Source organism: Bubalus bubalis, chromosome 13, assembly GCF_019923935.1.
Source record: "Bubalus bubalis isolate 160015118507 breed Murrah chromosome 13, NDDB_SH_1, whole genome shotgun sequence".
Classification (NCBI taxonomy): Eukaryota; Metazoa; Chordata; class Mammalia; order Artiodactyla; family Bovidae; genus Bubalus; species Bubalus bubalis.
The window spans coordinates 68,385,763-68,664,938 of record NC_059169.1 but is presented as its reverse complement, the minus strand read 5'-3'; the positions used below and the strand labels follow the sequence as shown (position 1 = coordinate 68,664,938).

At 42.2% G+C, this 279,176-nt stretch overlaps 1 protein-coding gene and 1 long non-coding RNA gene across 5 annotated transcripts; both read left to right on the top strand.

Moving 5' to 3' along the window:
* The first annotated feature begins 94,853 nt into the window (after nt 1–94,853).
* On the top strand, nt 94,854–273,470 carry WDFY2 (WD repeat and FYVE domain containing 2). Of its 4 annotated transcripts, XM_025262959.3 has the most exons (13): nt 95,096–95,210; nt 123,805–123,994; nt 166,734–166,801; nt 183,965–184,038; nt 223,459–223,513; nt 227,732–227,882; nt 236,201–236,313; nt 248,228–248,354; nt 262,771–262,876; nt 267,754–267,855; nt 268,708–268,838; nt 270,873–270,981; nt 272,351–273,470. In XM_025262959.3, the coding sequence occupies exons 2-13, from the start codon at nt 123,840–123,842 to the stop codon at nt 272,378–272,380; spliced, it is 1,221 nt and encodes a 406-aa protein (XP_025118744.3). In that variant the 5' UTR covers nt 95,096–95,210; nt 123,805–123,839; the 3' UTR covers nt 272,381–273,470. The 4 variants fall into 4 exon arrangements, 3 of the variants coding, with proteins under 3 accessions (XP_025118745.3, XP_025118744.3, XP_025118746.3); XM_025262960.3 differs by lacking the exon at nt 123,805–123,994 and having other exon boundaries at nt 94,854–95,210; XR_006543796.2 differs by lacking the exon at nt 272,351–273,470 and having other exon boundaries at nt 268,708–268,966.
* LOC112578476 lies at nt 227,889–229,488 on the top strand. Its single transcript, XR_003102764.3, has 2 exons — nt 227,889–228,951; nt 229,161–229,488. It is a non-coding gene; the product is annotated as an uncharacterized LOC112578476 (long non-coding RNA).
* Nucleotides 273,471–279,176: the final 5,706 nt, after the last annotated feature.

The window sequence follows — 279,176 nt, the reverse complement described above, 5'->3', positions numbered from 1 at the left end:
ATATGTATGTATATCTTCAAATTGCAGTTTTTTAATTGCCATATTCCACCAGGAAGCATGTACATGCTTTTTCCTTTTGAACTTTTTCTTCGTATTTTTCCCTTTGCTTAGATTTACCCCATCATCTATAGATAAGCCTGTTTTATAGGAGGTCTGTGTGCTTCTTTAAATTATTTCTTTAATTCCACCTCTTCCCAACTTCAATTCAGCATACATCCTGCGCTTACCCATAGGACCTGTGTCAACAGTATTATTTCATTGGCAACACTGTCACCACTTGAAGTCAGTCTCAGTTGTGAAAGCAAATTTGTTTAGGCGTAACAGCAGCAATGTTGAAAAGATATTTTCAATATCTTTTGTGAAGAACTGAAATAAAACGCGAGTCTCCCTTTAAGCCACTGGATCTTTTTGCAGACATTAAAAAATTTAAGTAAAGTGCACTTCATTTTTCTCGCTAATGCATCCAAGAAGATCCTTTTTATACTTTAAAGAGTATCATTTTCACTTTCATGAAGAATTCTGAAACCTATTAGCTACTCAGATCCAATAGTTTTTTCCTTCCCACAGATTGGGCTGAGCAAACTGCCCTGGCAAGAGGCCACCAGAAATTCCAGTTGCAGAAGACTGTAATCTTCCTTCACAAAAAGGGGCCTGGAAAGTGCCGCTGCTGCTAAGTCACTTCCGTTGTGTCCGACTCTGTGCGACCCCATAGACGGCAGCCCACCAGGCTCCACCGTCCCTGGGATTCTCCAGGCAAGAACACTGGAGTGGGTTGCCATTTCCTTCTCCAATGCATGAAAGTGAAAAGTGAGAGTGAAGTCGCTCAGTCTTGTCCGACTCTTCGTGACCCCATGGACTGCAGCCTACCAGGCTCCTCCATCCATGGGATTTTCCAGGCAAGAGTATTGGAGTGGAGTGCCATTGCTTTCTCCAATGCCCTATTCCTCTTAAACATCTCTAACCCTTACTCAAGAAAAGGGCAAAGGTTAAGTAAAAATGTTTGGCATAGTCGATGTCTTAAAAATAATAAAAATGCATACTCACTATGGATAAACTTTTTAAAGTATGTTCTGCCTTATTTTCTGAGGCAGAAAATATAAAAATATATAATTTAAAATATAAAAATATTTTAAGGCAATTTCAATGAATCAGATTTCAAGAAACTACTAGAACATCTTTTGTGAGTTGCTTTCATTTTGTCTGAATTATGATATGTATTTCAACACTTTGCTCTACCAGAGTATGTAGGTTTGTCTGTCACTTCACAGCTGTCAAAGGGAAATTCTTATTTTAAATCTCTATATCATCACTGAATAGTTCTAATAATACAAGGCCTAAATTTTAGGTCCTCAGGGATATCAAAGTATCTCATCTACTGTGTTGTTCAAGCTCTGGCAGCATGTTGTAAAACAGATATGTAATAAGCAATAGAGGGTAAGAACAAAACCTAACATTGTTACCTGGTGTTGATAGCACCTGAGATGTTGAATAAGATTATATAATAGTTTGTTTAAGACAAGTAGGCTATTTTAATAAGTGAACCAAACTGGGGTGGGGAATTCCAGATATATCTGTTTCAGAATACATCTTATCATTGACCCCTTTTCCTCCTTAAGTAAATGTATTCCTCCTCCTACATAGCTCAGAGCATTGTCGTAACATTCTTGTGGAAGCAGTCATTTAAAAATGGAGTTCACACAGACTTAAGATAAGGAACTTATGGTTGGGGGGGTGGATGGGGGTGTTGGGAGATGGAGGGAAGGGATAGTTAGGGAGTTAGGGATGGACATGCATACACTGCTATATTTAAAAATGGATAACGAACAAGGACCTACTGACCACATAGCTCAATATTATGTGGCAGCCTGGATGGGAGGAGGGGAGTTTGGGGGAGAATGGATACATGTATGTGTATGGCTGAGTCCATTCACTGTCCACCTGAAACTATCTCAATGCTGTTAATTGGCTATACCCCCAATACAAAACAAAAAGTTTAAAAATAAATAAATAAATAAAAATTACACAATACTATACTAGCTTTCCCATTAAAAAAAAAAAAAAGTTCAGAGTTCACACTGCAACCTTGTTAAGGTGATCAAATTGTGTGATGACCTTGGAGATAGCTCCAATTGAACAAAGTCTAGTGAAGTGGATCTAGCATAGCAAATACAAAACCCCCAAGCTTCTTTTTATTCTACTAAATATTTGTACTTGTTATGGTTTCCCTGAGGAAGGGTTTGGTGCTGGTAAAGGGGCAACAAGCCTGATGGTCTGAATTTGACAGTCAAAAATAAACATGGGAAAAATCCTGACTTTCAGATGCGTGACTCTGAGATTTGGCCCAGGCTGAAGTCATTTACCTTTGCACTGTTAAAAAAAAAAAAAAAAAAAATTGCTAGATGGGTAAACAGCAGAGTGTATCTTACTTAATAATGACTATCAAACAATCCAAGATATTTTAGGCTCAAAATTGTTTATTCACAAATAATGAAGAGGAGCATTACAAACACACCTACAAAATTACCTCATATTCATCACCTGATCCTTTTCTTTCCCTATCAGTTGTGCTGCTGTGTGTTTTTCAAGTTATAAATTTATAAAAATGTAGGAAACTTTTAGACAAGCTGTGAGATAGAGAGATGATAGATGGAGATGGTGTGTACGTATGTATTTTTATAAACATTGTTCCCCTGGTCCTTCTCAACTGGAGATGTTGACCTGGGAAGCGTTTGGAGATGAACAAGGGTGCTTCTGATTTCTCAGTGGTGGCAGATATGTCAGACAGCGCGCTGCTGCCGTTCGAGGCCCGAAGCGGGTCCTGCAAGCGTGGAGTGTGCACTGTGAACAAGTACACAGGAGTGCAGGCGCTCCCAGCGGGCCGCGAAGCCACACGGCTTGAGTTCGAACCCAGCTTCTGCCTGTAGGGTCTTGACCATCTTAACTAAGCGGTCTCAGACTCAGCTGCCTCATCTGTAAGATGAACATGGTGGTCATCTCTGCCTCAAAGAATTCTGTTGTAAGGATTAAGCAAGTTAAAATATATAAAGTGCTTGACATACGGTAAGCTCTCGATGCTGGCTACGGCTACTACAAGTTCACTCAGGTCCTTCAGTTTATGTTAATTGGAACTGGTAAGAGAATGAACAAATACAGTTTTTGAAACCCACACCTCCTAAATTTAAAAATTCTCAGTCTGGAATCCATGATGTAATAGAAGATATTTCTTGATGATGAGAGTCATAATGGAAGCACACTTTCAATCACTAAATGTGTTCAGACGAAGCAGTAGGAGAAGGTTAAGAGTAGGAATGAAAAGCATTCTCAGGTCAAAGAAAATTTGTGTGGGCTGTAAAACAGTGTAAGCAGACACTTTACAGGGTGAAGAGATGCAGGGGAGGTCTGGTCAAATTATCACTGTGAGTTTGCACAGTGGTGATCAGAGCTGATGAGATGCAACCAAGAAGAGGTTATTACTGACCTAGGACCATGAGGAAAAATCAAATCCAGATCACAGTCAACTTGGAGGGTATCTGTGGAACACACTACACTCCCGTGGGGTCTGCAAGCCTAGAGCCTATCAATGCAGACTGCGAACATCCTGAATAGTTAAATGCTTCTTTCTGTAAAAGAGGAGACTTCTCACTCTGCAGTTAATCTTGGATTTGTTGTTTGCACGCAAGGGCCTTTCCTGTGTAATACTCATTTACACTATAATTCAGTCTTTTGAACATGTAAAGTAAAAGCCACTGAAAGCCAGTTTTACCTCTATTATTTATAAATCTAAAAGCATCAATCTTAGTGTTTTATACATACATACATTAAAAAAAAAAAAACACTGAATCCAAACAAGAATGAGGTTAGTGCCTGTGGGAAGAACAGAATAGCACATCACAGGTGGATGTAACACATTTTTCATAAGCACAAATTAAGCAGCCTGAAACAAAAAGATAAAAGTAAACCAACCACCCTTCCAATTTCCTAAATTGAAGTTCTGTCAACTGTCAGATGTTTAAAGTGATGATTCAAATGATCAAATGCTTTAATCAAAAATAGAATTGAGTATTAGCACCATTAATAGAAAACTTCCCAAAATAGCAATAGTAGTACTATGTTGATTCATTCTCTTTCAGAGACTGAGTCACAAAGTATAAAGTCTAGTAATTTGGAACCGATGACAAACTATCCCATTTTCACTGTATCTTTCTTGGTTCCTCTTCCTACCGTGTAAGTCTTCACACTGCTGAAGGTCCAATAGTTCTCCTTTATGTTCTCTGGCTGCACACTTGCATCTCACACACACACACACACACACAGACACACTTTTTGGAGACTCCTTAGAGTCATCTTACTGGCATTACTGTGAATGTTTCTCAAACCTCTGTCTGATCATCCTTTCATTGCACTCCAATCGTAGTGTTTCTGAAGGCTATGAGATATCGCCAATGAAACACAAAAATTCAACTGTAGAGACTTCCCTGGTGGTCCAGTGGCTAAGACTCTGAGCTCCCAATGCAGGGGGCCTGGGTTCGCTCCCTGGTCTGGAAACTAGATCCCACACGCCGTAACTAAGAGTTCACCTGCTCTAAAAGATCCCATGTGCCACAGTGAAGACCTGGCACAGCCAAATACATTAATACTTTAAAAATTCTACCATAAAATTCACATATTTTCCCCTTACATCTCACACCCATCAACACATCGGGTTTATTTTCCATACATCCAAACCCTGACCCTTTCTCTTGGCCTCCCGCGGGTCCACACCAGCATCAGGTCTTCCTCCGTTGTCCCAGTGGCCTCATCACCACCATCCATGCTTCCACCCTTGCTGTGCTTCACTCTCCTGGACATGGGAGGCAAGTGGTGCTTTTAAAACAGAGTTACATCCCAACACAACTCTGCACAAAACCCTCCACTGACATAATTTCCCTGCAAGAAAGTATGCTATCCCACTTCTGACACTGGGTTACCTGAGGAAAGCTGCTTAACATCTCTGAGCCTCTATTACCTGCTGGTAAAATGAGGGCAATGATTTTCTTATTGGTGTACAGGGAATATACATGTTCGTTGTGACAGACACAGCAGAGTGTGAAAACTGTACTTAATTCTACTGATCTCTAGGGAAGCCTGTGTGGCAATGAAAGGAGCCATAGGATGTTCTATCAAACTCAGGAATAAGGACAGATCTACAGGGTCAGGTGGTAACAGAGAACCTCAGAGCATAACCACTCTGTGACTCGTAAGAAGGAGCCCTCGAGGAATTAAGTGTAAGGCAAACTCACAACCAGAAGATTAGTCCAGGACAGAGACTGCAGATAGGACCCAATACTCCAGATCCAGGTCATCTACTTGGATGGTGGGATGCAAGTGATCAGTATTTTAAGTAGAGAGATGACCAGTATTAAGATGACCAGTATTTTAAGTAGAGAGAATGCTCAGGTCTGGGAGTTCCAACTTCTTCCCTTCAGTAAGTGAACCCTGGAATTTTAGTCGAATACATGGACACTCAGAATTGATCCCATCCCCTAGCTTTCCTTGCCTCTGAGTGTTCCCTGGTCTTGGGATGGGAGCAGGAGGAATGTATGTAATTTTGAGGGTTGTAACTAAAAGAGCATGTCTTCCAACCCCTTTTCTTCATTTTGCTGCTAAATATGATTAGCCATCTTGGATCCTGATAAGGACCACACTCTAAGATAGTAGAGAAAATAAGATCGCCAAAGCTTGTGTCTGACTATTTTAAAGCTGCCATATTGGTCTTGAACTGTCTAAATTTATATTATATTGTTTTGTGTTAGGACAGCCAAATTAATATATAGCAGATGACAGGACTGCCTGTTAATTAATCTAGCAGCAAGATTTTTTCAGAAGTAACTTCGGTACAAAGGACAGGTTGTAACCTTATGGACCCAGTCTATGCTGCCCCGGGGAGGCGCCAGCCCTGGCTCCCAGCTGTGACCTCACACTACGCCTGGACCTTATGGCCAACAATGGCTGAGCACTGCCCCAGCCAGAGCTACTGTGACTGAGTTTTCTTCTAAGGTTTGACACACAGGGCTATCAGGGCTGACTCTGGACTTGTAGATCCTTTCCTCGACAAGCTTAATTGGGTGGTAGTGTGTGGTCACAGTCCTTAGCTTTGTTCCAGAGGTTCTCTCCTGACTTCTGATATAAATTAAGACCTGGAGTCTTAGAATTCAGAGACCACTATCATGAATAAGGAACAACCTATCTGGTCCTATAAGTCATCAGAATGACCTCTGATTTAATGCTGTACAGATCTTTGCGAGTCCCTTGGACAGCAAGGAGATCAAACCAGTCACTCCTAAAGTGAATATTCATTAGAAGGGCTAATGCTGAGGCTGAAACGCCAATACTTTGGCCACCTGATGCAAAGAGCCGATTTGTTGGAAAAGACCCTGATGCTGGGAAAGATTGAGGGCAAGAGAAGGGGATGGCAGAAGATGAAATGGTTGAATAACATCACTGACTCAGTGGACATGAATCTGAACAAACTCTGGGAAATAGCGAAGGACAGAGGAGACTGGCGTGCTGTAATCCATGGGGTCATAAAGAGTCAGACACAACTTAGCGACAGAACAAAAACAAGAAAAGTCTTTCTCCAGTAAGTATGGACTTTAGCCTGAGGTCAGCATTCAAAAATTCCATATGCTAGAATGGAGAACAACTTTGTTATTAGATATTTTGAAATTCACTTTAGGTACCACGTGCAATGTGTAGATTTTCTCTATACTGCCGTAATTCCCAAACTGATATATTCTGTTTCTGTCTCTCATTTTAGGGGATATTTTTTTACTGTGCTAAAATATACATAAAATTTGTTTCAACCAATTTGAGTGTATAATTCAGTGGCAGTTAAGTACAATCTCACTGCTGTGCAACTATCACCAGTCTCCATCTCCAGAACTTTTTTATCATCTGAAACTCAAATACTATAAGTATTAAACACTAGTTCCCTGTCACTCTCACTTCCCAGCCCTTGCTAACTACTACTCTACTTTCTGTCTCTATGAATTTGACTACTTTAGGCACCTCAAACAAATATATAGGGTATGCAATCATACACTATTTGTCCTTTGCCGTCTGGCTTAGTTCATGGTTCATCCATATTGTAGCATGTGTCAGAATTTCATTCCTTTTTAAGGCTAATATTCCACTGCATGTATAGACCACATTTTGTTAGCCCACTCATCCATCGATGGATACTCAGGTTGCTTCCATCTTTTGGCTACACAGAACCTTTTGCTGCTATGAAGATGGGCGTACAAATATCTTTTCAAGGCCCTACTTTCAGTTCTTTTGGATATGTACTTAGAAGTGGAATTGCTGGATTAGGAAGTAATTCTATGTTTTTTGAGGAACCACCATACTATTTTCCACAGCAGCTGCACCATTTTATATTCCCATAAGCAATGCACAAAGACTCCAATTTCTCCACACCCATGCCAATATTTGTAATTTTCTGGGTTGCTGTTGTTGTTTTTATGACAGCCATCCTAATGGGTATGAAGTGGTTCCAGTTTCACATTTTTAATGTTCTCAATTAGAATTTCAGAAACCCCTACCAGTCAGTACTAGTTTGCATCTTCTACCCTGACTGTATTCTTTGACAAAGTGGTTAATTAGGGAGTTCACTGTGGGATGGACTTTCAAGGTCACATTTGTCTATCAGTCTTTACATCTTAGTCCCCAAAGCTGCTTCCCCCATTTTCAGCCAAATATACTTCTCTTATTTCATCAGTTTTACATAGTGCATGTCTGAGTAAGATTTCACTTTATAAAAGAGTTCCTCAACTTAAAAGAAAAATTTGAAAATGAGGTCCATACTCTCTAAGGTTCAGAAAAATTAAGTGACTTTTCTGAGGTCTCTTAGTTCAGTAGTAGCAGAGTCAGAATTTGAACAGAAGGAGACATCCAGTGAGACAAGGTATGCCTAGTAGCAGTCATATTATGCGTGCATTCTGTCAATCATTCATTCATTTCTTCAACATATGTTGCATATACAATTTAACTGCAAGATTCATTTACAAAATAGACTAGATCAGTTGATTTTTGTTGTTGCTGTTGTTTAGTCGCTAAATCATGTTCGACTCTTTTGTGACCCCATGGACTGTAGCCCGCCAGGCTCCTCTTTCATGGGATTTTCCAGGCAAGAATTCTGGAGTGGGTTGCCATTTCCTTCTCTAGGGGATATTCCTGACCCAGGGATTGAACCCACATCTCCTGCATCAACAGGCAGATTCTTTATCACTGAGCCACCTGGGAAGCCCAGTTGGTCTTTATCTCCCACCAAGTTACCAAGGAGAGTGGTAAGGATTCAGAGGAATGAAACATGCTCTGATAAATACCATCATCTTGGCAGACAAGAAACCAACAATAATAATGAAACTTCACCCCTTCCTGCCAAGGAAATTACACATAAGAGATATATAGTTATAATGGAAAAGTACTGGGATAATTCTTTCTAGAGGGAGAAAAGTATCGTAAGTCAAAATTCAGGGACTTCCCTGGTGGTCTAGTGGTTAAGAATTCACCTTCCAATGTAGGAGACCCAAGTTTGATCTCTGGTTGAGGAACTAAGATCCCACCTGCTTCAGAGAAACTAAACCCACCCACTGCAACTACTCAGCCTGTGAGCTCCAGAGCTCAGCTCTTGGAAAGCCCGTGTGCCTCAACAAAGATCCTGAGTGCCACAACTAAGACCCGATGTGGCAAAATAAGTATTTTTTTTAAATAAATCAATATTTAAAAATAATAATGAATATTTCTGTGAAATGCACTACATTAATACTGATAGAATAGGAAACAGTTGAAGAAAGCATAGGCCATGCATGTAAGAAGCTTATAGTATAATAAAGGCCTAAGACAGTCTACAAACAGCCATGAGCAGAGTGACAAATACTTGAAAGACCAGGGTAAAATCAAAGTACTGAAAGTTTTTTTTTTTTTTTAAGAGACTTAAAGGAGAGAAAGACCCTATTTGGTTAGGGAAATCCAGGAAGTCTTTGTAAGGGACTTTGTAAAAGAGAATCTAAAGGAAGAGGACTATGGCCTATTCTCTGAAAGATACACAGATGTTAAACAAGCAGATCTTGGGGAATCAACAGAGGGAAGGCCAATTTAAGTAAAAGAAAGTACATGCAAAGACACGAATGGGGAGGATTATGAGCTGTATCCCAGAACAAGCTGTTGAGAATAGACTGTATATGGGCTAGCTGCAGGATAAAAGCCTGAACAGATGAGTTAGGAACACATGGTGGAAATAGCCTAGAATGGAAAGCTGCAAAGTGTTATGTTCTACTAAACAGAAAGTGAAGGGGGGGTCATCAAAGGCTTCTTAGAGCACTGGTTGTGAGAGGTAGGTTATGTGGACAAGCAGGTTCTCTGGGCCTCAGGTTGTCACATATGCTTCATGCCCTGCTACAAGCACTGCTTTAGGAATATTTATCTTACAGATTGTTCCCTCCTCTCAAATGTCAAGGAGAACAGAGGCAAAGATGATGGCCATATTAGTGTGACAACTTGGTGCAACAAACTCAACTATCTGTACATTAGATTGGGTACAGAGTGGATAGGAGTTAGGGTAACAGTTAAGAATTTATTACAGTAGTTCAGGTAAAATGCTTTTAAAGACCCCTAACTATAACCTGGTCATGAGACTGAACATACATCAGAAAAGCACACTTGAAGGAGAAGGTAGATGACTTTGCAACCAACCAATGGGGAAAGGGAAAGGTGAGGAAAGGCAAGGCACAGAGAAGCATGACTGAGCCTGCAAGACTGAGTCACTGGGCAAGGATGGTATTTCCAAGTGACGTAGTATGAGTTGGGAGGAAGAGGAGCCAGTTTGGGGCTGAGGTTGTGGAAGATTATGCTGGATTTGGGATCTATGGATTTCAGAGTACCAGTGGCCATTAGGGTCAAGTTGTCCAGCAGGCAGCTGGATTAGGTGGAGGTCAGGCTACATTCCTAGAGATTGTGCAAAGTGGTGAGCATTATTTAACCTATGGAGCAAGAGGTCTGCAGGATGCCCTTTGAGGATGAAGCCTTGAGAAGCTTCATCTTAAACCTGTTCTTAGACCTGGGGAAAAAGAGTCATGGAGACTCTTTAGTCATGGAGACTTATACAGGGGTAAGAAGGAGGTCGGCCATGCTTTGGGAATCCAGGGGTGTCAGATAACTTATACTAGTTCCTCCAGATTCCCTCTTCTGCTTCCTACATTCTGCTCTCAGGCCCAAGTGTGCCCCATATGGCTCTGTGTCTTTGGGTTTAAGATGTGTTGAGTCAAAGGGGAGTCTAGCAGGAGACACAGAGGAGGGAGGAGAGGGAGAGGTTGCCTTGGACTGGCTGTGATCTCCTCACTGTTCCTCTCAAAGTATTAGTACCTGCTAAGCATGATTCTCCTTCCAGGCTCTGTAACTTTCCCTCACCTTGTCCCTTGGGGTCCAGGAGTGATAACTATTTGGCTGCTGCCATTTCTGAATTCATCCCATACCTTATGGCTCCCTTAACTCTGCCTTCAGTTTTGTACTTAGCTTTTTATAAAATTTATAACAGTTAATAAGTTATCCTAATTTGAGTGTTCTACTTGTTTCCTGTCGGGACCCCAAATGATATACTTACTATACTTTAATATTAACAGTAAGTGTTAACTAGGGGTATGACTGGGAACACTAACATTGTCCTAACCCCTATCAATAGCTCCTTTTCTTTATAGGAATCAACAGCAAAATTTAATTTCAGCCATAATTCTACCTAGTTCTTCAACTCCTACTCAGAAATTGACATGCAATTGAATAAAGGGGATCTTTGCTAATCAAACTAAGCTGTTGTTCGTTGTTTTTAGTCACAAAGTCATGTCTGACTTTTTGTGACCCCATGCACTGTAGCTCGCCTGGCTCCTCTGTCCATGGGATTTTCCAGGCAAGAATACTGAAGTGGGTTGCCATTTCCTTCTCCAGGGGATCTTCCCAACCCAGGCATAAAACCTGAGTCCCTGCATCTTCTGCACTGGCAGCTTTATGGCTGAGCCACACCTAGGCCTAAAACCATTGGCACATTTTTGATAAAGATGCTGACTGATACATGAAGAAAGTAAACACATAGATAAGAGGGAAGCATCCTTGACTCTTGATACTCTCAAGATGGGCACAACTATCAGTCAAACACTCTAGGAGTAGAAAAGAATCCCTGCTCTTTGGCTGTCTGAAACACTTAGTCTCTCCAGGAGGTCAATGGCCAGCCATTGTTGACAGCCGAGCTTCTCACAAGCTTCTCCACTTTCAGAGCTGTATCTTACACTGATTTCTCCAGCTTAAAGATGACTTTGAGGACAAGAATATCTGATTCCATATATCTACCTGAATCAACCCTAGGGGCCCATGGAAACAGATGAATTCAGGATTTAGTGGTCTTTTTAAGCCTCTAACTATTGTAAATATTTCAGTTGTGAGAATTATAGAAGGGGGACTTCCCTTGTGGTCCAGCGGCTAAGACTCCACATTCCCAATGCAGGGGTCCAGGTTTGATCCCTGGTCAGGAAACTAAACCACAGCAAAGATCAAGGATCCCATATGTTGCAACTAACACCTGGCACAACCAAATGCATTTTTTTTTTTAAAGAAGAACTATAGAGGGAAATTTCAGTAATTCTGGGGTACAGGGAGCCTGGTTTCATTTCTGAAACTTCATCTGTCCCTGCAGTATAAAAAGAATATCTGAGAATGGGGTTTCGTGGCCTTGGCAGGGCAAAGTTTTAGATTTCGAGCGAGAAGGAAAGAGTCTTTGAGTTAAGAAACATGTCTAAGTGGTGAATAAGCACAGGCATTGAGGTTTTTAAGAGCAGCTGGGTTTGGCAAATATGAGGCTGTTCCTTCTCTCCCTTTTTGTTTTCTTCTCTTCTTTGCATAGTGAGGCAGGCTTCTGGGGTCTCTGAGTATTTCTCTGGTCACTGGTCAGACCCGCAGGAGAGCTTCTCTGATTCTGAGAAACACCTTGAGAATGAGCTGTTCTGAGAAGCTTCCAAGCCTTTCAGCATGGCAGGACCAGGGGTGGCAGATTTCTGATGAGAGATGGTCCTGCTTTCAGGGCTCTGCATCAAAAGTCATACGGCTGGCAGATGCTGCTAAAAAAGCAAGCACATTCCATTCAAGGCGGTGCTTCCAGCATACTGCAGCTGAAGAAGGGACATACTCTGGGTTAGAGCCAAGGCTGAGTGTTGGAGAGTGACTTTAGAGGTAAAGCTTGACCTCTCTCCCCTTAAAGAGGAAACTACCAGGAAGGGATTCTAATCCATGAAACAAGTCACTAAGGTTGCTTTTACTATCCCCAAGCTCATGGCTCACAAAACTATTGTTAATCCTGGTCTTACCATGTAGCTTTAGGAATGAACACACTATCCTATGATGGGTATGTTTTAAGTTATGTCTTCTATGCATTTAGTATCTTCAACAGAAATGCACATCAAGATTTGCTATAAATAATCCTGATGAGGATAATCAAAAGTTGTGGCCACGTGACTTCCTAGTTTTCTTTCACTTTGATTTATACCTGCTGTGTTCTTTGAGATAACAGAGACTCCTATTTATTACTGCTAATTCCTTGACACAGAATCCCCCTGAAGGATATGTATCATTTCCCTTTTCTCCCAAACATACATGCATGTTAAAAATCATTCCCGTAAGTGGGGGAATTTATAGCAAACAAAAAACTGCTGCATCAGTTCAAGTTTTCAGAGAAATCCTGAAGGGACTGAAGCAAGTACATTTAGCTAAGCTGCACAACAACAACGCGAGGCTAATTCTGGGGAAGAAGGAGGGAAAGCGTTGACTAGGAAAATGTAGATGGCAATAACTGGACAGTCTCAAAATGACAGCTCTGTGACATGAATGCAGAGTCAAATTCATTTTATCGTTTATTTATCTTTGACTGCCTTGGGTCTTCGTTGCCGCATGCAGGCTTTCTCTAGTTGCAATGAGTGGGAGCTCCTCTTCATTGTGGTCTGCGGGCTTCTCATTGCCGTGGCTTCTCTTGTCACCGAGCGTGAGCTCAGTAGTCATGGCGCACAGGCTTAGGTGACCCATGGCATGTGGGATCTTCCCAGACAAAGGATCGAATTCATGCTCCCTGCATTGGCAGGTGGACTCTTAACCACTGGACCACCAGGGAAGCCCTAAATTCATTTTTAATAATAAAATATCTCATCTGCATTGTGTTATTAGGTCTGAGACAGTGCTCTGAGCACCTGCCATGGACTATCTGATTTGGTCCTCATGTCAACACTCTGAAGTGTGGGTACTGTGGTTATTTACATTTGCTAGATGGTGAAACTGTGGCCCAGTCACACAGTTTGCAAAGAGTAGATCAAGTATTCAAATTTGGGTCTGTCTGACTCCAACATTTCTCCAACAAATGTATTTCATTTCATTTCTCCAACAAATATAAATTGGGTACCCACTCTAACTCAGGCACTGGTAATGGGCAGACAGTGGTATCTGTCTGCAGGACATTTATAATCTAGTAATGGTGATGAATGTTAATCACATATTTGGGTTAGAATTGTCATACACACCACGAACAAATGGTAGAAGATATTCTCTTATATATTGCAAACCCCAAGATAATGCCTGTGTCGGATTCCCAGGAAATACTGCTTGAATGGTGGGCTAACTGTAGTCTTGGTAGAGGACCAGGAAGGCTTTTCTAAGGTCTTGAACCTTGAGACTTGAAGGATGATTTGAGCTGATTGGGAGGTAGGAGAAACTTGCCAGAAAGGAATGTTTTAAGCTGTCCACCTAAAGTACTCAATTCCAGGAAGAACCTTAGCAGTTAGAAGAGATACAAAGTAGTCCAAAGTTGAAGCATGGAGGGTGGGCGAGTGTAAGTGAGGGTCAGTTCAGTTCAGCTCAGTTGCTCAGTTGTGTCTGACTCTTTGCAACCCCATGGACTGCAGCACGCCAGGCTTCCCTGTCCATCACCAACTCCTGGAGCTTGCTCAAACTCATGTCCATTGAGTCAGTGATGCCATCCAACCATTTCATCCTCTGTCATCCCCTTCTCCTCCTGCCTTCAATCTTTTCTAGCATCAGGGTCTTTTCCAATGAGTCAGTTCTTCACATCAAGTAGCCAAAGTATTGGAGTTTCAGCTTCAGCATCACTCCTTCCAATGAATATTCAGGACTAATTTCCTTTAGGATGGACTGGTTGGATCTCCTTGCAGTCCAAGGGACTCTCAAGAGTCTTCTCCAACACCACAGTTCAAAAGCATCAATTCTTCAGCGCTCAGCTTTCTTTATAGTCCAACTCTACAGTCCAACTCCAACTTTATAGTCCAAGGTTCAAGTAAGGGTAGCCAAAGATAAACTATAAAGGTAAGAAGGGTAAGCTATCCAGGGTCATGTAGCCATATAAAGATTTGGACTTCCCTGGAGGCGCATACATAAGAATCTGCCTACCGATGCAGGGGACACGGGTTCAATTCCTGGTTCAGGAAGATGCCACATGCCTCAGAGCAACTAAGCCCGTGCACCACAACCTCTGGGCTCCAGTGCTCCAACTATTGAAGCCCACATGCCTAGAGCCTGTGCTCCACAACAAGAGAAGCCACCGCAGCGGGAAGCCTGTGCACCACAATGAAGAATAGACCCTGCACGCCACAAGAGAAAGTCCAAGCAAAGCAACGAAGAGCCAGTGCAGCCAAACATAAATGGTTTTTTTAAAACAGATTTTAATCTTGATTCTAAGAGCAACAGGTTTCCAGGGAAGGATTTTAATAAGGAGAATATCACCCATGGGTTTCCACTGATCATTCTTGCTGGAGAACAGTCAGTGGGAAGGTCAGTTAGAAATCTGTCACCATGGTCCAGACTTGGACTAGGATGATGGCAGCAGAGAAGGGGAGAAGTGAGTAGATACTTAGGAGGCAAATCCCTAGAAATGAAGGATAAGAGTGGGGAATTGTGTCCATCAGGGTGCCTGAATTAGTTATCTATTGCTGCAAGACAAATTACCTCAAACAATAAGTATTTAGTATCTCACATAGTGTCTTGAAAGGTCAAAGACCTGGGAGCAGCTTACCTGGGTGGCTCTGGCTCAGTCTTTCATGAGGCTGATACGAAGTTGTTGGCATGTGTCACAACATTCTTAAGTTTTCACTGGGGCTAGAGGATCTGCTTTCAATCTCACTCACATGATTGACTGCAGGCCTCAGTTCCTTACGACATGGGGAATGCTTGATGTGAAGGCTGGTTCACCCCAAAGTGAATGACCAGAAAAAGAGAGAGTGTGCAAAGTGACCAAGAAGCAAGCTGCGGTGTTGTTCACGACCAGTCTCAGAAGAGACACACCATCACTTCTGCCACCTTCTACGGTTAACACAGACCAAGTCTGACACAATGTGGGAGGGGACTACACAGGACGTGAGGGGACTACACAGGAGGCACAGCCTGCTAGGGGCCTCCTTGGAGGCTGATTGCCACTGTGGTCGTTGTGCAAAAGACAGCACTTTCAAATGACGGTAATTTGAGAAGTTGTGTCTATGTACAAATAGTTGTTCTGTCTTCTTACACAGGGACAATTTACAAAGATGTGTGCAAGGAAAAGAAAGGCCACAAAGGAATAAAGACCACACTGGAAGCAGTAGAAGCTGTTATCACCCCCTACACTCAAGGGCCAAGAGGAGGGAGAGGTTGCTGGAACTCCGAAGGCAAGAGAATCACGGACAGCAGGCCCACCTTGAGAGAAGCTGAGTTATTTTGTCAAGCGACACGGCCAGTCATGTGCCTGGACATGCGGGGAGCTGACTGCTACCACCTTTCTCTAGCTATACATTCAATGACATCACATGGGTAGCCACGTAGGTTTTGGTTGGTAATATAGCAGAGATCCTAGTGAATAATATGAACCAGAACTTCTTTCTTTTTTTTTCTTTCAGAGACCCAGTTGTTAAACATTTACAAGCACACTGCTGGACACAGCCAGCCTGAGGCAACCTCTCAATGTGGGAACTAAGAAAACTCACACTCACTCTCAAGTTAGGAGGAGGACCAAACTCAACCAGGAAGCCAGAGAACACAGGGGCCTCTTGACTCAGTTAATTGCTCTTGACTCTCTCTACTCAAACCATCCGCTGGGGGAGTCGGCAAGTAAAGGAGGGTGGAGCGTGGATCCAGCACACAAGGCTGCGTATCAAGTAGGATTCTCCAGCTCCGGCCATGAACAACCATGTAGACGGCGATTCAATTCACTGGACACTGAAAAAAGACAAAGTATCACTTGTCACAATCTTTTAATTATAAATTTGTGCCCATCCATATCCCTCCTGCTTCCCCACATCAGTGGGGGTAACTTTGGCAAACAGCTGAAAACTGGATTTTCTAGTAGAGTCAGAGAATGAGTTCATTTTTTTGTTTAACTTTTTTAAATAATAGAAATTGACTCTAATTGAGAGAATTTATTAGAAAAGTGTGAGAGAGCTCAGAGAACTGAAAAAGGACTTGAAGAATGAGGCTCACGAAGGCAGAAACAGGGCAACTCTGAATCACCCAAGTGGTAGGAAGTAATCAATGATCTCAGAGCACCTCTGATGAAGAAAATCCTTCTCCAGTTTTTTTTTTTTTCTTTCATAACAGTCCTTGAGTTATTCTGTTCAAGATGCACTGTCAGAGGGCTTCCCTGGTAGTCCAGGGATTAAGAATCTGCCTTGCAATGCAAGGGACACCAGTTCCATCCCTGGTCTGGGATGATCCCACATGCCACAGAGCAACTAAGCCCATGCAGCACAACTACTGAGCCTGCGCTCTAGAGCCCAGGAGCCGCAACTACTGAGCCCACGCATTGCAACTACTGAAGTCCACGTGCCTAGAGCCTGTGCTCCACATGAGAAGCCAATGCAATGAGAAGCCCACACACTGCAATGAAGAGTAGCCCCTACCCACTGCAACCAGAGAAAGTCCTCATGCAACAACGAAGACCCACCACAGCCAAAAACTAAAATAAATATATCTTAAAAAAAAGATGCACTGTCCTAGAGTAAAATTTGATTGGCCAGCTTCAGTCACTAACTACTCTTGGCAAGAAGAAGCCAAGGGTTCCTTAACAGACTCACTGGGACTCACAGTAAGGAGCCAGGAATCCCCAAAAAGGGATTCATAAATAAGAACAGGACGGCAAATGGATGTTGGGAAGCCAAGGAGCAGCAAATGTCCACTCCAGCCTGGGATGTGACTTTGCTCCAGGGTCCCTCCTCATTTGGCAGGTAGGGAAAGGAACAACTTTCAGATCATTACTGTGGAAGTAACGAGGAAATAACTGTTCTTTAAAAATCTCTAGGCATAATGTCAACAGTTCAGAAATGTCACACGATTTGGCATTAAGAGAATTAATCTTGAAAAATCACAGGTATGTAAATAAATGTTGGAACTAAAATAAATAGCAGACTGAAAGAAAAGCTGAAATGTGCTGATGCTTTAAAAGGAAGGTCAGATGCCAAATATCAAACCTGATGAAAAGATAAGTGTGTTCCAGTTGCATTCAGAGGAAATGGAAAATCTAGAGCTAAAACAAAAATAGGCTGTAAGTACTGGGAGTCTGTGGGATGCTTTCTGGTATACCTCAGTTGTAACTATGAGCTAAGAGAAAATGCTTGATGTTTAAGACCATGGGTCCCCTGACCTGCACTGCTCTGCCCTCTTATCCACTCATCTAAGCCCTGCTGTCCTTTCAAGACCCTGCACACGTCTTCCTGGACCAGCTCAATCCAGCCCAATTCACAATTAAATAGCACTTCTTATTCCATGCACTCGGCACTTCCTAAATGTCCCCATAGGTTGTTTCACATCTTCTGATGTGTGTGCATCCTGATCCTCACCGAGTCCAAGAATGTTGGAGGCAGGATCTCTGTCTTATGATGATAATAAGTTGGCTGTGGAGCTTTAAAGTAACTTTTTAAAGCTTTGGTCTTTCTTCCCTTTTCTAGTTCCTCTTCTGCCTTCACCCTGAAAGTGAGGACCTTAGCAAGGGTTTGCCTCTTCTCCCTCCTTTTTTCTACCTCACAGTGTTCTTGAGAGAAGTAATGAAAGCATGCGTGTAAGAGCCCAGACTTACACCCACGTTTTAATTTTGTTTGCTGCTCTTTCCCCTGTCAGCCAAAATCTAAGGGCATAGAAGATCCTTGAAATGGTTACTAATATTGATGGTATTTGCTTCGTGCTGCACGTCATTCCTCAATGATCTCATCCACTTGGGCAGTTTCAGCTGTGATCTTTAAGAGGGTGACTTGCCATCTGCCTTCAGCTGATTCATCTTCCAAGCCCCGAGCCCATATTTCCAATGGGAAGTTCTGTAAACATCTCAGACTCAACACATCCTGAACTGAACACATCTTTCCATACAAACCTAATCCTCCTTTTTACTGAGGTACTTGATCACAAGTTGTAACTGAGCTAGATGTGACTTCAGCTTGAAATACCAGAAATGGTCTAGCTCCAGCATCTCCCACTCAACTCTCTCCCATCCAATATCCTAGTAGAGAATACCTTGTGTTTCTAAAGTTCTTTTTTCTCTGCAGCCCCATATCTGACTTCCATTAAATCTCAACTGAAACCTTACAAGAATGTCCTGGCTAGTCGCTCTATCTCTGCCCCGCCACCTCAGCCCATGCTCTACACTATCATTAGAGTTCTTTTCCTACAAAAATGGTAAGGTTTTATCAAAGACCAGCACCCTCCCCACATTCATCAAAGCTTTTAGTCGCCTTCTTACTGCATGTAAGCAGTCAAAGCTGTCCACAGTTTTCAGCCCCTGCCAAACTTTCTAGCCTCATCTCCTCTGCAAACTCCAAACCTAATGCCACCCCTATTTCACATTCCCAAAATATGCCCTCCACTGTCACACCGTTAATTCAGTTAAAGTTGCTTCCACTGTCTTCAATAGTCTTGCCACCCAGGATCTTCTTAATCTTACATCTTCTAAACCGCTTTACTAATTTTAACAGTTAAAATCAATGGTTCTTTTCAAGTAGTAAATGCTCATTACCAAGAACTAAAAGTGCATTGGGGAATTTACATACATGATCACAGGAATCCTCACCACAATTGAGTAAGCTGGGTATTACATGACCACAATTCCTTACCCAAAGTCATGAGGTGAATCGTGCTTCCAAATTTAGGATATCTTGCTTTTTAAGAAAGACGATAGAGTTGACTGAGTCTCAGTTTCCCTATCTGTAAAGTGGAAAGGGTAAGAACTAGCACGGTACTCACCTCGCCGAGTTGTTGTGAAACAGGCAATGTTCCATCAGAAAAGTGCCTAATTAAATGGCCTTATTCAATGCATTTTGGGAATCTACTGACTTGTTATAATTCATAATACAGCAGCTATGAACAATGCCTTGGTAGGAAAATAAATGCATCAACTTGTGTAGTTACCTAAGTTGTACCAGAAAAGTAACTTGGATGGTAATAAGAGCCTTCATTTTGCTGGAAGTTGTTTCTTTTTCTTTCTTTACTTTCACTTCCTTCTGCTACTTACCACACCCTTTACTCAGTGTTTCCTACCAAAATCACAGGCCTTCTGCCACTGCAGTAAAAATGGTTTCTTCAGTTTTCTGGCCCTGGAGAAGGAAATGGCAGCCCACTCCAGTACTCTTGCCTGGAAAATCCCATGGACGGAGGAGCCTAGTAGACTACAGTCCATGGGGTCGCAAAGAGTTATTATTAATACATAAGTTTCTCTGGCCAAAAAAAAAAAAAGAAAAAATTATACAAGATAATTATTTCCTTCCTCTCTGACAAAAACACTTCATGACAATTGTGCTAATTTTAGGAAGTCATGAAAACACTACTAACAAACTCATCTCCTTTACTCTTCCATGGGATGTAGACGAGATCAAGAATGTAGTGCTGGCAGGGACCTTGAAGTTCAGCTGGTACATATGATCTGGGCTTATTTAATTATCTAGAGGCAAATCTCGTTTTATTGCACTTCTCAGATTTTGTGCTTTTTACAAATTAGAAGTTTGTGGCTACCCTGCATTGAGCAAGTCTATTGGCACCATTTTTCAAAAGGCATTTGCTTACTTCATGTTTCTGTCACAGTTGGTAATTTTCATAATATTTCAAACTTTCATTATATTTGTGTGGTAATCTGTAATCAATGACCTTTGATGTTACTATTGTAATTGTTTGGGGCACCATGAACTGTGCCCACGTAAGATGGCAAACAGTTGATAAATGTGTATATTCTGATTGCTCTATTGATGGATTAGTCCCCCATCCCTTTTCTTGGGCCTCCCTATTCTTTGAGACACAACATTATTATAATTAGGCCAATTAATAACCCTACAATGGCCTTCAAGTGAAAAAAAGAATTACACACCTTTCACTTTGAAATTGTCAGCAGGGTGACAATATACAGGCTATTTGTACTCTTTTCCCAATATTGAACCAATCCGTTGTTCCATGTCTGGTTCTAACTGTTGCTTCTTGCCCCGCATACAGGTTTCTCAGGAGGCAGGTAAGGTGGTCTGGTATTCCCATCTCTTTAACTTTCCACAGTTTGTTGTGATCCACAGTCAAAGGCTTTAGCATAGTCCATGAAACAGATGTTTTTCTGAAATTCCCTTGTTTTCTCTATGATCCAATGAATGTTGGCAATTTGATCTCTGGTTCCTCTGCCTTTTCTAAATCCAGCTTGTACATCTGGAAGTTCTCAGTTCACTTACTGCTGAAGCCCAGTTTGAAGGATTCTCTTGATATGCTGAGTTATACTGTTCGATGTCCAAATGTTAACCAACCTTGCATTCCTGGAAACCATCCCATCCCAACCACTTGTTCATGATGTATTATCCCTTTTTCTTATTGAATTTGATTTGCCAAAATTTTGTTAAGGATTTTTGCATCTATGCTCATGAGGAATACTGTCTGTAACAGTTTTCCTTTCTATAACATCTATGCTTAGTTTTGGTGGTAAGTTAAGTACTGGCCTCATGAAATGAGTAGAAAATTATTCCTTCCTTCTATCTTTTCTGAAATAGTTTTTGAAAATTTGTATTATGTCTTCCTTAAATGCCTGATAAAATTCATCAGTGAAGCCATCTGAGCCTGGAGTCTTGTTTGTGGCAAGATTTTAAGTCACTAATTCAATTTGTTTTGTAGGTGTAAGATTATTTGGGTTTTCTACTTCTTGTTATGTCAGTTTGATAAATAGTGTCTTTCAAGAAAGCTATTTCATCTAAATTGGACAATTTACAGACACAAGTTGTTTATAGTATCTCCTTTTATTCTTTAAGGTCTGTGGACTCTGTAGTTGAGCTCCCTCTTTTATTCCTGATGTTGCTGATTTGTATCTTCTCTCTCTCTCTCTTTTTTTGGGCATGCTGTGCAGCATGCAGAATCTTCCCCAGCCAGGAATAGACCCTGGGCAGTGGAAGATCCAAGTCTTAACCATTGGAGTGCCAGGGTTTCCTGTACCTTCTTCCCCGCCACGTTGGTTTCAAAGAACCAACTTTTGGTTTCATTAATATTCTCTGTTTTTGTCTAGTTTTGAAGAAGGAATTCATAGGGCCTGGACTCCATCTTCTCTGGAGAAGGAAATGGCAACCCACTCCAGAACTCTTGCCTGGAAAATCCCATGGATGGAGGAGCCTGGTAGGCTACAGTCTATGGGATCGCAAAGAGTCAGACACGACTGAGCGACTTCACTCACTCCATCTTAGGCCTGTTCATGCTGATCATGCTCAGCCACCCTTCCAATGGACTCTGAACTCTGTGTTTAGTGCCTATGAAAACAACAACAGAAGGATAAGACCTCCTCCAGACAGGGGAACCTTGAAGATCGTATCTAGGTTACTCATCGCCTAAGAGAAAACATACACTATCACCCCTTCCTCCAGACAGGCCATACATTTTTCTGTATCTATCAGAGTGTAACCTCGGGTTTATTGATTACTGGTTAATTGTTTGACTGTTTGAGCACATGAGCACATAGCACGTGAATGATGGGGTTATTGGCATTGTATTTTCCTTGGTTTATGTAAGTCTCAAGGAATTTGGAGTGGTGGGTTCAGACACGTACACATGGGGTATAAAAGATTTTCACAAATGCTGGTTGGGGTCCTTGGCTAAGAGGAGACTCTGCCTTGGACCCGCTGGTGTAATAAACTGCACTCCACTATCTGCATTGTCCTTCTGAGTGAGTTTGTTTCCCGGAACGCGTAGCTACAACATTTTCTGTTTCACTGATTTCTGCTCTTTCTTACTCCTTACTGCTTACTTTGAGTTTGTGCCAAGTTGCTTCAGTTGTGTCCAACTCTTTTCGACCCCCTGGATGGTAGCCTGCCAGCCTCCTCTGTCCATGGGATTCTCCAGGCAAGAATACTAGAGTGGGGGGCCCTTCTTCAAGGGATCTTCCCAATCCAGGGATCAAACCGCATCTCTTAGGTCTCCTGCATTGGTAGGTGGGTTCTTTACCACTAGCGCTACCTGGGAAGCCCCCTTAATTTACTCTCATTTTTCTAATTTCTTTTCCCCCACCTTTACTAAGATAGGTGACATATTGTGTAAATTTAAGGTGCACACTATTTTAAAATTTTCTTAAGGTCAGAACTTAGATCACTGATTTTAGATCTCTTTTTTTTCTAACAAACATTTAAAGCAAAAAATTTCACTCTGAGTACAGCTTAGAAGACAAATTTTGATATGTTGAGCTTAAATTATCAAATAATTCAGGATATTTTATTTCCCTTGTGATTTCTCTTTGATTCAGGGGTTATTCAGACATATGCTCTTTACTTTCAAAATATTTGGTGCTTTTCTCTTTATCTTATTGTTATTATTGCTCATTTAATTCTATTATGGTTAGAGAACACATTCTGTAAGATTTCAGTCTTTTGGTATGTATTGAGATTTATTTTATGGCCCAGGATATGAGCTGTCTTGGTGAACATTCCTTGCATACTTGAAAAGAATGTGTAGTTGAAGTTGATGAGTACATTATTCTATAAATGTCAGTTAGGTTATAGTGTTGATAATGTTTTTGAGATATTCTACAGCCTTACTGACTTTTCTGGTTGTTTTTTTCTATCCATTACTATAGAAGTATTTAAAAATTTCTAACTGTGTTTATGTATTTGTCTATTTCTCCCTTTAGTTCTATCAGTTTTTGCTTCATGTATTTTGAAGTTCTATATATATAATTATGTATCATAGCAATGCATATTATAAAATCTCTCTGCCTCTTATAAAACTTTTCTTGAAGTCTATTCTTTTATTAATGTAGCCAGTCTAACTTTCTTATGTTTATTTTTAGATACTTTTACTCTACTTATGTTTCTGTTTTTAAAGCGTGTCTCTCACATACATTAAGTAATTGGGTGTTGCTTTTTAAATTCAGTCTTACAGTCTAACAATCTCTTCTTTTTGATCAGAGTGCTTGGCCAATTTAAAGTTAATGTAATTGTTAATCTGATTGTATTTTGGTTTACCATTTTGCTGTTTGTCTTATCTTTATAATTTCTTTCCTACCTTCTTTTATGTTAAACAACTATTTGTAGCATTTCATCTTAATTCTCGTATTGACTTTTAAGCTATATCTCTTGGTATTCTTTCTTTAGTGATTGCGCCAGGGATTACAATCTTTCATTTCTCCCAATCTACTTAGAGTAAATGTTAATTTAACTCTAATGTTGAAACATAGGAAACCTGTACATAAATATTGAGAAATGGAGTATTTCCTGCCATGTCAGGAAACAAGGATGTCACAGTCATCAGTGATCCTAGTCCTCCCAGGTGAGCTTCTGAGCCCTACGGCTCTCAGGAAGAATACCTGCGATTCTACAGCCAGCAGGACTGCAGTCACTCCTTCTGTGAGCCCCAAGGGAGCTCAGGATGTGAAAAACACGGATACTGGCCCCAGATGGCTGAGATGCATATGAAAGGAATGAGCCCAGACTCTTACATCTTCCCATACATAGAAAAGGGCTAAATTCCTTAACGTGGGATATCTGGGTTTTTTTTAACTTCCTTTAAGTCCTTTAACAAGAGCTTCCCTTGTGGCTCAGCTGGTGAAGAATCTGCCTGCCGTGTAGGAGACCTGGGTTGGATCCCTGGTTTGGGAAGATCCCCTGGAGAAAGAAAAGCCTACCCACTCCAGTATTCTGGTCTGGAGAATTCCATGGACTATATGGTTGCAAAGAGTCGGACACAACTGAGAGACTTTCACTTGGGGTATCTGGTTTTCTTTAACTAACAATAATCTTTTGATGTTCAGATTATCTGCCCTTTGTTGCAAAACTTCTATATAACCCAGTTCCTACTCTAACCTCCTCAGAGCTGTTCTTTCAGGGTCACTTGAGATGTTGTTTCCTGGGCTTGAGGTCCTAAATATTCCCACCAAATAAAACATAATTCTCAACTTTTAAGTTGTGAATATTTTTTAAGTCAACAATATATATAAACATATATAAATCTATATGTATTTATAAACCAAAGAATACTAGACCCCAAGTTTGTGCTCTACCATTCCTGATTCATGGTGAGATATTCAATTTTAAACCATACCTTAATAGTTATAATCTAACCCAAGAAAGTCAAAACCAATTTCTCACTGGATTAAGAAATTTTCTAAAAAAGTTTGTGTCTTTATGCCATTAGAAAAGCTAGTAATGGGAAAACCTGAGCAGCTCACTGAGATTTATTCCTTGACTCTGAAACAAACATATGGAACATTTAAATTTCAAAGTTGAAAGAGAATTAAAAATCCTCTAGTCACACCCTCATTTTGTACACAAAGAAGAGAAATCCGGACAACATCACATACATCCATTTATTTAGTAGTTTACTTAAAATTTCACATTCATTCTAAAAACATTTATTAACTGCTTCTTTGTCATTTCAGATATAAAAGTGAGTAAACACTAAAAGTTATTGAATTATATATTTAAAATAGGTGAGTGTTATGGTAGGTAAATTATACCTCATATGAAACTGTTGGGTTTAAAAATATATATATTTATTTATTTATTCAGGCTGCCTTGGGTCTTAGTTGTGGCATGTAAACTTCTTAGGTGCCCACTTGCCCCACAGCATGTGGGATCTAGTTCTCTGATCAGGGATCAAACCCAGACCCCTCATTAGGAGCTTGGGGCCTTAACCACTGGACCACCAGGGAAGTCCCTGAAACTGTTTTTCAGTTCAGTTCAGTTTGGTCGCTCAGTTGTGTCCGACTCTGCAACCCCATGAACCGCAGCACGCCAGGCCTCCCTGTCCATCACCAACTCCTGGAGTTCACTCAAACCCATGTCCATCCAGTCAGTGATGCCATCCAACCATCTCATCCTCTGTCGTCCCGTTCTCCTCCCACCCTCAATCTTTCCCAGCATCAGGGTCTTTTCCAATGAGTCAGCTCTTCGCACCAGGTGGCCAAAGTATTGGAGTTTCAGCTTCAACATCAGTCCTTCCAGTGAACACCCAGGACTGATCTCCTTTAGGATGGACTGGTTGGATCTCCTTGCAGTCCAAGGGACTCTCAAGAGTAAAATTCAGTCCATCAAGGAGTTCACAATGTAAGACAGGCATAAACAATTACAAGAAAATGTGAACATGCTGTAACAGACCCGTATGCTTAATCACGTAACATTGGAGTACCCTGGGGCTCAGGCTTGTACCTCCTGTATTTTCTTCCTACAACCACTCCTTTCATGATCTCATTCACTGTCATAGCTTTAAATATCAATTGTATGTTGATGACTCCAAAATTTTTATTTCCAGCAGATGTCTCTCCCAAACTCCAAACTCACTAATCCAGCTGACAACCTGACATCTCTCCTTTAAAGGCTGTGTATATGTGCAAAGTCATGTCAGTCATGTCTGACTCTTTGCAATGCTACAGACTGTAGCCTGTCAGGCTCCTCTATCCATGGGATTTTCCAAGCAAGAATACTGGAGGGGGTTGCCATACCCTTTTAAAGGGGATTTTCCGAACCCAGGGATCAAATCCACATCTCTCATGTCTCTTGCACTGGCTGGCAGGCAAGCTCTTTACTGCTAGCACTACCTAGGAAGCCCTATTTAAAGGCTCAGTTCAGTTCAGTTCAGTTACTCCGTCGTGTCTGACTCTTTGCGACCCCACTTTGCTTTCTGCCATAAGGGTGGTGTCATCTGCATATCTGAGGTTACTGATATTTCTCCCAGCAATCTTGATTCCAGCTTGTGCTTCATCCAGTCCAGCATTTCTCATGATGTACTCTGCATATAAGTTAAATAAGCAGGGTGACAATATATAGCCTTGACGTACTTCTTGCCCGATTTGGAAAGAGTCTGTTGTTCCATGTCCAGTTCTAACTGTTGTTTCTTGACCTGCATACAGATTTCTCAGGAGGCAGGTCAGGTGGTCTGGTATTCCTATTTCTTTAAGAATTTTCTACAGTTTGTCGTGATCCACACAGTCAAAGGCTTTGGCATAGTCAATAAAGCAGTAGATATTTTTCTGGAACTCTCTTGCTTTTTCGATGATCCAACGGATGTCGGCAATTTGATCTTTGGTTCCTCTGCCTTTTCTAAATCCAGCTTGAACATCTGGAAGTTCATGGTTCACATACTATTTAAGCCTGGCTTGGAGAATTATCTAAAACATGTCTGAAAACAAATTCTAAACTTCACTTCCACATCTGCTCCATCCACAATTTTCATCATTGCAATTCATTAATAGTTTCATCTTTCCAGTTGAGTGAAGTGAGTGAGTGAAAGTTGGTCAGTAGTGTCTGACTCTTTGCGACCCCATGGACTTATACAGTCCATGGAATTTTCCAGGCCAGAATGCTGGATAGGGTAGCCTTTCCCTTCTCCAGGGGATCTTTCCAACCCAGGGATCGTACCCAGGTCTCCTGCATTGCAGGCAGATTCTTTATCGGCTGAGCCACAAGGGAAGCCCAAGAATACTGGAGTGGGTAGCCTATCCCTTCTCCAGTGGATCTTCCCGACCCAGGAATTGAACTGGGATCTCCTGTGTTGCAGGCAGATTTTTTTACCAAATACTTTGGCGTCATCTTTGACTTATTTCTTTCTCTCATTTACTCCATCATGAAATCCTACTAGCTCTTCCCTCAGCATATATCCAGAATCCAACCACTTCTTACCATCTCCTCTGACACAATCTTGGTCCAAGCCACAATCTTCTCTTGTCCAGATTACTGCTTTGTCCTCCAACAGTCCATATTCCATAAATCAGAGGAACCTTTAAGATTGTAACTCGGATAAGTCAGTTTTCATATCAAATCCTCCAAGGATTTCCTATCACATTCCTAGTAAAAGAATCCTCACAATGGCCTCCAGGACCCCACAAAGTCTTGGCCCCCATATCCACTCTATTATATCTTTCTGATCTAGCCTCTACTACTGTTCTTTCTGGCTTCCCTGGTGGCTCAGACGGTAAAGCGTCTGCCTGCAATGCAGGAGACCTGGGTTCGATTCCTGGGTTGGGAAGATCCTCTGGAGAAGGAAATGGCACCCCACTCCAGTACTCTTGCCTGGAAAATCCCATGGACGGAGGAGCCTGATAAGCTACAGTCCATGCGGTTGCAAAGAGTCGGACACGACTGAGCGACTTCACCTCACTTCACTTCACTGTTCTTTCTGCTCACTTTGTTCCAAGCACATGGGCTTCCTTGTTGTTCCTCGGATAGTACTGGCAAGCTCCAAATTCAGGGCCTTTGCACTGGCTGTTCCCTCTACCTGAGCTCTATTAGGTATCCCCATTTCGCACTCCTTCAAATCTTGGCTCACGTGTCCTCTCCTTACTGAAGTCTTCCTGATTACTCAATTTCAATTTGTAATCAATTTGTAACCTCCAACCTAAAACTAATACCCTTGTGCAGAGACTTTCTATTGCTCTTCCCACTCTATTTTCTCCATAGGCACTTATCTGTTTCAATATACTATGAAAAATGCACTTATTTGATTCATAGTCTATCTCTATTAGGCTAAAAGCTCTATGAAGGAAGGCTGTTCCAAACATCTAGAACAATAGGAATTCTATAAAATATTTGAAAAACTGAATAAACATGCCTTAGAAAAGGAAATGAGTATGTTTCCTTCTTCAACTAGGCCAGGTTTTTTGGTCTGGGTTTTGGGGGAGTGGGGGAAGGGAACTGTAGCTAAGATGGAGGAGAAGGTTGCTGGCTATTAAGCAAGAGTTAACTGCGGAAGTTGTAGTTGAACTTAGTTATGAAAGATGATCAGGAATTTTCCAGACCAAGAAGACGGTGAAGAGTATTCCAAGTAGAAGGAACAACATGTGCAAGAGCAAAACATTTTGCAAATTTATGGCATGGTCACAAAAGGCCAGAGAGCTGGGTAGTTTCTCCATACACCAGGGAAGTATGGAGCAGGGAAAGTGAATTGGTGGGTCCAGAGAGGCCTGGAGGGCTAGTCAGAATCAATCATGAAAAATGGAGGCAGATTAAACCCTGGTCTCCCAACTCTCTTCCTAATGCTATATTCACTGCTTTATACAGTTTCACTTTTCAGTCTAAAAGTTATTTTTCTTTTAGATATTGTAGTCTGATACCTTTACAACCCACATTTTCCTTTATAAATAAATATGCATTCATGATCCAGGACTGTGAGATTTATGGTAGGTGATTATCAAAAAATACCCACATTTTAAAAAGCAAAAAGCTGAAAGGGCTCATGCTTTGAAATAGATCACAGATTTTTTATTACTTATATACAAAATACTGAAATAATCAAAACTTCCAAAGAAATGACAGTTGGTGTCTTAGAAATAAAACTCTATAGGAAAAAAGTATCTGTAATATAACACAGAGGGCTGTGGAAACAGATGTTAACTTTTGGGGGGACTGAAAAATATCCTCCAAATTTTTTGGTGACTGGCAACTGTTAAATCAACACTGATATTATATTGACTATTTATTATGTATCTGAATTATTAAATTAGGAATGAAGAATAGGAAACTGTATGCAGTGAACTGATCATGGACTATAATATCATGTTTTATTCTTAAAAGTGGTATTTCTTATACTTCGGTTCTCCTTAACTTGATATGTAAACTGAAGATCCTGTACCTTTCAAACTTCATTAGAATTAAGTATTAAATACTAAAAATATGCAACGGCAGAACAATTATACGTATATTCAACAAATATTTGACAGCCTACTATGAGCAAAGAATACAATTTGGTTTTAGATTGCCTACTATGAGCAAAGAATACAATTTGGTTTTAAATTCCAAACACAAGACACAAAAGCAAGTAGCTATTTCTCTTTTCTTAAAATAACCATGAGGAATACACGGATCTATAGTGTAGAGAACAACCATTCAAATGAATCTGCAAATTTACAGTCTTGTTTGGTTTAAGACAAAACAATTTTGAGAATCCACCTAAAGCCCTACGGAAATCAGACCACTCCCATTGACTTGTATGCACAACTGACTAAAACTTTGTTGAAAGCTGTATCTGCCTATATTTGCCTTCCAACAGAAATGTCACTTAACTTCCTTATACTGTAGTGAACTCAGCCTCCAAATAGCCCTTGGGAGCCTGAACCACTGTAATATGACCGATTTTCTATGCATTAACATATATGTCTGTAGTATTTTTAAATTGCATTTCTTATAATATGTAGCCGGAGAAGGCAATGGCATCCCACTCCAGTACTCTTGCCTGGAAAATCCCATGGATGGAGGGGCCTGGTGCACTGCAGTCCGTGGGGTCGCTAGAGTCGGACACGACTGAGCGACTTCACTTTCACTTTTCACTTTCATGCATTGGAGAAGGAAATGGCAACCCACTCCAGTGTTCTTGCCTGGAGAATCCCAGGGATGGGGAAGCCTGGTGGGCTGCCGTCTCTGGGGTCACACAGAGTCGGACACGACTGAAGCGACTTAGCAGCAGCAGCATAATATGTAGCAAGAGCCAACAGATGTTCTGTCACTTTGACCTAGCAACTCTACTCCTGGGAACTTATCCAAAAAGAACTAATTCCACAGAAGCAAAAATCTAGATGCACAAAATCTTTTATTACAAGGCTACCTATAACAGCCAAAATCCAGAAGCAACCTAAATTTCTGTAACCAGAAAATTATTTACAAAAATATAATACATCAACAACACATCCTATTATGTAATCACTGAAAGCCACAACCATGAAAACTGCAGAAACTTCAAAAATATTTTTGATAAACCTGAAATCAAAAGGCAGTAATTTTTCACATAGTACTGTGACTATAAAGGTATAAAACCAGATCTGTGTGTGAAAGATTAGATGATAAAGTAGAAAAATGAAAACAACTGTGTCGGGATGGAGGAATAACGAGTTTGTTTTACTTACAAAAATGTTTCAAGTTTCGTTTTGCATCAGCTTTTCAACTAAAGATTATGCCAAGCAGAATCAAGTCACACCAGGTGGATATGTCCAAATAGATCACACATAAAAGCTGGTTTTTTACGGAATTGACCCATTTGTGTTTTCCTTACTATAACCGTCTCTGTAGTATCATCATTTTTACCATTGTTTTCAACCTTGCAGAGCTGTTTCCAATAGACACATGTTGGGCCTCATCTCAAACCTATCAAGTCTGAAACTCTGGAAGTGAGGTCTGGGCATAAGCATTTTATTGATTATTTTTAAAAACTGAAATATAGTTGCCATGCAATACTATGTTAGTTTCAAATGTACTACATATGGGTTTGATATTTGCATACATTACAAAATGAGCACCATGGTCAGTTTAGGAACCATCTGTCCTCATATAAGTCATTACAATATTATTGACAATATTCCTTATGTTGAATATCACATGCCCTTGGCTTCTTTATAACTGGAGGTTGCACCTCTTAATCCCCTTCACCTATTTTGCCCATCTCCCCACCCCTCTCCCCTCTGGAAACCACCCATTTGTCCTTCGCATCTGTGAGTCTGTTTTCATTTTGCTTTGCTTGTTGGCTTGCTTTGTTCTTTAGAGTATTTTAAACCTACCTCCAGGCAATACTGAGATGCAGCTAGGGTCAGAACCACTGATATCACTGTGTAAGAGAACCAGTGACCTGAAAGCCAGCCTTTTGTGAAATTAAAAAAAAAAAAAAAAAAAAAAAGCTTTTTAAACTACATTTTAAAGAAAAAACAAAAATTATAGTCAATGTTCAGGTGACATTTTCAATTTTCATTCCCTGGGATGTAGGAAAATGTAGCAAATGTGTTCACACAGCTACAACCCAAGGCATGCTTTCCTGAGGTCCTCAGAGCACACCAAACCAAAGGAGGAGGATCCTGGAGCCACCCCAGACCCGACCCTCAAGGCAGGACTCCTGTGGCCATGGTGACCGTGTAACATGGCAGCAAGTGGCTCTTGGGAATTTCCCAGAAGGCAAATATTTCTTTCTTCATTAAATGTATATGGTGTTCAAAACACTCTACAAGTTCCCTAGTTTTTATTTTGATTTCTAGCAATTTTCAGATACTTAGCTGTTCCCTGCAGGCGCATGAAGCTCTGTTGCCTCCAGCATCCCCTACGGCAGTGTCAGTAGAGAAGGGAGAGCTTTCTGGAGGCACAGGAGGAACAGAGTCCACCACAGTCCTCTCAGTTCTGCCCTAATGATGAGGCCTCTCCATCTACGTCTTCCAAAGTGAGCACCTTACAATACATTCTCCTGTTGGCTAGTGGTGCTTTCCTTTCCTCTTTGATTTATAGGTTCTATGAATAGGCCATTTCTCAGAATATTAGAGTTGGGAGGAACTTGCCCCAATTCTTTTAAGTTGAGAAAACCAAGGTCCAAAGAAGATAATGATTTTCCCAAGATCATATAACTTTGATGAGGCAAAGCTGCTTCCCTGCCTTAAACTACACTCTTACTATTATTATCAGGAAACTTCTACAACCAACCCACAGGCTGCAGGGCATGTGCCTGAAGTTGTTCTAATAGTGGGGACAGTTGGCAGTGATTCATCCACACTCTCTTGCCCAGCCACCCTGTGACAGGTAACACATATCTGAGACATCTGCTGTGATATATTGAAATTGTTCAGATGGGTTATCCTGGGAGGGAAGCTAGGAGAGACTGAACCTCTGACACTGGCCCTGTTAACACAACTCCTAAGAGGAGGTGGTGTTTGAGTAGAAAAGGAGAGGCAAGAATTGTTTGTAAGCCTATGTACGTACCTTCCCTGGTGACCCAATCAGTAAAGAGTCTGCCTGCAATGTGGGAGACCCGGGTTCAATCCCTGGTTCGGGGCAATTCTCTGGAGAAAGAAATAACAACCCACCCATTCCAGTATTCTTGCCTGGAGAATTCCTTGGACAGAAGAGCCTGGTAGGCTACAGTCCATGGGGTCACAAAGAGTTGGATACGAGTGAGTGACTAACACTTTCACTTCACTTTCATGTACCTTAGATTGCATGTCAACCACTCACCATAAAATACTGAGCATGAGTTAAATAATAGGATACAAGGCTTTTTCAAAATTTCTATATTCAGGCAGTTGCCAAAACATGACTGAGATATAGTCTATATTACCTGGAAGGATTTAATATTTGGAATTCTATATCCACTTTTGTTAGAGAAAAGATTATAGAATGTTTCTGCATAGCAGCCGATTTAGCGCCATATTGCTGGGTGTGGCACTGAAGGACAGACTGAACGGTGTCCTCCCTGAATTCACACGCGGAGGCCATGTGACTGTGTTAGAGACAGGGCTCTGAGGAGATGGTTAAGGTTAAATGAAGTCACCATCTCTGATCCCACACCCACTCCAGGATTCTTGCCTGGGAAATCCCATGGATAGAGGAGCCTGGTGGGCTATAGTCCACGGGGTCGCAAAGAGTTGGACACGACTGAGTGACTTTCACAAGAGACACCAGGGCTCACTCGCTCTCTCTGCCACGTGAGAACACAGCAAGTAGGCAGCCATCTGCAAGCCAGGAAGGTATTCTCCCCAGAACCTCACTCTGCCTGGACTTGCAGCCTCCAGGACTATGGAAAATAAAAATGTGTTGTATAAGCTACGCAGCCTATGATATTTTGTTATAGCAGCCTGAGCAGACTGCGACAGGAATCTCCAAACACCACATGGACTCTCTGGGCTCGGTGTTCCAGACTCTCCAGCGTAGGCCCAGGAACACCAGGTGCTCCCTGCCCAGACCGCCAAATGTCCAGCTTTGGTTGGGAGAGTCCAGAATCAGTAACAGTAATGTAAGTTCTGCCACCTTTGCCAGCTGTTCACAAGCAGGGTATTATGGAACTAGGCGCTTTCATATATAAACAAGAAAGCACAACTACACACCAATGAATGCAATCACTCGTTCAACAAATAGTCACTGAATACCAACTGTATGTTGGGCACACAGGCATAAGGGATATGGTGGTAAACAGAACAGACGAAACTTCCTGTTCTCAGACAGCTGATCCTCTCTTGGGAGAAGATAGATGATAAATGAAATAAGTAAAATATTAATATATGATGTGCTAGATGATAAGAAAAGTAAGCAGCAAGGAGGCTAAGGAATTCACGGTCATTTTCAATGGAGATGTCAGGGGACATCGTCTCACTAAGAAGGTGCCAGAGGAGTAAAGACCTGAAAGAGGCAAAGGTGCAAGCCAAGCATATGTCAGCAAAAGAACATTCTAGAATGGTAGAAAGGACTGAGCCATGTTGTCAAACACCAAGATGGGCGGTGTGGCAGAGAGAGGAACCGGGGTGAGAGAGATGGTGTACAGATCACGCAGAGCTCGTCAGCCAGTCCATTAACTTCGCCCTCTACTCTGAGCAGAGCAGCAGTACAACCTGCTTTACATTCTACCAGAATCTCTCAGGCTGCTGGGCTGGCAAAGCTGCTGTGGAGTAAAAGCTTGGAACATATGCTCTATTGGCCTCCAAGGGCTATTGTAACCAGTTACCACACATTGGTGGCTTAAAACAGAAGTAATGTATTCTCTCACATTTCTGGAAGCTAGAGACCTGAAATCAAGGTGTCAGCACCACTGGTTTCTTCTGGAACCTCTGATGGAGAATCTGGCCCATGCCTGTCTCCCAGCTTCTGGTGGTGGCGGCAAACCCTGGCGTTCCTTGGCTTGTAGCCACATCACCCCAATCTCTGCCTGCATCTTCATACGACCTTTTCCCCCATGTTTGTTTCAGTGTCTGAGTCCAAATCTCCCTCTCCTTTATCTTATAAATACTCTAGCCATCGGATGTAGGGCCCAGCCTAATCCAGTATGACCTCATCTTAACTAATTCAATCTGCAAAGACCTTGTTTCTAAATGAGGTCACACTGACAGTTCCTATATGGACATGAACTGGAGGAGATATTATATGACTCACTATACATACCTGACATTAAATACTTCATTTAGGCTTATAATCTGAGAAAAACCAGCCTTTAAAAAAAATTCAATGCTAAATTTAGATCCTACTGTTTATAGGAAGGAAAACATCATGGGAAATACTGGTAGATCCTTCCATAAGATGGAACTAGCTGAAAACAAATTATAAATAAAAATGCCAAACAAAGTCCAGGTCTGAGGAACTAATCTGTTGGTTTTCTTTTTTTTTCCCGTAAGTAATAGTAAACTTATATAAACATGCACATATGAAAAGAAAACCAAAAAAGGCTTTCCACAAAATTACTTTCATTAATCACATTTTTAGCCCTGGCTCTGGAAGTGAGTGACCTTGACTCTGGCAATAGGGTCAGCAGGTCTATACTCAGGTCTCAAAGATAAAGGTAGGGATGTTGTTGTTGTTGTTGTTGTTGTTGTTTAGTCGCTAAGTTGTGTCTGACTATATGTGACCCCGTGGACCATACATAGCCTGCCAGGCTCCTCTGTCCATGGATTCTCCAGGCAAGTGTACTGGAGTGGGTGGCATTCCCTTCACCAGGGGATCTTCCTGACCCAGGGAACAAACCCGGGGCTCCTGCATTGCTGGCAGATTCTTTACTGAGCCACCAGGAAGCCCAAAGGTAGGGTGGGGGTGCCAATCCTTTCCTGGTGACTTAAAAAAAGAATTTTTTTTTTAAAGTTTTTATTTACTTATTTATTGATTTGGCTGCACCTGGTCTTAGTTACACTGTGCAAACTCTTAGTTTTGGCATGTGGAATCTAGTTCCCTGACGAGGGATCAAACCCAGGTGCCCTGAGTTGGAAGCATGGAATCTTAGCCACTGGATCATCAAGAAAGTCCCTCCTAGTGACTTTTTAAAAAGGGACATGTTTGTGTCCCAGGAAACAAAAATGTGGGATAAATTCAACCTCTGTAAATAAAAATAATCAAATTCTTAAGTACCACATCTCTTCCCCAGGCACATCCATTTGCCACCCTGCTCCACAAGGCCTTTGGAATCCAGTTCACTGAGGTTCAGGAAAAAATCCCAGGAGCGAAGGTCAGCAAAGGCAGCATGGTGCTTTGCCTCCTTTACCTACCTGGTTTCCTGCAGCCAGCTGGGCTTCTCAGATGGCCTGGTCTCAGCAAATTTTTACACGGCTGAGTCCACCTCAGAATAAAGTCATGGAATGTTTCTGGAGAAGCTATTCATCACAGGAAGCTGCTTCGAAGCCAGGAGCTAGTGATGTCTGGTGATTACAGGAATTCTCTCTCTCTTTTGTGTATTTCAGTCTTCTACACACACACACACACACACACACACACACACACACACTTCACACAGTCTTTAATGTATCGCCTCTTCTATACGCCACCCCCAATGCTTCTGGTCTAGCTTTTCCTTTTTTCCTTACCCTCTCCCAACACATGAGCATTCGGTGACAGCCCCCCACCCGCCGCCAGTACCTAACCTTCCTGAGCACCTGCACCACCGGCCTTTCCACGCAGGTGGAATGCTGTCCACCTGATACAATCCCGCCCCTTCCCATCCTGTGTGGCACATGGAGCTGCAGCCGGACCACACCGCAAATCAAATTGCCTCCAACATGGGCTCCACACACAATTCTAGGCCTGTTTGGGGGAGAGGCACCTGCCAAAGCCCCCCACCTGTGAAGACAGACCTCTGCTGCTTCTCTCCACAGACAACCCACTGCCCCCAGAGCCCATACTTTTGGTATTTTAATATTAAGGCTAGACGGAAGCACAGGAAGTGTGAAAGCCCAAAGCTCAGCGAGGTAACAACTTTCATTAAAAAATTTTTTTTCGGCATACCTTTTCATTAAGATTCAGCCTCTTTTGACGAAATATCAGTTAATTCCCACCTTTTTTCTAATTTTCCTGGGTCCCACAGCCATTTTCACGTTGTCCTGAGTGCTCCCCCTGGAGAGAAGCTTGGCCTGCAAAACGCAGATCTGAGGAACTGAAGAAAAACGAGAGGCGCGGGGAGAAAGACCCTCTGCACAAGCCAAAGAGGGGCCTGTTCGGGCCACAAGATGGACAGGAGGATCAAGGAAGACGATGTGCTCCCCAGAGCTCAGCTGACTGAGAAACGGGCGTCGAGAGGGGCCACGAGGACAGCGGCACAAACTTCCTATATTTCTGCCAAAGGAAAATGGTCTCTCGCACCACGGGACTTATAAAATCCGGGTGAGCGCCCCAGCGCAGAAAAGATCTGCTGGGAACTCCCTTTCTAGGCGCAGGCCCCCCAGGTAGGAGAAGCACATGCGCGAACATGTCACGTGGTGTGCGCTTCAGACGGATTAGCCCCAGAAGCGGAAGTGGTTCTAGAGGCCTCTGGGGAGCTAGACGGAGAAGGCAATGGCACCCCATTCCAGTACTCTTGCCTGGAAAATCCCATGGATGGAGGAGCCTGGTGGGCTGCAGTCCATGGGGTCGCGAAGAGTCGGACACGACTGAGCGACTTCACTTTCACTTTTCACTTTCATGCATTGGAGAAGGAAATGGCAACCCACTCCAGTGTTCTTGCCTGGAGAATCCCAGGGACGGGGCAGCCTAGCGGGCTGCCGTCTATGGGGTCGCACAGAGTCGGACACGACTGAAACGACTTAGCAGCAGCAGCAGTAGCAGGGGAGCTAGAACTTTGCAGCAGAGAAGTCTGAATATGTTTTTCTTTAGTATGCCACAGACTAGGGGCCAGTTATTTGGAGCGTACTTATAATTTAGGATGAGGTCACAGAGAAACTGCCTTAATTTGCATTGAGTCCGTCTCAAGAAGAAATTTATTAAATGGTTAGGTCAGAACTGTGCTGAATCAAAAAGACTTGGGACGATTCGTTCATGAAGTACCATGTGTTGGCTTTAACTGGGTTCTGGTTGGCACTAGTCAACTGCAAAAGACATTTTGAGAAGCATCATATGTTAACATAAACTGAAAATTAGATTTTCTTGGGGAATCATTATTAGTTTTGTTTGGTAACCTGGGAAGGGTCTAAGAAGGAAAAATACTTCGAATTTTCAGATACACATGTTGAAGTATTTAGCCATGTAATGATGTTTGGAATTTGTTTTAGAATATTTAAACTTGCTAAATCAAAGATATGTGGTGGGGACTTCCCTGGTGGTCCAGTGGTTAAGAATTTGCCTTCCAGTGCAGGAGACACTAGTTTGGTCCCTAATTGGGAAATTAGATCCCACATGCCAGAACTAAGATCTGGTGCAGACAAATAAATTTATAAATAAAAATAAATATTAGAAAAAAGATGTTATCTGGGGTTTGCTGTAAACCATTCTGGGAAAAATGTTGGTAGGGGAATAGATTAAAACAAGATTGACAGTATTGATATTGCTAAAGCTGAGAAATAGGTACTATTCTCAAATATTTTCGCATGTTTAAAGTTTTCATCATGAACATTTGAAATGTACAACTTTCAATAGTGTGATTTAGGAAAAAAACAAACTATTGAGAGAATACTATTTCAATACATTAAGTTGTTCACACAAATAATCAATAAAAATCTAAAATATAAAAAAAGATTCAGTCTCTTTTGCCCTCCCTTTGGTTTCATGCTTTTTCCTTTAAATGGTAGCATATTAAATACATTCTGTACGCCTTGCTTTTTAATATATCTTTATGGATACATTGAAGAAGAAATTGGCAACCACTCCGGTATTCTTGCCTGGGAAATCCCATGGACAGAGGAGCCTGGTGGGCTACGTATGGTCCATAGGGTCAAAAAGAGTCAGACACAACTTATCAACTAAACAATTGATGCATATTTTGCATATCATATAATTCACCCATTTCAAGTGTAAATTTCAATTTTCTATTGTAAATTACCAAGTTGTGCAGCCATAACCATAAGGCAGTTTTCCATTTTTTCCATCACTTCAATAAGATCCCTCAGGCCCATTTACAATTACCCCTCTCCATTCTAACCTCCCTCAGGCCCAGACAACCTCCTTTGCGTCCTGATTAGCAACTGTGATAAAAATAATTCTTAGTGTTGTCATCAGAGTCTGAACAGACTTGGCCAGTTTCCACTCTGTCAGAGGAACTGGGCATTTCCCAGTGGACTATGCCATATGCCACAACTAAGTCCACCTTTTAAACTCCTGAGGTGGGGGACCCTTTTCCTCTGGCTGGAACACAGGATGTGAACACTTTCAGGTATTGAAACAGTGTTCTCTCTGTAGCGTTTGGTTTTTTAAAATATAAATCACACTGTTGAAAATCATACATTTCAAACTTTCACTATAAAGATTTCAAGCATATAAAAATATTTGAGAATAGTACCTAAGCCCAAGGTAGATGTTATGGTAAAACTGCAGGATGGGAGAGGAGGGAGTAGGCCACAGGAACACATTAAATTGTGCTTGAACCCACAGGCTCTTTTGTCCCCAGACCATACCATAGGGGCTGCCCCCTAAATCAGCTTTGCTAAGAACAGCCTTTTAAAAAAGTTTTGAAAACTGAATGTCCCGGGTGGTCCAGTGGTTAAGAATCCACCTGCCAATGCAGGGGACATGGGTTTGATCCCTGGTCTGGGAAGATTCCATCTGCCATAACTAAGCCCCATGCACCACAACTACTGAGCCTGAGCGCCTAGAGTCCATGCTCTGCAGCAAGAGAAGTCACCGCAATGAAAAACCTGTGCACTGAACTAGAGAGGAGTCCCTACTTACCGAAGCTAGAGAAAGCCCATGCACAGCAACGAAGGCCCAGTGCAGTCAATAAAACTTTAATTAAAAAAAAAAACTTGAAAACCAAAGTCACAGGGAAAATGACAACATGCCCGAATCTTCCATTTTCTTTAATTTTTTAAAAAGTAATTAAAAAAAAATCCTGGATGATTGCAACCAAATAGGTTTTTCATAGGTAGAAAAAAAAAGTTGTGATAAAATGACCGAATCACTATCCTCAGGTATACAGGAAAACACCTGCCACTGACTGTTTGGAATTTTTTTTAAAGAAAGGAAAAAGTCAAACCAAACAAAGGAATCAAAACTCACAGAAATCAAGTTCCAACTCCCATCAAGACTGTTTTGAAGAGCAGTGATCATAAAATGGAAAGAAAGGTGAACAAATCGAGTTGTAAGACAATTTGATTTACAAAACAAACAACTCTTGCTGCCTGTACTTTCCTCAATGCTCTTTGAGAGGAAGAACACAATAGATCCTCAACGCAGTTAATATTTGCCTAAAGAAGTAGTAAATGAATGAGGGCCTATCATTTTCTAAGCACTATGCAAGAAATTTAAGGATCAAAAATGACAAAAATCTTGATCAAGAAATACAAGTACAGTGAAGAAGAAGATATATAAGCAGATAATTTCTATGTAGTGTGATAATCACTGAAAGTAATTTCAAGGTATAGAGATAGCTCAAGATGAACAGTAGTGAATACAGTTGGGGAAGGAGGAAATGATTAGAGAAACTGCATGTGCTCATATTCTCCAGGAAAGCAATGACCAGGAGAATGTTCTAGGTAGAGGAAATAGCTTCCCAAGTGGCTCAGCAGTGAAGAATCTGTCTGCAGTGCGGACACACAAGAGACTCAGGTTCAATCCCTGAGTTGGGAAGATGCCCTGGAGAAGGAAATGGCAACCCACTCCACTATTCTTCCCAGGAAAAATCCCATGGACAGAGGAGCCTGGCAGGCTACAGTCCGTGGAGTCATCAAGAGTTAGACAGGACAGCACAGCAAGTACTCTTTAGAGGAGATAGCATTTGCAAAGGGAGTGAGTAGTTCAGTCTAACTAGAGCATTAAATGTATCAAAATAGATTTCCCCCCAGAGCGCTGGGGCAGAACCAAGGTGAAGGAAGTCCTGGGTGAGGTTAGAAGTGGGAAGCAAGAAACAGTTTGATGGTCAAGTCAAAAAGGTCAATGGGAAGTAAGAACTGAACACAATATAAAGGGTCTTCAACAGAGGAGAGACTAGGTAGTGTGAGCAACAGGGTGTGGAATAATGGAGCAAATTTCTTGTCCTAGTGTATGTGCAGGAGCGCAGAACTAAGGATGTAGAAAGGTGGCAGGTATTGAAGTCACAGCTTTGATGGAATGAGGTGGCAGGTGAAACTATGTGAAAATTGTGGTAGGGCAGTAGATGTATTAGTTAGAAGGAAAGGAATGCTCTTCAAATACTCTGTTTAATATTCTGTGGATAAGGGATAGTATATGGGTAAATGTGAACTTGTGGGGGGGGACTTCCCTTGTGGTCCAGTGGCTAAGACTCCATGCTCCCAATGCAGGGGGCCCAGGTTCAATCCCTGGTCAGGGAACTAAGATCCAGTGCAGCTATATATATATATATATATATATTATTCAATGTGGACTTGGCTGAATTTAAACAGCATCTCATAAACCAATAGAGAAACAAAGTAAAAGAGTAGATATCAGGATTGTTAAGATGGGCTGGAAAAAAAAAAGTGAAAGTGATAGGTACGCAGTCGTGTCCAAGTCTTTGTGACCCCCATGGACTGTATCCCACCAGGCTCCTCTATCCATGGAATTCTTCAGGCAAGAATAACGGAGTGGGTTGCCATTTCCTTCTCCATAAGATGGGCTTCATCAGGATAAATTACCATCCTGTCTGATATACTTACAGAGAGATCTTTGTGGATAAACCTGCTAACCCCACACAGACGTCTACTTTGACTATAAGATCAAAAAGAGTAAGAAATACTGCCTCTTGGAACACACTGGAAAATCTTTACTTAAAAGAGAGACAGCCTCTTCTACCCCTAAATTTATGTCAATTGCTCTTGCTACAGAGGTCCTTTGGCTGACAGGACATGGTACATATCCTCCTTTACAGGGTTCTTGTAAACCTTTTCTCAGTATTGGCCAGGATTTATTGATATAAACAGTAGTTGAGACTTGCCCAGACCAGAACACCACAAGATATGTGAATCATAGCTTCCCACTATCAAAAGGCATGTGATACACTGGTCATTGACCCATAACCTAAGAGAATATCTTTCTTGCAAGTGGAGACTCCAGTATGACTTTGATTAGAGTACAGAGATAAAGAGCTGGGTGTGGGAGCAGGAGCCTTAGGAGTGGGGGACAGAAAAAGGGAAATAAAATCTCTGACTCAGACAATAGTGAACAAATAAGGGACAGTCTGAAGTATGAGATTCAAAAGGGTGGACAGAGAGCAAGACCCAGATTACAATGGAAGTGGAGACCAAGAAGTCCCCTGACTGTGGTAGGCAGCAGAGGAAGGCTGCTAGAGACTCCTTTGGTCAAGTTCAAGCACAACTTGGGTGCTACTGAAGATGCTGTTATTGAAGATTTTCACCACGTATTTCAGGCTTGGAAAGCAAACTTAAAAAAAAAAAAAGTTAGCCTAAGATATCATCTCACTAAAAAGATCTGGAGAATATCAGAAACCTTTTAATTTGTTTCAGGGGAAAAAAAAGTACAAAGCAAGTGATCTATTTCTGTACAAAATTGTCCTAATTCCAGAGAAATAACTTCAATGTCAACAAATCTTGTGATCTTTATAAAGTTCCAAATTAATAAACTCCAGCTTTACTGATAGTTCAGACAATAAAGAATCTACCTTCAATGCAGGAGAGCCAGGTTTGATCCCTGGGTGGGGAAGATTCCCTGGAGAAGGGAATGGCAACCCACTCCAGTATTCTTTCCTGGAGAATGCCATGGACAGACCATGAGGTTGCAAAGACTGAGCAACTCACACTTTCACTTTCACACACTACACACACACCTGGCCAAGACAGGCAAGAAATTTGAATCAAGGTCTAGGTTTCCAAAATAGCAGAGCCAAGTAGACCGTCTCCTTGCAGAATTCTTTTAAAAAATATTTTAAATTTATTTTTAAAGTTTTTTATTTGGGGGGGGGGTGACAGGGGAGGGAATGTGAGCATGTGCCATCCATCTCTATGACGCCATAAAAACTCGTAGACAAGATAATCACGTGGTTCCTTCGACTGTGAGATAACAATCCATGAACAGTTCTGTTTTCACGTGGACGTGCTCTTGATAAAGGAAAGACATTGAGGACTAGGTGACGGCAACTCAACGGTTACATTAATGTCTCATTCAAGAAAAGGGAAGCAGGAAAATTCTGAATGCGACTTCATGATGAAGGTATAAAGCTGGCAGTCTGGGGACATAGAGTACTTATTTGCTTTATCTCAGCATTGCTAGAGCACACACTAACAATGGTATTCCACTTCTGAAATTCCACTGGTTCTGGAATTCCAGCAAAGGTCCCTCCAGGTCATTGTGTTCTTGCTGATGGGAATTTGGGAAGGCACTGGCTTTTCTTTGCATCATAAATTGTTCAGCAAACTATTCTTAAAAGCCAAACAAAAAAAATAATAAAATTCTATGGAAATTTTCTTGAGCTCTGATTTAATGTTTCCAATTTTTTTTTTTTCTGAACATCCTTAAAAATGAAAACTCAGTCAAAGCTTCAGCTAGTTGATCTTTTGGCAGGTTGAGAAGTCATGATTCAAATGGAAGAGCAGTCCCTTGCGTCACCCCACTCACCCTGAGCCTGTAACAGAGACAAGACGGCCTGCCCTCTGGAAAAGGGACACCACCACACTCTGGCACATCTGCTTGTTCAGAATGTTCCCCAAATGTTAACAGCTGCAGCTGGGCCTACCAGGGGGATTCTTCAGTGACACAAAAAGCCTTTCATTCCAGTTCTCAGTGCTATTTGTGATGTTCAGATTCTTCCGTGGTTACTGTTATTCTTGAAGATTGCTTCTGGTTTGGAGCACTAATTAAAACCTGGGGCTCTCTTTTCCCTAGATCAAAGTAGTCTTGTGCCCACAGAGAGTGGTATATAAGTACACTAACAGAGCTTTGGCACCAATAATCTCCCAAGTGGGAGGAAAACACCTGAGCTATTCAATACAAACCCACATTTTTAGTAAGTGACATAGCATGTCTTATATTTTCAAGTTTATATCCTTCTAATTTCAAGTCTTCATCCTACTTTAAATGTGCGGATTTTCTTTAATCTTATTAATGAAAAAAGAAACTATTAGGGAGATAAAAAGTTTAGCATTTTTCAGGGTATGCTTTGGGGATATTGATTCATTCACTTTATACCCCTTGGTGACATAAATGAAAAAGGATATCAAGCTAACTTGGAAATTCACAGGGTTTTACCCTCTTAGGCTTCTGAGCAATTAATTAGAACAATAGGGAAGCCTTTCATGAAAGCTGTATCTTCAGGCTCACCCTCGTGTTCTTTTATCTGAACATAACATGTTGGTTTCTAATTTCTTTTCTTTTTCTTGCTCCTCCTCCACGTATGTAGGTTAACAGCCAATCAAAAAGCAAAGACATTTTCTAATATTAAGATTATGAAGTATTTAACATGATAAACTACTTTCCTAATTTCAAAATACTGCTTTTATGCAGAAAAAAAAGCATCATGTAAGTTGCCCTCTTCAAACTGCAGTTAATATGATAATTAATTTCTTAGATTGTTCATTATCAATACATTTTATTGAGTTCCTAATGGGGTCATAGCAGTATGATGTGCTGCTGTGCTCAGTTATTCAGTCATGTCTGACTCTTTGTGACCCCTTGGACTATAGCCTGCCAGGATCCTCTGTCCATGGAATTCTCTAGGCAAGAATACTGGAGTGGGTTGCCATTTCCTACTCTAGCGGATCTTTCTCACCCAGGGATCAAACCCATGTCTCTTTGGTCTCCTGCATCAGCAGGCTAATTCTTGACCTCTGCACCATCTAGGAAGTCCATGCTCCTTTTTTCTTTTTTTAGGCTATGCGGTTTTAGTTGCAGCAGGCATGATCTTCAGTTGCTGCTTGGGAACTCTTAGTTGTGGCATGTGGGATCTAGTTCCCTGACCAAGGGTTGATCCCAGGCCCCCAGCATTGGGAGCGTGGAGTCCTAGCCACTGGACCACTAGGGAAGCCCCTCCATGCTTCTTTTGGGCCTGATATAAATCAGGGATCTATCAACAAGGGTCTTGTTGACCAGTGGAAAGTCAAGTGGGTGTGTGTGAAACATCATTACCAAGGTAGTGTTAGGTTTTGTGGTGGGGGCGGGCGTGTGCTCTTCCTCAGAGGCTGAAGAAGGGAGGGTGCTATTCCCCAGATGCTGGAGTGGTGGTGGCCCACAGCCTTCAGTGAAGTCCTTCTCCCAGGATTGCCCTCAGCCCAAGACTGCCTTCCCCCGAAGATTATGCTCTGTCCCTGGAAGCAGAATTTATCCAATGACTGGTGGATTAGAGAGTAGGTGTTAGAGGTTTCAGGCCATGGCCTCGAGTCAGGATAACTCAGAAGGACCATCCCAGTTCCAGACAACCTGGAAGTTAAGTCACTCCTCCATCTGCCCCACTCTGTTCTACTCCCCAGGGCACTTCGCTGTATATTTCAAATGTATTTCTTTTCTTTTAAAAATTTTTACTTATTTATTTCCTTTTAGCGGCACTGGATCTTTGTTGCTGCAAGCGGGCTTTTCTCTAATTGCAGTGAGCAGGGGCTACTGTTTGTTAAGGTCCACGGGCTTCTCACTGCCATGGCTTCTTTGGTTGCAGAGCACGGGCTGTGGGCACTCAGGCTTCGAGCAGTTCGGGCTTGCGGGCTCTAGAACACAGGCTCAGTGGTGGTGATGCACATGCTTAGCTGCTCTCAGGCATGTGTGATCTTTCTGGACCAGGAATCGAACCCGTGTCCCCTGCAGTGGCAGGCAGATTCTTAACCACTGAACCACCAGGAGAATTCCCCCAATAAATTCCTTGCATGCAAATTTGTCTCAGAACCTGCTTGGGGGGGAACCCAGCCACAGCAGCATCAAATGCTGATATAATGAAATTAGGATGCCCAGGTTTTGGTCTTGCGCCTGCCACTCATGAGGAGTAAACTCTCTCCACCTCCTTTAAAAAGAAGAGCTAGACGAGATCTCCAAAGAGACATCTCTCTAAAGGTCTGAGATAATGGTCACAGTAAGCATTCAATCTTGACTGTTCTCAAAATTATAACTAATGTCAACTGAAAAGAATATGGAATCAAAAATCAATGACCAGGAATCAATTTCAATTACTAATTTGTTTGGCAATACAAAATGGAGTTTTCCCCAAGTTATCTCCTTGATGACAGAAATACTCTTGTAAACCATCTCCAGTCTGAGTTTAACTCAGCAGCTTTCATTCCTTTCTTTTCTGTGCCCAGGTTTCCAGGAGCCCAGGTAAATCCACTCAGTCATCTCCTCTCTATCTGGAACCAGATCACTGATTGCAAAGAGGGTTTGTAGAAAGCATCCAGAGTCAGGTATTTCAGAATCAGACAACATTGTGTTAGTATTCTCAACTGGAGAAATTTTAAAGGGACTCCTTAAAAACAATTTAATAAATATAATATGGGAAAGAATCATACCAATTCATACCAAGTGAAATATATCCAACTAGTCACAATAGCACCCCACTCCAGTATTCTTGCCTGGAAAATCCCATGGATGGAGGAGCCTAGAAGGCTGCAGTCCATGGGGTCGCGAAGAGTCGGACACGACTGAGCGACTTCACTTTCACTTTTCCCTTTCATGCATTGGAGAAGGAAATGGCAACCCACTCCAGTGTTCTTGCCTGGAGAATCCCAGGAGCGGGGGAGCCTGGCGGGCTGCCGTCTATGGGTTCGCACAGAGTCGGACACGACTGAAGCGACTTAGCAGCAGCAGCAGCAGCAGCCACAATATGGGGCTTCCCTGGTGGCTCAGAAAGGAAAGAATCTGCCTGCAATACAGGAGACCCAGGTTCAATCCTGGGTTGGAAAGATCCCCTGGAGAAAGAAATGGCTACCCTCTCCAGTACTCTTGCCTGGAGAATTCCATGGACAGAGGAGCCTGGCGGGCTACAGTCCATGCGGTTGCAAGAGTCAGACACAACTGAGGGACTAACACACACACACAGTCACAATATGTGACGCCACTGCTTAGAAGTCCTAAGTCCTTTGTTTTTCACTGTCCTCTTGGATTACGTCTTCGATGAAGGTATTGTTAAAGCCATTGCAGTACCTGCGCTAACTCTATCCTCCTTGGTAGGTGTCTTAACAGAACATAAACTCCCACTGACAGAGGCAGGGTGTCGGTTCCTGCCACTAGCACCAAGGTGTTCTTGACCTGAGGATAAAGTCTTTTCCAAATTCACTTTGTTTCTTTATTTTCTCCTCCCTCTCCTTCCTTTACTGTTTTATCCATCCTGCTTTTTGGTCCCTCCCTCTGCTATACTTCCCTGGTGGCTCAGACTGTAAAGCATCTATCTACAATGTGGGAGACCCGGTTTCAATCCCACGTTCGGGAAGATCCCCTGGAGAAGGAAATGGCCACCCACTCCAGTATTCTTGCCTGGAGAATCCCATGGACAGAGGACCTTGGTGGGCTACAGTCCATGGGGTCGCAAAGGGTCAGACGCAACTGGGCGACTTGACTTTCTTTCTTTCCTGCTATTCCTCTTGTCCTGTATCTTTTCCTGTAAGGGTGTGCTTTACGTACCACATTCAGCCACTCTTACTGGGACGATTTCTGCTCTTGTCCTGCCTGTTGTCCAGCTTGTCTATGTGGTGCTGAACTCACTTCCATGTGCCCATCTCAGCATGAGGCTACCATCTCCTGGTGGTGTGGGGAAGGTTGGGGGTAGTGAGCTATTATGAGATGAGGTGTGGGGAGGTGTGATCAGGTGTGGGGAGGTGTAGAGAGGTGTGGGGAAGCATGGGGAGGTTTGGTTAGGTATGATAAAGTGTGGGGTGAGGTGGCAAGGTATGGTGAGGTTTGGGAAGGTGTGGTGAGGTGTGGTGAGGTTTGATCAGGTGTGGTAAGGTGTGGGGAGGTTTGGTCAGGTATGCTAAGGTGTGGGGAGAGGTGGGAAGGTTTGGGAAGGTGTGGGGAGATTTGGTCAGGTATGGTGAGGTTTGGGAAGGTGTGGTAAGGTGTGGGGAGGTTTGGTCAGGTGTGGTAAGGTGTGGGGAGAGGTGGGAAGGTTTGGGAAAGTGTGGGGAGATTTGGTCAGGTATGGTGAGGTGTGGGAAGGTGTGGTGAGCTGTCAGGAGGTGTGGGGAGGTGTGGTCAGGTGTGGGGATAGATGGGAAAGTTTGGGAAGGTATGGTAACCTATGAGAAGGAGGTGAGTCAGTGATGCAGTCTAAGCATCTCATCCTCTGCTGCCCCCTTCTCCTTTGACTTTCAATCTTTCCCAGCATCAGCATCTTTTCCAATGAGTCAGCTCTTTACATCAGGTGGCCAAAGTATTGGATTGTGGTTCTATTTTTTTCTAAACTGACTCCATATGCAGTGGGAGAAACTATAACCTGCTCTGGAAAACCTATCTTTGACCAAAAAGGCCTAGCTTTCTGGCAGTACTGTCTGGTTACCAGTTGACCCTGGGAAACAAGCCCATTCTCTGTGCATGTAATTTGTCTCCCTCCTAAAGGGAGGGCTTTACATTAGGGCTGAATCTTGGTGTTGTACATTCTATGCATTTGGACAAATGTTGAATGACATGTATCCATAATTATAGTGTCAATGTAAGTTCATCAATTGTAAAAAACATACCACTCTGGTGGAGGTGTGTGTTGTTTTTGTTCAGTCACTAAGTCATGTCTGACTATTTGTGACCCCATGCACTTCAGTATGTAAGACTCCTCTGTCCTGCACTATTTCCCGAAGTTTGCTCAAATTCATGTCAATTGAGTCAGTGATGGCTGTCTGGGGAGGCCTTACAAATAGCTGTGAAAAGAAGAGAAGCGAAAAGCAAAGGAGAAAAGGAAAGATATAAGCATCTGAATGCAGAGTTCCAAAGAATAGCAAGAAGAGATGAGAAAGCCTTCTTCAGCGATCAATGTAAAGAAATAGAGGAAAACAATAGAATGGGAAAGATCTCTTCAAGAAAATTAGAGATACCAAGGGAACATTTCATGCAAAGATGGGCTCGATAAAGGACAGAAATGGTATGGACCTAGCAGAAGCACAAGATATCAAGAAGAGGTGGCAAGAATACACAGAAGAACTGTACAAAAAAGATCTTCATGACCCAGATAATCACGATGGTGTGATCACTGACCTAGAGCCAGACATCCTGGAATGTGAAGTCAAGTGGGCGTTAGAAAGCATCACTATGAACAAAGCTAGTGGAGGTGATGGAATTCCAGTTGAGCTCTTTCAAATCCTGAAAGATGATGCTGTGAAAGTGCTGCACTCAATATGCCAGCAAATTTGGAAAACTCAGCAGTGGCCACAGGACTGGAAAAGGTCAGTTTTCATCCCGATCCCAAAGAAAGGCAATGCCAAAGAATGCTCAAGCTACCACACAATTGCACTCATCTCACACGCTAGTAAAGTAATGCTCAAAATTCTCCAAGCCAGGCTTCAACAATACATGAACCATGAACTTCCTGATGTTCAAGCTGGTTTTAGAAAAGACAGAGGAACCAGAGATCAAATTGCCAACATCTGCTGGATCATGGAAAAAGCAAGAGAGTTCCAGAAAAACATCTATTTCTGCTTTATTGACTATGCCAAAGCCTTTGACTGTGTGGATCACAATAAACTGCGGAAAATTCTGAAAGAGATGGGAATACCAGACCACCTGACCTGCCTCCTGAGAAATCTGTATGCAGGTCGGGAGGCAACAGTTAGAACTGGACATGGAACAACAGACTGGTTCCAAATAGGAAAAGGAGTTCGTCAAGGCTGTATATTGTCACCCTGCTTATTTAACTTCTATGCAGAATACATCATGAGAAACGCTGGACTGGAAGAAACACAAGCTGGAATCAAGATTGCCGGAAGAAATATCAATAACCTCAGATATGCAGATGACACCACCCTTATGGCAGAAAGTGAAGAAGAACTCAAAGCCTCTTGATGAAAGTGAAAGTAGAGAGTGAAAAAGTTGGCTTAAAGCTCAACATTCAGAAAACGAAGATCATGGCATCCGGTCCCATCACTGCATGGGAAATAGATGGGGAAACAGTGGAAACAGTGTCAGACTTTATTTTTCTGGGCTCCAAAATCACTGCAGATGGTGATTGCAGCCATGAAATTAAAAGATGCTTACTCCTTGAAAGGAAAGTTATGACTAACCTAGATAGCATATTCAAAAGCAGAGACATTACTTTGCCAACAAAGGTCCGTCTAGTCAAGGCTATGGTTTTTCCTGTGGTCATGTATGGATGTGAGAGTTGGACTGTGAAGAAGGCTGAGCACCGAAGAATTGATGCTTTTGAACTGTGGTGTTGGAGAAGACTCTTGAGAGTCCCTTGGACTGCAAGGAGATCCAACCAGTCCATTCTGAAGGAGATCAGCCCTGGGATTTCTTTGGAAGGAATGATGCTAAAGCTGAAACTCCAGTACTTTGGCCACCTCATGCGAAGAGTTAACTCATTGGAAAAGACTCTGATGCTGGGAGGGATTGGGGGCAGGAGGAGAAGCAGACGACAGAGGATGAAATGCTTGGATGGCATCACTGACTCGATGGACGTGAGTCTGAGTGACTCACATGACTCACGTGACTCTGGGAGTTGGTGATGGACAGGGAGGCCTGGCGTGCTGCGATTGATGGGGTCGCAAAGAGTCGGACACCACTGAGCGACTGAACTGAACTGATGCCATAGTCTAAGCATGTTATCCTCTGCTGCCCCCTTCTCCTTTGGCTTTCAATCTTCCCCAGCATCAGGATCTTTTCCAATGAATCAGCTCTACGTCAGGTGGCCAAAGTATTGGATCTTCAGCTTCAGCATCTGTCCTTCTATTGAGTAATCACGATTGATTTCCTTTAGGATTGACTGGTTTGATCTCCTTCCTGTCCAAGGGACTCTCAAGAGTCTTCTCCAGCACCACAATTCAAAAGCATCCGTTTTATGGCCCTCAGCCTTCTTTATGGTCCAACTCTTAACATCTGTACATGACTATTGTAAAAACCATAACTTTGACTATAGGGACCTTTGTTGGCGAAGTAATGTCTCTGATTTTTAATACACTGTCTAAATTTGTCATAGCATTCCTTCCAAAGAGCAAGCATCTTTTAATTTCATGGCTGCAGTCACCATCTGCAGTGATTTTGGAGCCCAAGAAAATAAAATCTGTCACTACTTCCATAGTGGTATCCCATTCTTTCAATTCATATTTAATTTTAAAGTTATTTTTAATTTTTAAATTATGGCTCCTCCTAGTTTCTCTCTACATGTTTTGTAAAACAATAATATTTTAAAAGAACCTTTATCATGATTGAATTTAAGGTGATGTTTGTTTGTTGGAAGCCTAACTCAATAGTGATACAGTAGATACTCATTAAGTGTTCAACCAGGCCTCATTCACCAAGAACTTTGGCATCTGGATCTTAGGCTCTGTCTTCATTCCAAGGTCTGCCATTGACCTAGGTAATTTTCCTGTCATATAGTTAACCTACTCAGCACCCTAGCCTCCAAGTTCAGCTAAGGTTATCGAGCTACTCAAATCTAGCTCCACTCCTATTGGCTGTATGACCTTAGACAATAGTCTGCCTTGCCTAGAACCTTTAAAGCCTATAATTCCACTGCCTGGATCAATCTGGTTGTAATTCCAGTCATAATTCCAGTCTTATCTTCTGTGCCCCTGTAACCATGCAATTAGCATATCCATTGCAAATCATCACAACTGGAAGTTTATGACCTCCAACCACAGACAAATCCTCTGCAGTGCTGTGCAGTCATCCTATGTGTCTTTAAACAGCCACCTTCAACCTAAATTTCTAGATGGTGATTCTAAATCTTTACCACTCTCCTTATGACCCTTCTGCAGAAATCATCAGCAGATGGGAACTCCCTCCAGCACTTGCCCTTCTATCCAACTGCAAACATACCTTCCTTTATACCTATCCTGCCCTCCTTCCAACTCATCGAGAGAGTGTTCCATCACTTATGCATAGCTTCTCTGGATACCAACCTTTCTTATCTCCTCTGATGTTTTAGTCTTTTCATGTATCCATTCTACACTGTATCCCCTGTCTCTCTCCCTCCCTGCTGCTTTCTTCCCTGAGCCTATGAATGTGCTTATTCACTCAGTCGTGTCAGACTCTTTGTGACCCCATGGACTGTAGCCTGCCAGGCTCCTCTGTCCATGGGCATGCTCCAGGCAAGAATACTGGAGTGGGTTACCATGGGCACCTCCAGGGGATCTTCCCAACCCAGGGATCAAACCCAGGTCTCCTGCATTGCAGGCAAATTCTTTACCATCTGAACCACCAGGGAAGCCCAGAGCCTATGAATAAGCTCATGCTTTTTATCTTTAAAGTGAAAAAAAGGCCTTCTATCCTCTACACAAACTCTCTTTCCATTCACAGACAACCTTCTGCAAAGACCAGTCTATGAAATCATCACTGCCTCTTTACAATCCTCCCTTTCACTACTTTACCCACTTCGATCTGGCTTCCAGCCCCATCTGAATTGTGAACCTATCCCCACAGGTGGCAGAGGTGACATCCCTATTGCTCGATCCAATATAACTTTGATATACACACTGTCTCTGTGTCATTGAGCATTGACCACATTTCTTTCTAAAGTCCCCTCTTCTTCTTTGGCACCTGTGACATCACTTTCTCCTAATTTCCTGCTTGTGTGTGTGCTTAGTCACTTAGTCGTGTCCAACCCTCTGTGACCCATAGACTATAGCCAGCCAGTCTCCTCTGTCCATGGGATTTCCCTGGCAAGAGTACTAGAGTGAGTTGCCATTTCCTCCTCCAGGGGATTTTCCTGATCCAGGGATTGAACCCACATCTCCAGCATCTCTTTACCACTGAGCCACCGGGGAAGCTCCATCAACATCCATGCAAGCACACAAGCTGGCAATCTGAGTCTGATACTCAGCTCTTGTTCAAATCCTCTCCTTTTGTCTTCTATTCTCAATTAGTAAGGGGCTTCCCTGGTGGCTCAGATGGTAAAGAATCTCCCTGCAATGCAGGAGACCTGGGTTGATCTCTGGGTCAGGAAGATCCCCTGGAGAAGGCAATGGGTCCAGTATTCTTCCCTGGAGAATTCCATGGACAGAGAGGCCTGACCATGTACTATAGTCCATGGGGTCCCAAAGAATTGGACGTGACTGAGCAACTAATTGGAGAAAGAAATGGCAACCCACTCCAGCGTTCTTGCCTGGAGAATCCCAGGGACGGGGGAGCCTGGTGGGCTGCTGTCTATGGGGTCACACAGAGTCGGACACGACTGAAGTGACTTAGTAGCGGCAGAGCAACTAACACTTTTTTAAAATCTCTTGAATTTGTCTCTTTCTCTCCAGTTCCTCAACTACTGCTCCATCATCTCCAAACTGGGCTGGTCTCCCTGACTACAGCTTTGTCTCTTTCTAGTCTGTTCTTCATAAGACTGCTGGCAGCTGTCTTTGCTTGTTAAGGTAGCTTTCTCAGCAGAGTATCAATCCTCAGCTTTGAGTCCTTAAGTGGCAGGAGTGTGTCCTTTGGGTAGTACTTACCTAAATTTATTTTACTTAATCTATTTGTAATCTATATATTTTATATTAAATTTATAATTGTAAAATATCAGGACAAGTTTGGTAGAGAACTATGGAACTCCCAGTCTAGAATCTCTTTCTCAAAATCAGGCCAGTTACTATGGCACGCAAGAGTTCTGTACTTAATAGTTCTCTGTTGCCAGTTTGATGAAATACACATGATATATGCATACAATTTAATGCTTAAATCAAATAATTTAAAATATATTTATTTCAGTTATACAAAAAGTTTAAAGTTCTCCCTCTCTCTATTTAAAAAAAAAGTTTGTCAGTACTTTTAAAAAATAATTTTATTTGTTTACTTGGCTGTGCTGGGTCTTCGTTGCTGTGAGGGCTCTCTCTAGTTGTACTGCACAGGCAGCTTCCCGGGTTGCAGAGCACAGGCTCTAGAGTGGGTTTCGGCAGTTGTACCACGTGGGCTCAGTCAGTAGTTGTGGTTCCCGGGCTCTAGAGCACAGGCTCAGAAGTCGTGGCGCACAGGCATAGTCGTCCCTCAGCATGAGGGATCTTCCCAGACCAGGGACTGAACCCGTGTCTCCTGCATTGGCAGGCGGATTCTTTACCACTGAGCCTTCCCTAGTGGGAAGGTAGGATCCAACTCTTCTCACCGCTCTGGTATCTGATGTGAGAGGCAACCGGTTTAGTAATTGAAACACCAGGGAAATACCGAGTGAATGGGGACAGCAGCAGAGTTTGCATTATTTGTTTATGATTCTTTATATCTAAATGAGAAATCTTTCTCATTTTCCCTACCGATCCCTGGGTCTGGAGGAGAAGGAAGTAGATAGTAGTGGAAGGACCCAAATCTGTGCTCGCGCTAAATATATAGTTTTCTTTCTTTTTCTTTTTTTTTAATTGAGATATAATTGACATACAACATTATCTTCCTTTCAGGTATAGAATATACTGATTCAATATCTTTATGTATTGCAAAATGACCAACACAATAAGTTTAGCTATCCATCACCACACATAGTAACAAATTCTTTTTCTTTTGATGCGAACTTTTAAGATCTACTAGCTTACTAACTTCTGGGTATATAATAGAGTATTATTAGCTACGGTCACCATGTCTATATTTTAATCAGTATAACTTTATTTTTCAATTCATTATTTTTTTCGTTTATTTTTAACTGTACTGGGTCTTTGTTGCTGCTCAGGCTTTTCTCTAGTTGCAGAGAGTGGGCGCTCCTCTTTGCTGTGGTGTGCAGGCTTCTCGTGGTGGCTTGTCTTGTTTCAGAGAACTGACTCTAGGGTGCAGGGAGTTCACTGGTTGAGGCTTCTGGGCTCTAGAGCACAGGCTCAGTAGCTGTGGCGCATGGGCTCAGTTGCCCCTCAGCATGTGAGATCTTCCCAGACCAGAGATCAAACCCTGTGTCTCCTGCACTGGCAAATGGATTCTTTACCAGTGAGCCACCAGGGAAGCCCCTTAATCAGTATAATTTTAAATGTGTTTTGATTTCTAATATGACCATTATCCCCTCTTTACATTTTTTAAAAATTATTTATGTGGGTCTTAGTTGCAACATGCAGGATCTTTAGTTGCAACGTATGGGATCTAGTTCCCTGACCAGGGATTGAACACAAGCCCCCTGCATTGAGAGGCCAGAGTCTTAGCCACTGGACCATCAGGGAAGTTCCTTTACCTTTTTTTAAAAGACCATATTAAAATAAAATAAAGACCACATTACCTTTAATTTTAACCCTCCTCTTGCTTTTCAAAATGTCCATTAGACTTATATGTTTATGCCAAATAATTTTTAGGTCAATAAAGAGAAAAGAGGTGAAGGGAGAATGGACATTCAGAATTTTTTTATTTTGTTTGCCAAAAAGAAGACTGAAAAGCCATTTAGAAAGTCTTGAAATGCTAACTGTAGAGGTTAAAACTCACTCCAAAAGCCAAGATCTCCCAGCTTTGAATTCCAGTTCCACCTCCCACAAGCCGGGTAAGCTTGGACAAGTTTCTTAACCTCTATGTGCCCTCAGCAGTAACATTGGGATAATCTTATTATACCTACTTAAAGTCTTGTTGTGAAGAATGAATGAGTAAATATATAAAGCTCCTGGCCTGGCAGGTAGTAAGTGCTTAGTAAAAGTTTTTCTTTTCTTTCCCTTTTTTAAGACCTTTTTTTGGCAGCCCTGTGCCACATGTGGGATCTTAGTTCCCTGACCAGGTATCAAACCTGCATGCCCTGCATTGGAAGGCAAATTCTTGACTACTGGACCACCAGGGATGCTCAGAAAGTGCTTGGTAAATGTTAACTCTTCTTAATGCCTGCTTAGAACATACACACCACGAAAACAAGAACTTCTGTTTTGGCCACAATCCTATTGGCAGCAATAAATATTTGCAGTTCAGTTCATTTAAGTTCAACAAATATTTATGTGTACTTCTGACATGCCAGACAGACCCCAGAGATGCAGTGATGAGTAAGAATTAAGCTTAGAAAGGAAGGTAGAGTTCTCTCTCCACTCTTTCTTTGCAAGTGCTGTTCCCTCTTCCTTTAATGTTCCCTGCCACTTCTTCACCTGCTTAACTCCTACCATTCATCCAATTCTTAAAACTTTTAGCTCAGACACTATATCCCCACAGAAAAGCTTTCCTGACATCCCAGGATGAGCAGGGAAACTTCCACAGCTCCTGTGCCAACATCTGTCCTGTTCTTAGCAGATGGTGATTTATGTGTTTCCCACTGACTAGTTAGTAACCAGAGGCAAAGAAGGTGGATCTCAGCTCTGTGGCCTCAGTGCCCAGCCCAGGCTCTGCTATGTTATATGTGTGAAATGTATGGTAAAGAAACTAATGATGATGAAGAAACCTGGCAATCTTTCCAAGACGAGGGGACTCTTTTTGAACAGTTGTGCTATAGCCTTGGGATTTCCAGGTGGCTCAGTGATAAAGAATCTGCCCGCCAATGGTTCAATCCCTGGGTCAGGAAGATCCCCTGGAGGAGGAAATAGCAACCCAATCCAGTATTTCTTCCTGGAAAATCTTATGGATAGAAGAGCCTGGTGGGCTACAGTCCATGGTGTCTGCAAAGAGTCTAACACAACTGAGCACCTGAGCACGCACACACGCTGTAGCCTTAAGAAGCAAAGATGGGACTTCCCTGGTAGTCCAGTGACTAAGACTCCCCGCTCCCAATGTCCAGGTTTAATTCTTGGTCAGGAAACTAGATCCCACATGCCACAACTAGGGGTTTGCATGCCACAACTCAAGATTCAAAGGCCACAACTGAGGCCCAGCCAGTCAAATAAATAAATATTTAAAAAAGAAGAAGAAGCAAAGATATGTGCTGCCCTGCAAATCATGACTTACAAAATGTATAATAACAAAATTGACACAGACTCACAGACATGGAAAGCAAACCTGTGGTTGCCAAAGGGTGGGGAAGGACAAATTTGGGCTATGGGATTAACAGATGCAAATTGCTATGCATAAAATAAATAAGTAACAAGGATATATTGTGTAGCATAGGAAACTGTGGCCATTATCTTATAATAACTTATATTGGAGTATAATCTGCAATTATAAAAATAATGGGCTCCTTTTGCCATATGCCTGAAACTAATATAACATTGTAGATCAACTATACTTCAGTTAAAAAGTTAATAAAAATAATAATGACATAATAAGCCAAACTTTGTAAAATCTCCTTTTGGCCTAGGTACTAAGTTGTTCTGAAAGTTATATAATAGGAAATAACTAAGTTAAATGGTGAAAAATGAAAATAAAAAGTCACTGTTATTTCTGTGATAACCAGGTAGCCAGTAACACAACCTATTTGGAAAGCCTGACAGGTGACTAAAAACTTGGGGACATTTATACACCAGCATCCATGTTACTCCTTTATAAAACTGTAGGGGAGAGAGAGGAATTTTCCTATGTCAGAAGTGTTTTATAGAATACCTTTTAAAATGATAAAGGTGGGAGTTCCCTGGCTGTCCAGTGGTTAAGACTCTGCACTTCCAAAGCACGGTGCGCCGGTTCGACCCCTGGTCAGGAAACTAAGGTCCTATTTGCTGTGTGGAATGGCCAAAAAACCAAAAATAAATACATTTTTAAAATAAATAAAATGATAAAGGTGCTAAAATGTCCCTGGTTGCTACGGTGAAACAATAGATATGAATTAAAGTAAGCAAGTCATCTGGACTCATTGGAGGATTAACTGCTGTGTTAATCTCTTCAGTGGCAAGGTTTACTAGAGACTCAAGTGTGCCTGATTTCTTAGCACCATGTCCCATATCAACCTTCTGTTCTTCCAGTATTCAGAGAAGGAAAGATGGCTAAAAAGGGTTCCTTCTGAGGAAAAAGTCTCCAAATTTCTTTCCTGAGGTTCCTCACTTACTGGTGATCTTCCCTGTTTTCCTCCAAGGGAGGCACCTCCCCCATCACACATTCAGCCTCATTTCCAAAGAGCTAGGATCCCTTTGCCTTCTCCCCACCCAGCTGGAAAAGCCTGTTCAATCTGGAGTCAGTGAGGAAATCACCATAGAAGTAAAAATGGCCCAGAGAATTTAACATGTGATCCTGAGTTGGGCTGTTAGTATTTTAATAGATGAAGTCTTAAACCAAAAAAACGAATTCCCGGTGTTCAAAGTTTCAGGCATCAACAAGCAAGGGGTGGGAGTGGTTTTGGGGTCTCGCCCGTGGCAGCTGTCTCCTCCACGGACTTAGATGGCTGATGTCTCTTTTCAGTCTCGGTTTCTATTTTTAAAGAAGTGTCTCTTTCCTCTTCCATAAAAATTTGCCTGGGGTTCTGGCCCATAAAAACATTGCAATCACATGCAATGATTTGAGCAAAACCACAGTTATGAAAAACCTCAGGGTAATCTCTCAACCAAATACTTCATATTATCTGAAATTATCCAAAATTAATACAGTTACCATCTCCCCCTTCCCAAAGCAGAGCAGAGGGAAAGGGGTTTTGAATTGAACAATCCTTGCTCAGTTAAAATCATTCTGGAAAGAAACCAGCATTTGATCAAGTTTAGACAAGACTCTTTTGGTTGTTGTTGAAGATTGTGGCAATGGTTTCATATTAGGCCTTCTTGCCCCTTTCCAATTTGTTTACAATCACTGCTCCCTCCCCAGGGGATTTGGAATGAATCATCAACTTTTCTTTTTCAAGGACACTATTAAATTAGGCTACAGCCTGGAACCAAACATTTGTTCTTACAAGCATTTCTTTCATGTCATCAGCTGTAATGGAAACCAGAAATTCAGTAGGCAGGCCTCATCTCTAGCAAAGCAGAAGGACGGACATCTAGGCCCACACTTCTGCTGTCATACACCATTTGGACAAATCTAAAAATCATATCTAAGGGCTGAAGAATTCATGCTGGAATTAGAAAAGGCCAACTTAAATTTATTTGAAAATTCATAATTTCTTGTAATTCAGAAGTGTCATTCATATTGAGTAAGAAGTTAAAAACAACTTCTTCCTCTGACTTTCAATCTTATGTAAGATGTTTTTTAAAGGATAGCCACACTTTAAAATAAACAGTGGTTTTTCAATTCCAGCTTCAAGAACTTAAAGATGCTTTCAGTCTATTTTTCATTTCAGGAGACAGCAATTGTTGAATACAAAAATACCTAATTATAAAAATAGCTACCTTTTAGTGACATGTTATTATGCAAATCAGACCTTCACCAAAAGATATAAATGAAATAACACATGAGGTGACCATTTATCCATTCAACTAAGGGTGTTATCACTAACCTGAGGATTCATGATGCAGCAATAAACCAACAAAAACCCCTGTCTTGTGGAATTTTATATTGAAGGGAGGGCTAGGCAGGATAGATTGTTAACATAATAAGTCAATAAATGTATAGAGAAACACTGTAGAGAAAACAGAGTGGGAAAAGAGATTAGAGAGGGGTGCCAATGGGAAAAAAGTATGGTTTTAAATAGGAGGGTCAAGGAAGGTCATAAAGAAATGTGATTCAAGAAAAGGACTCCAGGCAGACGGGAACTACCAGTGCAAAGGCCCTGAGGCAAGAGTACCTGGCACATTGAGGGACAGCAAAGAGTCCCATGTGGCCTGTGCAGAGGAAGCAGACTGGAGGATCTGAAAGGATTAAGTCATAGAAGTAGGGCTGGGTTGACCACATTATATAAAGCGTTATGGGGCATCGTGAAGATGTTGGCTTTTACTCTGAATGAGGTGGGGAGCCATTGGAAGATTTTGAACACAGAAGCAGCATGTGTGCTAAGTCGCTTCAGCCGTGTCCAACTCTTTGTGACTACATGGACTGTAGTCCATCAGGCTCCACTATCCATGGGCTTTTCCAGGCAAGAATACTGGAGTAGGTTGCCATGCTCTCCTCTGGGGGATCTTCCTGACCCAGGGCTCGAACCTGTGTCTTAACACTAGCACCACCTGGGAATCCCAGAAGTGATGTGACCAGACTTAAATCCTTAAAAGATTATTTTGGCTGGTCTGTTGCAAATGGATTTAAAAAAGAGAAGGATAGAAAGAGGAACACTAGCTGGGTATATACTGGACACTCTGGAAATATTAATACTTGTCTACTACACACTGAATTTTTTCATTAAGTTCCTTCTTTTTTTTTTTTTACTCATTTCAAGTTTTAAAAATTTGCTTCAATAACCTAAAAGGAAAAATAATCTGAAAAAATATATGCATATGTGTGGACTTAGCAGGCATGCACACGTGGATAACTGAATCACTTTGATTTACTAACTTTGAAACTAACACAATGTTGTAAATCAACACTTCAATTAAAATAAATGAAAGGAAAAAAAACGCAGAAAAAATTGATTCATTTCTTTGTTTTCCATGTTATTTGGGATTGCAATTCAAACTTGAAAGCAGTACAATTGCATTTCTTTGAAACACTGAATACATTTCAGACTTTCCACCATCAAGTCAAGCTGGTCTGTCATTTAACTTCCTCTTTCCCTTTCCTTAATTTGGGCAAAGAATGAAAAATAACACATTCTCTGAGAGCAGAAACAACTACAAATCAACAGAAGTAGACAAGAGTAACCTCTAATACTAATGGCTGTATTAAGTGTTTGACATGTACTAGGCACAGTGCTAAATGTTCAACACAAATTAGTTCATTTAATCTTTTGTTTAAATTTATGTTTTAATTGGAGTATAATTGCTTTACAATGTTGTGTTAGTTTCTTCTGTACAGCAAGGTGAATCAAATATATCCCCTCCCTCTTGAGCCTCCCTCCTACCACCCCCCCATCACAGAATACTAAGCTGAGCTGCCTGTGCTATCATTTAATCTTGAGAATGACATGCTGAAGTAGGTACCGTTATCACTCCCATTTTCACAGGAAGAGAGAAGTTAAATAACCACTTAGGGTTACACAGCTGGCAAATGGCCAGGCCTGGATTGGGACTAAGGCCATGGGACTCAGAATCCGCGACCACCACAGTACGTTACTATTACCTCCTAGCCGTCCACAGAAGTGCCCACGCTGAGAGACGGACAGACAGGGAGGATCTCAGGAAACTTCGGAGAGTGATACTGTAAAGTAACAATTGTTCACTCGGTTTTATCGTGGTCTGTATGGTTAATGAGGACTCCTCTGGTGGCTCAGTGGTTAAGAATCTACCTGCCAATGCAGGAGTGGTGGGTTCGACCCCTGGGTCTGGAAGTCCCCTGGAGTAGGAAATGACAACCCACTCCAGTAATCTTGCCTGGGAAATCCCATGGATGAGGAACCTGGTGGGCTGCAGTCCATGGGGCCGCAGAAAGAGTAGACACAACTTAGCAACTGAACGACAACAAAGTATGGTTAATGAACAAGTGGCATTTCTGTTTATAAATCAGTCTTCTGTGAGTTCAATCTGCTTGAATCAGCGCCCTCCTCCCCTTCTGCCTCCCAGCTTCCCTTCCCAACTCCCCACTATCACCACTGCCCTCCCCAATGCCCCCCCCTGCCTGGAGCTTTATCAGTCCCGGGGCTGGACTGCACCAACTCCACTAAAGGTGCCCCCTGCACCCAACAGCCAGCTCTCCCTCATTACACACCATAGTTCCAAGGGACTCTTCAGAGTTGTTTACAGCTTAATACAAAGGAAATGGCAACCCACTCCAGTCTTCTTGCCTGGGAAATCCTGTGGACACAACAGCCTGGGCGGGCTATAGCCCATGGGGTGGCAAAGAGTCACACATGACTGAGCAACTAAGCACACAAAATTATTCAGGGAAAGGCTAAAGTATGTTTATGCCATGATTTTGATTTATTTAGGTTTCTTCCATTTATGTGAAGAGATTTAGTACACTTGGGGAATTTGATTTGTCATTTTGCACTCTGGTTGTTTGTTGCCTCTCAGGAATGTGTGGTTCTTATCTTATTTGCCATCTGAGTTAGGGAAAGCTGAGGTGGTGGACATTTATATTTAGTGCAGTTAATGTGGCATAGATTCCAGATTTATCTCTTGCTATAACTTGATGAGAAAATGGATTTGGAGTTTAAATAAACTGGTAATGGATAATATTAGAAAAATACCAAAGAGTTTTCTCAGCTGCTTCTCTTCCTTTTTTGTGAACAGACTTTTTATCAAGTCTTTGCATTCCATCTGATTCCTTAGGGCTGCTCAGCACATTGTTGTTCTCATGTAAACATTTGATATATTTTGCACATATTGTGTATGTATATATGTATGCATTGCATAAGTATGTGTTTCTTTTATTTTTTAAAAAATCCTGTTCTTTTATAGAATACAGTAGTTGCTTGCAGGGAAAGGAATGTGGTGGCTAGGAAACAGGGCTGAAAGGAAATTTTATTCCACTGTATATATTATTTTCTACCTTTTAAAATCTACATGATATTTGTGAATTATCTCTTCTAGTTCACTAATTGATTTACTTTTAAAATTAAACTATTTAAGATTAAAAGAAATTAATTCTTTCCTTATGTAGTGTCAAAAACATATTCTTTATGATGAATTTATTTTTTTAATTGGAATAATAAACTACTTGATAAACACTGTTTTAGGAAAGTATTTACCTCAAATAACTATCAGATAAATACTGTATGATCTCATTTTTATGTGGAATCTTAAAAAAAAAAAAAAAGACTCATACAGACAGACTGGTCATTGCCAAAGGTGGGAGTTGAGGATTTCCCTGGTGGTGCAGCGGCTAAGACTGTGCTCCTAATGCAGGGGGCCTGGGTTTGATCCCTGGTCAGGAAACTGGATCCCACATGCTTCAGTGAAGACTGAAGATCCTGCATGTTGCAACTAAGACTCAGTGCAGCCAAATAAATAAATGTGTTTTTTTGTTTTTGCTTTTAAATAGGGGAGTTGGGAGTGGGTGAAGGGAATCACAAGGTACAAATTTCCAGTTATGAAATGTCCTGGGGGTGTAATGCACAACATGGTGACTGTAGTTAATAATGTGAGTGAAAGTTGCTCAGCCGTGTCTGACTTTCTGTGACCCCATTGACTGTGGCCTGCCAGGCTACTCTGTCCATGGAATTCTCCAGGCAAGCATACTGGAGTGGGTTGCCCTACTCCAGGGGATCTTCCTAACTGAGGGATCAAACCCAGGTCTTCAGCATTGCAGGAGAATTCTTTACTGTCTGAGCCTCCAGAGAAGCCTGTAGTTAATGATACCATATTGCATATTTGAAAGTTGCTAAGAGAGTAGTTTTGCAAAGTTCTGGTCACAAGAAAAAAAATCTGTAACTATATGTGGTGATGGAAGTTAACTAAATGTTAACAGTGTTGATCGTTTCACAATAGCAAATCACTGTTACACCCCTGAAACTACTGTAATGTTATATGTCAATTATATCTCAGTTAAGGGGAAAAAGAATAAAGTCCCCATGACCAGACAGCAGACAGCCAGGTGGGAATCTCAGGTCTGCTACCTTCCAGCTGAGCATCCTCGGATACACTGGGTAAGTGCTCAGTGCCTTAGGTTTTACTTGTCTGCAAACTGAAGATATGGGGTCTCTACTTCACAGGGTAGTTGTGGAGTTTAAATGAGTCTTATGGGTAAACCTGGTACATAGTTAAGATGTCTTAATAAATGTTATTACCTTCAAAACAACAACAACAAAAAAAACCCACACAAAATTGTTTTAACCAAAGGTTTCATAAAAAAGATTATGGAGCCTTCCTCTAATAAATATTAAGCTGTATTCAGTTTAGTTCAGTCACATAGTCATGTCCAACTCTTTGTGACCCCATGGACTGCAGCATTCCAGGCTTCCCTGTCCATCACCATCTCCTGGAGCTTGCTCAAACTCACCTCCATCGAGTCAATGATGCCATCCGACCATCTCATCCTCTGTCATCCCCTTCTCCTCCTGCCTTCAATCTCTCCCAGCATCAGGGTTTTTCCAATAGAAATATAGAAATTTTAAATTCAGTACAAGTTTTAACAATATATTCTTAAAACAAAATTTAAAGAGATTTTAAAGCAAAATCATGTTTCCTCACCTTGTATCAATAGCAGCAAAATACAGACACAGTAGCAGATACTGAAAAGCAGAATAGTGGACAGTGTTGTACTTAGTGGTGGCAAGACTCTAGAAACAGTCCATTTAAAATGAGAAAAATATGAAGATGATGTGATCACCACATTTAAAAAAACTGAGAAGACAAAATAATAAATACAAATATTGTCAAGGAGCAAGCAAAGTTATCATTTGAACATTGTATTATTTACTTGTAAAAAATAGAAATCCATCAAATATATTAGAAACAATATTAGGTGGATAGTTAAAAGACTTTAAAATTAGTCAATAGACTAGGAGCTGGGACAACTAGGTATCCACATGCAAAACAATGAAACTGGACAGTTACCTCACACCGTACACAAAAATTAACTGAAAATGTATCATAGCTCCAACAATCAAGAGTTAAACTACAAAAAAAAAAAAAGTTAAACTACAATATAAAACCCTGAGGAGAAAATGTAGAACTGAATTTTTATGACCTCGAGTTTAGCAATGGCTTCTTAGAAATGATACAAAAGCACAAATGGCAAAATAAAAAATAGATACATGAGAATTCATCAAAATTAAAGCTTCAGAAAACACATGGGATGGAGGCTCAAGAAGGCCGGATCCATGTATAGTTTTGGTTGATTCACATTGTACGGAGGAAACTAACACAATATTGTTATACTTCAATTAAAACTAGATTTTAAAAAATGGCCAGGTCCCTTTCAAAAAAAAAAAGACACCATCAAGAAAGTGAAAAGAAAACCCTACAGAATGGAAGAAAATATTTGCAAATTATGCAACTGATTTATTTGATATTCAGATTATATTTTTAAAAACTCTGGAAACTCAACAATAAAATGATAAATAATCCCATTAAAAATGGGCAAAAGACTTTTCTCTAAAAAAAGATATAGTAGTCCCCCTTTACTTGTGATTTTACTTCCCACAGTTGCAGTCAACCATGGTCCAAAAACATTAAATGGAAAATTTCAGTAATAAATAATTCGTAAGTTTTGACTTGCTTGTCCTCCTGAGTAACATGATGAAATCTCCCTCTGTCCTGCTCCACCCCATCTGGGATCATCCCTATATCCAATGTATCCTGCCCATTAGTAACTTAGACTTAGTAGCCCTCTCGGCTATCAGATTGACTGTAGTTTATCAAAGTGCTTGTGTTCAAGTGACTCTTATTTTATCAATACTTCATAATGGCCCCAAAGTGCAAGAATAGTGATGCTGGCAATTAGGAAATGCCAAAGAGGAGCTGTAAAGTGCGTCCTTTAAGTAAAAAGATGAAAGTTCTTGAATTAATAAGGAAAGAAAAAATATTTGTATGCTGAGGTTGCTAAGATCTAGGGTAAAAACAAGTCTTCTATCCATGAAATTGTGAAGAAGGAAAAAGAAATTTGTGCTAGTTTTGTTGTTCCACCTCAGATTGCAAAAGTTAAAGTCACAGTGTGTGATAAGTGCTCAGTGGGGCTTCCCTCATAGCTTAGTTGGTAAAGAATCCGCCTGCAATGCAGGAGACTCCGGTTGGATTCTTGGGTCAGGAAGATCCGCTGGAGAAGGGATAGGCTACCCACTCCAGTATTCTGACCTGGAGAATTCCATGGACTATAGTCCATGGGGTCACAAAGAGTTGGACACGACTGAGCGACCTTCACTTTCACTTTAACACAGAAAAGGCATTAAATGTGAGAGAAAGGCCACATTCATGAAACTTTCATTACAGTATATTGTTATAATTATTCCATTTTGCTATTAGTAATTGTTATTAATCCCTCATGTGCTGTGCTGTGCTAAGTCGCTTCAGTTGCGTCCGACTACTTGAGCCCACCAGGCTCTTCTGTCCATGAGGATTCTCCAGGTGAGGATACTGGAGTGGGTTGCCATGCTCTTCTCCAGAGTATCTTCCCGACCCAGGGATCAAACCAGTCTCTTAATCTCCTGAATTGGCAGGCAGGTTCTTACCACTAGCTCCACTTGGGAATCCCTGATCTTTTTATACCTTCCTTTTAATTTTGCTGTGAACCTAAAACTGCTCTAAAAGTATAGATTGTTCCTAAATAGGATGGTTTGACTTAACGATTTCTCAACTTTACAAAAGTTTGAAAGCAATACGTATTCCGTAGAAACCATACTTGGAATTCTGAACTTTCCGCTTTTCCCAGGTTTGTGACCCTCTCCTGTGACGCTGCCCTGTGATGACAAGGGTAAATAGCCAACACACAACAGTTCCGCCCAGATGCCCTTTCTGGTTTTCTGTTTTTCTCCCTTCCACACCCATTCTGTTTTTTACTTTCAGGACAATATTCAATAAATTATATGCTATATTCTATGTTTTATTATTAAATCAGCTTTGTATTAGATGATTTCGCCCCACTGTAGGCTAATGTAAGTTTTCTAAGTACGTGTAAATTAGGTCAGGCTAAGCCATGATGTTCAGTGGGTAGATGCATGAAATGTACTTTGGACTTGGCAGTATTTTCAACTTATGATGGGTTTATGGTGATGTAACCCCATTGTTAAGTTGAGGAAGATCTGAATATATGGAAGAATACATACGTGAGAATAATGGACATTTTGAAAAAGAGGCGACATTAAAGATAATACAGTCTTTAAAAACATACAAAAGAGATAAGGGTCATATCAGATATAAAAACTCATTATAAAGCAATATTGATTAAATGTGTGGTATGGGCATAGGACTCACAGACAGAAAAAAACAATCAGAATAAAAAGTCTGGAAGCAGGGACTTCCCTGGTGGGGAGACTCTGTGCTCCCAATGCAGGGGCCCTTGTTTTAGCCCTGGTCAGCGAACTAGATCCCACAAGCCACAACTGAAAGAGCCCACAAGTTTAAACAAAGATCCCTTGATAGTCTCACAACTAAGACCAAGCACAGCCAAGTAAATTTTTAAAAAATAATAATAATTAAAAATAAGTAAATAAAATAAAGTTATTTACAAATTTAGCACACATTAATGACAGCATTTCAGCTGAAAAGAAAAAGGGTGGATTATTTTATAAGTTTGGGCTATTTGCAGAAACAATAGGAAAAAAATAAAGTTAGACTCCTACCTCACAGATACAATCAAAGTTTAGTGGGTTAAAGATTTAAATGTAACAGAAGTTTTCAATGAATCCGTTAATTGCTAGCAGAAAATAGAACTTCTCTTAAATTATTTATATAATCTTGGATACAGAATGTCTTTCTTTTCAGCATTGCAATATAGGCAAAATTATAAAGAAAAAAATTGACACATTTAACTACTTAATGTGTGCTAAATTTGTACATTTAACTACTTAAAAAAATCTTTATGCCCCCAAAAATTAAAGTTAGAGAAACCAGAGGAAAACTGGTTAGAGTATAGTTCTATATGTAGAATACAGACAGATGTATGATAAATAAAGACAGGGCTCTTAAAACTCAATAAGATAAATATTTGAAGTCAATATTTTGTGTTCAGAGGCCATAAGCAGATATTTCACAGAGGAAACAATGTACATGATCAATAAACATTTTTTAAAAATTCAGACTCACTAAAATTCAAAGAAATGCAACTAAAAACAAAATCCTACTTTTCATCTATTAGATTAGCAAAGATGAAAAAGAGTGACAAGAGTGTTGTAAAGAAGATTCTCAACCACTATTGGTGGGATTATAAATTGAAACAATTTAGTGATGTGTTTTTAAAAGTCTTAAATATGTAACTACTCTTTGATGCAGAGCCCACTTATAAGAATTTGTCCAGCTGTTGCTGCTGCTGCTAAGTCAATTCAGTCGTGTCCGACTCTGTGCGACCCCATAGACGGCAGCCCACCAGGCTCCCCCGTCCCTGGGATTCTCCAGGCAAGAACTGGAGTGGGTTGCCATTTCATTCTCCAATGCATGAAAGTAAAAAGTGAAAGTGAAGTCGCTCAGTCATGTCCGACTCTTAGCAACCCCATGGACTGCAGCCTACCAGGCTCCTCCATCCATGGGATTTTCCAGGCAAGAGTACTGGAGTGGGTTGCCATTGCCTTCTCCTAGGGGGAAAAAAAGAACTTGTCCCAGGGAAATAACTAGTTATTTGTATAAAGATTTATTTGCAGGGGTGTCTGCTTATACATTGTTTATAAAAGTAATTTTAAAGGAGAAAATATAAATGCTTCATAGCAGGATATTGATTAAAGAAGTTATGATATGCCCATATTATAAAATGGCATGCATCTTTTCATTATTTTAATGGTGTAGCTATTGACATGAGCAATATTTATTACATATTGGTAAGTTAAATTATAACATGGCATGAGTATATTTTACAAAAATTGTAATCAGTATTATATGCACTGTCTTGGCAAAAGTCTGGAAGAAAATAAACCAGCAACATTGATTTTGGTTTATTCTGATGACAGGATTATGGACACTTTTTCATTTATCCCATTTCCATTTTCCCCCTAATCCTGTAATAAAATGATGATTAACAAAGAATGACAAAATTCAAAAGGAAATAAATGGAGAAATAACTATTACAAAATAAAAGAGGGTGCTGAAGACAGTCTCTTTGTGACTAAATCTCTGAATATAAGTTAGGCTACCTGGGTGCTATGGAAAAAAAAAATCCTCTGGATTTCACCAAATGCTGACATGAAAGGGAGAGAAGAATCTGAATATTCTTTGTGAAATCCTACCTGCATGATGCTATTTTAAAAATCATACTAATGGTCATAAAGGATCTTGAAGGGTAAAGGCTAAATAAATTATGATAATGGAAATGAATTAGCAGAAAGAATCTATGAGCTGAGACTTGTTGTGTGTTGGATAAATCAACTCAGTATCAAAGGCCTGGTTTTTTTTTTTTTTTTTTTTTAGTTGCAGCCACATAACCCCTGCTGGGGAATTCTTAAGAAGAGCTGCCCAACTGGCTATTTTATTTCATGATTTACTGGTTATTTTTTCCAAGAATATTTGGACTGAAATAGGACTGCCTGTTGTTATATGTCTTTAAGAAATAAAAATAAATTCTAGCAAAATAGGATCAAAACTTCATTCTCGTTCATTGTAACACGTTCAGAGATCAGTTATAACAAGCAAAGAGACTACTCTCTGTGATAGACAAAAAGCTGTGGGGCCAAACAGATATAAGGGAGAGTTTTTTCCTCCCACAAATGTGTGTTCGACACGTGCAAAGTGCATAAAGCAATTCTCTATTTTGGGCATTTTCCACTATATTTACTTTTTACGCTGTGTCTTAATCTACACAAAATGGAAAGAAATCTGCACAATTAGGTAATTTTTTTTATTTGAATATGCTATTAATGAAGTCTCCTGGTGTCTTAAGTTGGGAACTAGGAAATAGACTCTGAGACAGAGATTATGGGCAGAAAGTCCATTGAGAACAACACGCATAAGGGAGCCAGGGAAGCAGAATAGGGGCAGAAGTTTGGGCTTAAGTGACCTCCTGGGGAGTTGGGGAGGTGAGACAGCTCATCCAAGTTGTCTTGTGGATAACCTGATGACCAAGAGGACTGGATCTTTGCAGTCTCCTTCCTTTGTACCCATCGCTCACTGCCTTGGAAAGCATTCTAATCTTCTGCATTGCAGGCAAATTCTTTACCACTGAGGCAACAGAGAAGCCCAAAAGTGTCTTAATCTTGAGGAAAGCTGCTTCCTTCAGGCAAGTCCATGGGAAGACTTAGTTGTAAGGCTAATAGCAGCCAACACTTCCAGCAGCTGGGGGTCTGAAGGTCTCCAAACTGAAGGAGGATCTGGGCTGGGTGCTATGGACTGAATGTTTGTGTCCCTCCTCCCCCCAAGTAATATGTCAAAACTCTAATCCCAGGGTGGGACATTTGGGAGGTAGTTAGGGTTAGATTAGGTCATGAGGGTGGCACCCCCATCATGGGATTAGTCCCCTTCCATAAGAAGAGGGAGAGACACAAGAGATCTCTCTCTGTTTGGATGAACTGAGGAAAGCCATGAGAGAGTGTAACCAGGAAGACAGCTCTCACCAGAATGTGGCAACTTGATCTCAGACTTCAGCCTCCAGAACCCTAAGAGATAATTTGTTTGGGTAGTCTGGACTTTTTAAGACATTATTGCACCAAACACTATTACTAGTAACATCCTAACTTATATTAACACTGGAACATTTCCCAAGTTGTCCTGCTCAGGTAAACATATGAGAAGCAAATTAATAGTTGAAGGTAGAATTCTTAAGAAAGTAGCTCTGCATTTTAACCAAAAAGTACTTATTTGACTTCGGGAGTAGTGAAGTAGGAATAATCATTACTCTCTTCCTCTTGCCCTGTTATCAATCTAGGTTATGTAGTAAGTTACTCTGTTAATAAAGAAGTGAACTTAGCATCCTAGAGAAGAAAGTTTGAATTATGTTTGTTTCCCTGTGTTTCTGTTACTGCACAGTTCTGTCCTTTTCCATCTTATTTTGGAGACTAAAAAGGACACTTAGGGACTTCCCTGGTGGCCCAGTGCTTGAGACTTCACCTTCCAATGCGGTAGGTGCAGGTTCAATCCCTGGCCAGGGAACTAGATCCCACATGCCCGGCAGCCAAAAATCCAAAGCGTAAAACAGAAGGAATATTGTAGCAAATTCAATAGACTTTTAAAAAAATCCAAAGTAGCAGTGAAGACCACTTAGAGTAGGCTGCTTACATTTCATAGTAAATAGTGTAAAAGGTTTTCTATTTTTAATTTATTAAAAAATTTTTTTTTAAATTTTGGCTGTGCCATGTAACTTGTGGGAGCTTAGTTCCCCCACCAGGAATTGAATCTGAATCCAGGCCCCAGCAGTGAAAGCCCCTAGTCCTAACCACTAGACCACCAGGGAATTCCCAACACTGAAAATTCTTTGATTTGAGTTTTATCTTGAAAAGTACAATAAAAATTGTGAAACTATGTTTATTTTTATTTACCAAAATATAGGCCATAAAGGTCTGTCTAGTCAAAGTTATGGTTTTTCCAGTAGTCATGTATGGATGTGAGAGTTGGACTATAAAGAAAGCTGAGTGCCAAAGAATTGATGCTTTTGAACTATGGTGTTGGAGACGACTCTTGAGAGTCCCTTGTACTGCAAGATCAAACCAGTCCATCCTAAAGAAAATCAGTCCTTAATACTCATTGGAAGGACTGATGCTGAAACTGAAACTCCAATACTTTGGCCACCTGATGCGAAGAGCTGACTCATTTGAAAATACCCTGATGCTGGGAAAGATTGAAGGCAGGAGGAGAAGGGGACGACAGAGGATGAGATGGTTGGATGGCATCACCAACTCGATAGACATGAGTTTGAGTAGGCTCCAGGAGTTGGTGATGGACAAGGAAGCCTGGCGTGCTGCAGTCCATGGGGTCGCAAAGAGTCAGACATGACTGAGCGACTGAACTGAACTGAACTGAGGCTATAATGATCAGTACAGGCTCACTCTTAGAACAAAGAATAAGTCAAATGATTGACTGGAATTTTTGGACATAATTTTTTCCAACCAAATCTTATAACACAAATGACATTTCCCCTTTATTTATACAGCATGTACATGAAGGTGAACATTTAATCAAATGGTTGAGGGTTTTACTGATCCTACCATAGTCTCTCAGTCCTTTAATTAAAACTCGTGGGGAGTTGGACTCATCTTTAGAAACATCTCTGCTGTCCTCATTCTTCCAGATGTTTCTCTCTAGTTGTGGACGTTTTCACTTGAACATCCAAGAGACATATTTATCTTCAAGAGTCCAAGACAGACCCTTAGTTCTCAGTTTTCCCTATCCCTTCCCTACCTCTATCCCATCTTCTCTTCTCCAACTGCCTGAGACAAATATAAGGAATTATCCTTGATTTCTTTTTTCCTTCTCTCACAGGTGACATCCAGTTCACCAACACGTCCAACTGTTTCAGCACCAACCCAACTCCTTCCCACTGCTTCCACTGCTCCATTCCAGAACCATCTGCCCCTGCCTGAGCCACTTCACCACCTTCCTAATGGTCTGCCTTCTTCTCTTCTTTTCTCCCTATAACTACTTGCCACAGAGCAGCCAGAATGATTTTTAAATGTATTTAATTTTATTAGGCACAAACTTTTACATGGTTCAAAGCTTAACACACTGTAAAAAGATAAGCCCAGAGAACTCTTGCATTCCTCACTCCAACCTTCGAATGATAGTTATTTCCACTGGTATCTTATTGTTTCATCCTTCTAGGATTTTGAAGGCAAATGCAAGCATTTGTACAAATGTATCTCTTGCCTTATTACGTAATAAAAGGTAGCCTATCATGTAGACTGTTCTACACTGTTCTAAATCTTGCTTGCTTTTTTTCACTTATTAATAATTCATCCTAGTGCTCTTTTCATATTAGTACATGGAGATTTTCCGTATTTGTTTTTCCTGAAGCTTATGACACAGTTGTTTATTGAACCAGGCACCTTTTGCTGAACAAATAATGCAACAATGAAAAGTCTTATACAAGTGTCATTTCATACATGTGGAGCTGTGTCTGTGGGGTGAAATCACAGAAATACATTTGCAAAATCACGTATGTTAGTGTATTTTCCAGTTTCAGAATGAAAATTTTACAGATAAATCTGTCACTTCCCCTGCTTAAAGGCTTCCCCTAATTCTCCATCCCAATCAGAATAAAAACAAAAACCCCCATGAGACCCGCAGGGCCTTCCTTGATCTGATCTTTGCTTACGTCCTCAATATTTTTGCTTACGTCTTTTCCCCTCCTTCACTGTGGAATACGCCTTCTTTTATCAACCTCATAAAATTATCTTTCGTGAGATGTGCAATTTCACTTTGCAGTTGATTTCCATTGTGTTTGGATCGGATGGTCATATATGTGTAAAATCCAGTCATTGGCTTGAGGCTTGACAAAGAAATTGTCCTAGAAGGGGAAAAAGGATGCTAATGTTTAATGGGGATGAGTATTACATATATATATGTATTACTGTGGACTTTTTTTGGCTGTGCTGGGTCTTCCTTGCTGCGTGTGGCCTTACTCTAGTTGAGGTGAACGGGGGCTACGCTCTAGTTGTGGGGCTCAGGCTTTTTATTGAGGTGGCTTCTCTTGCCATGGCGTGCAGAAATGCTCTAAGTGCACAGGCTTCAGTAGCTGTGGCACGTGGGCTTAATAGCTGTGGCTCGCTGGCTCTAGAGCTCGGGCTCTGTAGTTGCCGTGCAGAGGTTTAGTTGCTCCACAGCATGTGGAATCTTCATGCACCAGGGATTGAACCCATGTCCCCTGCATTCGCAGGCATATTCTTACCTACTGTACCACCAGGGATGTCCCAAGGTGGGTATTTATAAGTAGTCACTTAATAAGTAAACATGTCTAAGTTATGATTTTGATTTTCCTTCATAGCTTCAAACTTCAGGGATTTAGATAATGAATGCTGAAATAATGAGGACTTTCTATCATGTCTTAGCTGTGTGACCACAGATTCTAGACACATAAAGGTGGAAGTCTAACCTTACAGACAAATGCAACACAGGCAGGAAAGAACAGTGGGCTCGAAATGGCAAGTGCTGTGTTCTGCCACCAAGTAAGCTGTGGGGGCTTAGGCAGGCCATTTCATCTTTCTCTGCCTCATTTTATGTGTATGAAAAGGAAGAAAATGGAATTCATCATGAGTCTCAACCTTTTCACTCTCCAGGGATTCCTTTTATTACCCCCACTCATTTTTATAATATGTTGAGAAATTTTATCTGCTGAAAGTTCTTTGTTGTAATTTATGTTATAATTTTCATTGTTCACTGTTAGCATGTTCATTGTGAATTTATCAATAATACATATGATTTCCAATTCTGCTCAGCATTAAATAATCAGTTAACATTGGCTGAGTTGATATATTACCACCCAAAGCCAAAAACTTCACATTTTCATTTGTCTGGGTAGCTCTATCTTGTTTAATTCCTGAGACTGGGAAACTATGGACCTGCCCGACAGTAAGTTTCCTTACCAGTCTGGGAGCCAGTGTTGTGTATACACTCATCTAGTCCAGAGGATTTTTTAGATGTGCGTCATGGAACCCTTGGACTCAGAGCAGCAGTGAGGATGGGGAAGAGGGAGGCAAAGCCAGGAGTCTTTGGGTCCCCAAATCTATTTTATCCAGAGTACCTCCAGTTTTTTTCTGTCCTATATATTGTGTTCTGCTTGCTGCTGCTGCTGCTGCTAAGTCACTTCAGTCATGTCCAACTCTGTGTGACCCCAGAGACGGCAGCCCACCAGGCTCCCCCGTCCCTGGGATTCTCCAGGCAAGAACACTGGAGTGGGTTGCCATTTCCTTCTCCAATGCATGAAAGTGAAAAGTGAAAGTGAAGTCACTCAGTCGTGTCCGACTCTTAGCCACCCCATGGACTGCAGCCCACCAGGCTTCTACATCCATGGGATTTTCCAGGCAAGAGTACTGGAGTGGGGTGCCATTGCCTTCTCCATGTTCTGCTTAGAAAGGGTTCAAATTATTAAAAATATATTTTTTTCACATGGGGGTAATTTTTGTTTGTTTGTTTTTGGCTGTACCATGTAGCCTGTGGGACCTTAGTTTCCTGGCCAGGGATCAAACTCAAGTCCCCTACATTGGAAGCGTGGAGTCTTAACCACTGGATCACCAGGGGACTCTCTACACTATTAAAACTAATTTGAAAAATATGTCAAACAAACTCAATTGTATACATGAGGATAATGAGGGACAGAAAAGTTAAATGAAATTTACCCAAGGTTACAGAGCTAATTAGTGGCCAAATAGTCATTCAGTCAATCAATACATACTTGAACACTGTGGAAAGAAAAATTATAAATGTGAAACTTTGATTCAGTCTTAGTCTGAAAACAATCTGTGGGTTACGATAAATGTTTGATCAGAAGCATTTGAATGAATCTCATTTTCATAAAGTGGTGGATAATTGACATTGATGTGTGTGTTACTACTGTTCAGTAAGACAAGGAAGAGAGGACAGGAGAATATTTGCATTCTGGTGACCGCAGGAGAGCAAGGAACAAAGAGCCCTGTTAGAAGACAGGCCAGGTGGAGTCTTATTTCAGTTTCAATCCTTAGGGACTCTTTCTCTGATTGTCACACTATTACTCTTTTTAGAGCCCACAGAAGAGGAGTCAAGAGCCCACCCCGTCCCCAAGATTATCCATAAAGTTTTTATTTTGTTTCCCAGATTAAGCATGTTATTCTCGCTAAGCTTGGAAAAACCCATGGCTATATGAAATGTGTTAAACTATAAGATAAATTTGAAAAAATCAATTGATTGAATCTGTTCAACTTAAGCTGGTAATAAATTCACCGGCTTTATGATAGCTTGCCTACGACGGAGTATTAGGTAGGTTCTGTTTTCAGTTCAAAAGCTACAGGCACTCTGATTCTAGCTTTCTCCCTGCAAACAATTTGAAATAAAGGGTGTCATTGGCAGATTCAAAGACAAACATGACACAAAGCCTCATTATTTCTCAGCACCAATCAAGAGTCAGCCATTCTTCTAGGCATCGTGGTCACAGCAATGAATGTGTGCGAAGAGTTTCCTGCTTCTGTAGACCAGATTTCTTTTTTAAAAATAATTAATTAATTAATTGGTTTCTCCAGACTCTCAGCTGTGGCATGTGGGATCTTTAGTTGCAGCAGGTGGACTCTTGTTCCCTGACCAGGAATTGAACCCAGCCCCCCTGCATCAGGAGCATGGAGTCTTAGCCACTGGACCATCCGGAAAGTCCCTAAACCAGATTTCTCCTGATTTCTAGTCCAGTGCTATTTCTATTACATTATACAGATGGAAGACTCATTCTGCTTTTTTGCAAATACTTGTAATTACAGAGTATTTGTATGTCTTCTTCACATTATTTATTCATTTATTCAACAAAAATTTATTGAGTAACTTCTATTACCAGACTCTCTGTGCTAAGTGCTGGACACCCTGATATGAATTAGCTCTCCAAGTGCTCACAGACCTATGGGAACACAGACTTGTAGACAAAGTTCAAACCAGCATAATAAGTAGGATAGAGGGAGAGGAGCAAGGTACAGACGTACCTTGTGGCAGCAACTGATCAGCTCCCTCTTGTATGACATCCAAACTTGGATTGGAAAGGTTAATAGAGGATTCCCAAGCCAACCAAGTGTGGGAGTAGGAATGGCCTCTACAAAGGTACAGAGACAAGACAGAGCATGCAGACTCTCAGAACTATTTGCTGTTTGGTATTGATGGAGTTTGAAGCATGAGATGAATGAGAGGCAGGACATTTTTTTCTCAGGTTTAAAATGTTTTATTTCATGTCTACCTGATTAAAAAAAAAACTCAAAAGTAAACATTATAGAAATGGGGAGGCAGGAAATTGACAAAATCTCTATGTAATGGCCTCTGCTTTCTCTGTGAGTTAAGAGAAACAGCTTTTTTTTTTTTTTGGAGACTAAGGAAGGCTGGTAGGAAGTTCGAAGAGAGGCTTAAAAGAGTTGCTGAATTGCTTATAAGATAGAAAGGATTAGGAAAAAAACTGAACGTCCATTAATGGCAGACTGGCTCAATAGATTATAGGTCACTCAAGTGGTGGAATATACTATACAGACAGGAAAAATGATAGCCACGGACATGAGAAGAGCTATAAAATATCTTATTTAGTAAAAAACAAAAGCAAGATGCAGAACTGTGTGTATTACTTTAACTTTTACATAAAAGGCAGTGGGAAATTAAAAATATTTTCTTACCTACATAAATATATCTAGAAGAATGCCTGAGAAAGAGATAGCTTTGGTTAATCATGGGAGGAGAGGGTGGGTGACTGAGGTACATGGTGGGGGCAGACACTTTACACTGTATAGTCTTAAATTTTGGACCACAGCAATGTGTTATCTATTTAAAGATAATATAAAAATGAAATCTCTAAAATGTTTTTAGTAAAATGAAAAAGAATACTTTCTGAGGGCAACAGAAGATAAAACTAAATTTTGGCATCATGGCTACGTTCCTCTGCAACCCAATACTTATGACTAACTTGGGGAAATACAAAGGAAAGTCTTTATTTTCACCAGGAAAGTCTATTTGGGAAAGGTGATTTTTTTTAATCCTGGAGATCAGAGCTGGAGAGAGTCTATGGAAAAACCTAACCAAGTCTTCTGGCTTGGCCCTTTTGCAGCCCAAGGTTTCCAACCATGGTTTCTTCAGCTCATCTACAACATCACTTTGGTTACATCCAAGCAGCCCTCCACAAGGGCTTCCAATTCCTTTAATGCACCTGTTGGTACAAAGTGAATTAAAACAGAGCTCTGCTCTTCAGGAGCTGGGAAGTTAAAGGGCAATGATTATTACATGATACATGAACAAATAACAAACAAGCCTAACATTTTTGCACGTGAGTTATCAAATCAGGTTCATTCTCTCACAAGCAACCCCTTTTATTGCTAAACAAGTCCTTATATACTTCAGGTACGGTCTACTGACCACATGGCACCAGGCAGGGGGGATGCAGTGATGATCAAACCACCGTCCCTGTGGGACCACACAGGGCAATGACAGGGAGAGACTTGAAGAGAACATCACTGCAAAGTGTGGTCCATGCTATCAGGGAGGCAGGAACGGAATTCTGTGGGAGCCCAGAGGCCACAGCAAGTAATTCTGCTTGGGAAGAGCTAGGAAGGGCTTCGCAGAGGAGGACATCTGTAACCCAAGTCTTAAGTGAGGCATTGAAGTTGAGGGAGGTTGAGAAAGACGTTCCAGGCAGCACAAACACAGTGGGGAAAGGCAATGCAGCTCAGAATAATATGGTGCTTTCGTGGGTACCAACCCATTTGTTCTGACTCCATGGCAGGTGCTTTTCTGGGAGTGGCAAGCATCAGGTCTGGAAAGGCAGGTCCAGACAGGGTTACAGTGTCTGGTGTGCTGGGCAAACAAGTTTATACTTTGTCGCGTCAGTAAAACACCATGTTCTCAGCCGACAGGCTAGTTCAGCACTTTGCCTTTACTGTCTAATCCGTTTGGAGCAGGTTGTCTTCTCTTGGCTTCTATAGTCTTGTTAGAGGCGGAATGGGGATGTGGAAGGCAGATTTGTAAACTTAGTGTTACCTTCCCCATTCTTCCTTTTTACTCTTCCGACACATCTAATTAGTCATCGAAGTCTATAACAATTCTGTCACAAATGCATTCTTTGTGTTTTCCTTGGATCAACCATTTAGTATGCATTTACCTGTGACAGGTAAGGATAAAGGATAAACAATAAAGGCTTTGTATAAACCCTCTTATTCAACCTTAAAATAGCCCTGTGATGTCATATTTTAGTGTTCTTGGTAACAGGCAACAGTTGTCTTAAGCAGAAAAAGGAATTTACTGGAAAGGTATCAGGCAACTCACAGAATTTATAAGAAGGAGGAGGACTAGGTTCAGGAATGAGCCAAGGGAACAAGCACAGCCCAAAGCTGGGATCCAACCTCAGCAACAATTCCCAGCACATGCCCCGCCATGCCTCTGGATGCTAAGCTCACCACAGAGGCCTCAAAGATTCTCAAACTGACCACAGTGCCTTTGCATCACTATACCCCACCCCCCACGACCACAGAGAGGAGGAAGAGCACCTACTGGCTCTGCTCAGAGTCTGAGGAACAGCTTCCCTTTTGGGCTTCCCACTCCCATTAGGATTCATTCAAATTAGGAAGGATGTTTAGATAATTTGGGCTTCCCTGGTGGCTCAGTGGTAAAGAACATGCTTGCCAATGCAGGAGACACGAGTTCAATCCCTGGGCCAAGAAGATCCCCTGGGGAAGGAAATGGCAACCCACTTGAGTATTCTTGCCTGGAGAATCCCATGGACAGAGGAGCCTGGCAAATTACAATTCATGGGGTTACAAAGAGTAGGACATGACTTAGCAACTAAATAACAACAGCAAACACAGCAAAAATGATACACACTCTTGAGTGCAATTTGTGGATGAGGGAATAGACTTAGAACAGGTAGGTTAGTCAAGTAATTCAGCTAGTCATTGGGGGAGCCAGGCTTGGAGCCCGAGTCAGCTTGTTTGCAAAGCCAGAGTGTGATGCAGTCCTCTGCACTGCCTTTTCTAAAGCATCCCAGCTCCGTTTCACAGCCCACACAGCGGTCCACGCTCCCATCACCTCGTTTGCATTACCGCCTCCTGCCTGATCTCCCTGCTTTGTGATCCCTCGTCTCGGTTCATTCTCCACGCAGTTGCTAAGATAATATTTTTTGAGTACCATCCACATCACGTCAACCACTTGTTTAAAAATCTGTGACTCACTCCTTCGAGAGCCTTTCCTGATTAATATCATTCCACACTGATCACTGGGTAATCAGTCAAATAATGTTGCTATAGTGCCAGCACAGAAGTATAATTTATCCTGTACTAGCCTATCCTTATTAATAGTCTCTAGCTATTCCACTGATGTGTGACTCTGCTAAGGTCAGAGAGCCTGTCTTCTGCTGCTTTTGTGACTCGGATGACAGATACTAGGATCAAACACTGGGACTGTCCTTTTATTGAATCCCGGGGCTCTCCAGGAGAGTTGCGTTACTATCATCAATATTATCATTTGCAGAGCACTTCTCGTTGGCTAATTCATTATTAGCCTCCCTGACATTTCCCCATTGTCTTATGCTTCTCAGCTATGTATACTGTGCCGAACCTTGAGAAAGCATGCTGCTGCTGCTGCTGCTAAGTCGTGTCAGTCGTGTCCGACTCTGTGCGACCCCATAGACGGCAGCCCACCAGGCTCCCCCGTCCCTGGGATTCTCCAGGCAAGAACACTGGAGTGGGTTGCCATTTCCTTCTCCGAGAAAGTGTGCTATAAAATGGCTAATAATGCTATCAATTTTATTTCAGCTTTTGGAAACGTTCTTTACTCCACCTTCAGATACTGTTAAATTGAAGAAAGGTACAAGGTGGCATGTTTTTTTCTGGGAGCTGGGAGGGGAGAGGAAATAGTACGGATATTTAGAGCATGTCCCTCCATTCCAATTCGGAATAATAAAGGTCGTGTAAACATGGAACACCACATGCAGTTAGGCAACCTGGTTGGCCTGGTGACCAGTCTGAAGTTTGTATAGGAAAACCTCTTGCCTGGTTTCTGAACAGCTTTCATACCAAAACAGAGCAAGACCTTATGGTCCGTTCTTCCCATGCCCTCTGCCTAACTTTTGTGTGTGGAAAAACTTTAGCCAAAAAATAAGTTTAATCAAGGAAATGAGAAAATGCAAAAACAAAGGAAAACAGTCAAGGAGACCAAGTAATAATAGTTTAGTTATTAAGCATAAACAAGGCCCTTTAGTTCCTTTTCCTGGGCTATAGATAATACTCTGAGCCATATCCTGTGAGCTGTTTCAGAGACTGAAAAACCCACCAGGTGGAGGAAGTTAACTCCATGATGACCAGACTTACGTAGCCATGACATAAGCTGCCACAGTTCTGAGAACTGACCTCAAAAAAATGGAAACAAACCGATGCTGGAAGCGAAGCCTAACTGTACTTAAAACAGTCACTGTGATGCTGGTCAGACCGCCTGTGACCAATTTCAAGATGACTGTCACAGCTGACTGCTGTTTTTGCGTGTAGCTGCCTCCCTCTGTCTATAAAAGCTCTTGCCTCCTGACTGTAGGCAGGGAGAGTCAGCCTCTGGACAATACTGACATCCAAAATAAAGCAAACTTTCCTTTCCACCAAACTGGCCTCTTTATTGCCTTTTGAGCAGGGAGCAGCTGCAATGTCCCTGCATTTGAGGTTTGAGGGGGTAGAAGGTGGGGGGTGAATGGGCTGGAGAGGAAGGCATGGACCAGATGATGACTGTTGTTTCAATTTGAGAGACATGGAAAGCTCTCAAAGGTTTCAGGCCGTGTTAGGGAGTAGCAGGATCTGATGTGGGTTTTTGAAAGATTACTCTAGCAGTGATGAAAAGGGTGGCTTGGAGGGAGCAAGACTGGGGCCTTGAGAACAGGAAATCATGACACACCACCACTTCCTTCATCATTCCATTCAAGGGCACAGGTTAGAACTCCTTTTTGCATGAATCTCAAAAAAGAATCAGATTTAAAAAAAAATACTTAATCTGTGAACATACGATAATATATAAATTCTTCAGGATTTTATTCCCTGGAAGTAAGGTTACGTATTTTAGATACCCATAAAATTCTTCAGGGACTGAATGTAGGGGATCAAAGTTTGGATTATACTATTTCGTCTGTCAGTAACATGTTGGCCTCCTTCTGTTTCTTGATAGAACGTCTAGTTTGTTCCACATTCCCTCTGAACTCTTCTTATTTATTTGTTAATGTTCTCGTTGCTTGAGTTTTTTGTTTCTGCTTTTTTCTCCCTAGAGACAGAATGGCAGTTGAAGAAAGAAAAATGTTGAGTCAATTGGCACAAAAGCCCTTTTCCCATGGTATCTCCTCTCTTGAGGGAAATTAAACTGATGGTAACCAGTTTTACTCAAGAGGAGGGATTTTTGGTAACAAATATTTGTCCTGATCTTTTTGGCCTCTAGTACTAACTGCCAAGCAAATTCTATTGATAGGAGACATACAGGTATGTGATTCTGCTCCATTTCACTTTAAACTGTTCTGAAAAGATATTAAGATTTAATCTTTCTGCTTGCTTGTCATTACTGAGCTTCTTCATGCCCAGCACTGTGCTTGGTACGAGGGACAGTACAATATGAGAGGAAAAGTAAGTCTCTGCTTAAAAAGGACTTGTAGTAGGGACTTCCCTGGTAGTCTAGCAGTTAAGACTCCGTGTTTCCAATTCGAAGCGCACTGATTTGATCCCCGGTCAGAGAACTAAAATCCCACATGCCAAGAAAATAATAAAAACTGGAGGGGGGAGTGGGGAATAGGGTGGTGTGTAGTATAATAAATTCTGAGAATAAGTGCTTTTCCTAAAACCAAGTCACTGAGGCCTAAGCAATAACAATGGTCCACATCTAAGACAGCTGTGTTGTTACTTAAGTTTATGAGTTTTAAAAAGTGATCAGATATATACAAAGACTTTCAGATGCCATTCTGCCCAGATTCTAGACCACGGATCTTCTGTCAAGGTCTTTGAGGACAAAATTGATCTAATTCATTTTTTTTTTTTTTGGCTGCACAGCGTGGCATATGGGATCTTGATTCCCTGACTAGGGGTTGAACCCATGCCCCCTACAGTGGAAGTGCAGATTCTTAACCACTGAACCACCAGAAAAGTCCCTGATGATTCATTCTATGTTAACAGAATCATTTGTCTTTCTCTAGTGTATAATTTTAGATAGAAAATGGAACCAAACTCAGGCATTTATAGAAAACTGTGTAATCCCCCATCAAAGTTGCCATAACATATACAGTGTCCATTCCATAAACTGTAGTTATGTGTGAGAGTTAGAGACGATTCCTTCAGATGAATAAACCATTTTGTCCAAATGGCAATAAATTTCACCCTCTCCCCCTTTTCATTATTTCCTATGAGCAATGTTTATTCTCCAAAGATCCCATTTGATTTCTGCATACATTCTTGTAAACATTATTTGATGCAGGAGATTTATAGCAAAACTGACTGCCTACCTGTGCACGAGAACCTGAGCATAGACCTGACCTTTATTATTATTTTTTAATATAAATTTATTTATTTTAATTGGAGGCTAATTACTTTACAATACTGTATTGGTTTTGCCATACATCAACATGAATCCGCCACAGGTGTACACGTGTTCCCCATCCTGAACCCCCCTTCCATTTCCCTCCCCATACCACCCCTCTGGGTCATCCCAGTGCACCAGCCCCAAGCATCCAGTATCATGCATCTAACCTGGACTGGCAATTCATTTCACACATGATATTATACATGTTTCAATGCCATTCTCCCAAATATTCCCACCCTCGCCCTCTCCCACAGAGTCCAAAAGACTGTTCTATACATCTGTGTCTCTTTTGCTGTCTCGCATACAGGGTTATTGTTACCATCTTTCTGAATTCCATATATATGCATTAGTGTACTGTATTGGTGTTTTTCTTTCTGGCTTACTTCACTCTGTATAATAGGCTCCAGTTTCATTCACCTCATTAGAACTGATTCAAATGTATTCTTTTTAATGGCTGAGTAATACTCCATTGTGTATATGTACCACAGCTTTCTTATCCATTTGTCTGCTGATGGACATCTAGGTTGCTTCCATGTCCTGGCTATTATAAAGAGTGCTGCGATGAACATTGGGGTACACGTGTCTCTTTCAATTTTGGTTTCCTCGGTGTGTATGCCCAGCAGTGGGATTGGCAGTTCTATTTCCAGTTTTTTAAGGAATCTCCACACTGTTCTCCATAGTGGCTGTACTAGTTTGCATTCCCACCAACAGTGTAAGAGGGTTCCCTTTTCTCCACACCCTCTCCAGCATTTATTGCTTGTAGACTTTTGGATAGCAGCCATTCTGACTGGCGTGAAATGGTACCTCATTGTGGTTTTGATTTGCATTTCTCTGATAATGAATGATGTTGAGCATCTTTTCATGTGTTTGTTAGACATCTGTATGTCTTCTTTGGAGAAATGTCTGTTTAGTTCTTTGGCCCATTTTTTGATTGAGTCATTTATTTTTCTGGAATTGAGCTGTAGGAGTTGCTTGTATATTTTTGAGATTAATTCTTTGTCAGTTGCTTCATTTGCTATTATTTTCTCCCATTCTGAAGGCTGTCTTTTCACCTTGCTTATAGTTTCCTTTGTTGTGCAGAAGCTTTTAATTTTAATTAGGTCCCATTTGTTTATTTTTGCTTTTATTTCCAATATTCTGGGAGGTGGCTGACCTTTATTTTTAAGCCAAAATCTTAACACATCAACTCCTCTTCTCTGCTTGCTCACTGGACTCTAGAACCAGCAGTCCTCTAATGACAAAAGCAAGATATGAACCAGATCGAGTTCTGCCCTTGACTTCACTAGGGAGTTAATCACACCCAGAACCTGGCTCAGAGCAGGCACTGAACAAATATTTGCTGGAAGAAAGAATAAAGGACGATAATGTCTAAGGATTTGTGAGCTTGAGTTTTTCTTGAGCTGATCGAAGGACTCTGATAGACTTAAGACCCTCGAATGACAAGCTGAGGATGTTATAGATTGGTTTCTGCTTTCAGTTGCTAATTTGTTGAGACCCACCCTGTTCTAGGAATAGTAGCCTCACTTCTTCTTGACCAAATGCACTTGGGGGTTCCTCTGTTCTTGGTCTCTTAAGGAGCAAGTTCACTGGTCAATCTCTGCCTCTCACTTCAGCCTAGGTCAGGTGTAAGGGTGGTCTGTGGTGTTACTAGTAAAGAGAAAGCCAAGGGGGTACAGAAACGCCCACTCTCTTCCTCCTCCTCTTTTCTCTCACTATTTCACCCTAACCGCCACCATTCCCCATTGGTTGTTTCCCACTTCCCCCTCTTTCTATTTTGTCCTCTTAGTTCCTCCGCAGAAAACTCCAGAAGAGTTGGTTTTCCTCTGAGATATAGATGAATCTAATTCTTGTTTATTGCTGGCAGGAAGTCAAAATGATATTTCCACTTTGGAAGAGAGTTGGGCAGTTTTTTTACAACAATAACATATTTTTACCATACAATCAAGCAACCTGACTTCTTAGCATTTAGCCAAAGAAGTTGAAAACTTATATCCACCCAAAAACCTGAACATGGATGTTTACATCCAGCTTTATTGATCGTTGCCAAGCAATGATCAGTAGGTGCCAAACCAAGATTTAGTAGGTGAATGGTACATTCAGACAATGGAATATTATTGAGTGCTAAAAAGAAATGAGCCATCATGACATGAAAAGACATGAAGGAACTTAAGAAAAGCATATTGCTAAGTGGAAGAAGCCAATCTGAAAAGCGTGTATACTGTATGATTTCAATTATAAGGCATTCTGGAAAAAGCACAGCTATGGAGGCAATAAAAAGTTTAGTGGTTGCCAGAAGTCAGGGGCATGGGGAGAGTGAATAGGCAGAGCACAGGTAATATTTAAGACAGTGAAACTATTCTGTATGACACTGTAATGATGGGTACATGTCATTATACGTTTGTCCAAACCCATACAATGTACCACACTAAGAGGGAACTCTAAGTTAAATAATGGACTCTGAGTGATAATGAGGTGTCCGTGTCAGTTCATCAGTTCTAGCAAAAGTCCCGCTGCGGTGGGGGATGTTAGTAAGTGAAGATAGGCTGTACATACGTGGGGATGGAGGACCTAAGGAAAATCTCTATACTTCTTGCTCAATTTTGCTGTGAACTTAAAATTGCTCTAAAAACTAAAGTCTATTAAAACCATATAGTTAGAGGACAACAGTAAGTAGTGAGTGTTAGTTGCTCAGTCATGTCCGACTCTTTGTGACCTCATGTCCTGTAGCCCGCCAGGGTCCTCTGTCCATGGGATTCTCCAGGCAAGAACACTGGAGTGGGTTGCCATGCCCTTCTCCAGGGGCTCTTCCTGACCCAGGGATCAAACCCAGGTCTCCTGCATTGTAGACAGATTCCTTACCATCTAAACCACTAGGGAAGAGCAGTTAGATGATACAGGTATATATTAATAGATTAGATATAAATAGATAAAATTAGATATAATTAGATAAAACTTAATAAGATATAAATTAGATAAAATGAGCCTTTACTTCAGCCCTTTGGGTACATGAAAAACTGTTGTTAGCCCAAACTTGCCTGGGTTAGAGAGGAGCAGGGAGGATTGAAGAGGAAGAGTAAGGAAGAAGCCATGCAGAAGCCTTTGCTAGCTTCCGGCACAGGTGAGTAGGGAAAAAGTCACAGCCTGTGTTCTGTTATTCAATGGGCTGCGCGCGCGCGCGCGCACACACACACACACACACACACACACACACACAGACATTGGACTGATCAGAAATGCTGGATGCTACCAGTTGAAGAGTGAGCAGGCTGGCTAGTCTCTCACTCTGAGAAATGTAAGGCCATGGGAGATCCCAGTGCTCTATATCTTGGATCACTTTTCCCGTGCCCTTCCATCGGATTTCCAGGTCTGTGTTTTCCAGATTACTCCAGTCATTGAGGGCCATCTGCATTAGCATCACCTGAAACGCTTTATAAAAATTCAGATTATCAGATCAAGCTCCCAGGAAACCAAATTCAGCCATTCAGGGATAGTTCAGGAACTTTCAAAAAGTGCCCAAGGCACTCCAGTGTATTCGGGTTTTAGGAGCGAAAAAGAAAGACCCTTGCCGCAGGGGTCCTAGTGCCTGCTACTGGGAAGGGAATGGGGAAGGGAGGAAGAAAACAAGGGAGGAGGGATGTTTATCTGTTGTTCTGGATGTCATTTAAAAGATACACTTTTGGAGAAGCATCATTTGTATGGAAACGCTATGCCAGGGGACTGTGATTTTTGCACTGTAGAGATTTCGTGAGCCTGCCGAAAACCCACCAATGCATAACTGAGTCAGCAAGAAAGTTCAGAGTTCAAAATGATAGAATCTCTATTCTCAGATTTTTACCTTTTGAAAAGTTGGAACTTTTGCTGAAAGATGATGTGGCCCTGGCTTGTGACCCAGTTCTTCTTTTCTTTTAAAAATTGATTTATTTGAAAAATCAAAATTAAAACAATTTTATTTATTTAGCTGCACCAGGTCTTAGATGCACCATGCGGGATCTAATTCCCCGACCAGGGATTGAACCTGGGCCCCCTGCATTGTGAGTAGAGCCTTAGTCACTGGGCCAACAGGGAAGTCCTCATGATCCACTTCTGTGAATGAGCTTTCTCCTTCGTTTTAAGAGCAAGTCATCATCACCACCCCTTTCCTGCTATCCCTGTGTTCTCCCTGAGGTTCCCTTCCGAGTCCTTCTCAGCTTCCCCAACTTCCTCGAGAGCAGCCCCGTGCCAGACCCTGGCCTGTTCCCTCAAATGAATGATCTTATTCATGTTTTACAACAACCCTGTGAAGTTGGAGCTGTAATTATTCGCATGTTACAGAGGAAGAAAGGGGGGATCCAGCAGATTCAGTGACTTGCTGAAGGACACGCTGGTAAGTGGCTCCCCTCCTACCTTGCCCCCTAGTTCTGACACCTAGGACCCCGTCTAGGCCTCCTGGTCAGAACACCAGCCCTTCAGATCCAGACCCTGTGTTGCTTTTCTAAGTTGTCGCTGTAGATCTGAATGCCCTGCTCTTGAACCCAAGCCTGGAGGTGGGTGTCCCAGCTGCTTAATGACTGCCTCACAGAGCAGTATCCCAGACCTCTGTGCGTCTTTCCTCAGATGAGGCTGGATGCCCAGATCGCCGCTGCATTAGTGAAAGCCCAGCTCTTTTCTTGTGTTTCTTCTGTAATTCTCACACGACTTCCACATGCACACTTCTGACACCAGCTATGTGGGGTTAGTCTCCCATCAAGCAATTCTCTGACCCCCGCTGGGTATCCTATATTTTAACTCCACTGTGATAGTATCTATAGCACCAGTTCCCACAGGTTAAGGGCTCAGTCCCATGAGACTGCTTCAGATGCCCACTGCAAATAGTAAGTCCCCAGCCCCCCACCCCCAACTTCTGTCCACTTTGGCTGTAAACCAGAGGTTCCTACCAGCCCTCCTCTAATTCAAGGTGTTGCTAGAGGGGCTCACAGAACTCAGGGAAATATGTTTACTATTTTATTAAAGGATCTGATAAAGGATACAGATGAACAGCCAGATGAAGAGATGCATAGGCTGAGGTCAGGGAGGGTGCTTAGTGCAGGAGCTTTGGTCCCTGTGGTGATGGAGATCTATCACCCTCCTGGTGTGATTGTGTTCACCAGCCTCAAAGCTCACTGAACCCCTCTACTCTTGAGAGTTTATGGAGGCTTCCTCATGTGCTGTTGTTCAGTCACTCAGTCGTGCCCAACTCTTTGAGACCCCATGGACTGCAGCACGCCAGGCTTCCCTGTCCTCCACTATCTCCCAGAGTTTGCTCAAATTCATTTCCATTGAGTTGGTGATGCCATCCTTCTTATCCTCTGTGTCTTCTCCTTTTGCCTTCAATCTTCCCCAGCATCAGTGTCTTTTCCTCACATAGGCATGAACAATTATTAACTTCACTTCCAGCCCCTCTCCTCTCATGGATGTGGGGGGTTATGGGGTGAGGAAGGGGATGTGTCTGCAAGTTTCTAAACATAGCTTGCTTTTTCTGGTGACCACACTCATTAGAACAAGAAATGTTCCTAGTGCTTATCACTTCGGAAATTACAAGGCTCTTCAGAATTCTGTGTCAGAAACCAGGGCAGAGACCAATATATATATTTCTTACTATTTACACCTGCCCAGCTTTCTGTCCCCAGACTATGTTGCTGAGGATGAAACAGAAAAATCCATGCTGTTTACTATTAGGAAAACTTTGACTCCTCTCTGAGCCTTTTCCCTGGACGACCTTGTTCCCTATGATTGGCCGTCCAGGAATGAGGAGTCAATCCAAAACAAGTTGCCTTGGTCCAATTATTAAGCCTAATTCCTTTTATTTAATCCTCTCCTAAAAGTTCACCAGATGGTCAATACCAAATCAGGTTGATTATATTCTTTGCAGCCAAAGATGGAGAAGCTCTATACAGTCAGCAAAAACAAGACCAGGAGCTGACTGGGGCTCAGATCATGAACTCCTTATTGCCAAATTCAGAATTAAATTGAAGAAACTAGGGGAAACCACTAGACCATTCAGGTATGACCTAAATCAAATCCCTTATGATTATACAGTGGAAGAGACAAATAGATTCAAGAGATTAGATCTGACAGAGTGCCTGAAGAACTATGGATGGAGGTTCGTGACATTGTACAGGAGGCAGGGATCAAGACCATCCCCAAGAAAAAGAAATGAAAAAGGCAAAATGGTTGTCTGAGGAGGCCTTACAAATAGCTGAGAAAAGAAGAGAAGTGAAAGGCAAAGGAGAAAAGGAAAGATATACCCATTTGAATGCAGAGTTTCAAAGAATAGCAAGGAGAGATAAGAAAGCCTTCCTCAGTGATCAGTGCAAAGAAATAGAGGAAAACAATAGAATGGGAAAGACTAGAGATCTCTTCAAGAGAGTTAGAGATACCAAGGGAACATTTCATGCAAAGATGGGCTCAATAAAGGACAGAAATGGTATGGACCTAACAGAAGCAGAAGATATTAAGAAGAGGTGGCAAGAATATACAGAAGAACTATACCAAAAAGATCTGCGTGACCCAGATAATCACGATGGTGTGATCACTCAGCTAGAGCCAGACATTCTGGAATGCAAAGTCAAATGGACCTTAGGAACCATCACTACGAACAAAGCTAGTGGAGGTGATGGAATTCCAGTTGAGCTATTTCAAATCCTGAAAGATGATGCTGTGAAAGTGCTGCAATCAATATGCCAGGAAAATTGGAAAATTTAGCAGTAGCCACAGAACTGGAAAAAGTCAGTTTTCATTCCAATCCCAAAGAAGACCAATGCCAAAGAATGTTCAAACTACTGCACAATTGCCCTCATCTCACATGCTAGTAAAGTAATGCTTAAAATTCTCCAAGCCAGGCTTCAACAGTACATGAACCATGAACTTCCAGATGTAATTATTGTGCCCATATTTGCATGAAATGTTCCTGGTATCTCTAATTTTCTTGAAGAGAAAATCTCACACCCTAGCAAAGTAATTCTCAAAATTCTCCAAGCCATGCTGCAACAGTACCTGAAACATGAACTTCCAGATGTTAAAGCTGGATTTAGAAAAGGCAGAGGAACCAGAGATCAAACTGCCAACATCCACCGAATCATAGAAAAAGCAAGAGAGTTCCAGTAAAACATCTACTTCTGCTTTATTGATTACGCCAAAGCCTTTGACTGTGTAGATCATAATAAACTGTGGAAAATTCTTAAAAAGAGATGGGAATACCTGACCACCTTACCTGCCTCCTGAGTAATCTGTATGCAGGTCAAGAAGCAACAGTTAGAACCGGACATGGATCAACAGATTGCTTCCAAATCGGGAAAGGAGTACATCAAGGCTGTTTATCGTCACCCTGCTTATTGAACTTATATGCAGAGTACATCATGAGAAATGCTGGGCTGGATGAAGCACAAGCTGGAATCAAGATTTCCAGGAGAAATATCAATAACCTCAGATATGCAGATGACACCACCCTTATGGTAGAAAGTGAAGAGGAACTAAAGAATCTCTTGATGAAAGTGAAAGAGGAGAGTGAAAAAGTTAGCTTAAAACTCAACATTCAAAAAACGAAGATCATGGCATCTGGTTCCATCAATTCATGGCAAATAGATGGGGAAACATTGGAAACAGTGCCAGATTTTATTTTCTTGGCCTCCAAAATCATTGCAGATGTTGATTGCTGCCATGAAATTAAAAGATGCTTGCTCCTTGGAAGAAAAGCTATGACCAACTTAGACAGCATATTAAAAAGCAGAGACATTATTCTGCCGACAAAGGTCTGTCTGGTGAAAGCTATGGCTTTTCCAGTAGTCACGTATGGATGCGAGAGTTGGACTCTAAAGAAAGCTGAGCACCAAAGAATTGATGCTTTCGAACTGTGGTGTTGAAGAAGACTCTTGAGAATCCTTTGGACTGCAAGGAGATCAAACAAGTCCATCCTAAAGGAAATCAGTCCTAAATATTCATTAGAAGGACTGATGCTGAAACTGAAACTCCGATACTTTGGCCACCTGATGCAAAGAACTGACTCATTGAAAAAGACCCTGATGCTGGGAAAGACTGAAGACAGGAGGAGAAGGGGACGACAGAGGATGAGATGGTTGGATGGCATCACCGACTCAATGGACATGAGTTTGAGCAAGTTCCAGGAGCTGGTGAAGGACAGGGAAGCCTGGTGTGCTGCAGTCCATGGGGTTGCAGAGTCGGACACGACTGAGCGACTGCACTGAACTGAGAAGCTCCATGCCCTGCTGGAGTGGCATCCCCCTTTCTGTTTTCAGTGATATCCAAACTGTTGCCTGTGGAACTCTGTGAAAACTTGTCAAGAGGTACACGGACATCTTCAAAATTTTTAGATGCTTTTGTCTAAAACCAATTTTCCTGAGGATGTGCCTGCATTTATATCAGATGTTCTCCCATTTCATAAACTTTGTTGTTGCTGTTGTTTAATCACTAAGTCATGTCCAACTCTTTTGCGAGCCCATGGACTGTAGCCCACCTGGCTTCTTTGTCCTTGGGATTTCCCAGGCAAGAATAGTGGAGTGGATTGCTATTTCCTTCTCCATGGGATCTTCCTGACCCAGGGACTGAGCCTGCGTCTCCTGCATTGGTAGGTGGATTCTTTAACACTGAGCTACTTGCTTTGCATGGAGTTGAAAATGGCAACAGAAAGATACTACTAAATATTGAGTGGGGGGAAAAACTTTTGTACTGAGATATAATTGACACATTATTTTCAGGTGTACAATATCATGATTCAAGACTTGGATATATTGTGACATGATCACACCAAGTCTAGTTATCACCCACCACCACACATAGTTACAACTCAATTTTCCCCCCGGGATCAGAACTTTTAAGATCGACTCTCTTGGCAACTTTCAAATATGGAATTCAGTACTATTAACTATAGCTAGCATGCTGTACACTTCATGTGCACTAGGACTTATTTTATAACTGAAAGTTTGTACATTTTTGACTTCCTTCACCCATTTCATCCACCCTCTGATTTCGTGGAGGAAACTTTAATGGTCAATAAGGCAACTTAACCCACAGATCTTTCTGGTCTTCCTTATAAGTATTCCTGATAAGAGAGAAGAAACAAGGATATTTTGACTTATCTTAAGACGTTTTAGATTCTATAAAGTAGACCACAGCAATGCATTTGTCTTTTTGAATTAATGTTTTCATTTTCTTCAGAAAAACACAGAAGTGAAATTGCTGGATGATGCAGTAGTTTTATTTTTGTTTTTGAAGAATCTTCATACTGTTTTTCACAGTGGCTGCACCAATTTACATTTCCACTATAAGTGCACAGAGATGATGCATCCTTGCCGACACTTGTTATCTGTTGTATTTTTGATAATAACCATTCTGACAGGTGTGAGGTGATATCTCATATGATATTGAACTCAATTACAGCTAATAATCTGTCTTACAAGATATATTTCATTTTATTTTTATAATTTTCCTCAAAATGCTTATTGATAATTGTTTATTTGAATGGAAAAATGAAGTAAAAATTTTTTCTGACAGAAAGTAAGTGTAATTTCCCTGATTCATCTGACAATAGGATTTAGATAACTAGGCTACAGGGTGATCTTCTTCTATAAAAATCTGCTGTTCTCAGAGTTGGAGAAAACTATATGTAAGCATGGGATGAGATAAAAGCACTTTATTAAAAGATTGTATTAGTAAATATACACTCAGTTTAAAACATTAAGAAGTTCCCAATTCTTTTTTAGTATATATGGTTAAATAAAATGCCTTTAAGTGACAAGATAATAGATTTAAAAATAGCGGTTATATATGTTTTAGTATATTTTAATAAATGTGCAAAAATTCTTTTCACAAGTCAGGTGGCTTCCAATATTTTGCTTTCAATAAAACCCATGAAAGCATCATAGAATCTGTCAGTAATTCATCAAAAGTAATATTGGATAATAGACAACTATAATTCATATAGCATAAAATTTACCATTTTAAAGTGTACAATTCAGTGACTTTTAGAATATCCATAAATTTGTGCAATCACTATGATAATTTTAAAACATTTTTATTATCTGAAAAAGAAATCTTGAACATTCCTTAGCCATCAAAATTGGTCCCCCTTCCTTCTTTCCCCCCCATATCCCCCTATGCTATTAGCAATTACTAATCAGCTTTCTGGGTCTGCAGATTTGCCTATTGTGGGCATTTCATATAAATAGAATCTTACAATATTTAATGACTACTTAACAACATGCCTCCTGATGTGCCAGGTACTATTCTAAAAGGAATACAATGATGAGCAAGCAGACAGTTCTCTCCTTTCCCAGTGCTTCTCTTCTAGAAGAGGAAGACTAAAAAACCAGTAAGAAACACACGATTATTTGGGGCAGAAGTAAGTACTGGGAAGAAAATAAACCCAGGTGATATGCTCAGAAGTGCTATGAAGAGGTAGGGTTCATTTGGGAGTGTAAGACTGTTTAAGGAGCTAACATTGGAGCTGCAGCCACTGTTTAAGGAGCTAACATTGGAGCTGAAGCCTCAGTGGTGAGAAGAAAGTACCTGAAAGGTGAACCCTGTTGGTGCAAAGGCTACCAGGAGGAAGGAGGTTGGTGTTTCTGGGGATTTCCAAACCAGGGCTTGGAAACTACTGAGCAGAAGAGGTGAGCTTGGAGAGTCATTTCATGGTAAGTGCAATGGTAAGGCGTTGATGTGTTTGAGTAAGAGGAGGAACTGATCTGGTTTATATTTTAAAACAAAATCCTTCTGGCTACTGTGATCAAAATGGATTGTATGGGTTCAAAAGAAGAAACAGAGAAAGCAGTTAGACTCCATGTGGCAGTAGAGGCCAGAGATTATGGTGACCTAGGGTGGAGATGATATAAATGGGAAAATTCAAGATACATTTTGGAGGTAGAGCTGATAGTGCTTGTTAATGGTCTGGATAGAACTGTGAGAAAAAGAAAAGGATTAAGGATAACTCCTAGGATCTTAGTTTCGAACAACTACGTGAAAGATGTAGTAGATTTAAAGCTACTGTTGAGAATGTTTGGAACACCTATTAAACAGTTAAGTGACAATGTAGAGTAGCATTAGATATGTGAGTTCAGAAATGTGGTCAGGGTAGAGATTATTACTGGAATCAAGAGCATATGGATGGTATTTAAAACCATTGCGGCAGGCTGAATAATGTCCCTTAAATATGTCTATGTCCTAATTCCTGGAAACTTAAAGAACCTATCGTGTATGAAAGTAACTTAAAAAATCTGTTATTTGTGCAACTTCTCTGGTAGTCCAGCGAGGAAGACTCTGCACTCCAATGCAGGGGGTCCGAGTCTGATCACTGTTCAGGGAACTAGATCCCACATGTCGCAACTAAAAACGTACCTCGTGCCACAACTAAAACCCTGTGCAGCCAAATATATAAAAATATTAAAATAATCTGTCATTTGTAAGTCTAAAAACCACCACCCAAGGTAGGTTTTATTATCCTACATTCAGTAGATGGTCAACTAGAGGCTCAGAGAAGTGGAATGCCTTGTTCTAGGTTGCAAAGCTGGAAAATACCTCAACCTCCCTTTCAAGTGCCTTACAGAATTTCTATGAAGTTGGGAGGTGGTAAAGTGACAGAGACCTATCACCTTGGCTGTGCCAAAACTTGCCCTATAAGACAGGTATTTCTACAAGGCCCATCCCGTTCTTTGTCCAGCTCTGGCATATTATTTTTCTCCCCTCCAGAGCCCTTGCCAGCCCAGTCACACCACATAGACCAAGCCCATTCCTCAGCCGGATTGATAACTGTGGGAGGGCTAATGGGGTTATCACATAACCAATGACCCCACAAGCCAGGCCCTGTGCCAAGCAACCGACATTCATTCAGTCATCACAATAACTCTCTCCATTGTTTCCAGTGCAAGCTAGAAAGGAAGGATCACTGGGGAATGGGAAGAAGGACCAAGGAGCATGGCTGCCTGAGTTCAAGTCTGGGGGGTGCTATAGCCCTAACTTGAAGCTACAGTTTAACTATGGGTTAGTAACGCGGCCATCTAAGAAAACGAGGAGGTTGACAACACAGGTCATCTCTAAGTTCCTTCGAAGATGCTTGCATGAGATCTTTTCTTCCCCGACTCCTGGCGCTCCACTATTAAGGGCAGTGGCAGGAGTACAGCGATAGTCCGCTCCACCGAGGGCTGCCCTTTGATTCTCTGTCTTAGAGGACGGTGCAGGCGGTAACTCCGAGGCACGAAGCTCCCCAGGCCAGGAACGATAAGTAGGCGATAGGTCATCTCAGGACAACGGAAAGGAAGCTCTGAAGAACTACTACTCCCAGGAGACCACGGGGTACCACTCGGCGGCCCGAGGCAGATGCGTGTTGGGAGCAGCTAAGCATGCTCGGTGGTCAGGCCCCCGCCGCGCGAGGGACAGATAACTCGTGCGCATGCCCAACCTCGCGCCAACACGTTCAGCTTCTTTCCTTCCTGCGGGATTCTTTTCTTTCCGGCCTCGCCCAGGCTAGCTTTTCCCCGCCCCACCAACACCCCCTTTTCAGGGATTTTTGCGGTGGGCGGGACACCCCAAGCGCGTTCCCAGGAGTGTGTACGCGCGCGTTCATGGGAGATGAAAGAGGGAGGGCACTAAACACTGGGTGTGGAAGGCGACCAGGGGACCGAGGGTGACGGAAGGCGCCTGCGCTCTCGAGGCGGTGCGGCGAGGCTACGGGAATGGCGGAGGAGCGGGGCGGAAACGGCCCCAGAGGACTGGCGACGCACGCGCATTGGGCCGCCGGCGCCCCGCCCACTTTGTCAGTTACCCCTCCTCCTCCTCCTCCTCCTCCTCCTCCTCCACCCTCCCGGAAGTGCAGCCGCCCTCGCGCCCACCAGCGGCCACCCCCTGCGGCAGGCCCCGCCCCCATCGGCCCCGCCCCCCGACTCTCCACCCCCTCCCTCCGGTGGTGGCGCCGGGTTGCAGCGCCGGTCGTGGCGGTTTCGTTGCCCGAAGCCGGGAGCGCGGAGTCGTCCCCGGGGGAGGCGGCCAGGCTATGATCGCGGGTCCCCGGCGGTCCGCTCCGGCCAAACAGAGTCTCTGTCTCAGCTGGTGCCTGCGCTCGAGCGGTCGTCTCAGCCCAATCCCGCGGCGCAGTTGGCGGCGGCGCCCCCGGCGCGCCCCCTCCTCCGATGGCGGCAGAGATCCAGCCCAAGCCTCTGACCCGCAAGCCGATCCTGCTGCAGCGGGTCGAGGGCTCTCAGGAGGTGGTGAACATGGCCGTGATCGTGCCCAAGGAGGAGGGTGTCATCAGTGTCTCGGAGGACAGGTGAGAACCGCTGCCCCCTCGGCCGCGAGCAGGGGCGGGACGGGCCGGCGGTCCCCGAAGCCAGCTTCTGGGGCTGTGCCTCCACGTCGGCGCGAGGGCGAGAGCGCTTGCCCAAGTTTTTATTCTAATGCGCATCCTGCTGGTGCCGGTGTCCAGCCGCGCAGTCGCCGCTGCTGCGTGGCTCCGGGACGCGGAGCCGGGACGGCGGCGTTCTGTTGGGGCTTGCTCGGGTGGCGTCCGCCGGGGCCAGGGTGGCCCTTGGACTAACGGTGCGCCGGCCACTGGACCTTGGTCCAGCCCTGAGGACAGTGGAGGGAGAGGGAGGCGCTGCCCGGCCCTGCAGGTGTGTGCGTGGGGAGGATGCTCAGAGCTCTGCAAGATAACTAAGGGGTTTTGAGAACTCGGGTACAGTTCTGAAGGCTCCAGACTGAGGAAAGCAAATGCCACTCCCTTCGCCCAGACATTCTCACCGAATCCAGATCTCCCAGACATCTTCCACTGAATTCAATAAATATTGCAAGTTGTGAAGAGTATCTGGGCTTGTGCCCAGAAGGAGAGCTGACTTCTCTCCTTTGCCCTATTTAAGCTCAAGGGGAAGCTCCTGGAACTTTTGGAGGGACCACTGCTGCAAATAGCTCTGGAGTTCCTTCCCTTTGCTTGCTTCCTTTCTTTCTTTTTTTTTTTTTTTTTTGCCTAATTTTGCTTAATTTGCAGAAGTAGAGCCAGTTGTTCTGCCTGTAGTATTCTCCCATATTTTTTAGACAGTGCCGTTTTTTTGTTTGTTTGAACTTAATGTCCTTTAATATGCAAAGATTATGCAGATGAAGCTCATTTCCAGAGGAATGAAGCTTAAATATAGTAGTAATAGTTTTGATCTGAAATTGTTGCTTTTATAGTTTAAACTCGTATTCTACAAAATGTCATATTATAGAGGTATATGACAAGGAGTTTTAGCCTTTAAATGGTAGATAGGTTTTCTTAATGTAAGTTAACATTGTACTGAGGTAAAACGTATTTTTTCTTGGTGACTTGTAAAATTTCAGGCAAAGAAAGGCGAAGCAACAATGTGTTCATACCGTCTTTATCGTCATTTTAGTGCTTTGCATGCAGTGTGGTCTCAAAAAATGTGCCTGACAGGTCTATTCATATCACAGATTCTTCAGTATAATTAGGATGATTACATATTAATGTCATATTTTTGTCTACATCGTACTCCATAAGATGGCCAAATGGTGCCTGATTCACTTCCTATACAGATCCAAGGGAAAATATTGTAAACATACCCCAATGGCAAGCAGTCTGCTAAGAACAGAAGAAATTCATGGGTTGTAATGGAATATATGGATGTAGAAACCACTTGAAATTCACAAAGAAGGCTTAAGAGTGTTTAATTTTTCCACAGAGGCAAAATTCTACTGAAGAGGTTGCTTCTGGACCTAGAAATTCTTTGTCACAGAATAGTGTTTTTTTAAAAGAGAATATATCGATAGACGTCACTTTCCCTGTCTTTAACTACTAGAGGTGAAACTGCTCATTCTAACTGCTGTAGGAAATTCATAAGTAAGTTTGTTGAATCAAGTAGGAGAGGGAGAAAGGTAATTAAAACCTAAGTGGCTTTAGTATTAGTTTTGGAACTTTCTACTTTGGAAGTAGAAGTTAATTTTCCTAGTTTTCTTTTTTTTAAGTGTTCAAAGGGATCTTAGAGATTATTTGCTATAACACCTTCATTTTACGGTTGAGAAAATTTAAGCCAGAGAATTTACCTGCCCAAATTCATGTACCTGGTGGTGAAACCAAGCTTGGCTCCTGGTTTCTGATTTCCATCTCACTGTTTATACTAAAGGAAACAACTTTAGTTGGGGGTATGTTTTAGAGTATTTGGAGACTCTGAAGTAGCATATATGAAAGAAAGTGAAGATACATTTCATTTGATTATGGGACAGAATGACTGCAGTGTTTAGCTATATATTAATTTTTACTCTCTCAGTTTAGAATATAAGTAATAGAAAATATATTATAATGCAGTTAGTGTTAAAATAAGTAAGTCTAGGATTTTTCTTGATGTATTTACTTATTACTCAGGTCAACAAGTCCGTGTTTCTGTAGGTCATATAGTCACGTGTGACAAGAACTTTGTTAGAGCTCAGTTTTAATCATGGCTTCCATTAAAAGAGAACTGATCTCTATTCTTTCTTTTCAAAAGCTGGTGTCACTGTCACTTGATGTAATAGTAAAGATATGAAGATAGAATATTGGATTTTCATCAAAACCTACCAAGCCATTTCCATTTACCACTTCAGCTAGACTCTAGTAGTTTTCATTCCTGAACTGTAAGGTTAAACCGCAAAATAATGTCCTAGTTCTGAATGACAGTGTCTCATAAGTCCTTTTGAAATCTTGGTTTTCCTTTTTGACCTCTGATTCCTAATAGCCTTTATGATATCTTCGAAAGCAACATTTTCTATCTTTTAAAACAATGTTATTGGTGCTTGTTGTCCATTTATCTTCTCCATGAATTCCCTAAGGTGCTATGTGTGTCTTACTCATTGTAATATCTTAAGGTCTAGTATGGTGGCCGGCACATAGTAGGCCCTCAATGAATATATATCGATGCCTGATCTTTTTGTTGTTCCTGAAAGCACATCTTAATTATTGTAGACATTTCATTGATATTTGTTTGAATGAATTTTATGAAAACCAATGGAAGTTCTGTGTGGACAAATGTTCGGAAAAGGATTGGACTGGATGGCCTTGAAAGATGCCTTAAGGCACTTCCCTGGTGATCCAGTGGTTATGACTCCGAGCTTCCACTGTAGAGGGTACAGGTTTGATCTCTGACTGGAGAAGATCCCGCATGCCACACAGACCAGCCCAAAGTTTTTAAAAACCTGAAGAAAAGGTGCCTTAAAATTTTGAAAGACCATGCATTGTTCATTCATTGTGTCAACAAACATTTAAATGCCTTTCCTGTGTTCCATGCACATGTGCACACTTCATTGGTGAAAATGACAACGTCCTTTCAAGGTGCTCATAGTTTAGTGGGGCGTGGGTGTGTGTGTGTGGAATTTTAGAAGGAAATAAAACCACAACCTCCAAGATTTAGTTCTGAAAAGAGAATTTTTACATGAGAAAGAATAGCTGGGTTCTACAGCCCTCTTGTTCCTTAAATCGTACTTACTTTAGAGGATTCTTTTGTTTGGGCTGTAATACCACTTTCACCCTAAGGCTGCTGTCCATCATGGGTTGATAATATTTTAAGCTTCAGGACCAAGAGTGGCTGAAAACCCTTATTTTCAGTTCATCTGAGCACAGCTAAAACAGCCTTTAACTTTATTTCATACCAAGGGAGAAAACATAAGGAAATTGAAGAAATATAAAAATGGGATTTCCCTGGTGGTCTGGTGGTTGAGACTCGGCACTTTCACTGCCGTGGCCTGTGATCAGTCCCTGGTGGGGAACTCTCACAAGCTGCGGCCAAAAAAAAAAAGGAAGAAGAGATAAAAACAATCTGACTTACAAGTATAGATTTCTGGTATCATAAAATAGAGTTTGTTCTCAGAACTCACTGGCCTTATCTGAGCCTGTCTTTGCTTTGGTTGTAGCTAGATTCCATCTCCAAAGGATATGCCCAACTTGGGTCCATTGGGCTCCTCATTTCCCACCTTCTGCCTGGACTATCTTTTCTGAGTGAATGTCATTTTAGCATGCTTTGCTTAGGAGTTTCCTCCCAGACATTTTGGCTGTATTTTGGTCTAGACTACTCTCTAGCTTGCAGCTTACCAGGGTGTGTCCAGTGGAGCCTCTTCAGGTATTGAAAGCTAGAAGAGACTGCTCCAGGTGGTACCCAGCCCAGTCCAGACCTTTATCTTTGTAAGTTCTTTATATGCATATCTTCACACAAGTCAACAATCTTAGCATTCACACTGAGTTTCAGTAACTCTAGGTAGTTACTATTAAACAGTTATAGGAAATTGTTCCTTCACTAGGAGTGTATACCCATGCAATAGGTAAAAGTGGGTCAGATTTTTATCTTGTATAAAGGAGATGTGTTGAAGAGGGGATACCACCCAGTGGGGTTGTTGAAGGATCTCTTCTGCTTGTAATGGTTAAAGACCAAGGAACTCTCCTCCAGATGGTTATTGCAGCATGAATAGGAGTTCATGTGAGAAATCAAGGGTGTTGTAAGGGGCATTCTAGCTCGAGGGGGGAGGAAAAATCTCCCTGTGCATTGAGAAGCACTAGAATAGATTGGTTAAGAATGTAGTCAGGACTCAGTTGCTCGATTGTGTCTGACTCTTTGTGACCTGATAGACTTGAACCTGCCAGGCTCCAGCAGGCAGCTTGAATTCAGAACTCAGCTCTGAGTATCACACTTTGAGGAATCTGGAAAATTAGTGTCTCCAGAGGAATAATTATGATAGCAAACATTCTAGAAATGAGAAAAGAAGAGAAGCAAAAGGCAAGGGAGAAAAGGGAAGGATATACCCAAATGAATGCAGAGTTCCAGAGAACAGCAAGAAGAGATTAGAAAGTCTTCTTTAGTGAACAATGCAAAGAAATAGAGGAAAACAATAGAAGGGGGAAGACTAGAGATGTCTTCTAGAAAATTGGATGTATCAAGGGAACATTTCATGCAAGGATGGGCACAATAAAGGACAGAAACAATAAGGACCGAACAGAAGCAGAAGATACTAAGAAGAGGTGGCAAGAATACACAGAAGAACTATTGAAAAAGTTCTTAATGACCTGGATAACTACAATAATGTAGTCACTCACCTAGAGCCAGACATCTTGAAGTGTGAAGTCAAATGGGCCTTAGGAAGCATTACTATGACAAAGCTAATGGAGGTGATGAAATTCCAGCTGAGCTATTTCAAATCCTAAAAGATGGTGCTGTGAAAGTACTGCACTCGATTTGTCAGCAAACTTGGAACACTCAGCAGTGGCCACAGGACTGGAAAAGGTCATTTTTCATTCCAATCCCGAAGAAAGGCATTATCAAACAATGTTCCAACTGCCGCACAATTGTGCTCATTTCACAGGCTATCAAGGTAGTGCTCAAAATCCATTAAGCTAGGCTTCAGCAGTATGTGAACCGAGAACTTCTGATGTCTAAGCTGGATTTAGAAAAGGCAGAGGAACCAGAAACCAAATTGCTAATGGTTTAGAAACCAAATTGCTATGATCTATCCGCTGGATCATAGAGAAGGCGGCAAGGGAATTCCAGAAAAACATCTACTTGTGCTTCATTGACTATGCTAAAGCCTTTGACAGTGTGGATCACAACAAACTGTGGGAAATTCTTAAAGAGATGGGAATACCAGACCACATTACCTGTCTCCTGAGAAGCCTGTATGCAGATCAAGAAACAACAGAAGAACATGAAGCAATGGACTGGTTCAAAATTGGGAAAGGAGTTCATCCAGGCTGTATTGACACCCTGCTTGTTTAACTTATATGGGGAGCACAACATGCAAATGCTGGGCTGAATGAATCAGAAGCTGGAATCAAGATTGCCGGGAGAAATGCCAACAACCTCAGATATGCAGATGACACCACTCTAATGGCAGAAGGTATAGAGGAACTAAAGAGCTTCTTGACGAGGGTGAAAGAGGAGGGTGAAAATGCTTGTTTAAAAGTCAGCATTCAAAAAACTAATATTATGGCATCCAGACCTTGGAAGGAAAGCTGTGACAAATCTAGACAGCATGTTAAAAAGCAGAGATAGCACTTTGCCAGCAAAGGTCTGTCTAGTTAAAGCTGTGGTTTTTCTGGTAGTCAAGTTCATATGTGAGAGTTGGGCCATAAAGAAGGCTGAGTGCCAAAGAATTGATGGTTTGAAACTGTGGTGCTGGAGAAGACTCTTGAGAGTCACTTGGACAGCATGGAGATCAAACCAGTCAATCCTAAAGGAAATCAATCCTGAATATTCATTGGAAGGATTGCTGCTGAAGCTGAAGCTCCAATACTTTGGTCACCTGATGGGAAGAACTGATCATTGGAAAAGACCCTGATGCTGGGAAAGATTGAAGGCAGGAAGAGAAGGGGATGACAGAGGATGAGATGATTGGATGGCATCACTGATGCAATGGACATGAGTTTAAATAGGCTCCAGGAGTTTTGGTGATAGACAGGGAAGCCTGGGGTGCTACAGTCCATGGGGTTGCAGAGAGCCAGACAAGGCTTAGAGACTGAACAACAACCACAAACATTCCTAAAACCTCTGAGTGACAGAATTTGAAACTCTTCTCTGGATAAAAAGGCCTGAGGGTGTGGTGGTAGGGTGTGATGGAGAAGGCTGTGGGGACAGGCCTGCAGGGGGTGAGGGTAATTGGGAGGGACAGTGGAGAACTGCCACCTTGTATGCCACTTGATTAAGGACCAGTTTAGGAACATCATTATCTGTGTTCTCTGTAAGCCCTAAGGGGTTAGGACCATATGGTGGGTAATAGGGAGTCATATTTTATCTCAGTAGACGGTCTGTCCTCCAGTGCCATCTTGTTCAGTCGCTCAGTTGTATCCGACTCTTTGCGACCCCATGGACTGCAGCGTACCAGGCTTGTGTGTCCTTCACTGTCACAGAGGAGATAGCCAATTTGTATATGTTCATTGAATGAATTGATGCAATGGCTGATCTATCAATTGTTTGGAATGGAATGGGCCTGAGGAGGTGGTGTGTTTCTTGAAGTAAAGATATGTGAGTTGAACCTGAGAGAAGCTGGAAAGAAAGTGAAATTGGTAGTCACTCAGTCGTGTCCAACTCTGCGAACCCGTGGACTATATCTCACCAGGCTCCTCTGTCCACGGAATTCTCCAGGTAAGAATACTGGAGTGGGTAGCCATTCCCTTTTCTAAGGGATCTTCTCGACCCAGGGACTGGACCCAGGTCTCCTGCATTGCAGGCAGCTTCTTTACCACCTGAGCCACCAGCGAGAAGGTTAGCAGCTTACTTTGGAACTGGCTAATGTTACAACAAGGAATAGGAGTGGGAAGGGGCTGGAATGAGAGAGCTTTAGGATTTTAAAAAGTCTTTAAGGCGTTTTTTCCCCAACTCTGAACTACTCTAAGAGGCCATGAGTACTTGACTGTTTCTTCTTTATATTGGAGTATAGTTGATTTACAATGTTGTGTTTCTGCTGTAGAGCAAAATGACTCGTATACATATACATATATCCTCTCCTTTTTAGATTCTCTTCCTAATGGGTCATTATTGAGTAGAGTTCCTTGTGCCGTTAAACAGAGGCTTGACACACTCAAAAATAAAAAAAAGTTTCAGTTCAGTTCAGTGGCTCAGTCATGTCTGACTCTTCGTGACCCCATGGACTGCAGCACGCCAGGCTTCGCTGTCCATCACCAACTCCCAGAGCTTGCTTAAACTCATGTCCATTGAGCTGGTGATGCCATCCAACCATCTCATCCTCTGTCGTCCCCTTCTCCTCCTGCCAGTAGCAGTAGGTTCTTATTAGTTATATGTTTTATATATAGTACTATGTATATATCAGTCCCAGTCTCCCAATTTATCCCTCCTCCCCTCCCCGCCTTAGTAGATTAGATTGTTATCTGCATCTGTGATTCTGTTTCTGATTTTAAGTAGGTTCATTTGTGACTGTTTCTTAAAAAGATAATGTTAAAATATCATTTGTAAATCCTCACACTGTTGGCTCATACCATTGATTCTTTTCATTGTGAAATTGTACTGTCTTGGTCCTCTAGTTGAAATCGTTAGTTTCATTTAATACATTGGCTCAGTTAGTTGAGCTCATGGTATTTTATATACCATGCATTTTCTAACACTTGAATTAAAATTTTTCAAATGCAAATCAACATTTTTCCCAATGTGCAAACATAGTTCTGAAAGTTGAGGACTTTCTGGAATGATGGTGTGAGGTCTCCGAAGTTGACAAAATTGGAAGCCATCTGAACTGTTTTTTAGTTTGACTAAAGAGGTCTGTCTCATCAAAGTTGTGGTTTTTCCAGTAGTCATGTGTGGATGTGAGAGTTGAGCTATAAAGAAAGCTGAGCGCCAAAGAATTGATGCTTTTGAACTGTGGTGTTGAAGAAGATTCTTGAGACTCCCTTGGACTGCAAGGAGATCCAACCAGTCCATCCTAAAGGAAATCAGTCCTGAATATTCATTGGAAGGATTGATGTTGAAGCTGAAATTCCAATAGTTTGGTCACCTGATGCAAAGAATTGACTCATTTGAAAAGACCCTGATGCTGGGAAAGATTGAGGGCAGAAGGATAAGGGGACAACAGAGGATGAGATTTTTGGATGGCATCACCGACTCAATGATCATGAGTTTGAGCAAGCTCTGGGAGTTGGTGATGGACAGTGTGGCCTGGTGTGCTGCAGTCCATGGGGTTGCAAAGAGTCAGACATGACTGAGTGACTGAACGGAAACTCTTTTTTGAGTATGTCAGGCCTCTGTTTAATGCCAGAAAATTAGTAAACTTTCAGCTATGCACCAGAGACTCATCACTTGCTGCTAGTAATTGCTGGTTTCAAGGTCCCCAAATGGGAATCTGCCCCATATGATTTTGAAAATGAGACCTTTACCCTGAATTCAGAGCATGTGGCAGTCTTCATGCCAGCAGATCTGTCTGGAAACAGGCTGCCTCTGGGTCTCTAAAGGTCAAAATACAGATTGACTTTTTTTAATATTTAAAAAATTTTAATTGGAGGATAATTACTTCACAGTGTTGTTGGTTTCTGCCATAGAACAACAGGGATCACCCTTAAGATCACGTATTTCCCTTCCCTTGTGAGCCTCCCTCTCACCTCCCATCAGTTCAGTTCAGTTCAGTCGCTCAGTCATGTCCGACTCTTTGCGACCCCATGAATCCCAGCACGCCAGGCCTCCCTGTCCATCACCAACTCCCGGAGTTCACTCAGACTCACGTCCATCAAGTCAGTGATGCCATCCAGCCATCTCATCCTCTATCGTCCCCTTCTCCTCCTGCCCCCAATCCCTCCCAGCATCAGAGTCTTTTCTAATGAGTCAACTCTTTGCATGAGGTGGCCAAAGTACTGGAGTTTCAGCTTCAACATCATTCCTTCCAAAGAAATCCCAGGGCTGATCTCCTTCAGAATGGACTGGTTGGATCTCCTTGCAGTCCAAGGGACTTTCAAGAGTCTTCTCCAACACCACAGTTCAAAAGCATCAATTCTTCGGTGCTCAGCCTTCTTCACAGTCCAACTCTCACATCCATACATGACCACGGGGAAAACCATAGGCTTGACTAGACGAACCTTTGTTGGCAAAGTAATGTCTCTGCTTTTGAATATGCTATCTAGGTTGGACATAACTTTCCTTCCAAGGAGTAAGCGTCTTTTAATTTCATGGCTGCAGTCACCATCTGCAGTGATTTTGGAGCCCCAAAAAATAAAGTCTGACACTGTTTTCACTGTTTCCCTGTCTATTTCCCATGAAGTGATGGGACCGGATGCCATGATCTTCGTTTTCTGAATGTTGAGCTTTAAGCCAACTTTTTCACTCTCCACTTTCACCAAGAGGCTTTTTAGTTCCTCTTCACTTTCCGCCATAAGGGTGGTGTCATCTGCATATCTGAGGTTATTGATATTTCTCCCTGCAATCTTGATTCCAGATTGTTTCTTCCAGTCCAGTGTTTCTCATGATGTACTCTGCATAGAAGTTAAATAAGCAGGGTGATAATATACAGCCTTGACGTACTCCTTTTCCTATTTGGAACCAGTCTGTTGTTCCATGTCCAGTTCTAACTGTTGCTTCCTGACCTGCATACAGATTTCTCAAGAGGCAGGTCAGATGGTCTGGTATTCGCATCTCTTTCAGAATTTTCCACAGTTTATTGTGATCCACACAGTCAAAGGCTTTGGCATAGTCAATAAAGCAGAAATAGATGTTTTTCTGGAACTCTCTTGCTTTTTCCCTGATCCAGCGGATGTTGGCAATTTGATCTCTGGTTCCTCTGCCTTTTCTAAAACCAGCTTGAACATCAGGAAGTTCACGGTTCACGTATTGCTGAAGCCTGGCTTAGAGAAGATCACTATGGGAAAGCTGCTCAAGGAGGTTCACTAAGGAGGCTCAGCTTCCAGTGATCCCCAAACTCCTGACGGTTCTGAATTTCCTACTTAATTTACACGATCAATGCAGATTCTATCCAGGGCCTAAAGATCTTAATCAGGGTACATTCATCTGGATATCGCAAGGTAAGGGGAGATGTTTTGAGAGACAGTTCTGATGCTCCTAAAATGAAGCGTCTGGGATTGTGAGATCCTGGCCAGCTATCTTGTATTTCAAGTGTTACTAAACTTACTTTGAAACAAGAAAAATAGGCTTTAAAAAATCATAGGGCAGTAGCAGTCAGATGAGACTTTGGAGAGTTGACCTTTTTCCAAGCAAACGAAATCAAAACTTTAAAAATGGAAAAACTGTTTTTTCCTTGCACAGCATCTTCCCCTGGCTTAGTTTTCACTGTGAATTTAGCTTTGAGAGGGAGAGATTTTCTGTTGGTTGTTGAAAGCCATTTTGGTGTCATTAAAAAGTAACAGCTTTGGAGAAATTAAAACAGTACCATTTAGAAGTCAGTAAGTAAATTGTGATTTAAGACTATTTTAAGTATTGATCTATTGACATCTGGAGCCCTAAACTGAAAAGTGAAAGTGTTAGCTGCTCAGTTGTGTCCAACTCTTTGTGATCCCATGGACCAGACAGCCCGCCAGGCTCCTCTGTCCATGTAATTCTCCAGACAAGAATACTGGAGTAGGCAGCCATTCCCTTCTCCAGGGGATCTTCCCGACCCAGGTTTCCAACCCAGGTCTCTTGCATTGCAGGAGGATTCTTTATGTTTGTGCCACCACTCTAAACTGAGTTATATGCAGAATTACTTACCTGAAAAGAAAATGTCCATCAAGCCAAACTTTTTTTTTCTCAACTACAGTATCAGAATTTGATCTCTGATTCCTCTGCCTTTTCTAAATCCAGCTTGAACATCTGGAAGTTCTTGGTTCCCATACTGTTGAAGTCTAGCTTGTAGCATTTTGAGTATTACTTTGACTAGAGATCAAATTGCCACTATCTATTGGATCATAGAAAAAGCAAGAGAATTCCAGAAATACATCTACTAAAGCCTTTGACTGTGTGGGTCACAATAAACTATGGAAAATTCTTAAAAAGAGACAGGAATACCAGACCACCGTACCTGCCTCCTGAGAAATCTGTATGCAGGTCAAGAAGCAACAGAACTGGACATGGAACAACAGACTGGTTCCAAATTGGGAAAGGAATACGTCAAGGCTGTATATTGTCACCCTGCTTATTTAACTTATATGCAGAGTGCCTCATGTGAAATGCCAGGCTGGATGAAGCATTAGAATCAAGATTGCTGGGAGAAATAACAGTAACCTCGGATATGCAGATGACACCACCCTAATGGCAGAAAGTGAAGAGGAACCGAAGAACCTCTTGATGAAAATGAAAGAGGAGAGTGAAAAGGCTGGCTTAAAACTCAACATTCAAAAAACGAAGGTCATGGCATCCGGTCTCATCACTTCATGGCAAATAGATGGGGAAACAATGGAAACAGTGACAGACTTTATTTTCTTGGGCTCCAAAATCACTGCAGATGGTGACTACAGTCATGAAATTAAAAGATGCTTGCTTCTTGGAAGAAAAGCTATGACCAACCTAGGCAGCATATTAAGAAGCAGAGACATTACTTTGCCGACAAAAGGTCTGTCTAGTCAAAGCTATGGTTTTTCTGGTAGTCATGTATGGATGTGAGAATTGGACTATAAAGAAAGCTGAGCACCAAAAAATTGATCCTTTTGAACTGTGGTGTGGGGAAGACTTTTGAGAATCCCTTGGCTAGCAAGGAGATCAAACCAGTCTATCCTAAAGGAAATCAGTCCTGAATATTCATTGCAAGGACTGATGCTGAAGCTGAAACTCCAATCCTTAGGCCATCTGATGCAAAGAATTGACTCCTTGGAAAAGACCCTGATGCTGGGAAAGATTGAAGGCAGGAGGAGAAGGGGTCGACAGAGAATGAGATGGTTGGATGGCATCACCGACTCGGTGGACATGAGTTTGAATAAGCTCTGGGAGTTGGTGATGGACAGCGAAGCCTGGCGTGCTGCAGTCCATGGGGTCACAAAGAGTCGGACATGACTGAGGGACTGAACTGAACTGAAAAATTGTTTCAGAGGTGTAAGCAACAAATAAGACCAAAAAGTAAAACAGAGTCCTCTACTTGTCTCTTGCCAGGGAGTGCTTTTTTGTGCTCTCATGTGTCTTTAATTTAAGGAATCTTGGAAAAGAACTGAGACTGGGTGTCTGATCCCTGCTGAACCCTGCATTGACCTTGCGCACCTGGCATTTCAACACTGTAAACATTAGTTCTCCTTCTAGCAGAGGAGAATGCAGCCTGGCTGTGAGTATGGCACTGTGATGACCCCACATTGGGATGAGACAAATGTAAAGTCTCCGCACCTCCACGATCCTAAAACCTGGAGCCGGAGAAAGTGTTCAGAGGGGGCAGGCTTGCCACGGGCTTTATGAGATGGTGTAAAATGATGCTTTCCGGAGTCTTTGGCTGGCAGCCGTCCTTTATTCCTGGATGAAATATTAAAGAGGCGTCTGTTTTGTATCGATGCCTAATACCTAGTTGAACTGGATTCTCTACATTCTTATTTCCAGATGAATTCTTCAGTTTGAAATATTAGTACTAAACAGTTTAATCCTTCAGTTTGAAATATCAGTACTAAACAGTTCAGCTGTGAGTGGTTTTCTGGGCCCTAAGTCAGGTTCTGAATTGCCTAGAGTAATGCTTTTGAAACTTTTGGGACCATAAATCATAGCAAGAAGTATATTTGCATTTGCTACTGGAGATTCACATACAGGGACATATAACACACATGTGTAACCAGGACAAAAGTTTGGTTAAATGGTGTCCTTTCATTATGACATGCACACTGATACTTTGTTTTCTCGTAGCCGTCATAAAATCCTAGTTGTGGCTCATGCAGATGATTTCATGACTCAGAATGGGTTGAAAACAACAGATTTTTTTTTCCTTTAAACTGTTTATTTTGTGTTGGGGTATAGCCGATTTGCGATAGTTTGAGGTGAACAGTGAAGGGATTCAGCTATAGATATACATGTATCCATTCTTCCCCAGGCTCCTCTCCCATCCCGGCAGCCACATAAAATTGAGAAACTGTTGAAAGTTTTGTACACTCTTTGTCTGTATGTAGTTTTGGTTTTCTAGGAGATGGAAATACATTACAGTTCAACTCAGGGATGTTTACCCACCAGCCTACCTCACCCCTGACCTGTCTTGCTTTTCTGAATTTCCATAGATTAGAGAATTGACCTTGTCTCATTGGAAGCCTCCGGGTCAAGAGATAACTAACTAAGCCCTTTCAGCTGAAAGCCAAAGAGAGTTCAGAAGAAACCAGGAGTGCAGCAAATTGAACAGCTGTTGAAGTAGCTGTGTTTTGGCTTCCTGTGATGTGTTCATTTATTACTGAGTTAGGACTCAGAAATGATGCATCTCATCTAAGTTATGAAAGTCAGTACTAACCTCTCTATATGACTGACTGTGCTTTTCTTTTTAGCTGGGTGGATATACCTGTGATATGGAGCTATTGGGGGATTTTATGTGTTGTCTATTTGTTATTAAATTTTTAATCTCCTCAGTTTCTAAGGATCAGCTTATATCTTAAGTAATTATTATAATTACTTAATCCTCTGAAGGGTGTTCATATTTTAAATAAAGATAATATAACCATAATAAAGAATAATCGCTCATATATCTCTCAGAACATTCTATGTCGTATGTATTTCCCTCTAGCAGTTTTCCTAATGTAACTTTCAGAAATAGGACTGTAATCATACACTTTTCTGTTCTTGTCCCCTACTTAAAATTGTGGCACCAGGTCCCTAGTCTTTAATCATTTTAAGTGGCTGTATATCTTTCCTTCAGTATTCACCCGTATTTATTGAATGCTTGTCCTATATGAATTTGCTCCTGGAACTCATCATGAACAAGACATCTTACTTTCAAGGTGCTGATTACTAGGGTACAGCATTGGTGATTATCCATCACCAACTGTTGGCTGTTTATTTTCAGCTGTTTAAATGTTATGATGAACATTGTTGTGCATGTAGCTGTTTTTCCTTCCAGATTTTAGGTGATTTCTTTAGGAATAATTGTAAGAAGATTGCCATATTGCTTTCTGAAAGGCTTGTGCCACTTTATAATATTTACAGTGACATAGGAAGTATTAGTTTTCCAAATCTGAACAGCCACTGGTATTATTATTTAAAACTTTTGGGGGAGGAGGTTAAATTGGGAGATTGGGATGGACATATGCACACTGCTATATATGTAATAGATATAACTAATAAGAACCTACTGTACAACCCAGGGAATTCTATTCAATACTCGATAATGACTTATATGCAAAAAGAATCTAAAAGAGTGAATATATGTATATGTGTAACTGATTCACCTTGCTGTACACCGGAAACTTAACACAGCATTGTAAATCAACTGTACTCCAACAAAAATTTAAAAAATAAAAAATTTATTCACAATTTACTTAATAAATTATGGCACTTCATTGATGTTTAATTTGCATATTTGGACTGATTTATGAATATTTTTCTGTTTGCTTGTTTACTTGTTAATTTTTCCTTTTGTGAATTGTCTGTTCCTGACCTCTGTTTCTCCTGGTTCTCCTGAACAATTTTTTGTTTTTTGTATGTATAATAATAGCTGGACTTTCTTTAGCCTGGTCTGTGAGTTAATGGGAGAAGCATCATTTGGCTCTTTTCCAAACTTCAGGATTTCAGAGTCTCTTTCTGTGTCTGTGAATTGAGAACAGTGATTCCTCTGAGGATCGTTGGGAGGTTTACATGAGATGATATTCCTGTAGCACCTGGCATTGTACCTGGAGCATGGCTGGTGCTCAGGACAAGTTGGTTTTATTTTTTATGTATGGTACCACCATGCCTGTTGTCATGGTTTCATTAAGGCTTGACTATTTTAAGAATCGCCGTGGATACACAGAAGTGGGGCTGTGGAATTTTTGGTGGTTTGCTTTCTCATTGTTGAGTCCCTTTATCTTTTCTCTACATGTATCAAGGTGGGGTTACTCTGTCATCTTTTCCTGCCACTTCCCAAACTTGTCCTCCCTGAAAGGGAGGGGTCAGGGGAGTGGCTGGTGGATGGTGGCCCTGTGTTCTCTTTTGCAAACTTTTCTCTCTCTCCATTTGCCATCTTGTTCTGAAACAGTGTGTTCACTGCCTCCGTTGGCCTCCTGGGGGGCAAGGGCAGTGTATCCTGGGTCTTCCATGGGGAGTGTTGGGTTGGCCAAAAACTTTGTTTGGGCTTCTCCATAGATGGCGCGGAAAAACCCAAATGAACTTTTTGGCCAAGTCAATATATTGAGATGGTGGTTTAGTCTCTCCGTCGTGTCCAACTTTTTTGCAACCCCATAGACTGACTGTGGCTGGCCAGGTTTCCTCTATCCATGGGATTTTCAAGGCAAGAATACTGGAGTGGTTTGCCATTGCCATTTCCTCCTCCAGGGATTTCCCCAACCCAGGGATCGTACCTGCATCTCCTGCATTGGCAGGTGGATACTTTACCAACTGAGGCACCCAGGAAGCCTGATATATTGCAGTAGGGATGAAATTTTAACTACCCCCAGTTTAGCTGTCCTCCACCGGAAGACTGGACATTATAAATTGGCAACTAGTGGGCTGAGGTCCACCCTTGAACAGATTTTGTCGGTATATGCTATGTTTTTAGAAGTTTGAATTGGTAGCCAAGTTTTAAAAATCTGGATTTCACATACAAGTCCAGCTTGTTGGCTTCTCTTGACAAATGAGACGATATAGCCGGAAGTCCCCCTCCTGTAAATCCCTGCTCTGCCCACTTGGCCCTGAGAGGCCATGCCCACGCTACCCCTGCTGCCTGCTGGCAGGAAAACAGTGCATGGTAACCAGAGAGCTTTTTTGGCTTCCTCTGAGTCTGAAAGGTATACTTCCCCTTTTATGGAGTCAGTGCTTAGAGGTTTTCTTTTCTTTTCTTTTTTTTTTTTTTGGTATTTAGAAGAAGGAGGAGAAATTGAAAGATAACCAAAATGCCTATATTTCTAAAAAATTAGGTGGGGGTGGAGGGAGATAATTAAGACACCTTTATAAGAGAACCTGATGTTGCACACAGTAAATAAATGTATAAATAAAGAGAAGTATTGGGAAATTAGGTGTGGCAACCTATCCCTTTCTGGATGCCTTGTAACAGTGTTTGGGGCCGGGAACCCAAGTCCCAGAAGCCTGGGTTTGACTCAGTAAGCTTAATTAAACTTTATTTTTGGGCTTCCCTGCTGGCTCAGTGGTAAAGAATCCAACTGCCAATGCAGGAAACACAAGTTCGAACCCTGTTCCAGGAACATCTCACATGCCAGGAAGCAGCTAAGGCCGTCAGCCACAGCTGTTGAGCCTGTGCTCTAGAGCCCAGGAGCTGCTGCTCCTGAAGCCCATCTCTGTGGGCATTTCTGCTTTAGTGGCTGAAAATTTTTCTCTTGTAGAACTGCTCTAGGGATTAGCGATGCTCCCTGGGGCCGCCTCCTGCTCTCCTGACAGCTGCGTTCCCTCAGCTCACTCTAAATGTAAACATACTCAGAGCCGTTGACATTTTTCTGATTACCTTACATTCTGGGATGCTCATCACTGTGTTTCTCAAGGCCTCCAGCTCAGGACTTAGAATGTGGTAGGCAAAACTGGGGCAATAGAGGCTTGTGTTGTGTGTTACTTTACAGTGGGGCCTCCCCCAGTTTATAGGTGGTGGTTTACTCAGTAAGTTGTGTCCGACTCTTGCGACCCCATGGACTGTAGCCCACCAGGCTCCTCTGTCCATGGGATTTCCCAGGCAAGAATACTGGAATGGTTTGCCATTTGCTTCTCCAGAGGATCTTCCTGACCCAGGGATTGAACCCGTGTTTCCTATATCTTCTGCATTGCAGGCAGGTCCTTCACCTGCTGAGTCATCAGGGAAATCCCTGGTTTATAGGGGTCACTCTGAAACTAGCTGTCAGATAGCACTAGGTGGGTAAAGAACCTGCCTGCCAATGCAGGAGAGGTAAGAGATGTGGGTTCGATTCCTGGGTTGGGAAGATCCCCTGGAGGAAGAAATAGCCACCCACTCCAGTATTCTTGCCTGGAGAATCCCATGGACTGAGGAGTCTGGTGGGCTACGGTCCATAGGGTCACACAGAGTCAGACATGACTGAAGTGACTTAGCACACACGCACGCAAATGGTGGAGTGTCTTAGGTTTTTTTGGTACTGTGAACAGAAATCAACCTGGCAGGAGGCTCAGGTATCTTGCAGAATCCAAGGATGGGGATGGATTCGGGCCTTAGAAAGAGAACTAAAGACTGGAGCCTCGCTGCTGCTCCTGGGTTTGTTTGTATCTGCTTCATTCTTTTCTCTTGCTCACACTGGCTTCCTGTGTTTCTTACTTAGTCCACATGGCTTGTCAGCTGGTCCCGAGTTTTACATGTTATAGTCTAGATGAGCAGAGAGAGATGATGTCAGGCTCCCAGTCCCAGTTGTAGAATTCCTGGGGAAGGGACTTACTGGTCCCCAGGCAGGTCATCTGTCCATTTTAGGATTGTGCCCAGAAGCAGAGCACTGCTGCAGGAATGTAATCACTGCTGCAGCCTGGGGATGGGAAGTGCAGGGCAGGTCTCAGCAAAGAGGGCCTTCCCAGGTGACTCAGTGGTAAAGAAACCGCCTGCCAATGCCCTAGCTGTGGGTTTGATCCCTGGGTCCTGAAGATCCCCTGGAGTAGGAAATGGCAACCCACTCCAGTATTCATGTTTGGAAAATTCCAAAGGAAGTCTGGTGGGCTATAGTCCATAGGGTCGCAAAGAATCGGACAAGATTAAGCACGCACATGCACGCTCAGCAAGAGATGTAAGGTCAACAATCCAGCATGTGCCCACCGCTTGGGTGGGGCAGGGTGGGGTGGAGTTGTTGTCCTGGTAGCCGCAGATGATGAACTCAGACTCTTGCTTTTCTCATGATTTTCACTGCTCTCTTTCCCTTGAGGTCTGCTCACGTATATAGCCCTTGACACGTTCAGGTAGACATTTCTCCTCACTGCTTCGTTGGCTGATTTGACATGTTGACTGCTACTTTCCTCTAGTGAATATAAAGTGAGGGCTGGGTAGACATTCACAACTAGTGCTGAGCACAAAGCTATTGTTATTTGAGAAATTTCAGCACTGGTAAGTGGACCCCATGTGGTGACCATATTTCTAAACTCCAAAACACATGGCAATGTAAAAGATTTTTTTCCTGATGGATGAGTATAGATAGATGGATGAATATATATGGATGGACTGATGAATATGTATCTATAGATCAATGAATATATATATGTAGATAGATAAACAATATATTTTGTTATACATTTAGCTAACTGAAATTCAAAAATGACTTGAAACTAGACTGCTGAGCACATAAGGACACTGTCTTTATCCTATTTCAGGGAGGAGGCTGAAAAAACTCCAGGATATTAATGGTAATGAATAACAGTTAACATTTACTGAGTACCTGCCGTGTGCCAGACCCTGTGTTAAGCCCTCTCTCTGCCTTTTCTTATCTAACCCTCCAAATGATTTTAGGAAGCTAGTATTTTACTCTTATTTGAAAGACAAGGATCAGATGCAGCCAAGGAAACAGAATGGGGATGTGCATGCCCCTAGTTCCTTGGACCCCACAGCCCTTTCATTCATCCTCCCTGTGCTACATGAGCCCTCAGAGGTGTAGAGGGACCAGTGAGGAGCCTCCACGGACATCACAGCAGGCTGAACTTGGTTTTTCAGAGGAAAAGCTAGCAAATCAGCTAACCAGTCAACGAGTGACAATGCAAATTAAGTGAAAAAAAAAGAGAGCAGACATCCTTTTTGCATCTGTGCGATGCCTTCTTCATCTGGTCTAAGTATGGGTATCACAAAACTGTAGATATAACTATGAATGATATCAGGAAGAACTATGCATTTCCTGATGGACAACAGGGTCTGTGAATGATGAGGGCCTTTTGGGCTCCGTGGGTGTGTTTATAGGCTGATCCTTCTCACATAACCAGACCACTGGAGAAAGGTGGTCCTTGTCTCTCTTTGTCCTGCCGTCTCCAGCATGTGGCTTTCATCCCTGTGGTTGCCCCATGATTGAAGATGGTTCTTTGGCTTTCAGTGTCACATGTGGTCATAAATTGATCACAAGGCCACCTAACTACAGGGGAGGATGGTGCATTTGTTTATTCATTGATTTTTAACACTTTTTTTTTCTTTTTGGTCATGCCACATGGCATGCAGAATTTTAGCTCCCTGACCAGGGATTGAACCTGCACCCTTTGCATTGGAAGTGCAGAGGTAACCACTGGACCACCAGGGAAGTACCAACACTAACAAATTTGGATACTGGGAAGACAAATAACTAGTGTGATCTCAAATGAGACCATTGTTTAGGCGAACTGCGCTGTACTCTTTGAACCAGTGTTGACTTTAAGCTTGGGAATAGCCTTGTCCCCATGTGGGGTCCATTTGAATTTTGTAGCCTGTTCAACTGGTGACAGCTTCTCCTCCTCCTCCCAGCTCTGCCCCTTCTGCTTAAAGCACTGCAGGACTGCCTTTGCTGCTTGGAACGGCTTCCCAGATTGGCCAAATGCTGGAATCTAAATCCTAGTATCACGATTAGAAATCTGTGGTTTCTTAAAATCATGAGTATAGGCCAGGGACTTTTAAGCTTTATTGTTGTTTAGTTGCTAAAGGTATTTAATTGGTCATGGACCACCCTCATGTTCATCAGTTATTCTGGCAAACAGACTATCAGGAAGTTTCCCCAATTCTTGCAGGCCTTTTAGAACCACCTGAACTCATTCATTTGCTCTTCTCATTTAGAATCAGATACTGAACTGCTGGAAGAATTTGTGTTTGTCCAACCAGTGGGTGCTCTCTCACATAAACAGCTGTAGTGTGGTTTCTACCAATATGTTTTTTTAAATTTATTTTATATTGGGATATAGTAGACTTTATTTTTTGGGGCTCCAAAATCACTGCAGATGGTGACTGCAGCCATGAAATTAAAAAAGACACTTACTCCTTGGAAGGAAAGTTATGTCCAACCTAGATAGCATATTCAAAAGCAGAGACATTATTTTGCCAACAAAGGTCCGGCTAGTCAAGGCTATGGTTTTTCCTGTGGTCATGTATGGATGTGAGAGTTGGACTGTGAAGAAGGCTGAGTGCCGAAGAACTGATGCTTTTGAACTGTGGTGTTGGAGAAGACTCTTGAGAGTCCCTTGGACTGCAAGGAGATCCAACCAGTCCATTCTGAAGGAGATCAGCCCTGGGATTTCTTTGGAAGGAATGATGCTAAAGCTGAAACTCCAATCCTTTGGCCACCTCATGCGAAGAGTTGACTCATTAGAGAAGACTGTGATGCTGGGAGGGACTGGGGGCAGGAGGAGAAGGGGACGACAGAGGATGAGATGGCTGGATGGCATCACTGACTCGATGGACGTGAGTCTGAGTGAACTCCAGGAGTTGGTGATGGGCAGGGAGGCCTGGCGTGCTGGGATTCATGGGGTCGCAAAGAGTCGGACACGACTGAGCGACTGAACTGGACTGAACTGATAGATTTCCAATCTTGTATTAGTTTAGGTATATAGCAAAGTGACTTGTTATGCATATACATGCATCTATTCTTTTTCAGATTCTTTTCCCATATAGGTTATTACAGAGTATTGAGTAGAGTTCTCTGTGCTATATTTGTTGATTATTTATTTTATATATAGTGCTGTGTGTTTGTTAGTCCCAGCCCCCTAATTTATTCCTCCTCTCCTTCCTCCAGCTTCCAAGATGACTTTTTTTTCCCTCTTGTTACTCTGAGTTTGTTCTTGTCTTTAATTGTAGCATAAATTGAGGCAATTCTCTTCAAACTATAAATCAAAAGCACAAGGCAGAGACAAGAGAAGGCAATGTTGGATGGTAAAGAAAGCCAGATAGATCGGCTTGAATTGAATCCCAGCTCCTCCACTTACTAGCTGTGTGACTTATCTCATCGAGGTTAAAATCATTTTTAAAATGTGTTGGTGTGGGGCTTCCCTGGTGGCTCAGTGGTGAGGAATCCACCTGCCAATGCAGGAGATGCAGGTTCGATCCCTGGTCCAAGAATATTCCACACGCCATGGAGCAACCAAGCCTGTGTGCCACAACCATTGAGCCTGTGCTCTAGAACCCAGGAGCCACAACTGCTGAAGCCAGTGCGCCCTAGAGCCCTTGCTCCGAAACAAGAAAAACCGCAATGAGAAGCCTGCGCACCGCAACTGAAAAGTAGCCCCTGCTTGCCGTAACTGGAGAAAGTCTGGTGGCAGCAATGAACACCCAGCACAGCCAAAAATATTAATGAATAAATAAAAAATGTGTTAGGGCGCTCATAATTATTAAAGTACAGAAAGAGTTGTATGTAAAGGTTCTGGTGCATGATAGGATTTTTAGATGTTAGAAAATGCATTAATTCAGGGGTTTCCCTGGTGGTTCAGGGGTAAAGAATTTGCCTGTGATGCAGGAGAGGCAGATTCAATCCCTGGGTCAGAAAGATCCCCTGGAGAAGGAAATGGCCATCCATTCCAGTTTTCTTGCCTGGGAAATCCCATGGACAGAGGAGCCTGGTGGGCTACAGTCCATGGGGTCGCAAAGAGTCAGACATGACTTAGCGATTAAGCAACAGCAAGGGCTTCGACTCTGCACTGTCAGTGCAGGGGCATGGGTTTGATCCCTGGTCAGGGAACTAAGATCCTGCATGCTGCAACTAAGAGTTTGCATACCACGACAAACATCAAAGATCCTGAGTGCCGCAGTTAAGACCCGACACAGCCAAAATAAATAAGTAAAAATAAATATTGGAAAAAGAAAATACATTAATTCAGTTGATATCTCCAGTTCAAAAACTTAGGAAATTTGGTGTTTGGCATAATCTGAAGCATAGTGTCCGGCACATTACAAGCACTCAGTAACTAACTCTGCATCAAATTAATAATCCAAGAATTTATGTAACTCTTTGTCAAAGTGGAGAAGAAATTCCGTAGGGGTAAAGTTGTTACTTCTGTTGCTTATTTATCTTCAGTTATACACCCGGGTCAGGCATTATTATAACGGATTGTTTGGGAAGAAACTGGATTCTAAAGTAATAGAGCAGGAGATGCACCTGTCACTAGCAAACTGTCATTTGACCTTCTGTTAACAAAATATATCTTGTTTATGTCAGCGGAGTATGAGCGAGATGGTCACAACAGGCCTATAAATGTGGTATTGTAGTTAAGAGGACATGGAGCCCCTTTTGTATTTGGAATCATTTTGGTTAAAAAAAATTGCAAATATAACTCACAGTATGCCACTGTATTTTCAATTTTTGGATAAAATTATTATATACTTCAGCTGACAAAATCGAGCTGTTTGCCAGCATTGTCATTCTTAATTTATAATTCAAAGTACCTGCCTGCATACAAAGTAGTCATTTTCCACCGTTTAATTCTAGTGGTTGTTAGTTTCTTTCCCACTGAATGGACAAGATAATTTATCTTGCTCTAATTGTCTGTGGCAGAAAGCAGAAGCCCCGCAGTGCCGGTGTTCATGTAATTCAGTGACTTCAACTATGCGAAATGTAACTAAAACCTAGAAAATAAGTAAAAGTGACCTATAGCAGTCAAAATGTGATACAGGAACCCTGCTGCCTAAAATGTGTATATTTTCTTCCTAGACATACCCTTCAGACACCTACTAATATACTGATGTTATACTGAAATGTGTTAATAGTTACTGAAATACCGTATTTCATTGACTTGAAGATCCACATTTTTTTTTCTTTAAACATCAGGATGAGTGGTTTCAAACAACACTTACTGTTTGCATAAGGTTCAGTGAGTTGGCTGGGGTGGTTGGTAGACCTGCCTGGACTTGTTTACATGACAGAAAGGCTGCAGCTAGAGAGAAGGGGAGCTCCAACCTGCAAGTACTTTTTCAGCTTCTGTTTGAGCCACGTTTACTAATGTCTCACTGGCCAAAGCAAGTTACACAGTCAGGCCCAGGGTCAGGGAGTGGGGTAGTAGACTGCCTGTTGATGAGAAGGGCAGTCACACCACAGACTGGCCACAGACACTGAGATAGGAGGGGTTTCTGAGTGTATTTTTTGCCAGCCATCTGCCATGATATTGCAGTGAAATCATAGTGTTTTATCTTTCTCAGTCATAAATAATGTATCTATGATTGATGATAGAGTTGATTAAATAGGGTATATATATTCAGTTTTTGATAGAAACAATTCATACTGAATGTCAGAATTTAAAATAATATAGAGGAACTTTCTTGGTGGTCCATTGATAAGGAATCTGCCTTCCAATGCAGGGCACATGGGTTTGATCCCTGGTTGGGGAACTAAGAGTCCACATGCTGCAGAGCAACTAAGCCTGAGTGCCACGATTACTGCGCCCCCACACCTCAACTAGAGGGAAGTGTGTTTGCTGCCGTGAAGAGTCTGTGCACTGCAATGAAAGATCCTGCAAGTTGTAACTAAAAATTTAAAAAGAAAATTAATTAATTAATTAAAGGGGCTTCCCAGGTAGTGCTAATGATAAAGAATCCACCTGCCAGTACAGGAGACGCAAGAGATGTGGGTTCGATCCCTGGGTCTGGAAGATCCCCTGGAGTAGGAAATGTCACCCAGCTCCAGTATTCTTGCCTGGGAAATGCCATGGACAGAGGAGTCTGGTGGACGACAGTATATGGGGTCGCAAACAGTCGGACACAACTGGGTGGCTAAGCACACACATAAGAGTTAAAGTGCTTCCTCATTCCCTTTTCCCCACATCTCAAATCCTAGAGGCAGCCATCAAGGACAGTTTGGTGTATATTTGGTGTGCTGAGCTGAACAGGGGCCCCCCAAAGATGTATTTTTTATTTTATTTAAAAATATTTATTTTAAATTAATTAATTGGCTGTGCCGGGTCTTAGTTGCCAGCACTTAGGATCTCTGATCTTTGTTGTGGCATGTGGGATTTTTCAGTTGTGGCATGCTCTAATTCCCTGACCAGGGATCGAACCCAGGCTCACTGCACTGGGAGTTTGGAGTCTTAGCTGCTGGACCACCAGGGAAGTTCCCATTTGAATTGATTTAAACCACTAAGTTTGTTGTAGTGATTTGTTACAGCAGCAAATGCACATGTCTATTTAATTTTTTACTTTTAAAGAAATACTTGGTTATTAGCTAGAAATTAAAATGAAAGGGTAGAAAGTAAAATCCCCTATTTTTCTTCATCAGGTATTCCTACTGTTAATAGTTTCTTATGCATTTACAAGACTTCAGGAGTAGCCATATTCATTCTTTCCTTTTGATACAAATAAGATCATATCAGACATGCTTATTTCTTACTCTGCAGCTTGCTTATCTAATTATAGTCTTGGACATATTTTTGTATCAGGATAAGGTGATCTGCCTCATTCAGTACCGTAGTTTATCATTCCCCTATTACAAAAGACTAATGTTTTTCTTTCTTCTGTTACAAACAATGCTGCAATGAAGGATCTTCAATAAATCTCATTGGCTATTATCTAAAAATTTAATTGCAAGCAATTAAATTACTACCTGAATGAATGTCACTTTGTGTGTGTGTTGATGCAAGTGCGTGCTAGAATAAGGGTGGGGAAATGTGTGATGGTGGTGATGGTTTAGTCACTAAGTCGTGTCTGACTTTTGCAGCCCCATGGACTGTAGCCCACCAGGCTCTTCTGTCTGTGGGATTTCCCAGGTAGGAATACTGGAGTGGGTGGCCTTGTCCTTCTCTAGGGGAAATGTATATCATCCCATTAAACTTTTTGCATATGTGTTATTTTAACTTTTTTTTTAAGTTGTGAAAAGCATCTAATACATAAATGTATAGTTAAAATGTACTATTGGAAAGGAAACACCCTTGTCAAGAAATTGAACATTTCTGATCAAAATTGAAAAAGACACGTGTCCCACTGTTCATTGCAGCACTACTTACAATAGCTAGAACATGGAAGCAACCTAGATGTCCATCGACAGATGAATGGATAAAGAAGTTGTGGTACATATACACAATGGAGTATTACTCAACCATGAAAAGGAATGCATTTGAGTCAGTTCTAATGAGGTGGATGAACCTAGAACCTATTATACAGAGTGAAGTGAGTCAGAAAGAGAAAGATAAATATCGTATTCTAATGCATATATACAGAATCTAGAAAAATGGTACTGAAGAATTTATTTACAGGGCAGCGATGGAGAAACAGACATAGAGAATAGACTTACGGACATGGGGAGAGGGGAGGGGAGGGTGAGATGTATGGAAAGAGTAACATGGAAACTTACATTACCATATGTAAAATAGATAGCCAATGGGAAATTGCTGTATGGCTCAGGAAACTCAAACAGGGGCTCTGTATCAACCTGGAATGGTGGGATGGGGCAGGAGATGGGAGGGAGGTTCAAAAGGGAGAGGATGTATGTATACCTATGGCTGATTCATGTTGAGGTTTGACAGAAAACAACAAAATTCTGTAAAGCAGTTATCCTTCAATAATAATAATAAAAAAAGATATATATAGAGAGAAATTGAACATTCCTGGCCTCTAGAAGGACTTTGTATGCCCTTTCCTGATTTACAGCCCCCAGAGGGAAACAGTATTCTGACTTTTATTACTGCCATTTACCTTAAGTAGAACTCTAGCAAATTTGGCCATCTGGCTCTCAGAAAATTAGGAGTGTGATCTAGAAAAGAATATATACATATATGTATAACTGAGTCACTTTGCTCTATACTTGAAACTAACACAACATTGTAAATTAACTATGCTGCTGTTGCTGTTAAGTCACTTCAGTCGTGTCCGACTCTGTGTGACCCCATAGATGGCAGCCCACCAGGCTCCCCCGTCCCTGGGATTCTCCAGGCAAGAACACTGGAGTGGGTTGCTATTTCCTTCTCCAATGCCTGAACGTGAAAAATGAAAGTGAAATTGCTCAGTTGTGTCCAACTCTTCGCAACCCCATGGACTGCAGCCTACCAGGCTCCTCCGTCCGTGGGATTTTCCAGGCAAGAGTACTGGAGTGAGGTGCCAAAAAAGAACATTAGGATTGGTAAGGGTTGGTGGGGCTTCCCAGGTGGCACTAGTCGGGAAGATCCCCTGGAGGAGGGCATAGCAACCCACTCCTGTATTCTTGCCTAGAGAATCCCACGATCAGAGGAGTCTGGCGGGCTACAGTCCATAGGGTTGTAAAGAGTCGGACATGACTGAAGTGACTTAGCACAGCAGCACTAGCAGCAAGGATTGGTGTAAGTGTACAACTTAACAGTTATCCCTCAGCATTCGAGAAGGATTGATTCGAGGACCCTTGAGGATACAAAAATCTGCGGCTGCTCAATCCCTTGTATAAATGGCACAGAGGGACTGTCCAATGGCTAAGACTGCATGCTTCCAATGCACTGGGCCTGGGTTTGATCCCTGGTCAGGGAACTACATCCCACAAGCTGCAACTAAAGACCCCACATGTTGCATGTAAGACCTGGCATGGCCAAATAAATATGTATATTTAAAAATGGCATAGAATTTGCATGTAACCCACGCACATGCACCTGTTCATATCATCCCGATTACTTACAATACCTAATACAATGTAAATGCTCTGTGAATAGTTGTTGGTGATTGGCGAATTCCAGTTTTGCTTTTTGGAACTTTCGGGGAATTTTTTTCCAGTCCAAGGTTGGTTGAAACCCATGGGGGTGGAACCCACAGATATGGAAGGCCAACTATCCTTGTAAGATTCCCAGAGAAATATATAATGTCAAATCTGCTTTTAATGAACAACAGTCATGGAAAATATCTTTTGTAGGTTTGTTCTTTGGATTCTTCAGTTGTCTGCATTGTGTGTGTATTTGATTGTTTTTATTCTACATATATCAATGCCATTTTACCTCTACCCTTTGCAAGTATCATTTTCACACATGATGGCTGAAGTGTGGTTCTGCTTTTTGGTCTTCATCCAGAACTCATGAGTGGAGAAGAGCAGCAAAGAGGAATCTGGTTTAATGCTGAGAGCCTGTCAATTTCCCCCCCCTACATTCATGATTTTAGTTTTGAGTGGTATGGAAAGTAAGAGAAGTCAACAAAAGCTAAAGCCATTATAATTGATTTACAATTACTCATGTTGTGATAATTTCATATGTTCATGATGAAGAATGCTTGTGTTAAGAAATAGTTATGTAGTTAAGTATGGACAAGGTAGGAATTTTGCTTTGTTTGCTGTGTTATCCCTAGTGCTTAGAGTAGTACCTGGTACACAGCAAGAGCTCAGAAAATACTAACTATAGAAGTATATATATGTATAGGCTGTAAAACCTACTGCTGATGCTTTGTATTGACAATCTGCAGGTATTTGGAATATGTATATATATTCATAGTAGTTCAAGACCTCACATTTTATTATTTGAATGGTGGTCATTATTTGTTGTTGTTTAGTTGCTAAGTTGTGTTGGACTCTTTTGCCCCTCTATGAACTGTAGCCCGCCAGGCTCTTCTGTCCATGGGATTTCCCAGGCAAGAATACTAGAGGGGGTTGCCATTTCCTTCTCAAGGGGATTTTACTGATCCAGGGATGCAACTCTTGTTTCCTGCATTTGCAGGCAGGTTCTTTACTACTGAGTCACCTGGGAAGCCCTGTGGTCATTGTTTGCTGTGTAGTGACTTTTTTAAAAAAGAATACCCTGTATTTTGAGTGAATATATTTCATCTGAGATTTTGGGGAGCTCTTTTTCCTCAGTACACAACATTCTCCTTGAATGAATAATTCTTTAAAAAGCATGTTATACTGTACAGTTTTTTCATGCTTTATCACTTGATCCTTACTGCAGTACTTGTGAAGTACAGGATTCCTGACATTTGATTATCTGCCTAGTTGTCTACTTCATTTTTTCTTGCTGATGGAACCCCAGTTTTGCGCAGGTGCTCACCCCTACCCCACTGTGACTCCGAACTAAATTTTGATCAGTTTAAGCCTGTTATGAGAAGTTCCTTGCCTTTGCCAGGGATTGGTTTAGAAAGAGGCATGTGACCCATTTCTGGCCAGTGATGTGAGAGGGAAGGTCGGCTGGCAGAAGGCCCCTCCCTTCTCCACCCTCCTTCCCTCCCTCCCTTCCCCTCCCCCTTAGCCCCACATCCCTCCCCCCCTCCCCCCACCCCCCTCGCTCCACACACACACAGGGAAGAAATGAGCTCTGGTTTTCTGCTACTTGTCTGGACTGGATGTGACCACTTGGAGCTGCTCTAGCAGTTTCGAGACTACAAGCAGAGGTAGCCTGAAAATACGCTGGATGCTGAATATGATGGAAGAGAAAGACGGAGAGAACCAGCTACCAAATGAACCAACCCTGGAGCAGCCCTGCTGCTTGACTTATTACCTGAGAATAAATTTCCCTTATTGAGAACATCCTGATATTGGTATCCTTATTGCCCTTTTACAGGCAAGGAAACTGAGACTCACAGATCTTTAAATAGAATGATCATCGTTAGACGGCTGACTTCTCTGTTGAAGCCGGGAGAATTGAAACGCGTGCTCTGGTTCCTCATCCAGGGCTCTTCCTGTTCCATGTGCAGCTTCTCTGTCAACAGCCCTGCCTCCCGGTTGGGAGGGAACTGGATTACCAAATTTAGGTATTTTTGTTTGAAATGCATTTTAGATAGTTCCTAGTTATTTTGTGGTTGATTACTTGTGACAAATACTGCTTTGAAATTCTCATGGATATTGTAATCTGCCTTCTTACCTTGGCTGACATAATTGAAACTTTATTTGTAAATTAACAACTTTTACAATTGAAGTAAAAAAAAATTTTTTTTTTACTGTTTTGCATATATACATTTCAAAATGTTTTTTTATACTCTGCCTGAGTTTGTAGATAGGTATTTAAAAAATTGTGTTAAATTCTGAGAAGTGATACGGTTCATCTGTAAAGGAATTAAAATAATCACTGACCAGCCTATTGGACTGAATGGGAGTAGGGGCTGGCTGGCTGGCTTTGGAAGCAGTATTGACATTTGTTAACATGGAAAGGTATGGCTGACCATATTCATGATGTTCTTTGCGCTACCATTTACAGACTGTCCTTGGACTTTCTTTTGTGTCCAATCCCGCTCTTCCCTCATCTTCTCTTCCCCTTACGGGTAGAGAGGGTAGAGAGAGTGATCAGTGGCCTGAGGTATATTCCTTCTTATTGCAGAGCCAAACTGGGCAGTGGCTAATCTGAGGAAAGGAGCTTATTCATAGTTGAAGAATTCAGTTAAAGCATATTTAATGTCATGTGAAAGACACTTTGATGGGGGAAGATTGGGTATTTTTGAAAAGAAAATGATTCTTGAATGAACTTACAGTTATTAGTGGTGAATAGTTGTGGGAAGGATAGACTGGGAGTTTGGGATGGACATGTACACAGTGCTGTATTTTAAACAGATAACTGATAAGGAGATACTGTAAAATAAAATTATTTAAAAAAAGACAGTGAAAAATAAAATTATCTTACAAAAAGAAAAGAAAGGTTTTCCCGGTGGAAGCGGTGACTGAGTCCCCTGCCTCCTGGAGACTGCGGTGTGTGTCTGCCTCCTCCTCTTCCTTCTCAGGCGGAAGCGACAGCCATGTTGCTGAGGACCTCTGTGTGGGGCGGAACCTGCTCTTCTCTTGGCCCTTTGGCTCCTTCCTTGGGGCTGGAGGGCTGGCTAGCTGAAGTGAGCGGACTAAAAATAGGACCAGTTCTTTAGCAGAGTGGCTGAGTTCCCTCAGCTTGTTCTTTGCCTTCCTAATCTAGTAAAATATAGTACGTTGAAGAATCTGATCTTGGAGAGTGGTGGGATTTTCACTGGGCACCTTCCAGAATATTTTCTTAATTCTTGATTTCACTTAAAACTACAAGTGAACCCAAATTCTTGAGAATTACTAATGACAAAAATTAAAATTCAGTTTTGTATAATTATTAAGAATATCTTCAATGTATGATTCCCCCCTCTGCCCCCATTGGAAAGCTGTTTGTCCTTAAAACTTTATTTCACAACTAGAATGAGCTGTGTGATGTCCTGATAAGGGTAACTGAACACCAGGATTAGCACAGGGTGACACCATATGTTGGTGATTATCAACTTCTCCTTAAGGGTCCTCTTGGACTTCTGTTTGAAGTGCTTAATGATTTGATTTCTCCTTTTAAAATTAAATAAACGTGTGAGTGGAGAACTTCCCTTCAAACCAGCATAGCTGTTCTTCAGGAGACCATTTGGAGCCATGAAAATGGAGAGTATTTTAAGATCTATATGAAGATATTTGGCTTCACCATGACATGTAGTTTGGGTATTAACAGAAAACCTGCTGCAAATAACAGAAAACGTGACTCATTAATAGTCTCAAACAAATAAAGGGGTTATTTTCCTCTTGTTATTAATGTGAGAAGTCCAGAAGTGGGCATTTCAGGATTGGTCAAAGCCATCAAAGACCCAGACCTCTGCCTTTCCATTCGGCCATCTTTAGTCATCTTGTCACTTCGAAGTCTCAAGATGGCTGCTCTCCAGCCAGCATTGCATCTGCCTTCCAGGCAAGAAGGAGGAGGAGGGCAGATGGCAAAAAGGCATGTACCAGCTGTGCCGGTTCTCTTTCAAAGAGCTTCCTGGAAACTCAGTTCAGTGACTTCTGCTTGCATCTCATTAACCAGAACTGTGTCATACTGCCGCCCCCAGCTGTACACGAGGCTGGGAAATGCAGTTTTTTGGTGGGGCAGGTTGGCACGCTGAACACAATTGGAATTCTGAACACAATTGGAATCCTCTCAAAATAATTCAAATTATTTTAAGAGGATTATTTTGCCTCTAAACTAATGAGACTCAGGAAAAATAAAATAAATGAACATTAATTGAAAGCCTACTGCATACTAGATGCTGTGCTAGTTGCTTCTGGGTGGGTTTATGTTATTTAAGCATCAGCACTCAGAAAGGTCATATGCACATTTATTTAAAAGGATAAAGTAAGTTCAAGGTGGATTTATAGAGGATTCATTTATTAATTTATTCTTTGTGGCAATGTTCTTGTGTTTAATCTATTAAGCTTGGAATTAATGTAAAGGACTATATCTTGAAACCCAGATACTATAATGGGGAATTTTTACAAGTTTAATTATATTAACTTAAATCAATGTGTTGAAGCACCCATAAATGGAGGCTTAGAGAAAATATTTGCAGTATAGATGAAAAAGTCTTAATATTCATAATAGATAAAAGCTTCTACAAGTAAATAATAAAAATTCACCTTATTAGAAAATGAAAAAATATGGAAAAGCAGCCATTTCTCTGAAGCAAATAGTCTGAAAAAGTTGGGAAAAAAAGCAATGCAAATGAAAAGAAATACTGAATCACTATATCTTTGATCCCCAGCTTGGCAAATACTTAAAAAAACTGATAATAACCAGTTGCACCCAGATTCTGGGGAGAAAAAGCACTTTTATGTACTATTGGCAGTACTGTTAGATTGATACCATTGTTTCAGAGAGCAGTTTGGTGTTATCTGTCAAAATGTGAAATGTACGTACCCGCTGACTTAGCAGGACCCCTTCTTGAGATAATGACATGATTTTACAAAGATGTTAATTGTGGCATTGCAATTAAATATAAATGTGGAACAAGCCAAGATGTTCATCAGTAGGGACATGTTTAAATAAATTATGTGATGGCCATACAATGAAAAGTTGTCTGTGGACTATTGAGTAGTAATAGTAACCATTATTACTATAAAAGTAATAAAGTATTTAACATGTATACTATTTTTGTGATACCTCTCCCTTTAAAATAAATCTATATATGTATACAAAAGAATTGGAGTAAGAGGTCTGACGATTTTTCACTTTTTATATGTAGACTTTCTATGTGTAGATATTACTTGAATTTTTTTGCAAGGATGAATTACGTTTTTTGAAAACCAGGAGTGACTTTTTAAAGCAGGATTAAAAAAAAAAGGGATGTAAGCATTTTAAATTCTATAAAAATGCTAAAATGCTAATAGTGATTTTTATGGCTTGTCTTCTGGAAGTTATGGGGGAGCAGAAGGGGGCAAACGATGTGGTAGGGAGAAAACGGCCTGGATTAGTGAACAACCTGAATGATACAATATCGGAGAAGACATAGTATGTATCTTTCAATTACCTTGTATAGGACAGAATAGGCTAGATTATATTGCAGTGACAACCAACCTCCAAATCTCAGAGGCCTATGCCACAAAGATTTATTTCTCACTCATGGTTCATGGCTATTGAGAGCTGTTGATCCCTGGGTTGGGAAGATCCCCTGGAGAAGGGAAAGGCTACCCACTCCAGTATTCTGGCCTGGAGAATCCCATGGACTGTATATAGTCCACGGGGTCGCAAAGAGTCGGACAGGACTGAGTGACTTTCACTTTCACGTTTCACTGTGGGCTCCGCAAACAGAGTTGGGTCGGCCAACAAAGCCTCCACCCACTAATGTGGGCAGTGCCACTCACTGCGTCGAGGCGGGGACTTGGCAGATCCTGCACGGGCTTTTATAAACCTCTTCCCAGAAGTGATCCACCTCACTTCCACTTAACATCTCATCAGTCAAAGCAAGTCTCATGGTCATGCCTAAATTTAAAGAGGCTGGGAAGAGCATCCTACCACGTGCTTGGGAGGAGGAGCATTGGGGGCTTTGGGAACACCCGGATGACTCTTATAGCGCTTCATAGGGGAACTATAAGATGAGCTTCTATAACAGTGTCTGGCACGTACTTATGTTTTTGTTTTAATGGATAAAGTAATTTATGTTAATCTAGATGGATATCTTAAGAAATGTGTAAGAAATGACTTGCATATATATTGAATCAACAGGCATTTGTTGACTTCACATTCCACTAAATTTGCTTAAGATAAAAAGATTTGTTTGGGAATAGGTAATTTTTAAAAAAAATTGAGGTATAGTTGATTTTCAATATCTTATTAGTTAATTTTGTATATAATATATTGTATGTAGTTGATTTTCAGTGTTGTATTGAATAATATTCAATATTATATAAATCAGGTGTACAACATGATTCAAAATTTTTATCAATTATATACCATTTAATGTTATAAAATATTGGTAGTATTCACTCTGCTGTACAATATATCCTTGTAGATTATTTCTTTTATACAGAGTAGTTGGTACCTCTTCGTTCCTGACTCTTTTGCCCTCAGGCACCTCTCCGTAACCACTAGTTTGTTCTCTATGAGTCTGTTTCTATTTTTTATTTTATTTTTCACATTTCACATATGAGTAATAACATGCAGTATTTGTCTTTCTATGTGTACTTAATTCACTAAGCATTCACCTCCAGGTATACCCCCGTTGGTGCAAATGGCAACAGTTCATTCTTTTTAAGGACTGAGTAGTATTCCATGGTGTATGTATACCATCATTATCCATTCATCTGTTGATAGACACTTAGGTTGCTTCCATATGTTGGTAATTGTAAATAATACTGCTATGAACATTGAGGATACATGCATCTTTTTTAATTAATGGTTTCCATTTTATTCTGGAGAAGGCAATGGCACCCCACTCCAGTACCCTTGCCTGGAAAATCCCATGGATGGAGGAGCCTGGTAGGCTGCAGTCCATGGGGTTGCTAAGAGTCGGACACGACTGAGCAACTTCCCTTTCACTTTTCACTTTCTTGCATTGGAGAAGGAAATGGCAGCCCACTCCAGTGTTCTTGCCTGGAGAATCCCAGGGACGGGGGAGCCTGGTGGGCTGCCGTCTCTGGGGTCGCACAGAGTCGGACACGACTGAAGCGACTTAGCAGCAGCAGTAGTACACCCAGGAGTGGGATTGCTGGATTAGATGGCAGTTATTTCTAGTTTTTTGAGGAACCTCCGTACTGTTTTACGTGGTGGTGTACCAGTTTATGTTCCCACCAACAATGTGTGGATAGGCACCTTTAAGATTTTGTGCTGATTTTTCATAAATATTTTGAAAATCCTCCTCTGTTTGCTCATTCTAACTCTATGAAGAAAGTGTTTGTTATAAAGGAAATTTCTGTGAGGCTTTTGGTGTATTTTTAAAAAACTCTAACTTAGGTTTTAATTTATATAACAATAAATTCCTATTTATAGTATCAAGGATGCATTTTATAACAGGAACTCTTTAGCTATGCTATTGGCTGAGTGGGAAGGTACATTACATTAACAGAAAGGACATCTTTTTCCACAACCCCCTATACTCTTGAAGTCCAAGGGCAGAGTTCTTTTTATGTTTTCATTTTTTAAAATTTTCTGTTTACCATGGATTTTTTTTGGCATCAATATTTGTTTTTTGGCCATGTCCCACGGCATGCGGGATCTTAGTTCCCCAACCAGGGATCGATCCCATGCCCCCTGCAGTGGAAGCATGTAGTCTTAACCACTCGACGACCAGGGAAGTCCCCCTTAGAGTTCTTTACTATTGTGATGTCCATCATTTACCCAGGAAGCTAAATGGAGTTCCTCTTCTTTCTACTCTTCCTTCCTTTCCCCATAGTCCATCCTGTTTTCTCATAAATAAGCAGACTTTTCAGATCCTTAAATTTCTCAGGATGGAGCAAGATAAGACAAACGTTTCTCCTAGAATCTGAGAGGAGGCAGAAAATCCCTCCTGCTGTTTTCATCGAATGGTGGATTGAATCTTAAGAAATCTCAAGAAATGTGTTCAGAGCCTGATAAGTTTGAGATGTAGGCCAGCTTTCTAGGCCTTCCATTTTCCATGCTAACTTGCCTGATTGCTTGGTTTTATTTTTCTCAGTTCTCTAGTTATTAAATAGAAAACGTGCTTTGCTCTTTGTGATAAGGAAATTGGATGGTAAAGGCTGAAGCTGCCCGTGTGTTTCTGTTGAATGATAGTGTCTCCTGCCATTATTCAGCAGTCTTTGTACTGACCGTAGCACTCCAACCCCCGTGAAGAGAGCAGTCATACCTCAGCTGATGTAAGAGTTTGGGGTGCCTCTTAAATTCAAGTGACAAGCACTTCATGAACTCAACAGAATTTCGTCTTGTCCTCAGGGCACTTGGGCTTAGTGCTACGTTTTGGCAGCGCTTCCTTGAGAGTATCAGTGAAGAGAGGATATGAAAGATAATTAAGATTCTTCTTGAGCACGGGCACTGTGTGCTGCAGTGCCTTATTACGCCGGGCTCATTAGCAGTGCGCTCTAGGCCAACAGATGGCCTGTTGCTAAGACTAGCTGGTACCAGTGGCACTGATAATAAACTAAGGCTCAGCAGCACGGTGCTCTGCTGCTGGCCTCCGGGCTTCCCGAGGGCAAGGGCTGTATCTTGTTGCATCACCGTGTAGTCCCACAGTGTGCGTCAGTCAGGTCAGTTCAATGAGGGGTTTCCCTGATGGTTCAGGGGCTAGGACTTAACGTTCCCAATACAGGGGGCCCCGGGTTCAATCCCTGGTCAGGGAACTAGACCCCATGTGCCACCTCTCAGACCCAGCGCAGCCAAATAAATATTACTTTAAAACAAAAAAAAAGGTTACTTCAGTGCCTATGTAAGTGGATGGGTGAATGAAGAAATCAGTGGACATAGTCAGTGGAATCACCTGGCCCCTAATTTGAAGAGCTTCATAATTTGAAGAGCTTCATGATTTACAAATCATTAATGGATCTTGACATGGTCGATGGATGTGGAAATGGAGCATAACACCACCTGACTGCCTTGTATGAAAGGAACCTGCCTGTCTGTCCCCGTCATTCATGACATACGCCCAACCCACACTGTGAGTATGTTGCATCCGCCTGTGACTAATTAACCCATATTCTCACAGAATGTTGCTGGAATTTCCCTGAACACAGAACATCCCAGTGCTAGAAGGTGGGAGGTTTGCCAGCGCAGAACAAGGAAGGTTCCTCCCAGCCCGTGGCCACTGTGATCCTAGGAGAGGGCATGGTGGAAAGGAAGGAGCTGTGCCCCGTTCCTGTCATCTAGACTGCTGGAATGTCTGCACCTTCCATCAGACTAGAGAAGCAAACAAAATAAGTGATGCCTTTGGCCTCTCAAAACATGACCTGGGATGGTGAGCAGCAGAGCTCCAAGCGCGCAAAAGCAAACGTTACTACGCTTTGTCTTGCTGACATTCATTCTCTCTCTCAACCCTGTCAGTTCCTTCCTTCCTCAGAAGACCCACTTTTTCCAAAAGCAGGCAAAGAAAGAACTCCAGCAGAGAGTTTGCTTTAGTAGAGATTCTCCTTCTGGCCCTTCCAAAATTAAATAAGGAGCTCAGTTCCCTCAAATAGGATTGGGGACTGTTTTCATTAAACAAACCATTTTAAAATTTCATTTAAAAATTCATTAAACAAAAATTTCAAAACCATTCATTCTATGGTTTTTCCATAGAATGTGAGAGTTGGACCATAAAGGAAGCTGATGCTTTTGAACTGTGGGGTTGAAGACTCTTGAGAGTCCCTTGGACTGCAAGGAGATCAAACCAGTCAGTCGTAAAGGAAATCAGTCCTGAGTGTTCATTGAAAGGACTGCTGCTGAAGCTGAAGCTCCAATACTTTGGCCACCTAATGCAAAGACCTGACTCATTAGAAAAGACCCTGATGCTGGGAAAGATTGAAGGCAGGAGGAGAAGGGGACGGGAGAGGATGAGATGGTTGGATGGCATCACCTACTCAATGGACATGAGTTTGAGCACGCTCCAGGAGATAGCAAAGGACAGGGAAGCCTGGCGTGCCGCAGTCCATGGGGCCACAAAGAGTTGGACAGGACTGAGCGACTGAACAACAACAACAACATCCTATTGTGGGTGATCAAAATAAGGATGAGAAAAAACAGTGGTGACTTTCAATACACACAGGCAGAGAGAATGGTTCCTTGTTTCTAATAGTCTATAATAATCGCCCTTACAAGCCCCCTCCTGGTCCAGAAATGGGGGAGGAGCTTAACCACGGTTCAATCCACTACAGTTAGTGTGATGTAACAATTTTAGTAGCGTTTAGGTAAAGGCTCACTTTGAGACATGTGAAGTGTTTTGATTCTTGTATTTCCCCTCCCTCTGCATTTCTCTCCAAGATGGCATCTGGTGAGGTGGAGGTGGGGGGTGGAGGGGATGTGGAGACCCACCTGGTGACCTCTGGACCCTTTCTGGCTGTGCCCTGGAGCAGCTGCCCTGGCCCATCACCTGGGCTGGAGGTGGCCGAGGGTGGCGTCCCTCCCTGGAGTCGGCCGCTGAAAACTCTTGCTGGTGGAACTCCTGTTTTGCTTGTCATGCTCCGTCACGCCTGGTGGGGCTCTTGGCGGGCTCTGCTGCACTTTGGCTCTTGCAGGCATGTTTCCCCGCTGGGTCTCTGCCATGTCCTTCGTCCAGCTCACAGCCTAGCAGGCTGACACCACCTTCCCAGGCGCTCTGGTGGCCTTCTGTCCACCCCCACCCGCATCTTACTTCCATCCCGCATCCGCCCAGGCAGGATTTTCTGGGTCTTCTGGAAACAAAAGTCAGGTGAAAGTTAAATGCTGGCCGTTGTTCTGTTTGCCTTTGCTGTAGCAAAGTTGACTTTGCTGACTGACCCTGGTTTGGTGGGGTGGCCTGCGAGGCAGTCTTTCCCCAGAATCCTAAACGGAGGCAGAGAGAAACCCCCGCCCTCTCACCTGCCAAGGCGGGGAGGTTGGGACACACTTACCCACCTCCTTCCATGATTCCCGCTCCCCCTCTTTCCCACTTCCCTCTGTACCAGGCCTCCCTCCTATCCTCATCCTGTCAGATCCTAACTTCCTTCCCCGCTCCCCCCGCCCCCTGACTGTGTCATGTGGCTTGTGGGAGCTTAGTTCCCCAACCAGGTATCGAACCTGGGCAGTGAAAGCGAGCAGCTCTAAAAGTGAAAGTCGTGTGGTCATGTCTGACTCTTTGCAACCCTGCGGGATAGTCAATGGAATTCTCCAGGCCAGAATACTGGAGTGGGTAGCTTTTCCCTTCTCCAGGGGATCTTCCCAACCCAGGGATCAAACCCAGGTCTCCTGTATTGGAGGCGGATTCCTTACCAGCTGAGCTACTGCACCGCCAGGGAACTCCCCCAGAACTTGCTTTCCATGTAAAACTCGATGAGCAAGTCCCATTGGCTTTAGTATGTTTACTGAAGTTAAAGGGATTTACAAAAGGACCTTTTCTCAGAATAAAGCCTGGGATTCCTACTGCGAAATCCTATGCCCCTTACCTTGCCCCGCTCCCCGCCCACTCCAGTTCTGCCCTAACAGAAGCCTCACTGAGCCAGACAGTTGCCTTTGATAGGTTGCGGAGGGGAGGTGGTCATGTTCAGTACAAGTAATTAATAGCATGAAAATACTCTCTTCATTAAGTGTATAAGAATTAAAGGGATCTTATTATTATTGAGACTTCCCTGGTGGCTCAGATGGTTAGGAATCTGCCTACAAAGTAGGAGGCCTGGGCTGTATCCCTGGGTTGGGGAGATTCTCCAGAGGAGGAAATGGCAACCCAGTCCAATATTCTTGCCTGGGAAATCCCATGGACAGAGGAGCCTGGCGGGCTACAGTCCATGGTCATCCGCACGGAGTCGGATGCAATTGAGCGACTCAGTTTTATTTAAGACTACTTTGAATTGAAGGGTCTGTGGACTTTATATCTTCAACAGAGTTGCAAATAATAAAGTGGGTGCTACCTCAACTCTCTGCGTGAAAGTTTTAAAGTACATGGTGTGATGGCGGCCAGGCCCATCCTTTTGTGTTCCCTCAGGCACGCAGGGCAATTGCTATTAGAAAAAAATACAGAGATTAGATCAGTTCTAGAGTGACTACGTGGTACTAGTGACTCAAAATCTTGGGTGGAGGGGTTAAAAGAAAAAAAAAAAGAGCTTCAACATTAATATGATGATGATGAAACTGCCCCAGTTACTAATACAGTAGAATTTTCTGTTTTTAAATCAACAACAAAAAAACAGACTTCCCTTGATCCTTTTTTCTTAATTTTATCTTTTTGCTCAATTTAATTAGATGTGGAAAGCTAAGAGTGTGGCAGCAGCGGCGGGGCGGGTGGCGAGAGAGAACGAGAATGATGGGTTATTTAGCTTCATATAAAACAGTGCATTTTAGGTTTATAAAATTGCACTGAAATTGTACGTCATTATTATTTCCTGTTTCCCTAGCTGTAGGATTAACCCCAAACACATTTATGCTGTGCTTTCTCCCCACTCCAGGAGGCCACATGCTGGCTGTGTAGGGCTTTTGTAGTATTTGCCTCCTTGAAGATGGTATTTGAATTGTAAAAGGATGTTTAAGTGGAGCACTTAACATTCCTCTCTGAGTTCCCAGTCCCTTCTTTAGGTAGTTTCTTTGTTTTAATTCAGTTCAGTCGCGCAGTCACTCAGTCGTGTCCGACTCTTTGTGGCCCCATGGACTGCAGCACGCCAGGCTTCCCTGTCCATCACCAACTCCCGGAGGTTGCTCAAACTCATGTCCATTGAGTCGGTGATGCCATCCAACCATCTCATCTTCTGTCGTCCCCTTCTCCTCCTGCCGTTAATCTTTCCCAGCATCACAGTCTCTTCCAATGAGTCAGTTCTTCACATCACGTGACCAAAATATTGGAGCTTCAGCTTCAGTAGAAGTCCTTCCAATGCATAGTCAGGACTGATTTCCTTTAGGATTGACTGGTTTGATCTCCTTGCAGTCCAAGGACTCCCAAGAGTCTTCTCCAACACCACATTTCAAAAACATCATCTTTCTTTATGGTCCAATACATACATCTATATGTGACTACTGGAAAAACGATAGCTTTGGTGTGTTTACTAAAAAGACGTACAACTTGAGAGTTGCGAGTTAAGTTTTATTTGGGGCAAAATGAAGACTCAGCCAGTGAGGCAGCATCTCAGATAGCTCTGAGAGACTGCTCCAAAGCAGCAGCGGGGGAAAGTCAATAATTAAGGTTTTGGTGAAGGGGGAGTTTAATACCATGAAGCACTCATTTTACGAAAGGTTTTTTGTTAGTCATGAGGATCTGATGTCACCATAAAGGGATTTAGCGCTTCTCTAGATATGAGCCATGAAATTAAAAGATGCTTACTCCTTGGCAGGAAAGTTATGACCAGCCTAGACAGCATATTAAAAAACAGAGACATTACTGTGCCAACAGAGGTCGTCTAGTCAAGGCTATGGTTTTTCCAGTAGTCATGTATGGAGTTGGACTATAAAGAAAGGTAAGTGCTGAAGAATTGATGCTTTTGAACTGTGGTGTTGGAGAAGACTCTTGAGAGTCCCTTGGACTGCAAGGAGATCCAACCAGTCCATCTTTAGGATGAACACCCAGGACTGTTCATTGAAAGGACTGATGCTGAAGCTGAAACTCCAATACTTTGGCCACCTGATGTGAAGATCTGACTCATTTGAAGAGAAAGACCCTGATGCTGGGAAAGATTGAGGGCAGGAGGAGAAGGGGACAACAGAGGATGAGATGATTTTATGGCATCACCGACTCAATGGACATGATTTTGAGTAAACTCCAGGAGTGGGTGATGGACAGGGAGGCCTGATGTGCTGCAGTCCATGGGGTCGCAAAGAGTTGGACACAATTGAGTTACTGAACTGAACTGAGATATGAGGAAATAAGAGGATTGAGGTCACAAAATCTGTTCCTAAAAGCATCCAACTATCTAAAGACCTGTCTTACCAGATTCCCTGTAGCACAGAGTGCCTCACTCCACCCTGAACTCCCTCAGGGGTTGTTGAAGGTCAGTGGCTTTAAAAGCATGGGATTCAGTCTCCGCAGAGGCAGATGGCAAATGCCTTTGTAGTTCAGTCGTTGGCAGTGCTCTTGGTAAGTGCCAGTTTGTAGCCGACAGTCGGCAAAGGAATGTCTCTGCTTTTTAATATGCTGTCGAGGTTGGTCATAGCTTTTCTTCCAAGGAGCAGGCATCTTTTAGTTTCATGGCTGCAGTCACCATCTGCAGTGATTTTGGAGCCCCCCAAAATAAAGTCTGACACTGTTTCCACTGTTTCCCCATCTATTTGCCATGAAGTGATGGGACCAGATGCCATGATCTTAGTTTTCTGAATGTTGAACTTTAAGCCAGCTTTTTCACTCTCCTCTTTCACTTTCATCAAGAGGCTCTTTAGTTTCTCTTCACTTTCTGCCATAAGGGTGGTGTCATCTGCATATCTGAGGTTATTGATATTTCTCATAGCAATCTTGATTCCAGCTTGTGCTTCATCCAGCCCCGCATTTTAATTATTGCTCCTTATTTCAGTCTTGTGAATCTATCTAAATCTGTATAAGCCCACACCCACTGTCTTGCAGCCACTGCTCCCATGGTAGCCCTCTGGTGGGTAAATGATTGTTCTGTCCTGGCCAACAAGCACACATTTACAGTATCCTGTAGCTCAGGGGTTCCTGGCCTCCAGGATCTAATGCCTGATGACCTGAGGTGGAGCTGATGTAATAAGAATAGAAATAAAGTTCACAAGGAGTGTAACACGCTGGTTTCATCCTGAAACCACCACACCACCCCGCTGTGGGAAAATTGTCTTCTACTAAACCAGTCCCTGAACTGAACTGAACTGAAACCAGTCCCTAGTGCCAAAATGGTTGGGGACCAAAGCTATAGACCACTGGTTGGTTCCAGAGACAGCTGTGCAGCAGCTAAGCTGCCCTACGTATATGCTAAGTCACTTCAGTCGTATCTGACTGTAGCCCTTCAGGCTCCTCTGTCCATGGGATTCTCCAGGCAAGAATACTGGAGTGGGTTGTCATGCCCCTCTCCCTCCTCCAGGGGATCTTCCCAACCCAGGGGATTGAACCCACAGTTCTTACGTCTCCTGGCGGGTAGGTTCTTTACCACTAGTGCCACCTGGAAAGCTTCCAAGTTTTAAATTCTAAACCTGGGGGAAGTCAGTATCATGAAAATTAACCAGTAGGAATTTTAGGGTAACGTTCATTCATTTGTTCATTTACTAAACATTGTGAACAATATGCTTAGTACTGTGCTGGGCTGTGAGCATAAAAACACAGGACATACCATTCTTCCAAAGCTCACAGAGGCACTGAGGTAACCAGTTACAGCAGAGAAGTTAAAGTAGAGAAAAGTGATCCAAATTGCAACACTTCCGGCCAACAGCACCGCTTGGGGGATCTTAGTTCCCCAACCAGGGATTGAACCTGCACCCTCATTAAAGCTCATAATCCTAGCCACTGAACTGCCAGGGAAGTCTCTAAATTGCAACACTTTTAAAAGTAAGGGTACACTTAAAAATAGTTAAGATGGTAAATTAAAAAAATTTTTTTTAATTGGAAGATAATTGCTTTACAATGTTGTGTTGGTTTCTGCAGTATGTGGCAACTGGAATCTGTAATTGTGTATATAGATCCCCTCTGTCTTGAGCCTCCCTCCCCTCTCCCATCCCACAGCATGTTGTATGTTTTCCTTACAATTGAAAAAAAGAAAAGGTTAGTAGTTTTTTTAGGCCAGGACCACAGGCATACACCAGGATAGTCCTGGGCGAGCCAGGTGAATGGATAGTGTAAGTCAGAGCTATACTAGAAAGATGGAAGGGTCAGGGGGTGGATGGGGTTGGTGGGGAGCAGGGAGAATGACTGGAAGGCGAAAGCACACTGGCCTTACTTTCCTCATCTGTAAAATGGGTATGATTATAGCATCTAATCCATGGGGGTCTTCATGAAGATTCAGTGAGTTAATTCAAGCTCCTAGAATTCTGCCTAAGAATTCAGGATATTTTTAAAAGTCTTTCCACCCATTTTTCAGTAACCACCTGTTACTTTCCTTGGTTGTAGATTTTTTTTTTTTTTTTTTTTACACAGTAACCTCTCAATAGGTATTCGTGGTTTAATCTTTTCTTTAAAAAGTTATTTTACTTTATGTTTTATCTTTGGACTGTGCTGCATGGCATGTGGGATCTTAGTTCCCTGACCAGGGATCAAACCTGTGCCCCCTGCATTAGCAGCACAGTCTTAACCACTGCATTGCCAGGGAAGTCCCTGTGGTTTAATCTTCAGAACTCATCTAGTCTCATCAGTGAAGCCTCTTTTAATCTTCAGAACTCATCTAGTCTCATCAGTGAAGCCGCTCCTCTCTCCAGCATGCCACAGGTCAGAATGCACATCCTGCAGACATTTGGAAGCTATCTTATTTCTCATCCCCTCTAGAAATTCAGGATATTCTCTGGTTTCTGTCCTCCCAATCTTGTCATCATTTCTGTCTTTCCACAACAGGCAATTTTATCAGCAACTCTTTGTAAAGGAATGGACCCTTGTTTAATGTAGAGAAGTAATTTTTTCACCTCCCACCCCATGCTTTTAAAATAAAGGGGTAGAATAAACAGAAATAATTAGAAGACTATGCTCTCACTGTCACCTCATATTCCTTTCAAGAGCAGTCTTTGAAGTGGCTGAACCTCATTTTGAGATAGCATAATAAGGGACGAAGGATTAGAGCAAGGATCAGGTTGGGAGGCACCAACAGAAGTGAAATTGATTCATTTAATCAGAGACTACTCCAGGCCTTTCTTGGGGTAGCTGTGGACAGATTACTGCTGGATTCTGATAGGATGAATTTGCTAAAAGCAAGAGTTCAGATTTCATCCCAGATACTCTAACCCTGTATTTCAGGCCTTGCCTGATTGTTATTCTCTGTTCCCAAGAACTGTGGTATGAGCCATCACTCTTCCACTTTTAAGACTCTTGATTTGCTTGTCATGTTCCATTCATTGCTGGGAGTGGCAGGAATCTTATGCGCTGGGATCTTGAACAACGGCCTTAGGCCGCCTTCATTCTGCTTGTTTTAATTCCACTGGTGTTCAACAAATATTAGTTGAGTTCTTGATTGTATCAGGCACTATTCTAGGGAGGGGATACTATTTTGGGGGAGAAATAAACAATGATCGTAATAGGTAAGTAAAGACAGTGTTGCAAAGTGATAAGCACTGTGGGGAAAAAAAACCAGAGCAGAATAAAAGGACTGGGAATGCAGATGTGGGGGCAGGGAGGGAGTTGCTATTTCCACTTTTTTATAAATGAATGGTGAGGATGGTCCTCACTGAGAAGGCAGTATTTGAATCAAGACTGGAAAGATAAGGAGGTTAGCCATGGGGCCATCTGGAAGTGAGTCTTCTTGGCAGAGGGAACAGTTGGTGCAAAGGCCCTAGGGCAGAGGTCAGTGGTGGCTCAGAGAGTAAAAAATGGTAAAGAATCTGCCTGCAATGCAGGAGACCCGGGTTTGACCCCTGGATGGGGAAGACCCCCTGGAGAAGGGAATGGCTACCTACTCCAGTACTCTTGCCTGGAGAATCCCATGGACAGAGGAGCCTGGCAGGCTACGAGTCAGTCGCAAAGAGTCAGACATGACTGGGCAACTAACACTTTCACTTTTCAATTTCAGTGTGGCAGGAAGGAGAGTGCTAAGAGATGTGGCTGGGGACTGTCAAAGGGTGAAAGATTGCACTGTGGACCATTGAGAAGATGTTGACTTTTAACTGTGGTAAAATGGGAGCCATTGCAGAGCTTTGAGCAGAGGAGGGACGAGATTTGACTTGTTTTAATAGTATCAACGGCTGTTGTGTAAGTGATAACTAGGTTCTGGGTGGGGCTAAGTGAGTACAGAAGCTGGGGGCCAGATCGCAGTAGGAGAGGTGATGATGACTGATCTGGGTGATGATGGCAGAGGTAATGAGAGGTGACCTGGATTCGATCCCTGAGTCGGGAAGATCCCCTGGAGGAGGGCATGGCAACCCGCTCCAGTACTCTTGCCTGAAGAATCCCATGGACAGAGGAAAGTGTCGGGCCACAGTCCATGGGGCCACAAAGAGTCGGAGACAACTGAGTGACTTTCACTTATGTAATAAAAGAAAAAAATGTATGTTTATCTTAAAAGTAGTCATCTGTCCTTAAAAAAAAAAAAAGGCAAAGATATTTATGATATACAAAGCAAAATTGTTTTACCCCACCCACCCCCATGGCAGCCGCCACTCATGTTTGGTACCTATTCTTCAGTAAGATTCATTTAAAATATTCCTCAGTTTGGAGGACTTCAGAATTTCAGTACAAAAATGTCAGTCACTTATAGGATAAGTATCTCTGGACTTGAGAGCTAAGCACAAATATTATCAAGGCCAACTAAAATCCTGTGGAATTCAGCCAGGACGAGGCAACTCAGGCAGGGTATGGCCAGCCCTGGCTGAGGGCAGAATGCTAACAGCGCATGGGTGAGGTGCAGCCAGAACTTCGGAAAGGAAACTGGTATCAACGGAGGGAATTTTCACCTGATGCAGCATTTAACACTTAGCCCTCCAGCCAGTTCCTTCCTTTGGATCAGCACTGTCATACCTTGCTAAGAATTAGTGAATTCTTCAGTCCTAGCTGGGGGGCCCAGAGTCCCCTGGCCACCACCCCAGACCTGCTCCCACCAGCAGCCTTCTGGGGAGAGTCTGCGGGGAGACAGATGCTGAAGGGGAAAGAATATTCTAGAATTTCACTTGAAAATCTCCAACTCCTAAGTAAGTGATGGAATGAGACCTGAGTTTGTCTTTAGAACATAAAATTCTTCCACAGTACAACCCAGATCTTCTCTTGTTCTTGACAAGTACTTGTGACAGCCTTGCTCTGTGGAAGGAAGACAGAGTTACACAAAGCGTCTTCTGACATGCAAGGCTCATTAAATTGCTCCTTCCTCTTTCTCTGCTCCAAAGGCTCCTCTCCAGTGGCTCCAACCATTAATATTGATGGACAGTGAAATCGTTGTTGTTGTTGCTGTTGTAAATTGTAGATGTTGATAGTTTGTTTAATTTTGTATATGAAGTATACTGCATTTCATAATTTATGTGCAAAATGCGGCAGGACCTAAAATAAAATGAAACCGGCCTAACAACAATTTCTATTTCAGTGAAGTTTTGGTTCACAGTTTGGTGTTTCCACATTCCTCTCTTCAGTGCCTCCTGTCACGTTACTGAAGACAACAATAACCAAAAAGGCAAAGATTAAATTCCATTCCTCGTGGATGGAGAAGAGGAGACAGGATGACCTTACTTGATGGACCAGATGAAGGGCACGTGCCTGCTTTACTCTGTCATGATTTAACTGAATGGAATTTTCTTCTTTGAGGCTTTGTAATGTCTAAAAAGGACCTAAGAAACTGACTGACCAGCATTTTAAAAATAGGCTCATCACTAGAAATAGAGCAGCAGGATAAATTCTTTGCAGGGTTTAGCCCTCTTCAAAAGTGTGTGCCCAGTGGAACTTTTCTGTTTATAACTGTGATTTTTTTTTTTTTTTAAACATTTTGACTGCAATCTGAGTTCCTCTGCCAGGGATAGAACCTGCACCCCCTGCGTTGGAAGGCGAGTCTTAACCACTAGACTGATGAAGGCCCCTGCTGTGATCCATTTTGATGGTTTTAAACCATGCCTTGACAGTTTCCTTGTGTATCAGATTAGGACTTTCTCTAGAGTATTTCTCATGTATTCTTCGGTTTTGAAGTTGAAATTCTGAAATTCATATTTGTAGTTTTAAGCTATGGAGAAGCAGTCTTGGAAAATGCCTATGAAGTTAGCTGATTAAGTGATTCTCTAGGCTGGGAAGTAACTGACACACACCAAATGGATTGTGTAGGCTTCTCTTAGCCTGCTTTGGTCTAGATGCTTATTTTCTCTACAGTAGCTTTAGGAGCACAGATGGTTACTGGTGTTAATGCAATACCTAAAAGAACTGGAGCCCCTTGAAAACTGATGCAGTCTAACCATGAATTTGTTTTAATGTTGTCTATATGAAATATGAGATGAACTGGGGTAGATTGTATTTAAATCTCCCAATTTAACATGATTTTCGGAAAGGCTCTTGAATGATGGGATTCCTCATGGCAAATGCTCTCTTTAGCTATTCTTACTATTCTGTGTTTATCTGTAAAGTTTGTAGTCAGTGTCATGAGATAAAGGCATGTGAAAGGGAACTGTTACATTCTGTACCGATGTTACACACTACATAGAGGATAATCATTAACGACATAACAAGCTTTTTATATAAAACTATTGTGTGCGTAATGGAGAATTAGAAAATTCTTATACACAACACATCACTTTAAAAGAGTTCTATTTGGAAAGCAAGGAGAACATACTTATGCCATTATGACCAAGGAGTATTGAGCCCTTTTCTTCAGTAGTTTTTCTCTTTTTCTTCATGTATATATATATATTCAGTTTATGCACATATTACATTCTTTAAAATATATGGAAAGTACAAAAGTCTGTAAAGCAGGATCCCGCCATCTTGGAACAACCAGTATTACGAGATTTTTCTTAACTCTTATTTTCTTCTGATTTTAGTATAGTTAAGATCTTTTAATATACACAGTCTTCTCAGCCTTGTATTCACCTGTCATGATTTCACTAGCACAGTGAAGGTGATAGGGTGGAAATATGAAGCCTTGGCCACTAAGGATTTATTTGAGCTATTGAATCAACCTGGAACTGCCTGCCTTCTAGTCTTTTTGTTTAAATCTCTTTGATTGGGTATTCTGTTATTTGCAGCTTAGTTCGGTTCAGTTCAGGCACTCAGTCATGTTTGACTCTTTGCAACCCCATGAACTGCAGCACGCCAGGCTTCCCTGTCCATCACCAACTCCCGGAGCTTGCTCAAACTCTGTGTCCATCGCGTCGGTGATGCCATCCAGCCATCTCATCCTCTGTCGTCCCCTTCTCCTCCTGTCTTCAGTCTTTCCCAGCATCAGGGTCTTTTCAAATGAATCACCTTCACCGTCGCATCAGGTGGCCAAAGTATTTGGAGCTTCAGCTTCAGCACCAGTCCTTCCAATGAATATTCAGGACTGATTTCCTTTAGGATTAACTGGTTTGATCTCCTTGCACTCCAAGGGACTCTCAAGAGTCTTCTCCAACACCACAGTTCAAAAGCATCAATTTTTTGGCACTCAGCTTTCTTTATGGTCCACTCTCACATCCATACATGACTGCTGGAAATTTTGCAGCTCACTTCATCCTAAACTGAGGGAACTGTCTTGAATTAATTCATACTTTCCATGTATAATTTCTTTTATAAATGTGAATGGAGAATAAATGTCTACAAATGGAATTTCTGAGCTATATTCAATATCTTGTAATAACCTATAATGGAAATGAATTTGGAAAAGAATATATATGTGTATAACAGAATCACTTTGCTATACACCTGAAACATTGTAAATCAACTATTGGAAAGTGTGTGTGTGTTAATGGATCAGTTGTGTCTGACTCTTTGGGACCTCATGGACTGTAGCCTGCCAGGCTCCTCTGTCCATGGGATTCTCCAGGCAAGAAAACTGGAGTGGGTTGCCATTCCCTTCTCCAGGGGATCTTCCTGACCCAGGGATTGAATCCTGTTCTCCTGCATTGCAAGCAAATTCTTTACCATCTGAGCCACCAATCAACCTATTTCAATTAAAAAAAAAAAGAAAAACAGTTCTCCTTTTAACTTGGGAGTGTTATGTCCAGTTTTTGTTCTAATTGTGGGTACTTTTAAAATTTGTAAGTATCATTGGAGCAGTATCTGTGGATTCCCTTAAAACATATGCTTCAGCGCATTCTTTATTTCCTTCCTTCCTCTCACCCATGAATTTTGTTGAAATAATTAGAAATGTTTGTCCACACTTTTTTTTTTAATAATTTGCTCCTTCAGCATCCTTGTTGATTATTTCTCTCATGATGTCAACAATTAGCATACATAATTTAGACCACTCTAGTTTCATTAGTTTTACTGCTCACTGCTACTTCTTTTATACTTCTGTATGCCTACACTTAAGATTTCTATACTCCCTTAAGATTTTTTTTTCCCTGAAAAGATATGTGGAAAGTATATTTTTGAGTCCTTTTATGTCTATTAGTAGCTTTCTTCTGCTTTATAATTAATGATAGGTACAATATTATAATTTAATAATAAAATAAAATAATTATTTTCATAATAATTAAAAATTTCAAATTCTTAGACCACAGTCTTTTTCCTTCTAAGTTCTGGAAATCTTACTCCTTTGTCTTTCACAGCCAATATGGCAGCTGAGAAGTCCGATGTCCATCTCATTCATATTCCTTTTTCAGTTTTTATTTTATTTGGTGTTTAGTGGTATGTTTGTTTGTTTGTTTTGGGCTGCACTTTGCAGCATGCAAGAATCTTAGTTTCCCAACCAGAGATCAAACACATGCCCACCCATGGCAGTGAAAGCAGAGAGTCCTAACCACTCATCTGCCAGGGAAGTTCCCCTTTTGTATTTTTATCTTGCTTTTTTAAAAATTAATTTTCCCCTCTTTTTTATTTTTTAAAAATCTTGGTGGAGGTTCAGATTTTATTGAATTTTTCTCCTCCTGACATTGAGAAATTTGGGGAATGTGTGGATCTTTTTATGATTAATCCTATCAAGTTCTGAGTAGATCATTTTAGTCTGAAAAACTCATTTGTAAGTTGTTTCTTTCTCCCATTATTTATTTAATTACTACTTCTCCTTTACTTGTTATTTTTCCCTTCTGTTTTATTTTCTCTTTCTGAAGTGCCTGTAATACACATATTGGATCCGTTGTGGAGATGCTGTCTTTTTTCACTGATAGTTTCCGCTTGGTCACTGTTTTCCTGTGAGTTCTGGGAGCTTTCACTGAGCAGATCTTCACAGGCTCCAGCGTGGTTTTCTGCGGTAGCCAATCTGCATTTCAGTGCCTCTGTTCTTCCGGCCACCAGTTTCACTTTTACCTTCAAATACTAGTTTCTATTCTTTTTTCATTTGCCTTTCATTTTATTAGAGATTCAGTGTTTTGAATCTCCCTGAGAACGTAAATTTCAAAATTTGTAAAGTTGTCTTATTTCTTGCCTTTACCCTAACTGTTCAGAATGTCCCTCTTAAACATATGAATCTCTCTAATTTGTTAGCTTCTCTGCTCATCTGCCAAGTGAGGTCTAGTTTGTTCCGTGTTGGTAACTGAAATCTGCTTTGTCAGAGACTCTGTGGGTTATTGTTCAGTTCTTTTCATTACCAGCAAAAAATAGGGGGAAAAGTTAGATGCTTGTAACTTCTCAGCAGCAGCTCGGAGTCCTGATAGCCTGTGTGGGGTAAGGCTGGAGCTGTGGGCAGAGGGACACAGCTGCAGGGCAGAGCCCTGCTTTGTTGCAGAACAGTCTTCCTTTTGTGTTGCTTTGGCAGCTCTGAGCCTACTGGGGTAGTTTCCCTTCCCCCGAGTAGCTGCCTGGTCTGGCACCCAGGCAGAAGCTCCAGGGTGGCTCTTTGTCCAGCGCTGGTCTTGCCCACCTCTACTTCAGGAGCTGTTCACCGGCTGTAAGAGGGGAGCTGGTGGACTTGGCCCCTCTGTGTGTGCATGGAGTGATTAAGAGTTTAATCCTGAGTTTTATAGCCATTGTATTCCAGTCTCTGGCTTGGCTGCTTTGTTGTTCAGTTGCTAAGTCGGTGTCCAGTTCTTTGCTACGCCATGGACTGCAGCATGCCAGGCTCCTCTGTCTACGGGTTTTCCAGGCTAGAACACCGGAGTGGGTTGCCATTTCCTTCTCCAGGGGATCTTCCCCACCCAGGGATTGAACCCATGTACCCAGTACAAAATAAAAGGTTTTTTTTTTTTTTTTTTTAATGATCCACATTAAAAAAAAAAAAAAGAATGAAAACCCTCTCTGTGGGCTGGACCCCTTTTTGTGTTTCTAGTACTGATCTTGTTCTGTGATAAGCACTCTACATGCTTTTCAAGATGAAGGAAATATAATACTTTGGCCTCATAATGAACAAAGATATTTAAAATATCATGGATCCAGGTAAGGGTCAATTAAACTTTTGTAAATTTACAATACCTTTTAGCATCATCAGAGAGGAAAAGGCTGATGTTTCTCATGTGTTCAGTACCAAAAAAAATAACTTTAGAGCAAAGGAGGACTTTTTTTCTAAAATGTTTATGTACTGATCAACACAATCAAATGTGTTGTGTTTGGATTAAGTGGGTTCCATCCACACTAAAAAAGCAGAGTTGGAGGAGACGGTAGGGAAATATACATAGTTGCCCCGACAGGAAGCCCTAATCCTTTTCAATGGCATAAGAAGAGTTGAGAGATAAATTATGAAGTGATCATCATTTTCCATGCCAGCCTGTGAGAACAGCAGCTTTGTGTAACTGAGGGAATTTCACAGAGCAGCATGTTTTTTTGTCTGCTGTACCTCTGAGCGTATTAGATGTATCAGATCCAGACCTGAGTAATGCCCTGCGCAAGGTGCTGTAAATGCCTGTCAGCCATTTTCTTGGGTTCCTGCCTTCCATTGTTGTCTAAATCTAGGTTTATTTCTCCTGCTGCCCTCATAGTCTGTTTTATTTCTCTTTCTGAGTGGTCAGACGACCTCAGGAATAGTGTGGTGGGTAAGTGAAAGTGTTAATCGCTCAGTTGTGTCCGATGGGACCGCCATGGAGCCTAGTTCGCCAGGCTCCTCTGTCCATGGAATTCTCCAGGCAAAAATACTTGGGAGTCAGACTGCCTGAGGGTAACTCCTGGCTTTTTCCCTCCAAAGGGAAACACAGTTCCTCATATCTGAAATGGAAACAAAAATAGGACCTCCTCTAAATGTTTGTGAGGATTAAGAAGTGAAGGGGGACTTCCCTGGTGGTCCAGTGGTTAAGACTCTGAGCTTTCACTGCAAAGGGCTCAGATTTGATCCCTGGTCAGGAAACTAGGATCCTGCATGCCGTGAGGTGTGTCTAAAACAAAAATAAAAAATGCAGAGTGATAAAAAAATAAGTAGTAATATCTGCCTCTTTTTCAAAAAAATAAGGATGCAAGTCACAATGTGTCTTCCATAAAAGATGCTCAGGGTGTTTGTCTCTTAGTTCGGGAGAGAGAAAGATGGTGTCCCTAGTGTTTCTTAAAAGGGTACTGACCCCATTCATGAGTGCACCACCTGCATGACCTAATTACCTCCCACCTCCTAACACCATCACAGTGAAGATGAGGATTTCAATATATGAATTTGGAGGGAATCCATTTATTTGGAGGAATCTGTTGGGCTGCAGTCCATGGGGTCGCAAAGAGTTGGACATGACTGAGCACACACATGCATTTAATTCTGAACTGTTATTATTATCCCTTCTACTACTTTTAGCTAGCTGTCTCAGATGGTAAAGAATCTGCCTGCAGTGCAGGAGACCCTGGTTTGATTCCTGGTTCGGGAAGATCCCCTGGAGGAGGGCGGGGCAACCCACTCCAGTGTTGTTGCCTGGAGAATCCCATGAACAGAGGAGTCTGATGGTCTGCAGGCCATGGGGTGGAAAAGAGTTGGACGTGACTGAGCGACTAACACTCACTTTCACTTTCACATTTTACCTTACCATAACCATACCACTGCTCTCCATTTCTCTGCTAGCGTCCCCATATCTGGGCAGTGCCAGAGTGGAACTCTCTTCTCAGACTTTGAAAGTTCCCGTGTACATTTTATTCTGGCTTAACTCTTAATGGAAAGGATTCTCACCAGAAGTTTCTCCTTCTTTTCTGCAAAGTGCTGGATGCCCACCTTTGTTTCTATCAAGGAGCCTGACAATTGTCTGTTGGGTAGTTGTTGATATTTCTTGAAAGAGTTTGGCTTTTGCTGGGTTTTGCTCATGTTCAGGTCCATGGGTCGGTTAGCTTCAGCTGTCTTCACATTCACATTCATGCGTGCACATTTACACTCACATACCCTGACTATAAGCGTGCTTTAGACTGAAAACTTCCTTCTTTTATGATTATCTTTTGTTATCTGAGATGACATCTGGCCATCATTAACTGGTTATTATCAAAACAGACCTGTAGGGCATAAGCAGTAAAACTTGGGAAGTGACATTCCCAGAAGAGAGGGGCGAAGAGCTAACTGACCTTGACCCGTTTAGGCCGGATGGAATACAGCCAGTTCTTCGGCTTTGTGTTCTGTCTTCTTAATTACAGACAGCAAAATCATTGCAGCAGTTACCCAGGGTCAGTTAATTGAAAGGACTCACTAAGTATACTTACTTAAGGCTTTGATGGATAGAGTACAGCAGGAGAAAGAAAACACAGGTAAACATCAGGGAGGTCTGGAACATTCCAGGGCCTTTCTTTGCACAGAATACTTTTGTTTTTGGATCATGAGCCTTTAAGACCATGTGAGGTAACTTGGTCTAGACAAATAGATCAATGGAACAAACAGGATAGAGTCCAGAACGAGACCCACACACATACATGGCTAATTGAGCTAATTGATTTTTAACAAAGGAGCAAAGGCAGTTCGGTGGAAGGATTCTTTTTTCAGGAAAAGGTGCTGGAACAGTTGATACCCGCATACGAAAAAAAGGAACTTTCCGTGCCTCATACACATACAAAAATGAACACAAAGTGGATTATAGACTTCAGTGTAAAACCTAAAGCTGTAACTCTTCTAGCACAAAATCTTTGTGACCAGAATCTGCATTTTACAAAACTGCCAGGTTATTTGTATGCACATTAAAATTTGAAAAAGACTGCCTTATAAAGTGCAATATAAAGATGAGTACTAGTTGTACAGGTGGAGGAGGTTGGGGGAGAAAGACATGCTTCAACAGAGGGTCAGCACACTCAGGGGCATAAAGATCTGATGAATGAGGTCAGTTTCATTGAATGAGTTCACACGAGAGTTTTCAACAGAGTGCAGTGAAAGTTTTTTTAAAAGGACAATATAATATGCTTTTTGTATCTAAAATTAAATTTATTCAGATTTTAGAATTCTAAGATCACGCTCTTTTTGTAAAATGAAAGCGCTCGCAAAATGTAGATTTTGCTTTTATTTGAAATGTTTTTTTCTTGGCAGAATGGAAACCTGGTAAGCCTGTATTTAATTCACCACCCTTTCAGGTTAGTGAGTTAGAGGACCAAGAACAGTTTGGTAGGGTATTGGACAGATGGGCCAGCGAAACGGATGGGGGTCAGATCCTGGAAGACCTGTTAAGACCATAGAGCTGGACTTGATCCCCACATCTTTGAAGGTTGTGACATAATTGGATTTGCATTTTAGAAAGTTGACTTCAGTGCCCTGTTGAAGGGATTAGAGAAGGTGAAACAGGAGGAGACCAGGGAGGAGTTTCTTGAGGGTATCAATGCAAGTGCGACCAAGCCGATATTATAGATAGTATAGAGACAACTAACGGGTGTTAGTTACATTAAGGAGGTAGGATTGACAGGGTTTAGCAGTGTATTGGATGGAAGAGCAGTGTAGGCAGCAGAGAGAAGACTTTAGTTCCACTAAGGAAAATTGGCAGGAATTAGCAGCCGACTGGATGGAAGAGGTAACTTTACATAATTTAAATTATTCTCTGACTTTAAATTTTGGCCAGTTTAGTATAACTAAGTAAGTGCAAGTCAACGCAGTTCTCCAAGCTCTTATATGGATTGATTTAAATGACTCTAGTGTAGAGTGATTGAGCATCTGTGCAGTGTAGTCCCTCAAAGACAAAGAGAAACTCATTAAAATGAGATCAGAGAGTTAATCCATCTTCACACTTAAGTACTCATTCATGAAAAGCTGTGTGAGTCAGAAAATGCTGATTTCATTCATTTTATTACAGATATAAGTCCTTGGGAGAATGCTGGCTAGTAAAAATACTGGTTCTGCTAACCTTTTCAGACTTTTATTTTTGCAGGGATTAATTTTACATAGCATGCTTGCTTTACAGAATGGCTTTTGGTGGAAGGTCTACATGTTATGTTAGCCTTAGTTCAAGATTCTTACGTATTTTAGTATCTTTTTGCAAATTAATGAATTCTTAAAAAAATTTTAGAAAAGAATTTCATTTCAGCTATTATTTTACCTGACTTCTCTCCGACAAAAGCAAAACTGAGGGTTGACTGGTAAACAGAAGGTTCTGGTTTTCTGGCTTGCTCTCTTTATTTCATTAGTTTCCATGTAAGCTTTTCTATCGGCATGGCTTAAATCCAGCATGTTTTCCAAGGGCAGCCAAGCTATAGTGAATTACTTCCAGTAATGTTTCTTCAACCAGCATTTAAAGAAATTTTGCTGTTTTAGGTTCATCTACACCTTTTTACACCATATACTTTGATACATCAAGGAAATTCTGCAGAAGCTTATGGGGAGGGTTTAATATGAAAGGAAAGTTAATGTGATTTTGATTTATGGGATTTATTAACATTCATGAGTATACATTATGTATCTCAAAAGCCCACAGGAAGAAAGGTTGATTATAGGAAGAGAGGATATCTGTATACTTTGGTTTTTCAAGAGAGCATGAGAATTTTTAACCATCCATGCTAAGTCATCACTTTACATCAAGCAGAATTGTAGAGGGCAGTAGCTACTGTTGTATGTTTATTTGACCTGACAGAGAAAAGATGTAGTATCATTGTCTTTTTGATTTTCCTGTTTTATCCCTCCTTTGTACTACTACAAAGCATGTCAGATGCATTTAAAATTTGTGAGAAGTATGAGTAGCCTTAGTTACTTTATAAAATAGCCTGAATTGTAAGGGCTTTTATGATTCCATCCAGAAACTGACTACTTGTTTCTTTGTCATAATGGATAGTAGATGGATGTTTGAAATAATGTAGATTATTTAATGTGGAATCTGAATTCATTTGTGCCATTTAGTGTTTTCCAGTAGTGAGGAGAATTTAATCACCTAATGAAATACACTTAAGCACTGCAGAAAATAGACATTTTACCCACTCTACTAACTTCAAAGCAGTCCATATGCTATTACTGTCTCCTTTATCATTGACATATGCTACTGTGATTCATATATTGAGAATATTTAACATGAGAACTCTGAAAATTTTTTCTAGAAGGATTATTCTGAGATATTGTACCAACGTCTTCTGGGCGTATACGTTTAAATAATTTGCCCCAACCGTTTATACCTATTCAGGCATAACTTTTCAAAGTTGTTCATTCATTTTAGAGATCCACAAATTGTTATCTATTCTCTAGATATAAAAAGTGTTTCATTTGCACGTGATTTATTGATACCTACAAATGATATCAAACCAACACAGATTACCAGGTGGATGACGGAAGTGTTCAGTACTGCTTGAATTAATATGTTTCTCTAGTCATAATCTCTCTGTATTCCCAGAGGGGGTCATGGCTGTCTGTTACATACAGTTATATACAGTTGTTGTTATGCGTCAAGGCCTCAAGATTGTTAATAATTTATTGTGGACAGTTTCAAACATATACAACACATGAAAATGACAATGTACCCATCACCCAGCTTCAATATTCAGTCTTATTTTTTTTTTTTTTTGGTAACTCAAGCATTTTATTTATTCTTAAAAGTGTTATTGATTTTTAAAAGTGTTATTGGAGTCTAGTTGAATGATCAATCTTTTGCCAGTCTTGTGTTGTGTATCTCCACATTCAGTCCTTTGTTGGGTAGGATGCTGGAATTCACTTTAAACGAATTCTGGATTAAAGTCTCATTTCACCTGTTAATGCCATAAATGATAAGTTGTTTCACATTCCACAACACGATTATCATACATACAGAGTTGAATTAATAATTTCTTAATATTATTTAATATGTTCATTTAATATGTTCAAATTTCCCTAATTGAATATACATATATTTTTATGGTTGATTTACTCAAAGCAATATCCAAACAAGGCTCACACACTGAGTTTAAGTATTTTTAAAATTTAATATATATATTTTTGATCACTCCACACCCCACATGGGATCTTAGTTCTCTGACTAGAGATTGAACCCATTTCCCCTGTGTTGGAAGCACAAGATAGCCAGGGGAGCCCCAGGACAACAGAGTTTTGATGTGATTTTTTTTTAATTCTTGTAGATTCCTAACACCTTCACACAGTCATTGGGAATGGTTATGTTTTTGCTTCATTCATCTTAGGGTGTTTTGTAAAGGATAAAGAGAATTAGAGAAAGGCAGACAAAATGGATGGACTTTGTTTTCTGCCGTACTCTATTTAATTCATTAGTGGAAATTACTTCCCAAAGCCATGTTCTGCTCAACTTGTGTCCATCTTATTCAAGGATAATTTCCAGTCACCATTGAATTATAAGAAAATTGTATTGAAAAATGTATAGAGATGGTCAGAAAGCTCATTCTGGTTTTTCCGTAAAACAGTATGGAATTTTAGTTTTTTTTTCCTTTTGGTCTAAAGTTCTAGGGTATCAGGAAAATAATAGGAGAATAGCTGAGTTACAGTCACCGTCATGATCTGATCAGTTCAGCTAGGAAAGGAAATAACTTAAGATCTCCAGGATTCAAAAGGAACTTTTAAGGTTAAAAACTTTAACTTAAAACTCCCTTATTAGAGTTTTGGGGCCTGGGTTCCTGGTCGGAGAGCTAAGATTGCACAAGCTGCTGTGGTATAGCCAAAAATAAAAGAGTAAAATACTGGCTGGCGGCATCGGTCGCAACCTGCCTTCATCAGCAGCACGCCTCTCCGGGCTGGAAATGTGGTCGTCACCTTTGACTCTTTCTCCTTCCCTTGTTGATTCCTTCTTAGTCACGTATCTAGGATTTGATTCTTCCTCTTTATTGCCCTTATTCCCCTGACACCACTGTATTCTAACATGTAGATCCCCATAGCAGGCTCTCACTGGTCTTCCAGCCTTTAATTTTCCTCCTGTCTAATCCAGGCTGCTCACTGCCAAAGCAGTCTTTTGAAAAACACCCCCCTGTCATTATCTAACTTTACCTACTTACTCCTGGTTCAGAAACTCTCCTTTGTTACTTTTTTCATAGGTTATCAAGACTAATTCTTCCAAACCCTGAGTTTAAGTTGAATCCTGGAAGGGTACCTACCCTTCTGCCCTACCCTGCCGGAGTGAGCAAGTGTATTCCTTTTACACATTCTTGGCCAAGACGCCCTCTGCAGACCTGTTCTAAGTAAAGCCAATCTGTCCACAGCTGATCTAATTGCTGTGACCCCGGCCGCTCTATGAAGACTACAGTTTCTGAGAGAGAGTCTTTCGGCTGTATTTCTCTTTTTAAAGCTTAAAAAAATTGATTTCTTTGTTTATTGTGGAAATATTAATAGACAACCGTTTGTCTATTTAGCACATAAGTATACACTTCAGGGGCATTGGGTGTGTTCACATGTTGTGCGGTCATCGTTACTATCCCTTTCCCAAATGGAAATTACATACCTGTTGAGCAGTAACTCCCCACCCTCCCCTCCCTCCCCTCCCCCAGCTCTGATGTGTTTTTTTTGTTAGTGAAATTTTTAAAATTATTTTTATTTATTGGGCTGCACGGGGAGTCTCAGTCTTCACTGTGGCATGCAGGATCTTCAGCTGCAGCATGTGGGATGGAACCCAGGCCCCCTGCATTGGGACTCGGAGTCTTAGCCCCTGGACCACCAGGGAAGTCCCTCTGCTGTGTCTTTCAGGTGTAAAATTCTTGGTCATTTTGCTACCTGTGGCTGCCTTGAAAGGGAGTAGTTCATCTTTCTACAGATTCAGAAGGGCGGCAGCCGGGGGAATCCTGTGTGAGTCATTGCTCTTTCAGTCATTAACTCCCTATTGAGCGTTTGTCACGTGTTGGCTGAAGGAAGAGAGTGCTGAGTGGGATGACAAAGACCACGCCTTCCCACTGCGTACACAGTCAAGGACAATATTTAATTCTATATTGTTCCTCCAGTGATTCCATCACATGCCTCCTGATGAATGATATTGACGAACACTGTCATATTGTTGCCTTGCTCAAACCAACTGCTCAAGGCTTGTCCTCATGAGTCTCTGTCCTGTGAGGGGCTGTGACTTAGGAGCGGATGGGGTCTCTGATGCTAACTAATATCCAGAAACTGCCCAGCCTCTGAGCTCTGGGGCATTCCTGGTGCTTCCCTGTGGGCTGTTCTTCACCATCGCACTGGGAACGTGTTCATTTTTTTTCTCTTTTCTCTTTTTCTTTAATGTACCTTTATGACCTTTTCCAAGCATCTCTTTTATGCTAAGTACTGTATGTATTCAAAATTAAAGTACTGTAGGTATTAAGAAAATCAAAGATAAAAATATTTAAAGATAAGCATTTTGAAGTCTTTAAGAAATTACTTGTCCAGTGGGCAAAGGACTTGCTCACCGGCATTGATGGCTAATGTAACTGGCCTTACATTGGTGAGATACGGTGTGATCCTGGAGCTTAATTTTGTCCAGGAGTCCCAAAGGTTTGTAGGGGAATTATGCTCACATGGGAGAGCAGATAGCCAGGTAACAGTTGTTATGGGGAAGGAGTTTTGAGAATGGTAAAACCCACAATTGTGCCAGGGCAGGAAGGCTGTGCTTAAACATTAGCCACTGAGTTAAATTACCAAGAAAACAAAATATGCAAAACAAGTCTCCACTGCAGGTAAACTATTTGCAGATACAGAATAGTTTACCAGTAATAAAAGGACTCAGGGGCTTGTTTCTCTCAAGGCTCTTACTACTGATTGATAAAGATAACAGTTACCTGTATTTCATGTGTGTTTGTAATCTCTCCTCTGACATCTGGGTTTGTTTAATCTCGTTTGGAGATTTCATTTTATAGATTTTTAAAAAACAATGACAGGAGATCTAGGAAATATGGGTTCGATCCCTGGGTGGGAAAGATCCCCTGGAGAAGGAAATGGCAACCCACTCCAATATTCTTGCCTGAAAAATCCCATGGACAGAGGAGCCTGGTGGGCTACAGTTCAAGGGGTGGCAAAGATTCGGACACGACTAGCACACACACTCACAAAAACCAGTGAAGATATTGCCATTTGGTTGTGACTTTTAAAACTCTAAATGTAAAGGCTTTGGCGACCTTTGGTTGAAGAGAAATTATCCTGCTGGTTAAAATGCCCTGGGGGGATTGGCTGTGGTTAGCGCCCCTTGATGAAACACAAGGCTGTAAATGATTGGAATAACTGTTTTTGTTTTTAAAGCAGGAGTACCTTTCAAAGCTCAAGGTGTTGAACTATAAAACAGCCACATCTCTTCTCCAGCTGCAGATTGCTAGGTTCCTACAGCCGTGGGAAAAGAAGTCCAAGTGTCTGTGGTTCAGCAGAGTTGTTTAGGTCCGATGTAGTGAGCTGGTTAATACTTGGAACTGAGCTGCCTGGCCCTGTGGTCTAGAATCTGGAGAGCGCCCAGCTTGAGCCCCTGTCTCTGAAACCCCCCGGCCGCCTTCATTCAGTCCACACAGCAGCCTCTGTCTATCCTGGGAAAAACCCTCTATACAGAAATACACAGTGTTTTGTAGAAGATTTGATTTAGTTTCTTTACTCCATGTGATCTGAATGCATATAATGAGAATCTCATAGTTGGTTCTTACTACGAATAGCCATAGGGGAAAAAAAAAATCTTTCAGCTCTGTTTTCCAAGAATCTCCACGACATTCTCTCTGCATTAGAGGCACTTTTTTTCCCCCTTGAAGCAAGTCACTGTGAAAACTACCAAAAGACATTGACTCACATCCCACTGCTCAAAGTTCTCTTAGTTTGCAGATTGATAGGGATTGCCTTTGTTAGTAAGGAGGTTGTAATGTGTGATCTAGTAGAAAAGTAATCCCTGAAAATTCAGGGTCTTCAAAACACAGTAGGATTCACTCCCCACCCCTGCACCTCCACCCCAAGTGGTGGCAAAAATAACAATTGTCCCCCTGGGAAATGAAGCTCATCGCTATGGTAACTAATGAAGGTTGCATCATTCTAGGGCACATTCTTAAAAGCCTGGATTTCGACATGGGTAGACGCCCCGTCTTATTTTACCCAGTAGCTTAGCAACCTGTGGTCTCCTGGTTGTCACCACCTCCAATCTTCCCTCTTCCTTCAGAAAAGTGACCTATATAGATGGTTTTTTATTGTGGGCACTGTGAATTTGGTTCAGTCTTAGGTATGTTTATAGTGACCTTATTTTCTGGACCAAAAAATTAGGACACGTGCGGGTTCTGAGAAGTAAAGGGCTTTTCTCCTACCTCCGTGGCAGCCCTCACTGAGGTCTTCACGGATCTTTTTTGGTTCCGCATCGCTTGACTTTTGGTGTTATTCATGGCTTTGTCTTTAGCCCTTTTTCTTCACTAATGACTTACCTACTGCTTGTGTGTGGTGACTCCCAGATCTTAATTTTCAGCTCAGGCAGGCAGGTAGGTAGTTCACTAATTCAGTCTGCAGGCTCAGCAAGTTCTAGATGAAGTCAGCATTGCCCTCCACAGGAATCACCTATTGAAGAATGGCAGCACCATTCACACAGCACCCCACGTCCAGACAGCCCCCGGGGCCAGGTGCTTCTACAGCATTTCCTGGCATGCTGTGTGTGCTCAGTCCGTGTCTGTACAACCCCATGAACTAGAGCCTGCCAGGCTCCTCTGTCCATGGGATTTCCCAGGCAAGAGCACTGGAGTGAGTTGCCACGCCCTTCTCCAGGGGATCTTCCCCACCCAGCGTTTCTGACCTCCTCTCTAGTCCAAGGCCTCCTCCTATTTTGCTTGTTGTTCTGACCACATCCTCCAATGTGGTTACTTTAGGGTAACCAGGCTTCTCCAGGCTTCTCCTGAGCAAACAAAAATATTCGGAGTTTGTGGCCGGCTGCTTACCCCCCATCAGCTTCCCAGCATCCTCAAAGTAAAATCCAGACTCTTCAGGGTGGCCGAGCTCTCAAAAGCTTCATCCACCGCCCCCTGCCCCAGCTCTGTTGTCGGAGTAAGATGCTCCCGGATGCTCCTGGACCAGTTCAGGCTTCTCCCTGCCGTGGATCTAGTGCACAGCTGGCATTTGTTTGTTTTTGTGCATTTCATGTACTAGTCCCTTTTGTTGTTGTTGTTCAGTAGCTAAGTCGTGTCTGACTCTTTGCAACCCCGTGGACTGCAGCACGCCAGACTCCTCTGTCCCCCACCATCCCCTGGAGTTTGCTCAAATTCATGTCCATCTCACCCTCTGCCATCGCCTTCTCCTTTTGCCTTCAGTCTTTCCCAGCATCAGGGTCTTTTCCAATGAGTCGGCCCTTCGTATCAGATGGCTAAAGTATTGAAGCACCAGCTTCAGCAACAGTCCTTCCAGTGAATTATTCAGGGTTGATCTCCTTTAGGATTGACTGGTTTGATCTCCTTGCTGTCCAAGGGCCTTTCAAGAGTCTTCTCCAGCACCGTAGTTTGAAAGTATCAATTCTTTAGCACTTAGCCTTGTTTTTGGGCTAACTCTCACATCTGTACAGGTTTTTAATAAAATGATTGTTGAATGAATTAATGATCAAAAAGTCAATGATTGGACTTCCTTGGTGGTCTAGTGGTTAAAATTCCTCCTGCCAGTGCAGGGGACTCGGATTCCATCCCGGGTCTAGGAAGATCCCACATGCTGTGAAGCAACTAAGCCCACGTGGCTAGAGCCTGTTCTTTGCAACAAGCGAAGCCCCCAGTTGCCACAATTAGAGAAAGCCCACCCACGGCAATGAAGACTCAGCATCACCAAAACTAAAAAAAAAAAAAAAAAAAAAAAAGAGGTCATCGATTGAATGTGTAAGTGCACTCGTGGGGCAGTGGGGCAGAATTCCTAATTTTGAAGATTTTAATAGTTTTAGAAAATGCAGGTTGTTCCCATTCCGGTAGTTCATTGTCCCCACCAGGATAAGTGGACTTAAAGATGGCTAGAATGTAGAACAGAGGGTATATTCCTGGATAGGATGTGGAAGGGTGGACCTGGTGTGGTGCCTGGCTGTATATCTCTGTGTAAACATGCACACACACACAGACACGTGGGCAGATACACAGTTCAGCAACCGTGTCCAACCTAACTCCACTGGCAGCATCTGAGTATTAGCACTGGTCAAAACAAGAAAGTCAAACAGAAACCTGCGAAAATCTCATAAAGGAAGCAACCCCCCCCCCCCCCCCCACACACACTTGATTGTACCCCTTTGTGTGATCATAATGGCTGCTGAGCTGAGGGCTGGCTATGAGGAGTACACACCTGTCCTGGCTGAGGTTGTAGCTCAGACAGGCGCTGGATTCCGTTCTTTGGAATAACTTGGAGTGGGGGGAATGGGAGGCAGCCTGGGAATACCATTCCCTTTCTTATTTCTTTGGAGTATCAGTGGATGCTGGCACTGAGAAGGGAAGGATTTCTAGTCCCTTCCCATCATCTCAGCACAGTGTACAGATTTTTTGGTGTCAGCCCAACTCAGTTGCTGCCCTTCTGCGTGAGTTCTGTGCAGGTATAAATAGAGACTTCCTGACTAGGACAGGTGACCAGAGGGAGGAATTTTTGACCGGTCTTTCTTGTATGTCACAAATGATGAGCACCAGTTGGGGACCTCACATGGGGCTTGGCCCTGGGGCAGATGCTAAGTAAGATAAAATGTAGTTTCTTCTGACTGTATTTAGAGCTCAGTCATGGAGCCAACCAGCTCTGATCATAGGGGAGTTTTTGATAAATGCACAATTTATCTAACATCTATTTTAACCTTAAATTTTTTTTTTTTAGGTCTGAGGAATAGTATTTCAGGACCATATTTTAAAGTAATTTTTACTTGTTGAAATGTGGTCAGCTATGTCCAAGGTATTTTCAAAATAGCCCAGCTGTTCAACTGACTGAGCCCCACTGGGGGGGCTTCATCTTGCTAGTTTTGAGATGAGCACCTCTTCTCCCCAGTGTGTTTCTGCCTACTGCTGAGAACTTGGGGGAGAAGAAGAGGCCAGGGGAGAAGAAAACAGGACGTGGCAAAGTGGCCTGGGCCGTGCTGTGTTGGTTTTCTTCTTCACCCCAGGACTTTGCGTGGGCGACCAATGCAGTTTCTCTGCATTTCAGCAGGTCATGCATTTTTCTTCTCCAGGACACTGACCTCTACTGGTTTAACTCTGACTCTTAATCAACAGCTGTTATTTCTTAAAATTTTTTTTTCAAAGAAAAAAGTTTTTTGTGTTGCTTTTAAAATATAATTTGCGAAAAAATGAACACTTGACTTACAGGCTTTGTATAGTGGAATTTACATTTATCTACGAAATTTTAAGCCTTCCAAATTGTGCTTTTGACCTCTGGGATGCAGTGTCTTTTTTTCCTTTTTAAACTGCTGTTACAACTCTGAATGTAAGAGAACAGGTGTTTTTATAGCATTTTATTTTTAGATTGTAAAATTTATCAGTTATCAGATACATTTTCATGTAAGGAAGCTAACATGTTAATATTTAGTGAAGACAACACAGAATTTAAAATAACTGCATCCGCTCACTAGTTATGGATAAATCACTTAAGCTGTGTTGGGCTTATACTTTTGTCTCTGAAGGATGGTTTCTGTTTCATAGGGCTTAAATGTATATGCAAAGTGTTTGAGGGGCTGTTATTTCTGTAGAAATGTTTGTTACTGTTATTCAAATTAAAGCTAATATTATCCTGCCACCTTTTTGACTTGTACAGCTATTTTAAAAAATCTTTAACCAAGTCTGTGCTAATTGTGTTGATTTGATGTGTACCTTTTTTAACCAGGATTTTTAGGAACACTGTTACTTTAAAAACAAAAATGTGTGTGTTTATATATTTTAAAAATAATTTATGCTTCTGAAAGACCATTGGTTCGGCTAACATTAGAATAGTGTAACAACCTTTGTGCACATAGTGTAGATGCTGCTGTGGACTTAAATATTCACAACCTAAAAGTTGAGAATTATGTTTTATTTGGTGGGTATTTTTAGAACTTCACGCCAGGAGACAGCATCTCAAGTAACCCTAAGAGAACAGCTCCCAGGAGGCAGGGGAGCAACCAGCTTATATAGAAATTTTACAATAAAGGCAGATAGTCTGAACATCAGATGATGATTGTTAATGAAAGAAAACCAGATATCCCAGGTTAACAAAGTTAGCACTTTTCTACGTATGGGAACATGCAAAGAGTCGGGGCTCACTGAAATCATTCCTTTGATATGCATCTTGGCTGTCGGGAGTCAGTATCCTGTGTCTTCACATCCTGAGCTTCCTCAGGGCTCACCGTGGGGAATGGCTGCAGTCTGATGTCTGATAGATGGCAGGTATTTTTTCCTTCCTGAGTTCCCTCAGGGCTCACCAGCTCACCATCAGTAGTGGCAGCAATTGCTAATGGCTGTAGCATCCTTGTTTACTGATTTAGCAGGAAGTTACTGACTATGCCAAAGCCTTTGACTGTGTGGATCACAACAAACTGTGGAAAATTCTTCAAGAGATGGGAATACCAGACCACCTGACCTGCCTCTTGAGAAATCTGTATGCAGGTCAGACAGCAACAGTTAGAACTGGACATGGAACAACAGACTGGTTCCAAATAGGAAAAGGAGTATGTCAAGGCTGTATATTGTCACCCTGCCTGTTTAACTTATATGCAGAGTACATCATGAGAAATGCCAGCCTGGATGAAGCACAAGCTGGAATCAAGATTGACGGGAGAAATATCAGTAACCTCAAATATGCAGATAACACCACCCTTATGGCAGAAAGTGAAGAGGAACTAAAGAGCCTCTTGATGAAAGTGAAAGAGGAGAGTGAAAAGTTGGCTTAAAGCTCAACATTCAGAAAACTAAGATCATGGCATCTGGTCCCATCACTTCATGGCAAATAGATGGGGCAACAGTGGAAACAGTGGCTGACTTTATTTTTCTGGGCTCCAAAATCACTGCAGATGGTGATTGCAGCTATGAAATAAAAAGACCACTTGCTCCTTGAAAGAAAAGTTATGGCCAACCTAGACAGCATATTAAAAAGCAGAAACATTACTTTGCCAACAAAGGTCCGTCTTATCAAACCTATGGTTTTTCCAGTAGTCATGTATGGATGTGAGAGTTGGACTATAAAGAAAGCTGAGCGCTGAAGAATTGATGCTTTTGAACTGTGGTGTTGGAGAAGACTCTTGAGAGTCCCTTGGACTACAAGGAGCTCCAACCAGTCCATCCTAAAGGAAATCAGTCTTGAATATTCATTGGAAGGACTGATACTAAAGCTGAAGCTCCAATACTTTGGCCACCTGATATGAAGAACTGACTCATTTGAAAAGACCCTGATGCTGGGAAAGACTGATGGTGAGAGAAGGGGATGACAGAGGATGAGCTGGTTGGATGGCATCACCGACTCAATGTACATAAGTTTGAGTAAACTCTGGGAGTTGGTGATGAACAGGGTGGTCTGGCACGCTGCAGTCCATGGGGTTGCAAAGAGTTCTTGACACGACTGAGCAACTGAACTGAACTGATTCCATTTCTCAGGCTTCCCAGGTGGCACTATCGGTAAAGAACCTGCCTGCCAGTGAAGGAGGCATAAGAGACATGGGTTTGATCCCTGAGTTGGGAAGATCCCTTGGAGGAGGAAATGGCAACCCACTCCAGTATTCTTGGCTGGAGAATCCCACAGGCAGAGGAACTTGGAGGACTACAGTTCATAGGGTCTCAAAGAGACAGATGCAACTGAAGCAACTTAGCACCTAGCACCACCACTATTCCCATTTCTCAGTGCCTTTATCTGTAACTCACATGTAAGAAGCTGCTCCATGTGTAATCGAAACTCAGATGATCTGTAGTAACTTTAAACTCAGTATACTGAAGTGAAACTCGTCTTGTTTTCCTGCCTTCCTCTCCCCCGCCGCCCGCCCTTTGTTAGGGAGCAGCTCTGCACAGCCTAGTGGTGTCTGAAGGTGGATGCCTGGTTCACCCTGAGGCTCTGTGCAGCCCATGACATTAGTGTGAGTGTTTATGTCAGGTTGAGACTTGAACCTCAGTCTTCCAACTGAGATCACTCACCTGGTGTAAGGAGATAATGAAGCTCAGGTCCTTGACGTCTCATTGCAGAAAGAATTCAGTGGGAGATGAAGTGATAGGTAAGAAGTGGATTTATGTAGAGAGAAACACACTCTACGGACAGAGTGTGGGCCATCTCAGAAGGCAAGAGCGGCCTCGAAATGTGGTGTGGCTAGCTTTTATGGGCTGAGTGATTTCATCGACTAATGAATGGGAGGGTTATTCCAACTATTTTGGAGAAGGAGTGAAGATTTCCAGGAATGGGCCTACTGCTTTTTGGTTTTTGATGATTGGGCTCGAAACTGTCATGATGCTTATGGGTGTGTTATTCAGCGGGCTGATGTGTTAGAATGAGCATGCTATACTGAGGACCTAGGTCTAGTGGAAGTCAACTCTTCCCCAAATCTAGTCAGTTTCTGTCATGTCCTCAGGGTATGTCATTCTGTTCAAGGTTATGACTACCCCCTTCCCTCCTGTTTCATTAATAATCATACCCACCTCTTGAGATTCCCTTGGGCAGCAAGATCAAACCAGTCAATCCTAAAGGAAATTAGCCCTGAATATTAACTAGAAGAGCAACTAAAGAACCTCTTGATGAAAGTGAAAGAGGAGAGTGAAAAAGTTGACTTAAAACTCAACATTCAGAAAACTAAGATCATGGCATCTGGTCCCATCACTTCATGGCAAATAGATGGGGAAACAGTGAGAGACTTTATTTTGGGGGGCTCCAAAATCACTGCAGATGTGACTGCAGCCATGAAATTAAAAGATGCTTACTCCTTGGAAGAAAAGCTATGACCAAACTAGACAGCATATTAAAAAGCAGAGACATTACTTTGCCAACAAAGGTCAAAGCTAGAGGTCGCAAGAGTCTCGACTTGCATGACTGAGCGACTGAACTAAACTGATTCACTGGAAGGACTGATGCTGAAGCTGAAGCTCCAATACTTTGGCCACCTGATGCAAAGAGCTGACTCATTGGAAAAGACCCTGATGCTGGGATAGGTTGAGAGCAAGAGAAGGGGACGACAGAGAATGAGATGGTTGGATGGCATCACTGATTCAGTGGACATGAGTTTGAGCAAACTCTGGGAGATAGAGAAGGACAGGGAAGCCTGGTGTGCTGCAGTCCATGGGGTCACAGAGTCAGCCACGACTGAGTGACTGAACAACCAGGAAATGTCACAGGATAACCAGCCTGTTGGGGATCTGGATGCCAGATTCTTTTATAGAACCGAGAGAAAAGTGGTGAGGAACCAACGTCAAGAGGCAGAATGGAGAGGGAGAGTCAGTAAGGAAGTAAAGTAAAAAGGGCCATTGGTTTTTCAAAACATCTCTGAGAATGGCCAGCCTTTGTAAGGGGTGTGTTAATCTCTTCTTTTCACAGGTGGACAGGGTCAGATTATCTCCCTGTGAGCTGATCAGAGGCACTTTAGTTAAACACTTAGGCAGAGGGGCAGGGTCCTCTGAGGCAGGCTGTTGCCTATAATAACAACAGCAATGAAAAGCAAGTGAAAGAAACAGTTCCAACTGGTTCTTTGGTTCCAACTGGCCTTCCAGTTGTTTCTTCTCTGCAACATAACCACCGGACAGCCAGGGAACTCCCTCATACTTATTTTCTAATGAGGGAATCAAATTGTGATTGAGCAGGACTCTATGGGGCCTTCCCAGGACAGAACCCTGCCCTGTATCCTCTGCTTTAGTTTCTCTCTGAAATACTTCAATAATAGTATCTGATACATACATCCTGAGTTTTTTTTAACAGATGTGAAAACTCCCACCAAATGGAAGATGTTACCTGCTTGATGGCCATGAGCTCATAACCCGCATAACCACGTTCTATACATAATGGTTTGCATCTGCTAACCCCAAACTCCCAGTCTGCCCCTCCTTACTTCCCTTCTGCCTTGGCAAACACATGTCTAGAAACGGAATGTTTTAAATATTATAATGTGGTAACTGAAAGTCACAATCCCCCTCCTTTCTAGACTTTGCTGTTGTTACTTGTTAAATGGTGCAGTCGTCTGTTTAGTGACTTTTCCAAGCTCTTTCTGCAAAGACTGTATTTCTTGTTATATGTGATCATTGAAGTTTCTGTTCTTCTGAGGTCAACCAGTGGTTTCATTAAGGAGAAAAAGGTCTTCCTCCCCTTGAAATTCTTTTGGCAAACACTGCCCTGGAAAGCCCTTCAGACCTAGAGAACTGAGAGAAAGGCGTTTCTTCTCTACTCCCTCAGTGACCCACTCGGCAAATCAAAACTCACATCCCCCAGATTTGAAGGACAGGGTTCCAGCACCCTGGTACCTGCAAGCCACTCTGTGAACACGAGCCACAGTCCCCACAGCTACCTGCTGTGTGAATGGGGCATGCCTGATGGTAGCTGCAAGTAAGATGTGACATTTACTGCCACAAACCTGCTTCTTCATCCGGCATTCCCATGGATGCGGCAAGTGTCTAACTAGACTTTAGAATTCTGAAACAGTGATTCTGACAGTTCTTCCCAGCTCCATAATTGATTTGGTACAGGGACTGATTCTTGGAACTTCCTGTTCTACCATTTTCCATGATGGCACTCATGGAGATAATAGTCTCCATATTAAAATGTATTGGTGTAGATTATGAAAAGAATTTAAGTGAAGGCTGATCAGGTGTATAAATAATGTATGTATTGAATTATTCTTAGGAATTATTTCCCATTACACCTGTCCATCTCGCAGATTGGCTGGTTGACTGAAAAGAGGGAATTCCACAAGTACATGTTTTGGTGTCCTGATACATCGCTACATCGACTCTTGTGGCCACACAGAGAAAAGGGCACGTCCTCATGTCTATAGTTAGTCCTTTCCTCCTATTGGGCAACCCGCTGATTAACTGGGGAAGAAATCCAGTACAGTTTAAAACTTAGTCTAAGGTAATGACTCAAATAGTCTATTTAGATATTGTCCAGTTCTCTCTGAGATAAAAATGCTCAGTGTCCGCTTTTTGCCCGGGATGGTGTGAGGGTATGGGGTGAGAGTTGTGGGGTATATGATCTCCTGGCAGCCATGGGCACTGTTCATTTCCCCTGGTTTGATGTTGGCTCCTCCCTCTGGTCTCTGGGGCAGGGTCCCTTTACCTCCTTGTTGTGTTGGCCTTGTGGGTGGGTGCTGGTTTAACCTGTGGGAGGGCCTTTCTGGTTGATAAGAACCTAACAGTATCCCCTGACAGCATCATTTTCTCTTTGACTCCTCCTCTCCAAGCTCTTGGGATGTCTTGTTGTTCAGTCACTCAGTCGTGTCCAGCTCTCTGTGACCCTATAGATTGCAGCATGCCAGGCTTCCCGGTCCTTCACACTCTCTTGGAGTTTGCTCAAACTCATGTCTATTGAGTTGATGATGCCATCCAACCATCTTGTCCTCTGTCCTGGACGTCTACCACGTGTCCATCTGGCGTGGACCCTCATCCCCCACCTTGTTGCAGGATTACCCTGTTCCCTGGTGGGTTCCACAATCAGTCCTAGCTCAGTAATCTGAGTCTCAAGAGTTTTATCATTGCTTGACCGTGTTTGGAAAAACCCTCTTTGAGACAATGGCCTAGCTTGTAAGACTGAATTTACCAGTAAGCCTTCTTTGTGTGTCAGATGTTGGATATTGCTTCATTATCTCTTCCTGTGTTCTTCCCTAGTAAATCCCAGTTACTGCCCAGGGAGATGAATGCTTCCAGCAGACTAGGGCAAAGGCCATATACTCCAAGAGCAAAACAACTACAAGAATAATTTTCGAACACTGTCACATGTGGGTATATAAATACATATGAGGATAAAATTTAATTATCCTTAAATATTTAATTATAAAACAGTCATGTAATTCTAAATATATGCAGCCTTAAATTTAAGCAATATAGTATCTTTAGAAAAGCATAAGTGGTGTGTATGTGCACATATATATAATGTGCGTGTGTATATGTATATATATAGTTAGGATCTATATATTCATGTGTTGTATAGAGATATATTATAAACAAACATACATATTTATATGTGATATATATTATTTAATTATAGCAATATTACTATGTCATGTACACACACAGAGTTGACCCTTGAACAATTTAGAGGCATTGATTCTCCATGCAGTTTAGAATCTGCATATAGGGCTTCCTTGGTGTCTCGGTAAAGAATCCACCTGCCAGTGCAGGAGACACAGCTTCGATCCCTGATTTGGGACGATTCCACATGCCTTGGAGCAGCTAAGCCCTGTGCACCCTAACTATTGCACATGTGCCGTAGATCCCGGGAACCACAACTTCTGAAGCCAACGTGCCCTAGAGCCCATGTTCCACAACAAGAGACGCCACCACAGTGAGAAGCCCGCACACTGCAATGAAGAGTAGCCCCCACTCGCTGCAACTGGAGAAAAGCCCACGCAGCAACGAAGACCCAGTACAGCCATAAATAAATAGATCAAATTATATTAAAAAAATAAAATCTGCACATGACTGTATAGTTGGCTTTCTGTATCTGTGGTTCCACATCTGCAGAGTCAACCATTCATGGCTTGTGTAGCACTGTAGTGCATTTTTGGTGAAAAACAATCCACTTATCAGTAGGCCTGTATAGTTCAAACCTGTATTGTTGAGGGTCCACTCAATTTAAGACCTTCTGTCAACTTTCCCTGACCAAAAATAGTGTGATTTAACACACCCATTTCTTTTGTTGCAGGACTGTACGTGTGTGGTTAAAGAGAGACAGTGGACAGTACTGGCCAAGCATATACCATGTGATGCCTTGTAAGTATCTGGATCTCTGTCTTTAAGAATCAAATGTGGACCCCAACTCCCCTTCCTTCCCAGATTGCCTGCTCTGTGTTCTCTTGAGTAGAGATGCATGAGGGTTGGGATTATCATAATGGAAAGGACTGTATTGTATCATTTTAGCTCTCTATGTAAAATGATAAAATTGTTTTGAAACTGTATATACACGGTTTCTGAGTAAGATTAATGGAAGGACTTCAATACCTAGGCTCCCTGATTACAGTTGTCTCCCTCTCATTTCCAACTTTTTGTTTAACTTTTTTGTAAAGTAGTTCCTTAGACAATTCAAAATTTTGTCCAGTGATTACATTTGTGAAGTAAATTTGTTCTTACATTATTGTTCTATTATTTGTTCAAATTCAGGACATTCAGCATTGAACATTCAGCTCTCAAAAGGATTTGCTGTGGATTGAAATGTTCTAATTAGAAGTCTGTCTCATTTCCCCAAAAGCTCCTATGAGAAATATGTCCTTGCATGGATAAATAGTGAATCTTTCAAATATACTTTTTAAAAAAGATGACTAATTCTCAGATTCTCAAAATGGCAGAAGTTCCTCTGCAGGGAGAGAGCTGCTGCCCGTGCCCCTCAACCCCCTCTCCAGATAGGAAATTTCTTTATAGTCTATGGTTGTATCAAAATTAATGATGTTTTGGTATCTTATTCCATATTTATTTTAGTGTAATTACTTGACTTCATTGTCAGTCATATTATTAAACATTTCTCTTACTCCCCTTCCTGCAAACCTTAATTGAAATCGGCAGACTAGAAAAATGCCCTGGGCTTGTCGTTTGGGTCTCTGTACCCTCTGGCTTCCTGCAATGTGCACCTCTTCCCTTGATACCAGTATCCCCGTTTGAGTAGTACATGCCACGACATACAACCCAGAAAAATTCATGCTGCACTATTGATGTCCTAAAGCTTACGCCTCTGGCAAAAGATGACTGTAATAACTTAAGCAACAATTTTGCATGTTTATGAACAAATACATTATTAAGGATGTAATGGATTTCTGTGATTTCAGATTTATCTTTGAGGTTTGCATTTATTTAGAATTGTAGTGAGTAGATGATAACCATGTAGTTGAACCAAGTGTCCCACTCTACATTATCAAAAAAGAAACTTATAATTCAGTATAGTAAGTCCCCTACATGCAAATGAGTTCCACCCTGAGAGCGCGTTCTCATAAGTCCAGCAAAGTTAGCCTAGTTACCCAATGAACACAGTCAGCTACATAGTACTGTACTATAATAGGTTTATAATACTTTTCACACAAATAATACATAAAAAGCAAACAAACACAAAAAACAAACATTTAATCTTACAGTACAGTACCTTGAAAAGTATAACAGTATAGTATGACAGCTGGCATGGGGGGCACGTTCGCATCTTTGAAAACTCGCAACGTGAAGGTTTCGTATGTAGGGAACTTACTATGCTTAGATTCTCACCTTCCTGGTTGTGCCTCCAGCAGACGCCATTGTGCAACAAAGACCCAATGTGAACTTTCTTCTTAAGTCCTGGCAGTGATGAAGCCTTAGGTAAATGGAAAAGGAAAGGAATTCTATGATTTATTTTTTTTTTCCCCTTATTTTTAAGTGGTATAACCAGTCTTACCTACGGCCTTTTTCATCACACTTGACATAATCTCCAGCAGGACGAGCTGGGGAAATTCTGTAGTCCAGCAAGTTGAAGTTGACCCCAGAGTCCTGTAATTTCCATGTGACTATGAAGACAGGAGAGGCCAATGTGGGCAGAGTGACGAGGGCTTGGGGATGGCGCTTAAGGAATCTCATTGAGATGGGTGTTGATAGGAACCTCATGAAGATGCGGGATCCTAAACAGTTGCTTACCAACCACCCCCACGGCCCAATACACACATACATACACATCTGATGTCACTCTCTAATGTTCTCTTTATTCAAATATCACAGAGAATACAGAGAAGCCTCGAGTTGCATGTTTGTGCTTTAGTAAGCTGTATCCGTGAGTGACTAAAGAAAGCTGCTATAGCTCTTGCACCCGACATAGGCGCTCTGTAAACAAGCACGTACTGAAGACTTGAATCTGTTAACAAAGATGAGTTTCCCTGAGAGTATTATCATACATTTTCCTAAGTGACCGAACGTGATCTTTGAGAATGACCCTCTAATTATTTGGCCTGTGACCGTCTACGAAAGGGAGTAAAGAAGGGATTTCTTTGCTATCAACATGTGGTCTGTGGACCGGCAGCATCAAGGTCACCTGAGAACTTACTAGAAATACAAATACTGGGCTCCACCTGAGACCTACTGAATGAGAATCTGCATTTTAAACGATCCCGAGGTGATTTGAATGCCTTTTATATTTTGAGGTTGCCTTTTGGCATTTTCTCCAACATGCAGGAAATGGTTTTTCCAGTAGTCATGTGCAGATTGAGAGTTGGACCATAAAGAAGGCTAGACACCACAGAATTGATGCTTTCTAATCGTGATGCTGGAGAAGACTCTTGAGAGTCCCTTGGACAGCAAGGAGATCAAACCAATCAATCCCAAAGGAAATCAACCTTGAATATTCATTGGAAGGACTGATGCTGAAGCTGAAGAATACTTTGGCCAGCTGATGCAAAGAGCCAACTCACTGGAAAAGACCCTGATGCTGGGAAAGATTGAGGGCAGGAGAAGAAGGGGGTGACAGTGGATGAGATGGTTAAATAGCATCATTGACTCAGTGGTCACTGACTGAGTTTGAACAACCTCCAGGAGATAGTGAAGGACAGGAGAGCCTGGCATGTTGCAGTCCATGTGGGATCACAAAGAGTTGGACATGACTTAGTGACTGAACAACCAACATGCTGGTCTATTTATGTATGTTTATATGAACACATGTGAAGGCTCATGCCTGTACAGTGTTGATTTGTAAATACATAGATATAAGAACACATTCTAGTTGGTCAGATATTTACTGTGCACTGACTATATACAGGCCATCAAGCTGGATGCCAGAAGATGCAGGTGAACGGTGGGTGAATGGTCAGGATAATTTCCATTATCTTTCATTGTTGGACAATTCCATCTATCGTGGAGGGTGAAAAGAACAGAAGGCTGTGTTCTTCACAGTTGATTGCAAATTGGCTTCTATATTAGGGATCATATGCATTCAGATAACATAGGAACTGATCTCTGAGCAAGATCTTTTCTTTACCTTAAGACAGGCAGAATCTTATTGCATAAGGAAATAGGCTACATTTTCATGTCATTTAGAATGTATTCATTTATTGAATTTCCACTTTTTTTTTTTTTTTTGGCAATCCTTTCTATTGGAAGTTGTTTTGTTAAGAGGTTAGTCAATATTGTCCTTAAATAAGGGGTATGTGGTATTGGTTACAAAGGGGCTTCCCTGGTGGCCCTGATGGTAAAGCGTCTGTTTGCAATGCAGGAGACCTGGGTTTGATCCCTGGGTTGGGAAGATCCCTTAGAGAAGGAAATGGCAACCCACTCTTGTACTCTTGCCCGGAAAATCCCATGGATGGAGGAGCATGGTAGCCTATAGTCCATGGGGTCACAAAGAGTCAGACACGACTAAGCGACTTTAATTCACTCACTAAGTAGAAAACTACAGTTTACTAGAGGCTATAATATGGACACCACAAGGAAATAGATGGGGAAACAGTGGAAACAGTGTCAGACTTTATTTTTTTGGGCTCCAAAATCACTGCAGATGGTGACTGCAGCCATGAAATAAAAAGACGCTTACTCCTTGGAAGGAAAGTTATGACCAACCTAGATAGCATATTCAAAAGCAGAGACATTACTTTGCCAACAAAGGTTCGTCTAGTCAAGCCTATGGTTTTTCCTGTGGTCATGTATGGATGTGAGAGTTGGACTGTGAAGAAGGCTGAGCGCCGAAGAATTGATGCTTTTGAACTGTGGTGTTGGAGAAGACTCTTGAGAGTCCCTTGGATTGCAAGGAGATCCAACCAGTCTATTCTGAAGGAGATCAGCCCTGGGATTTCTTTGGAAGGAATGATGCTAAAGCTGAAACTCCAATCCTTTGGCCACCTCATGCAAAGAGCTGACTCATTGGAAAAGACTCTGATGCTGGGAGGGATTGGGGGCAGGAGGAGAAGGGGACAACAGAGGATGAGATGGCTGGATGGAATCACTGACTCGATGGACGTGAGTCTGGGTGAACTCCTGGAGTTGGCGATGGATAGGGAGGCCTGGCGTGCTGCGATTGATGGGGTCGCAAAGAGTCGGACACCACTGAGCGACTGAACTGAACAAGGCAGATATGACCATATTGTGTGTTTATAGTCGTACAAGAAAAGTAGTATTCCAAATCCAGAAGAAAACAGAGATAATACCTTGTATGTGCAATATATGATTTATTTGCTTACTTTGTCCATTAAAATACCTTTAAAAAAAGTTGAACTCATAGAAACGGAGAGTAGAAAAGTGGTTGCTAGGGGCAGAGAGGTGGCAAATGTAAGTTCAGTTATAGGATGTATGGAATCTGGGGATCTAGCGTGTAACATGGTGACCTACAGTTGATAATATGTATTGTAAGATTGAAATTTGCTGAGAGAGTACAACTTAAATGTCCTTACCAAAAAAAAAAAGAAAGAAATATGTGAGGTGAATTAAAAATGTGTTAATTTGATGGCAGGAATCCTTTCACAACATATATCAACTCATCACTTTGTAAGCTTCAAATACCTTATAATTTTATTTGAAAATTATACCTTAATAAAGTTGGAAAAAAATAAAGTCAAAGAACCTGAAATATCAAACACTGAAAAGAAAAAAAAGCCCTTTTAATTTGGTGTTTGTCACATTCTGAGTAGGATAGTAACATTTTATAGCATTGAGAAACATTTGGAGTTGATTGCAGGGAAGGGAGGAGAAGACATTAGATGAGCAAGAAAGAATACTGAGGGCCAAGTTTGAGGGCAAGGAGTGAGCCTGAAAGACAGAGTGTGATACGACTGCATGAACTTCAGAGAGTGGCAGGTGAGAGAAAGATGAGGAGCAGACACATCGTAATCAAAAAGCTAACCACTGCTTTGGAGACATCCTCATATCCTGTCTTTTCTGAGACGCTCCTGCTTCCCTGGGCTTCCTTGGAGGCGCAGTAGTAAAGTATCCGCCTGCCAGGGCAGGAGACTTGGGTTCAATTCCTGGTTCGGGAAGATCCCCCGGAGAAGGGAGTGACAACTCACTCCAGTTTTCTTGCCTGGACAGTCCCATGGACAGAGGAGCCTGATAGGTTATGACTTGCTTCCTCTCCAGGAGGGATCTAGGAGAAACTAGATTTGCCTGGTTAAGGCTGTTTGCCCCTGAGCCAGTCCAGTTTTCCCAGGAATTTAGAGTTTAGAGTAGGAAGTGCTAGTGTCCACCTAGGCTGGTCCCTTGAGCAGGGAACACAGAAATCCAACAGCTTTGTGGCATTTGTGTGCATGAAGGAAGTGTGAATCACTTGGCTCCAGAGGGAGAGAAGCCTGAGCAAGTGATGTCTTCAGGTTTTCTTCATGCTCTGAACTCCCAAGCTTGACTCTGATTCTGCCTTGAGTTCAAGAGGTCCCTCTCTCTTACTGCCATATGCCTGTTTGCACTGAAGTCCATGCGGTGGGTTCCTGCTGCTTGCCGCTGCAAGTATCTTGACTCAGCCTCACCCTGAGTGTATACCTCCCAGTTCCTGTCTTTTCACTTTCTCCTGCATCTCTGTGATCTTTAAAGAGAAAATACTGAGCCACTCAGTCCAATAGGTCCCTATTGGTGCCTCTGAGGTATTGAGCTGAAAACAGTATGGGAAAAGTGAGGGCAAGTAAAGATGAAAAGCAGAAAGAATTATCTTGTTTAATTTCTTTGGACAGTGCATTCAACAATTTTAAAATGTTTCTTCCATGCCAAACACTGTGCAGTGTGCTAAGAATAAGGTGTTTATTTATTTATTTATATTTTGTTTTGGCCATGCTTCTTGGCATGTGGGATCTTAGTTCCCCAACCAGGGTTTGAACCCGTGTCTCCTACATTGAGAGCATGGAATCTTAACCACTGGACCACCAGGGAAGCTCCAGGATAGAGTGTTTAATATGGTAGATGATTCCTATCTTCATGGTATGTACAGTCAGGTGGGGAAGCCAGACCTAAAATGAGTACCACGGTGCCTGGTGAGTTTTAACAGAAGTAGGTGTAATGGGCACATGGTCACAAGAGGTCCCTGAGAAAGTTCCATTTTATCTTTTTAGAATTTATTTATTTTTATTTTTGGCTATGCTGGGTCTTTGTTGCGATGCACAGGCTCTTCGTCGAGGCTCACGGACTTTCTGTGGTTGCAGTGCACAGGCTTCTCATTGCGACGGCTTCTCTTGTTACGGAGCCCGGGCTCTAGGTGCGTGGACTTCAGTACTTGTGGTGTGAGGGCTCAGTAGCTGCAGTTCCCGGGCTCTTGACGGTGTGCTCTTGTGGTACATGGGCTTAGTTGCTCCATGGCATGTGGGATCTTCCTGGACCAGGAATCGAATCCTATGTCCCCTGCATTGGCAGGCAGACTCTTAACCACTGGACCATCAGGGAAGTCTGGAAGGTCTATTTTAAACCCTGCTATCTATAGAGAATTTGGGGTGACTGATGACTTGTTTTTTAGTTTCCTCTAAGCTGATGTTTGGCCACCTCATGCGAAGAGTTGACTCATTGGAAAAGACCCTGATGCTGGGAGGGATTGGGGGCAGGAGGAGAAGGGGACGACAGAGGATGAGATGGCTGGATGGCATCACTGACTCGATGGACGTGAGTCTGAGTGAACTCCGGGAGTTGGTGGTGGACAGGGAGGCCTGGCGTGCTGCGATTCATGGGGTCGCAGTCAGACACGACTGAGCGACTGAACTGAAGCTGATGTTTATGGATGAGTGAGAAATAAGAGTATATCCTTATCAAATATTCTTTCAAAAATAGTATCTTCCTGACATTATCTCACCTGGTAGCTGGAAAGTAGCCTACTATGTATGACAAGATCAAGTTATAGCCTTCCCAGCTGGGACCTGCCTGACCTTGAATACCAGGGAGGAACCTTCCTGAGGGTACAGAGTTAAGGTTTTAGTTTTAGCTGTAAATGTGATTATTTGTTCCAGGCTTCTAATAGATACCATTTCAACCACTCTATTTGCATCTTACTACAGAGGGGAAAAGGCAGAGGAACAGAGACCAAATTGCCAACATCCGCTGGATCATCGAAAAAGCAAGAGAGTTCCAGAAAAACATCTATTTCTGCTTTATTGACTATGCCAAAGCCTTTGACTGTGTGGATCACAATAAACTGTGGAAAATTCTGAAAGAGTTGGGAATACCAGACCACCTGACCTGCCTCTTGAGAAACCTGTATGCAGGTCAGGAAGCAACAGTTAGAACTGGACATGGAACAACAGACTGGTTCCAAATAGGAAAAGGAGTACGTCAAGGCTGTATATTGTCACCCTGCTTATTTAACTTCTATGCAGAGTACATCATGAGAAATGCTGGGCTGGAAGAAGCACAAGCTGGAATCAAGATTTCCAGGAGAAATATCAATAACCTCACATATGCAGATGACACCACCCTTATGGCAGAAAGTGAAGAAGAACTAAAAAGCCTCTTGATGAAAGTGAAAGAGGAGAGTGAAAAAGTTGGCTTAAAGTTCAACATTCAGAAAACGAAGATCATGGCATCTGGTCCCATCACTTCATGGGAGACAGATGGGGAAACAGTGGAAACAGTGTCAGACTTTATTTTTTGGGGCTTCAAATCACTGCAGATGGTGATTGCAGCCATGAAATTAAAAGACGCCCTTGGAAGGAAAGTTATGAGCAACCTAGATAGCATATTCAAAAGCAGAGACATTACTTTGCCAACAAAGGTCCGTCTAGTCAAGCCTATGGTTTTTCCAGTGGTCATGTATGAATGTGAGAGTTGGACTGTGAAGAAGGCTGAGCGCCGAAGAATTGATGCTTTTGAACTGTGGTGTTGGAGAAGACTCTTGAGAGTGCCTTGGACTGCAAGGAGATCCAGCCAGTCCATCGTAAAGGAGATCAGTCCTGGGTGTTCATTGGAAGGACTGATGCTAAAGCTGAAACTCCAATACTTGGGCCACCTCATGTGAAGAGTTGATTCATTGGAAAAGACCCTGATGCTGGGAGGGATTGGGGGCAGGAGGAGAAGGGGATGACAGAGGATGAGATGGCTGGATGGCATCACCGACTCAATGGACATGAGTTTGGGTAAACTCCAGGAGTTGGTGATGAACAGGGAGGCCTTGTGTGCTGCAGTTCATGGGGTTGCAAAGAGTCAGACACGACTTAGTGACTGAAGTGAACAGAGGGGAAAAAAACAAACAAGCAAGCATGAAAAGCACAGGCATTCCTATTTTCATGGTTGAGTTATTTCAGATTTGCTTTACCAACTAGCTTTGCTATTCATGGGGTCAGACAAAGGAGTAGAGGAGAGAGTGTAGGCAGGAGCCGGGGTGGCAGGTATTGGAGATTTTTCTTACTCTGCAGAGTTGGGTATCATGTCTGGACCTTTCTTGCCAACACTTCCCCCATGGAGAAGAGTTAAAGCCACTTGGCTGCCAAAGGTGCAGTGAATAGGAGTTTAAGAGGGCCAGAGTCTCAGGCCTGAGTTGAGGATTGGCAATTGGAAAACTTGTGTGGATTCTGTCACTGCCTGGACAGTCAGATGGAACTTACTTTGGCTCCCAAGTGTTTATGCATTTGTCCCCGAAGCAGAACAGAAGATGGCTCTTCAAAGGTGACTACAAATAAAAGGCACACCCAATAAATAAAAGGACCATTTTGTAGGATCTTCAGCTCTCTGCCTTGAAAATCCCATGTGGTGGGATGGCATTTGTCCAGGCTGAGGCTGTGGTTGGGCCCCTTCAGTTTTCCTACCAGTGTGGCCACTTGACCATTTGGTCAGCTAACTTTTTGAAGTATAAGAACTCTACTCAGTGAAGTAAGTCAGACAGAGAAAGATAAAGACCGTATGATTTCCCTCCTGTGGAATATGAAGCACCAACAAATAAAATAAATGAACAAACTGAATAAAAATAAATACATAGATATAGTGGGAACAGATTAGTGGTTACCAGAGGGGAGGCAAAATGTGTAAAGGGGATCAAATGCGTGGTGCCAGGTGGAAACTAGATTTTTGGTGGTGAGCACGCTGTAGCAAGGGTAGAAATGTTGGGGTGGCCAAAAAGTTTGTTTAGATTTTTCCATAACATCTTACACCACCCTATGTAACGTTATGAAATGTATGTAATGTTATAAACCAATGTTACCTCAATAAAAATAAATCTAAAATTTTTAAAACTTTAAGATTTAAGTAAACAAATAAATAGTAGTTAAACAATAAAGTGTAGGAACTCTAGTCCTCACTAAAAATCTTCATTTTGAACTGCCTGCTTTTCCAGTTTTATTTATTTATTTTTTTCATCAGCCTGGTTGAGAGAAAGGCTGTTTATTATTCGTGATGTGTAGTATAAAGGATATATATGCAGTCGATTATTCATCTATACTCTGAGAGTTTCTGCTTCGTGTTATCCTTCTGCAGAAATGCCTACGATTCATTGGACTCTCAGCTCATACTGCTGTGTGTATACATGAAATGTTTTATCTGCCTCTTTAAACAAAATTTTACTGGAGTCTAGTTTATTATTTTGTGTCAGTTTCAGGTATACACCCAAGTGAATCTGTTACACAAATACATATATCCAGTCTTTTTAAAATTCTTTTCCCATATAGGCCATTACAGAGTAGAGTTCCCTGTGCTATGCAGTAGGTCCTTATTAGCTATCTGCTTTACATATAGTGGTATGTGTATGTCAATCCCAGTCTCCCAATTTATCCCTCCCCACTACCCCCCCCCACCCCCTGGTACCCATAAGTTTCCTACATCTGTGTTTCTATTCTGTTTTGTAGATAAGTTCATTTGTACCCCTTTTTGTTTTACATATAAGTGATATTATAGGATACTTGTCTTTCTCTGTCTGTTACTTTACTGTGTGACAATCTCTAGGTCCATCCAAGTTGTTACAAATGGCATTATTTCGTTCTGTTTATGGCTGAATAATATTCCATTGTATATATGCACCACATCTTCTTTATCCATTCCTCGGTTGACGGACACTTAGGTTGCTTCCATGTCCTGGCTATTGTAAGTTGTGCTGCCATGAACATTCATCTGCCGTCATGCTCAGCGCCCTTTTGAAGAAACACTAAGGAAAATGACTTTTCAGGTAGGAGAGCCAGAAACCCTTGGCTTTCTCTAAGGCACAACTTCTCATCCTGTGTTACAGCATCCTGGGATGATCCAAATGGATTCCGGGCCCCGCAAACTGATCTGTTTAGTTGGGCAGGAGCAATCCAGTCATGGGGCCCCAGCAGTCTGTTCCATTTCCTCCAGGCTGTTTTGCTCATATCTAAGTTTCTGTGTGATTCGTGAGGCGAAAAAGGTTAGGAGAAGCAACTCACATAGTCCTTATAGGTAAGGTGAAACATGGGCTCTGTTATATTCCCAACAGATCTTTCTTTTGATTTTCTTTCTCAGATTTGATATATTTTCCTCAGTCTAGACTTTTTGCTTATTTCTAGCCTTTGTTTTTTGTTGTTTTTTTTTTTGTATCTGCTTTTAAAGCCATTTTCAATTCTTTGTGAAATGAGGTAGGGAATGCATGGAGTAAGTTATCTTAAGACAAATGAGAGATGCAGTTTGAACATACTGTTTACATTAAATTCTGATAACGATGCACTGTTTAATATTGGAGTGTTCATCATTGCTCGTAGGATAGCGTTGTGCCCGAGTGGGAAACTGGACTTGGATTTTCATGTTTGCTGCCGATTTGCTGACTCACTTTGGGCAAGTCCTGTCATTGTCTCTGCTCTGAACCTAACAGATAAACTGTCTATTTTCTGTTTCTCAGATTTGCAGAAATATTTTGGTTATATGTCAAGTAAATATTTGTAAATTATTTTCAAGTTGTTGGTGTTTAGCAATATACACTCTCTTTACTCACCTTAACCCAGAGGGATTTAGGAAAGATTGGCTGATTTGTGAGGCTGTAGTTGGATTGGTGTCGCATCTGTTGGAATTGTAGCCTTAGAGCAGCTTGAAGTTGAGGATTTAGAAAATTAAAATGATTAATGTGTTCATATTGATATACTTATATTTGGGATGGAAATGAGTTAGTCTGTAATTTTCCCATTGGTGAGGTCCAAGGCTTGGGACAGTGGCGGTGGTTTGTGCGCTGTCCCGCCCTTTCTGCTGGGTTTATTGGAGTTTTGGGGGAAATTCACGTGGGAAGATGAATGACTGAAAGTTATTTAAAATAATGAATTTGGTATTTCTGTTTTTATAAGATAGTGCTTGCTTGGGTGAGTTTTAAACAGTATGTTTAATTCAGCTGAGGAAGTTGGTTGGCTGTGGGGGATGTGTGTATAATTAAGAAATGCTCATCCTATTGTTTAATGCATATCTTACTTCACATAACTTCTTGGTTCCTAATTGTGACATATACTGCTCCTTTGTTGGTTTCTTTTTGGTATAGGTTGTATTATAGAACCATGTGTAGAAAATGACTTGTTTTTATTATTGACATTTTCCAAAATAATAATGTAATTTGATCTTTTGATTTTCTGTTTACTAAGAAGAAAAAGTGCCCAAGGAAGTTTGATATTTCACAGAATTGAAGGAGAACAGATTATCCAAGCTAAAGATAACAGATATTAATTAATATGAATGATTATAACATTTATTTACCATACTCTGATTTTCATCTGACAGAGTAAAGCTTCCTAGAGTCAGATCAAAAACTTGTCTGGGAGAAAAAGGGAAACTGCCCATTCACTGTCATTTTGCTGATGTTACTTAGACTAAATTAAAACAAAACCAAGGGTTAATTTTAGTTGAGTTCATAAAATATTTGATTTAAATGAAAAATGCTTTTTCAGGCTAGGCAATTGAAGTCCTAAATATAAGTGTTCTTAGTAAAGTAAAACTTGGGCCGAATACTGTAAACCTAATAAATATTATTTTGTGACACATAGCTGAATGGAGTAGTGTCTGGGAATTAATTAAATCGTTGCTTTATGGTGGTGGGGTTCTCTTTGTATGCCTCTCTAGTCAAGGCCCTCCTATCGTAGAATCTTGACATTTTGTTTGTTCGTTTTTTACTTTATTTTTAATTGAAGAATAATTGCTTTACAGTATTGTTTTGGTTTCTGCCAAAGGATCCTGACATTTAACTTAACTAGGATGCCTTTAAATACCTGAAGTTTTATTCACAGAATACTGTTGCTTATTTAAAGTTCCCACCAGCACATCCCAAGAAGATTAGTGTCTCCTGCCAAATAATGCCTTTAGCATAGTAAAGCTGTCAGAGTGATTGAAACCCACAGTTCAACCTTCATTGGAACTTGTGTTTATTTGAGTAAAGTTCAAATGATCAGCAAAGGACAGGAAATAAATTAGTCATAAAATGAAAGAATTATAGGTTTAAATGATAGAAATGGGTAAACTTTCCCCCAAATAGAAGTATTTTGAGCATGCCTCCTCTCAACTTACATTTTTTTAGAAAGCAAGAGCAATATTTCTTCTCAGATCATCCATGGGATAAAGATGTTAGAAATCCAATTAGCCAGTTTCTCTCTAATCCATTTAATTTTTGCTCCCTTGAAGTTGACATTGGGTTCTTGTGTTCCCTTTGCTTAGGGCTGATGTGTGGTCAGCTGTTCAGTCATGTCCAACTCTTTGTGACCTCCATGGGACTGTAGCCTACCAGGCTATCAGTATTTTACCCATGGAAAATCTCTGTTCATGGGATTTTCCAGGGAAGAATGCTGGAGTGGGTTGCCATTTCCTTCTCCAGGGGATCTTCCCAACCCAGGGATCGAACCTGCATCTTTTGCATCTTCCGCATTGGTAGGCAGATTCTTTACCACTAGCACCATACAGGATCATATCCTGAGCTTTTCCCCCTTCAAATTATATGGTCATTAATATGATTACCCAGACTAGGGGTTCTCTTTCATTCTCCCTAAACTTTAAGTTGAACCCCTGCCTTAAACTACCAGATTTCATTTTAAAAAAACAGTATTACAGAAGTGTTTAAAGATAAGATTTTGACAGTCCACCAAGGTCTAAAGTCCTGACACTAATATGAGAGAGTATTATTTCCCATTACCCACAGACCTCTACAAATTTCTTTCCTATCATATTTGTACTTTTCATGGTCTTGCTTCCTAAAATTTTGCCAAATATCCTTCTTTGAGTGTTGTCAGTCCAAGACTGAGCAGGGAGATGGCCAGTCTTGATCAGACAACTTGGAAAATGAGACTTCTCTTGTTTCTTCATTAAAAAAAAAAAAGTTACTAGTTTTATTTATTTATTTATTTATTTGTGGCTGTGCTGGGTCTTCACTGCTGCTCAGGCTCTTCTCCGGTTTTGGTGAGTGGGGGCTATCTCCGGTTGTGGTACTCAGACTTCCCATTGCAGTGGGGTTCTCTTGTTGCAGGGCACAGGCTGTAGGTCACACCGGCTTCAGGAGCTGTGGCGTGTAGGCTCACTAGTTGCAGCTCCTGGGCTCTGGGGCACAGGCTCCATAGTCGTGGCACACGGGCTTAGTTGACATTGGCACGTGGGACCTTCCTGGTTCAGGGATCGAACTTGCGTCTCTTGTGTTAGCAGGTGGATTCTTTACCACTGGTGATGGAAGCTCCTTCCCTTATTTCTAGATAAAATGTATTTCAGCCAGCCACTTTGCTTGACAATTGGAGAATGCATGGTTAAGGCGGGCGAATAGAACAGTCTCTCAACCAAGTTCATCTCTGACCTGAACTTTCAGCCATCAGAAAGACCCAGTTATTTCTTCATTGACTGGAGAATTATTAGTTGTTATAGCTGAATTCTTCTTTGTGAAATATCATGTTTTTGCAACCTGGCTACAAATATTGTGTCTAAATCATATTTTGTTTGTTCCCTTATTCTTCCTTCTGCAGGATTCCCTCGACCATGTGATCATAATTATGACTTTACTGTGTCTTATTATGCTTCCTCAGATAGTTTTGCCCTTTGATATTTTTTTGCATGGATGAATAGGGGCTTATTGTATATGGACCATAGCACTAGTCTTTCAGGGGTTGCTTTTTCAATTAATTTCTGGTGAGTTGAAGTTAGAAGGATCTCTGTGTCAATTTATCTACTCCCTCAACCCCGAAATGGAAAGACACTTACTATAACAACAAATGTGGGCATCGATATTTCTTTTTGTTTTTTAAGTAAGGTGGTTTATATTTATTTTTTTTAATTTTGGTTGCTCTGGGTCTTTATTGCCTCTTCGGGGCTTCTCTTGTTGTGGGGGATGGGCTTAGTTGCCCTTTGGCATGTAGGATCCTAGTTTTTCAATCCGGAATGGACCCTACATTGGAAGTCAGATTCTGAATCACTGGACCACCAGGGAAGTCCCAATATTTCCTTCAATCCACTTCTTTCCTCTTTGGCCCTGCATCGCCTGTGGGTAACCAACCCAGGGCCTCTTCCTGTGGGAATGTTATAATCAGGAAGTGGTTTGAAAAGCATCATAAGACTTACGTACTGAAAGTCTTCACACACACACACACAAGGTTTTTGGTAGGGTTTTTTTTTTGTGTGTTTTACCATAATGCCTCTCTGAAAGAATGTTTACACTTTTGGGGGCACCTGGGAGGTAATATCTCAGTCTCTGTCAATCCCCCCAACATGAGTTCTATCATATGGGTTCTGCAACCACAGAACATCTGTTAAAGCTTCTTTTACTTACTTAGGAAAGGTTTTTTCCCTTTTGCATTCTGAAGGCATTTCTTACTATCAGTATAAAGTGATGTGAACCAAGGAGGTGACCTTGGGGACAAGTTTTATATTATGGCTCCTATATATAGTTGGTGTCGTAATCCAGCACTTCCTTGATGACAGCTATAATATCTTATATATCATTGCATCAAATGTCTTGAACATAGTAAGCATTCTAAATTTTTGTTGAAGAATGACAAAAAAATTAGTTAATGGGGGTAAAATAAGGAATAACGAAATAGCAGTGTTGATTTAAGGGTAGCTTGCGCAGTATTGTGGGAAAAAAAGTCCTTTAAATCACATTCAAGAGATCAGTGGGTTTTCTAATTATTATATAACCGGATAGGAACTTTCAAGTAAATCACATAGGAAATACTTTTACATGGTCAGGGAGGCAGCTGAGTGATGAGATTTTTCTTGATTATGTGTAGCCACTTGGACTGCAGTCCAATTTTGCTTCATATATGCATACTTATAATAAATTGTTAGATATTTAAAATTTTTAACAAGAAGAGCAAAATAATAAGTAAAGACCATGTTATAGAAATACTCATGTCTCTCAAACATAAGAACTGTGTTGAGTTTTTCCATGTGTATTTTTACGTATGTGTCCTTTATGTAGTACTATAATCAGTATAATTTTTTCTTTTGCTTTTTTCAGCTAACATGATAGTTTTCCATGGAATCATTAAATTTTAATCCTGCACACATGTTATGGAATTATGAGACCTGGCATCTTAGCATGTGTGTAGAGATTTTGCCAACAGAGTTTATAGGCCAAAGATGAGTAAGACTGGCTTTCTTAAGGCAGTACATTAAATATTGTTTGATTGCTTTTTTCCCAGCAGTGTTCTTTTGGGAATCTAGTTTAAATTTGTGGCTAAAGCAAAAGAAGATATTCTGCTATATTGGTGAAAGTTTGGTGGGGGGGTATATGTTTCTATTTATTAAATATATCATGTCTTAAAATTAGAAAAAGTAAGTAGTTTTTGCAGTTCAGAGGATTTTGTTGTTGTTGGTCATAGCCCTTGTATAGAGAATCAAAAAGATGTTACCAAGTGTTTATGAAGTGGTTCTGTTAGTAGAACTTGAAGTGTGGTTTTTTTTTTAATAGTTTAAAGGTGTTTGAAAATAGGACTGTGTGTTTGAAATCTGTCTTTGAACCTCCTTCAGCTTTTTTTTTTACCCTGTGTGACCTTGGTTAAGACATCTAATCATAACTTAAAAATGTGAATAAAAATATTTGATGTTGATTACGATTTTAATGATGGGTAATTCATGACCTGTAGGGCTACTGTGAAAAATTATGTTGAGGACTTCTATGGCAGTCCAGTGGTTAAGACTCTTAGCTTCCAGTGGAGGGGAAGCGGGTTTGGTCCCTGATTGGAGTACTAAGATCCTATATGCCATGTGGTATAGCCAAAATAAATAAAGAAAAGAAAAGAAAAATGCGTATAAGTTATGTTGAGCTTTGTAGAACACCATTTCGATATGAAATAAAGTTGTCAAAAGGCCCCCATTCTTACCAGTAAGCATAGAGAAAGAGGCTGGGAACTGGCAACTGACCTGGCAATTTGGGGTTTCCAAGCCTGCTCCCTTAACCCAGGCGTGGTGGTAGCGAGGGGGTCAGTCCCACCCGGCAGGGAGGCCCTGTCCAGATCTGGGTGAACTGACTCACCTGACTCCTTTTCTCTGGAGCCTGGCCCTGTGTTGAGCTGGTTTTCTTTTAGATTGAGACAAAACCTCCAAGCCTTTTCCCAATTGGCAGCCTCCTGTCTCTGCTTTGAGTACTGACAGTAAAAGACTTCTGTTAGTCCACATGCCACAAATCAGTTCTGAATTAAAAAAAAATAGATTTCTGTTCTTTTGTGTGCGGGGCAAGGAGGGGGGTGGAAATAAGATCTTTCTTTTGTGTCCCTAGTTCAGAAAAAATGGATTATTTCCATTAAAGATGGGGTTTTCATGGAACAGAGAGATTGGTGACAGAAGGCTCACACAGCACAGTGCTGTTAATCTACTCGAGCAAATTTAGACTGGTATTGACAGAACAGGCAAGACCACGCGCCTTGGAACCTGTCCAGTTTGAGTGTCTTACTTGTTACAGTTGTTAAAAGGATAACTGAAAAACTCGGGGTTGGTTGTAAAATTACTGTTTTTACTTTTTGTGAGCGGGAGTTCCATGAACTGTTTGTCAGGAAATAGTGGGGGGAAAAAAGTAGCCACACACTTTGAGCTAGTCAGTCACTCCTGAATCCACGAGCATCATCGTTTTGTTAATTTCATCAACATGTTCATTTCTTTCAGCTCCATGTTCATGCATGTCTTTTAACCCGGAAACAAGAAGACTGTCCATAGGTCTAGACAATGGTACAATCTCAGTAAGTACCCATAAATAAGATTTCCAGTTGAAATACTTCCCCCTCCTGTGGAGTATGTATATGTGTATTGTGATGAAAATTATTTATTAGTGGTTTTTTTTAATTAGCAAATTAATTTTCTTGCCAAGTTGAGTGGAAATTGCAGTGCAACAAATACTGGTGAGGTGCAGGGAAAGCTGTCATCAGCATCAGATGCCAGTGAGATTCGGCTTGATATACATGTTCACCTTCACGGCGGTTAGAATAGGGGCATTACAAGGCCATGGGGTGAACTGCCTGGTTCTGGGGGTTGGCAAGAGCAAGCTGTGGTGCCGGCGGCTTTGATGAGATGGTTAAGCGTGGCGCCATATGTGGCCCCACGTAAGTGACAGGACACGAGGAAAGCGCTCTCCTAGACCTGGGTGTCTGATCTCAACTTTGATACTTGATGTTGACCTCCTTCTTCCTCCTGCTCCTTGGGGTCTTCTTTGCCACCCTCTAACAGGTGAATAGAACTCTATCCATTTGTATAAATTTGTTAAGAAAGCACAGGACCTAGATTTAGTCTGTTGAGTAGATCCAGATAAACATTAGACCCATTGGTTAGAGATCTTGAGGGAACTGAAGTGATCAGAGATTGGAATTTCAGGTTTTACAACCTAAGCATTGTTTTACATATTTATTTTCAACTAGTATATTAACTAGTAAGATGGCTGATCTGGTAAATTCTCCAGTATTGTCTTTACTCGTGGGCAAGAGAGGCCCTGCTTTGGGACCTGGGGATTAGAGGACCCCTCTCTGGCACACCTCCCCACAGGATGAAGGATCTGAGGGGCCAGAGGTTGTGTCCAGCCTCAGCCCTCACTCCACTTGCACCCATGCTCTGGGTACTTGACTCTGGAAACTTCCTGCCCCCAAAGAGCTTAGGGCCTGCTTCTAGGGCCTCCATGGGCCTTTTCCCTGGATCTGTCCTGAGGAGGATAAAACTAGTAAGTGTGCCCTTAGCCTGAAGGGTGGTTCAGAGGCAGTGGTTTGAGGTGGGTAGGATATCTGCATGGGTGGGCAAGGCCCCTCAAGGTGTCGGTGGAACTGGGAGTGGAAAGGGGCCTGGGTTGGCCCTCTCCTGTCACCATACTATGACGGGGAACTTCAAAGGGTCTAAAAATTCTGACTTTATACCTGTGCCTCCAAGTGGTTGAAGATATGTTTGTCTAGATTTGAGGAAGAGACCATATCTAATAGTTTAAATTAACTTAACTTAAAACTTTTAACAAATTTAGATACATGGAATGTGGGTCTTCCTTTCTGGTCTTGACCCAGCCCCACTTTGGGGTCTGAAGAGGTGAGCCTGACATTTGCTATTTAATCTTTAGTGAAAACATTTGTTGGGTGGTTGTTATGGAAATTTTAACAATATTTTAACAATATTGTTACATATAACAATCAGTCCTTTGCCAAATATTTACAGAAGTCCTATAAGAGCTAATGCATTTGGGAGGTCTGTAAACCCTGTTTCTTAGGATGGAATTGAAGGTCATGATACAGATTGTTGTCTTTTTTAAGGAGAGCCATTTTTAACAAGTGTGGTGTGTGCAGTATAAATTTACTTTTAAAAGGCAAGGAGAGATAATTGGATTGTTCAGTGAGCTGAAGTTTCATCACAAGAGAAAATCTGAAAAGATGAGCTGAGATCCATTTATTGCCAGCAGTTCATGCAATAGTATGTGTGACACTCACTATCTGTGAAAAACCTTCTCTGTGTGTATAGCATATAAGAGATTCTTTGCATTTTGTGAAGTCAGTATTGGGGATTGATGGATGCTGATAAATTTGGCTTTGAAGGCAAGACAGGTGAGCAAAGTAAGTTCTGGAGAGTTCTGGCTATTTATTGTATCATTATTCCTTTAGTAAATGACATTGCCAGAAAATTGGATCATAGCGAGGAACTGGACTAAAATGGTTCTCTGGATGTGTCAGCTTGGTGTCAAGATACCAAATCTCATCTTACTTGATCTTCTAAAAAAGATTAAGACTCTGGCTTGAATGAAATAATTTCCTTAAAATTTTCTCTTGTATATTGCTGAAGAACCTGTTTTCATCTGAAGAATTGTAAAGTTCTCTATTAGGGAGCAATATAGCGAGAGAACAGGGTGTTTAACGTTCAGAATTCTCATTGATCACTACAATACAAGTTTCTTTACTAAAAATGCTTACAGAATCTCACCTATTGAATAGTTTACCTGTTGGACATGAGAAATTCTTTTCAGAGACCGTAAATTTTCTGTTTCCTAAATATACCAAATATATTTTAGAAGAAATACTATTGGTTCACTTACTTTAAAACACAGAAAGTAAATCCTTATTTCACTTTATTTTGCTGCATAAAAGAGATTGAAGAGGCGGTTAACCTTGTGTAACTGAGCAGTGTATTAAAAATGAAGTAGAGGGCTTCCCTGGTGGCTCAGTGGTAAAGAATCTGCCTGCTAATATAGGGGGAGACACAGGTTTGATCCCTGATCCGGGAAAATCCCACATGCTGTGGGGCAGCTAAGCCTCTGAGCCACAACTACTGAGCCAGGGAGCCACAGCTACTGAAGCCCCCGTGCCCTGGAGCCTGTGCTCCGCAGCAAGAGAAGCCACCGCAATGCGAAGCCCGCACACCGCATCTAGAGAGTAGCTCCCACTCACCGCAGCTGGAGAAAAGCCTGAGCAGCAGCTCAGACGGAGCACAGCCAAAAATAAACAAACACAATCTTTAAAAACATGAAATAGAGATAACACAAAGAGAGACCATTCTTTCAAAAGTTTGGCCACAGGAGAGGGTAGGAGAGAGAGGGTGAGTGCTAGAGCAAGGTGTGATGGTAGACGAGCACCTAGAGGGTCCAGAACAATGTGGAGAATTTAGGTTTGGGAGAGAGTGGGGAGACTTTTAATTTTTAAGGTAGGGAAAGACAGAGGCTGTTTTGAGATCTAAGAGAGAAATGACCTTTTATTTCTCTCGTGAAGCAGCAAGTTAGATCACCTACTGAGAGAAGCAAAGCTGAAGGTGGTTTATTTTCGTGTCCATAGCTTTTGTTCTTTCTGATTGTGTAGCCCAGAGCCTCCTTCCGCCTTCTTGGTCTACAGTCCCAGTTATCTCTCAAGGTCTTGTTCAAATGTCGTCTTTTCTCTCTTTCTTTTTTCCTTTTTTCTTTTTTCTTGGACTAGTGGTTCCTGAGGCCTCCCAATTAAAATTTATCACACGCAGTACTCGGTAGGTTAGTTATATCATAGTGCTTATTTAACCTGTTTTGTGAAAAGTTTTCAAGTCTGTCTCCTCCATTAAAGTGTTCACTATGGAACTGACCAGTCTTTAATCCATCTCCTCTCCCATTGGATCTTAGCTAGTGTGGTTCTTTGTAGTACAAATTAGGGACTTAGTGAATAATTTGTTAAATAAGTTGTTGACTAAGTATATATAATATATATTAATATAGTTGGTTGTAATAAGTACCTTCTTAAATTCTGAGATAGTTTATTTGTACAGTTCTCTTGCTATTTAAAATGATTTTCAGAATGGAACTAACTTCTACAGGGGAAGAAGTTATGCCAATAATTTAATTCATCCTGCATTTGAGTTTTCAGAAACGCCTTCTGTTTTAATGTTGAAAGAAGTCAGTCAGATTGTGCTAACTGCTATTCATGATGAAGTAGGACTTAAAAATTTTTTTCTGTCGTAATGCCTTGTGTATTCTAGTCAGCCAACAAATATGTAAATATCAACTGTGTGTAAACCGTGCTGCTCAGCTCTAACATGTGACTCCTGATGTCAAAGAGCTTGTTCAGCTTGGGGCAGAATGAAAAGTGAAGTTATGAAATAAATATTAATAACACAAAGTAAAAAAAAAAATACAGGAGGAGTACCAGCACAGTGGTAAACGCGACGGTGGCAAGCCAGTGAGGTCAGAAGAAAGTAGTGGAGAACGGTCTGGGGCGGCTCCAGGGAGACTGATAAAGATAGGAAGGAAAAGGCATTTTAGGCACAATGAATGGCATGGGGGCGGGGTGGGGGGAACTCATGCTCATCTTTATATTTTTCCTTCTTCATCCAAACTGTTAGGGAGGGAGTCCCGTAGTAGTCCAGTGGTTAGGAATCTGCCTGCCAATGCAGGGGAAATGGGTTCGATCCCTGATCTGGGAGGATGCCACATGCCTTAGGGCAGCTAAGCCTGTGCACCCTTGAGCCTGTGCTCTGAACCAAGAGAGGCCACCACAATGAGAAGAAAGAGTACTGCAATTAGAGACTAGCCCTGTTTGCTGCAACCACAAAAAGCCTGTGTGCAGCAAGGAAGACCCAGTGCAGCCAAATAAGTAAATAAACTAACAACAGAAAAAACTTAAAAAAAAAAGAAACCCAAAACTGTTAGGGAGCCAAGAGTTTTATTAAAATCTTGCCAAGATAAATACATAGTCACTGGAAAGTTTTTGAACAAGGCCCCAAGTTTATAAAATCTCTCTTCTTTGAAGATGAATTTCATATATGTGTTACAGGAAGTTTGATTGTGATGAGAGGAAAGGATTGCTCTGTATAGTGGTGAGCATTCAGAATAAGAGTTATTGTATAAAAGTAAATGATATTGACCATGTATGGATTTGATGCTGCCGTTTGGGTAGTTCTTGTGGTTATTATAGTCTTCGAGTTTGTATCATTTATCCAAGGGAATGAAAAAGGAAAGAGAATAACCTTTATTGAGCATTACTGTGTACCAGGCACTCTGCATGCACGTGTTCAGTCGTGTCTCTTTGAGACCCTTTGGACTGTAACCCGCCAGGCTCCTCTGTCTATGGGATTTTCTAGGCCAGAATTCTGGAGTGGATTACCAATTTCCTCCTCCAGGGGATCTTTCCAACCCGGGAATCGACCCTCACTGCCTGCAAAGCAGTCAGACTGTTTACCTGCTGAGCCACTGGGGAAGGCCCATCAGGCACACTGCTTTACGAATACTCCCTCGTAACAGCTTCAAAGTAATTCTGTGATGTAGGTGATATTACTCACATTTTTCGGATAAGACTGAGGCCTAGAGAGTTCACATGCTTCCCCGGCTCACTTAGCCAGGAAATAGCTCCTAATGGAGCTGGGGACTCTGTGTGCCTTGGAGCCTGGGCTTTGTCCTCACCCCACGCTGCTGGTCAGGAGCCCTTCCTGCTTCTGTTCAAGGCTTTCCATCCTGCCCATTGCCTCCTTTGGTTACGGGTCTGTTTCCTTCACCCGACTGTCAGCTGCCTGAAGGCAGAGGCCACGTGCTTCCGTGTTTCCTGGGCACTGTGGAAACTTTGTGAAAGGTCTGTTGAGGGAAAGAGGGAAGGCATTGCAGTTCCTGCCACTCAGGATGCTACAGCCACAGTTGGGCACTTAACCAGAAGGATAAAATTACTCTCAACAGTTGACGCGATGAGTGCACCTTGTGTTTAAATCACAGGTTTAAGCATATAGAAGAATTTGATGTCCATACTCTGCTTCCTGAAATTAGTAAGATAGATACATGAAGCAAACAACTGAAAAACCTAAATAGAAATATTATGTGTTCCTCAAAGTTTGTGGGACTGCTGGAATCCTTGGAGTTCCTTGCCTGGTAGATGGGTCACTCCAGTCCCTGCCCGCATCTTTTTTATTTTTTTAATTAAGGGTTATTTTTAAAAATGATTATTATTTTTTATGTTTTGGTCATGCAGTGCAGTATGTGGGATCTTAGTTCCTTTACCAGGGGTCAGCCCCTTGCCCCCTGCGTTGGAAGCTCAGAGTCTTAAACACTGAACCTCCAGGGAAGTCCCCCTGCCCACATCTGCACATCGCCTTACTCTCTGTGTCTTCACATGACCTTCTTATAAGTCATTGGATGGAAGGCTCACCCTCATCCAGTATTATCTCGTTTTAACTAATTATATCTGCAGAGACCTTCGTTCCAAATAAAGTCATATTCTGAGGTTCCAGGTGGATATGAATTTTGGGAGGACAGTATTCAACTCAGGATACCTGGCAATAATGTTATTTACAGTGTCCTAACACTGTAACGTCCTAATGTTATTTACTGTGTCCTAACAGTTGCTTAGGAAGCAATTTTTTGAATGTGTAAAATGATGCCTTTGGAGGTATCTAAAGATATTAATGTTCAAGCTGGATTTAGAAAAGGCAGAGGAACCAGAGATCAAATTGCCAACATCCATTGGATCATCAAAAAGCAAGAGAGTTCCAGAAAAGCATCTACTTCTGCTTTATTGACTACACCAAAGGCTTTGACTGTGTGGATCACAACAAACCAAGGAGAATTCTTAAAGAGATGGGAATACCAGACCACTTTACCTGTCTTATGAGAAATCTGTATGCAGGTCAAGAAACAATAGATAGAACCGAACACGGAACAACGGACTGCTTCCAAATTGGGAAAGGAGTACATCAAGGCTGTATATTGTCACCCTGCTTATTTAACTTATATGCATAGTACATCATGAGACATGCTGGCCTGGATAAAGCACAAGCTGGAATCAAGATTGCCAGGAAAAAATATCAATAATCGCATATATGCAGAGGATACCACCCTTATGGCAGAAAGTGAAAAAGAACTAAAGAGCTCTTGATGAAAATGAAAGAGGAGAGTGAAAAAGTTGGCTTAAAACTCAACATTCAGAAAACTAAGATCATGGCATCCAGTTCCATCACTTCATGGCAAATAGATGGGGAAACAGTGGCTGACTTTATTTTTGGGGGCTCCAAAATCACTGCTGATGATGATTGCAGCCATGAAATTAAAATACACTTCCTCCTTGGAAGAAAAGCTATGACCAACCTAGACAGCATATTAAAAAGCAGAGACATTACTTTGCCAACAAAGGTCTGTCTAGTCAAAGCTATGGTTTTTCCAGTAGTCATGTATGGATGTGAGAGTTAGAGTCTAAAGAAAGCTGAGCGCTGAAGAATTGATGCTTTTGAACTGTGGTGTTGGAGAAGACTCTTGAGACTCCCTTGGACTGCAAGAAGATCAAACCAGTCAATCCTAAAGGAAGTCAGTCCTGAATATTCATTGGAAGGACTGATGCTGAAGCTGAAGCTCCAATACTTTGGCCACCTGATGCGAAGAGCTGACTCATTGGAAAAGACCCTGATGCTGGTAAAGATTAAAGGCAGGAGGAGAAGGGGATGACAGAGGATGAGATGGTTGGATGGCATCACTGACTTGTTGAACATGAGTTTGAGTAAGCTCTGGGAGCTGGCAATGGACAAGGAAGCCTGGCGTGCTGCAGTCCTTGGGGTCACAAAGAGTCGGATATGACTGAGTGACTGAACTGAAAGATATTAAAAGAGGACAATTCAGAATCCCTGTGGGGGACAGAAAAGATTAAATTGAAAGGGACCTTAATTCTTCTATCTAATGCCACCTTCCCCTAGATTATTGTAGTTGTTTAGTCGCTAAGTTCTGTCTGACTCTTTGTGACCCCTAGCCTCACCAGGCTCCTCTGTCTGTGGTATTTTCCAGGCAAGAATACTGGAGCAGGTTGCCATTTCCTGCTCCGGGGATCTTCCTGACCCAGGGATCGAACCCAGGAGTTCACTCAGACTCACGTCCATCGAGTCAGTGATGCCATCCAGCCATCTCATCCTCTGTCGTCCCCTTCTCCCCTTGCCCCCAATCCCTCCCGGCATCAGAGTCTTTTCCAATGAGTCAACTCTTCACATGAGGTGGCCAAAGTACTGGAGTTTCAGCTTTAGCATCATTCCTTCCAAAGAAATCCCAGGGCTGATCTCCTTCAGAATGGACTGGTTGGATCTCCTTGCATTCCAAGGCACTCTCAAGAGTCTTCTCCAACACCACAGTTCAGAAGCATCAATTCTTTGGCACTCAGCCTTCTTCACAGTCCAACTCTCACATCCATACATGACCACAGGAGAAACCATAGCCTTGACTAGACGAACCTTTGTTGAGAAAGTAATGTCTCTGCTTTTGAATAGTTGCTTACAGTTTATTCATACAGTATAATTCACTGAAGGTGGTTTTGTCAAAGAAAACTGACAATGGGAGTATTTGTTAGGGTCACAAAACTTGGAATCTCTTAAGAACAAGCCTGTCTCTTCCTATTATGTCATCTTATAGGTAGTTCAGTTCTCTTTTGTTCAGTATCTGAATGTTATCTTAAAAGCTTGGTCGAGTCGCACTGAATGCGTATGCCAAGAGCACTCTTTGGCCCCAGATTTTTTCATGGCACCTCCATTACAATTATGAACTTTTGAAGGTCCCGTTGATCCCACTTTTAGACCAATTCTGTAGCATGAATACCCGTAGGAGCACCCAGATTGCCCTGCATTTTAAATCAGGTGCTAAGAAGATCCAATAGAGTGTGTAGTAGGTTGAAATCATTTATATGCTCCCTACAGGAGGTATCTGTCACAAAAGGTGGCCTTATGAGGATCATTATATTACTATTTTATTTATTTTAAAAAACTTTTTTTTAGTTGTGCTGCTCAGCTTATAGGATCTTCTCTGACTGAACCTGGGCCACAGCACCGCTGAACCACCAGGGAACTCTCCATATCCATATTACTATTTTATTTTATGCTTTTTTTAGAAATGACTTAAAAATTATGACTTTTTTTGTTTTTAATATTTATTTGGCTGCTCCAGGTCTTAGTTGTGCCTTGTGGACTCTAGTTGTGACATGTGGGGTCTAATTCCCTGCCCAGGGATCCAGCCCGGGCCTCCTGCATTGGAAGCATGCAGTCTTAGCCACTGGACCACCAGGGAAGTCCCTTACTATTTTAGAAGGTGATCATCTTATCTTGGCCACATCAAACAGTGTATCTGTGGTTCAGAAAGGAAATAGCTAGGAATTGATGAGTACATTATGTTCCAGTTACTTTCCCTTTCCCTTATTCCATAATAATTTCTCCCTACGCCTGGATCCTTCCCACTAGCTTTTTTTTTTTTTATGGCTATGCTGGGTCCTTGTTGCTGCACTCGGGCTTCCTCTGGTTACAGTGAGCTGGGGCTTCTCTCTAATCGCTGTGCTCGGGCTTTTCACAGCAGTGGCTTCTCTTGTTGTGGAGCACGATTCTTGGCACTCGGGCTTCAGTGGCTGTGGTGCCTGGGCTTCACTGTCCCCAGGGATGTGGGATCTTCCTGGACCAGGGATCAAACTCGTGTCTTCTGCATTGGCAGGAAGATTCTTTACCACTGAGTCACCAGGGACGAACCCCCCGACACCCACACCCTACCCATTAGCTTTTAAGCTCAACTTTCTTGTTATTAAAAACAAAGTTTGTTTTTTAAGAACAACTCACTTCCCTGTTCACAAATGGTCTCTCTCTCTCTTCTCTCCTTATTATCAAACATCTCCAAAGACTTGTCTGTAGTCTCCTTCTGCATTTCCTCCCTACCCTGTCTTGACTGAAAGCACTGCAGTCTGGCCTCCTGTCTCATCAGTCAATCCAAACATCTCCGACTGTGGCTACAAAAGATCTCCACGTGTGTCTGCCTGACGGACGAGTTTGCGTCCTCATTGTGTGTGACCTCCCAGCAGCATTCTGCTCTACTGTTTCTTCTGAAATACTCTTTGTGTCTATCCACGATACAGATCCCTGCTGATTCTCCTCCTGTTTGCTGTTCTCTCCTCTGTTTCTGAGCTCGGGACAGCTTTGGTTCAGTGTTGGGGTTTCTCGGCATTTGCCCTCCCAGGCCCCTGCTTCTCTGGGCAGCCTTGCCCATGTCATGGCTGCATTTGCTGCCCATATGATCATAAAGTCCAACTTTTAACCTCTATCCAGACATTTTTTCTGAAATTCCAACTTCCTTCTTAATATTTTCTGTCGAATATCTCAGAGGAACCTCAGATTCACCAGGTCTAAAATCAGACTCCTGGGGCTTCCCTGGCAGTCCAGTGTTAAGATTCTGTGCTTCCACTGCAGGGGGCGTGGGTTCAATCCCTGGTTGGAGAACTAAGATCCCACAGACTGTGTGGCATGGCCCCCGCCGCCAAAATTTTTTTCTTTAAAAATTAAAATATTTCAGTAGACTTATTTAAAAAAACAAAAACAAAATCGGACTCCTTTTATTCCACACACACCTGGTGTTTCCAGTGTCCCCTTTTTAAGTGATTCTGTGTGCGTTGCTCAGTTGTGTCCAACTCTTTGTTTGTGACCCTATGGACCCCATGAAGCCTGTGAGGCTTCTCTGTCTGTGGAATTCTCCAGTTAGAAATCCTAGAGCGGGAAGCCATTCCCTTCTCCAGGGGATCTTCCCAACCCAGGGACCAAACCCAGGTTTCCCGCATTGCAGACAGATTATTTACCATCTGAGCCACCAGGGAGGCCCCAGGCGACTCTGTGCATGAGCCAGGGCTCTTTGGAGTTCCTTTTCTCCCCTTCTCTGACTCTGTCCAGCCCATTATTTGTGAGTTTTTGCCTCCTGAATACCTCTCAGCTCCCACTGTCACCACCATCATCACCACCCCATCATCTCCTTGGAGCCCCGCATTGGTTGTCCCAGAGGTGCTCTGCCTCCTCCGGCCTGTTCTCCGTATGGGAGCCAGAAGGATCTTTCCAGAATACACATTTTATCTCCACATACCCTCTGTCCAACCTCTCTCGGGCTTCCCCTTGCTGTTAGCACCCCGGCCAGAATTCTTCCCATGACCTGTCTGCTGGCTCTGGCCCTGCCCTCCGCAGCCACGCTTTCCACAGTGCCCTTCCCCCCGAGTTTCCGCCACTCTCAGGTCCTTGTGCCCACCCTGTTCCCTCCTTTCCCAGAGCCTCTGCCTGGGGTGTGCTTCCTTCTTCCCTTTACCTTCTCATCCTCCAGATTTCAGTTCACTTTTCCTTTCCTTGGGCGCGTCATCCCCGATCTTCCAACAGCCCATGTCCCCAGATTAGAAGTGTTCATAGCACTGAACACTTTTTTGTAGCCATTGTCAGAGTTTCTGTTTTATGCCCATTCGTGTGCTTATCTGATTATGGCCTGTGTCCAGTATCAGCTCTGTGAGGTGGTGGCTGTGTCCGCTTGACTCTCTGTTACATTCCTGACACTCAGTACAGTGCCTGGGAATTGGAAGTGCTTTGCATGTAATCTTTAAAATGTTTTTTAAAATATTTATTTATTCGGCTGTGTTGGGTCTTAGTTGCAGCACTCAGGATCTTTCATTGCAGCACGAAGTCTGTAGTTGTAGCGCACAGGCTTAGTTGCTCTGAGTCATGTGGGATGTTAGTTCCCCGACCAGGGCTCAAGCCCGAGACACCTGTGTTGCAAGATGGATTCGTAACCACTGGACCACCAGGGAAGTGCCTGCATATATTTATAGACTGAATTAATGTGAGTGAGTGAATTAGCATAGTCCATCAGGTTGACAGTAAAAAGGTTAAGAACACAGGCTCTGCAGTCAGACTGCCAGAGTCAAGTCTCAGCTCTGCACCCATAAGCTGGGTCACCATAGGCAAGTTGCTTTATTCTCTGTGCCTCAGTTTCCTTATCTGTGAAGTAGGGATAGTAATTATATCCATTTTTCAGGGCTCTGATGAGGACTGTCTGACAAAACACATAAAGCTCTCGGGACAGCGCCGGTATGCATCAAGTCCCCGTCAGTATTCGAATGCTCCTTACCGACATCATTGTCACTCGCAGCAACATCTTCAGTTGATGGGAACCAGTAAGCTTTGGTTAGAATCTCTATCCTGTGGATTTAGCAGGCCAGTTCCCAGGGGAGGAAGGGTCTTATGGCAGCATGCTCCTTAGGATGCTTCCACTCCTTCCTGGTCCCATCTTCCATCTTAGCTGCATCATGACAGTAATTCACCAGTGACTTCTAAAACACGGGCTGTCAAATACTGTAAAAAAAAGTTTATTATCCAGGTTACTACCATTTGTCACCCTCAGGAGAAGGTGGAGCTCTGAGAGGTGACTGAAGATTGAAGAAGTTGTAGCAACTCTCTCGTCCCAAGAGTCACCCTTCTTCCAGTGGATGGAGCGAATGGGGGAGGGGAGGTGGCCAGCCATCCGGTCACTTTCTGTTCATTTGGGAATCTGGGTTTTATAGGCCAAGATTTTCAGAGAGTTATCTGTGGCCCTACGTGGTTTATTTCAACACTGGGAATCAGTCTCATATCACAAATCTTTTCACCACTTCCATATAAAGTACGAGAATCGTCTTCTCTGCGAGCACACACGTTTTGCCATTTGTTTAGTTTTGGCTGCGCTGGGGTCTTCATTGCTGCATGCGGTCTTTTCTGTAGTTTCGGTGGGTGGACTTCTCACTGGGGTGGCTTCTCTTGTTGCAGCGCCCAGGCTCTAGAGTGTAGGTTCAGCAGTCGCAGCATGCATGTGGGATCTCCTCAGACCAGGGATCAAACCCATGTCCCAAGCTGGCAGGCAGATTCTTAATCACTGGATCACCAGGGTAGCCCAGTATTTTGCTACTTTTTATTCTGAGTTCTCTCTTACACAGACTATAGATCCCAACCACAGTTCTCATATCACTGTCACTGAGTTGTCAAAGCTCAAAGCCCAGAGGGGCTGAGGTGGCATTTCCGTGTCCATCACCTTTGAAGGCTTTCCTCCTAGGCACCTTGATAGCACCAGAGTCATGAAAAATAGCCCTTTAAGCACCAAATGACATTTACTCCTTCGCTATAAAGCTTGAGAACTCACTAGAGGCAGTGTGTGCGAAGGAAGCCGTTATTCTTTTCCAGCCCCTACGGTGGCTGGCCACTGTCACCTGGTGTTACAACACCTACCGTTTGATCAGAAGCGGGCTTTCCCTGACCAGCTGGATGCTTATGTTAGCAGAGAGGGGAGTAGCATTAGGTCTTCCCCGGCCCCTGGGATGCAGCGCTGGTGTTCACTGCTGGGCTTGTGTTTCTTTGTTCCACTGTGACTGGATGCTACTGGCCTAGGGTGGTAGTAACTCAGAGGGGTTTTTGTTTTCAGAGTGGGGGCCCTCCCTGTTTATTTAGCCTCTTCAGTACCGCACCTTGAACGCAGGCACCACAATCCACTCATCTCCATCTTCACCTCCTTCAGGTGGAGGAGTGGTACCTCTGCTTGCTCCCAATTACCAGTGCAGGTTACATGTTTATAAATACTCATTTGGTGTAGGAAGAAAATGATCGGTATTAGAGCATCAGCTCATTGAAGCAGCAGACACAGTTGCAGAAAGACTGCTCCCCATATTCGCGCAGCTTCTCTAGCAGTTGCAGTCACTCAGGTCCAGCTCGTTTCCAGGACTGGTTGTTGTTCAGTCGCTAAGTTGTGTCTGACTCTGCGAGCCCCATGGACTGCAGCACACTAGGCTTCCCTGTCCTTTACCACCTCCCGGAGTTTGCTGAAACTCGTGTCCATTGAGTCGGTGATGCCATCCAGCCATCTCATTCTCTGTCCTGGCCTGGGGAGTGGAGAAAACCATACGGCAGGTTCTTCCTGCCAGAGCTTGTCTGTGGATGGGAGAGAAAGGAGCCAGAAGGGTACTTGCAGTTTGGTGGCATGGCTGGGTAATTTGTGGGCTGTTTAAAATTTAGTAAACCCTGAGTTCTCTCCAGATTTCCTCACCGGCTCTTCATTCTCTAGCAGAGACTTTGATACGGATGCTCCCCAGGGTTCCGCCTTGTGCTACCTACTCTTTCTTGATGGCTTAATTATCGCACACCTGCAGCTTTCAAGGCTGCAGCCCATTCTGTCCTCCTGAAGTTGAGCTCAGACTCCAGCTGCCAATTTGGCATTCCTACCTAGGCGTCTCCAGGCCACCTCTGATTTAGCATATTCTAAATAGAAATACTTCCTTTTTCCCAATATATGCTCTTTCCCCATATCCCTTCAGTAAATGGCATCATCATTAGCCATTTGTAGTGGCAGGCTATAGTCCACAGGATCACAAAGAGTCGGGCACAACCGAGTGACTAACAAACACACACAAATAGCCCCAACCAAAAATGAGTTATAAAAATCCACCCGTGTGCATGTGTGCTGAGTCACTTCAGTTGCGGCCAACTCTTTGAGACCCCATAAATTGTAGGGGTCCTACAGTTTATGGTCCTGCCAGGTTCCTCTGTCCATGGGATTCTCCAGGCAAGAATACTGTAGTGGGTTGCCATGCCCTCCTCCAGGGGATCGTCCCAACCCAAGAATCGAACCTGTGTCTCTTATGTCTCCTGCTTTGGCAGACGGGTTCTTTACCACTAGCGCCACCTAGGAAGCCCTGTAATGTATTTGTATTTTCTCTCAAACCTGAGGGCGACCAGTTCCCTGGCCTGACTCACTACCTCAGCACTGCCTCCATACTTGCTCTTTGTCTCTTCCCAGGAGGATTTTGCAGGTTTCTGTCTCCCGCAGCATTTGTTTGGACTTTTGAAGTAAGCTCCAGACCGGTCCGCCTCTCTCTTGTCACAGCCTCTGGCTACTCTGTCATCAGATATCCAAAGTTCTAGTGTAATTAGGCCGCTCCTCTGGGTTTAAGCTCTCCATAACTTCCAGAAGAATAAAATCCAAAGTCCTTGATTCCTGCCCACTTGGCCAGCCCCATGTATCACCACTCTCCTACCCAGGTTTCAGCCTTATTGCTTGCCCGTGTACATGGAGTCACTTTGCTGACCTCCTGCCCTGAGAAACTCCTCTCTCATCTTTAAACCTAAAGCCCCAAACATATTCTTCTGAACAGGTTGCATGACCTCCAGGGTAGGTTAAAAGGCTGTTTTTTTAAAAAAGAAAAAAAAAAAACAAAACAAAACTTGTAGCACACGTGGAAGTGAAAGTCACTCAGTCATGTCTGACTCTTTGTGACCCCATGGGCTGTAACAGTCCATGGAATTCTCCAGGCCAGAATACTGGAGTGGGTAGCCTTTCCCTTCTCCAGGGGATCTTCCCCAACCAGGGATTGAACCCAGGTCTCCCAGCCACAAGGGAAGCCCACACATACACATCCTCAATTCGTTGGGTTTTGTTGTTGTCGTTTGTTTTGTCTTCGGCCATACCACAGCATGCTGGATCTTAGCCCCCTGACCAGGCATTGAACCCACGGACCCTGCAGTGGAAGCTCAGAGTCCTCACTCCTGGTCCACCAGGGAAGTCCCAAAAGGCTCTTCTTAAGAGTTTCCTAGCATTTAGTTCAAATTTCCACTTCAGCATGTATGTGATAATTATTAGTTCACATGCAGGTTTCAGCTATATGATTATGTATTAAATGAGACAACACCTATATAGCTCCTAAAAGTGCCTGCCTGGTATGTAGGACATATTTAGTAAGTGCTGATTCCCTTGTTTTCTTGACCTCCCTTAGCCCAGCCGCGTGAAGGCAGGAGCCGTGTTCTGTCCGCGGCCGTTTCCAGGACCCAGTCCAGAGCTGGAATGAACTGGAACGTCAGCAGTAGTTTTCACATGAATCAAAACCAGACTGGTTGGTTTCTTCCGCGTTTTCACCCAGAAGGCCTTGCTCCTTTCATTTTCGTTCTTATAATCTAGTCACCCTCACAGAAGCCCTCGTTTCCTGCCAGCTCTCTGATATGGAGGAAGCTGGGGTTTTATTCTCTTCCCTGTCTTCATCAGGTGGAGCTCACTCTGGATTTGTGGGGAAAATCATTGTTAACTCACTGCCTTCATATAGCCAAGACCAGACCTCCTGGTGACTGAGGTACAAGCTTGGGTACCAGAGAGAACCACATCTGACTTCCAGCCCTGTCACCTTTTAGCTGAATAATGGTGGATGAGTTGGTTCCCTTCACATAAGCCTCAATTTACTCACTGTGGACTGGGAAGAATAATGCATCCCTATGGGTTTGTGGCCACCTCATGCGGAGAGTTGACTCATTGAAAAAGACCCTGATGCTGGTAGGGATTGGGGACAGGAGGAGAAGGGGACAACAGAGGATGAGATGGCTGGATGGCATCACTGACTCAATGGACGTGAGTCTGAGTGAACTCTGGGAGTTGGTGATGGACAGGGAGGCCTGGCGTGCTGCGATTCATGGGGTCGCAGAGTCGTACACGACTGAGCGACTGAACTGAACTGAATGGAGTTGTGAGGATTACATGAGGTAATTTATATAAGGGCCTCAAAAGCTGGTCCTTGTTATTTATACAGCAGAAATTCTGTACAAGAAAAGATGAACTTGAGTTTACATTTTGATAATTTTTATCTGAAATTAAAGAGTATTAGTTTTCATGAAGTCATTTGCAAAGATAATATTTAAAAACTTACACTTTTTAAACCAGTTTGTTTCTTGTGAGCACCATTTTTGCCTAGTAAAACTGATGTTATGTGGATTGTTTTGGCCAAAAAGTCGTTCAGGTTTGCCCATAAGATGTAATGGAAAAACCTGAATGAACTTTTTGGCCAACCCAATAATTTTTTTTTTTTTCTTCCAGTTTTACTGAGAAATTGACATATGTCACTCCATAAGTTTAAGGTGTAGAACATGATGGTGTGATTTACATATACTGTGGAACAGTGACCACAATAGGTTCAGCAGACCTCCATCTTCTCATACAACAAAAAGAAAGGAAAGGAGAAAAAAATTGTTTTCTCCTTGTAATGTGTCTCTTAGCGATTGTTTTCTCCTTGTAATGTGGCTGTTAGCGTTAACTCGCAACTCTCCTATGTATCATATAGCATTGTTAACAGTAACTAATGTTTGCTTTCTACTTTTGCTCATTGCTTGCTATCTGCATATTTATTGGTTTGAATAATGTTCAGGGCTAAAAATTTGTGAGTTTCAATCCTGAAAAAGCTACTTAAACTTTTTAGCGTTGAACATTTAGCATAGACCCAAGTGTCAAGCCTGGGTTGTGCAATCAATTATGCCTGTGACCTTGGATAAGTCCCTTAGTATCTCTGGACTTCTGTTTCTCTAGCTAAAGAATAAGTCATTGTTCTAGGACCCTTACAAATTCTAAAATTTCAAGAAATCCAAAACTTACCAACCAAAGATCCAGACCTCTTTCACCAGCTGCTTTCATAAGTAGGAACCATAGTTGGCAGCCTTGGCTATCAGGCTAAACTTCATGACATCAGCCATGAGCAATTTTCAATTTCAGCGGCAACTTTTTTGTCCAGAACAACTTGGTCAAAATTTTGGAGCTTTTCTTTTTTCATTTAAAAAATAAGCATTAACAATTAGACTTTATGTAAACTGGTCTCATGTAATTTGCTGTAAAATTACAGCAGGATTTTTATGGGGTGTGGATTGTTGTCTTCGGTGTTCAGCTCTTTGCACTGTGAACAGTAATTGGGGCCCCAAATACTTCAGCGACTTTCTTTGTGTGATACATCAGTGTTCTGGCTTCAGATTTTGGCCTTGAGCAGGATGTTCCCCATTCATTGAATAACTTCCAGGAGCATTTGTCTTTAAGATTCTGAAATTTGCCAGAGGCAGCCTTGGAAGTGGTTACATTCAAATTTGTGTATCTTTTTTCTTTTACTTGCTCTCTCCCTTCATTCCTCTTGGGAGAGATACTATTGAAAAACCAACTGGATCTGGTTACCTGCACTCTGTGTTTGGGGACTACAGGTGGGAAAGCACAAAAACATTTTATTATTGAAGTAAAGAAAGGTGATAACGGGTAAACAAGCACCCAGGCAAACCTAGAGAGAGAGTAGCGTTTATGTGCGCACAGACCTTGAAATTCTGTTTTGTATCTAAGCCTGTATTGGAAGGAGAATTTATCGAAAGAATTTGTAAATGCATTTGTGTTTCTTTGTAGGTGATATTTTGAATCTAGAGAGGCTAATAGCTGCTGTTGCCATACAAACCCCAATTATCTTTTCTCTTGCTTCAAATGCTTCCTAGTAATGTGACATGTTAGTCTTCTTAGAAATATGACTAAGGGTTTCTTACAGTTGAGAGCTGGGGGTTTGCAGCTAAAGGATTGCTTTTCACCACTTCTCAAAATACATATGATGAAAAAGGATTAGGGCCATTAGGCATTTTATGGAAGGTAAAAAAGGCTCTTACCCTCCCAGTTCCTAGGTAGAGGGAACGTTCCAACATTTGGTAGCCAGCGAAGCCTTTTTTCATAATGTAGAAACAAAAAAGAATAACTCAACTCTCTGGGCAGATTGACAGAATCTAAAGTGAAGGTTAATCAAAACCAAAAGTCAGGTCAGTCCCTGAACCCATTGTCCTCACTGTGGTCTGTGAAGTCAGAGCTGTTCAGTATTTTCATAATAATACTAAGATGATCTGTTCGCCTTTTTATTTTCATTTTCTAACAAGCGTGAAGATTGAATGCAAAAGCAGAGACCAACAGCCAGCTATCTTCTGTTAATGAGATTTGCAAAAATGGAAAACAACGCCATGCTTTCCACTTAAATTTTTTGTTTTGCACAATATAGATATTTGTGTAAAGAATGTTATTTATATTGCAATGTAACAAATTTAAGGTTGTTATTTTAATGAATTAATAGTTTACAGTTTTCTCCACTTTAATGTCTATTATGGGGGCTTCCCTGGCAGTCCAGTGGTTAAGACTTCCCTTTCCAGTGCAGGGGGTGCCGGTTCGATCCTTGGTTGAGGAGCTAAGATCCCACATGCCTCCGGGCCAAAAAAACCAAAACATAAATAACAGAAGCAGTATTGTAACAATTTCAATAAAGCCTTTAAAAACTTCCACATCAAAAACAAAATCTTAAAAAATTATCATACTATAAATAGATTCAACCCATGGGGTCCTCGATAATTTTTAAGAATAAAGGAAACTAGAGACTCAAAAGTTGGAGAACTGCTGCTGCTGCTGCTGCTGCTAAGTCACTTCAGTCGTGTCCAACTCTGTGCGACCCCATAGACGGCAACCCACCAGGCTCCCCCGTCCCTGGGTTTCTCCAGGCAAGAACATGGAGTGGGTTGCCATTTCCTTCTCCAATGCATGAAAGTGAAAAGTGAAAGTGAAGTCGCTCAGTCATGTCCGACTCTTAGCGATCCCATGGACCGCAGCCCACCAGGCTCCTCCGTCCATGGGATTTTCCAGGCAAGAGTACTGGAGTGGGGTGCCATTGCCTTCTCCGGGAGAACTGCTAATTAAACAAATACACAATTAAGGTATGAATTCCAAGCCAGTGATGGCTAAAATGTGGAGATAGCCATAGGTGATAACCTGGGAATCTTTGAATTTTGGGATTCTTGTACAGAAAGGAAAAATAAAGCACATATTGAAAGAAAATCCAAAGAGAGAGCAAGATGTATTGGTAGAGAGAGGCTGAATGAGAACCCCATGGGTGAGACACAGACTCCTTCACTCCTCATTCCATGGACTAGTGACCTCCTAGAGTGGACACTTGGCTCAAAGGCTGGGGAGGAGGGCCCTTATATGGGCCGGCTAGGGTCCTAGAGAGAAAAGGTAGTTAGACTGGTCAGCTTCCTGCCTTGACTTTGAAACTGAAGGTCAGTGGGTGAAGTTGAAGCTGAAAGGTCATGTGGTAGAGGGGGCCAGAGGGGCTGTGACGGCCACATGCAAGCTCTAATCACCAAGGAACAGAGGCTGAGTTGTTGGATGGGACTGGTTGGTTGAGAAAGGATAGTAGATTGCACCCAGAGGAAAAAAACAGATAATAGAGAGGCTTTGAGCCTGCAAGAGAGGCGGGAGGCAAGTGTGGCTTCAGTGGTTAGTGTTTCCCCGTTACAGCCTTTGTCTCTTTACAGTAAATCCTCTTCTTTACTGGTAAACCAAAAGAGCCTGAGTGAAAAGTAGAGAAATACAAGTGTACAAATTACAAGGATTAGCACAGTTTATATGATTAAGATATGAATTTAATTCTGAACCACCTAGTAGCCAAGGGAACAAGGAGACACTTTTAATCATGAAACCAGATAATAAAGAAGGCAGCTATAAGGGTCATGATGAGTTTTCTAACAGTGAATTTATAATCAGTCACCTTCTTATGTATGGAGGTTCCTTAAAAGATTAAAAATAGAATACCATAGTCCCACTTCTGGGATCCAGAAGTCCCACTTATAAGTATATATACCTAAAATAATTCAAAGCAGGATCTGGAAGAGAAATTCACACCCTCGTGTTCATGGCAGCATTATTCACAATAGCCAAGAGGTGAAAGCAACCCAGATGTCTCTTAACAGATTAAAATTTTAGAAATTGGTATGTACCTATAATGGGACTTCCCTGGTAGCTCAGATGATAAAGAATCTGCCTGCAATGTGGGAAACCTGGGTTCAATCCCTGGGTTGCAAAGATACCCTGGAGGAGGGCATGGCAACCCACTCCAGTATTCTTGCTGGAGAATCCCATGGACAGAGGTACCTGGCGGTCTATGGTCCATGGGGTTGCAAAGAGTTGGACACTACTGAAGCAACTTAACACACACAGAACATATACATATAATAGAATATTATTCTGGCTTCTTAAAAAAGGGAATTCTGACCCATGCTACAACATTGATGAATCTCAAGGACATTTTCCTTTGTGAAATAAACTAGTCACAAAGGGACACGTACTGTGTGCTTCTCCTCATGTGAAGTATCTAAAGTAGTCAAAATCATAAAAACAAGAACTAGCAAGATGCTTACCAAGGACTGGGGGGCAAGCTGGAAATTAGGTTTAATGGGTATAGAGTTTCTGTTTCGTAAGATGAAAAAATTTCTAGAGCTAAGTTGTGCAGCAGTGTGAATATACTTTACACCACTAAACTATACATGCTGCTGCTGCTGCTGCTGCTAAGTCGCTTCAGTTGTGTCTGACTCTGTGCGACCCCATAGACAGCAGCCCATCAGGCTCCCCTGTCCCTGGGATTCTCCAGGCAAGAACACTGGAGTGGGTTGCCATTTCCTTCTCCAATGCATGAAAGTGAAAAGTGAAAGTGAAGTCACTCAGTCGTGTCTGACTCTTAGCGACCCCACGGACTGCAGCCTACCAGGCTCCTCTGTCCATGGGATTTTCCAGGCAAGAGTACTGGAGTGGGGTGCCATTGCCTTCTCCGGAACTATACATGCAATCCCCATCAATTTACCAGTAACATTTTTCACAGAACTAGAACAAAAAATTTCACAATTCATATGGAAACACATAAGACCCCAAATAGCCAAAGTAGTCTTGAGAAAGAAGAATGGAGCTGGAGGAAACAACCTTCCTGACTTCAGATTATACTACAAAGCTACAGTCGTCAAGACAGTATGGTACTGGTATGAAAACCCAAACATAGACCAATGGAACAAGATAGAAAGCCCAGAAATAAACCCATGCATCTATGGGTACCTTATATTTGATGAAGGAGGCAAGAATACCCAATGGGGCAAAGACAGCCTCTTCAATAAATGGTGCTGGGAAAACTGGACAGCTACATGAAAAGAATGAAATTAGAACACTTCCTAACACCATACACAAAGATAAACTCAAAGTAGATTAAGGACCTAAATGTAAGACCAGAAACTATAAAACTCTTAGAGGAAACCTTAGGCAGAACACTCGATGACATAAATCAAAGCAAAATCCTCTGTGACCCACCTCCTAGAGTAACGGAAATGAAAACAAAAGTAAACAAGTGGGACCTGATTAAACTTAAAAGCTTTACACAGCAAAGGAAACTATAAGCAAGGTGAAAAGACAACCCTCAGAATGGGAGAAAATAATAGTAAATGGAACAACTGACAAAGGATTAATTTCCCAAAATATACAAGCAGCTCATACAACTCAATACCAGAAAAACAAACAACCCAATCAAAAAGTGGGAAGAAGACGTAAACAGACATTTCTCCAAAGAAGACATACAGATGGCTAACAGACACATGAAAAGATGCTCAACATCGCTCATTATTAGAGAAATGCAAATCAAAACCACAATGAGATATCACCTCAGACCAGTCAGAATGGCCATCATCAAAGTCTTCAAACAATAAATGCTGGAGAGGGTGTGGAGAAAAGGGAATGCTCTTGCACTGTTGGTGGGAATATAAATTGTTACAGCCACTAAGGAAGACGGTAGGTATGGAGATTCCTTTAAAAAACTAGGAATAAAACCACCATATGACTCAGCAATCCCACTCCTAGACATACACCCTGAGGAAACCAAAACTGAAAAGAACACATGTATCCCATTGTTCATTGCAGCACTATTTATAATAGCTAGAACATGGAAGCAACCTAGATGTCCATCGACAGATGAATGGATGAAGAAGCTGTGGTACATATACACAATGGAGTATTCAGTTCAGTTCAGTTAAGTCGCTCAGTCGTGTCCGACTCTCTGCGACCCCATGAATCGCAGCACGCCAGGCCTCCCTGTCCATCACCAACTCCCGGAGTTCACTGAGACTCACGTCCATTGAGTCAGTGATGCCATCCAGCCATCTCATCCTCTGTCATCCCCTTCTCCTCCTGCCCCCAATCCCTCCCAGCATCAGAGTCTTTTCCAATGAGTCAACTCTTCGCATGAGGTGACCAAAGTACTGGAGTTTCAGCTTTAGCATCATTCCTTCCAAAGAAATCCCAGGGCTGATCTCCTTCAGAATGGACTGGTTGGATCTCCTTGCAGTCCAAGGGACTCCCAAGAGTCTTCTCCAACACCACAGTTCAAAAGCATCCATTCTTTGGTGCTCAGCCTTCTTCACAGTCCAACTCTTACATCCATACATGACCACAGGAAAAACTATAGCCTTGACTAGACGGACTCAACCATAAAAAGGAACACAACTGAGTCAGTTCTAATGAGGTGGATGAACCTAGAACCTATTATACAGAGTGAAGTAAGTCAGAAAGAGAAAGATAAATACTGTATTCTAACACATATATATGGAATCTAGAAAAATGGCACTGAAGAATTTATTTACAGGGCAACAATGGAGAAACAGACATAGAGAATAGACTTACAGACATGGGGAGAGGGGAGGAGAGGGTGAGATGTACGGAAAGAATAACCTGAAACGTATTACCATATGTAAAATAGATAGCCAACAGGAATTTGCTGTATGGCTCAGGAAACTCAAACAGGGGCTCTGTATCAACCTAGAGGGGTGGGGTTGGCCCAGAGATGGGAGGGAGGTTCAAGAGGGACAAGATGTATGTATACCTATGGCTGATTCATGTTGAGGTTTGACAGAACACAGCAAAATTCTGTAAAGTAATTATCCTTCAATTTAAAAATAACAATTAAAATTTTTTAAAAAACTTAAAAAAATTGTTAAGATGGTTAATTCAATATCATGTATTTTTACCACAAGAAAAAAGTCAGTCACCTGCATGTAAATGAATGATTGAAGCAGTAAGCTATATATTTGACAATATGCAAAATGAGAAATTTACCAGCATTGAACTTCCCAACAAGATTTTGGTTTTGGATCAATTTCTGTTATGAAGGCAGATGCAAGAAGAAGACATTTCTGTTCCCAACCAGAACTGTAGTACCTCTGTGATCAAGAAACGTCATCCATGTCATGTATTCTCTCCTCAATAATGGCTTTGCACAGGCTCACATAAAAGGGTATCTCAGAGCTGTATGCTTTATAGCACTTTTGCTGGGTAGTTAAGCTCATGATATTCCTCCCTTTATGCTCCATCGTGTTGGCTGAGTTGAGATCCTGTTTCTTTCTTTATTTTTATTTTCTTGACCATACTGCATGGCATGTGGGATCCTAGTTCCTCGACCAGGGATTGAACCCACGCCCCCTGCGTTGGAAGCTTGGAGTCTTAATCACTGGACTGCCGTGGAGGTCCCAAGAGTTCCTGTTTATTTTTTGAATGATCTTGCTGGATAGTTGGACTTTTTTTTTTTTTTTTCTTTTTAGGAGGGAGTGGAAAACATATACAGAGACTCTGATTAAGTTTTCTTTGTAAAAATTAGATTTATCAAGTATTAAATCAGTTTATATGTTCTGGTATGCAACAAACACAACAAAGACTGAGTAGCAAATTATCTAATTTTAGACATTTCTATTCCCTTGAGTCGTGCTATATTTTAAGAAATAAGAGATCATTGGCAAACTTTCAACTAAAGCAAGAAACTTCATAATTTATATTTATATATATGTGTGTGTGTGTGTTTTATGTGGAAGATACCATGGTTCTATTATTAGAATTCTTCAGAATCTTTTTCATTGAACCTTAATAAGTGAGCAGGTGGACTGTGCTTAGAAGAGTGTAACATTCACTCACTATTTAACTCAGAGAGGAGTATCAGGATGACCATGGAAACAGTAAAAGAGCCAAGCTCATGGCTTTCTGATTTAATTATTATTGATTGTTCAAAAGGTCTTATATTTTGCAGTGGTTTAGCATCACTTTGAAAAAAGTGGGGCGGGGGCAGTGGGGAGGAGGAAGAGAAAAAAGAAGGAAAGAAAGCAATGTATTGGGTTGGCTAAAACATTCCTTTGCTGTTTTCTCAAAGATGGTTTGGAAAACCGTGAAGAAACTTTTTGTTGTTCAGTTGCTCAGTTGTGTCCAACTCTTTCCAACTCCATGGACTTCAGCATGCCAGGCTTCCCTGTCCTTCACTATCTCCTAGAGTTTGCTCAAACTTATGTCCGTTGAGTTAGTGGTGCCATCCAACCATCTCATCCTCTGTTGCCCCCTTCTCCTCCTGCCCCCAATCTTTCCAAACATCAGGTCTTTTCCGATGAGTCTGGCCAACCCAGTACTTGGCACAGAGTTGGTGGCTGCTGCCTTGACCTCCATACAAAGTTTGGGTGTTTTTGCAGGGGTGCAGACACTTTCATTTCTTCTAGCTCCTGGGCCTGCCTATGCTCCTGTCATGCCTGCCTGATCCCTGGATGGAATCAGAAGCTGTAGCGTGGCACTGTCCCATCATTTCCTGCATTTCCCAGAAGAATCCAGGACGTCCCTGAAACGTGTGTTGTGTAGGAGTCTAAGAATGACTAAAAGAAGAAAACCAAACATGCCTTTCATTTGAGTGAACACAGAAAGTACTGCCTGTTGACCTCTTCCTTAGACTGACGAAAAGCTGAGGAACAACTTGACTTAGGTGAAATGACCTCTGTAACCACACAAGAGCCCTGGCATCCACGGACAAATGTTTATAAACCCACAGGAAACAGTCGTCATTCTTGTGAAATATGCCTCCAGAGGGTTGAGAACGGTGTGCATGTACCCAAGCGCGGGCCTCATTGACATGCTTTAATGACGGCATGTCGGCAACTCTTCTTTTCAGTATAATGTGGCCCAAAGAAAGAAATGTTACCATCTGACTGATTCATTCTGCAGGACCTGGTTTTCATAGGAATTTAAAGAGACAAAGAGGAGTGGTGAGGGGTGGGGGGCAGGAGGGAAATTGACAAATGTACAGAGAAGCTGATTAGAGTTGCTCTATTTTTATTTTTTTGCTGCATGCCCAGCCCAAAGCGCTGACCATCAATAACGGCCCTTAACGTTGGAACGTAATTAGTCTTGCTGGGTTTTCTTCCTCTTTTCTTCTCTTTCTTAATTTGATCTGAAACATGCCTTCTTCCTTTCCTTCTAAATCTTACCAGTAGAATGGTGCTTCAGTCCACCTTGGCAGTTACGATGGTGTTAAACGTCCCATGTAACCTCATACCCTCTGCTGTATTGATCGTCTCGCTGTAGCTGCCACAAATCAGGATTTTTACTGGGTCCATAATGTGATGGACCCAGGGTCTGTGATATCACTGTTTTTCAGTTTTAGTTCAAAAGCAGCAACCATAAATCTATCTTTTTTTTTAACTTGGTTTACCAAGGAATAAAAAAACAATCACAGAAATTAATGAAAATTTAAATATGATCTCAAAAAGCAGCATGTGCAACTTTGTTAAAGAAAATTATCCAATTTTGTGAATATACCTAAAAGAAGACTTTTAAATGTCACTTCTTCCTGAAGTTAGAGATTTAGTAAAATTCCAATCAAAATTTTTAATATGATATTTCATTTTTGTCACAAAAAAGGTTATTATAATGATCATCCAGCTACATTTTTTAAGAAGAGAAACTAGGAGACACATAGCTTCTGTGTTAAGACATATTTTATATCTGCAGTAATTAAGTCATTTTCATTTTGACACAAGAATAGAATAGCAGATCAATAAAGCAGAGTTAGACAGCTCCCAAACAGACCCAATTATGTGTAAAAACATAAAACAGGCTAAAGAAGACATTATAAGTCAGTTGCGGATGGGAAAAGTTTTTAAATAAATACTGCTAAAGCAATTGGTTTGCTGCTAAGAAAAAGATCGATTTTAATCTTCACTTCATGTCCTACACCAAAATAAATTTCAAGAGCCTTAAGCAGCTTTAAACATACAAAATAAAGCTTTAAAAAAGAAAAATAAAAAACTAGAAGTAAACAGAGTGAGCAGTATACAGTCTCTAAGAGGAAGAACATATAAGCTTAAAAGAGTGGAAATCACAAAAGAAAATATCATATTTGATTACATAACATTTCAAAATTTCTCAATCTGAAAAAGCTGCTTAAATACAATTTTATGAAAACAACAGATAATTATTTACAATATGATAGAGGATGGATATTATCTTCAAACTGTGATGCTATGCTAAGTCACTTCAGTCATGTCCAACTCTGTGCAACCCCGGAGACGGCAGCCCACCAGGCTCCCCCGTCCCTGGGATTCTGCAGGCAAGAACACTGGAGTGGGTTGCCATTTCCTTCTCCAATGCATGAAAGTGAAAAGTAAAAGTGAAGTCGCTCAGTTATATCCGACTCTTAGTGACCCATGGACTGCAGCCTACCAGGCTCCTCTGTCCATGGGATTTTCCAGGCAAGAGTACTGGAGTGGGTTGCCATAAGCATATAGAAATAAATAACAAAAACACTAAAATGCTATAGATAGCAGAAAAGTCAAAGAAGAGGAAATAACTAAAGTCTAATAAGTATTTTAGAGTGTTAAACATTTTTAAATTATATTTTTATCTAAGTAATAGCAATTTTAGAATATTATTTAAAATTCATATTGGCTAGAATTGAATAAAATAGATTCTCTTTAGACTCTGATAGAGAGGACATATTAACATAAACTGTTTAGAAATAGCACTGGTAATATGCAGTGAGAGCTTTAGAAGTCTTTGTGCCTTTATATCAATAATTTCATTTCTGGAAAACCATTCAAAGAAAATCATCATAAAAACAGACAAAGATCATTTATAAAGATAGTCTTGTTTTTTAATAATAAAATATTTTAATAAAATAATAAAAATATATTTTAAAATAAAAACTGGTGTTTTAGAAATTTAATGGTCAGAGACTAATTAGTTGAAATCTCAATATAGTCTTCCAATGGAATATTATGTAGCCATTAAACTTGTTTTCAAAGAATATTTAGTAACACGAGACCTACTTCAGTAGTACTACTACTATTCCAATTTAATGTGTTCTTATGTATACCAGGGAAAAGGTTGAAAAAAATAATTAAAATATTAACAGTATTTATTACTGGTAGAATTATAGACAATTTAAATTTCCTCCTTGATACTGTTCCACAGTTTTCATTTTTACTTCTATGATAAGAAAAATAAATAGTAAAAATAAAGCACAGTTCTTTAGTCTGCTTATTTCTGAATTTGAAATTCAACTAGATAAAAAATAAGTAAAAATATAGACTATTTGAAATTTTTCATCAAGTTTCATTGGAAGGATATACAAATAAATACAGAACTTTGGATAAAACACATTTTTTTCTCATCTACAAAACACTTACAAAATCATTACTATCTTCACCATGAAGAAAATCTTAACTAAATTCTAAAATGTAAAAATGTTACGTTTTCTGAATATAAGCTAATAAAATTAGAAATTAACAACAAAAAGTAGCCATAAATATAACTTCTCATAAATTAAGAATTTTTTTCTAAATTACTCCTCATTTAAAGAGGAAATCGACATATAAATGATATATTTATTAATTCATAAAATAACACTGAAATTGTTTTAAAAGCAGCTGCTTTGTATCAAAACCTATGGAATACAGTCAAATCTATACCTTGAGAATTTTGCCATAAAAAAATTTTACTTTAGCATAAAGATGTATACATATGAACCTAAGCATTCAGCTTCATTTATGAAAAAGTGATAAAGTAAGCTAAAAGAAGGTTGGAATAGAAAATTATAAAAGTAAATCTTGAAATTAGAGATAGAGAAAACAAAAAGACAGTACATAAAACCAAAAGCTGAGTTTTAGGAAGTACTGATAAAATAGACAACAAATTTCTGATACATGTCATTAAGGAAAACTATAAAGATAAAAAGCAGATGATATTAAGTGTAAGAAAACAGATACAAGCATATTATATTTATAACCACCTAATTTTGCTGTAATGGAACATACACGTTTTTAAAAATTATTGAATGATGCATGATCACACGATAAAAACCATAAGACATATGGGAAAAATTGGGTGTGGGAAAAATTGGGGCACGTTACTCAAAAAATTTTTCCAGAAAACAAACAACTTTGTTGGTGATATTTAAGAAATGAAGATAGGACACTGGTTAAAATGCTAGCATAGTTTTTATGCATGTGTTACATAGTTGAGGAATCCATAAACATTACAATATATACATAATTTTACCTGGAAAGACATGAAGCTTGCATGTGGAAGTGGACTTCAGAAAGGTCACAGTTTGTGAGTTATTTTGAATTAATGGAGGAGGTTAACTGAAATCAGAAGGCCAAGTTTTAACACCAGATGAAGATAGGTGTGGTTCTCAGGCGGTGATACCCTGAGGTAGATGGTAGATGTTTAAGGGATGTGTGTGTGTGTGTGTGTGTGTGTATGTATGTATACTGTGCATTCCTGTGCAGCTCAGTTCAGCTGGGTTCAGTTTTATATGTTCACCTAGTATTTCTGGAGGACAAAATCATGTGTAAGCACCTATAAAATCAGAGCTACGCTCAGATCATTCCCTAATATACCAATCCCATTGAAACTAATTCATGTTTTTAGCATAAGTGGTATAGCAGAACTGCCTGTATAAGAGAATGAAAGAATCAGAAGACAATATTAGTTCTGTAGTAACATATTTGAAAATTTGAAAATGAATGATTTTATAACAAAATATAAATTAATAAATTTGACTCGAGAAGTAGAATGCTTACATAGATCAATAGCTGTAATGGAAATTAGAAAATTTTATGTAAACATGTCTTTGAAGAAGACATACAGATGGCCAAAAATCACATGAAAAGATGCTCAACATCGCCAGTTGTTGACATGCAGGTCAAAACCACAATCAGGTATCACCTCACACTGATCAGAATGGCCATCATCAGAAAATCTACAGCAGTAAATGCTGGAGTGGGTGTAGAATATAAATTGGTACAGCCATTATGGAGAACAGTGTGGAGGTTTCCTAAAAAAATAAAAATAGAGCTTCCGTATGATCCAGTAATCCCACTCCTGGGGCATATATCCAGATAAAACCATAATTCAAAAAGATACATGCACCCCAGTGCAGCACAATTTACAATAACCAGGACATGAGGCAATCTACAATGAACATTTAGAATAATGTTATGGATAAAACATTAAAATGGATAAAGAAGATGTGATATACATACACACACACACACACACACACACAATGGAATATTACTCAGCCATAAAAAGAATGATATAGGACAATGGAATATCACTCAACCATTAAAAAGAATGATATAGGATTTCCCTGGTGGCCTAGTGGATAGAAATTTGCCTACCAGCGCAGGGGACACAGGTTCGATTTCTGGTCCAGGAAGATTCCACTTGCCACAGAGAAGCTCAGCCCATGAGCCACAACCACTGAGTCCACGTGCTACAGCTGCTGAAGCCCGAGCGCCCAGAGCCTGTGCTCTGCAATAAGAGAAGCACAAAATGAGACGCCTGCGTCCTCCAGTGAGGAGCAGCTCCCACTTATCACAACTGAAGAGAACCCGTGCAAAGCAACGAAGACCCAGCGCAGCCAAACAGAAAGAAAGAAAGAAAAATGTTAATGTAAGAAAAAAAGGAAAGAAATAATGTCATTTGCAGCAGCATGGATGGACCTAAAGATTTTCATACTGAGTGAAGTCAACTTCTTATTGCAAAATTCAGACTGAAATTGAATAAAGTAGGGAAAACCACTAGACCATTCAGGGATGACCTAAATCAAATTCCTTATGATGATACAGTGGAAGTGACAAACAGATTCAAGGGCCTAAATCTGATAGACAGAGCGCCTGATGAACTGTGGACGGAGGTTCCTGACATTGTACAGGAGGCAGTGATCAAGACCATCCCCAAGAAAAAGAATTGCAAAAAAGCAAAATGGTTGTCTGAGGAGGCCTTACAAATAGCTGAGAAAAGAAGAGAAGCTAAAGGCAAAGGAGACAAGGAAAGATATACCCATTTGAATGCAGAGTTGCAAAGAATAGCAGGGAGAGATAAGAAAGCCTTCCTCAGTGATCAGTGCAAAAAAATAGAGGAAAACAATAGAATGGGAAAGGCTCGAGGTCTCTACAAGAAAATTAGAGATACCAAGGGGACATTTCATGCAAAGATGGGCTCCATAAAGGACAGAAATGGTATGGTCCTAACAGAAGCAGAAGATATTAAGAAGAGGTAGCAAGAATACACAGAAGAACTATACAAAAAAGATCTTCATGACCCAGATAATCACGATGGTGTGATCACTGACCTAGAGCTAGACATCCTGGAATGTGAAGTCAAGTGGGCCTTAGAAAGCATCACGACGAACAAAGCTAATGGAGGTGACGGAATTCCAGTTGAGCTCTTTCAAATCCTGAAAGATGATGCTGTGAAAGTGCTGCACTCAACATGCCAGCAAATTTGGAAAACTCAGCAGTGGCCATGGGACTGGAAAAGGTCAGTTTTCATTCCAATTCCAAAGAAAGGCAATGCCAAAGAATGCTCAAACTACCGCACAGTTGTACTCATCTCACACACTAGTAAAGTAATGCTCAAAATTGTCCAAGCCAGGCTTCAACAGTACATGAACTGTGAACTTCCATATGTTCAAGCTGGTTTTAGAAAAGACAGAGGAAGCAGAGATCAAATTGCCAATATCCATTGGATCATAGAAAAAGGAAGAGAGTGCCACAGAAACATCTGCTGCTGCTGCTGCTAAGTCACTTCAGTCATGTCTGACTCTGTGCGACCCCATAGATGGCAGCCCACCAGGCTCCTCCGTCCCTGGGATTCTCCAGGCAAGAATACTGGAGTGGGTTGCCATTTCCTTCTCCAACAGAAACATCTACTTCTGTTTTATTGACTACTGCAAAACCTTTGACTGTGTGGATCACAACAAACTCTGGAAAATTCTGAAAAAGAGATGGGAATACCATCTGACCTGCCTCCTGAGAAATCTGTATGTAGGTCAAGAAGCAACAGTTAGAACTGAACATGGAACAACGGACTGATTCCAAATCAGGAAAGGAGTACATCAAGGATGTATATTTTCGCCCTGCTTATTTAATTTATATGCAGAGTGCATCATGCGAAATGCTGGGCTGGATGAAGCATAAGCTGGAATCAAGATTGCTGGGAGAATAATCGATAATCTCAGATATGCAGATGACACCACCCTTATGGCAGAAAGAGAAGAACTAAAGAGCCTCTTGATGAAAGTGAAAGAGGAGAGTAAAAAAGTTGGTTTAAAACTCAACATTCAGAAAACTAAGATCATGGCATCTGGTCCCATCACTTCATGGCAAATAAATGGAGAAACAATGGAAATAGTGAGAGACTTTATTTTGGGGGGCTCCAAAATCACTGCAGATGGTGACTGAAGCCATGAAATTAAAAGACGCTTGCTCCTTGGAAGAAAAGTTATGACCAACCTAGACAGCATATTAAAAAGCAAAGACGTTACTTTGCCAACTAAGGTCCGTCTAGTCAAAGCTGTGGTTTTTCCAGTAGTCATGTATGGATGTGAGAGTTGGACTGTGAAGAAAGCTGAGCGCCAAAGAATTCATGCTTTTTAACTGTGGTGTTGGAGAGGACTTTTGAGAGTCCCTTGGACTGCAGGGAGATCCAACCAGTCCATCCTAAAGGAAATCAGTCCTGAATATTCATTGGAAGGACTGATGCTGAAACTGAAACTCCAAATACTTTAACCACCTGATGTGAAGAACTGGCTCATTGGAAAAGACCCTTATGCTGGGAAGCATTGAAAGTGGGAGAAGGGGACGACAGAGGATGAGATGGTTGGATGGCATCACCGACTTGATGGACATGAGTTTGAGTAAACTCCGGGAGTTGGTGATGGACAGGGAAGCCTGGCGTGCTGCAGTCCATGGGGTTGCAAGGAGTTGGACAATGCCTGAACGATTCAACTGAAATAAGTCAGACTGAGAAAGACAAATACCATATGATACCACAAACGAACTTACAAAACAGAAATAGAAACACAGATGTAGAAGACAAACTTATGGTTACCAAGGGAGAAAGGAGATGAGGAGGGATAAATTGGGAGATTGAGATTGACATATATACACTACTATATATAACATAGATAGCTAATAAAGACCTATTGTATAGCACAGGGAACTCTACTCAATACTCTGTAGTGGCCTATATGGGAAAAGGATCTAAAAAAGAGTGGATATATATATGTATATGTGTAACTGGTTCACTTTGCTGTCCACCTGAAACTAACACAACATTGTAAATCAACTGTACTCCAATTAAAATTAATTTTAAATAAAGAAATTGGAATATCTGTCAAGAAGCTGTTATTTTTTTAAAGGACTGGGAGTTCCTGATTTTATAGTTGAATTCTAATTCTTCAATCTGAGTTGTTCATTATATTCCAGAAGATTTTTTTAAAAAGTTGTGTGTGCTCAGTTGCTCAGTCATGTCCAATTCTTTGCAACCCCATGGACTGTACCCCACCAGACTCCTCTCTGTCCATGGAATTTTTCAGGCAAGAATACTGGAGCCGGTTGCCATTTCCTGCTCCAGGGGGTCTTCCTGACCCAAGGATTGAGCCTGCATCTCTTTCCTCTCCTGCATTGCCAGGCAAATTCTTTACCACTGTACCACCTGAGAAGCCCTCATACCACAGTTGATCTTAGCCAAAAGGCCGAAAAGCAGCCTTTTTAAAAGGTAAGATGCTTAATTCATTTTCTGAAGGTAAGGTGTGCCAGATACTGCTTTAAATATTTCATAAATATTAATTAATCCTCACTGCAGTCTTATGAAGCTATTACAGAGAAGAAAACTGAAGCACAGAAATCTTGAGTAACTTCCCCAAGATCATGTAACTAGTACATGTTTTAGCTGGGATTTTAACCATACAGTTTGGTTCCAGAGCCCGAGGTCTGAACTCTTACCTACCCTGTTCTTTGCTATCTTTAAACTAAAACTGAAGGAAGCTAGCTAGCTCTCTGGTTCCGCAGTGACTCTGAGTTGTATGAAGTACACCCCTTGAAAGGCCTAAAATCTGACTTCCCCCAGTGACTGCTGACAAGGAATAGGCAATGCAGCCTTCTAGAAGGAGGGGGAGGGGGAGTTTGGTGAGAGTTATAATCAAATTTTAAAGCAAGGGAGCAGAGAGTTGGTAGATAAATTCCCTCTTTACCCCGCTGTTCAGTGGGTTCTTGCAAAGTCTGGCGTTTGTTCTGTCTGTCCAGAGACCTGCTGTGCTCTGGAGAACCAGCTGGGCTTCTTCATAAAGCACAGCCCAAATTAGTGACACGCCATTCATCTTTTTCTGCCTCACTTTGCTTTTCCCTCACTCAGACCATGGATACCACATCTCCAAACTAAGAAATAGCACTTAAGTTTCACCTCAGACACAACTTTTTAGGAAACCAGGCTGCAGCAGAATTTGAAGATGAAATTCCTAAAACAAGAAGTGTATATGGCAAATAAACATAGAAAAAGTGCTCTGACTCATAAGCCATTAAGATAATGCATATTAAACCATAGTGATAAAATAGACAATTTTATCTATTTTATAAATATTAACAAAATATTTCTTTTATATTTATATAAAATATACATTTATATTTATAAAATAGATAAAATAGATAATTGTATGTTAATTTGGCAAAAAATTGAAAAGATGAGTAATACCTAATGCTGATGAGATATGGGGAAGTAGGCTTTCGTATGAGGGCCAGATGGTGGGAAAATGAAATTCTGCATACTTCTACAAAGTGATCTGGCAGAGTGTATTCAAATATTAAGTGTACACAATCTTTCAGCCAGCATCTTTGCAACATATGCATTAGTTCATATGTTTATACATTTGAAGACATTTCTTGCTGTATTGTCGTGATAGTAGAAAATAGGAGACAAGCAGAATGTCCACTTACTGAAAGATATTTGAAAAAAATATGGCATATCCATATTTTAGAGTGTGTTTTGCCCTGGAAAGATAGTTCTGATATATTACAAATGAAAAGAACAAATTGTAGAATAATGTATATAATATGATCCTATTTTTATACTATACAACAAACCAGAAAAAAACAAAACCTATATGTTTACATAAGGGTTTTCTTTAGGGTGATAAAAAACATGTGGAAGGATACAATAGACTGTTAGCACTGTCTCAAAGGATTGAGATAGAGAGCGGAGATAATTACTAACCTCTTCCTTATATATACTGTGTGATTTGTATGCTCATCTATTACAGTGAACATTAAGACAGGTGTGATGAGAACCCAGCAGCTTTCCCTAAAATCAAATTTCAGGCAAGGGCAATAATTCCTTTTCAACCTTGATTCCTTCTTATGATTTTTTTTCAACATTGTTCTAAGAGTTCTCTAACTAAGGGAATAAGATTTTTTTTAAAAAAAGGAAATAAAATGTATATTGACTGGGAAGGAAGAATTAAGACTATCTTTGTTGCAGATAACATGATGATCTATGTAGAAAATCTCAAAGAATTGTAAAAAACAAAAACAAACAAACAAAAAAACCCAAAATCTCTTGGAACTAATAAGCAGTCTTATTGAGGTTTCTCACTGGAAAAGACCCTGATGCTGGGAAAGATTGAGGGCAGGAGGAGACCAGGGGCAACAGAGGATGAGATGGTTGGATGGCATCACTGGCTTAGTGGACCTGAGTTTGAGCAAACCCGGGGAAATAGTGAAGGAAAGAAGCCTGACAGGCTACAGTCCATGGGGTTGCAAAGAGTTGGACATGACTTAGCAACTGCATAAAACATTAAGATTACAGGATTCAAGGTAATATACAAGTCAGTCATTTCCTGTATACCAGCAATGAACAAGTAGAAATTGAAATTAAAAAAAAAAAAACAAAACCATTAGCATCCAGAAAGATGAAATACTTGAGTGCAAATCTAACAAAATATGTAGATCTATATGAAAAAAACCACAAACCTCTGGTGACTTAAAGAAGAACTAAATAAATAAAGAGGTGTTCCACATTCATGGAAAACTCAGTATTGTCAAGAGGTCAGTTCTTCCTCTTTGATCTATGGATTCAGTGCAGTCCCACCAACCACCCACCAATCCTTGGAATTTACCCAAAGGAGTTGAAAAAGTATGCCCACACAAAAACCTGCCTGCAGTTGTTTGGTGGTGGTTTAGTCCCTCAGTCGTGTCTGACTCTTTGCAACCCCGTGGACTGTAGCCCATCAGGCTCCTCTGTCCATGAGATTTTCCAGGCAAGAGTACTGAAGTGGGTTACCATTTCCTTCTCCAGAGGATCTTCCCAACCCACATCTCTTGTGTCTCTTGCATTGGCAGGCAGGTTCTTTTCTGACTGAGCTAGGAGAGAAGCTGCAGCTGTATTTGTAATTGCCAAAACCTGGAAGCAACCAAGATATCCTTTAGTAGATGAATGGATAAGTAAACTGTGGTACATCTTGTCAATGAAATATTATTCAGAGCTAAAAGAAACGAGCAATCAAGCCAAGCAAAGACATGGAGGAAATTTAAATGGGTATTATGAGTAAAAGAAGCCAGCCTGAAAAGGCTGCTTACCGTGATTCCAACTGTATGGCCACCTGGAATAAAGCAAAATTTTGGAGATAGTGAATAGCTCTGTGGTGCCAGGGATTAAGCAGGAGAGAAAGATGAATAGGCAAAACACAGAGGACTTTTAGGGCAGTGAAAATACTCTGTATGATACTCCAATGGCAGACATAATGTCATTTTACATTTGTCAAAATCTACAGAATTTAGAACACCAAGAGTGAAGCCTAGTGCAAACTGTGGACTTGGGGTGATAATGATGTGCGATATAGGTCATCAGTTCTAACAAATGTACCACTCTGGTGGGATGTTGATGAAGAGGGAGGCTATGCATGTGTGGGGACAAGGGCTTTATGAGAAAATCTGTACTTTCCTCTCAGTCTTGCTGTCAATCTAAAAATGTTCTTAAAAATTAAATGAGGGAGGATAGAAAGATGGATAAAATAATTTTAAATGTGTATGTCTTTTATTAAAATTAATTTACTTATTTTGGATTGTGCAGGATCTTTAGGTGCGGATTGCAAACTCTGGTGGTAGCAGGTGGGATCTAGTTCCCTGATCAGAGGTTGTACCCGGGCCCCCTGCATTGTGAGCATAGAGTCTTAGCCATTAGACCACCATGGAGGTCTCTGTTGTTTTAATAAGGAAAACTGAAAACAATATAGACATTTGTCAACAGAAGAACATTCCAGTATATCTTATGCAGTCATTAAAAAGACTGAAGTTGATAAGTATGTACTTATCTGAAACAATGTGCATGATTTGTTACCAAAAAATAATATTGTTAAATGATACTAATATTTTGTTTTATTACATATTCCAGTAATACTTTTCATAATAATTATCTCTGAGAAATAGTATCATAAGGAGCTTTTAAATATTTATCAGTCTTACGTTTCCTAGAATAGCAAATTGTCTGTTTGATCAAGAAAGTAATAATGAAAAAAAATGCTGACAGTTTCTGAAATTTTCTCCATGATTATGTATCTATTTTCATAGGAAAAACAAATGAACAAGAAATTAAATTCACCTATCCAGTGAACTGAGAATTTATTATATTTGTATATCTTAACCCTAAACACAAATCTGCATCAAGTTGTTTTATTTTATATCCTGCCTGTTTCTGATAGGAGTTAATGTACCTTTTGCCCAAGCTAAAGAACCCTTTCAGTGTATTCAAAATAACATGCACGATAAGAACTCAATGAACACTTGCCCAAATAGCAGTTGTCTTTAAGAAATACATTTTGTGTGTATGATAGGAAATTTGGGATGCTCTAAAGTATGGGGATGCTTTTGAACTGTGGTGTTGGAGAAGACTCTTGAGAGTCCCTTGGACTGCAAGGAGATCCAGCCAGTCCATCCTAAAGGAGATCAGTCCTGGGTGTTCATTGGAAGGACTGATGCTGAAGCTAAAACTCCAATACTTTGGCCACCTCATGCGGAGAGCTGGCTCATTTGAAAAGACCCTGATGCTGGGAAAGATTGAGGGCAGGAGGAGAAGGGGACAACAAAGGATGAGATGGCTGGATGGCATCACCAACTCAATGGACATGGCTTTGGGTGAACTCCCGGAGTTGGTGATGGACAGGGAGGCCTGGCGTGCTGCGGTTCATGGGGTCACAGAGTCAGACACAACTGAGCGACTGAACTGAACTGAACTGAACTGAAAATATGGGGGCACAGAAATAGATAGCTAATGGGAAGCTGCTGCATAGCACAGGGAGCTCAGCTCAGTGTTCTGTGATGACCTGGAGGGGTGAGATGGATGGGCGTGGGAGGAACCTCAAGAGGGAAGCAATATATGTACATATAGCTGATTCACTCTGTTTTACAGCAGAAACTAACACAACATCGTAGAGCAATTATCCTCCAGTAATAAATATAAATAAAGAATGGGGCCCAGAGCTGAGCTATTCTTGCCAAGGATTAGGGGTGGTTGTGAACTATTGCTCAGATAAGTACGTGCCTTTTTACCCACTTACAAGCTCCTTATGGGAAAACTACTTGACTTCTCTAAAAATTAGTCTGCTCTCTTCAATTGTGAGCCTAGCTCTTCAGAAACCAGAAATGAATATTATGCCACTCCTTGAAGGAATAATGAAACGAATTTAAAAAATGACAAGTTGCATAATGTTATTACTGAGAAAAACATGGTGAAGAAAATCCATTTGCAGATAAGCTTCTTAAGGAGGGCTGGGGTGGAAGAGTCAATACCCAGAGGGACTTTGTTAAGGTGTTTATCCTCTCACATCACCTCGTACTTTAACTTTGTGGCACCTAATCATGTACCTCTGAAAAACCACAGAAACTGTATGAACTCAGTAAATACCCAGATTGCAAGTCACGCGTCTGTGCGTCTGTCCTCCTACCTCCTTTCTTGAAGTCATCAAGGAGCAATTCTGAAAGCCTCCAAATGTTTTGAAAAGATTCATTGTTCTGTTTTTCAGTTCCCATAAAGACATCATCAGTTTATTACTCTTGGCAGTTTTCCTTGTAGTTGACAGCCTATTGTTAAGGATATATGGAAATATACTGTTTAAGAATGCACTGGGATGACCCAGAGGGATGGTACGGGGAGGGAGGGGGGTTCAGGATGGGGAACACGTGTACACCCGTGGCGGATTCATGTTGATGTATGGCAAAACCAATACAATATTGTAAAGTAATTAGCCTCCAATTAAAATAAATAAATTTATATTTTTTAAAAAAAGAATATATGGACATTTCAAAATTTGAAATGCTGCTTTCAGATTTTGCATTTGAAAGAAATTAAAGGACTCAAAACCTGGCCTGAACTTATATACCTCTGACTGGCTTCTACATATGGGTCTTTGTTTGTGCTTAGGTGAAGTATGCTAACATAAACACAAAATCACCTCTTCTGTGTCTTCACAAAGAGTATGTACAATGTGTTATATAGAAACTGATCATTTTGAGTAAATTTGAAACTGAAACTAACTTCATCAGATTGGGAGACATCTTTTACATATTTTTTTTTCCACTATTTATTGACTATGTTTTACATATCCATTTTTTCACTATATCTTGACTCTCTACTGTGCCAAAGCACTGTGTCAGGTCCTCTGGGGGCACAGGGATGAGTAAGATGCAGCCTTGAGAAGCTTGTTATACTGGGAAATAAGACTGCTATTGGAAACCGAATCTTTAAAATAGCTAACTTATTTTCCTAGTAGATCATTACCATCCTGTTTGATCTCTGGTCAGAGACTTGCAAAATTTCAGCTGTGGTACCACCGAGAAAAAATGTAATTTGAATTGGATTTACCTTCAAAATTGACCTGGATCAAAACTCTGAACTTGATCCAGTTTTCTTGATGTATACTTAAAAAAAAAAAAAAAAAAAATCAATTTCAGAGTTGTAAGGTTAAAAATTACGGTAATTGCATTGGATCATAATTATGATTGTTACTTTTAGAGAGGAACAGAAAATGCTGAGTTGATTGGCAAAATACTAATGTTAGATGTAATTCAGTGATGATGTTTGCTTTATACAATCCAGTTTTTACCAAACATGTTTATTCACTTAAAGAATTTCTTTTACTTAATATTTTCCTTCTCTTTTGTAGGAGTTTATTTTATCAGAAGATTATAACAAGATGACTCCTGTGAAAAACTATCAAGGTAGGAATGAGAGTAGTGTTTTCATTGCCTTAGACTTTGAAATGTTCCTTGACGGCTTCCGTGGCCACAAGAGGGGACTTAACTTTACAACAGTCTCTGGGAACAAAACACCGCAGTGCTTTGTGGTGAATATTATCCCGGTTTTGGAATCAAGAAGCAGAGGCCCAGAGAGATTGGCTGACTGGCATGTAGTCCCGTGGCCGGTACAGTTGCAGAGCCGGTTGCAGAACCAGTCCGGTTCCCATGTGACTCCTGTACCCATGGCCTTTGTCCCTGGTCTCCCTGCTCCACCCCACTGCCTGCAGACCCTGCAGCAGACTTGGAGAGTGGGGCCGGGCTTGGGAGTGAGCTGCTTTCCACGGAGCTCGTTCCATTTTTGGTTAACGGTTGTAAAAGGTTCATATTGTCTCAGGGAAGGCGTTCGGGTTTTATTGTGTCTTCAACATTGGCATCGTTCCATAGACCATTTACATAGTACAGATCAGGAGCAAATTTTCACTAAGGAGTGTTTCCTCCAGGTCAACAGTGGCAGGGCCCAGAACATTAGAAGTAGACCTTGGAACATTTAGAGGTCATTTCATCCACATCTTATGACCTCATTCATGATCATCTGGCCTCTCCTCTTGAGGTATCCTTAGACGTAGCAACCCTTCCTGATTTTAGAAAATTCTCAGCATTAAGTTCTTCATTTCTAGATGTTGAGCAAAAATTCATTTCCCTATGGGTTTTATCTTTTTTTTTTCCTTTAATAACTAGTTTTTTTTAAATTTTCTTTTGAGCTTTTTATTTTGCATTGGGGTATAGCCCATTAACAATGTTTAGATAGCTTCAGATGAACAGTGAAGGGACTCAGCCATACATATACATGTATCCCTTCTTTCCCAAACTCCCCTCCCATCCAGGCTGCCACATGACATCGAGCAGAATTCCGTGTGCTATACAGTAGGTCCTTTTTGGTTATCTATTTTAAATATAGCAGTGTGTACATCACCATCTCTATTGGTTTATTCTTTTAGTGTTTTTTTTTAATGTATCACTGATCATTTATTTAGTACCTACTGTGTTCCAATAAACTGAAAATTATAATAGTGAACAAGGCATGCATAGTATCCATGCATCCCCCATGAAAATAGAATCAAGTAAATCTAAACAGAATTAAAGCAGATCAAATTCAGCAATATAAAAAAGGGAAGTACATCACAACCAAGTGAGGTTTATTCCCAAAAAGAAAGAAAAGCAGGGACAGGTGTTTGTATGTCCATATCATAGCTGCCTTATTCACAATAGCCGAGAAATGGAAACAGCCTAAATATTCACAGATGGATGAATGGGTAAACAAAATATGGTTTATCAATACAGTGGATTCTTATTTGGCCACAAAAAGAAACTGAAGTGCTGATACCCGTTACCATGTGGATGAACCTTGAAAACATGCTGAGTGAAAGAAAAGACCATACATTGTGTGATTACATTTATATGAAACGTTAAGAATAGGAGAATTCATAGCCACAGAAAGTCAGTTAGGGGTTCCTCAGGGATGGGACTAAGGGGATTGGAGGTATGGGCTTCTTTTGGAGGTGATAGAAATGTTCTGGAAATAGAACATTTCCCGTAATGATTGCACAACACTGTGAATATACTAAAAATCACTGAATTATACACTGAAAAATGGTTTAAATGGTGAATTTTATATAATGTGGATTTTTATCTCAATTACCATTTTTTAAAACAATCACTTTTAAAACAAATACGAAAAACAAAGACATTACAAGAAAGGAAAACTACAGCCCCAATTCTCTCATAAACTTAAATGTTAAAGTCCTAAAAGAAATACTAGCAAATCCAGCAACGTGTAAAAAGAATTATACATGATGACCAAGTGGGGTTTATTCCAGATACGCAAAGCTGGTTCAGTGAAAATCAGTGTAATCCATCATGTCAAAAGCCTAAAGAAGAAAAATCATAGGATCATATTAATTGACACAGAAAAAGCATTCAATAACACCTGATTCTCACTCATGATCTAAACTCTCAGCAAACTACAAATAGACAGGAACTTCCTCAACTTGAGAGAGAAACAACTGTTAAAAACAAACTATAGCTAACATCATGCAGTTGACTCTTGTCCAACTGCAGATCGGGAAGTGCTGTGGTATTTACTGTTGAAACATACCTGCGTATAAGTGGACCCATGCAGTTCAAACGTGCCTTGTTCAGGGGTCATGTGTACTTAATTGTGAGAAACTAGATGTTTCCTCCCTACGATGAAGATCGTGGGCCCCGTTTAACAAGTACAGCCAGGCTTCGAGCCTAGGTTCCTGAAGCTTAGCGCTACGTATGTATCTTCAAATGGTTTCTTTTTGAATAAGAGAATTCTGTCATCTTAGAAAGAGTATGTGCTTTGAGTTTTAGGGTTTGTTTTTTGTTGGTTTTTGTATTTTCAGTAGTCATAGGCAGCCTGACAGAGAAAGAGAACCAACTTTGGCAGAGAGACTAGGGTTTTAATTCTATCCTTGTCACTCATAGATTGTGTAGCTTTGAGCAAGTCACATAAGATTTTTGAGTCTCTGTCTCTTCCTCAGACATAGCATGGTAGCTTGGAGGGCTGTAAACCCCCTTATCTTCCTACTGTCATCCCCTTGGACTTAGAAAGTAACAGGAAGAGGATCAACGGCGCCTTCTTGAAAAAAGGGAGCAAGGCACTGAGGGCCACGTTCTGCCTGAAGTAGACTTGAAAGTGAATCATTAGAGAGTCCGCTTTTATTCCACCATTGGTGGAACTTAAATTGGGCATTTGATGACATAGACATGACAGGAGTTTCTCTAGGAAGTCCCATCCTTGAGTTTAAGACAATGTTTTGATCTTGATGGTGGCCAATTCTCTGAAAGACAGGTACTGTGTAGAGAAGTTACAGTATTATTGCTTCTATGCCCCTTCTAAATCCCTTTAGACTCTCCAGCTTCAGATGTCAGATTTTTAAACATCAGGCATTTGGTGAAACGTCTGTCCCAGAGGGATTCACTGTGGTTCTGGCCGTACTGTTTGGTCACCAGTTTAGAAGGGTGATCTTGCCAAGGCCAGGTTGTGTGTGTAGAAGAAGGAGGCCCCCCAGCTTTGCAGAGTCATTACAGTGACTAAGTGAGAGAATATCTTTCAGTCCTTGGCACTTGTTAGACGTTCAGAAATTGGCAGTGATATTGGTACTGCCGATAGAGCTGCATTGATCCATCCATGTCTCGTCCTATTTTCATGATGAAAATGGGAAGCTGATGTCTTCTCTGTCACCTCGTCACACTCAGGATGTCTCCTCTCACCCACCAGGCTGCCACCTCCTGGGCCCAGGTAGCCTGGTAAGGTCCACGTTCTGAGACTTCAATCTTTGTTTATAAATCTGGTCAGCTCTGTTCAGTGGCCGTGGACACCCCCATACCTCTCCCCCTGGAATTGTATAAGAAGAAGAAAGAAAATATTTTACTGATTTTATTTGGTACTTGAGAAGCCATGAGACCTTGACCAAACTCCTCGACTTGATCCTGCCTCAGTTTGCCCACATGCAAAGCAGGGAGGGGGGTCGAGGACGTGAATGGTGTCTTCTAACTCTGAAACTGTGTGATGCAATACTTCTGTGATGGTGGCGCCCTTATTCCTGAGCGACCCTGGGAAATATGCTCCCATTATCTCATTGTGTATACTTTGATGTAGGGGATATTTCATTCTTTTTTTTTTTATGTGGCCCTTGAGAATAATTCTGCCGTCCTTTCCAAGCTCCAAGCATTTGATTTGTCATGGAAAATTCATCTAGAACTTTGTTGTGGGTTTCAAAGCCAGCCTTCATCAAAAGGAGGACAGTAATGCTCTTTGCTTTTTTTCTTAAGCTTAAATAAACTGACCCAGTAACTTATAGAGAGCATCGTTCCTAACATGTTTTGCAGTCACAGTGATCTGGCTTTCTCTAGACCAGCAGTTCTAACAAGTCTAAAAGAGGTGGCCCTTGACCCTTGGGTTATTGGGAACATTTTCTTATAGGGACTCGGATGTGGTCTTCTCCGGGGACATGGCTGTACCCCTGATGAGAACCACCATTCCAGCTTGCGTTTGCCATGATGATCTACTGTTTAGCTTACGCTGGGGTAGGGGAGGAGACAACCTTGAACCTCTGTGGACCATGCCTCATTTAGAATGCTTGATGGATTGTTTTCTTGTCTCTTGGTTTTCAGCGCATCAGAGCCGAGTGACGATGATCCAGTTTGTCCTGGAGCTGGAGTGGGTGCTGAGCACGGGACAGGACAAGCAGTTTGCCTGGCACTGCTCCGAGAGTGGGCAGCGTCTGGGAGGTTACCGCACCAGTGCTGTGGCCTCAGGCCTGCAGTATCCTTTGCTGGACAGAATCCCTTGGTGGGAACTTAGCTGTTGACTTCTTTCTTTCATGAGCATTCTGGGTATGTGCACTTTGAAGGTTTCGTGTTTTATTTGCTGAGCTGCTCTTCTGATTAAGATGCTTATAAACTGTCCTAACACGTAAATTGTCAGGGGTCCTCATGTAGGCGGGGTAAATCAATTTCGCCTGAAATGACAGTCCCTGCCGAGCAGGTTGTGGGTCTGCCGTGAGCAGAGTCTGACGTCTACACAGCACACAGCCCAGATTTGTGAGCCTCAGCTGTCAGAAAGATTATGGAACACGAAGATAATGCTGTCACTGAATTGCAGTCTTTTATTTTTGTACAGAAATAATTTACACATAGGTATTAAGGTTGAGAACCCTCGCATTTTGGTGCCTGGCAGAAGAACCACAGGATCCCTATTCATTTTAAGGATATTTATTGAGAAGCTACCATGCTGGGACCAGCGTAGGCTGAACACGGTAATGCTATGTACAAGTCTTTGTTCCAGGTGCCAGATTTTTCCAGAATGTGTAGAATGATACTAACTCTTATCTCCCAAGCTTCCAGGGTCCGTGTGCTCACTGCGCATACCTGCTAATGATGGGTGATCCTCACATCCAGTGCTCCGGGCACTTGGGCCTGACAAGTGAACATGGGCCTGACAAGTGTGAGACCTGGATGGGTGATGCTACCATTGTAAGAAGGAAGGGGCCCTGAGTTTCTTCTTTCAAAAGCATAGAATCTCTCCACCTTCTGACAAATGAGGAAATAGTTAGAAACAGATTACTTGTCTGCAGAAACAGGATGAAAGAATAAGACTTGCTTTCAGATTTTCATCTCATATTTATAAAATGCCTGTTCAGTAACTTGCAACCATCTGGCAGAGTACCTTGCTGTTTCCTTGCAGACATGTGGCAGTTGTTGTATTTGTGTGTGTGTGTGTTTAGGATAATGTCACTCTTATTTTCCTACTGGAAGGGCAAGAGGAAGAAACCGAGAGTGGCCATATGGAAAGTTTTAAAAATGGCAAGTTACCAAGAAGACCAGAAGCAAGGGTGAGGAGGAATGGAAATCGAGATCAACTTATCTTTGAGAGGGTGGCTGATAAAAGAGACTCCATGCTTTACTTACTAAAAAGCCAGTTCAGACAAGCATAATGCTTGAATTGAAGTACATGATCTCTCCTGCCAGTAGATTAATGATTTCTTGTAGTGCTTAGATTAGATCTCCCTGAGAGATCATCCGTCCAATTTCTCATTTACAGATGAGCAGCTACAGCCCAGAGTGGATCCCATGCCTCTCTCTGCAGCCCCCTAGCTGGTATGAAGGAAAATCACCACCACAACCCAGGTCTTCTGCTGTGGACTGCTGGATTTTCCCAGCAGTTAAACTGCATTACCCCTTTGAGAAAAGAACCAATGGCATCAATATAATTTGTTCTTAACATTCTGGCTTCTCTATCACTAGCCAAGCCTAGTGATGTATCTTCTGTATCACCTAACCAAGCCGGGGAGCATAGAAAGAAAAACAGATCTTGCCCTTAAGAAGTTTATTTTTAAAACAATCTGAAAAGGGGGGGGGGGGGGACCCCATAAATACACAGAATTAAACTTGTCCTGACTCTTATTATAGTCTTTGACTCATCTGTTTAGGCATCTCCAAAGGTCATCTTCATTTTTCAGCTGTTTCCTTTGGCCACACCATGTGGTTTACCAAGCAGGAAAAAAAAATCACGTGATTGGCTAGCAGAAGCTTTGATGTGTAGTGAAAGCCTCAGGCTTCCTTCCCCCGTGCAAATGACCATCCAGTCAAACCTTGGAAGGGAGCTGCAATACTGCAGAGATGCCCTTCCAGAAAACTCCCTCCACCTCCCTAGCTCCAGTTCTGGAGTCACAGTGCCAGCCCTAGCTCCTGGGAGCGTGTATCTGCCTGGTACTTTCCCAGTGCCATGCCCTGATGCATAACGACGCTGAATTTGCCAGAGTCGCAGCCAGGAACCCTGTGACTTTCCCAGGCTGCAGGGCTTTTCCTGGGAGCCGCCTGGTGCGTAGAGTGCTAATAAGCAACCCATACAGCATTGGGGTTCACTTAAAATCCAGTTTTTAAACCCATTTGTTTCATGGGACACCCCTCCTCCACGACCTCACCCCCCTCGTCTTTCTGCCGTCTTCTATACAGGGTTTTTTTTTGCAGGTGGGGGGGGTGGTGGTTAGTGATAATGAAAAGAAGATCTGTTGAAATAACTTAAAATGTTCAGAATAATATTATGACCCCCATTTCTCTTCATAGTGGACGCTGGTGATGTAGATAAAAATCTTCTACATATAAATTCATTCTCTCCCATCTGCATCTCAAGCAGTCATTCAAACAAGCCAACAAGTGATAGAATAAGTCAGAGGGAATAGAGCCTTTCTCCTCTTCTTTCAGGCCTCTTTGCAAAGTAAATATGCAAAGAAAGTAACCAAAATTCAAGTAGAGAAACAAAGGATGACAAGACGACTGACCAGTTCACAAATTGAATTATCAGGTTTGAAATCACCTCAAAATCTTTGTTGCTTTGGCTGCAGATCTGACGCTTCAAATATTAAGTGAACTACCGTATTGCATGTGTGTGTTCAGTCGTATCCAGCCCTTTGCAGCCCCCTAGACAAGAGCCCACCAGGCTTCTCCATGCATTTTCCAAGCAAGAATACTGGGGTGGGTTGCCATTGCCCCCTCCAGGGGGTCTTCCTGACCCAGGGATCGAATCTCCTGGGTCTCCTGCATTGGCAGGTGGCTTCTTTACCATTAGCACCACCTGGGAAGCCAGACTATCATATTACCACCAGCAACAACGATAGTAACAATAAGGAAGCGAAGGAGAGGAAAAAGAAGAAAATACCTTATATTTGCAGCCCCTGAGTGTTTACCTAGTGCCTCTATATAACGTTACTTTGTTCCCTAGCAAAACATAAAGACCTAATTCTCAATTTTCAGAGTAGAATGCATCGGAGAGGCTCAACAGGTTAAGAGACTTTCTTGAGGTCACGTGACTGTTAACCTGGCAGAACCAGGATTAGAACTTGGGTTTTTAAATCTTTGAGCTAGCCCTGGGCCTAACTAGATACAGCAGAATGGAGCTGTTTCCCCAAGGTCCCACGGCAGGTTGACGTAGGAAATAGAACTGTTTTCCTCCCCTACCTCTGTTGCTGGTCTTTATATTTATCTAGCCTCATCCTTCATTCTGTCATTGGACCAAGTTTTGGTCACATCTGGTCATGCTTCCAGAAAAATAATTTAGGTACTCTGCATCTTAAGAATTTCTCCATGTTGGAGATATTTCCAAGGTACCACCCTCTTCTGTTTATTCCTGTTTGGGGAAAGTGTACTGAAAAGCTATTAAGAGTATCTTGATTTTCATATTTCCTCATGTCATACTAAATTCCAGTCACTCTGGCTTTGAGGTTTTACTATAGTTTTATTTTAGCTCTCTTCCAAATAGCTTGTGTTGCATCCATGTATGTGTGTGTGTGTGTGTGTTATTTCCCCGACGTTGGGAAGACTTGCATCTGTTTTTTCATCTGTGTTCTTATAATTAATCAAGATAATTAAATTTAAGGTGATCTTATTCTTTGTAAATCCTAATATTGTTATGTATATCTGATAACTTTTCTCCCTATTCTTGAGACCAGGAGAATTTGTTCTACCTTGTTCTCCTTTGCTTAAAAAAATATCTTAATATGAAAATTTTAAACCTCGTATCAAATTGAAGAAGATAGTGTAGTGAACACTCATGTACTTACTGCTCCCATGCACTGTGGGTCTTCTGTCCCTACCTGTCTGTCTTTTCACTGGAGTCGTTTAAAGCAAATTCCAGACCTTATGTCTTCTTATCCTTACACACTTCATTATGCACCTCTCAGAAATATGAATCTTTTCCCAATAACCACAGTGCTGTCATCACTCCTAAAGTTTACAGTCACTCCTTGATAATTCTGAATAATTGATACATTTTCAAATTTAATGTATTGTTTCAGAAGTGGCTTTTTGCAGTGGATCTGTTTGAAATCAAGTCCAGACAAGGTCCACACGTTGGATGTGGTTGCTGCATCTCCTGAATTTCCCAGTCTTCCTTTCAGATTTTTTTTTATTGCCACTATACCTTTGTTGAGGGGACTGAGTCGGTTCTCCTTTAGAGTCTCACGTTCTCAAGTGACCTCTGCTTCCTCGTAATGTCATATAACTTGTTCTTCTTCCTACCTTTTCCCCTAGTTTTTCTGTAAGCTGAAAGTGGCCTCTGATATCTTGATTCAGTTCAGATTCAGCTTTGGGGCAGAACACGTGGTATTTGTGCTGTGTGGTTCATTCTGCTCCTCATCAGGACACACAGCATGTCGGGTCATCACCCTTCCAGTGAGAGCAAGATGGATCGCTGGTTCTGGTGGTGACAGCGGGGTCCCTGCAGGGCGGTCTTCCCCATCAGCCTGTCCTTTATGGGCTCATCCACTGCTTTCCTTTTCCCAAATCCAGTCCTTTCATTAGGATTGCAAAAGGGTGATTTTGTAATCCTTTCATTTTTTTCCTACATTTATTAGTTGGATTTCTTCTATAAAGTAGAACTTTCCCTCATTGACTGCAGCTGTTTGGTTATCCTGAAATACAATTAGTACAGGAAAAGCAACATAAGTTCTTAATTATTTCTCTTTAATTGCTCATTTTTTAGAGCAGACATTTAATGCCCTAGTTACCTTCAGTAGAGATTTGTTTTTTGAGCATTATTATAAACTCTTGGTTTGGTTTTTAATGATATATTCAGTATATTTCAGTAAACTGCTCCTCTTTTCCCACTTTGTTTTTAAAAATTTTTTAAAAATTTATTTTCTTTTCTTGGCTGTGCCGACCGGCTTGTGAGATCCTACTTCCCTGACTAGGGATCAAACCTGGGTCCTTGGCAGTGAAAGTGTGGAGTCCTAACCACTGGATCACCAGGAAATTTGCTCCCCTTATTATTTTTTTTTTCCCGATGCTCATGTTGTCCCATCTTTGGCCAGTAAGAGCCACATCATTTTGGCTCCTGTGTCTTTTTGATAGAACCCCACTCGCCTTTGATAGCATTTTTGTTTTGTTTTTTTCTTACCAGACCGCAGCAGGTTTAATAGCGGCCCCAAAGATATGCCCAAGTTGTAACCCAGAACCTACAAAGAGGACCTGATTTGGAAAAACAGTCTTTGTATGTGTGGTTGTGGATTTTGAGATGAGATCAGTCTGGATTAAGGTGGGCCCTTGTTTGTGCTCAGCTGCTCCGTTGTGTCAACTCTTTGTGACCCCATGAGCTGTAGCCTGCCAGGCTCCTCTGTCCATAGACTTTTCCAGGCAACAATCCTGGAGTGGGTTGCCATTTCCTACTCCAGCATTTTTGTTTCTTGACGCAACATGTTTTAAGCTCATCTGGTATTTTCCCGTTCCAGTCCTGGAATCAGCCGTTTCTCTTAGTGAGGAACAGTACTCAGATATAGCTAGAAAATAAGTGTATATGTATTTTTTAAAAAAGAAAACAAATCATCAGTTCATATAATATTTCTAATTCAGATTTCACCTTATAGAGTTTTTATTTCATTTTTGTACTTGATTCTTTTATCTTGGGCTGAAAACCTTGGTTCCTAAGCATCAGCATAATTCCTTATTTTGCTTTTCCCATGGTATATTTAGGGCTTCCCTGGTGGCTCAGTGGCAAAGAATCCACCTGCCGGTGCAGGAGACTTGAGTTTGATCCCTGGGTTGGGAAGACCCCTGGAGAAGGAAATGTCAACCCACTCCAGTAGTCTTGCCTGGAGAACCCCATGGACAGAGGAGCCTGGTGGGCTACTGTCATGGGGTTGAAAAAGTTGGACATGATTTAGTGACTGAGCACTAGCATGGGATATTTGTTTCAAAATAATGATACAGTATTATAATAACAGGACCACTGAATGAGATTTTAGGTTTTTTTGTTGTTTTCTTTGTCCTGAGGATATATTCTACCAAGAATATACAGTTAAAATACTGTGTTTTAAAGTGACTTGAAATAATTATGTTAGCTCTGTGGTTATATCAGGAAGTTGATAGTAGCTGTATTCATTTTTCTTTGTTGTCAATTTGGGGGATTTTTTTTTTAATTATAAATATTTTTCATATGTAAAATAATTACAAGATTCCATCATGGAAATGACCTGATGTGAGAAAATTCTTACTACCACCCTCATCTGCTCAGCCTTTTTCTCCCCTCTCCGTAGGCAGCCATTTAAATTTTTAAAAATTTTTACACTTAAAAATGTTTTTCGTTAATTTTTTTAATTAAAATTTTTTTTTTTTTTTAGTTTGGGTGTGCCAGGTCTTAGTTGTGGCACTCAGAATCATTAGTTGTGGCATGCAGGACTAGTTCCCTGACCACGGATCGGACCTGGGCCCCCTGTTTCGGAGCCCAGAGTCTTAACCACTGAACCACCTGGAACGTCCTGACGGCCATTTTGATCAATCTTAATTTATCTTTCCAGTGTTTCCTTTCGTAAATATAAGCACGCACGCGCACACACACACACACACACACACACACTTTCTCTCTTATATTTCCCTTTTGCTCTTATACAAAGGTAGGGTAGCATGTAAACTCTCACATACCTCGGCTTTATTTCCCCACTTAATAAAATACCCTGGAAATTTTTCCATGTCAAGTTTCCTAGCTGTGTAGGGTTCTTTTGGCCAGATGTATCGTAGTTAATGGGTTTCCCAGGTGGCCACTAGTGGTAAAGAACCTGCTTGCCAGTGCAAGAGACATAAGAGACTCAGGGTCGATCCTTGGGTCAGGAGGATCCTCTGGAGGAGGGCATGGCAACCCTCTCCAGTACTCTTGCCTAGAGAATCCCACGGACAGAGGAGCCTGGAAGGCTCTGTAGTCTATGGGGTCGCAAAGAGTGGGACATGACTGAAGCGACCAGGCACGCATCATATTTTCTAAGTCCTCTTTTGATGAACTTTTGGATTGTTTCCAAACTTTAGCTCTTACTGCGTTATGGGATATCATTCCTTATTTTGACCACTGCATCTCTGGGGCAGATCTGTTCAAGTAGCATTCCTGGGCATTCCCAACCAGGGATGGCTTTGGGTTGTTACTGGAGACCAGTCACATAGGCAGCCTCTTCCTACATGGACCAGCATTCCAGGCTCCCAGAAGGAAAGCAGGTGTTTGGCACAAATTATATTGTTTACACAGTTAAGGCACAGTCAGCCACTATTGTCTATTAAAGTGGTGGGAACGCTCCCAAAATCCAAGTTCCCAGACGCCATGCCAATCTTGAAATAGCAGCCTTTCAGAGGATACCAGTCAGGCCTGTTCGTTTTTGGGTTTTTTTTCCTGCAAAGTACCATTTTCATTTCTTAGCTATCCATTCATGTATCTTGCCCAATTTTTTAAAAACTAGGTTTGTAGTCGTCTTCCTAATTGCTCTTTTTATATTAGAGATTTGGACCTTCTGTGACATCAGTTGCAGATATTTTTTCCAGTTTGTCTTGTGCCTTGTTTATGGTATTTGCTTGTTGTTTGTGTTTTTGAATCATAGCTTTCCCCACTCCAAGGTTAGAAGGAAACTCTCCCATCTAGAACTTATATTTTTCATTTTTTTTATTTAGATGCCTCATTAGTTTGAAGTTCATCCTGGCATATAAAGAAATACAGATACTGTTCTATTTTTCCAAATGACTACTCAGTGTGTGCCAGCTTTATTTTTCACTCATCTTTTCCTTGTTCATTTGAAAAGCCAGCTTTTTATCAGATATGTACTAAATTTCTACATGCTTTGGGGCTTATTTCTAGACTTTCTATTCTGTTCCTGTGGTCTGTCTATTTAAGTAGCACACTCAGTTAAAGAGACTTTACAACATGTTTTAACATCTAGTAGGGCTAACCTCCCCCAGTCACAATACCACATTACTCTTATTTTCAGAGTATTCTTGGCTCTTCTTGCTTGCTTATTTTTCTATGTGAACTTTAGAATGAATATATCCAATTCTAAGGGGAAAAATTAATTTTTGCAGGGATTATATTAGATTTATAAATTCATGTTGTCAGAATTCTCATCTTTATCATGTTGAGTCCCACTGTTCAGTAATACAGCATGTCTTCTACTTAGTTACTTCCACTTTTTGTGTCTTTCAGCATTATATCCAGGTTCTCCTCGTGTGAGATTTTCACCTTTCTTTTACATTTATGCTTTTTTTTGGTGGGAAGGTGGGGGGCAGTCAACCCATCCACTCACTTCTGAGAAACAATCCTTAATGCTTACATGATAGATTTGATGTTGAAACCCGGCACGTGTTCATTGGTGACCAGTCAGGCCAAGTAACCATCCTCAAACTGGAGCAAGAAAACTGCACCCTGGTCACAACATTCAGAGGACACACAGGTGGGACTGAAAGCGGACCCTCCAAGTGCTGCTCTCACACCGACTGTCCCCTGCCGTGTGTTCTGATATTCACATGATGTGCTGTGAAAGTGACGAGGTACACTCTGGGCCTGTGTGATGGTAACACGGGATAGATGTAATTGATTGCAGCATGATTCAGTAAGATGGAGGGTCAGAAATGTTCTCCATCAGTTCAAACAAAAGAGCAAACAGTCTGTTTCAGAAGCAGTGGTGATCTGGTTCTTTGTCATGTTATGCTGGAGAAAGCCGTGGTGGGCAGATATTAAATGAGACGTTGTTTGAGGCTGTGAGGCAACTGCACGAACCCTGGAAAGACAGCTCGGTCTGTCCTTGCCCTCCTTGGAGCAAGAAGATGGTGGGTGGGACAGACTTCTACTTCAAAGACAAGTGAAATGAAAAATAGATTTCTCACTGGTAGCTAGCCTACATAAAAAAGGAACAGGTTCCTCTTTAATTTTCCTTACTCTGGAGCTCTTTTCAAGACCCCCTTTATGTTACTGGCCTGCTCAAGGTCATTTAAGCAGGGTGATAAACTATACCCACACTTAGCCTGTGAAAGACTTGGGTAAACAATGATGATTAATTTTTTACTCGTGTTTTTAACATGTGATGTTGACCCTGGAAAATGAATCATTGCCTGTCCGTAGTTCTTAACAAGCTTTTGTGTCTTCTGCCGTTTACCAGCCAACTGTTCAGTGTAGAACAGAGTTAATATGAGTCTAGATGTCTATAAAAACAAAAGTAGGTGAATGAGGATGTAAAATGGGATAGTACCTAGATCTTAAGGGATTTCCTGAAGGGAAAAAGAGGAATGCTGTAAAGAGAAGATTGAATCTAGGGGAAAGATTCATCAAAGATCATTTTAATTATCTGTACCTTAGGGAGGAAGAACACACAGAAACCTCCCCTGTGGGTAGAACCCAGGTCTCTTCTGATTGGATTTCTCTTTTTAGCCACCTTTACTCTGACCTGACAGGGATCTGAAACTGCCCCATGTTGGGACTGTTTCCCCGCTGACCTCGGTCTCCTAATCTGTGGCTTCCCTAAGCCCTTTCTCCACCTGCACCTGCTCTTGTCCTGGTGGAGGAGTCCTGCTTTGGACCCCTCATTCCCCAGGGTCCTTGGGCCCATCTTTCCTTCTGTCCCCCTTGCTTCAGCTGTGCATTCCCCAGCATTCTCAGTTTGGGGCTCCTTGTCTCCCCTCCTTGGTAAATTTCACCTGGGATTCAGACTGCACCTGTCTCCTCGTGCACTCGTCTCCTCATGCAGTCAGCTGCGGGGTCTGCCGGGGGTCACGGCCTGAGCCTCTGCCGACCGTCACCAGAGCCATCCCTCCAGCCCAGACCCAGGAGCCGCCTCACAGAACCCGGCTCCGTACGCGGGACACCCCTCCTCTCATTCCCTCGGCAGCTTTTTCAGACCTTCCCCACTCTCCCCAGACCTCGCTCAAAGAAAAACGAAGGTTATCAGAAGCTTTCTTAAAATGTTTGGTTCTTGACCATCCCATCTTCCCTCCACAGTAAGCCAACTTCTCCTCCTCTGCCTCCTCATCTCTTGCCCTCCTGCCTTGTGCTGTCCTTGGCCCCAGGCTCTTCTTTCTCAGGGTCTCCACACTGCAGGTTAATCCTTCAGTCTCCCTTTTGACCAACTCTTTGCAAGTTACTAACATCAAAACTTTTTTTTGCTTCTGAGGAAAAAAAAAACTAACAAAACCCCTCTGATTTCATCTTAACAGCAGTGCTGCTTTTTTATTTTTTTAAGTTGCAGTGAAATGTGCACAACCTAAAATTGACCATTTTGACCATTAACATTTTTTTTTACCTTTTTTGGGGGGGTGGGGAGGGGTTGTGCCATGCAGCACGCAGTTCCCCGACCAGGGGAATCACTGGGAAGTCCCCACTTTGACCATTTTTAAGTGTGCAGTCCAGTGACAGTAAGTACCTTCACACTGTTGCGCAACCACCACCACCCAGAACATTCTTTATCTCGTAAAACAGAAACTGTGCCCTTGAGACGCCAACTCACTCCCTGCCCCAGCCCCTCCCCCCAGGCCCTGGCAACCACCATTCTGCTGTCTGTCTGTCTGCATTTAGTGACTCTAGGCACCGCACATGAGGGGAAGCCTACAGTATTGGTTGTTTTGTGACTGGTCTGTTTCACTTAGCATAGTACCTTCATGTTGTCACGGATTCTTAAAAGACTATCATTTTCCCCGCTGCTTCACATTCTTCCCTCCCATTGGCTTTCCTGCCACCTGCAGTTTGGCTCGTCACTGTCACTCCAGTTACACTGCTGTCCCCGAGGTGGCCAGTGGCCTGCTGGTTGCTGAATCCAGTGGACACACTTTAAACTCTGTCCTACTTAACCTCTCGGTAGCGTTTGACATTGTGGCCATTCCTTCCTGCTGCGACTGCCCTCGTTTGGCTTCTGAAACACATTCCGTCTCCGTTTGAAGCCTCTGAGGGCACTCGCTCCTCTCCTTTGGGATTGTACTGGGGGATTCTGCCGGGACCTCCTGGGCTCTCCCTGGTTGACCTTGGCCACCACTCCCAGTCACAGAACAAAAAGGGATAGTCATCGTCCTCAAATTCCTCTCTACCCAGTGAGTGAGGCTAAAGCTAAATAGTGGTTATAGTGCCTGGTGGGCAGAGTTGGGGGAACCACACCACGCATGTCCCTGAATATGGAGCGGGCACCTTGCTGGCACAGGAGTGGGAGTTGGTCAGGGAAGTCTCCCCAGGGGAGATGTGGCTTGGATCTAAGAGCTTAAGGGAGGAGTGAGTGTTGAGTTCATGAAAGAGAAGGAAGGAGAACAGTGCAGGCAGAACAAACCAGCAGAGCCCAAGGCCTGGGGATCTGCAAAAGCCTGGTTCTCTTGGGAACTCCTACTAACTCTTTGGCTGGAACACCAAGTGTGGATGGTCGGGGGAGGGAGAGGGGAGAAGGAAGCCAGAAAGGAAATGAGAGTCAGTTCAGATCACTGAGAGGATTATCCTGACATCAGGGAGAAATGGTTTTAAGTGAAGAAGTTAACCTGGTTGGATGTTTTTTTTGTATACTAATTTAAATAACATTATTCATAGTGTCCATAAAGTGAAACAACTCATGTGTTCATCAACTGATAAATGGAGAAACAGAACATAATATATCCATACAGGGGACTATTACTCAACAATACGAAGAAATTGTTGATATGTGCAATAATATGGGTAAACCTTGAAAGCATTCTGATAAGCCCAGAAGCTTCACCCCAAAGCGGTAGCTTCATTTTGCCTCTCCCCATTCCCCATGCAAAGAAAACCGTTCCTTTGTTTTTTGCCTACTCTGGAATTTTCATATAACCTGATTGGATGTTAAAAGATTGCTCTGGCTGTAGAGAGTGATATGATGGAAAAGCTGGTAGGAAACTTTCCTTCGCAGTGTGGCCGCAATGATGGGAGAGCAGGGAGTTGATGGACCCAAGGTAAAGTTTTAGGCAGTTAGCTCAGCAGGTATGGTGATGAACTGGAGAGTTCCCAGACTTGGTTTCGGCAAAGGTGGCTTTCAGCCCAAACTTCTGACTCTTTAGTAGTTAGATGTTGTCCAGAGCACTGATCTGAGGGCTCTGAGTTCAGTATTGCTGCGTCCAGGTCAGAAGAGGGGCAAGCAGCTGCCTCTGTTTGTGAGATGAGCCAGGGGGTGGCCCGAGGGTTTGTTTCATGTCTTCCAAGTTGACTTCCCTGGTGGCTCAGACAGTAAAAGCGTCTGCTTACAATGTGGGAGACCCAGGTTTGATCCCTGGGTCGGGAAGATTCCCTGGAGAAGGAAATAGCAACCCACTCCAGTACCCTTGCCTGGAAAATCGAATGGACGGAGGAGCCTGGTAGGCTACAGTCCATGGAGTTGCAAAGAGTCAGACACAACTGAGCAACTTCACTTTCACTTTTCTTTCTTCCAAGTTAGTTCCATGGGCTTTCCCGGTAGCTCCAGTGATTAAGAACCTGCCTGCCAATGCAAGAGACGTAAAAGACGTGGGTTGGATCCTTGGGTCAGGAAGGTCCCCTGAAATAGGAAATGACAACCCACTCCAGTATTCTTGCCTGAAGAATCTCATGGGCACAGGAGCCTGGCGGACTATAGTCCATGGATTCGCAAAGAGTCGGACACAACTGAGAACCTTGATATTGTATCGTATCTTTCTGAAAGAGGGCAAAATATTTTCACGTGATTTCACCATGAAGTATCTTAGAGGAAGAGAGGACATGGCCCAGAAAGGTCATTATCTAACCCAAAGGCAAATAAATTTAGCAGGTCACATTTCTTGTTGTTGTTTACTCACTAAGTCGTGTCCGGCTCTTTTCAACCGACTGGACGGTAGCCTGCCAGGCTTCTCTGTCCATAGGATTTCCCAGGCAAGAATACTGGAGTGCATTGCCATTTCCTTCTCCAGGGGGTCTTCCCGACCCAGGGATCAAACCCATGCCTGCTGTATTGGCAGTCAGGTTCTTTACCGCTGAGCCACCAGGGAAACCAGATCACATAGCTAACTTACCATTATTCCTAGACAGTAGTACCTACCCAGTCTCTGTCTCCTGCCTGGCTACAGCACTGCTGATTGATTTATAGGTAGTACCAGGGTGTCCGAGAGAGTCCATGATGATTCGAGCATTGTGAAGCTCTTCCTGTGTAGTAAGTCCATCTGGGCCTTGGGAGGTCCCAAACTCAGCCAGACACAATTGTGGACAAAGGGTCTATGAATGGAGAATTAGCTTAATCACCTCATTCCTTTACCCCCCAAACAAAGACTTTAAGATGAGCCCAGATTCATTAAAGGCTGGTCTTGGGGATCTAATCAGTACAGATTCAAACTCAGAAGCAGATAAGTTCTTCAAATATGTGTACGGAGTCACAGCCATTCATCCATCACTCTCTGTCGCAGTGCAGAAAGTCATATAAAAAAATGTGAGTTAGTGATGGAATCTGCTAATAGCCGTACCTGAAGGCCAAAACATGGCATTTACTAACCCATGGGGATGTAGTAAACTGATTTTATATTCTTACGCTCCCTCTGCTGGTTTTATTTCTGGAACTAAATGCCAACTATCATAGTTCTTTGATATTTCTGCAGAAATTAGAATATATTTCTACCAGGAAGTCATATACTGATTTGAACAAAGGGAAAAAAAATCAGATTTTGACCGTTGAAAATTAATAGTATCCATAAAATCTTTTTTTTTTTCTTCTAAGAAATTTTTTGGTTAGTATGAACATATTGGAAACAGGAGGGCTTGAATGTGAACCTGCCAAAGTATACTACTTAATGGAAAATGAAATACAGACTTGTTCACTGACTGTTAGAAGTCTTGAAAGTAAAGTTTAGCTAAACAAAAATAACTAAAACAAGAGCAGGCAAAGTTCAGTGCAAATGTGCACGTTCATATCATTAATTTGCAAGTTTAATTTTCGTTTGCAGTGGAGGCTTTCACACCCAACAGACATGGATTTTCATCGAGAGCCAGTCAAGCCCTAGGGTCTCCATGTGCCAAGTGCTGCCGCACGTTGGTGAATAGACTCAGCCTAGCGCTTGCTCTGTTCAACTCCCGCTCATGCAGTATGAGCCGTTCAGCCAATAATTGAAAATACGATGTGTGTAGCAAATGTTCTGAAGCCCCAGTGCTGCACATCGGCTGCTTTAGGGGCAGATAACAAGAAAGTTTCTTCTCATCCAGAGAGTTAAAGGAAGGTTTCTAAGACAAGTGGTGTTTAAACAACACTGTAAGGAGACCGATAGCTCAGTTGGTAAAGAATCTGCCTGCAATGCAGGAGACCCTGGTTCGATTCCTGGGTCGGGAAGATCCACTGGAGAAGGGATAGGCTACCAACTCCAGTATTCTTGAGCTTCCCTTGTGGTTCAGCTGATAAAGAATCCGCCTGCAATGCAGGAGACCTGGGTTCGATCCCTGGGTTGGAAAGATACCCTGAAGAAGGGAACGGCTACCCACTCTAGTATTCTGGCCTGGAGAATTCCATGGACTGTATAGTCCATGGGGTCGCAAAACGTCAGACACAACTGAGCGACTTTCACTTCACTAAGGAGACTGGGTGGCGGGAACATTCCAGACCCCAGATGTATGAAGCCAGTTTGAAGCCCACAGTGGGTAAGTGTGAATGGAGCCCACTGGCCCCTGTGGAGAGCCGGGCATGAGGGATACAGGCCAACCTTCTAGGCAATGTGACATCTTTCTCAGGCAGTGGGAAAACAGCGGTGGAGCTGAGGCAGGGTGGTGACGTGGTTTCCATGGTAACAGATCCTGTGGTAGCAGCTGGTGGGGGATTGAGTGGGGAGAGTGTATAGAAGGAAAGCTACTGTTGGAGTGCATGGATAGGGAGACTCCTGTCTGGACCGGAAGGACAGCATTGGGCATGGAGTGAAGAGCAGGCATTTGAGGTCTGTCTAGGAGAGAGGGGTCAGCAGTGCTTGATGATTGATTCAGGGAGATGTGGCTTCCATGTTTCTGTCTGAAACATTCGGGTGGCCAGTGGTGCCATTTCCAGAAAACGGGAACGTTGGCAGTGACAGCAGGTTCAGGAGGGAATATCATGGTGCTTTAACCTGAACATGACTGAGCAGCACGCTGAGGAGGTGGCAGGGGGTCAGCTGGAGGTCCCCTTGTGGATCTCAGGATGAGGTACAGCCTAGAGACTAGAGTAGGTCTACCTTTCCAGAAACACCCACCCCTGCAACCTGGAGGGAAGAGCAGTAACCGAAGGGTCCGTACTTTGTTCAAGGACTCCCTTGGATGGCTCTCCTGCAGCCTTGCTTCACCCACGCAGCCTCACTGAGCAGGTGTGATTGGGACCCTCGTGGTGAGGTACCTGGTCATACTGGTAGACACACACCCGGCACTTTCGGGCCCTGACTTGTGACCCTCCACTTCGCCTGTAGCTTTTGAAAGATATATTGTCAGCCTCCAAAAATTAGTTCCCTAAGCATTTGGTACCATGTATTTAATTTCTAAGTGTTTATACTCTGATCTGGTGCCATGGTTGGGAATCTCTTCTCACTAAATCAGAATGGTGAATAGAGTTTTATGTATAAAAGTGTTCATCTTAGCAAAATTTATAATAGTGAAAAGTTGAAAATTCTAACAGTGAGTGAAATAAGGTGCATCCACATGCTGGAATATTATGCAGATTTACGGGAATGCCCTGGTAGTCCAGGGGCTAAGACTTCGAGCTCCTGATGCAGGGGACCGAGGTTCGATCCCGGGTCAGGAAGCTACATCCCACATGCCACAACTAAGACCCGGCACAGCCAAATAAGTAAAAAGACACTTGTTTCACCAGTAAAAAAAAAAAAATTCCCTTTATGAGAGTATATACTAGTATAGACAAAACCTTGGCTTTTAAGAGTGAATTCATGTATGTTCAGTTATTCACGTCAGTCATGTTGTGGAGAGCCAAGGCAGGGAGAAGCATATAATAAAACACTGGGTGGGATGGACAGAAATCTGGAGTGAAGTACAATCACATGGAATAAATGATTTTTTTCAATTAAAATATCAGAAACTCCAGAAACCCACAACCACTGCAGTTTTGGCTCTCATTCTCCATCTTAGTTATGGGTCACGAAGGATGAGGAGAAGGGTCTGGGTGTGGACAGAGTGGGAGGTGTGCGTGTCTGCACTGCTTGGAAAGGTGGACTCGCTGAGGGTGGGTCACTCTCCCTGCTGGCAGAGGTGTCAGGCGGAAAGCCCTGCTGCTCATCCGGAGGTCTGTCTGCAGATAGAGGCAGTGGTCTTCTCAGAAGGAAGCTCCCACCCCAAGGCTCTCCTGAAGCTTCTGTCCTGAGGGTTCATTGCTCTCATGTCCTGTCCTCCCAGGCTCATCTGCCACTTAGTTAATGGGCCAAGTGAGTAAACATTCACTGACCCTGTGTGCTACACTTGGTCACTCAGTAGTGCCCGACTCTTTGTGACCCTTTGGTCGGCAGCCCGCCAGGCTCCTCTGTCCATGGGATTTCTCAGGCAAGAATACTGGAGCTGGTTGCCGTTTCCTCCTCCAGGGGATCTTCCCAACCCTGGGATCGAACCCAGGTCTCCTATGTCTCCTGAGTTGCAGGTGGATTCTTTACCCACTGAGCCACGCGCTGTGCTCGAAGACAAAGATATAGGAACGAAGTCTGCAGTGGGGACAGATTTGTAATCCAGCAGTTTGATCCAGTGCGTGATGACGGCAACAGAGCATGTGATGTGTCTCACCTAGATAGGCGTGTTGGGGGGAAGGCTTCCTGCAGGAGAGGGCCTCTGAGCTGCTCCTTGAAGAGGGTGGTAAAAGGTAGGACCTCTGCACTCCAGGCAGAGGGAGTAACCACGTCTTGTGAGAGAATGGCTCCACCAAACACCCTGTGTGTCCTTGTTTCATCCTCAGAACTAACATTATACATTTATGTTGGCGTAAAGTCTCTTGGGCTTCCCTGGTGGCGAAGATGGTAAAGAATCCGCCTGCAATGCAGGAAACCTGGGTTGGATCCCTGGGTTGGGAAGATCCCCTGGAGGAGGGCATGGCAACCCACTCCAGTATTCTTGCCTGGAGAATCCCATGGACAGAGGAGCCTGGAGGGCCACAGTCCAAGGAGTTGCAGAGTCAGACATGACTGAGTGACTCAGCACAGCACAGAGTCTCTTATTTGATTTGATTATATCCATAGAGCTTAGCACAGTGCCTGCCTTATAGAAGATGCTCAGCGCATGCCTATTGAACTGATTTGAAATGAATGCTGTGATTTTTTGATACAACTGATAAGCCAGCCTCCAAAAGAGATCCTGTTATAAGGCTGTTTACATAGAGATGGGATAGGAGCACAAAGTGATTTTTATTTTATCTCCCCAGTTGCATCCTGTTTCCTGTCTTGCAGCTTCTCCTTCCTTCTTTCCGACTCGTATTAAAGCCTGTGGTGTAACACTCTGAGCCCTGGGAGGGTCTGATGAATATGCTGTAACTTGCTTTAACCTGGTTACCTCTCTTCCTGCCTCCATTATCAAGAACTCCCCTCCCCTGCTCTGACTCCTTACAGCCTGATGTAATGTGGAAAAACCAGAGACTGATCTTATTTCTGAAATGTAGTTGATCTCATGATGGCTGCTGAGATAGCATGGGGACGTGGTGGTCCCCGCTTTGGGCTGACTCAACGAAGGACGGCGTCACAGCGATGGCCCCAGTGAGGCCTCCTGCACCGTCATCACAGCACGTGTTGATGGCGTGTTTCCCGTGTCCCGGGTACTGTTCATTCTAGGTGCTTCTGTATGTTCACTCGGCTCTCGCAGGAGCAGATGAGCGCACATCCTTCTACTCTGCCATCTTGAACCAATAACTCATTGAATCTTAACAAAAGTATTATCATCCCTCTTTTATGGATGAAGCTTCTGAGGCTCAAGAGTATTAAAACAACATCCCCGAGGTGCTGTTATTTGAATCTAGAATCTGCTTCCAGAGCCTTGGCACTTCTGATACTGGAAACGAACTTCAGTTTCTTCACCATCAACCATCCTTGTCCCACAGTCACCAGCAAAGAAGGCCCAAGGGCCTGCTTCTCATAGCACGGTGCTGGTTGGTGTTGGGGTGTACTGGTTAGGGGGAGCTAATGCTTTCTATCACTTGGCACATAGAAAGCCCTATTTAAGTATTTCCATGTTTATTTGGACAGAACACACACAGCCCGGCCAATGACGTCTTTAATTAAATAAGCCAAGTAGATTTCTCGCTCATGTGACAGTCCAGCGCAAGTGTTCCCATTCTTTTCTATATGGTGATTCAGGGTCCCAGGCTCCTTCCAGAATTGCTGTGTGCCCCGGGGTCTTGCAGTGCTCTGGGAGAAGTTTAAAGAGAAGGAAGAAAAGGGCCATCTAAACTGCCCAGGCCCGGAATGGATGCACATGACTTCCACGTACTCTCTGGGTTCCCTTGCTGAGAACTGGTCACTGGTCCCCTAGATGCAAGAGGGGCTGGTACCTGGGTCCCTGCAGGACCACAGATTTCCAGCGAAAGCTGTATGTACAGAAGGGGGGATGTGGATTTCAGAAGACTGTTAGCTGACTCTGCCATGGATATTTAACAAAGTGAGTCACTTGAGTACAGTTGTGTGGGAATAAACATTTTGCACCATGGAATCCATATCCTGAAGTATTACATTCTCAGATACTGAAGGAAGGTTAAAAAGGAGGGGTATATGGCATTCAATAACGGGGAGAGAAGGCGAGTTATAAGGAGAAAATATTCAGCTTGCAAAGGCTTAAGTAAGCACAGCTGAGGAGTTCCAAATAAGATTTGTGGATACAAAAAAAAAAAAAAAAAGATTTCTTTTTCTTTTTTTACCCACGCTGTACGGCATGCGGGATCTTAGTTCCCCCAAACAGGGATCAAACCCGTGCTCCCTGCAGTGGAAGCTCAGAGTCTTAACCATTGGACACCAGGGAAGTCCCGAAAAAAGATGTTTGTGTCTTCATTCATCTGCTCCTTCGTTCTTTCAACAGATACCACCAGAGCCTGCCTGCTGCTGGCTCCGTGCTTATTGTGGAGGCGGGGGTTGGTAGGGGGAGAGGTGAGGGGAGATACAGAGGGTGGTCAGCACAGGTGTGCTGCTGGGAATGGTGTGTGTTCTTACAGGGATAAGAATACATACAAGCGGCTTGTTGTGCAGGTACCAGAAGAAGCTATTAAGCATAATCTACATAGTGGGTTTTTTTCTTTGTTTTTTTCTTTTTTTTCCTTTCGATCTTGAAAAAATATCTCCTGAGACATTACATGAGAGAAACTTTCCTAAAAGCTTTTAGAGTGCAGTACTTCATTAGAACAGATTGATGATCTAAAGAAGAAAGTGTCAGATTGCAATAAATAAGAAGCAATTGTATGTTCTTTTGAGAATATAATGTTTTTCAATAAAAATGAGTAAAAAAATGAGTCTCATATTCTGAAGTATTCATAAGCTTTGTGCTCATCTTATCCAGAAGAAGTTGCTATTGTTCTTACTAGGCAAGGAGTTTGATTTATGGTGGGAACTGCCAGGGAAAATAATATTTTATAGCCACACCCCTGGAGCGATGCTAATAGATGGCCATCTGTGCTACACACGACAGTGTGTGGAGCAGCCCTGTGTGCCTGGCCTGGTCACCCTTACTGCGCCCGCGTGCAGCAGGCAGTGGTTAAGCAGATATTAGCATCAGTATTAGTGGTGGTCATCGTATGACCATCGTCCCCGGTTTACAGAGGAGGAAACTGTCGCTTGAAGATGTAAGTAATCTTCCCAGAACCTGTAAGTTTAAATACCCCAGGAGAGAAAATACATTTTAAATTCTGCCTAGCAACATCTATATTCAAGAATTTTAAAACAAAAATAGCATGGTAAGAAACCATATTCCAATAAAAATTAATTTTAAAAGGAAAAGAAAAAAATCATTGCACTTTTAAATTACAGAATGAAAAAAAATCTAATTGAATTTTTTAAAACCCCATTTACTTCTCATCTCCTGTTGGCGGGCTGAGGGGTAGACAACAGCAGCTTGAAAAAATTTGGTTAATAGTTCTGGACAGTGCAATATTTTCCATGCTTAGAACCATGTCTTTTTTTTTTTTTTTGAAGGTCAATTAATTGCCTTTTTCATTTCCCTTTAGTCTTTACAGTGTTTGATTTTTATGGTACATTAAGTTTGGGGGAAAAGATACACAAAGCATGGGACTTTTATTCTTGAGGCCAATTTTCTTTTTTTTTCTCTTTGGGGACTTAACTTGTTCTTTGCAACAAAAGTGTATTACGTGCCAGGAACTGCCCTAGATCTGAACTCCCTTGCTCTCACAACTTAACGATGAATAGCATTGTCACTGAGTGCCTCGAGGCCAGCTCTGTCTGTTCTCTCAGGTGGGGTGACTGCTCTCTGCTGGGACCCTGTCCAGCGGGTGTTGTTCTCGGGGAGCTCCGATCACTCTGTCATCATGTGGGACATCGGTGGGAGAAAAGGAACCGCCATCGAGCTCCAAGGACACAAGTAAGGCTGCTGGTGCTTTTTTATCTTATTTTATGCTTTTATTTCTGGCTGTGCTTCTCGGCTCGCGGGATCTGAGTTCCCCAACCAGGGATGGAACCTGCGCCCTCAGCAGTGAAAGCTTGTAGTCCTAACCACTGAACCACCGCCAGGGGATTCCCTGCTGGTGTTTTTACAAAGAACTCTGGGAGAAGACTCTGGGCTGAAAGCTAGAACAGAGGCATGCAAGTTAGTCTCTGTGCCCAGAGCTGAGCGTGGGAGTAACATGGCAGGGACGCAAATGGCCACTTTGATTTATATCTGTACGGAAATATGTTTATTTATTTATACCCTATTTTAGTTCACAGATGATTTGAGAGTGCTTACCAAAAAGCCATAAAATAAAATAATGCCAGTAAAGAAGTAAAAGGCAAAAAGGAGGACCAGGGAGAAGACCATAAGAGTAAATGTTTGAGAGGAAGGGCAAAAAAAGAGCTTCAAAACACAAGCCTCGAAGTCCTACAGAATTTCTGTAATTGAGTTCAAATGTGGCTGCAAGATTACTGGCAGCTGAAGGAGAAAGGGAGGGATCATATCCTCACCTAGTACATTCTGTCCTTCCCCAGACAGTTCCTGAGAACTCGCCTTAATTCATATCAGACTATTCTTCCTTAAGGGGTGGATTTCAGGAGGCCGAGGGGAACGGCAGAGAAAAGCTTAATGCTGTTCCTGGGAGCAGTTCTCACACTTCGCCTGCACAAGGAATCACTGAGGAAACTGCAAAGTAGACGCCTTGGCCCCGTCCTCTGAGGTCCTCACTGGCCTGGAGCTGAGGGCGCCATGTCGTCACAAGCTCCCTGGGCAACTCCCTTGGGGACCCTTGGGCCTCACTGATTCATCCTGCTTGTGCCGCCCACAGTGCCTGGAGGCCAAGCCTGGTCCTGTGGCTGGAAAGAATCTTCTATCTGCTTTAGAACTCCAAAGCTAATCCGAATTGTTTTTAACTTTTAAAGTTTCCAGACATATTAAAGATGACTCTAATATCAACTTCCCTGAGCTGGCTGGTTTTAAGCGGCATTAACTCTGCTTACAGATCTGTCTGGAAACACTAGTTTTAAAAACTTCTCCTGGGATTTCCCTGGCAGTCCAGTGGTTAAGACGTCACCTTCCAACACCAGGGCTACAGGTTCTATCCCTGGTTAAAGGGATGAGATACTACATGCCTCATGGCCAAAAAGCCAAAGCATAAAAACAGAAGCAGTATTGTAACAAATTCAGTAAGGACTTTAAAAATGGTCCCCAGGAAAAAAAAAAAACTCTTAAAAGCAAACAAACTTCTCCTAAGTAGTTAAATTTATGGTTTAGAGTTATTACATATGAGCTAATTCAATTTGGGGCTTCCCATGTCGTTCAGTGGTAAAGAATCCGCCTACCAATGCCAGGGGCGCAGGTTTGATCCCTAAGCCTGGAAGATCCCCTGGGGTAGGAAATGGCAACCCACTCCAGTATTCCTGCCTGGAGAATCCCATGGACTGAGGAGCCTGGCAGGCTCCAGTGCATGGGATCACAAAGAGTCAGACACGAACGAGCACACACAGACACGATTCAATTTTGGAGGGCCTATGCACGGACCATTATTTTTTGCGTTAGAGTTCAGTTTTAGAGACATAGCTATTAAGCCCTTCTCTCCCACATGAGAGAACAGATCAGTTGTCTGGGGCTATACCTGGCTTATGGAGCCACTGGGACCTCAGTATCAGGTCCTTAAAGGAACTGTCCCCTTCTGTTTCTCTCCATGATAAAGGGACACATATAGAGGTCATGTAGAAGGAACTGACATCATCCATGTAAGCAAAGAAAAAGAAAAGCCAGATACAGCCCTGCCTCACAATGGATTCAGTCGCGGTGGACTCTTTGAGACTCCATGGAAGAATACTGGAGAAGGGGCATGCCATTCCCTTCTCGAGGGCGTCTTCCCCACCCAGGGATTGAACCCGAGTCTCCTGCGTCTCCTGCATTGTCAGGCAGGTCCTTTACCTCTGTGCCACCTGGGAAGCCTTGTTTCACAACACACGGTTATCATTTAATCTGCTGAGTAATTCCTGCAACTTGGGCTCCTTCAGAGAAATAAAATACAGGCTTAGAATGAAGATCAGTAATGCTTGTTGGACTCATTCAGATTAGCTCATAATTAGCTTTATTTTTACGCAGTGGTTCATAAAGAGTGCTGGCAGGGCGAGGGTCAGTTCTCACCGCCAGCATCTCTGGGTGCGGCGTGTCCTCAGGCAACACATGCTGGGAAACCTTCCAGTTGGGTAAGAAAGGAAAAGGCTATCAAGTGGAGATAGAGTCTCTCAGTCCCGGAATAATGAAACCTAAATCAATAGGTCTTCCAGTTTCTAAGACATACTGGCTTGGACGTTGAGAAAATGAAGCAGACTATCCTTGGAGTCCACCCTGACGTCCATCCTGGAGTCCACCCTGATAGGATATCACACCTTGGTGGGGCGGGCAGGCTGGTGAGATCCAGAGCTGCCAGGCAGAAGTGCCTTGAACAGGAATAGGAAGGCCTTGACCTGGTGTTTATTTAATTTAAATTTAGTAATAAGGTGGAGTGTGTGAGGGGCTCCTTGTCACCGGTCGCCTCAGAGGGGTTACCCTGTTGTCGCCGAAGCAGGCGAGATGAGCTTCCTCAGTGTCATTGACTTTGCTCTGTGAGAGCAGATCTGACACCTGAGCCGGGGGAGGGGAGCCCTGGAGCCACTGACAGGAGGGGCATGGGGCTCACAGAGAAGGGGCCAGAACATGCGGCAGGAAGGACAAGGCCCACGTTCACAGCATCCGTTCCTTTGCCCTGAAAATGGACCACCGGATTCATGTTCAGTGATTCTTGTATTTGAGTAGCACCTAATTCAAGAAGGAAATGGCAGCCCACTCCAGTGTTCTTGCCTGGAGAATCCCAGGGACGGGGGAGCCTGGTGGGCTGCCATCTATGGGGTCGCACAGAGTCAGATACGACTGAAGTGACTCAGCAGCAGCACCTAATATTTTGTCAAGGAGTTTTCAAAACACACAGACACCTCAGTTTAATCTTATAATAACCCTGGGAAAGAGGGCGGTCAGATACCTTTTTTTTTTTTAATGAGAATATTGAGCTTGTGGGCTTCCCAGCTGGTGCTAGTGGTAAAGAACCCATCTACCAGTGCAGGAGACATGAGACATAGATTTGATCCCTGGGTTGGGAAGATCCCCTGGAGAAGGGCATGTCAACCCACTCCAGTATTCTTGCCTGGAGAATCCCACGGACAGAGGAGCCTGGCGGGCTACAGTCCATGGGGTCACAAAGAGTCGGACACGACTGAGGTGACACATGCACAAATAGAACTTCCATCCTCAAAGACCCCAAAGCTGGTAGCTTAGGACTCCCAGATCAGTGCAGTGGAGAAAGCTTCTGGAACCTTCTTTGTAGTCTGTGCTAGGCCCTAGGGGGGAAAAAGTGAACATTGAATAACACACAGTCCCACCATGCCCCACGGTGTTTTCTGTCACCATTCTACTTCAGAAGGCGAAGACTTTCTGCTTAGGTCTGAGGCTGCTCCTTGCTCGCCTACAATTCCTCATTTCCCTGCCTTCCCTCAGGGTGACCGTTGGTGGCCTGAGTTCCCATTCGTGGACTAAATCCTTGAGTTCGGGCACCGGGGAGAGCAGACGGAACCTGAGGCCCCCCGCCCCTTGTGGTGGGGAGACTCCCTTCCCCTCTTCTAGAGATGTCCAGCCGTGGTGTGGAGGGACAGCTCCCTGTGGCTTCCATCCCGGGTTCTGAGCTTTCACACCATCCTTCGGTAGGGAAACGTGACATTTATGTAGCCAGTTTGATTTGATGTGTAAAAAAATCCCATCAAAGCAGAGAGAGCTTTAGCACAAATAAGTGATTGATGACAGTGAAAATGTCTCCAAGTCCAAGGGAAAAAAGCTAAGAAAGTATATTTCTCTAGCACAGTATTATCTGCATTTGAAGCATTGTGGTACTTGTACTTCCTGGAGCAAGTGAAACATGAATCATGTGCAAGCTCTGTGGAAAGAAGGCAGAGACAAAGTTTTCCACTTTCAGGGACCAGTTACATTTTTTTGAGAATCAGTTACCAGTTAGATGGATATGATCGAAGCATAAACCTGGACATTTATTGTCCCAGGCCCACTTTATCAAATCTGATCAGGAGACTTGGACTTTTTATATTCTTTTATAGTATCTATCATTTCATGACCAGGTTTATGATCACATTTTTTCTTTCAAATAGTGTTTTCTTAGGTCTCTGAGACTTGCTAGCAATTTAATTTAGTGGTAACTTGATTTGAAGCACATATAAGAAACTTGCCTGGTGGTCCAGTAATTAAGACTCCATGCTTCCAATGCAAGGGGCCTGGGTTCAGTCTGTGGTCAGGGAACTAAGGTCAGGCCCACATGCTTTGAGGCCAAGAAATAAATTTAATAAAGTTCCTTCATAACAGTGGGCCAACACTGGGGGCTAGATCGTGTGTTAAGCAGCTTTTTAAAAATGTGTATGTGCGCTCAGTCATATCCGACTCTTTGTGACCCCATGGACTGTATCCCGCCAGGCTCCTCTGTCCTCGGGATTCTCCAGGCAAGAATACTGGAGTGGGCCAATTCCTTCTCCAGGGGATCGTCCCAACCCAGGGATCGAGCCTGCGTCTCTTATGTCTCCTGCATTAGCAGGCAGGTCCTTTTACCAGCTGAGTCACCAGGGATAATAAAATAAAATTAAAAATGAAGCAGAGGCAAAGGTCTGCGTGGTCCCTTGTGGTGGATTTCCCCACCAAGACTGGGATACACAGGCTGCCTGAGGCTCTGCCACAGCCACGACCCGCGGCACACACGGCCTGTGTCTTTGCATCCTCTTTCCACAGTCCCAGCTCAGGGTTTCTCTTTTCCTGCTCTTACCACGAGGAAGACTTTTGTTATCAGCCTTCTCAAACTCTTTTGGTAAAGCAATAGGCGATTCATCAATAAATGTGCACTGGGAGGATTTGTGCTTTTCTCTTGTATTGAAGTCACGAAAGGAAGTAACATTCTTGCCTTCAGCTTCTTCTGGGTTTAGGGGAGGAGATCAAGGATAAATACGTATGAAAGCTTTCTCTCCATGCCCATCTGAGATTTACAAGTACTTCTCACTGTCACTGTGGAGAGTTATTAGGGCCGATGGAAAGAGATGTTTTTTCTATTTTTAACTATTTAGCTAAACACATAATAGATCAAAGTATTAGCAACTAGTGTTCTCATAGGAAAAAAACAAGTTCTCACAGAGGGTAGAGTTCTCTCCTCTGTGTAGGGTGGTGACTGAGAACTACCTCAGAGTCAGGCCAGGCTGTGTATGAGGCAGCTCTTTAGCTGTAGGCTCTGTAGGCTTGGACAAGGCACCTCATCTCTCTGACCCTCAGTTTCCTCGTCTCTAACATAAGTGTAGTATGAACGAAAAGCCCTCAAAGGTTGTCAAAAACCGTAAATAATATAATGCATGTAAAATAATCAGCACAAGATTAAGGGGATATTAGTGACACTTGTTAACATCATTCTCATTAAGAAAAATGATAATAATCCATAAATCAAGCTTCCAGATAAGATGACTTTCTCTCTGATTGTGGTGGTGGTGGTTTAGTCGCTAAGTCTTGTCCGACTCTTGCAACCCCATGGACTGTAGCCTGCCAGGCTCCTCTGTCCATGGGATTCTCCAGGCAAGAATGCTGGAGTGGATTGCCATTTCCTTCTCCACGGGATCTTTCCGACCCAGGAATCAAACCCAGGTCTCCTGCATTCTTTACCAACTAAGCTATGAGGGAAACCCCCCAATTGTTGCATTTCCAATGGAAATATTGCCACGTGCGCCTACTCCCTCTTTGCCTGATACGTTCAGCCGATGTTCACTTAGCTCTGTCTACAGACCAGACTTTGTATTGGGCTCTTAGAACCCAGAGGTGACTAAGAAAAACAGGCCCTGCCTCTCTTGAGCTGCGCTGGATGTATGAAAACAAGGGAAAGGTGGACAGTTTGCCTTTGCAGTAGAAAGTAGGTAGCCTCCTGATCCGGATCTCAGGAGATGAATAGATTCTCCGAGTTCTTAGGATCGGACAGAACGGCAGGAACTCAGGACAGTGTTTTCAGGTACCTGGAGGCCTCTCAGGTGTGACTTGCTCCCCGACCTCCCCTGCTCCTTGGTGGCAATTGTGCTTTAGTTGGTTTAGTCGCTCAGTCGTGTCTGACTCTTTGCGACCCCATGGACTGTATGTAGCCCTCCAGGCTCCTCTGTGCATAGGATTCTCCAGGCAAGAATATTGGAGTGGGTGGCCATTCCCTTCTCCATGGGATCTTCCCAACCCAGGGATCCCGAACCTGAGAGTCCTGCATTGGCAAGCAGGTTCTTTACTGACTGAGCCACCAGGGAAGCCACCCCTCTGGTCCTTGGAGGTTTGGAAAATTCATGAAGGTGGGAGTTTCAAATCTAAGAGCCTGAGATTTCTGGAAGTAGGTGCATAGCTGATTAGATTTCACCAAGTGGGCTGAGACTTTCCATACTTTGGACAGTTTCATTTCTTTGGTATACAGTTAAGCACCACCCCTTACTCTTCGGGGATGGAAGAGGACTTAAGCTGACATTTAGGTAGATGTTAGCCTGTGTCTGAAAATCTGCTCCTATAGAGAATATGAAGGCTTCGCTACCCTTTTCTCTTAAGAAGCATTAGACTCAGGACCAGCTTCAGGGCATGTGACCTCTGCTTAAAACGGCCCCACCCTTGGTTTAATGCTCTGCTGTCATTATCTTGTAATTCTTTTATTTTAACAAAGTGGGGTCTTTATACACTCATAAGAGCATTTGCAGTGCAGTCCACGGAATGCTCATTGATTAAATAATAACCAGTTTTAAGATGCTTTCTAGTATCAATGCTACCATGATGCCAGATGGAACATGAGTGCAAGAGGAAGGTATCCTTCACTCTTTTATCACCCTGGATCTGTAAACCTGGGAATGTTTCCTCATCTTGTTTTTAACTGCAAGGTGGTTGTATTTTGAATCCTTAAATCAAGACGCCCCGGAGCAGCTTTATTACAAGGCTTGGGATCCCGCATTCATCATTGTGTTCTTCTGTGTGGGAATATTAACAGGACTGGAGTCCCATAAATTATGTATCTCTTGCTGAATGTTGCTGCCAGCTATGAGTGGCAAAGCAGTTCCTTTTGTAGCTTATTTGGTTTTGCAAGATCATTGATATGTATCAAGGTGCCTTAACACATGAATTGTAGTTCAGATCACTGGGTGGTTATGAGTCTGTTCAACTAGATGGATTTTCCTTCTTGCCCCTGAATGTCACAATGGCATCAGTCCATCCCCTGAAATGTATGAAGCATTAATCACAACCAGGAGAGATAGAAAATTGACTTTGTTTTTTAGTGAAAGATTTTATATTAGTCATTAATTAGTAAAGGAACTAGTAAGATGTTACAGCCAGTTCAAAGGGAAATTCAAAGAGTAGAAACATGAAGAGGCAATGGAGAGTGCTGAAATGCATTTGTATTTTCACAACTGACTTCTTCCATGGGAGGAGCCAGGCATGGGGATTCATTGCATCTTCACTGGATAAGATTCATTTGCAATACTGTCAATTTCCTACAGTTTACAGAGTTATAAAATAGCACAATTAAAGATAATAACTCTGACTCCCACAGAGGCAGAAAACACAGAAGGATGTGTCAGATTACACCTGATATTCCATTGAAAAAGATACCCAGCAATCTCTTTTTACCCATTTCCAAGTTTTTGATCTGAGAGATCCTCCCCTCTTCTCACCTATAATCATAATAATAAGATTATTCCTGGTCAGAGAAAAACAGCTGGCCTCACAAAGTTTGACCTCATCATTTACATTGGTGCAGTAAGAGTATTAATTAACCTATAGGCCATCTTAGTTGGCTTTGCAAATATGGAGCTGTATGGTATTAAGCAACTATTAAGCCCATGAAATTTACAAAAGTTTTTATAAGGAATCTTGGATTGGGCTTTTCAGAGCCTCTGTTATCTGCTATTCCACGGCTAGGTGGGCTGCCGTCTATGGGGTCGCACAGAGTCAGACGCAACTGAAGCGACTTAGCAGCAGCAGCAGGAAAACAAGCCCAAGAAAATCATCAGTGTTCACCTATAATACTTGTAACTTTGGTTGAATTCTTTGAGATTTTCAACATTTGCTAGTTTCTTGGCCTGGTAGCTTTCTTAACACCTGTAATGCCAGGACCCTGCAAACCAGGTACAGGACCAGTTTTCCTTTCGGGAAGTAGGACCACTTCCCAAGGCATTGGCTCCCTTAGTTGCTAAAGAGGCTACTCATAACTGATTCGGTGCACACCATCTCTCATGTGACACTGTAGGTAAGGGCTTGGTTGCCCAGTGATATCCTGTGGATAGATTCTAATTAAACCTGTAAAATATTGCCATGAAAATCAAGGTGACAAAGTAACAGTTTCTGAATTCTGGGGGGTTTCTGAGAATTGGATATTATTCTTAAATGTTTAGATTTAGCTTACCAAAGCAGACTTTACTAAACGGTAGGTTCAGTTCAGTCGCTCAGTCGTGTCCGACTCTTTACAACCCCATGAATCACAGCACACCAGGCCTCCCTGTCCATCACCATCTCCCGGAGTTCACTCAGACTCATGTCCATCAAGTCAGTGATGCCATCCAGCCATCTCATCCTCTGTCGTCCCCTTTTCCTCCTGCCCCCAATCCCTCCCAGCATCAGAGTCTTTTCCAATGAGTCAACTTTTCGCATGAGGTGGCCAAAGTACTGGAGTTTCAGCTTTAGCATCATTCCTTCCATAGAACACCCAGGGCTGATCTCCTAGGTTAGAGACAGCCTAAAAAGTAAGAGAAAAGGCATCCTCATAGATCAAAAAAATAGAATGTTAAAACAACAGCAACAGTATTCTAGACAAATAACGCCAGTAAAATTTCTCTCTTCAGTTCATTCGGTCCTGTGTTGTTAATTCTTGTTCTGCTGGGTGTTGGTTTAGCAGTCTGCATTTGTAAATCCTTTTACGTCCAGACTAAAAAGAGTCCTGAAATCCAAGGAAATCCTGACTCAATCCATATCCCAGTGCATTTGTAAAGCCATCTACTTCCAGACTAAAAAAAGTCCTGAAATCCAAGGAAATCCTGACTCAGTCCACTATCCCAGTTTACAGACTAAGTTATGTCAGTCTAGTATTCTTTGCCTAAAGAATCTTTAAAATGCCATTTTTTAAAAGTACCTGATGCATAGAATTGTTTTCCTCGAAACTCTGAGATTGTCCCTTCTGGCCTGTAGCTTGTGACAAAGCCTTCAGGCAAGCATCAAAATAATACAAATTTACCTGTAGATTATAGAAACTTAATAGATTTTTTTTTACTGTGATAAATAATATCAGAATTGAGAAGAGTGAAATTCTCTATTGATACTCCCTACATAACTATTTCCTGAGCAATTGATCAGTGTTTTCCCTGAAGGTAAAAGCATATTATGGACAGTGGAAGCATTGATAAAGCTCTAGGGTCTTGGCATGTAATATACAATCTCAGAAATATATTAATAATCTTTTAGCCATACTGACTTAACCTAGGGAAGACTAAGCATCTTCTCTGATCTGACAACTCTTCCTATGCAACTCTTAGAATAGTAACACAGTAAACAAATTGATTTTTTTTTAAATACCATCTCTATGTTTATGAGGCAAAGGAAACAGATCTGTAATTTTCCAGAACCCCACTTGGAAATCTCAAAGATAGTTTTAGGTGTAAAAAATATCCTAAACAGTTTTTTCCCCCAAAAATATAGGGCTCAACCTGGGAAGGCAAAACCAAAATTATTGTCAGAGGATACTTATCTTTAGATACTTAAGATAGGAGCACAGGTGCCTAAAAAAAACAATACTTGGCTATCTATATAATCAGAGTAACAAGAAGACTTGGGAAATAAATACAGAAAGCAGTACAGTCTTAAAGAATGTAGCTCTTTTTAAAAATGAGGGCCCTTGTTCTTCTTTTCATTCCTTAAATAATCAAGAACTTTTCAAATTAGCATAAAGCTCTGAAAAGGATTTTGGTGAGATAAAATCTCTGCTAGCTAGGCAGATTCTATAGAAGGTAAGGAATATCCTTTTGCATTGTAGTCCAAGGCATTAATCAGCAAACTAAGGAAGCAAGCCATCAAACCCAAGGGAGTTATACCAAGATTTTAATGTATTTTGCAGCTTTTTTTTTTTTTTAGACTCCCAAGTATTATAAATCAAAGCAAGCAAAATTCACTTTCCATGTTTTGTCCTTTATTTTTCTCTTTGATATTCTGGAACAAATTTATATTTTACTTTAAAATTGCCTTTTTCATTCAAGCTCTCTCAAAAGTATAAAATGGAGTTTTCCAGAGGCTCATGAGTGACATCATAATGCCCACAGAAAGAGATGAGTGTCTGGCTCTCTCCTACTAAGCCAGACATTAGAAAGACTTGCATAGATATTAAACAATGCCATTTTGCCTTCAAAATATTTTGTTTTGGAAAATACATTTTTCCCAAAACATATGTTATTTGGTTAAAAGGGAATGGATTCATCATTGCTGTTTTCAGATGGATCAATAGTTTAAAATTTTCTCAGGTTGATTTCAAGTATATTGATAGTTGTTGTTCAGTTGCCTAGTCGTGTCCAACTCCTTGCGACTCCACAGACTGCAGCACACCAGGCTCCCCTGTCCCTCACCAGCTCCCAGAGTTTGCCCAAGCTCATGTCCACTGAATCAGTGATGCCGTCCACCCATCTCATCCTCTGTCGTCCCCTTCTCCTTCTGCCTTCAATCTTTCCCAGCATCAGGGTCTTTTCCAATGAGTCGGTTCTTCGTATCAGGTGGCCAGTTATATTGATAGTTACTATCAGGCCACTTATATTAATAGTTACCACTCACTTAAACTAAAGCTCTTTGGTGTCCTCAAATAAGACTTGAGAATGTGAAGGGGTCCTGAGACTAAAAAGTTTGAGAACCACTGCTTTAAAACTACTCTCTCGTTTTTTCCCCTCCCCAAAACTAAAACACAGACACAGTTGTATTTCCTGCTCATCATTGCACCTGGCATCATCTCAGTCACCCATTTTAATTCTAGTAATTAACCAAAGTAACTAACTTATTTTGTAGAGAAGACTGGGAGGACAGAAGATATGGATAATTGAGAACTTTCCATCATAGGGAGCATCTTAGCACAGCTCATGAAACGTGACGTCAGCTTCTACTGCAATGTACGTCACTTTTGCATCCCTCTAAAATGGTAAAAGAAAGGAACATGTTCATTTGACATGACTCATCTAAATTATGTTGGGCTTCCCAGGCGGTGCAGTGGTAAAGAATCCCCCTGCCAATGCAAAAGATGCAGGAGATGGGGGTTCGATCCCTGGGTTGGGAAGTAGGAAATGGCAACCTGCTCCAGTATTCTTGCCTGGAAAATTCCATGGACAGAGAAGCCTGGCAGGGCAACAGTTCATGGTGACTGAGCAGACACGTGCCTAAGTTACAGTCTCTATAGCACATAAAAATAAGCAAACATATATAATCTTAAATATTATGCTGTACAGTTGAAATTTCAGTAACTTATTTAGAAATGATCAAGACTTCTCTGGTGGTTCAGTGGTTAAGAATCCACCTTCTAAAGCAGTGGACACGAGTTCAATCCCTGGTTGGGGAACTAAGATCCCACATGCCAAGGGTCTACTGAGCCCTTAAGCCACAACTGGAAAGAAGCCTTAATACTGCAAGGAAAGATTCTGAATGCCCTAAGGCCCGATGCAGCCAAAAATAAATAGATTAATTTTTTTAAAAAAAGAAAGAAATTATCCAGTGTAGGTGTCTAGTGACTTACCAATTAGCTCAACTTACTATGATTCCATTGTAAATTACCCAAGATCTTGGGAATTATCTTTAAGTTGGTATGCTTAAAACGTAACTGTTATCTAAAGTTTATGAGAAAAATTATTTAATTGAACACGCTTATTTTTCATAATCTTAAATATTATATAGGCATAATATTAGCTTATTTGACCATTTATCCTATATAAATTTAGAAGAAATCAACCCAAGTAAAGCAAAATGTACATTTGCATTATATTTAACATTAATAAAGCCAGAAAAAGACATGGCTGTGTTTTGAAACTCATCACACTAGTCATTTGCCAAAGAGTTAACGTTAGTTTTGTGAACTTGGGAGTCTTAAAATATCACTGAGTTAGTATTTTTGTAAAATAATTTTTATTTTTAAGCCTAGTAAATTTAAAGCTTTAGGGATTTAATTTCCTTTTTTCCTGTGAAGTTCAGAAATATTCAATTTATATAAACATTTGTTTATCTTTATAAGCAAGTGCTTATAATTTAACAGGTACCATAATCTAATTTATTGACACCTTCAGAAATAGGAAAGCGTTCCATACACAAGAGGTAAACACCCCCTGAATTTCAGACACAGACACACAGAGCTTAACAGCTTCAGTCCTACAACTGGAGGCACAAGTCAAAGTAAACACAAACACGCACACACACAAAATCACCAATCCAGATTTCACAGAGTTATTCTCCTTCCCAGTGAGCACAGAATTCTCAATTAATGTGAGCTCAAAACAGAATATTCAAACGAAAACCACCAAGAAACCAGACTCCCCATTCTTTCTCTCCCAAAGTGGAGTAGATCTCTGTCATCTTTTGGTAGTGGTCACTAAATTGTCAGACACTTAAACTGGATTCCCCACCAAGAGGGAATAACCTGTCAGCCATGTACCAACCAGAAAGAAAAAGAAGACACAAACTGAGGGAAGAGGGCATGAGAACTAGAGAGAGACACTCAGTGAACTCAAGTCTGTTGCTGCTGTGGATTCACCCCGGGAGCCATGCTGGCGCCTCGCATCTTAGGCAGCACAGGTTACCTGCCTCCATCAGGTGCCCGATGACCTTACAAATATAACATGAACAGATGGCACAGATTTTATTTAATTGATCAATTAAGGAACCAGTACGATTATAAGTAGTTCAACAGCTTTTTTCCTTAAGTGTTGGTAATTGACAGAGACCACCTCTTCTTGGGGCCTTAGCATCTCACATGAGCATTTTAAAAACTCAAACTATGGTTGATTTATCATGTTGTGTTAGTTTTAGATATACTGCAAAGTGATCCAGTTATACATATATGTATATTTGTTGTTGTTTAGTCGATAAGTTGTGTTCCACTCTTTTACAACCCCATGGACTGTAGCCCACCAGGCTCCTCTGCCCACAAGATTTCCTTGGCAAGAATACTGGAGTGGGTTGCCGTTTCCTTCTCCAGGGTATCTTCCCAACCCAGGGATCAAAGCAGCATCTCCTGCGTTGGCCAGCAGGTTCTTTACCACTGAATCGCTGCTGCTGCTGCTGCTGCTAAGTCGCTTCAGTCGTGTCTGACTCTGTGCGACCCCATAGACAGCAGCCTACCAGGCTTCCCCGTCCCTGGGATTCTCCAGGCAAGAACACTGGAGTGGGTTGCCATTTCCTTCTCCAATGCATGAAAGTGAAAAGTGAAAGGGAAGTCGCTCAGTCGTGTCTGACCCTCAGCGACCCCATGGACTGCAGCCTTCCAGGCTCCTCCATCCATGGGATTCTCCAGGCAAGAGTACTGGAGTGGGGTGCCATTGCCTTCTCCAAGGGAAGTATATATATATATATATATATATATATATATATATTCCATGTGCTATACAGTAAATCCTTGTTGTTTATTTTATATGTAGTGGTGTGTATCTGCTAACCCCATAATCATAATTTATCCCTTCTCCACTTGCCCTTTTGAACATAAATCACAGCAATATTTTCTTAGTCAGTGTCCCAAGGCCAAAGAAATGAAAGCAAAATAAGCAAATGGACCTAATCAAATTTACAAGCTTTTGCACAGTAAAGGAAACCATCAACAAAACGGAAGCACAACCTATGGGATGGGAGAAAATAATTGCAAAAGATGCAATCAACAGATGCTTCATTTCTCAAATATACAAACACCTCAGACAATGCAATATCAGAAAACAAACAACCCAATCCAAAAAAATGGCAGAAGACCTAAGTAGGCATTTCTCCAGAGAAGACCTACAGATGGCCAACAGGCACATGAAAAGATGTTCAACATCACTAATTATTAAAGGAGCATTTTGACTTATTTTAAATGTTGCAAATCTCAAGTACTCTCCCGATGTTAGCATGTGGACCATTCCATTCCAGTCTCCAAGGTCTGCTCTTGGGTGGCACTCAGCGGAGAGCCTGCACGAGACTCACCGCCAGGCTTCCTGCCCTCAGGGCTCTCCCTGCCCCCGGGAACGGTCACTGACTCTTCTTGCTTCTTCGGCAGTGACAAAGTCCAGGCCCTATCCTATGCACAGCACACGCGGCAGCTCATCTCCTGTGGCGGTGACGGTGGGATCGTGGTCTGGAACATGGACGTGGAGAGGCAGGAGGTAGGTTCACAGAAGGCTCGAGCCACCCTTCCATGGCCACCAGGCTGGGCTCTGCACCTCCGACTCTGCTGAGGAACGCCTCAGCCTCCCCTCCTGCTCACCTTTTTTTTTTTTTTTTTTCCGGTTGTGCTGGGTCTTCGTTGCTGTGTAAGCTTTTCTCTAGTTGCGTCTAGCTGGGGCTACTCTCTCCTTGTGAGCGGGCTTCTCATTGCAGCGGCTTCTCTTGTGGAGTGTGGGCTTTAGGGCACTCAGGCTTTGGTAGTCGCGGCACTTGGGCTCTAGAGCACAGGCTCAGCAGTTGTGGTGCGCACAGGGGCTTAGTTGCTCTGCCGCATGTGGGATGTTCCTAGACCAGGGATCGAACCCCTGTCTCCTGCATGGGCAGGCAGATTCTTTACCACTGAACCACCAGGGAAGCCCACTTTTTTCTTTGAGAAAACCATGAAAATAAGACATGTTATGTCAGAAAATCAGAAAAACAATAATACTAAAATAAAATACAATTCTAGTATGAACGGAGTTTCCTTTTATAAGCCCCTCACAAAGTTGCACGTAATACTCATGCAGTGGAGATTCGTAAGAAGACTGAGACTAAGCTGTTTAGACTTCAGATCTGTTGCACGATTTACAAGTTCAGAGAAGAAGAAACATTTATTTTCAGGTAATTACAGCCCTTTGGTTTAAAGTGCACTATGAAAGCAGACAACTTGGCCCTTTATGTTATTGGAGGAAATGGAGGCTGGTGTGTGAGAAGTGGTATTTGATGAAGAATCCTAGTTTGGTATTAATAGAAATATTAGAAATAATTTTTTTGTGTTTATGAGTCAGATTCTAAACAGTTCTCCAGATATAAATATTTTTTATTTATAAAAATTTGTCATTTTTAAGCATTTATTTAAGTTTTGTCATAACATTCTTTTTTCTTTTTTTTTCATTTACTATTTACACAATTTTTTATTGAGATAAAATTTACAGAACATAAATTTTGCCAATTTAACCATAATATTTTTTTTTGATGAATTTGCTTTTTCATCGTTCAGCATCATAACAGCTGGTTTGTTTACTGAACGTCCCCTTTGACAAGTACTTTGAAGTTAACCATTTTCTCATTTCCCTAGAATAATGCTGGGTAAATTTTCCCTTTGACCATGTGTATTCTAATCTGTGTCCTCAAAGGATACAAGAATTAGAAGAGCAACACTTTAAAAGTGAAACAAAGGCCATTTCCCAACTTCTTTCCACAGCCTCACCCAGTCTCATTTCAAGTCATTGCCATTACCCACAATGCTGTGCCTTTCAAATGCCAGTAATTAAATGCTTAAGAAGATTAAAGCTTGATTTGCTCAAACTGTAAATCCACAGGAGTTCTATTAGTAACTAATGAAAATGATCCTTTCAGTCAGGAAATGAGGAATAAATAGTGGATTATTGCTTTTGAAAATACAATTTGGCCCCATTGGCATAAAGACAGTGTGTGCCGGTCAGGTGCATGGCGGCCTGCTTTGGGTGAGGGACAGTCACGCCCGGTGTGCCCAGTCTTCTTCCCAGGCCTGACTGACCAGACCCAGGGAGGAGAGCCGCTGGGCTCGTTTCCCTGTGTGCACACAGCCTCTGCCCTCAGTAGACAGAAGTCCAAGGAGGATACCAGTGCACTCTCCAGAGAAGGAAACCCGGCGGTCGGTCGGTGGGCAGTCCTTGGAGCCATCTTGCTCCAGTGATGCCTTTTGACATGCAGATATATGGGCACTTGGTACTTGTTGACTATTGTAAATCTTCTCGAGTGATTTAAAGTTCTAACTGAGCGGTGGTGACGGTCGCATCCATCTTTCGCGAGTGTCATATATGATAAACGTGCAGTCTCCCAGGTGTATCCGTGGGGCTGCTTACCTGTGGCAGCTGCCGTGCGGCGCTCAGCCTGGGAAGCCTGAGACCTAAGGAAACCATCCCTGCCCCGAAGGGCTGGTAACCTTTCTGGAAGAAAAGACGTGGAAGGGAAAGCTTCAGAAAATGATTCCATGGTATAAATAAATCAACCACAGTTGATAGGAGTTAGAGCATCAGAGCTGGGGCTTGTCACCATCAGCTCACCTTCTAGTGAAGGGTTGTGGCGGGAGAGAGTGAGTGCGCTCTGACCAAGACGAAACACAGGAGTGGTCGCGTGCAGAGCAATGGACGCAGAGCGGATGGGGTGGCAGCCCAGAGGGTGGGCAGGTGGGAGAAGACCTTGAATGGCTGAACACAGATCTGTTTGACATCTTGATGTAGGTTAAACGTGTGTTTATACATTTAACAAAATCGGATTTTTTACAATTTTATTATTTTTTTAAGTATACATAATACATGTTCTCTGTAGAAAAATTACAGTGCTCGTTAACAAAGAGAATGTCGGTTACTCAGGGTTGCTGCTGAGTCGCTAAGTCATATCCCATGCTATTGCAACCCCATGGACTGTAACCTGCCTAGGCTCCTCTGTCCATGGGATTTCCCGGGCAAGAACACTGGAGTGGGTTGCCATTTCCTTCTCCAGGGGATCTTCTCCACCCAGGGACTGAAGAATCGAGTGGATTCTTTACGGCTTGGCCACTGGGGAAGCCCATCCATGATATCACCACCCAGAAATATCACTCTTCACATCCTGGCAAACATCCCTTCTTACATTTTTCTCTGCAGATACACATGTTAGATTTTTCTTTTTTTGACAAAAAAGAGAATCATATTACACATGTTGATTTTTTCCCACCTTTTCAGAGCCCTACTCTCAGCTCCCTCCTCTTAGATACCCACTAACGTATTTTATACACATCCTAAACCTGCATGCTTCCTTGTAAAAGATGGGGGTGTGTGTGTGTTTTGTAAATCTCCCTTATTTTCCTACATCATAACTGTTCTGAAAAATCACAACATAGATAAGTCCTTTAGGGGTAAACTGTTGTCTTCAGCTAAGAAACTTTGTATTATTTTATTGATCTGTCTTTACATGAATTAGGGCATGAAAATTACCAGGCAAGTTGAAACTTACTTCTTTCCCTCAGGTTTTTTTTTTTTTTTTTTAATGTATTATCATTCTTTCTGTACCCTTGTCATTGCACTCTGCATTTTTAATTTTTTCGGTCATGCCGTACAGCTTGTGGGATCTTACTTCCCTATCAGGGATATGACTCAGGCCCCCTGCATTGGAAGCTCAGAGTCTTAACTACTGGACCACCAGGGAAGTCCCTTTTCCTCAGTTTTAATAAAATAAATAAACTTTCTTAAAGTGTCACCTTTTTGCTTTCTTTTTTTCCTCCTGAGAAAATATATGGCTTTAGGTTTGTGTCTGCTTAAAGCTAAGGGAGAACTTCCCCAGGTTCAGTTCCTGGTCCTGGAAGATTTCACGTGCCATGGGGCGACTAAGCCTGTGCACCACAACTATTGAGTCTGCGCTCTAGGGCTGGTGTGGAGAAGGCAGTGGCACCCCACTCCAGTACTCTTGCCTGGAAAATCCCATGGACGGAGGAGCCTGGAAGGCTGCAGTCCATGGGGTCGCTAAGTCGGACACAACTGAGCGACTTCACTTTCACTTTTCACTTTCATGCATTGGAGAAGGAAATGGCAACCCACTCCAGTGTTCTTGCCTGGAGAATCCCAGGGACAGGAGAGCTTGGTGGGCTGCCATCTATGGGGTCGCACAGAGTTGGACACAACTGAAGTGACTTAGCAGCAGCAGGGCTGGTGAGTTAACAACTACTGAAGCCCTAGAGTCCATGCTCAGCAACAAGAGAGCGGCCCCTGCTCGCTGCAACTAGAGAAAGCCTGTGCAAAGCAATGAAGACCCAGTGCACCCAAAAATAAATAAAGTAAATTTTTACAAAAGAATATAAGGATTCTTTTTAAAATAAAAAATAAAGGTAGGGAAATGGACTAACCCTGCTGACTCCAACATGACAGTGGACTAGTGCTTTTTGAGTTCCCACTGTGGTCGGGTCCTGTCCCCCCAGCACATGTAGCTGCATGCCAGTGTGATAAGCAGATGTATATAATTGTACACAGAGAGAATATAATTGTGTATGATCAGAGTATGAGATAATTGCATATGATCTGAGACTGTGAGATCAAGTCCTAAACCAACATAGCTGTCTGTGGTGTGACCTCTACATCCAACCCCTCCAGCCTCAGCCCTTTACACCCTCTCCCACCCCCAGCCCTTCTCTCCCCACCCCTACACTGCGCTCCAGCCATCCTGCCCTTCTCTCAGCCCCGCCCTCTCTCAGCCCCGTGTGCCTGGCCTCCTGTCATCCATCCCCAGATCTGAGCTTGTTATCATTTGTCAGAGACAAGTCCTGAACCCCAGCCTAGATCATCCTGTTCTCATAGCACTCTGTGCTTCTCTGTCTCTGACCTTTGATCCTTCTACTGTTTCACATAATGAAAATGAAAGTGGAGTCGCTCAGTCATGTCCAACTCTTTGGGACTCCATGGACTGTAGCCTACCAGGCTTCTCCATCCATGGGATTTTCCAGGCAAGAGTACTGGAGTGGGTTGCCATTTTCTTCTCCAGGAGATCTCCCCAACCCAGGGATTGAACCCAGATCTCCCTCATTGTAGGCAGACGCTTTACAGTCTGAGCCACCAGGGAAATTAACTACTATTAATATGATTATCATGTTTCATCTTCCCTGATAAATTATAAGCTCCATGATGTTAAATTCTTTTTCTTCCCCACTACATCCCCAGGACCTGACACGTCACGAGGCATTCAGTAAATATTTTTTAAATGATTGAGAAATCACATGTGTTTCTTAGAGACACATCCTGACTGCGTAAGTTTCAGCAGTGTCGCTGCTTCCACGATCCTCACTGCTTCTCACTGTCACCTGTTGTGTGCTTTGTTTGGCAAGACCCCTGAATGGTTGGACAGTGATTCCTGCCAGAAGTGCGATCAGCCTTTTTTCTGGAACTTCAAGCAAATGTGGGACAGTAAGAAAATTGGCCTGAGACAGGTGGGTGATATGCTTGCTTCATCAAAACGTTATCACCTAGAAATAACTTTACCTTGTGATCTTGGAAGAAATAACACTGCTGGGTGGGAGCTGTGATGAGGGTAAGTTATTCTCTTGGAGTCGCTTTCTGCTGAATTTATTCCCTTTCTCTACTGAAGCTCATTCCTACTGGATTTAGTTTCTGTAGTGACTTGTTCCCAGTAGTTAAGTGATATGATTTTAGAATTCTAGTGGCATCTAGTGAAATATACCTTAAAATTAGAGAGGCCGAGCTTAGCTGAAATGGTACCAAACCATGAAATTATGTAAGTGATACGTATTTCTCTTTAATTTCACTTTCGTTCCATCTTAGTTTTAGTTATTTAGATCTACTTATAAGACAGCATTTTCAGCCTGATTCTATGGTTGGGTTTGGTCTGCCCCCCGGGGAAATCAAATGCCAGTCACCCAGCTTGAGCACGGCCAACATGTAGACAGTGAATTGAGCCTGGTTTCATCCTAGTTCTTCTTCACCGAACAGAGTGATCTCTGGAGGTGGCACTTCTTCCGTAAACCCTCCGCACACCCGACACCCTTAAGATAACCCGACTTGGGGAGGTTCACATTGATGATAACTGGAAAGAACCAAGACTAGGGAAAGGGGCGCTTGGGGCCGTGGCACAATCAGATTTACTTAAACAGTCCTCATTCTGAGTAAACAGAATCCAAAAAGAAGAGCCTCTGGCACATGCTTCCAATGCGCTGGGGCCCTCCCGTTGAGCATCCGCACCTGGAGGCTGTGGGTCACACCTGGGCGTACCTGGCGCAGCGGAGGCGCGCAGGTGCCCTGAGCACGTTTTCTCTTCCCTCCAGCACCACTGCCGCAAGTGCGGGAAGGCGGTCTGCGGCAAGTGCAGCTCCAAGCGCTCCCCGATCCCGCTGATGGGCTTCGAGTTTGAAGTGAGGGTGTGTGACAGCTGCCACGAGGCCATCACAGATGAGGAGTAAGTCACAGCAGCCTGCGGAATTGTCGAGGTTAAGGGACGAGTGCGACCCGAGCACTGCACCGAGCCCCGCAGCCATGAATAATGGCACCCTGGTTTCTGGTGGTTTCCAATACGGACCGTGGCAGGTGGGCAAAGCCCTCTTTTCCATCAGGAGGTGGTGTCCCCTTGTGAGGCAGGAGGAGAGAGTGCAGCGCTGAGAAATCATCTCTGTGCTGTTGTCAATCCCAGGGGTGTGTGCATTGAAAGTAGATGTTCTTGGAGGAAATCCTCTGCCTGCTCATTTACTGGAGAATTGCCCGGGAATACAGGAGCCTGAGCTTCACTGTTAGCCGGAGCTGGTATCTTTGCAGGAGTGAATAAGCCCACGGGCCCCAGAGGTTTTATTTTCCAGAAAAAGCCAGGTCTCTTCTCCTCAGAGTCTTGTACCACCAGTTGCCCAGCTCCAGAATCTTGCTGGTTGGCCTTGCCCAATAACCCAGAACCTGAGATCACAGTGCTTTTTTTTTTGGTGGGGGGTGGGGGGTGCAGATCCATGTTGCCTTTTTCTTTTCTTTCTTTAACATTTTAACAATTTTCTTGGCCATGCTGCACTGCACGTGGGTTATTAGTTTCCCAACCAAGTATTGAACCCTCGCCTCTCCCATTGGATGCTCAGATTTTTAACCACTGGACTGCCAGGAAAGACTCCATCTTATCTTTTTAATGTTAGCTGTTGCAAACTGCCTTCCATGTAAACAGAGTGTTCTTCACCAAGTGTCCCTTTTAGTGAATTAGAATCTCACAGGGGACTTGTCTGCCCAATTCTCACCGCCGCCACCACCCCCCCCCCCCATATAATGTAGTAAAATCATTTTAAGTACTAGATGGATGTCCTAAAAGCTGCATATAAATAGAAACATATTTCAGATGCACTCAAGGAGGTCAGCATTTAGAGGAAATTCTTGGCAAGTTAATAAAACAAAACATTCTTTTGCAGATAACCCTGTTAATGTATATGTTTTTTATTCATATTTAATCACAGCAAATATAAATTAAGATGCCCTTGCATAAGTAAGCACTTATGTTCAATGATTATTTTCTGCTCATCATATGTGATGAAATTAATAAAAGAGTGCTTCTCATTAAATTAGGGAGCTCCAAGAGACTTTAGGGATATTCCTGTTGAATTCTTCATTAAAGACACAGATCCAGAGGGTCTAAGTGACTACAGATTAAACCTAATTCCTTAATTCTAAATATTTTAAAGCAATCATCATTTTTAGGGTACTGAAGATCTGTTCTCCAGATTGAGCAATTAACAGCTGTCCTCAGAGAGCCCACTGCTGAATAGTGGGAACTTGAAACATGATTAGAAAACTGCAGCCTAATCCCCTATGTTGCTGTCCCACACCACTGGTTCTTCTGCCTCTTCCCCATGGGTGCATTTTGCATTGCCTCTAGAGCATCTAGGCAGTTAGCAGCCTTCTTACTAAAAAAATGCAAGGCTTGAAAAAATAAAAAGCAAGTAGCAGTGTTTGTTTATATATTGTTTTACTTGTTAAAGCATTAGAATGCCACAGAAAAACCCGAGTCTGCATTTATACCAGGGTAAAGAGGAGAAAAAATAAATAGCCCTTAGATGAAAGTGATAGTGTCTTAGGCATTTTAACAAATGTGCCTTTTTAAAAATGAAATAAACCAAAGTAGACTTTTATCAGCAAGTCCTTCTGAGATCAAACTTAGCAAAAGCACAGTGGGTTATTTTAAAGATTTGTTAACAGCACGGGTGGAGAATCTCACAGACTCAATCAGAGCAACAAATTTCTCCAAAAAGTTTCTAAAGAAATTTCATCATCTCTTGACCATTTTGGACCGTCTAAGAATCCTTTCACTCTTTTCATCCCCAGGGAATAAAAGTAGCTCTGAGGAGCATCTCTAACCGTGAGGTCGTTTGAGCCATTTGGCTAAAAATTAGAGCTTACTGTCACTCTAGATCTTCTTCATTTATATACTCTGCCTTTCACTTCTGGAAACTTCCTTTGCTCCCTCCAGACGCGCGCCCACCGCGACCTTCCACGACAGTAAACATAACATCGTGCATGTGCACTTCGATGCAACCAGAGGATGGTTACTGACTTCGGGAACTGACAAGGTTATTAAGGTGGGACGCCATCGTGTTTTCGAAGCTTGCTGTCTTTGTCCTTGTTCAGTCACTCAGTTGTGTCCAACTCTTTGGGACCCAGGGGACTGCAGCCCACCAGGCTTCCCTGTCCTTCACCATCTCCCAGGGCTTGCTCAAACTCATGACCACTGAGTCGGTCCATTTCCATCTTTGGCCCTAAGTAAATGTACAGAAGCATCAAGACTATGTGAGGTGAGCTCAGAAACTTTCTCTTAAAGCTTCCCCTGAGCAATGAGCATCTTTGAGAACCCATTACATGCCATGTACAGTCACTGGCTGTACACGCCAAAATGAGACCTGGCCTTCCCCTGAAAGGAGCCACTGGTCTCCTGGGGACATACTCTTAAGAAGACAGTTAATTATTATTAACATGTTATTAACATATTAATTATTATTAACAATTATTAACATGTTCAGCAGCCAAAAGAGTAAAAGGAACAAGGGTTACTGGGAGAGTTCAGGGGAGGAAGATGGTGCTACTGGCCTTGGCTTTGTGAGGACACAAGATTTTGAGCCGAGCATTGGATAAGGCAAAAAGTAATAAACAAGATCTTTTCCCAGTGAGATCAGTTAATCCAGAAGCAGTCCTCCAGAGCCTCTCCAAGAAATGTGCTAGGCCATGTGGATTCCCTGCCCGAGCCAAAGCCCAGGACTAAAGAGGCCATGCCCACGTCATTCTCTGAGGCTCCCAGTGGCCGAGGCTCGCCTGGGTTCACTGAGCCCAACTTCCTGGGCCTCTTCTGGTTCCTTCATGGAGGCAACCACAGGATAAGGTGGTTAGAATAACCCTCTTTGGAAGCCACCAGTCCTAAGTAAATTCTGGGCATCTCGGTTCCTTTATTTTTGAAATCGAGACATCTCGTAGAACTGTTTGGAAGATGAGATGAGATACAGAAAGGACACATCTGGCTACCCATTTGTTGCCTTATAGTGTTACTTCCCTTCTTCCTTGAATAAATCTCATCTGCCTTTATTCTCCATCAGCTGGGTTAAAACTTCCAGCTGCCTTTGTCCTTTTTTTGAGGATTATGTTGAACTTTTTGATGGATAAGTACTACTGTATAGATTTATCCATGATGCTCATATAGTACTCAGTTCCTTGTTAAGTTAAAAAATGCACTTGAATTCAATTTTAAGGACTCCTTATACACATTATATGGCTTCTCAACCCAGTTGAATGGTAGTTCATCTGTGCTCAGTTGCTCAGTCGTGTCCCACTCTTTGCAACTACCCCATGGACTGTAGCCCACCAGGCTCCTCTGTGCGGGGGATTTTCCAGGCAAGAATACGGAAGTGGGTTGCCGTTTCCTTCTCCAGGTGTTCATCAGAGATCTTTTTCTTTTTACAGTTGTGGGATATGACCCCAGTCGTGTCTTGATGCCCCTTCCAGGCGCCAGAAAGACAGAATTTACTCAAGAAACGGTTGTTCTAACCCCAATCATGACTGGAGCAGTAAAGCAGATGTGCGAGTGGCGGGAGAGAAGCCAAAAAGCTGAGCTGAGCTTGCACATCGCCTGCACACGTGGCGGTGAGCGGTCAGTGAGCTCTTGTGAGGGAACTCTTTCAACTTGTTCATACAATATAAAAAGAGGATATTTTTTTAACAAATGGTTTATACAGTCTGGCTCTGCTCCCTTGTTTTGAGTATACCGAAAACTCAGTGTGGGGTGTTTTAAGTTTTATATTTGTCAACACTTGGTTTTAGCTGTTAACTCAGTGTGGGGTGTTTTCAGTTTTATATTTGTCAACACTTGGTTTTAGCTGTTTCTTTGTGTGTCGGAGAAATGAGGAGTGTGTAACTATTCAGGGTACTTGGGGTCATTGTGAAGTAGTTTCCGTGATCCTCTCCCTTGGGCACGTATCCTGTGGTCTGTGTCTTCCCCCCACTCAGCTTCCTCCACTGTTCCCCAGAGTGAACATATTCACAATTTATTTGCAGTGTGTCTACTTTCGGAGGAGTCCCCCTCCGTTGAGAGATCTGGAAAACCATCCTTGTGGTTTTCCCAGCTGATTTCTTAAATTGCCCGAAGGATGATCCATTTGTAATGTCTAGATCTTACAAGAGTGGAAATGACCTTATGTTTCTGCCTCAGTTTTTCTCTTTCCCACATTAAAAAAAGAAAAAAAAAATTGCTGTGAGAAAGCCACTCTTAGCCACGGAAGTAGATTATCAAACTCAGACCTTCAACTCTCAGTGCCTGGATCCTTTCTAACTCAGTGGGAGCTTTCTGAGCCTTTTGGGTTTTAGTTTTATTGACACAGCTCTCCTTCGCTCTTGATATTAAAAACAAGCAAAACAAAACAACAAAACCCTGTGTCCTTCAAGAATAGTGTCTTTAAGATCTGTGGTTCTGTGTGATATCATCTCTGAACTTGAACATGTTCATTGCTGTGAGGTTGTATGCTGCTTTATCCCTCACTGTCTGTATTTGCTTCCCCTTTCAAAACCAGATATTTAAAGATTTTTATCTTCGTGTATTTTATCAGAACACTTTGCACGCTTTAATACTCCAACTGTGTGATCTGAGACATAAAAGGTACTCAGGCCTACAGCTCATGCTGTGTGTTCCCGTTGGGAATGTACAGAAAAGAGGGGGATGGGTGGCTTTAGGAAATGAACCTGAAGAACCCTGATTTTAAGGGAATCCAGTCAACTTGATAAACTGAGATATTCTTGTGTGTAGAGACCCCATTTGGATACTTATTTTCAACCTGTAAAAGTAGAATTTAAATGAGCAGCAGGCATGTGCTTTGTGCCCACCTCCTTCTCGGCACTTTACCCGGACCACCTCATTCATCCCTCACCCGTCAGGAGCATCAGGGGACCCCTGAGTCCTTGGGGTTCACACGGTTACACAAAGCCTTGCAGATCCACAGGCCAATGACTTGCCCTTCCTTATGTGAGCCCTACCTCCGCAGGGTCTTGTTCTCTGCTGACTTGACAATTGAGGGTGGTCGTAGTTTCTCCCCTCACGATCATTCATTACTTTTCTAACTGGGAGAAGGACTCCCAGCCAGACTTGGGTAACCACCCCTCACCGCCACCCCAACACCAACCAGCTGTGCTTCCTGGTGACAGACCTCCTCGAGATGGTTCTGCTGCTGCAGCTTTGGGGCACAGGACAGTGGGTATGCCCCGTGCAGCCATGGTGCGGGACAGCCGTGACCTGGGAAATTAGGGCATATCAGCCCACGTGACCATACTCTGAGGCTGTGGACACAGACACACCGCCATCCAGAAGCAGTTACCACTTGCCACTGAGCTGCCCCTTCCACCCTGCCCTTGCTGGCCATCAGTGAAAGCCATTATAACTCACCTGAGTCTCTTCTGCATGGTTGTGAGAGAGCTTTAAAAAGGGAATTCAATTTAAAATATTCAAATATCTGTTTTGTAGTTTACTGCTAGAACCTGGAGCCACTTACGGAGTTGTACATAATAAAGAACGATATGGTAGACATGAGTAGTAGAAATGAATGGCTGTCTTCTCCCTTCCTTTGAGCGTGGCCCGAATACAGAGAGGCAAACAGTGTCAGGGAGGCGGTGGGTCAGGTGCCCAGCAGACCCGACGTGGTTCCGAGTTGGGTCGAGATGAGCTCGGATCACGCCGGGGAAGCTGATTGTCCCCGTTAGGTCACATGTGAGCCTGTGATCGCTCTGGTGTGTGAGCCCGCCCTTCAGTCCACCCGCCTCCCTCCCAGCGCGGCTGTGCCCCCAGCACACGAGCCGCTCAGAGGCGGAGACCAGCGGCCACACCTCCTGGTGGTGAGCGTCACGGCCAGCGACCACAGACGCGTCAAGGTACCCATTGCTCTGCTCTTTGATTTCTCCTCATCCATGTAGGTGCTTTAGTTTGGTGAGAAGCACTTAGCATGCCAACTGTGTGTGTTTATAATACTGTGAATCCTGGAGTGTTACATTCCCACCACCATGTGTGTAACTCACCGATATGTGTTGGTGTTGGGGTGCCTTCCAAGCATTTTATGGAATAGAGGCTTCATTCATTAGGAGCAAAAGCTGGCACCAGCACTTGGCTTGTCTCCTGTCTGGGTTAACTTTCATCGTTCTTGTTTTACCCCACTGGAATTGCACTTTATATATATATAATTTTTCTTTCTGCTCTATTGCTTCAACACACAGAAGCTCTGGCAAGTCAAGCCTAACACGATCAATGCTGGGAAGTGGCACCGCGCACATACATGCTTGTGCCTTTTATTTGGTGGGACAGGACCAATCCCGTGCTCCGTCTCTCCAGAGAAATGACGTTCCTGGACCCTTTCGCTGCCTGGGTTGTCTCCACAGCAGCACAAGTGGTTTTAGATGAAGTACTTGGAGTCATGTGTCTTTTTTTTTTTTATGAGGTCAGTCAACCATGGTGTGTTTCTCACTGTATTGTTTGAATGTTATGCAAAGAATCGTAAAATCACAGAACTGGAAGGGACTCTTCAGGCCTCTAGAATGTTCCAAGCACAGTCACACCAAGCAGTTAGATATAGTTGAGGTATCGGCAAGGGGAATCTATAAGAATTTCGGAAGAACAGTTGCTTTTGGACGTGAACTCGTAATGGCGTGAGTGCGAGGAATGACTTCAAGGCTCAAGGCAGGGAGCCCTCAGAACTGGGTCTGGTCTTCTCGTCGCAGGCAAATCTGATACCTCCTGTGGCTCCGAATGGGTGGGCTCATGCAGCAAGGTAGTTCACTGCAGGCCTCCATCAGCTTAACCAGCTTCCTACGCTCGCCCCTCTGACCTCGCCAGCCGCTCAGTTTAAGTGGAATCAAGGGCACTGAAACTGCATCTTGCCCTCTGCCTGCAGGGGGGCCCCGGCGAGTCTCCTCATCGCCCTTCCCATGAAATACTGCCTTTTCCTATTTTTGATACTCATTTTTTCAAAAGCCGAATTTATTTTTGCTTGACATTAATCAAATTTTAAAGCCTGGATTTTACCTTTTAAGCAAGGGACTCAGTCTGAACTATGTATCAAAGTTACCAGACATAAATATCCATTAAATGAGATCCCTTTGGTTTTGCCTTTTCACAGTAGTTTAATTCTAAGTGACCTTGTCCACTAAGATTTCTGTTTTAAAATGAAAAAACATTTTGCCAATGCTTTTGGCATTTTCTTTCTCCTCTAGAACAAAGTTAAGTTGCATTTTTCTGGATGTGAGGGTGGCTATCTATCAACGTGACGGGGAAACACAGAGATTAAGTCCATCCTGAGCACCGAGGGATCTATATCACCCTTGAGTCTCTTAACTCTTACAGTCCAGCCCTTTGCTGAGTGTCCACCACACACCAGGCTTTGAACCAGGCCTGGGGTCAGGAGGTCCATTCTGTGGCTTGGGCAGAGGCCACACAGACGAGTTGGTGTTCAGTCGCCCAGTCGTGTCTGACTCTTTGCAACCCCATGGACTGCAGCATGCCAGGCTTCCCTGTCCATCACCAACTCCTGGAGCTTGCTCAAACTTATATCCATGGAGTCAGTGATGCCATCCAACCGTCTCATCCTCTGCCATCCCCTTCTCCTCCTGCCTCAATCTTTCCCAGCATCAGGGTCTTTTCCAATGAGTCAGCTCTTCGCATCAGGTGGCCAGAGTATTGGAGCTTCAGCTTTAGCATCAGTCCTTCCGATGAATATTCAGAACTGATTTCCTTTAGGATTAACTGGTTTCATGTCTTTGCTGTGGCTCATTTCTGTGCCACGTGGTGACTCTGGTGACAGAGGGCGTGGGGTCCCGTCCCAGGATACACAGGTGCTCTTGCACCCACAGGGGAGAGGAGAACCCAGAGGAAAGGACACCAGAGCTGAGAGTTAAATGAAGCATTGGAGTGAGCTGAGGAAGGACCTGAGTTTCCAGGCTGTGGAAGCAGTGCCAGCAAAGGCCCAAGGCCTGCACCAGCCTGGCACTGGGGTCCCACCTGCGGTTTGGAGCTCCAGAGTGGCGCGTGTGCAGCTGCAGTCCTGGAGCCTGCGGTCCTCGCATCACTATCAGACGGGATGCTCATGGCCGCAGGGGGAGGGAGGCAGCCCACAGTCCACCAAGCACCTTTACCCAGAGGCTTGCCAGACAAGTCCAGTCTTCCCGCAGCTGAGGTCAGTATCAAAGTTTCTTTTTCTTTGGAAACACCTGGAATTATCTTTAAAAGGACCCCTGGTTAACTAATTTTTGAACTTTGTTGGGGGGGCACAGCCACTCACCAGAGGCCATGAGGTGGGGCTGGAGACCACTGCTTGCCTGGTTTTGGTCTGGACGAGCTTGTTGTGAGCTCAGTCGCTAAGTCATGTCCCACTCTTTGCGACCCCATAGACTGTAGCCCGCCAGCCTCCTCCGTCCATGGGATTCTCTAGGCAAGAATACCAGAGTGGGTTGCTACTGCCTTCTGCAGGGCTCCCTCCCCACCCAGGGATCGACCCCAAGTCTCTTACATCTCCTCCATTGTCCGGCAGATTCTTTATCACTGTGCCACCTGGGAAGCCCCTAGATGAGCTTACAACATGCTAATCCCATTATTCCCTGACTGCTCTCCTTTGAAAAAGGACAGCCCTTGACCTGTGGAGGAGGCCATTCCGGACAGCAGAGGCCCCGCCTGCATGTGATCTCTCCGTGAGCAAGCAGGCCACTGCTGTCCACATTTGCCTCTGGCCTTGCATCGCTCCTGCAGCAGTGGGTCGTCTCAGTACAGTGTGGTAAATGTGATAAATGCTCATGGCAGGGGCGCTCGCCAAGGGAAGGGAACATTTTTCTCAATTCAGTGACTGTAAAAGGGCCCCGTAGACCCAGCTGTGCAGAGCCCGGGGCCTCCCCATCCCACGGTGGGCCTCGGTCCTTCCTGGTACTTGTACTGCACCCACTGATCTTTTTCCTCCAGTGCCCGAGTATCGCATGTCTGTAACTTAATTCAGGAACATCCATGTTCGTTTTTAAACTTGAACTCAACTTGACCATCAAGAACTAGATACACACCAACCCTTGGGTTTTTAGTTTGTCATTTTGCCTTTCAAATTTATCCCTTCCACGGAGAAGCCTGTCTGGGCCTAACACAAGAAAGCAGGGTGTAAAATTAGATCTGTCCAGCACTGGAAGGGGATTCCTCCATTGTGTTTCTTATGCCAGGGAATTTTTGAACAGCAAGTCCATAGCCCCTTGTCTATTGATAGTGGAAAAGATGTGGAAAGGAGATTAAAAGCCTTGAGGAAAAGTTGAATTCGATGATCATGCTTAAGATCCCTTCCACTCTGTGATGCTACGATTCTATGACTGTTGTTACTCACTGGACTAACCTGACCGTTACCAGTGACCTGCCTGCTCGTGGCTGACTTAACTCAGGTAAATGGGAGTGTGCCCCACTGCCTTTGGTGTCACATCAAGTAAACCGCTGCCTGTATTTTCCCATCTAGAGCCCAGGAGGTTTGAAAAAGGTTGGAGAAGGCAGAGGTCAATCATGGTACCATCTCATTAAAAACAGATACCTCAGAATGTTCACCTCTGTGGATCCAAGTGTATCTGACTTTCTTGGGAGAGAAAGGGAATAATTGCAGGTTGGCTTAAAGGTTAGATTTGGAATGCGACCTTGATATTTAGGTTCCTTTCTCCTCCCCCTCCACCCCCCAGCCCCGTCTTGGTTCTCTGGGAAGCATGAGAGAGTAAATTGTAACACAAAAATGGGAAATGGTTTGAAAGAAGTATTTCTCTTAAAAACACTCTTCCCTTCATTTAAATGGATGGCCGCCTTATGTTAGTAGCATATGAAGTATGGACCAAAATACTTGTGTCGCTGGGAACCGATGTATACTTACATATTTGTGTTTTACGCCATCTGCCTTTTTTTTTTTTCAATGTACTGTCATTTTGCAGAAGAAAATACATGAAAAGTACAAAAACTGTTACTAACTGGACAACCGGGAAGGTGCTAGCCCCACATTCGTGCCTGCCTCCCACTGACTCCATAACCAGGGACAAGGACACTTCCATCCTGCATGCCCATCAGCCTGCAGCCCAGTCGGAACCTGGCTGCCAAGGCATGTTGCTTTACAAAATGTCTTTTCTTTCTTTATGAAACGAGAAAGGGGTCAGGCTGAGAATGTCATAAGCCCAAAGCTGGAAGAGGTTTCTCAAACATGGTTCTAGCTGAACCCCGCTGGCATCGCCACGTCCTCTACCACCAGATTCCACCAAC

Excerpts from the sequence above, each read along its gene's own strand:
- WDFY2 (XM_025262959.3), top strand. The coding sequence starts at position 123,840 with ATGATCATCGTTAGACGGCTGACTTCTCTGTTGAAGCCGGGAGAATTG. Across the intron at positions 262,877-267,753 it reads TGGACGTGGAGAGGCAGGAG|ACCCCTGAATGGTTGGACAG; the intron begins GTAGGTTCACAG and ends TTGTTTGGCAAG. Across the intron at positions 268,839-270,872 it reads GAGGCCATCACAGATGAGGA|ACGCGCGCCCACCGCGACCT; the intron begins GTAAGTCACAGC and ends TGCTCCCTCCAG.